Consider the following 261,157-nt stretch of genomic DNA (forward strand, 5'->3'; position numbering starts at 1 on the left):
CTAACTGGGATAAAATCTCTGAGAATTCAGACAGAAACTCAGAATAAGGGCCAGCTGGACGATACACAACAACAAACACAAGAGGTTTCTGTGATTTCCACTTTGGGAAAAACTGAGAATCACACATTCAAAAGAGCTCAAACTAATCTTGGCTCTGGGACTGATTAGTAACCCTGATCTGAAGATAGCTGCCACTCCTCCTCCTCGGCCTGTGGTTCCAGGATGGTGAACATTTAAACAGTCAGAGGGAGTTGCTTCATTAATGCTAACATGATCCTCCTGCTGCAGCCAGGTTTCTGTAAGACTAAATATATCAATATGATGACCACACATCAACTCATTCACCAACAGAGACTTGGAAAGGGGAGATCTGATATTCAGCAAACCACATTTAATAGTTTGATGTTTTTGTTCAGTTAAAGTTTTTATTTTCTTTATTTTTTTGCACAACAGGATTTGCTCCTTTTGTGTTAATGGGGGGGGGGGGGGGGGCTTTTTGAACTGACTCCAGTGATTCTGAGGCTCATTAGAAGACTTTTCTGTAATGCTGTAATGTGATCTGAGATGACACTTTGCCTTTGTGTGTGCTGTTGTATGTCTGAACCAGAGGTGGAAAGAGTACTGAAAAATTGTAATTAAGTAAAAGTATCTTTACTTTGCCTAAATTCTACTCAGAGTAAAAGTAAAATTACCCATCTCAAAATTTACTTGAGTAAAAGTACAAAATTACTTCATTTAAAATGTAATTTGAGTAAAAGTTACTTAATTACTTTCAGTTTCTTAATACAAAAAAGGATGAGTTATGAATCAAATTCAGTACAAGTTATTTTAATCTATTTCGAGGTGTATTAAAGTGCACATCCACACTTGCAAAAGATCAACTGGGCTCAGGAACATACTTCCTCACAAGGACAGTCACAACTTGTACCATAATTATGGACAACCCTGAACATCCTCTCCATGAGACTGTTATCGGAAAACAGAGTCTCTTCAGTCAAAGGCTTCTTCAGTTTGGATGCAAAACGGACCGCTACAGGAAATCTTTCCTGCCCACAGCCATCAGCATCTATAATAACTCCTTGATTTAATTGAGCTACATCAACATTTAATTTCCCTCTGGGATAAATAAAGTATTTTTGAATTGAATTGAATAAAGTGCAAAGAATTTTCAGTCCTATTTTCCAATGGACAACACTATGATAAGAATAAAGAAATTTAAACTACAATCAAAGTATTAAAAAAAACAAAATGCACACAACATTAAGTGCCCACAGGATACCACAAATCAAACTAAAATGCCACAGGATCCCACTATTCACAATAAAATGCCACAGGATCCCACATCTCAAAATAAAACAAAATGCTCACAGGATCCCACTATACAAAATACAGTGCCCCAATTTTGGACCGGAAAAGCTCTTGTTCAATTTCAGCAGCAGCTGATTTTCGAAGTTTTTTGCTGTAAGTCTTGCTCTCTTTGCTGTGAAGAGCAACCCGGCTGAACTAAAAAGCCTCTCACAGGCAGCTGAGGCTGGAAGGCCTGTGTTGAGTTTCAGAGACAGCTTCTTAATGTTTGGGAAGGAGTTCAGCAGGTCCATGCTCTCCGACACACAGGCAAGGTACCCCTCCAATTCCCCAGAACCCTCTGACCTGCGGGACTTCATTGTGGAATAACAATAAAAATAGTTTGTGTTTTGATAAAATGCCGATCCAAATATCCAAATACTGACGTCGGAGCCCAGTCCACTGACTCGGTAGCCAACAACGCGCTGGGGCAGCCTTCAAAACAAAGCCCAAACGTAGCCCGTATTACATTACTGTTGATTGGCATTTAACAACATAATACTTTACTGCACTACTACAAAACAGTTAGATTTTGCGCATACCTTTGACGAAGTGGTCACCGCAGACACGAGCATTTGCAGATTCAGTTCCTCCAGTCTGTAAACGTAGGTTAACTATCCACTTTTTACGGCGTTGTTCTGTGAGTTTTTTCCATTTCTCACCTCTATGGGCGATTACCTTAGGTACTCCATAGTAACCCTTTCCCTTCTCTCGGTTAGACCGATTGCAACATCCAAAAACGGCACAAAGCTGAGGCATTTTGGGAAAAAAAGTGGCAGACAAAACAGTGTTTTCAATGGAACCCAGCTCCAGTTGCCCACCATTTAGGTTCGCACGCTTAGAAAATACAGAAGTGACCTCAAGTGAAACCCAGCTATTGACTTTCAGTTCCGGGACAGCTGTTTAAATTTCTGCCCGCATTTAATTTTTCACCATAAATATTTGTTTTACTCAGTAACGTGAGGGGTTTCAAATGTAGCGAAGTAAAAGTACTTGGGTCAAAATGTACTCGAGTAAAAGTAAAAATTACACACTTCAAAAACTACTCAGAAAATGACATAAAAAGTACTCAATTACAGTAACGTGAGTAAATGTAATTTGTTACTTTCCACCCCTGGTCTGAACACTATAGTGTGTCAGCTTTCGCTGGTGTGCCTGAAGATGTGCTGGGGCGTACTTCACTGTGGCTGCACGGCTGCATGGCGTGCTGATCAGAGCATGTGAACGGAGCGGAGCTGCAAAATATAGTTGGAGCATGGAGCCAGTTTTGATGAAATGCGCTCCAGTTCCGCTCCGATACTGCTCCCACCACGAGTCTAGGGCATGCAGAAATCCACCCAGAAATGAGCTGTGCCCATCACAGGACTATGGTGGGAAAGCGCCCACAATGGCCTTAACCATGGCCTGAACAGGATAACGTTATGCCAATTTGGTTCCTTAGCTAGCTAAGTTTAGCTCGCCAACGCTAAGAGTCGTAGCAGTAATTAAAATATATTAAGAAAGATACTTGGTTGATAAAGTATGTTTTCTTGTTATTTGTTAATAAATAAGAATAAGAAAAAGGCTAAAAAAGACGTGAGCATTTTCCAGTGAATAAAATGAAAAGAGTGATCAGAGCTGCTGCGGCTGGTTGACTGTTAGCTCTTCCGGCAGCAGCTAACACCTCGTCAAGCACCGCACCGCTGTCCCTCACAAGATAGACATCTGAGTTTGCACTGACTGGGGTGGACCTACATGGATGTATTATTTCTTTTTTTGTGGCACACTGCCACCCTGGACTTCGCGGCCCGAACATACTTAAAGTGATACTCCGGAGTAGATTCACCCTAGGGTCATTTGAACCGTGATATCCAGCCAAGTAGCCCACCCGCAGTTTTTTCGATATTGGCTGAACATCAGCCGAGTTACTGAGTTATCCCGAATAGATTCGTACAAGGGTTAATGGATCCTGGCAGTATCTCCAAAATTACCACACTAAAATCACATGCCATGACACCAAACTTCTACAGTAGTACAAATATGGTCTGTACTCACCAAACGATGCATTTGGAAGTTTGTACATAGTCCAGGAGTTTATTATTATCAACACAAGCCTGATAGCTTCTCTGCAGCTAAAGCTGCGTCGACGTCACTTCAGGGAGCTGGGAGCTTCAAAATAAGATGAGGGTTGATCTGCTACTGTAGACAACAAAGTATAGACTATATTCTACATGTTTTTTTTATGAATTTTTATGTTGTAGAGTTGTGAAATTATTTTATCAATGGAGAAATTGAGCAGCCTTGCTTTGTTGTCTACAGTAGTAGATCAACCCTCATCTTACTTTGAAGCTCCAAGCTCCCAGAAGTGACGTCGACGCAGCTTTAGCTGCAGAGAAGCTATCAGGCTTTTGTTGAAAATAATAAACTCCTGGACTATTTTCAAACTTCCAAATGCATCGTTTGGTGAGTACAGACTATATTTGTACTCCTGTAGAAATTTGGTGTCATGGCATGTGATTTTAGTGTGGTAATTTTGGAGATACTGCCAGGATCCATTAACCCTTGTACGAAGCTATTCGGGATAACTCAGTAACTCAGCTGATGTTCAGCCAATATCGAAAAAACTGCGGGTGGGCTACTTGGCTGGATATCACGGTTCAAATGACCCCAGGTTGAATGTACTCCGGAGTATCACTTTAAGGTAGCGGGGGAAATGCCGCGTCAGATCCACAGAGATGTCTATCTCCTGAGGTAGGTCGGTGTGGTAATCCAGACAGCTAGCTCCAATCACCTGTATAAATGTAACAAGGTTTAAGTTGTAGAGTTCCACTTGCTTTGTGTATGGGTACACTGGGGAAGTTGCGCCCCCTCTCGGTGTGGCTGGTTATATGCTGCTGGCTCTGTTAATCCGCGCCAGTCTGTGAAAGCTGCGTCAGAGGTGAGTCGCGTTTTTCAGCACAGAGCATAGAACGATACATGCTAACGCTAAATGCTAACGTGACGCTCTGTTGCAGTGTGCTGTGTGAAGCTAAACCAACTGCACTGATGCAAACTTATGTTCCCACGCAGGTACACCATTTATTATTATTTTCTTTATTGTACATTGTGAATATTGTTACTGTAATTTGGGCCAGTCTGTGAAAGATGCGTCAGAGTGTGCTGTGTGAAGCTAAACCAACTGCACTGATGCAAACTTATGTTCCCACGCAGGAAATAAAGTGTCCACTGTCCAGAAACTCCTTGTCTTCATTAAAAATACACAACGCAGAGTCAAGGGGTTATTTGGTCTGTCCTAACACCGTGGAGTGACGCAAGAATCGGTTACATTGGTGCCGTGATCCGAGCTTCTGCGATCCTGTATCTGCGGTGGGGCCGTCTAATTCCTGGACAGTGGTGGAGGTCGCCACGTGGACTGTGTCCTTGGGGGATTTCCCTCCTTTCCGCCATTTGCTGTTTCCCTTGGGACATTGAGGTGGGATTCTGTACTTTTACTGAAAAAGGGGAAAAGGAAAATACTCCCCTCATTCTTTAACAGAAGCAGTAGCAACATTCCAGTGGTGTTTTTAGCCATTTTGCAGCATTGCTTTGGTTGATTTGGATCTACTGCTGATTTTGTTTTATTTTCTGGGATTGCTTTATTTGAGATTTTGCTGAATATTCCATTTGAAATATTTTCTTTCTTTACACATTGAATTTACTGTTTTGGACAACTAAAAAAAAAAAAAAAAAAAAAAAAAAAAAAGAAGATAAAGCAACAAGAACTGCTCAGTCATGGCGGATTTTCCCAGTTTTGGCAGGGGGAGAGGGAACGTTTCCCCACTGCATTCACTCGGCAGGGGTAGGGGAGGAAGGCTGACAGCTCCAGTCTCATCTACGCCTGTAGGCCGTAAGGTGAACCCCGTTTTCGTTTAGGCTCGCTCCGTGCTCTCCGAACTACATGCCCGTTAGCTGATAAAAATGACCAACTTATTTTGCACATATAAAAAAAATTTCGCGTCACAGAATCCTGTACTTTTTTTAAACCGAGACGTTTTCTGAAGATATTTTCCGCAGGGCTGAATGACGATTTTGACGTCACAAGACACCACGTGACCACGCTGGACCAATCACGTTGCCGATTTACGACAACAAACTGGAAAAATGACAACCTGTCTGATGCTGTCAAAACTAACCTACAGAAAGGAATCTCGCAAAATATCATTTTAAAGTGAACATAAAATAATAATTATCAACGATAATGCTCATTCATGTATTTCTGAATTGAGCCAATTTAGCCATTTACCATTCAGGTATTCATTTACTGATTTATTCACTAATAACTATACAACACATAACAAAATCAAAACAAGTAGGGCATACACATCAACCGGCATAAACTTATATACATAACCATAATAAAAGGAATGATACAAATGGAATAGCATAAAGGTAAAAAAAAAAAAAAAAACGCACGCACACACATACACTATTCCTCACTGTCAGTGTCAGGGCAGCTGTCATCTTCTTTATCCTCTGTTTCCTTTGTGGTGTTTGAACAGCTGGAACACCTGCACAAGTCTACTTTATTAATCCCAATTTGGGAAATTGTTTTGTTGCAGCAGCATACAGTATATGAAAACAATTAAAGTAGTAAAAAACAAGCAAATAGAAGAGAATAAAATAAATATGAAATAAAATAAAATAATATAAAATAAATAAAAAATAGTGAATAAACATTTGCTATGTACAAATCTACAGTATTTTTTGTTTTTTGTTATTGTTTTTTAGGAGAGACTTGAAGCCTATTGAGGTTGAAGTTCTCTTCCAGCCAGAGGGGAGGTGTTGTAGATGGTGATGGCTGCTGGTAGGAAGGATTTCCTGAAACGGTCCTTGTGACAGTGGAGCTGGATGAGCCTGTTGGAAAAGGAGCTCCGCTGTCCAACCAGCAGCTGGTGGAGAGGATGGGTGGGGTTATCCATGATGGATAACAGTTTGTTCAGTGTCCTCCTCCACCACCGATTCAAATGAGTCCAATCTTTTGCTTTACACATGACCTTATTATTTTAACCTGATAATTTGCCCTTTTGCAGTGCTGGTGGAGGGCATCACTTGTTGGGGAGATAGATAATTCTGGCAAGGCTGATGATGCCATACAGAAAGCTTTGTACCTAGCCTCATTGATGTTTTCTGCGGTTGGCTGATCGTACAAATGGCATACATATTTGCAAAGTAATGCAAATGTAGAGTGGTCCAAGTTAAATTCAGTCCCCAGATTTCTGAAAGCCTTCAGGTAGACATCTTTCTCGCATGCCACAGCAAATGTCTCCTTTTTGCCTTGTGGTTTCACACCCAGTGAATGTATGGATCCCAATCAAGGCTGAACACACACTGGCTCCGAGAGCTGATGACAGCTTGGTAATGTCCATTATGCGTGTTCTGTTGCCCGTCCCTGTGAAAAAGTACAAGCTGCATGGCAATTCTTTCTGCAGACTCACAGCAATGACTGCTACATCAGTGTCAGGGCTCTTGATAATGACAGTCTTATGTTCCTGTGCAGCATGTTGTGCATGCAAAAACACCCTTGTGTCATATTCTTCGTGGTCACACTGCAGGTCTTCCACAGCATGAACAGACTGCACACCTTCCTGTACAGTCACGGTGACATTAGTGTTGATGTGCTATGTACAAGCTGAGGTTTCTTCCCACTGCTGTAAGATCAGCATGTGGCCACGCATCGTATAAGAACTCAGCAAGTGCTTCTTTATTTGTTCCTTCTGATTCCTTCCATTCCACCTTGTGCAGGTGAAAGTCTGTGTTTCCTCATGCTTAACAGAAGATATGTGCATGTAACAAATCTTTCAAATTTCGTCTTCTTCGGTACTGCTGGATGATCGCGCTGCTGCTGCGGTGCTGTTTCTGTTTACCAGCTCAGCTGACATACCAGCTATCCGATTCGTCCATTCTGATGACGTCTCAACCGTGGCACCTCTCGCGAGCCAAATTGTTATTACGCCTGCCGAATATGTACATACGCCTTGCCAGGCACTAGTTATTCCTTTAAACGTTGCGAACTAAAAAAGTACTGTGTTCCGAGCGGCGAAACTTTTTTTTAAACCTCAACATAACTCAAATCTTTTTATGAGCTGAAGCGTGTTTGGTTCGGAGAGCGCGGAACAAGCCTGGTGTTCTGAAGGAGTTTTCGAGGTTCACCTTACGGCCTACTGGGGCCGCCTTTGCTGAGTTACATGAGGGACCTGTTGATGGGGGATGTGATGATTCATATCATCCCAAATCAGACACCGAACCTACTACAGAGAGCCTTTATGCAGAGATAGCAACACAAATAGGATTTTCTATTGGTGAAAGCATTGCCTCTTGCATTGAGTCTCGTTTAGGCTGTGGAATTGGGTCTCCCAGTAATGTGCTCTCAGAACCTTCACTGTTGAATGTGATTGTGAAATCTGATGTTAAAGAGCCTGTGTGTTTTAGAGGGGATGGCTGTGATACATGCAGTGTTCAAGAATGGGAAGAAATGATGATGACCTATTTGAAAAGAAAGGGGGTACCAGTAGCTGAACAAGCTGATGAAGTGCTTGGTAAACTGGCGGGGAGGGCGCGAGAGATAGTCAGGGTGGGCATACGTAGTAAGCCATCCGTATGTCTTAAGGTGGGCCCAGAGCCTATTTTTGAAATCCTGAAACAACACTTTAGTGACACTGCTTGTTCAGACATGCCTTTAGCTGACTTTTACGCAACATTGCCTAACTTAGGTGAGACCCCTTTTGATTACTGGCTGCGGTTGAACAGAGCCATGGACCTGACAGAAGACTGCCTCAAGAGACAGAATAAGTCCTTTGCATACCTGACAAAAGAACTGACTGCAATGTTCATTCGTCACTGCCCAGACTCAGAACTGTCTCTTATTTTCAAGTGCAAACCTCTGCAACAGTGGACAGCTGCTGACGTGTACGAGAAGTTGCTGGAGCATAGCAAAGTTCAGAAGTGCGGCTCTCAGCTTAATGCATTCAGTGCCTTGAGTTCTCAGCAACAGGAGGTGAGTCCTCGTGTGCAACAAGTGACATCCAGTAGTAAATGTACAGCACCATTACAGACCTCTACCTCAGTACCATCTGTTGGAATTAATGCACAAGCGCCTGCTGATCGTCTTGATCATGTGATAGCCCTGTTAGAGAAAGTTCTGGAGGGCCAATCTCAACAAGTAAAGCTACCTGCTAAAGATGATGTCAGAGGTAATCGGCCTCAAACACACAAAGTAATGCCTTGTGCAATCTGCAGTGACACTGAACACTCCACCTATTACCACTGTAGGGTCAATCAGCTATGCTTCATCTGCTATGCTGCTGACCACACACGGGCTCGGTGTCCCAGGGCACTATCTACCAGAAGGGGGGGATGTGAATCAGCTGCCCAGCAGCTGGGAAACTAGTTGGCCTACATGTGGAGGGGGCAAGTGTTAGGCCTGAAGTTGCCCCTGAAGAGACTGATTTTGATGACTTGGAGTCTATATACCACACCGTTTGTGAGGAACGACAGTTAGGACGTCGACCAGTACTTCAGAACACCCACAGATTAAAACAGCATGACGAACTGTTCTATGAAAATGTGACTCTAGGTGGCAAAGTTTCTGTTAAAGCAATGCTTGATAGTGGCTCCATGGCCTGTACTCTCAGCACCAATCTGATGCCACAGCTGTTACATCATGCAGTATTGCAGACTCCCACCTTGCAACCCACTGACGTCGTCCTGATTGGTTGTGGTGGTTCAAGAACCATTCCAACAGGTGTGTGTGATGTTACAGTGGAGATGTATGGCTGCAAAGTTGTTGTGCCTATGCTAGTGGTTGCAGGACAGGGTGAGGACCTTATTGTGGGCAGCAACCTTATGAGGCATTTGGTTGATCACCTGAAGGGAAAAGGTGGTTTGGGGAAGAAATGCAGCAAAACTTTGAATGCTGAGGATATGGCTGATAAAAATGTACTGAGTTTAATGTCGAAAGTGGCGGTTCCAGAGAGTGGTGGTGATAAGATTGGAACTGTCAAGATAAAGAGAGCCATCACCTTAGAGCCTTTGACTGAGCACCTGGTTTGGGGCCGACTGCAGCTAGTAAATAGTGAGGAAGTGGGCAGTACTGTAGTAATAGAACCCACAGCAGCAAGGTCAGGGCTAAGATCAGTTATGGTCGGGAGAACAGTGGCACATCTGAACAGTGAGGGGTGGCTCCCTGTAAAAGTGTTAAACCCCTTTGATAAGCCAATTGTTCTAAAACGAAACATGAAGTTGGCTGATGTGTTTACCTGTGCTGCGGTGGAGAGCTTCAACCCCACAGGCTTACAACAAAATATACAACTGCCGACTGACTTGGCACAGTGCCATGATGAGCAGAGTCTTGTCACTGATGTCTCTACTCTGCCAGATCATCCATCTTCACAGCAAGTGACAGGTGGCAGTAGCTCTTTACATGCAGTGCTGCAAGATCTGAGGCTGTCTGATATTGATATCGACTCATGTGAAGTGTCAACAGCTAGCAAAGAGCATCTGGTCAACCTCATAGCTCAGTTCGAGTCCATTTTCTCGAGAGACAAGCTAGATTGCGGCAAGGCTAAAGGCTGTCTCCATCGGATTCGAGTGGTGGATGACAAGCCATTCCGGTTACCATGCCGACGTGTGCCACCAACTCATTATGACAAACTAAGACAGGCTCTGAATGAAATGGAGGAACGTGAAATAATTCGAAAGTCTTGCAGTGAGTTTGCATCACCATTGGTCTTGGTTTGGAAAAGGACTGGTGATTTAAGAATTTGTAATGACTTTCGCTGGCTTAACGCTAGAACTGTCAAAGATGCCCACCCTCTTCCGCATCCGGCCGATGCGCTGGCTGCTTTAGGAGGAAACGGATTTTTCTCGACAATGGATCTGACTTCAGGCTATTACAATGTGGAGGTGCATGAGCAGGATCGTAAGTACACAGCATTTACGTCACCGTTTGGTTTATACGAGTACAATCGTATGCCACAAGGATTATGCAACAGTCCGGCCACCTTTATGAGGATGATGTTGGGCATTTTCGGAGATCAGAACTTCCTTAGTGTGCTATGTTATCTCGACGATGTCCTGGTTTTTGCCCCCACAGAAGAAGTGGCACTGCAGCGCTTGCATATGGTTTTCCAGAGATTGCAGACTCACAATCTCAAGTTGGCGCCAAAGAAGTGCCACTTCCTGAGGCGGTCCGTGAAATTCCTGGGGCACATCATTGATGCTGAAGGAATAAGGTCAGACCCTGACAAAATAGCATCCATTACATCCCTTACGGAATCAGACCTCATGGAAGAAGGTTCAAGTGTTCCATCCCAAAAGAGAGTACGCTCATTTCTGGGAATGGTGATGTTCTACCAACAATTCATTCAGAACTGTTCATCTATTGCGAGACCTCTGTTCCGGCTAACATCTGGGGATAAAGGTCCTCGTGGTCCAAAGAGAAGGCGCCGGCTGGTGCATACAAGGCTGTGTGAGGAGGATTGGACAGATGAATGCAGGGCAGCTTTTTATGAGTTGAAGCAGTCGTTGTTGGATCGAGTGCTCCTGACTCATCCAAACTTTCAGGAGCCCTTCCTTCTATCTGTTGATGCTTCCAGCAGTGGCCTTGGTGCAGTGCTGTCTCAAGTTCCTGCTGGGGCTTCTATGTCAAGGCCAGTCGCCTTTGCCAGTAAGACACTCAGTCACGCACAGTCCAAGTATCCAGCACATAGGCTGGAGTTCTTTGCTTTGAAGTGGGCGGTGTGTGATAAGTTTCATCATTGGTTGAGGGGTCATCCGTTTACAGCTTGGACAGATAATAACCCTCTGACTTACATACTGTCTAAGCCAAGATTGGACGCATGCGAGCAGAGGTGGATTGCAAAGCTAGCACCCTTCCAGTTTGACATAAAATATATTCCTGGTCCTAAGAATGTAGTTGCTGATGCATTGAGTAGGGAACCCTTTGTGCAGCCCAGTGCCTCCCATCGCTTGATAAGAGTGCCTTATCATGATCTTCTGGCTGAGGCAGAGGCAGTTGCCACGGGTGGAGTACAGGAGGCCTTCAGATGGACTGTTCACTCAGATGATAAGACCCCAGACAATGACCAGCCTAGTATTTCTCAGTGCACAGCTGTTGTGCAGGCTGGGGGAATGACATCTTCTGAGGTGGGAGCTGTCTTCCAAGTTCATACAGAACATGAGTCCAAGGTGTGGCCACATGCTCTCCTCTTGCCTCAGTTCTCCCAGACTGTGCTCGCGTCAAATCAATCTGATTCTGAAATCTTATCACATGAAGAGCTAGGGAGGCAGCAGCGGTCTAATGATGCCCTGTGTAGGGTGATCTTCTATGTGGACAGGGGCCGGAGACCGTCGAGGAGAGAGCGAGCTAATGATGCAGCTGATACAAAGAGACTTCTGAGAATATGGACCAAGTTGACTGTGAAAAATGGTGTACTGTATAGAGTCTCTAAGAATCCGGTAACAAAGGCTAAAACCTACCTGTATGTTGTTCCACCGGCCCTACGCTCTGCTGTTCTGAAGGGGGTTCATGATGAAGCGGGTCACCAAGGCCAACGAAGAACCCTTTATCTTGCCCGGGAAAGATTTCACTGGCCTGGCATGGCTAAACAGGTGGCAGAGTATGTGCACTGCTGCAAGCGATGCGTTATTAGCAAGTCGCCTGAGCCGGAGGCCAGAGCACCATTGGGGAACATCAAGACGTCTGAGCCCCTTGAACTGGTTTGCATCGACTTTTGGTCGGCAGAAGACTCTGCAAACAAATCAGTGGATGTGCTTGTGGTAACTGACCACTTTACAAAGATGGCACATGCCTTTTTATGCCCCAATCAGTCTGCCAAGGCAGTGGCGCACCAACTGTGGCATAATTACTTTTGCATCTACGGCTTTCCCACACGATTGCACTCTGATCAGGGAGCAAATTTTGAGAGCACGCTAATTTCAGAACTGTTAAGTGTTGCTGGTGTCCAGAAGTCCCATACAACTCCATATCACCCAATGGGAAACGGGTCCTGTGAGAGGATGAACCGCACTTTGGGCAATATGATTCGTGCTTTACCCCCGAGAGCTAAGCAGAGGTGGCCTGATATGCTGAAAGCCCTCACGTTTGCATACAACTGCACCGTCCATGAGACAACTGGCTATGCGCCATTTCTGTTAATGTTTGGCAGGGTGCCGAGACTCCCTGTTGATGTAATCTTTGGTTCAGTCATTGACCATCATGACATCACAGATTATGATCGATATGTTCAGACATTGAGGAAAGACCTCAAGGAGGCTGTAGACATTGCACGAGAGACGGCGTGTAGACAGTTGCAGCGCCACACAGATCTCTATAACCAGAAAGTTAGGGGATCTCCTCTGGAGGTTGGCGACCGCGTCCTTTTGGCCAACAAAAAGGGGCGTGGCAAAAGAAAACTTGCCGATCGCTGGGAGAGTGTTGTCTACACAGTTGTTGACAAGAATGACACGAGTCACACCTTTAAGCTGCAGAATGCTGTCACAGGACAGAGGAAGGTTGTACACCGCAACCTGATTATGCCAGTGAACTTTCTCCCCTTCGGGGATGACTCATTTCAGGATGAAGGGAGTGTGTCGGCTGACTCTGGCTCGCTGATGGTTGATGGAGAAGCTGTCTGTGATGTGTCTGTGGCATCTGCTGACTACAGGACAAGAGCTTGGGTTTCTGACTTACAGTCTGAGGTGTCTGACGAGTTGCTGATGACTAAGTGTGTTCAACTGGAAGGCACTACTGTGGAGGATCATCCGCCCTCTAATTGTGTCCCCACGGTTGACTCTGATGTACCAGAACAGTCTCCCGGTGATGATCAACGGTCCGACCTGGTCGTGTCCGTGAGATCCGTTGGATGTGAAACAGAATGTCTGCCTTTGGTTAAGGTTCTTGGCTCACCTGAAACCGATGCTCCCACTGGAGACCAATCTGTTGTTGACGGGGTGGGACGGACTCATGCTAGATCGAGGGTGGGAAGGTTGCTTAAACCTGTCTCTAGATTGATTGAGATAATGCACCAGAGGACTGTAAAGGTTTGAGTCCTGTAGAGCAAAAGTTAATTTTATAGTGTTTGAAATGGAAATTAGAGTTTCATAACTGTGAGAATGCTTTTGTTGTGCTTTAGTTTTATCAGAATGACATACAGTTACAATATACTGAAATATGTAATGGGCATATTTTTATTTTTTTTGCTTCCCGCATGTGTGATGAAGGGGTCTGGCCAACTTCTTTTTATACTGATTCTTTTGTGAATAGTCCTCTGACTGGAATTTCATTGTAACTGTACTGTCTGGGATTGCTGAGCTGAATGACCACATTTCGATAGCTGTGGATGAGCTATTAGGAACTGTATATAATGTTTGTGTTTTTGTTCTCTGTTTCTCTCCTGGTTGTAGTGGTGTACCTGTTTATTTTTTTTATGGGTGCAAGTGGAATTCAGCAGGGGGGAATGTAACAAGGTTTAAGTTGTAGAGTTCCACTTGCTTTGTGTATGGGTACACTGGGGAAGTTGCGCCCCCTCTCGGTGTGGCTGGTTATATGCTGCTGGCTCTGTTAATCCGCGCCAGTCTGTGAAAGCTGCGTCAGAGGTGAGTCGCGTTTTTCAGCACAGAGCATAGAACGATACATGCTAACGCTAAATGCTAACGTGACGCTCTGTTGCAGTGTGCTGTGTGAAGCTAAACCAACTGCACTGATGCAAACTTATGTTCCCACGCAGGTACACCATTTATTATTATTTTCTTTATTGTACATTGTGAATATTGTTACTGTAATTTGGGCCAGTCTGTGAAAGCTGCGTCAGAGTGTGCTGTGTGAAGCTAAACCAACTGCACTGATGCAAACTTATGTTCCCACGCAGGAAATAAAGTGTCCACTGTCCAGAAACTCCTTGTCTTCATTAAAAATACACAACGCAGAGTCAAGGGGTTATTTGGTCTGTCCTAACACCGTGGAGTGACGCAAGAATCGGTTACATAAACAATGGCAACAAGAACTATTTATAGTCCTCTCACCCTCTCTTGTTCACAGTGACGGTACCGCGGTCAACACCGCTCTATCGATACACAGCAGGAAAAAGGGAGGTGAGTAAGGTGCACAGGTGTTATCACAACGTCATTACAAGTGCATTAAAAATGGTCTGTAGCCCATTTTGGGGGTCAAATTTCTCTCCCATGAGTCCTTGTTGCATTCCCGCTATGCTGATTGGTTCTGGGCTGGTCACGTGTTTCGTGGACGCCATGTTTGTGTAACAGTACCGAGAGGTAGACACTACTTTAAACAATCAATTTTATGCCTTTATAACTCAATATTCCTTTAAATGTACACCGATTGTAGGGGATGAATAACAGAGACGTGGGTTACAAAATTACAATTCTTTATTTTTCTTTGGTGATAAACAGGTAAAATACCGGCATTAAAATCACTCACACTCACACAACCACACACACGCCGGACACTGGTTGGACACTCCACCCTAGTGGAGCGGTTTCGACAAGCAGGACCAAATGATGCTGAGGTACACAATTAACAAACAAAACACTGCAAACGAATAACAATAAAGCAAAATAAATCACAGCAAAACAATGAGGACGGCAAACAAAACACACAAAAGCAAAATACCCAGCACACCAGGTTCAGCAGAGGGAATACACCATTAACTGGCGGGTTACAAGTTCACTAAAAGCACATACAGCCAGCGCACACAGAGAAGGGCAGACGTTGACCAAACTGACAAGACAAACACTTAATCACGGGACAGATGATGCAGCCTAGCAGCAAGCTCAGCGCCATGCACCCGCACCCAAACCTACAAGCGGCCAAGCCGCCGAGGCTAGCAAGCAATGGAGAGCGGCCGTTACCGTGAACAGACGGGAGGACACAGCGGCAACTCTGACCGTTCTTGGTTGGAAGCCCCACGGGCCCGCTGTAGCTGGCACACGCAGTCCTGAGAGGCGACTCCGGTTACGGACTCGTCTCGTGATGTATCCTGAATAAAGGTAAACCGAGCGCGTCGGAGGGATAAAGATGGAGCCGTACGGCCAAACAATTTGCAACAATTAGCCCAAGCGAATAGCCAGGGGTAAGACGAGTTCCCTTCGGGGCACCAGCGACGAGGAGCGCACAAAACCAGAGCCGCTGACCTAGTCTGTTCCTCTCAGAAAAAGCAGGGCCTGTGCGCAGCCATGTTGCTTTATGAGGGTGTGACTTGTTACAGTCGCCCAATCGTGAGCCCAGGTGAGCCCCCGCTAAGGGGCAGTCACCAAAGTGTCAACAACACACACAGGGAAGGTAGAGATGTAACGGTAGCCCAATAACCAACTCTACTGCTACATTTGCTACCAATATTCCTAGTTCATACAGCGATCCCCACAGTGAGCTATATCAGAACACTTCAAATGCATTATTAAATTATTATTAGTTGTTATGCCAATATAATGCCAAGCTGCAGTGCATATGGCTGTAGTGTACAGGCTGAGTTATACTTCTTTTAACTGCCCTTGCGCTTGCGTCTTGCGCTTGTGTTAATGGCTCGAGACGTTATGCTTCATTTAGCTTTGCCGGTGCTTGCGTGTGCTGCGTGGCAATTCACCGCCAGGACAGTAGGTGGAGCAGCGGGTTTTTTCAATGACAAGCCTACTACGATGAAAGGAAATTCACCGCCAGGAGCTCTTTGGCAAGTCTCTCTTCCATAGATTCATGCTTCTTCTTCTTCTTCTTCTTGTAAATAGCCGGTATTTTGTCAGATTTTCAACACCTTGGGGGTCTAAACGACTACTTTCTCGCCTGAAAATGTTTCAAATGTTGCTAAAGTTATATATTTACAGAGTTTAGCCTATAGCTTAAGGGAAATCAGCTTTTCAGGCCGGCTGATTTCGGCTCGGGCAGGAGTGAAGTGCACTGTGTGTAAATGCTCTGCATGCTGTCAGATCGATCAAGTAGTAGGCGGTTTCGACCACAGCCAGTGGCTTGCGCTTGCGTCTTGCGTGAAGTTTAGAAAATTGAGGTGACACACGCAAGCACGCAAGGGGGGGCTTGCAACCGCGCAAGGGCTTGCGTTGCGTCTTGCGTTACCGACTATAAACCAGACTTCAGTCATAAGCTGAGCTTTTAAAAATGTAAGGCCATATGTGTCTTAATGTCTTTTTGCTTGTGAGAGGTCTTAAATAACTGTTTACAAGCAGACAGAACAAATACCAGTTATTGTTTAAGTTTTCATGTTTTTTCTTCTTTTTAATCAGAGCTCCACACACCGAAAGAGGACAATTCTTCTGCTGGGCCTTCCTCACTTTCTTAAGGAGGATCCCTCCGTTTTTTTTAAGACTGTCGAGGTTTGTATTATTTAATTTCTTTATTGCAGTGGTCAAGAATAAGTTAACTTAAAATGTCCTGTAGGGCCTGCATAGTCATACCTACTAAAATATATGTAATAAACATGCTTTCTGTAGGTGTTAGAGAAAAATATGCACTCAATTCCATCACAAAAACGGTTGAAAAGATCTGTCCAGCTCAGATAAAATTGATTCACATTTGACACCAGGTTTGTTCTAAATCAGTAAATGGAACTTTTGGTTCTGTGGCCCATTAGTCGGGTGATGATTGGTATTAACATGTCTGAAATGGTAAACCTGTTTCTGTTCTTATAGATGCCATTATATATACATGATACAACCAAAGATGATAAGATATTTTTGCTTCCTTTGAAATCTTGTGTAGGCCACAGCTGATGACACATTCACAGTGGGGATGAAAGTTGGTGTTGTGATAGTGAAGGACGGCGAAGACATCATTGACACGTCCGTGGTCCTTGAGGAAGCAGTGATCCTGTCTGATCTGAAGGACATTCCACGTGCCATTGCCTTGCTGATGGGTCTTCTTTTTTGCCTCAACATAAGCCGCTTTCGGACAGACCGTTCTAAGAAAGTAGTTATCAGAACTACCCTCCTCGAATTTCGTTCTGATAACTATCCTTCCCCAGCGGAACTGTTTCAGTCTGCATTCGCACATGAGTCGGGACCTGATAGGGACTGATGTGCCGCGCGCAGCCGTCTGCTTCAGTGACGTGTTAGCCGTTTAGCGCTACATTCAAACACAAAACAAAACGGTAAAAGTAAGGAGAGTAGAAAAAACACCACCAAGAAGCTAATATGGAGAGTGGGGAGGCCACCGTGTTTATGGTCTGCATGATGGTGATATCATGGACAATCACATCAGGCGTCTAATATCGAGGCTGGAAGAGCTCACAGAGAGTCAGGAGACAATACTTTTTTATTTCATGAAGGAAGAAAGGAGAGCAGAGCGCCGCAGACAAATGAGACCAGTGTAAGTTTAACTTATTAAACACCAGCTGGTTGTGTCTGTGTCTATGAGGAAACATTTCAGCCGTGATAGCATTACATGGGGTGTAGCTACCGACCACCACACACCTCCGTTAGATGTGTTCTATAAGAACTATGAAAAGACCCGACCTCGGAGAAGGAGCTAAATAGTTATAGGAACTAAGGGAGAAAGCCCCGAGTTCCTGTATGTCCGAACACGGGAGAAAACGGCCCCGCGGATTAAAAGGTTATTAGAACTGCCAAAGGTTCCTACAGTCCGAAAGCGGCTTTTGTTGTATTATTTGCAAATGCAATTTCTTCTGTTTTGTACATTGATAAATAAGGAAACATAGCAGCCCATTTGTGCCAGTAAAAGAAAAAAATGGGCTTCCATACAGATGTAATTGCGGACAGTTTATAAAGTCTGTGTTTAAGGCAAAAGATGGACCTATTGCCATGACACTTCCTAAGTTCATCTTTAAAGGAACATACAGGTCCATACGGTATCCTCACGATCATTTAGAGTTTTTTATTTTATTTTTTTTTGTATTCAAGATGGCAATTTGAACAATTACTCCTGTGGAATTGGTTGAGTTTACGTTCACATTCACAAACGTTAGATGCTGAGTAGTGTGTGCATGTATGCATTTTAACGTTTTCAGTTTTATGGTGACAGGCATATGTGCAGTTGAAGAATATGTTACATATTTAAAGCTACTTTTTTTTTTTTTTTTTAAATTGACAATTTGATACTTGGAATGTTCAGATTTTAATTTTGCAGGGGGTTGAGCAAGTCTTGATCTGTTCTAATATGTCCTGTGTTGTTGGATGTGAATGTCATCCTTGATCTTTCTGGCCCTCCACTGACAGCATTTTCATTTTTATGGACAGCCAGGTGAGCATACGTAAGTAAGTAAGTAAGTAATTTATTTATACAGCGCCTTTCGCAGACCAGGGTCACAAAGCGCTTTACAGGTACAATAGAAACACACAGTTAAGAAGTACATAAAAGTATTAGTTTAAAAAAGGCCAAAGCAACTCAGTCACAATCATAGCAGCCCAAGACAATTAAGAAATTAAGACAATTAAGAAAATTAAGAAAAAATCTGAACAAATAAAAAGGTCTTAAGTTGCCTTTTGAAGGCGTCAACAGACTCCATTGAGCGCAGAGAGAGCGGAAGATCGTTCCAAAGCCTGGGAGCAACAGCCTGGAAGGATCGGTCTCCTCTGGTCCGGAAACGCGTGCGTGGCACCATCAGAAGATTATGATCCACAGACCTCAGAACCCTAGCTGGGGTGTAAGACTGGATCAGATCTCTGATGTAGGGTGGAGCCACGTAAAGCCATTCATTCTCTTCGATGGCAATATTGTCACATAATACTTGCAATGCTGTAAATTTTAAGGTGGTTGAGTAAATTTTGACAGTGTGTGCCCCAATAAACGTGTAACTGGCTGCATGTTAGTTGTTGGTTGTCATGTTTCTACTTTCTATAGGCATTAAGTAGGTTATTGTAATATTTGTTTTGTTAAAATAACAATAATTTGGTCAGGTTTTGCTAAGCATGGACAATGGAGTTGAATAATGTACAAATTTAAATCTATTGTACTAAGACAAAGTTATTACAACAGGCTACAATAGTTATGTTGAAATAGAAGTTTAAGTTCAAAGAAATCTTGGATGAGTTCAATAGATTAATGAATTTAATTCAAATGACCTGACACTTTTAATTGAGCTAAATTAGATTTTCACATTCAAATAACAACCCTAAAAAGTTCAATCAATTAATATATCCAAGTCAACTTAACTGAAACAAAAGGTTTACACAACTGACCATTTTAATTAAGCTGAAATTGTTTTGCAAGTTTAAACAACTACCCAAAGGAGTTAAATCAATTATGAAATCTAAATCAACCAAACTTACACAGATGTTTACACAACAAGGAATATTTCATTTAGATAACAAATGATTTGTTTTAAATTAACTTAGAATTTTAAGGCAGCCCTTTCACTCATATTTTTAAGTTGAAACAACATGTTCCATTTTACAGCAGCTTGCCTTGTTCATTCAGTGCTACGAGGAGGCGCTCAACATACATGAGGCATTTATGGAATTGCCTCTACCAGAAGATGACCAAAAACTTAACACCAACAACCAAAACTTTGAGGATGAAATGATATCATGTCGGGCATTTACTGAGGAGGTGAAGGAATGGCTGTCTAAAAACGGTGAACCATACTCGCAGCCAAAAGAGCCTCCTGATACAGACTGTCTGATGGGGTAAAACCCAAAGACAGCATTTCAAATGTTTTGAGTGTAAAATCAAGTTCTGTAAAATCACACGCAACTGGCGTATCAACTTCTTCATCCAAGGTGCGCGTAAAGGCAGCAGCCGAGAGAGCGGCTCTTATGAAACGTTCTGATGCGCTGAAAAGGAAACATGAAATTGAAGAGCAAGAGGAACGATTACGCAGAGAAAAAGAACAATTGGAGCTTGAAACAGACTCGGCAGCAACGACAGCAAAGCTCGAGGTGTTAGAAAATAACGCATCTCAGTGTGGTTCAAAACGGTCAGATGGAATGAACTCTTATTTGGAAAAGAGCAAAGCCCAAAGATCCGTCGGACTAAATCCCCAAGCCAACGTCTTTGTTCCTCATGAAAATGTTCTTGCCGTACCTGATCCTGCACCAGTAGTAAGGCCAAGACAAAGATCTGCTGCGCAAATGAATGCAAAGCTGCCACAAGTAACTCATACTGCTCGCCTCGGACATCAAATGGGAAACAGTTTCAACTCACAAACTCAAACTGGAAACAACAAAATTGATATGGTGAACATTATGCAAAAACAAAATGAAATCACTGCATTGTTAGTTCAGCAAAATGTTTCATCAGCTCTGCCTGCAAGAAATCTCCCTGTCTTTGATGGAGATCCTCTCCAATATAAGTCATTTATTAGGGCCTTTGGAAATGGAGTGGAGATGAAGACGAATAATGCCAGCGACTGTTTGCACTTTCTTGAACAGTACACCAGGGGGCATCCAAGGGATCTTGTGCATAGCTGCCAACATCTTCCCCCAGATCAAGGCTATCAAAGAGCCAAGAGCCTTCTTGCACAGCGCTTTGGAGATGAGCATAAAATTGCATCTGCTTACATGGAAAAAATAATGAACTGGACACCAGTAAAAAGTGAGGATGTAAAAGGATTGCAATCACTCTCTTTATTTCTCAGAGGATGTTCAAACTTAAAGCTGCAGTCTGCAGGATTTGTTGTTGTCATACGTAAAGTCCTACTTTTTGGCATTTTAAGAGTTTACATGATCTATCAGAACGCTTGAAGTTGAAAAGGGTGACCTCCGTAGTCGCAAAATGCAAGAAATGCTTATTTTTTAACCAAAAAATAAAAAGTTATTCAACTTCCTGTCCCGCCCCTTCAAAACACATGAGAACTCGTGCACGTAGACGTGCACGCCAGATGCGCCTACACGACTCCTCATTCATCAACTCACCTGTCATTTGCGATCATGGAAGACACAGTAAGTAGACTAGCCCGTAATGAAGTTCAATAGTCTAGATAAATAAGCGTGGGGACGAGCCTACCTTGTATCGCGCGTGCACAATCGGTGATTGACAGGCAGCAGAGCCCAGCTCGTAACCTGATTGGTTACCTTTTACCGGTCCGGTCTGCAATTTTGTAAACAAACCTGCTGGCTTTGGAGGGACCTAGCGAGACATATAGAGGACCTAGAGAACTCATTTTTTTTTGTATTGGGGTATTTAATGTACTACTTTCAGAATCCCCGCACAGTTCCAGGCATTATGCTTGAAAAAGAGTTGCAGACTGCAGCTTTAATGGAACAAGTGATGTACATGAGTGAACTGGACATACCTTCTAACATGCGGAGCAGAATCCTGAAACTTCCCTACAAATTAAGAGAGAAATGGAGGAATGTGGCATGTGATCTGCTGGAAAGAAGAGGACATAGAGACATGTTCATTGATCTTGTGAATTTTATTGAGAAACAAGTCAAAATAGCATTAGATCCAGTTTTTGGAAATATTCAAGATCCTCACCCCTCTTCTCACACCAAAGCATCCAGTAGCAGCCAGCTTAGTCAAAGAAAGAAAGGAAGCAGTTATGCCACAAATGTCACTCCTGTGAGAGAAGACCCTGTGGCGCCGCCTGCAGGACAAAGGAATAACACCAACTCCTCTCACAGCTGTCTGCTTTGCCTGCAGAGTAACCACACATTGAATCAGTGCTCACAGTTTAAAGCCAAAACACACCGTGACAAGATAAACTTCATTAAGGACAAGGGCATTTGTTTTGGTTGCCTCAGAATAGGCCATACAAGCAAAGCCTGTCGGAGTCCTTTTTTTGCGTGGTAACTCTTTTGTAAATATTTGAGATGTTAGACTATCACATTCTACCACAACAGCTCCAGGGGTCTTCATTTGCATTGTTTCTCAAAAAATAATCTACAGTTGATATAATACATGTTAGGTGGGTATTTTTTGGAAGTGATAGTGTTATAGTTTTGGGAGATAATGAAATCCTTTTAAAATGTAATATATTACAGCTCAGGCAGATATGGTAGTTAATTTTCAAGACTGTTCAACCTGCCACATATGAGCTTGACAACACCCTGTTAATTGTAGACTATAAGATAAAAGCACAACATTTTACTGATTAAATCCAAGAACACTTTGAAGAATGCATCGGTTCAGCACAAGTACAGAAGAACTTTCCGTCACAGAGTGAACAGGGTGGCTCTGTTGTTCTGCTCTGTCATTCAGTAAGTGTGAGGTCTGTTCATGGGCTTGGGTTGCCAGTGCGCACACACACACACACACACACACACACACACACACATACTGTGTGTGACCTGTAATTTTCGCTCTTTACCTCCTGTTGCTTTTCTGGACAAACACTGCCGTGTTTAGGTCTGACTGGCTGAATGTTTACTCCTGTGAGAGGTTAATTGTCTAATTAGATGAGTGGGTGGGAGTGGGTGAGAAGCTATAGTTGATTGATTGGACTACTAATTACAACATTGCTTTTGTTTTCAATTTTCATGCATGTGCGGTGAGAGGCAATCTGTTTCACACTGGTATACTCATTTCTACAGCATGAGAGTGTTCGCTAGACAGAACAATAAAGAGCAATGTCACCATAAAAAACTAATGCCAGTTGAAGGCAAACCTAAAAAAGCACCGTGACATTTGGTGGAGGAGTCTGACCTTCCCTCCACGGGACCTGTGGTTGGTCTGATCCAAAGACCTCAAGCCATCAGCTCTAAGGCCTCTAGCTGTATGGGCTTAAAGAGACACAAACTCAACCACAATGTCACCACACCCTGAAAACCCACTGGTCCTCTGTATAAAGGGCATCTGCAAAGGAAAGAAGGTTTGTAAAATTGTTTGATTGATGCAGTTACAGTTAAGCAGGCAACCGAAAAATTGTGTCCACACAATTTAATTTCAGTCACAGCTATGCGTAAATTCACTGAAATATTTTGATTATTGACCTCCATCTAAGTGAGACAATAATTAAGTTGCGGATAGGGTACTCCATTCACGTTACCATTTATATATTACAGAGTACTCTAATTAATGATTCACAAATATACTACATTCAAAAACACCAAAAAACAGTCATAATGCTCGGGCCTTATTTGCTACAGTTGACAGGCTAACAAATCCTCCTGTGTTAGTGGCAACTGAACTTCATTCCACCATGGCCTGCAATGACTTTGCCAAATTCTTCACAGACAAAATCCAAAATATTAGACAAGCAGTTGGTACATCAGCAGCAGGTTCAGCATATGTATCGTGTCCACCGAAAACCGGTTCAAACACCAAGACACAGTTTCAACTAACAATTCTTTGCTGTTAATTAACAATCAAAGATTTTGGAGTCAGACCTGTTACTGATCGTGAACTTGTCCTTAATGTCAGGTGTGTTTCCAAAGCCACTAAAAACAGCTGTAATCAGAATTAGAATCAGAATCAACTTTATTCCCAAGTAAGTTTTCACTTACAAGGAATTTGACTTGGTGTAGTTGGTGCAAACAATATAGATATATATACAGAATCTATATATATATATACAATATAGACTATAGACTATGCGTTAATGTAACGCAGAGGGTTTGAAGATGTTACGTTAACTTTAATCAAACCTCTGCTGAAAAAGGAGAATCTTGACAAGACACAAATGAACAGACCCATCTCAAATCTCTTCTAAAACATTGCAGACGACTCAGAAAAGAGGCTTAATGTTGAAAATACCGCAGTTATCCTTTAAGGCAATAACAAAGTCAGTCTACTATCACCTTAAGACTATATCGAGGTTAAAAGATCTGATGTGTCAGCAGGACCTGGAAAAACTAGTCCATGCATACAGCTTCAGTAGGCTTGATTACTGTAACAGCATCTTTACAGGTCTACCTAAAAAAAAAGGTCAGTTAGACAACTGCAGTTTATTCAGAACTCTGCTGCTGGAGTCCTCACTAAGACCAAAAAAGTGGACCACATCAGTCCAGCTCTGAGGTCTTTACACTGGCTGCCGGTCCATCAGAGGGTAGACTTTAAAGTTCGGATGCTGGTCTATAAAGCTCTGAATGGTCGAGGACCAAAATCTATCTTCTATCAGTTCCCAGAGTCAGAACCACACATGGAGAAGCTGCATTCAGCTTCTATGCTCCACATGTCTGGAACAAACTTCCAGGAAGCCTCAGATCAGCTGAAACACTCAGTGTTAAATACACTGAGTCCAGGTTGAAGACAGACCTATTTTCATTTGCATTTGAATAAAGCTCCAAATCTGAAGCTTGAGTTTCAAAACTTAATCATATTTTAACTACTGATTTTATCTGATTGTATCTATTGTTCTTATTTCTTTCTTTTTTGTTTACAATTTAAATCATACTTTTTATTTCTACTGTTTTAATGTCTCTGTAAAGCCCTTTGAATCACCTTGTTGTTGGATTGTGCTGTACAAATAAACTTGCCTTGTCTTGCCTTGCATTCCCTATATGCACATACAATATTTGTGCCATCCAAAGGCTTCATTACAGCCATATCATTCAAAACTCAGAGTATTAACCTACCCAGGTTTTACCTCACCTTAAAAGTGTGTTTTTATCAGCATGTTCTCATACAACCTTATTTAGATTAAGGTAATCAGAAAATGCCTTTTACATGGCAGTGTCTTATTCAGAGTATGATCTTAAACGGGTTAATATGAACATAAATGCCATGTATTCTGTGGAAAAACGTAACTGACAGAATTCTGTAGCCTCTAATGAAGTAAGCAAATATATTTAGAATGATTTGTGTTCATTCTAAAACCCTCTCAAATCTTTTCATTCAATTCCATCCATCCATTTAGATGAGATCTTTAAGATATGATGGAGCTCGGTCATTAAGAGCTTTATATGTGAGGAGAAAAATCTTAAATTCTATTCTGAATTTAACAGGGAGCCAATGAAGAGAAGCTAAAACTGGAGAAATATGATCTCTGCTGTTAGTTCTCATCAGAACTCTGGCTGCAGCATTTTGGATCAGCTGAAAGCTTTTCAGAGAATTTGTGGGACAGCCCAATGATAAAGAATTACAGCAGTCCAATCCTTAAGGAACAAATGCATGAATCAGTTTTTCTGCATCACTCTGAGACAGGATGTTCCTAATTTTGGCAATATTACCGAGGTGAAAGAGTGCAGAAACCTCTTTTATATGTGCGTCAAATGATAAATTCTGGACGAAAATAACTCCAAGGTTCCTCACTATAGTACTAGAAGCCAAGGAAATACCATCTAGAGTAACTATGTAGCTAGACAATTTCTCCCTGAAGCACTCAGGTCCAAAGATAGCGACTTCAGTTTTGTCTGAATTTAGAAGCAGACAGTTCTGAGTCATCCAGGTCTATATGTGTTTAAGACATGCTTGTAGTCTGACCAACCTATTGGTTTCATCTGGTTTTATAGATAAGTACAGCTGAGTATAATCAGCATAGCAATGGAAATTTATGCCATGATGTTTAATAATGTTACCTAATGGAAGCATGTATGAAGTGAAAAGAATCAGTCCAAGCACAGAACCCTGAGGAACTCCATAACTCCATTACTCTGGTGTGCGATGTAGATTCTTCGTTTACAAGAACAAACTGGAATCTATCAGATATATGTAGCATGTAGGACTGAGGGCAGAGTAATCCTGTCATTTGTTTTCCCTTTCTATTATTTTTTTTTTTTTGGTTATCTTCCAACCTAGTCCGGTGTATGCGTTGTCCGTCACACGAACGTGATTGGTCCGCAATTAAGTGCTGGCATCTATATGGGCACCTGGGGTCCTTGGGTAGGGAGCATTCCTCCTGTGTTAGCTGGGTGGCTGGCGGCGTTGGCGTGGCGTGTTTCATGATAAGGGAGAAGTAGCGGGAGCCTCTTTCCCTACGCTCGCGGCATTATCCACTGCCTTGGTACTGAAAATTGCTTGCGTTTGGCTGAGTGTGTGGCGTCGACGAAGGCACGTCTGCGTAGGCATCTGTATGGTGTGCGTCAAGATTCTTATGCTGCGCAGTTCAGCTGCTGTTCTTTTAAATTAGTTTTGTGGAGTGCATGAGGTGTGTGTGTGCATGCTGCCAGCTGCTGCATTTTGGGTTTCATCCCCCCATGTTTGTCTGTTTAATTTTGTTCTCCTGTGCAACACTTCCTATGGGAAAAAGTATTTTTGATGTGTAATTTAATAAAAATGTGTATTTTTATACTTTTCTAAAACATCCTTGTCGTGTGGGTTTCTGACAGAGTTCCCCTTGCTCTAAGAGTGCTAATCAAGGGGGCGGCGTAGTCTACTGCGGGGGGGCGCTGCCGCTACATAGTCTACAGTGGGGGCGCTACATTTTGGCGTTGTCGGCAGGACCACCTTTCCTGTGAAGTGTTGCATTAGGGTTCTCTTTTTGTTTTGTTTTTGGCGCAGCTGTGTGTGTGTGTGTGTTTGTGTGTGTGGGTGTAGAGAACAGCAGCTGACGAGAAGATGACGGAGCTCCAGGAGCTACGCGATCGCCTGGAGCAGCTTCAAGTGGAAAATCAAAGACTGTCAAGTGCTAGAGGTGATGCTGCTCAATCTGGGCAGCGTGACCAGGTACTGTACATTCCCAGAGAGAGACGTTGTCCGAAATTCTCTGGTACTCCTGCAGGTGCCGCTTTATCGGTGGAAGAATGGGTCGAGGAGGCAGAGGGCTGCATTCGGGCAAGACACATGTCCAACTATGAAAAAGCCATGTTTTTGTATGATCACCTGGAGGGTGAAGCCCGAAATGAAATCAAATATCGATCCACGGCAACTAGAGAAGACCCTGTAGAAATTGTTAAAGTCTTAAAAGAGGTTTTTGGATGTGCTAAATCTTATGTATTATGGCAACAGCGTTTTTTCGGTAGGAAGCAAAAAGAAACCGAGTCCTTGTTTGAATTTTGACATGCACTAATGGAATTGATGGAGAAAGTTAAAATGTCAAAGGGTGACTGTATCACTGACCCTGATTTAGTTTTGCGGGACCAATTCTGTGAAAATGTCCATGACCCTACTCTGCGAAGAGAGCTTAAGAAGCTGGTGCGGGATAACGCACGTTGGACTATTTTGGATGTGCGGCGGGAAGCCATTAGGTGGGTGGAGGAGGGTCAGACCGGGCGGGATCGTGGCCAGTGAAGCTCAGTACCCATCTCAGTGTGAGGCCACCCTTGCGCAGACCTCTGAGCTAGCTGAGTTGAAAGGTTTGGTGCTAAAACAGCAAGCCCAGCTAGATTTGCTAGTGAAACATTTGGGGCAGCCACATATGCAAACTTCTGCTTCCCAGCCATACAGGGGGGGTCGTTTTAGGCGGGCATCGGATGGGCGACCAATTTGTATTAAATGTGAACAGGCTGGCCATATAGCTCGTTATTGTCCGACCTCTCGCCCGCTAGCTGGTAGGCCCACCCATCAGCCGTCTGTTGATGCTACCGCCACGCAGCCCCCTCATCCGTCTGTTAGCACCACCGGCTTGCCGGGAAACTTGTGACGCCCAGTGTACAGAGCCATACACTGGGGGGAAATGTATCTGGCTCTGGTTGTCTACCCTCTCGTAGCCAGTTTGTGGGGAAATGTCCTGTTTTAAATGTCAGCATGGGGGGGTAGTTGTCCCTTGCCTTGTGGATACTGGCTCCATGGTCACCACCATTACGGAGAGATATTTTAATGAACATTTTGCACATTTACAGAGGAAAGAGTGTAATTGGCTCGGCCTGAAGGCAGCGAATGGGCTGGACACACCGTATAGTGGCTATGTGGAGATGGAGATAGTGGTGTTGGGGCAATGTATTTCGGGGAGGGGGGTGCTGGTAGTCAAGGACCCTGAGGATGCCGCATCCATGTACCGTAAGGCAGCCATACCAGGTATCTTAGGTATGAATATACTTGGGGAATGTTACCAGGCCCTTTTTGAAAAGTTAGGCTCTCAGCTCTTTCATTCCCCTCTGGTTGAATCGGCAGGCCCGGCAGCTCAACAAGCTTTGAAGCAATGTGAAAGGATCAAGGCCGTCGTCAACGCCATCAAGCTCTTTAGGGTCAGAGTTCAAGGGAAGGCATCGGTCTGCCTCAAGGCGGGTGCCCTTACCATGGTCCCAGTGTCTTGCCCCCACCTGGAGACAGCAGATTTCCTGCTGGAGCCTCCCAGTTTCGAGGAGGAGCAGTTGCCGGAGGGTCTTTTGATGTCACCCACCCTCGTCTGTGCCCGTAAGGGACTCCTGTATGCACCAGTGGTGAATGTCAACCAGGCTGAAGTGTGGCTCCCCCACGTCGTGTCATTGGCACAGTGCAGGCTGTGGCAGCAACTCCTGTCCGAGGTACACCCATCATGGTAGATCCCACCTGGGAAGAATGTTGTGCGTATGTGTCTGCTCAAGAGGTGTCTTCGCCAGTTGCCCCTCTTGACTATGTCCAAGACTTTGTTGGACTCACTCAGCAGCAGGCCACCCAAGCTCGGTCCCTTGTCCGCAAGTATAGCAGTATATTCTCCCATGGCGAGGCAGATCTAGGCTGTACCACGCTGATCACTCATGAAATCCCCCTGTTAGAGGATGCCCCTGTTCGCCAACCATACCGACACATTCCGCCCTCCCAGTATGAGATGGTGAAGGCGCATATTCAACAGCTCCTGGACAGTCAGGTAATTAGGGAGAGCGCCAGCCCTTATTCTTCCCCCATTGTCCTTGTCACCAAGAAGGACGGCAGTCTTAGGCTTTGTGTTGATTATCGCCAGTTAAACTCCAAGACTTGGCGTGATGCCTACCCCCTCCCAAGGATAGAGGAGTCGCTGGATGCATTGTCAGGGGCCAAGTGGTTTTCCACATTAGACCTTGCAAGCGGTTACCATCAAGTCCCAGTGGCAGAGAAGGACAAGTATAAAACCGCCTTCTGCACACCATTTGGCCTTTTTGAGTTCAATAGGATGGCATTCGGCCTCTGCAATGCACCCGGTACCTTCCAGCGCCTCATGGAGCGTATATTTGGGGATTGTCGCTACCAATCTGTTCTCCTGTATTTGGATGATGTCATCATTTTCTCCTCCTCGGTCGAACAACACCTCGAACGGCTGGAAGAGGTGTTCCAGAGGCTGGAGGAGCAAGGACTGAAGGCTAAGCTATCCAAATGCAAATTCTTCCAACGTGAGGTGAGCTACCTGGGGCACATCGTCTCTGCTGAGGGGGTATCCACCGATCCGTCAAAAATTGAAGTGGTGAAGGAGTGGAGGCGTCCAGGCCACCTCGCAGAGCTCCGGTCTTTCCTGGGCTTTGCGAGTTATTATCGCCGGTTCGTGGAGGGCTTCGCCAAGCTTGCAGCCCCCCTACACCAGCTGGTGGGCAAGCTCAGTGGGCCCCGGCGGAAAGGGAAGACTCCACCTACCCCTCTGGGCAAGGCGTGGGATGACGCTTGTGAGGATGCCTTTCAGTCCCTGAAGAGGAAACTGACCTCTGCCCCTGTGTTGGCCTATGCTGACTTCCAGAAGCCCTTCATTCTGGAAGTGGACGCTAGCCATGGTGGGCTTGGGGCTATCTTGTCGCAGGAGCATGGTGGAAAGGTCCGGCCAGTGGCGTTCGCCAGCCGTGGGCTCAAGCCGACAGAGAGGAACATGGAAAACTACAGCTCCATGAAGTTGGAACTCCTGGCAGTAAAGTGGGCAGTTACAGAGAAGTTCCGAGAATACCTGCTTGGGAACCAGTTCACCATCTTAACTGATAACAATCCCCTTAGTCATCTCCAGACGGCGAAACTGGGTGCACTCGAGCAACGATGGGCCTCACAACTTGCCTCTTTCAACTTTGTCCTCAAGTACCGCCCAGGCCGGTGCAATCAGAATGCCGACGCCCTGTCCAGGCAGTACTTGGAGCGGTTCGCCTTCGGTACGGCGGTACCAGGACTGGGTTCCTTGGCTGAGAGATGCCAGCTTTCGGCTCTGGAGGGCCACTGTGACGAGGTTACTGCCTTGCCAGGGCGCACGCCTCAAGATCTTCAGAGACTGCAGGAGACTGACCCGGTCATTGGTCCTGTCCGGTCGCACCATCAAAAGGGGCAGTGGCCGTGTACTGAAGAACGTGGGTCACTGCCGCAAGCCAGTCGAAGTCTTCTCCGTCAGTGGGACCGGCTGGTGGAGCGAGAAGGAGTGATGTACCGCCTTTTTCAGGCCTCGAGTGGTGGTCCGCAGGTGCTCCAACTGCTGCTGCCCCAATGCCTGAAGGAGGAGGTGCTGCGAAGTGTGCATGATGACCAGGGCCACCAAGGAGCAGAAAGGACCCTTCAACTCCTGCGAGCCCGCTGCTTTTGGCCGAACATGGCTCAAGATGTGGAGCAATGGTGCCAGAGGTGCCAGAGATGCGTGCTGGGGAAGGCAGTACTACCGAAGGTGCAGGCTTACTGGGGCACACTACAAGCGAGTAGGCCAAATGAAATCCTTGCCATGGACTTCACTTCCCTAGACCCGGCAAGCGATGGCAGAGAGAGTGTGCTTGTCCTTACTGACGTCTTCCCAAAGTATGCGCAGGCCATCCCGACCCACGACCAGAAAGCGACCACCGTTGCTCGTATCCTGGTGCAGCAGTGGTTCCATAGATTCGGCCCGCCAGCGCGGATACACTCTGACCAAGGGCGGAATTTTGAGAGCCTTGTGATCAAGCAGCTCTGCCAAATGTACAGTATTCAGAAAAGCAGGACGACTCCGTATCACCCACAAGGAAATGGTCAGTGCGAAAGGTTCAACAGGACGTTACATGACCTGTTACGCACATTACCAGTGGCAGAGAAGCGTCGGTGGCCCCAGCACCTGCCCCAGCTCACTTACGCCTACAACACCACCCCGCACCAGACCACTGGACACTCGCCATACTTCCTAATGTTTGGCCAGCACCCCAGACTGCCCGTGGACTTCCTTCTCGGGAACAACCGGGCATCTCATGAGCATGACAGCCTGGAGGAGTGGATCCAAAAGCACCAGCAGAGCGTACATATGACTCAAGAACGTGTCAGGCAACGGGCTGCCGACCAGGCGCAGAGGCGGAATCAGGGCCACAACGACCAAGTGAATGATGCCGGGTTTCGAGAGGGCCAGCTGGTACTTCTGCGTAATCATGCCCAGGGTCGGAACAAGATCCAGGACCACTGGCATGCCAACACTTTCCAGGTGCTACGGAGTGCAAGTACTGTGTACACCGTGGCTCCATTGGGCGGGGGATCCTGCCGGCAGGTCCATCGGACTGAGTTAAGGGCCGTACCGGAGGGGTGGCAGTCGGAAACAGATGGGCACATCCGCCCCTTGGCGCAGACCAAAGGCCAGCGCATGGGAAGGAACCCTTCTCCCACAGACGCAGACCCAACTGATGGTATGGTGGTTCTGTACAGTGAGGGGGGAGGCCAAGAGCACCCAGTTCCGATCAGACCCCCGGCCCTCGGAGAAGGGGAAGCCCTGGGAGTCCACGAGCCCATGTCTTGTACTGGAGCGGACCAAGCACAAGCCCTGCCCCCAGATGAGGTGCCTGGGCCGCTGGAAGATGCGCCCTTGCCCTTGCGGCGTACAACCCGAGTCACAGCAGGCTGCCATTCAAATCCCCACCATCTCCCGCGGAGCTGTGTCGTAGCCGGTGGAGAGGGTGGCCCACAAGAGGAGGGCAACCTGGAGGAAGAGTAAGCTGTGATCGTCGGGCCGCCGATTCAATTGGAGGGGGTGAATGTAGCATGCAGGACTGAGGGCAGAGTAATCCTGTCATTTGTTTTCCCTTTCTATTATTTTTTTTTTTTGGTTATCTTCCAACCTAGTCCGGTGTATGCGTTGTCCGTAACACGAACGTGATTGGTCCGCAATTAAGTGCTGGCATCTATATGGGCACCTGGGGTCCTTGGGTAGGGAGCATTCCTCCTGTGTTAGCTGGGTGGCTGGCGGCGTTGGCGTGGCGTGTTTCATGATAAGGGAGAAGTAGCGGGAGCCTCTTTCCCTACGCTCGCGGCATTATCCACTGCCTTGGTACTGAAAATTGCTTGCGTTTGGCTGAGTGTGTGGCGTCGACGAAGGCACGTCTGCGTAGGCATCTGTATGGTGTGCGTCAAGATTCTTATGCTGCGCAGTTCAGCTGCTGTTCTTTTAAATTAGTTTTGTGGAGTGCATGAGGTGTGTGTGTGCATGCTGCCAGCTGCTGCATTTTGGGTTTCATCCCCCCATGTTTGTCTGTTTAATTTTGTTCTCCTGTGCAACACTTCCTATGGGAAAAAGTATTTTTGATGTGTAATTTAATAAAAATGTGTATTTTTATACTTTTCTAAAACATCCTTGTCGTGTGGGTTTCTGACAGAGTTCCCCTTGCTCTAAGAGTGCTAATCAAGGGGGCGGCGTAGTCTACTGCGGGGGGCGCTGCCGCTACATAGTCTACAGTGGGGGCGCTACATATATATGACTGACATGCAGTTCCTTTAATTAACAGGTTAAAGCTTTTGTAACAGTGCACTGAGATCCAACAGGACAAGAACAGACACAAGTCCACTATCAGAGGCTAAGAGTCTCAGTTTTTTAGCCAGTTTTACTTAAGCATTCTTTAGATAATACGGCCAATAAAGTCTTGAAACCCACCAAGTTTCAGAGAGCTGTCACCTTTTTACCACATGTTTGAAATGGTAGGAAAATATACTTCCAGAATCTTCATCACAGCTTAAACATTTCGTAGGTCAAGATTTCCTTCAACAAATCTATTTCTAAAAACGCCCAAACAAACAAAACAAAGAGGAAGAAAATATGGCCAACTGTGACTTTAGAAAATCTTGTGCAAGATTTTGTCAACATCACCAAGAGTAGTTTTCAATGGTCCACAGTCAGAGAAACACGCTCAGCTCTTTCTGTTCAGAGGGTGTCCAGAGGTTAGACAGAGGGAGGAGGATAAAAACACACAAAGGTCAGTGGCATAATTTTAAAATGGGCACTGAGTCACTGTGGAATAACACACAGAAACATGTCAGTGAGAAAAAAAACATTTTTCACCTAATTTGTGTTTTATTCTTGTATAACTATTCAGAAATGTTATGTTCATGTGTTTTTTTGTGTGTGTGTTCAGGCAGCTGGTAAGAAACAACCAATGTGTGTGTGCGTGGTTGTGTGTGTGTGTTTCAACTCGTTTGTAATCCGCCTCTTCAAACCGACAGTCTACTCTATGGAATAAAGACGGGAAGCCTGCCTTGTTGGACTTTGTTGGTGACTGCTACTTTTTGTCACGTTAGAATCTTCAAGTAACTGGAACTTGATTGGATCTTTTTAACTGGGAGTCCCTTTAAAGACACAGCTGTGCTTGGGCTGCTGTGGAGAGGAGCTGGAGAAACAACATGGAATCTATTGAAGGCTCACAGAAAACCATTTTACAACAAAAGTGAAGATGCAGAGCTGGATGAGGGGATGATCAGAGAAAAGCAAGAGCACAATATTGTTTAGAGTTTTTTTTAAATTAGTTTTTACATTTTCAATAAATCTATCCACTTTTATTTCAGCTGCTACTTTATTTTTTTTAGGCTTCTCTGATGTGTAAAGGATTAACTTGAGCTTATGGGAAGGAGAAATTCCAAAGTCTAATGAAGCAGCTCATTTAATGTATGAAGAAGGAATTGCTAGAAGATGATCAGTTGAACTGGATCATATAGAGGAAATCCATATCTGCAAGTGTTTGATTAAATGAGATTCAAACAGGACTGAGAGGAAAAAGAGAATCTATCTAGAGAGATATCAGTTGTCTACATTTTGTTTGGTTTGGATTTTTTTTAATAATGTTTCTTGTTAGTTGTGCAGTCTGTGTTTCATACCCCACTGAATGAATAACTTACTTTATGAATCATAATATATTTCAGGAGTACAGGCTGCTGCTAGACGAATCCTAAAATAATACTTAAACAACAGAATTTAGGATAATGATTTAACTTACTGGAAGTATAACATGGAGAGCCTTAGTTTCATTTAGGTTGGAATGCTTAGTCATTACATTGCTCTCTTTGAAGAACCTCCTCTTTATATTAGATATCAAATCAAACTGCATCTGGGATCAACAGGGGCTGGAACTTGAAGTCAAACCACCACAGTTTGGAAAAGGCTTGGACGTAGTGATATAAGCAACAGAGGCACAGCACCATATTGCCGGAAAAAAAGTCCTCTCGTCACTTGATACTACAGCAAATTGTGTTTTTCTTCCAATGCCATGATTTAACATTTCTACAGCCCTGTATTCATTGGTCATGGCTATGTCAAGAGGATGTGGCGAGGCCGACAACTCGGTGAAGTGGCAACTGTGCTATGATGTCACAGCCAAGACATGGTGGATGGTGAGTTCAACTTCAGACTTCCTATGGGCTAAAAACACGTGGTTGAGTGTTTGTGATTACTTGTCTTTCTCTCTGGAAAACTGATTCTAATGATATAATTTGATCTGAGAGCTTGCACTTGTAAAAAAATTCACCAACTCAAGAAGAACAACACTTCACAGAATTTTTCAAGTTCATAGATATTAATTTCAAACTCATTAGGACTGAAGTAAATACACTCCTACCATCAGTACAGTAAGTTCCTGCTTGTGCTAGATGTATTAGCACCCAGGAATTCTTCATGATGTTTTGCTATTGTGCACTTAATCAATACTCTACAGACTTTGGTTCAACATTTTTCCTTTTTATAAAATCCAAATTATTTCCAGATGTTAGATTTGATTGTGAAAATTTAGTCAGAAAGCCAACACCCAAGAACTTCCACATCCTGCTTCAACTTTGATTATTCTATTTACTGTGACCTTCCAGTTTTCCTGTGAAATGAATAATGAAATTGTTTGGATTCCCTAGTGAGGCATCTCTGTTGCATATTTGTCTTGCCTCATTGAAACTTATAATGAGGAAGAACATTATCTGCCAATTAAGGGGTCAGTGGTTCGATCTCTAACTTACCCAGCACACGTGTCAAAAGTGAGTTTTTTTTGCAGGAATGTCCTCAGGGACTTTTCTTTATTTCACCAGAGCTATAGTAGGCTATGACTGAACACACACTGTTGTGTAGAGGGTGCGTGTCGGCATCTGTCGTCCTCCACAACTTCCAGCCTTTCTTCCAGGTTGGAAATAGACTATGAAATACAATAGTACACTATATGTTTAACACCTCAACAGTTAAAATGCAGAAGAGATAGACAGCAGCAGGTGAGATGAAGATGATTGAACTACAAGGTGCAGGACAAATAGAAGAAGCATTTTTCCTTAAATGCTTCCTTAATTTCTTCTCATGGTTTAAGGATGGTAATCACTCAGGTAGATGAGTTATACTACCTGAACACCAACAAACACCCTTCTTGTATTCCATGAAGAGCAAACTATCAATATCCATCAGACAGCATATATTGTACATACACTATGTACCACTTGACCGATTCTTGACCACCTGGATAAAAAAAACAGGCTTGATTTTTTTTTTTGGCCTTGTCCAGCCTCAGATATGAGTTTATGAGTGATAGACAAAAAGCACTGAATAGTCTGTGAGACTGTATAAAGTAAGACAGGCTGTGTGAATGTGGCTTGTTGTGTAAAAATACTTTGAGTGGCCAACAAAAGTGCTATATAAATGCAGTCAATTTACCAATATTTTTGTATTTTCAGTTCCTTTACAGGGTGCAGTCCCATCGCAACAAATGAATAACACCAATGCCTTTTTTAATATAATTTCTATAGTACTTGTTATTTTATGTCATCACAGACTTCATCCAACTGTTTATTTTCTCAGCCACAGTAACACAGAACAAAATGACACTAAGTCTAAGTAATGGGAGTACTTTCACCAGGATTCAGGTGACCTCATTTTCACTGTGTTTATGTGTTGTGTTGGTTTCACTTCCAAACTGCAACATTATTACTACAGTAACAATAGAAGTTTTTGAAATATTTTGTTTGATCATTTCTTGTTTTTCTTAATTCTGTTAGATTGTAAATGTAGTATTTACTATCATTTTAAACAACTGGGGTATGCAGTAGTAAGAAAAGCAAATAGTCATTGCCTTTTTAAATCCCCCTTCTTAATTTGTGTTTAAAACAACTCTCTGGGTGGCAAGTGATGTGTAGGAGGGCAGCAGGCAGTGAAGATTTTATAATGAGAGACACACCCTTTGAGGATAAGGAACACCAAGATAACAATAAAAGCTTGTCATTACCAAAAAGAAAAAGCCACGCTCACTAAATTACAGTGGAGGGAAATAGACAAAAAAAAGTATGAACTAGTATTTCTCTATATATGTGAAATTTAACTTTAAAGAGGCCCAAAGGAAACATGGACAATGCCTTTTTGCTTTCCTCTTTCTTTTACCCTGAGAGAAGATGGTGCTTCTGAAATGCCTCCAGGCTTTACAACATCGCTGTGAAACACGTTCGTGTAATGCCTTCCTACTGGCTGCTTTGGCAGACCCTAACCAAAGAATGAGTAGCTGTGTCATGCTCCAAAATTACTAGCTATCAGCTGAACGATCAGACCAGATTGGTACTATCAGGAGAGGGCTTCAAAAAGACAGGAGAAAAAAATCAGAGTTGCAAAAGAGGGTACAGCAATGTACATGATGGAAAAAGTGTTTCTTTAACATTAAAGCTTGTAAAATACCTTTACCAGATACCCTAAATAAACTGATGGACTTTAAATTAGCATTTTGAAGGCAATAATGAATTTTTTCATATTTTACAAAAGTCCAATTATTTATTAATTTTCATGGACAGGTCTCTGATCCATCACAGAAACAAACAAAAAAAAATCAACTATGCACTCGCAAAATCACAGTCTATCTGCCTCGACCGGCTGGGGGTTGAGAGGACAGGAAAGACGGGGCAACAAGCACCATAAAATCAGGCACCTGTTAAGATAGAGAAACACAAGTTAACAATAATGTCATATGTACATGGAGAGTAAAGAGAGCAGAGTGAGGAGAGGTGCATCATGGGATTGGTTTCTCCCTGAAGCGCTCAGGTTCAAAGACAACAACTTCAGTTTTGCCTAAATTTAGAATCAGAACATTCTGAGTCATCCAGGTCTTTATGTCTTTAAGACATGTTTTCCGATTGATTCTAAATAATAACATGTTCAAGCCTCTGTAATAAAATGTTTTTGTGGATGGTATCAAAGGCAGGCTATGTGGAAGTTTTATATTTTGTATTAACATTCATGTTCAAAGATGTAATAATAATTTTTTTGTGAACAACTGTTTTATTGAAATTATAATTTCACATAACAATGTCGAGCAGTGCACATATTTTTAACATACCCCTGTGTTGGTCAGGGGTAGCTCTTTCTGTGTGTGTGTTTGAAGTCATGAATACACAACTGACACGATTCCTCTAGTGTTCGGTGTGGATGGCCAGGCTATGATAGGATGTGTCTGCAGCTTAGAGTTCGTCTGCACACCACAGGCGCGAAGAGCTGACCGTAGTTGGAGGAACAGAAAGTGAGATGTCGTTGGCAGATTAAAAAGAGAACACAATGTCTGGAAACTAAGCATACCCCCTGGGTCAAATACATCTCCGAGATTTTACACTCCATTTGAGGACCATGATGCTGATTCAAGCGACGTATTCCCTGAGATAATATTCTTGTTCCCGCACAGTGGAGTATTCAGATGCCATTTCCAATTCCCCCCCAGACTCTTCTCAACCATCTTGAAATTTCTAGTCGAATTTGTAATAACAGGCCCAAAGTGTAACATGCATTGGTTGATAGTTAGTCCTGATAATAAGACCCCTTCGAGCTTGTATGGAAGCACTAGTGCATCCTCAATATCTCTCCAGGCCATGGTCAAGCCATGTCTTAAGCGGGCGTAGCTGAAAGGCCTGGTGGTACCTCATAAAATTTGGAAAAGCCAGCCCAACCTCTTACTTTGCTCGCTGTAAGGTGGAGAATTTAATTTTGGGATGCCCACTGTTCCAGATATATTTTCGTAGCAGGGAGTCAACTCTCTTCCAATATCTCGCCGGAGGAGGGAGCGGAATCATCATGCTAACAAAGTTGAGACGGGGCAACACAATCATTTTGACGAAGTCAATCCTTGTTTGCAGTGAAGCTGGTAATTTAGTCCATATAGCTGTGTCACATTCCACCTCTTTAAAGTTGTTCTCATAATTTGTTTTTTACTATATTATGCAGTGAAGGCTGAATCTGGATGCCCAAGTACGTGATTTTTGTATTAATGAGAATATCATAAGGCAACACTACCGCTTTTGCGGGTTCATTCAGGGGCGTCAGAGCTGACTTCGTCCAGTTAATCTTATAGCCGGACAACATCCTTAACTCTTCAAAAGTGGCTAACAGCGAGGGTATTGACTTTTCAATATCCGATAAGTAGATAAGTACGTCATCTTCAAAGGCTGATATGGCATGCAACAAGGTTTTAATCCAAATAGGAGCAATAATCTGGTTCTCTCTCAGATGTTGGGCCAGCGGTTCTAATGAGAAAATAAATAAACTTGGTAAGAGGGCTATCGAGTCCCACGAATGTTGGGTTTCATGAATTACGTGTATTAGGCGTCGAATATCGTCCGCTGCTAGACGCCCTTTCATGAAGCCAGTCTGATCCTTATGAATTTGTTTTTCCATGTATCTCTCCAAACGTAACGACAGCACCTTAGAGTACAGCTTCTTGTCTGAGTCAATTGACAAAATTGGTCTGTAATCGGAGCAATCAGTTTTGTCTTTCCCTTTTTTAGGGATTAGCAAAATCAAGGCAGCGTTAGTGTGAGCAAGGAAAGAGCCTTTTTCAACCGCTGATCTGATCGACCCCAACAAAACTGGCCCCAGCATATCCCAGAAGTGTAGCAAGAGCTCTGGCAGTATGCTGTCTGGGCCCGGCGATTTCCCTTTATTTGTCATCCTAAGCGGAGTCTCCATATCCTTTAAGGATATGGGATGTTTTTATGGTATTGATTGATGCTCTGGATTCACTTTGCTTATAGGGATAGTTCGCCTCTTTTGACATGAAGCTGTATGACATCCCATATTAGCAATATCATTTATGAACATTTTCTTACCCCCTGCTGCGTTCTGTGAGCCGAGTTCCAGCCTCGTTTTGGTGTTGACGAAGGTAGTCCGGCTAGTTTGCTAGGGTCCCGAAAATAAAGCATCTTGCTTCTCAAAACAATATGCGTTCAAAAGAGTAATACATTTGCATCACAAAATTGTCCCTCCAGAAAAAGTCAGACCTCACAATCGCTTGGCGCTATTTCTCTCTTCCTTTATATCACTACGGGCTGTGTAAACTATGCAGACCGAAGTGCAGACCCAGCAGTCCCCTGCTTCCGAGCAGTAAACACCCTAACAGGTGCGGCTATCGCTAGGTGGCTGTACGCATTGATATGAAGGGAGGCAAAAATAGCGCCAAGCGATTGTGAGGTCTGACTTTTGGGGAGGTATGATTTTGTGATGCAAATGCATTACTCTTTTGAACGCATATTGTTTTGAGAAGCAGGACGCGGCGGGGGGTAAGTCAATGTTCATAAATAATATTGCTAATATGGGATGTCATGACAGCTTCATGTCAAAAGAGGCAAACTATCCCTTTAAGCTTCCGCGCCAAATAACCTGCTTGGTTTGCTTCCATTAAAATAATATCTCTGCCTGACTCTGTGCATGGTGAACTTCGCTCACCTCCTCAACAAATCATTGAGCTCCACCCTGACTCCCCTCAGTTCTTTTCCCCCTGATTTACCGTATTTACCCCTTAACCGCTTCTCAAGTATGTGATACTTTCTTTCTAACTTGCAAATCCTGTGGCTTATCTCTTTTTCGATGTGAGATGCATAAGAGGATGTAAAGTCCCTTATACAAACATTGGTGGCCATCCATATGAGATATCATCTACTGTGCCTTTATCATTGGCTATGAATTTCGTAATCCTTTTCCTAAATTGTGCTACAAATACCTCATCCTGCAACAGCGCCGTATTAAAGCGCCATCTAGGTGATTTATTGAATCGATGACTAAGATCTATCGTTATGAACAACGGGTTACGGTCAGATAGTGTCGCTGGCAGCAACTGTATCAAATCTACGCCTGTCTTTAAACTCTAAAAGAGCAAAAAGTGGGGCGGTCCGTGGCGTAGTGGGTTAAGCAGCCGCCCCATGAACAGAGGCTACAGTCCTCGCTGCAGCTGGCCCCGGTTCGAATCCCACACAGGACGGCCCTTTGCTACCCTGTCTCTCTCCAACTGTCCTATCATTAAAGGCATAAAAAGCTCAAAAAAATATTGGAAAAAAAAAAGAGCAAAAAGTAGTCGATTCTGGAAAGTAATTTATGATACGCGGAAAAGTATGTATAGTCTCTAATGCCCTGGTTTTGAATGTGCCACATAGGTTAAAGCAATACAATGTAACTTCTCAAAAAGCCCATTATGGAGCTCCCCCTACAGGCTGTTCCGAGAGCAACTCTAGCTCTAGTCTCTTGCTTTATCGGCCTCTCTCTTTCTCTTCCTTGCTTCATCAGTCAACGTCTTCTTCTGTTTCTTCGGTGCCTCTTCCATGATGATCGTACTGACAATGTTGCGCTAGCTTAGCCTTATACCTGGGAGCGTGAGAGGGGTCTATTTGTTTTTGCGGTAGGTGTGCCAGAAAGCAAGTCGAATTTCCTCCGCTCAGCTCCCGGGCCGGTCCAGCAAAGTTACATAGCGCAGTTTTTCCAACTCAGACCCCCGAAGGGCATAGGAGACAGGCCAATCGTAATATTAAAACTCATTCTAGCTGCACAATTTTTTTCAAGCTGTTATTTTAAGGTAGAAATGTTACATAGTATTGCTTTAATATTCTCTATCACGGCGTTAAGAGCAGCTGATGCTGCCCACTGGGTGTAGGAAACCGACAAGGTGACGAACAGCTGGCGGTGCAATGGCGGTCCCTCACCAGCCTCCTTCCTTAGGAACTGTGGTCACTGGTGCGTTGTTCACGTCAATTACGTGCCTGCACTTTCTCTATTTCATTTCCTTATTTGTAGTTCGGGTGTACTTATGGAGAACAGAACTGCTACAAAACACAAAAAAAAGCTAGATTCATTATATCTTTGTAATCTTTCATGTAATATTTGAGCCCATTGGATGTTACTTTTATAGTGAGTGACCGCTGGGGTAGACATTTTAACTTACTCATCTCAACTGTATGTATTGTTTATTACATATGAAGGCAACAAATCCAGCCGTGAACATTTTTGAACTGTCAAATCAAAATGGGGTGGTTGACATGTCGACCTGCTGTTTTAAAGGGAGTTAGTAGGATGATTAATGTTAGATTTTTTTTGCATATTAAAAGATGTCAAATTCTTTTGATATTTAAGTGGAAAAATATTTCATCATCCCATCTGGTAAAAGTTTTGAGGTACTTTCTTGGGGGTACACTCAAGAGTGAGACTGTGTTTCCTACATCATAATTGGTCAGTTGTGACTTAGCATTACCAACATCTCCAGAACCTCTTTGCCTGACTTTGCTAAATGGACATGAGGACAATAATTATGAAACAAATTCTTATCTACAGAGTGCAGGCAAACAAAGACTACAGTACTGTTCATCCCAATACACACACTAAAGTGAAAGCCTCTCACTCTTATTCAGCTGTCTGTACCATTATTGCTCATATCTCCCATCCCTGCCATCGGGCTCACAGGCAGGTAGTGCAGAGAATTGTGAGGCATGAAGGTTGAAGCACTGTGTGTGTTTGTGTATGCGTGCACCAGCCATTAACCACTACTTATAATTTTATATCAGTGAATGGAAACTGTAATTTACCACTAGAGACTCTCTGAAGTTAATCTATTTATCATAAAGCCCTTTTCTTCTGATGTCGACATTATACCAAGTCTGATCATCACATCCCAAAGGTTTAATCTGGCAATTTGAGGACAAAAGTAATGTACATGTTGTCATAATCGTTTGGCTGTGGTGTTTGTTTGGTTTCTGGGTCTTAGGTGGGGTTGAGCAGGTTTCCCTGCGGAGTCTGGGTCAGCTCCTGCACTCACACCTGTTTCCAATCTGCGCTCATCAAGACGCCTTCATAAGAATCTGTAGGAGCAACCAGTCTCGGCCAGATTGTTCTCACTGCTACAGTGGTATTCCGGCTGACTTCTGCGCTTCTTTCCTAGTGAAACCCTTCTCCTATGTTCAGTGTCAGTTCTCAGTGCTCATTGCACATGGATTTCCAAGCTAAAGGATTTAGCTCTCCAGTGTGAATTCTGAAACACCTGCCTGCTCACCACTTGCCTGCTTGCCGCAGTACCTTCTGACTCAGTACCTTCTTATCCATTGCCAGCCCCCTCCCCTCCACTCTGGAAACCCTCTTGGATTCAAGTAACCTATAACCTATATTGTTCTGTGACAGAAACACTCTTGAGCTAACAGTTTAACAGCAGCATCTTCTCAATTTTGGAGGGTTGATCACCAGAAATGTATTATCACTTGGTTCTTAACCTTAGCTTAATTTTCTAGTTTTTCTTTCTCTTTTTTAGATATTGGATTAGTGTGTTAGGTGATGACATCAATACCATTCTGTCACTTAAATTGGCTCACCAGTTAGTCAGAGAAGGAAAAAAAAAAAAAAAGTTAGTCAGAGAAGGAAACCACATTCCAGCTGTTTGTGAATAACTCCCTCTTCCAATGATCATTTCTCTTGACATGTCTGACATAGTCTGGATCAGGCATTTGAGGTGAGTGGCAAGCTGTGGGGAAAGTTGTAAAGATTTTGTTTCACTCTTTTTTACATTTCAACCAGAAGAGAATACACAGCTTACTCAACAAAGGTCTGAATTTGTCTGTAAATCTCAGCAGTTCATCTGAAATATCCCTTTATTTTTTCTTTATTTTTCTCTATGGTTGGGCAAATATTTCATGGCCTCTTCCACATCTATTAAACATGATGATGGAGGATCAGCACTGTAAGCACCCACAGAACACATGTGGGCCTGTGCACGCACATCCACTTATACTGTTCCTTTCCAAAGTCATGTAGATACTTTGGCAAGTTTACAAATATTAAAAAATGAAATGCAGAAAATGAAAAAAAAACTGTATCTATCTTAAAGAGAAATTATGATGTTAGAGTATTTATTTGTTTGTTCTCAATGGTCATAAGCTGTCATTGTGTATAGTTTTTGCTGCTGGCAGGAAAGACCTCCTGTACCATTCAGTGGTGCAGCAAAGCTCTAGCAAGCTTGCAGCAGCACAGTCCTTGGCAATTTAATCGAGATGTCAGCCATTCGTCTATCTCCGCAAGGATATCTACACGGTCTCGGAACACACGTTCTCTTCCAAGAGCCTGACGCGCTAAGGCATCCAAAAGTAGCAAGTCAGCCGCTGGTTACACTTCCCATTGACATTGTTATATCCAGAGTCAAATTAACATTCAATTAGTGCATAATTTAAGTCAAACAGAATAATGTCAGCATAATTATGGAGTATACTGTATTTATTTATTATTGCTTCAAAGTAATAATAATAATAAAAAGCATCTTCACATTGTGTTGTTTCAGGTGGTTCAGCACTATGTGGACAGTTATGGTAAATGGACTGTACTTGTGTAGTGCTTTTCTAGTCTAGCTGACCACTCAAATCGCTTTCACACTACATGTCACATTCACCTGTTCACTCACACACTCATACAGCACGCTACACAGTTCTTTTTGTCAAACCACGACCTTCCAATTGGCAGGTGACTGCTCTTCCTCCTAAGCTACAGCCGCCCCTATGGCCATGGTATGGGGGAGATGGGCTTTGATGTTGTATAAAACAAGCCCCTTAAAATACTTTTGGCTATTGTACAGTAGTCTTGAGCCTGTCAGTTGCATGTTTTTGGAGTTCAAGAATGATGGTAGATTTCAGCAAGAAAGGGACGAAGGCTTGTCTCAGTGAGTGACCAACATTGCATTATAGCTCCTTTCCTGGAATTGCTTCGGGACCAGTCTCCTTCCTTGAGTTCAGTGATCTGAGCACCATGCTTCCCTTTCTGCTCCTGTAAAGTGAGTGGGTGCTGGAGTCTGATTGGGGCTGAGTGGGTGAGGCTGAATGATGTTTTGGCATCTAAAAGCAAATAAAGTCTGCTTGAGATGTTTAGACACATCTCAAGCAGTTCTGTAACTGAGAGGGCATTCACAGGGGGAAACAATCATATATCCAACTAATTCAACAGCATTGGGCCCTGAAGTGACTTTGGGTCATGTTTTCTGCTTCATAGTGTTACATACTTGATGCTCAATTATTTAAAGAATAAGAATATTTAGTAATAACACTTTTGCATGTACAAGCACATAATTAAATACAAATACATAATTGAATCAGACCTATGTTTCAGTTATAAATGACGTTTTAATAAGGAATCATGGATTATTTGAAGCAAAAAAAATTAGACCCCTTGGAAAGCAATTGTAAAATTGTGCTGCACTATTTCCACAAAGAATCTAAAACTGAGGAGATGGCGTACAAATAAAAGCATGTTTTTCTTTAAATAGAATGGTCAGGATTGAATAGAAGTCCCTCTGCTCATGTTGCGGGCCTTTTTTCTAAGCCTGCACTGGGGTACTGTCTGTACAGCTAGGTCTGCAATTAGAGGGTGAATCCAGGTTTCAGTTATTATTACAGCACAACAGTAGCAAGTGTAGTAATTTCCAGAATTTGATCATTCTTGTTTGGCTATTATCTGGGCCAAAGTTCTTAAACCACTTGTTCATGTGGTTGTTTCCTGAGGCTCGCTTAAATGCACTAAATATTATATCCATAGAAAACTCTTTCTAAAGTTTTTTTTTCTCCACTCACTCTTCCTGGGTTCTCACTAAGACAGTCATAAAAAGACATTCAACTGTGAGATTAGTACAAATGTAATTGTCACAGGGTTTCATTAACACCAATACTGTGATGATGTGAACCTGCCAAAAGGGGCAGGGTTCTGAAAGCCCAGCTGAGCAGTCTTAAACCAGATAATTAATTCACCAACATCTGTCCTCTGAATGCTTAGGAAGAGTCTGCTAAGCCTTAGATAGCTTTTATAAACAGCTCCAGATGGTAAGGCAGAGTATGCCAAATACAAAGCTTTGCTGCTGTCATTCACCATGTAAAGTGAAGAATGCCTTCTCTCAGCAAAACATTTCAAACCTCCTTATTCAAAATTAAGTTGTATTGCCTTATAATGAATTGGCTTGTGTATAACAGGACTTAACTGAACCTGCTTGAGGTCTTCCTCAAAGGCTTCCATTGACACTACAGTATATAAACAAAAATAATTGAATTGAATTGAAAAGGGTTTGGGTGTGGAGCCTACCAAAGTTCACTCTTTACCTTAAAAAGTCTTGTCTATTATTATGCTCTTTGTTTAGAAGCACCCATTATACTGCAAATGTTGTATTTCTGAGTTTGAAGTACTTGCTAACAAAACCATTGTAATGAGTAATTTTTTATACATTTTTTATAAATATCCATCTTTCATGGAAATGCAGATTTTCATTGATTTTCAGAGCACTTCTTCTTGATTTAGGTTCTAGGTGACATGAGGGGGCTGAACGGGATATTATAGGGTACCTGTGCAAAGCATCAACAATAATTGGATTTGCATGATTATTTTTTGTTGCTCATTTGCATTTTAGTGATATGGGACAATTAACCTTGTCAGAGTGTGTGCCTTGATTCCAGTTTGATTCCATTCTTAGCCCCCAGGAAGCAAATGACATCCATTCTTGACAAGGCATTATGAGGCTACTGAATTTAATCCAGTTTTTAAATTTCTTTGATTCTCAATGATCTATGTACAAGTTCCACTGACATACAATCCCCCCACTAAATCAACAATTTCGTTGGTTGGGAGTCTAATATCTTCCTAAACCTAAGATGTATAACATTAATGATTAAGGAAAAACAATGATCAACATCTCCAAAAATTAGTTAATGTAAACTGAGGAGACGGCTCAATTGACCACAGCTGCCTGCCTGTAATGTTGTGTATCAGCTTTTTTGGTGTATTAAGGGATAAAAGACCATCTTGAACTTTAAGCTATTTTGGGCTATTTTTAAAAGCCTATGCCCTGTAAATGGGATTTAATATGCATTGAGACATGAACCACCTTCCTCCATACCATGGTCAGTACAGTATTTTTGTATCATATTTACACAGTTGGTTTTCTATGTAAACTACACATAGTAAATATGGAACACAGATGGTAAATACTTTAAGACAAAGTAAAATATGAACTTCAAAACAAATAGTGTTACTGATATTGGAGTATTGTTCATATGAGCTCACATTTTCAGAAAACTTGTGATACAAACATAACATCTCAACATAAACAATCAACTAAAGAAGAAATGTCAGTGGGTAGAGGTCTATATTAGGCCTAATATGGTATTAGGCCTAATATAGCACACAGTACTAAACTAATACTACTATGCGACTTCTATTTTGGGAGAACTAAACTATGTCGCCTCACCTTCAGGGAGGCAAATCTATCGATCACCTTTTCAGGATCGATGTTCCCAAGAACCTCACTCTCAACAGACATCACTGCCAAGTGATGGAGACTCTTCTGCTCCATGGTCCTTCTGAGCCAGGTTTGGAGACGCCTTAAAGCACTGAAGGACCTTTCACAACTGCAGCTGCTGATGATCATTGCAACCTGAATAGTTGCTTTGAGTGTCAGCATCTAGCAGGTTATATACCGCCTGCATGTTCTCTCTCCGGCTGCGCCTCAAGTAGTTTCTAGCTATCACCACCTCTTCTGACTTGAGGTCAATGTGATAGTGAAGTGCCATTGCTGTCAAATGTGGCTCAGAGAAGAAGTTGTCAGATGTTGGACAGCATGCCATAATCCCATCCAGCAATTCCTCATTAACTCAGAAAACCTTTTCTCAACAACATTCTGTCTACACAAGGAAAGAACAACTTTTGTTTCAGGTCTTCTAACCTTGAGGAATGACGAACCTCACTACCTGCTCCACAAGAAGACTCAACAACAAAGGCTTGCATTACTTTTGGCTTCCGCCTCTGGGTAGAAGATGGCTCTGGCACTGATAAGTGGTTCGCCTCACATGAGGCTATAGCCTTGGCATGCAGATCAGCAGCAGTGGAATCACTCCTCTTCTCCTTAAGAGAATCAGTCACTGCATTTTTATATGATCCTGCTTGAGCAAGATCAATTGTCCCGCAAGTATCTGTGTAGACCTGCTGTATCTGAGAGGAGACAGTGGAAAACAAACAGCAAATAAACCGAAGAGAATTCACAGAGTTTTGCTTTTACTCCCACTGCAAGGGGTGTGTTATAGAGAGACACTCAATGATTGCAGGGAAGTTGGCAAGTACTGCGTTAACAGAACGTAGTTGACAGCCCAGCGTGTGTTGGATGACTGTACAAGTTCAGTTGGCTGTAGTTCAGCTTTTTTTGTGTTTCTTCAAACTTGTGGTGGTTCACAAGAGAAGCGCTGAACAATGTGTGTACATTTTCTAACGTGTCAAAAAACTCTTTGGCCTCAGACACTGCTCTGCATGTGTGACATAACACAAGATTCAGTTCATGTGCATAACAATGCACATAAATGGTTTCAGGGTGCTTCTTTCCAAAATGGGCTTATACACCCCCCACTGCCCCACTCATGATATCTGACCCATCATAGGTCTGTCCCACATATTTCAAGTCATCAATACCATGCACTAATAACACTAATTCCTTCTTCTTCCAAGTTTTGCACCCTCTGTCTACCCTCTCTCTCTCCATGCTCCTCTCTCCCTCTTTACACACATTCAAACCTTTTGTAAGGAAGATGCTATAAACCTTTATAATAATACATATTACATGAAGCAAACAAGCCTAGTTGGCCAATTTCTGGGGTAAATACAGCAATTGTAGGCCTACATTATAACTTGGCAATGTGCAGTGGGACAGAGCAGTTTTAAAAGACTGAGTAAATAAATATGGGCAAATGCAATTGATGTGGCCAAAAGATGTTTATTATCATGGCATTCTTGATTACCTGTTCATGTTCTCACCTGTATCATCTTTTTCTCTCTCATTTTCTCTCTCTCTATCCTCATCTCCCCCTCTTTGTTCTGTCCAACAAAAAGACAAAGTAATACAGTATAACAACGAACAACAAATAAATAAATGTTTTTTTTTTAAAAAGAACGTATGTCCATCTATGGAAAAGCAGACAGAGCTGTAGTGGGTGTGTGTGAATGAATGGGTGAGTGAGACTGCTGCTTGCTGAGGGTCGCGGGAAGAAGGATCTGAAGTGCCCGTGTTTGGTCTACAAAAACCCGCCGAACTGATCCGAAACCAGTCCAATTTTTATTCACCAGCCCAAACCATTTTTACCTGCAAAAACTAATCTAGCAACTCTGTCTGCAGTAATAGTACAGTAACCCGGACCAATTCACTCCCATTAGACTTTCTAACTTGGCATAAAACATAACTAGTGATATTTCATATCTTTCATATCTTGCCGCTGGGCAACAAGTTAACTCTTTCCAACTGAATAGCTAGCCCTATCTCATAGCGTCCTAGTTTATCATGCTACGCATCATTACAAGCCTATTCTGCAAACTTAAATGTAAGAAGAGGGATTAATAAAATCGTCTTGTGGTCAACTGTGGATTAACAGACATCTGTACAGCAGGCCCGGAGTGGCTAATTGGGAGGACCGGCACAATTCCCGGTGGGCCAGTCTTATGTTGGGGCCGCAAGGGCCGGTGTTTTCTTTTTTTTGGGCCGGTGTTCAGTCATGGCAGTGGGTTGATTACGTGCTGCTACCGCTGCCCCTGGACTGCCTCCACTGGCTGCTCTCGATGTTATTTTTTTGCAGACGCATCCTGACGGAACACATCAGTGCACTCGGTCAATGGGGTTTGAAAGATGGAAAGTAGAAAGATCAAGGGAGAGCGCGGAGAAGGCTAGAATTAAAAAGAGGAAAGCTCTGGAAACAGACGCAGCTAAATATGCAAATATTGGCAACTTTTTCACTAAAACGAGCTTGCGGTTTGTAACGTCAAATGAGGACGATGAAACGGGTAAGGCAACATGAATTTTGCCTGCAAACCACCGTTCAAGTTAAATAATTATCAACTCAAAGAATTGCGTGACGTTGTGGCATATAACGTGACGTTATATAATTTAAATAATAGTATGATGCGACGCCACATAACTGGGAAACTTTGTCTTGTAGGCCCTCAGAGATGCAGCACCGAGCACCAACCATGAGCCCACAAGTCCAGAATGGGCAGGTAGGATTGAGTGAATATTATTAGAATTAATATAATGAAAAGTATGGTGTAGACCTGCTCTATGAAAAGTGCCCTGAGATGCTAGATGATTCAGCGCTACAGTAGTGAAACCGACCTGAATTGATCAGAAGGCTTTTTTGTGCTGAGAATTATGACCATTTTTAAAATGTGTCAGAAGCAGAGCCAGGAGCCAGTAGTGATGGGGGGACTGCGTGTGTGAAAAAGCAAGCATTGATCTTAATAATAGGTTGTGATCTAAAGTGGGCTGGTCTGAGGCATGAAACTCCAGGGCTGAAATGATATACATATATATATATATATATATATATATATATATATATATTTTTTTTTTTTAAACGGGGAATGTCGGCGCAGGTCGGTGACGTAGAGATTGCAGCGTCTATAGCAGCCAGCTTAACAATGGTAGAAAACGTTTTATTCTTATGTTTTTTTTAAGGACCTTCCGGTTATTGGACAACCAACTCTAACCACTATGAGCCATGCATAGTTCTCGTTATAAATGCCATCGAAATGCATAATGCTGATGCTCTCTTAAACTGTTATGTTTTTCACAGAAAATAGGCTGACAGTCGGCCATTTTCTTTTTTTTTGCTGAGGGAAACTTGATAGTCACATGACCTGGTTGCAAGGCAATGTAAATGAATAGGTAAAATAAAACGTAGTATTGTCACAATTTTGGGGGCCAAATTGTGACAATACCGCGTTTTCCCTTGTGGACCAACGTAGCTATTACACCTTTTGCTGTGAGACTGGGTTGCCAGTGAAAGTAACTCTGAATACTTCAGCACATCAATAGATTTTGGACAATTTCATGCTCCCAAATTTGTGGAAAGAGTTTGGGGATTGCCCCTTCATGTTCCAACAGGACTGCACACCAGTGCACAAAGCAAGGTCCATAAAGACATGGATGAGCAAGTTTGGTGTGGAAGAACTTGACTGACCTGCATAGTCCTGACCTCAACCCAATAGAACAACTTTAGAATGGATTAGAGGGGAGACTGTGAGCCAGGTCTTCTCATCCAACATCAGTGTCTGACCTCACAAATACGCTTCTGGAAGAATGACCAAAATTTCCCATAAACACACTCATAAACCTTGTGGAAAGCTTTCCCAGAAGAGTTTAAGCTGTTATAGCTGCAAAGGGTGGGCCAACGTAATATTAACCCTTACAGATTAAGAATGGGATGTCACTTAAGTTCATATGTGTGTAAAGACAGATGAGTGAATACTTTTGGCAATATAGTGTATGTTTGTTGAGTTGATGATTTTGAAAGTCAAGAATTTGATTTTTTGGTTTGGATTGTCATTTTTAAGTAAACTAGCATTAAACCTCCAATATTTTTTGATACACTCATTCAGTTTTGGGTTTAATGCACCGATAAATAACACAGTGGTCAGTGAGTTGAGCAGCAGAAATATCACAGCTAACGTTATGACAAAAACAAATGATTTGCATTTAACCAATGATCAATTCTAGATTTTGAGTTATAATAAATTCTGCACAATTCTGGTTAAGAATCTCCATGCATCTGTTAAGTTTAGATCACCACAGAATCTAGAGAAAGTGCGATTTGGGTGACTAGAAAAGAAGTTTGAAGGGAATCTATCATAGAAGCTATATTAAACAAGATTAAGATGACCTCCTACTATAATATTTTCAGTTAGATGAACATGTTTCAGTTGATTAATGTGTAAAGCGATTTGTTCAAGAAATCCTATGTTTTCATTTTTGTTATTGTAGCCATACACATAAACCAAGATAAATTTGGTATCATCAAGGGACAAAACAATAGTCAGCCAGTGATCATCTGCTCTGTGATACAATCTGACTCTGGAGGTTTTTCATAAGGATGGCGACCCCTGCTGATCATGAAATGCCATGACTGAAATATATTTCATCTCCTCATTGTTTAGCCCAAAATAAACCCTTTTCAGGTTTGTTGTGTTTCTTGCAAAAAATAATATTGGCATCATTCCCTTTATAAATACGAAAATTAGCTTTTCCTTTTGGTTATATCTCTAAGGTCACTTGCATGAACATAAATAAGAGAAATGTTGTTTTTAAGTTGAACCATAGAACAAAAAGGTTTAAAAGAAAATAGTTAACATGAAAAGTTATAAAACTGAATTTGTTTTATAAGGATACAAGAAATATTAACAAAATCCTCAACATTATAATATTCTCTTTTCAAAACTCACATATTCATGGGATAATGTTGTTGTTGATGTTTTAGAGATCATGCTGTCTTGGACCTGATTACGGTGCGACTCTTTAGACTCCGGAGAGGAACACAGCCTTCAGTCCTACCACTCTTGCTAGTTCAACTTTCGACCACACTGCCTTCCGTGCCTCCCTGTCTTTTCGGTGAGATCTTCCACAAAGCAGATGCCATGATCTGTGTCTGCAAATGACAAGTGATATGAGCATACTTTTGGTTCCTTTTGATTAGTGTCCATGTTTTATAGCTCACAGTAGTTGTGGGTTAGTAAAGCTTTAGGTCTAGTATTAGCTTTAGCCATGTGGTATATGAAGCCGTTAGCCGTTGATATCACTCGATTGATGGACTTACTTAGTGGTTCCGAGGTGGTTTTGGTATATCTTTAGGTAGTCAGGTGCAGCTTCTTGTGAGTTTTCTCTTCATAACTTTTTATTCAAGAGATTTCTATGTAGAGACGTTCACAGTCCTTAAAACGAGACAGCCACATTAGGATCATGGCTGGAAGAAGTTAAGAATGGCAGGCTGGTGAAATATGTAGGTGTTGAAGGCACCAGAGGAAAAGCAACCATTCTGTAATTAGGTCATTTAGAGGCTTGAACAAATCAAACTTTATTACCAATCTCTTTCAGGTGAAATACAATTGACTAAATTGTTTCAAAACAAATTTTCATTATAAGCAAATCACACAAAATTGTTTCTTCTAATAGACCACTCTAAATCGTACACACGAGACCCAAATGAGCAAATTGGAAAAACTGTCCAGTGCTATCCATCCATCCATTTTCTATACCCACTGAAACCGTCGGTCGGGTCGCAGGAGTCAATGGGTGAGAGGTGGGGTACACCCTGGACAGGCCACCAGTCCATCACAGGGCCACACAGAAATAAACAACCACACACATGCTCCTAAGGACAATTTTAGAGACACCAATTAACCTAACATACATGTTTTTTGGATGGTGGGAGGAAGCCAGAGTAACCGGAAAGAACCCACACATACATGGGGAGAACATGCAAACTCCACACAGAAAGGCCCCAGCTGGGAGTTGAACCTGGAACCCTCTTGCTGTGAAGTGACGGTGCTAACCACCACACCACCATGAAGCCCTGTCCTGTGCTATGTTGAACCAAATTTTTTTTTTTTGGAAATCAAGAACAATGCATCCTCTGGGATAAAGAACAGAGGGATTATGTGGTCCGTTACCAGCTCACAGTTCACAAGACAGTATCTGTAAAGGTTATGGGCTTGTATTCGATATTATTACGAAGGTAAAGTGAACATGTCATACAGGCCTTGAAACAATGCTAAAGATGACATCTTTTCAGGGAAGGCTTTGCTTTGTTCAGCAAGACAATGCCTGACAGCATTCTGTATTCCAACAACATAACCCTGTAGTAAAACTGTGAAGTTACTAAATTCAATTCAGTTTATTTATATAGCGCCAAATTACAACAAATGTCATCTCAAGGCACTTAAATAATACAGTCCAATTCAAGCCAACTGGAGTTCAATTCATTGTAATCATAATCCAATCAAATCAAATTAATTTCAAAATTAATCCAATTCATTTGTACAGAGCCAATTCAAAAACTATTTCCGAGCTAAGGAAACCAACAGATTGCAACAAACCTTGTTTTCAGTCCAATCTCCCGTCCTGAGCGTGCCTGAGGTGACTGGTGAGGAACGACTCCCTTTTAACAGGAAGAAACCTCTGGCAGAACCAGACTCAGGAAGGGAGGCCATCTGCCTCGACCAGCTGGAGTAAATCAGGATTCACTTCACCGGAATCATGTACTTCTGTCTCGTAACCCATAGCCTCACTTATCAACTAAGAAGGTAGCCTTTAATGTCAAATTTCAAAGTAACAGGTAGCCTAAATATAGTGACAAAGTGCATATTTGTACCATTATCTGATTGTGTATCTTAACACCGACAATGATCTTTACTGTCAGTGTCTAATATTACTGCTGCTGATGTGTCAGTAACCAACACAAAGGACAACTTGTGTGTATTTCAGATTCAGCAGGGGGGTTGACTGGTAGTGTTTGACACCCTTAGAAAGAGAATGTGATGGGGAAAGGGGAGGTGTAGATAAGTCATCCAATAAATACTCTGTTCAGCTCCCAAAATAGGGCTGTCACAATTAAGCAATGTTTGCTGATAATTATTTGGTATACAAACAATTGCAATAATGATTTGTCCCTATGGCAGTAAGATAGATCTAATAATCCAATATTTCATCTAACCCTGACATAGAACCCAGACAATTATTGGAAACGAATAAAACAACATAAATAAATAGATGTGCATATATGTCAATTCCTTTTAGACTTTCTAAACAAATGTTGTAGCTGTAGCAGGGGACAGGAGTGCAGCAAGATAACATCATTTAAAAGGCATCAACTGTATGTCAGTCAACTCAAATGGTGGAAAAGAATATGATAGGATACGAGTTGACACAGACCTGCACATGGACATTGCAATTTATGAGAGGCTAAAGAAAGAGTGTAGAGATAAGAGAAAAAAAGTGGCAATGAGAGATAGAAAAAAGAAATAAAAACGGAAACTAGCAGCCTGGAGTAGAAGTAAATTGAACAAAAGAAAGAGAGACTGGCAAGAAGGGTAAAATAAAGAGGAGGAGAAGGTGAATGTAACAATATTCAGTTCTGCCGCAGCCTCCAGAAGGAGGAGGAGGAGGACGCCGCGCAGCCCGAAGCTTGACGCGGGACGTTTCTGGTCTCGAGCAACCCGGATTTACTCCAGCTGGCTCGCGCATGATGATAGAAATGGATATGGAATGATAACGGCCGTTAGCGCAAGATGGGCAGGCACCGAGATCAGCTTTAACTTCCCCCGGTGGCCGTTCAGCTTCGAAATGGTAGGACAAAACCTGTTCCGCTACAATCATGTAGTAGAGTCCCTTCCTATCAGTGGGCTGCTTCTTGTCTTCTGAAAACAGACGCAATGCGAGGAGGTGAATGAACAACACGGGCTACGCAGCGGAAAGTGGAACCCAAAGCGGCGGCATAGTTGCATCAGTTCCTCCAAATATCATCAAGCCTCATGTACTGCTTCTCTGTCCGTCTTTTCCTTTATTGTACCTTTCTTTACGGTCAGCGATAGAAATAATCGGCATCCTATTTTCATTCAAAACCAGGCAATACAAAGTACTCTTTACAGGATGACAAATATGCACCAGAACACAACACTACTAAACAACTGTGACCAATTATCACGACTTATTCTTAAATTCGGCGCACACAGGACAAGCACCCCCCCCCCCCCCTCCCCTCCCCTCCCACGCACACATAATTAATTATGATCTTAACTTTTACCGTCGTCCAGCTGGCGTTTCCCGTCAAATACGCTGTCCAAGGCGGAAACTATCAGGCTGCAACGGATATTAAAGTTGATATTTTATCGAAATAGTGCTGTTTTTTAGGGTCTTACATGTGCCGAATTTGCCAAAGGGTCCTAAAACACGAGATGACTTCAAGTCACATATGACACAGTAAGCCTTGACGTCATAAAAAAACAATCTAATTAAAACCCCTGGAGTTTTCAATGATGTTTTGGGTAACGTCAGTGTGCTATAGACGGGACGTGTTGGCGTTATCATTGGCTTTTTCCACTCTGCCAATGTATTTTCCCCTCCTGACGTTGTGTGGCAAGGCGGAATGATTCGGTAAGTGTGTAAAAGGTTTACGCTCGTGGCTGAAAGTTGTTGAGCTCGGGGCTTTGGAGAGGAATGTGAAGCTATCTCCCGGCTCCGTTCGGACGGTGAAAGGCCAAGTTGAAGTTTAGCTCGAGTCTCCTCCTCCTCCCGGTTTGTGGAAGGTTGGCTGTTTGTGCGTGTTTGTGTTAGTCAGCAGAAAATGGCCGCAGTACGAGCCAGCGAGTTGACGTAGAGTGAAAGGCCGACGTGGGGCCTTGTTTCCCGGCGCACAGCTGAAGCAAAAAGCTGTTGGGAAAACAAAGGTCCGCGGCTGGCAGAGACTTCAGGTGGAAAGTCACTCTGGGAGGTGCAAAGGTTGGGAAATGAGCTCTGTACAGATACAGACAAATGATATCCCTGTCATATGTAACACACAACGATCACATGAGATAAGATCGTACTTGATTACCGTGACATGTCCCAGAATCCAATTAGATTTGAAGTTATTTTGTCAGCGGTGCTGTAAGAAGCTCTCACATTTAGGTTACCTGAATAGAAATGACTCACAGGGAAACACTCCTGTTACATGAAAGTCATTTATGGTGGCCTAAATATTGCACGTAAAAGCAATCCAAATTAAGTCTGCAGACCCCCTCCCCCCCAAAACAAATGATTACAATGTAAGACACGTTAAAACACGTCACGTTGCATCAAAGAAGGAAGCGAATCAGGACTGTGAACACCGCGTTCTGTTCGGGTCCGATGTGACCTCGGTGTGTCAGACTGTTTTACGCCGACTGCGGGGCTGATCCCGGCGGATCTGCGCTGTGCCATAAAGCCAGTCCAGTGAGGAGGCGTGCAGCTGAGGCTGCAGCTTTAAGCCTATCGTTTGGGATGGGCTGAATTCATAACGTCATCTCACTTATGTTCTTTTATTCCTCGCCCCCTCATATTCTTCTCTCTCTAAATGATATAGTCCCTGTGCCGCGTTAGACCTCCGGCCATATTCCCCGAGGAGTGGTTGCTTCGAACTTTTTCCGTGTTTTTCATCCTGCGGAACATTTTTTCCGGGGCCTAAAGTTTTTTTTTGGTGTCTCATCGTTTTTTAACTATATCATCAGAGGCAACACGAGCCAAGTGATTTGTTAGGTCTTTGAAATATCTTGTCAAATAGCCCAGGAAAGGTAGCGTTTTCTCCTACACGGAGGTACCTCTGCTCTGAGCAAGGAAGAGCATGAAAAACACCCAGAAAAAGTAGGGACGAACCAAGGGGCATTTCAATACTTGGCTCAAGGATGTTTAAGCTCAAGCAACGCCTGCTGTGACTCTGCTTCCTCCCAGCAGAATGATGTTTTCTTCCCTCTCTCTGTCTCAGGTAAAACTACTGTCTGCTTCTTCCTTCCCTCCTGGTCGCTGTTCCACAGCACATGCCCACAGAGGCGAAGCTTTCCTTCACATATCTCAGGATACTTTGACTTGAAAATATAGAGTATATGCAACAAACTGTGAAAGGACTAAAGTCTTGGAGTGAAAAATAAGAGTGAAGCCTGGCAGCAGTCATCGTGCGGAACAGAACTGCTGGCTGTAATATGAATCACAGATTGGTGTCACAGCGGGAAGGGGTGGGATCAGTCAGTGAACAGTGTGCTACATGACTTCATGATCCTTTAGGAAAAGGCAGTTCTCTGTGGATGAATCTGGTCCAGACCGTTTCTCCATGTGTATCTCATACTCACCTTTCTTGTGGGTGGTATTCCCCCCTCTCTAGCAGAGGCCTGGGAACCTGAGGCTTCTACACAGAATCTTAGTTGCTGACCTGGGGTCCTGTCTGGTGTGGTAGACCCCAGCCTCTGCTGCTCTTGTCTCTCAGGGCCTATTCCTGAGCTATATATACACACACATACATATATTATATATATATATATATATATACACACATCCATCCATTTTCTATACCTGCTTTTGGGGGTCCAATTTAGGGTCGTGAAGCCTTTCCCACCCTGGACAGGTTGCCAGTCCATCACAGGGCCACAAAGACACAAACAACCATCCATGCTCGCACTCCACTCTTAGGGACAATTTTAGAGTCACCAGTTAACCTAACATGCATGTTTTTGGACGGTGGGAGGAAGAGGGAGAACATGCAAACTCCACACAGAAAGAACCCAGCTGGGAATCGAACCAGGAACCCTCTTGCTGTGAGGCTTAAGTTAAGTTAAGTGACTTTATTTATACCCAAAGGTAGATTTGGTCCTCCGCTTTTAACCCATCCAGGTTGGCACCTGTTGACATACACGCACAGGGTCACACACTCAGAGACAGATGCCAACCTGGAGCGGTGGGCAGCCATGAATGCGCCCGGGGAGCATGGGGGTACGGTGCCTTGCTCAAGGGGGGCACCTCAGCCGTGACAAGGAGGTGGACTGACACCCCTCCAGCTATCAGTTCCACCAAGCGAGAGTGGGAATCAACCCGCCAACCTTGCGGTTATTGGACGACCGACTCTAACCACTGAGCCACAGCCGACGGTGCTAACCACCTTTTAAACCCATACATTCTTTTCCATCATTCCCCATGCTATACTAATCTGTTTTTCTTCCTATTGCATTACAAAATTACACACACACTAAGACTAAAAATTCATATTTAAAAAGTCATTCTTTTTTATTAGAAATTGAGAGTGATGGACACTCGTGTGACAAATGAACACATGCCAGCTGCTCATTAAGATTGTTGAGCTTTTTTTTTGACAGAGAAGGTGAAGTTGGCTTTTAGAATTTCCTGATATGTGACTGAATCCAGACAGCATGAACTCAAAGCATGACTGATCCACCTTTACATTGAGCAGGGTGAGAGTCATTTTCCTCATGTCATATCTTACCTTGTTTGGGCCAAGACAATCTGTTTTCCCATCATCAGTCCACGGTACTGTTTCCAGAATGCTTGTCTGGATGTTCAGTTGCAAAGTTTTGTTGCTTGAAAGGGTTTTTTTCTCATTTCTTTCTTTCTTATGCTCATGTGGCTGCATGTCTCAGATACATGGTGAACTGTGGAAATTACTTTGCTGTCTTCTCATAGCCTTCTTCTGGTTTGTGAATATCAGATATTTACATTATTTCAGTTTTACTCTGCTGCTTAGAGGAGTACGTTGCTCCTGACTGTTAGGACAAACTTTAAGGAACCCCAGTATTTATGATGCTTTGAAATTTGTCTTTCCTGCTTTTCTTAGAATTATTTTTTACAAGCCTGTGAACAAATATGCAGTGGGATTGCAGGTTGTTTTAATGTTGCTGCGGAAAAGATTGGGTCAAAAATTGAGCTGTGTTTCCCAGTGTGACCCCAGCTCCACTACTTAGCTAGCTATGTCCACAGTGATGGACCCCACATATGAACTTCAGAGGAAGATTAAAACAGAACAAATGTGAAGCTAAGTGACTTTTTTCTGTTGCAAACATTTCATAAAGAATGTACAGGACTGGGCAGTCAGAAATCTAACAGGAGCGACATCAGACAAGCTAATTCATGTCTCAGACATTGGTAAAAGTTGTCTGGGAGCTCGTATGTCTCGGGGGACCCAAACCTTTTCCTCCTTAAAGTACAAAATATTCTAATATAAATGTTAGAATGTCAAAAAGGATTATTTTATTAATTTTATCTATGTATTTTTGCACAGTTAAATTGGCATAAAAAAATAACATGGATAACAAATAATGGAAAGTGCAGGGAGAGGCAGAAAACCCAGATGGGCTTATTTAAAGCCTCCCCCTATAGTTAAAATGTCATAATTGTAAGGAATAGAAAATTAACATACAGAGAATATTATAACTACATAAAGTAATAACTAACTGATAATAGAAAAAAAAACATATGTATAACATCAACAATAAGTTATAATGACAATAACAAAAATAGCAATGATAAAACAAAAGTATGAACATGATATAAAAGTGTGTTTCTTGTATGAATTAGAATTTCAAAACAGCAGTTAAATGGGCTTTTAAACATCTTTTGAAACATTTGATAGAGAAGCAGTTCTTTGCCAAATGGGAAAAGCTATTCCATAATTTGGAACCCCTAAATTTGATAGTAAATTGACCTCTGCGCCTAAGCAACCTTGGATGATGAAGATCTAAAGATTGTCGGGTTGAATAAGAATGGATCTGTGAATTAAATTTAAATAAGTCTGAAAGTGCTCTGGAAAGTTTTCATGACTTGAATATACGTTATAAATAAAAACACATATTTGAGAGATATTGATATCATGAATAGTTAGTATCTGGAGTATCTGAGTACAGATATGACCTTACTAAAGTCCTGACTGCATTTCCTAGTAGAGCTGCCTATTGGAAAACATTCATTGGAACGAAAGCTAATAACTTTCATAACATTTTTATATGCAAAATGAGCATTCTTTATATAGATCAATCTATGAAATACTAGCAAACATTTGGAAATATTTGACTTGCTCAAAATTCTTTTGTGCATCTTTTTCTTATTTTGTTTAGTTTTATTAGACTTGATTGAAGAATATTGGAATATAAGAAAACTATCTGACAAATCTAAATACAAAACCCCAGATTTCATTTCTTCACTCAAGTTGTTTGTTAAGATGTTATCAATCAAAGTTGCTGAATTTCCCTTTTCTCTTGTAGATTTATAAATATGAGGGAAAAAGTAAGAATATTGAGAAAATCTGCAGTCAATGTATCTAAATTATTTCTAAAGAGGTTTATTTTAAAATCGTCTAAAATGTAACTAAGTTAATCCTCCTTGTTTATCAAGTCAAGAGATCTGGACAGACTTTCAATAAAATCTTTGACAATAGAGTCAGGCGGGCGATGAATAACACCAACTATAACTTTTTTCCCACCAAAGATACCAGAGAGCTCCACAAAAACAGATTCCACCTCAGGGACAGATCATCCCTAACTTTAAATTCACAGTCACCGAGAAAAAACAAAGATACTCCACCTCCAGATCTAGTCTCTCTTACGTAGTGAACTGAATTGGAATTTGGTCATTTAAATATTTCTCTAGAATCTTCTGTAAGCCATGTTTCAGATAAGGCGATAACAGAGAAATTATGTTTGAGTGAAGATAAATACTGAATAAATTTGAATAAACACATCAGTCATTAAACTGAGTTTCATCATAAAATCTACAAAGTTAATGGCATCAAATGATGAAAGAAATGTAAATCTGGGTCAACATCAAAACTGTGAGCAACAGTTTGAGCTGTGGAGTCCCAGAAACTTCACAAAATACAAACAAACAAAGGCTACAATTTCACTGTCGATACTTGGTTAGATTCTTCTTACTCAAACAGCAGCAGATATTTTGAGTTTTAAGTAGGATTCCTCCGATTATTGTTGGATAGAAAACCAGCCATGAGTTCGGAGACACAGCTGCCGCAATCTTGACAGCTGTTGAGTGTGACTAATCGTTTTCTTCTTTGATTCAAAGTCTGCATCTTAGTGACGGAAATGTTGACCAGAGTGCCCAAACCTGCGAGCGAGAAACAGTTTTCTGAAAGTGCTGCCGGATTTCTGCACATTTCGCTCAGATAATGCTGCGGTGGTGTGTCTCCATGTGAAAAGGCCACACTGGATGCTCATTAAAAGCTCTTACATGCTCAAACCGAGTGAAATGGGTTGATCAGCACTGACATGCGGCTAACTTCTTCATCTCTCACTCCTTCTCTAATATCCATATAAAATTTAAAAAATAAAATCTTTTCTACATGGTTAGAATGCTCTGTCACAGCTGATAATGTAAAAGTGAACTGCAGGAAGGTCAAGAATCAGACCCAGCTGGGGTAATTCCATCAGGAGTGTGTGTTGTCTTATTCTGGAAGCTGAGCTAATGCTACATGTGCTATCTGCTGTGGTGTTCAGCTCGGTGACTCTTGTCTGATGTGTGTTTTTTTTTCTCTCATGTAGGATGAGTTCCATCCATTCATTGAGGCTCTGCTTCCCCAGGTCCGTGCCTTCGCCTACACATGGTTCAACCTTCAGGCCAGGAAGAGGAAGTACTTCAAAAAACACGAGAAGAGGATGACTAAAGAAGAAGAGAGAGCAGTCAAAGATGAACTCCTGGGCGAGAAGGCAGAGGTGGGATGGAATATTCAAGTGTAACAGAATTTCATTTTTCAAATCAAGTAAAAGCACATTTTTATGTTAAGTTTATTTACCAATCCCCAAATTATGCTCAACATAATAATGATGCTGATGCATGATGAACCAAATAAACTAACATCTCTTGATAAAATGATTGTGCTCCTAGGTGAAACAGAAGTGGGCCAGCCGTCTTTTGGCTAAGCTAAGGAAGGACATAAGGCCTGAATGCAGAGAGGATTTTGTCCTGTCCATCACTGGGAAAAAAGCTGCGTGTTGTGTCTTGTCAAACCCTGACCAGAAAGGCAAAATGAGACGCATAGACTGTCTTCGTCAAGCTGACAAGGTGATAGTTCCTTTCTTTGTTCGGTGTGGTATTTGACGCCTAATTTTTGTAAGACTGGATAGTCTGCGCCATGGCCAAAGGACACAAAATGGCTCATCAACTGTGTAATCAGAGCCACATTTCATGTGAGTGGTGTTAGCTCAGTGAGCATTGTTCTGACCCATCTTACTACCTCACAGTAGGTTCTACTTGGTAATTATGTGGCCTTCCAAACAAAATCAGAATCAACACGTAATGATGAACATCCATTCTGATTCGAATGTATCGTAATTGATCATAATGTAACTGTAGTTCATTATTACGTGTTTGTCACTATGACCTGTTACAGCTGAATGGAACACGGCTCGACTTGTGAACATTCTTACTTTTAGCTCATGTACCCACACATTTTCTGTGTGAGTACCGGCTTTTTTTTTTACCATTCCTCCACAGCTACCTAGAATGTGAGCACATCCTTGTGCAATATCACTTGAATGTCATATGATTCATAGTTGTACAGCCTCTCCATAGTTACAGTAGCTCCCTGGTGTAGATTGTGTAAATTTAGGATTTAACCCTCACAAAAGGGAACCTATTCAGATCCATACTTGATGCGGATAACAGATCTGATCCTTCTCAGCATGAAGATGTTCTGCCAGATTCTGCTATTTTTCAGCTTTTTTTGCTGAGGCCTTGTGTGGCTCTTTTTTCACTTGAACTTAACCCAGAGCTGTGCTCTTGGACTTGCATCAGGCATAGTACTTGGCCATGTCCTACTTTTCCCTGTTTCCCTCTTCAGAAACGCCTCTGGGATTTCAGTGTTGTCATTGTTGTCATGCTGGAATATTCCACCTCTGGAGCTTCAGGAGACTAGCAGTGATCTTGGTATTTTGGTAGATTCACAGCTGCCATTTGTAGTTCTCACAGCAACAAAGATGGCTGTTTTTAAACATCTTTGTTTGTCTCACAATCAATTTCTTGAGTTCCCTTGGTTGTTCTTTTTGATGCAAACATGATGATGCAAACATGCACACAATCACAGGTCTAACACCAAAAGTGTTGTTCCCAGGTCATTTTCCAAACTTTAGGATTAGGATCAGATTTATTGTCATGTTCAGGGAAATACACAAAATTTCTCCTCTGCATTTAACCCATCCAGGTTGGCAGCCTGTTGCACATGCACATGCACATGCACTGGAGCGGTGGGTGGCCATTCACAGCACCCGGGGAGCATGGGTGTATGGTGCCTTGCTCAAGGGCACCTCAGCCATGGCAAGGTGTGGACTGCCACCCCACCAGCTGTCAGTTAACCAGTCTTTGAGTGGCGAGAGTGGGTTTTGAACTGGCAACCTTCCGGTTACTGGATGACCCAGTCAGAGCCCCACTGAGCCACGGCAGCCCTACCTGCTCACCAAGCTCAGCATATTGGAAATTACACACGTTCTGATCACCAGTGTTGGTCATCTTAATTTAAAAAAGTAATAAGTTACAGTTACAAATTACTTGACTTGGTAACTCAGTTACGTCATAAGAGTAATTAGTTACTCTGCAAAGTAACTGCGACATTATTTTTCATGTTCTATACGCTATTACGTTCTATAACATCTTTAACGTCAAATGTGTTTATATTAACCGATTGAAGAATAAAAAGACCATATTCAGGATTTTAGAACATTTTGTATTTATTTGATCTCAGTAGATTGCAGCCTGCCTTATGTTATGCATAGAAATAGAAAAATATTGAAAGTTTTGAGAATTTCCCTGGCTCGTCGCCATTGTGGCCGTCTTGTTGTGTTTGGCAGTCAGAGCGTGAGACAGCGTGAGCAGGGCATGATCCGCCCACCCAGCCAATCATCATCGCATTTGTAACGGTGTCATCATCCCCACCCCTGCTCTCTCCAGGCAGCTGATGTGTGGCCCAACCCTGACACCTTGCGCTTCAGTCAACCAAACTGTAGCAACGCGCCACTTCACATTCTCAGTGACGGTGATAATGCAACGATGGGAAAAGGAATTAATTAGATTATTCGTTACTGAAAAAAAATAATGCCTTTAGTAACGCTGTTATACTCTAACGCCCTTATTACCAGCACTGCTGATCACACAGTTTTCCTAATAGTGTGCCAGTGACCACGGTTGACTTCATCTTTAGTCCGCTGCCTTCCTGCTTTGGGACCTTTCTTCTCACTGCAGTCTTCACCCCAGCAAGAAGTAAAATTCCTCTGCATGTCGAATTAGAAATAATTGAATTACTGAGATGCGATGCAGTTCTGAATAAGTTAATGTTAAACTGATAGAACACAGAGGTTGACTTGCTTCTGGTGTGTGCTGTATAATTGCTCTGCAAAGAGAAAAAACACCCCACAAAACTGGAAATCTCCAGGATGACAGTGGGATGTGGGTCACATGTGCATGCTTATGCATGTATTGTGTTTGCCATGTTGTCTGAAACGGACTGACTTCTGGATTTTTCTCACTGAATCAGCTATGCCCTTCAGCTAAAAAAAAAAAAAACCCTGATTCAGATGGTTCAGACCAGAGTCTGAATTTTTAAAGACAGAATTGTTAGATCTGCTGAGTAGACCCAAGTCAGCTCCCAGTTTAGTCTCTGTCTGCACCTATGGGACACCCAGTGGTTTCCTAACTTTGAACACTGTACTTTAAAAGTGTGGACAAAGTGTCAAAAGTTAAGCTTTAACTCTCATTCAATCAAAGTAGTTTTTTTTTTTTTTGACCATATTGCTTAATAAGAAGCAAATCAGTGTAACTCACATGTTGCCATGTACAAGCTCAGTGAATACAATCATGGAGGCAGCAAAATGTATCCAGCTGAGAATCCCATTCTGTTTTTATAGCATCAGTGATGTTTCTTGTTAAGCGATGAAATGAATTCATGGCCACCCTTCAGAGTAATTCACATGAAGAGGAGCACTGATGAAGTCCCACATTGTTGCGCTAACCTTGTTTCCAGTGAGAAACCAATCGCCTGTCCTCATACTGACTGTGCCATGTCTTTTCTAAGGTGTGGCGGTTGGACCTGGTGATGGTTATCCTTTTTAAAGGAATCCCTCTGGAAAGCACAGATGGAGAGCGGCTGGTGAAAGGAGGCCAGTGCTCCAATCCTGTGCTGTGTGTCCAGCCTCGACACATTTCTGTCTCTGTCAAGGAGCTTGACCTCTACCTCGCTTTCTATGTACAGGAAAAAGGTATTTATGTACATACAATTCAGTGTTTCTCCTTGTTATCTTGCACTTGTTATATTTCAGTGTAATTTGGTAAAAAGTTTTTTTTTACATTGGGATATTAAAGTGGTCTCCCTAACTAAATGCATTTCCTTCAGCATTTATCCTTAAACTCGTAACATTCAGTTTCAGCATGTAGACAGTGTCCCTCATAGGCGTTACTCGTGGAGTGTTTTTCTCCTGATCAAAAACCAATCATGTGTGTGAAACGGAACGCATGACAGTGTTTGAACTCAGGTCCGAATGTTCAGGGTTATTATGTCTGATGCATACATTTAAAGGGACAGTTCGCCTCTTTTGACATGAAGCTGTATGACATCCCATACGAGTAATATCATTTATGAATATTTTCCAGTGGCGGGCCGTGTATTTCACACATGGGCCTTCAGTATGGTCGGCAACTGTATTTATTAGGGACACCTCATTCGTGAAGGGAAATTTTGCATTTCGTTTCAGCTCAATACAGAACCGTACTTTTGTTTCTAAATACGGGACGATTCCGTATTTCAAGGGACTGTTTGCAACCCTTCAATGGTGCTCTGTCTGAATCAAATCCAGATCAAATCAGACCACCTACGCCTGAAATGGGCTGTTGGGGGCCGTCAGAGACAGTCTAATAACATTGGTTCGGGGTTCGCTACGCTGTCTTCTACATTCTAGATGTAGTTAGGGCCAGCAGACTCAATTGTTCTGGCCTCCCGGCAGATTTGTTTGCCTGGCAACCAATGATAGCTGAAATATGATTGGTTAAATGCGTCAATATGAAAATACACGTCTGGCAGCAGCGCAGCCAGGGGAAAGGAAACGGACAGACAATAAAATAGTAAGATATGAAATGAAATAAAATAATAATTAAGAAAATCACAAACAGATGTTCATTTTATTTTGTTTAAGATATTGTTTAGGCCAGCAGAGAAGGCCACTGATATTTTCTTACCCCCCCACTGCGTCCTGTGAGCCGAGTTCCGGCCTCGTTTTGGCGTTGACAAAAGTAGTCCGGCTACTTGGCTGGGGTTTAAAAAATAAAGCGTTTTGCTTCTCAAAACAACATACGTTCAAAAGAGTAATGCATTTGCATCACAAAATCGTTCTCCAGGAAAAAGTCAGACCTCATAATCGCTTGGGTCTATTTTCTCTCCCTTCGTATCAATGCGTGCGGCCACCTGCCGACAGCAGCGCCTGTTACGGCGTTTACTGCTCGGAAGCAGGGGACTGCTCAGTCTGCACTTCAGTCTGCATGGTCTACACAGCACGCGGTGGTTATTTAGGATAGTAAATATCCAGGGAGCACTCATCCTGCGTAGTGTTCTGGAATTTGATGTTTTTCAAACTTTAAACTAGCTTATTAATGAACAGGAAACTATCAAAGACTGATCTCCACAAGACATATCAAAAACTTGGCAACGTGCTTGACTGCACTGATGTGGTGTAAAAGGGATTTCGCTACCATCTGCACCCATAATCGTAATTTCAGAATTAATGCAAACATCCCAACTCAGAGTGGGGCAAACTTGTACATTCCATTCAACCTGTTTGAATAGGAACGCCATTCTTCTGACTGCAAAGTGGTTATAAACCTTGGGGAGAAATCTCTCTCTGGCTTTAAGGTCCTTATAGATATTTTGGCTGAGTTGACAAGTCTGTAACGTTCACACATTTCTCAAGTACGTTTAAATCCACTTAAGTGCTCTGCTGACGTGCTGGTGTTGTGAGCAAAGGCTGAAACGACTTGTAGACCAGAGTCTCGTTAGAATATCCCAGTTCTTCTTCATCTCTTCATTGTGCTTTTTTGTGTCAAAGCTTCTTGCCAATTCCAGAGCTTCATCCATCCTGACACGTCCAAAGAGCTTTTATGTCACTGCACAGTCAACATCGTTGCCTCTCAATTGCCCGTGATAGGTTGGCAAGGTCTGTGAATCCTGTGATGGTCCATGGGTTGTTCAGTGAGCAGATTCGTTGTCGAACAGAAGACGGGGCCAGCTCTCCCAGCTACCCATTGTGTGCGGAAGCAATGTTCTACATTGAAAGTCCAAACCACTTTCCTCCTTTCCATACACAGCTCCAGTTTTGGTGTGGGCTGGCTGTTTGATTTCATTTTAGGTTGATGCTGTAGTGGTAGTTCAGTAAAAGTGTTTTGTTGTTCTCCAAATCATCATACTCTATGGTTGCACTTAGTCTGCTAATGTTGCTAACACTGGAATTCAATAATGTTGACAAACTGCTGGGATTTGATTGGTGTGATGCCAAGCAGCGACTGACGTCTCTCTCCATAAGCTCGACGACTTTGGAAGTGACATGAGGGTAACCTCATTTGATTGGTTTAGTATTCTTTTGTGTTTTTCACCAATGCTGTGTTTTAACTTGCTGACCTGACACTGATGTAGTAGCAGTGCAATGAAGTGTCTCACCACACAAAGGCACCGTTTCACTCGTTTCAGAGACAGAAATGGGAGGAACAGTAAAGAGGAATCATCTTTTGTCATTACTCTTTATCAGATAATAGGCAAAGCTTCTGGGTTTTAACAACTTTTATTGAACTGCTGCTAGTGTATAACATTCAGCCTACGTTCATTACCTTCCAGCTTCCCCAATCCGCGCTCACCTTGTCAGTCACGTCAACAAACAAAGCTGTACAATGAGTCAAGATGCTTTACTTCACTTACATCCTTGACATTCTTGAATTAAATATTTTAGAAAAATGTCAGCCATGGTCTGACAAAAATAAGTAATAAATAAACAAAGAAATAAATTCAGATGTAGGCTAAATTGGGGCTAACGTTTCAGTTTCAGACTGGGTGGGAGAGACCTTGATACGTCAGGACACAAGCAATTTTTACCCCTTTATGTCTGGTTAGTACTGTTGTTTTTGGTGGGCATTTGTTTAAGATTCATGGGCCCCACATGCACACAAATCACAAATAAAGAATAAAAAGGAACTTGGTTTTGGCGGCAGCTTTGCATTCCCTCCAGATGTCCTATCAATATGGTGGAGTTACAAATTTGTTATTGCAGCAACCCTTTCAGCAACAGGACATCTGGTTTCTCTAATTTATCATTTAAATAAAGTGACTGGGCCGTACTGGTTCAACATACAAGTCCACTTTCATGTGCTCTGTTTTAAGTCAGTGGTTTCAGTTAAGCTACAGCATTACCCTAACCTGCAAATAGTGGAATTATAGTGGAACTGACTGCCAAAGCAGCACGTGGCCAGTGGGACGTGTTGGACTGAACCAACTGAAAGTGGTGTACGTCTGGGGCTTTGTGATTTATTTGTTTGTTTTTTGTAGTAATAGATGTAGTAATAGTGTCAGGTGTGGGTGTAGAAGGGGAGGACACGGATGCGGACTTACGAAGAAAAGGGTGATTTATTAACAAAAAAACAAAGTACAAAACAAAAGGCGCGGCAAAGCCGGATTCAAAATACTTGACTTAAATAAATACTTGGAAAAACAAAACAAAACACTTAACATGGCATAGATAATAAATACTTAACTTTGATGGAAACGTGGCGTGGAAACATGACGTGGAAACTAACAGCAACAGTAACACTGACATCAACAACAACAAAGATCCGGCAAACTGAAAGGGGAGGCAGGAAACTAAATAGGGATTGAGTGATTAAGTGAGTGGGTGCAGCTGGTGGGGAATGAACAGGTGAGGGGAATGAACTAATGGCCTGAGTGAGGGAAGTGAAGTGAAAACTAAACATGGACTGAAAAGAAACATAACCTAAACATGAAAACTAAAAACATGAGTCTCTGGGCGTGACAGAGCCCCCCCCTCAAGGGGTGGATCCCAGACATCCCAAAAAAGTCCAAGGGTGGGAGGGAGGGGCTCGAAGCCGGTCGGGGAACCAGAAACGGGCGTGGTACCGGCTTTGGGCAGCAGGAGGCAGTGGTCTGGCGGACGCCCAGACCGCAGACGGCGTAGCCGGAGCAGGCGGTGGTCTGGCGGACGCCCAGACCGCAGACGGCGTAGCCGGAGCAGGCGGTGGTCTGGCGGACGCCCAGACCGCAGACGGCGTAGCCGGAGCAGGCGGTGGTCTGGCGGACGCCCAGACCGCAGACGGCGTAGCCGGAGCAGGCGGTGGTCTGGCGGACGCCCAGACCGCAGACGGCGTAGCCGGAGCAGGCGGTGGTCTGGCGGACGCCCAGACCGCAGACGGCGTAGCCGGAGCAGGCGGTGGTCTGGCGGACGCCCAGACCGCAGACGGCGTAGCCGGAGCAGGCGGTGGTCTGGCGGACGCCCAGACCGCAGACGGCGTAGCCGGAGCAGGCGGTGGTCTGGCGGACGCCCAGACCGCAGACGGCGTAGCCGGAGCAGGCGGTGGTCTGGCGGACGCCCAGACCGCAGACGGCGTAGCCGGAACAGGCGGTGGTCTGGCGGACGCCCAGACCGCGTGGCGGCAGGAGACGGCGGTGGTCTGGCGGACGCCCAGACTTCCGTCGGCGTGGCGGCAGGAGACGGCGGTGGTCTGGCGGACGCCCAGACTTCCGTCGGCGTGGCGGCAGGAGACGGCGGTGGTCTGGCGGACGCCCAGACTTCCGTCGGCGTGGCAGCAGGCGGTGATCCGGCGGACGCCCAGACCCCCGATGACGTGGCAGCAGGAAGCGGTGGTCCGGCGGGCGGCCGGACATCCCGTGGCGTGGCAGCAGGAAGCGGTGGTCTGGCGGGCGGCCAGACATCCCGTGGCGTGGCAGCAGGAAGCGGTGGTCTGGCGGGCGGCCAGACATCCCGTGGCGTGGCAGCAGGAGGCGGTGGTCTGGCGGGCGGCCAGACATCCCGTGGCGTGGCAGCAGGAGGTGGTGGTCTGGCGGGCGGCCAGACATCCCGTGGCGTGGCAGCAGGAGGTGGTGGTCTGGCGGGCGGCCAGACATCCCGTGGCGTGGCAGCAGGAGGCGAAGACCGTCCCCCGGTCGGACGGACCTCCGACGGGGGGGGAGCCCCCCCTTTAAGGGATGGATCCCAGACATCCCCAAAGTCTGGGGGTGGGAGGGAGGGGCTCGAACCGGTGAGTCCATGTCGGGCCCTGTGGCCTCTTGGTCAGGCCCTGTGGCCTCTTGGTCAGGCCCTGTGGCCTCTTGGTCAGGCCCTGTGGCCTCTTGGTCAGGCCCTGTGGCCTCTTGGTCAGGCCCTTGGTCAGGCCCTGTGGCCTCTTGGTCAGGCCCTTGGTCAGGCCCTGTGGCCTCTTGGTCGTGGTCAGGCCCTAAAGCCTCTTGGTCAGGCCCTGTGGCCTCGTGGTCAGGCCCTGTGGCCTCGTGGTCAGGCCCTGTGGCCTCGTGGTCATGGTCAGGCCCTAAAGCCTCGTGGTCAGGCCCTAAAGCCCCTTGGTCAGGCCCTAAAGCCTCGTGGTCAGGCCCTAAAGCCTCGTGGTCAGGCCCTGTGGCCTCTTGGTCAGGCCCTGTGGCCTCTTGGTCAGGCCCTGTGGCCTCGTGGTCAGGCCCTGTGGCCTCGTGGTCAGGCCCTGTGGCCTCGTGGTCATGGTCAGGCCCTAAAGCCTCGTGGTCATGGTCAGGCCCTAAAGCCCCTTGGTCATGGTCAGGCCCTAAAGCCCCTTGGTCATGGTCAGGCTCTAAAGCCTCGTGGTCAGGCTCTAAAGCCTCGTGGTCAGGCTCTAAAGCCTCGTGGTCAGGCTCTAAAGCCTCGTGGTCAGGCCCTGTGGCCTCGTGGTCAAGGTCAGGCCCTGTGGCCTCGTGGTCAAGGTCAGGCCCTGTGGCCTCGTGGTCAAGGTCAGGCCCTGTGGCCTCTTGGTCATGGTCAGGCTCTAAAGCCTCGTGGTCAGGCCCTATGGCCTCTATAGCTGGGACCAGCTCTGGAACGGCTGGGGCCAGCTCTGGAACGGCTGGGGCCAGCTCTGGAACGGCTGGGGCCAGCTCTGGAACGGCTGGGGCCAGCTCTGGAACGGCTGGGGCCAGCTCTGGAACGGCTGGGGCCAGCTCTGGAACGGCTGGGGCCAGCTCTGGAACGGCTGGGGCCAGCTCTGGAACGGCTGGGGCCAGCTCTGGGACGGCTGGGGCCAGCTCTGGGACGGCTGGGGCCAGCTCTGGGACGGCTGAGTCTCTGGTGACTGTGGCTGAGGAGAAGCTGTACAGCATGGTTACCTCGTATGGCTCCAAGCCAAAAATGTCCTGGGTAGCTGAGCGCTGCACGCTCATGACCTCCGCCCAGATGTCTGCCACAGCCGGCAAGTGCTGGAGGACCTGTTTCCTCAAAAAGAAGTCCACCAGGTCATCAGCCACGTTCAGCTGCTGCCAGGCGGTGTCGTCCCGTGCCAAGCAGGCCCAGAACCTCCCGACCAGCTTCCAAAAGGTGTCTTCGTCCGCCGCGTCCATTTCTGGCCGGATCTTTCTGTCAGGTGTGGGTGTAGAAGGGGAGGACACGGATGCGGACTTACGAAGAAAAGGGTGATTTATTAACAAAAAAACAAAGTACAAAACAAAAGGCGCGGCAAAGCCGGATTCAAAATACTTGACTTAAATAAATACTTGGAAAAACAAAACAAAACACTTAACATGGCATAGATAATAAATACTTAACTTTGATGGAAACGTGGCGTGGAAACATGACGTGGAAACTAACAGCAACAGTAACACTGACATCAACAACAACAAAGATCCGGCAAACTGAAAGGGGAGGCAGGAAACTAAATAGGGATTGAGTGATTAAGTGAGTGGGTGCAGCTGGTGGGGAATGAACAGGTGAGGGGAATGAACTAATGGCCTGAGTGAGGGAAGTGAAGTGAAAACTAAACATGGACTGAAAAGAAACATAACCTAAACATGAAAACTAAAAACATGAGTCTCTGGGCGTGACAAATAGATACCATGAGATATTTAAATTCAATGAAATGTAGTGATTTCGGAGACTTTACTGTATAATTACAGTTTTCAAACATTGGCATACAAAGAGTGGAGGAGAAAAACACAAGTTTGCATCACTTTGAATAATGGGACTGCAGTTGTTCCACTTGTTCCATTGCTTAGGCAGATATGCATGTGTAAACCTGTTGGAAGTGTAACTCAATAAAGCAGTACAGTTACAGGAACATTGTAGCCTATGCATAATTTTGCCTTAATATAGGCAGTGGATACATTCATTTGTGATGCAGAAAATGCAGAGACAGGGTTTTCTTGCACACTGGACTCCCACCTGTACTGGGTGTTCTCTGCCTTTTGCCTGATGACAGGCTTATCACTGTCAGTGGGGTAACTGAGCTCCAGAAGAGAATAAAATAAATTAGAACATATTGCACAATACTTTGACCAACAAACTTAATGGTGAACAATTGCAAAGTATCGGTCATACGAAAGCTTGTTTATGAACAGAAATGATAAGCCTGAAAATGAGTGAAACAGGCCAGTATCATAACATGAAACCATGATGCATATGAGGCAGTTTGTAAATCCAGACATATCTGCAAGTGTTCCTCAACTTTATTTGTTCTTTGAATTTAAATTGAGTTTGTTCTGTCTCCCTTCAGAAGCAGAGCAGAGCAGAAGTCCCAGTCGTACTGGAGTGGGCTCTGATCAGGAGGACAGTCGAACAGCCACCATGGGTAAAAGTTCTTCTTTTATAGAGGAAAAGATTCTGTTTTTCTCTAACCTGTTTACATGGGAAGATTCAACTCAAAACAAATTATGTTGTGCTGTGTCTACAGATCCATAATGTAATCTTTTTTGTCTAGGCATAGAATTACAAATTCTTTGTATTACTTGTAGGTTTGTCACGTTACTTGAATTTCAAATTAGATAGTGATCCCCAGGAAAATACTTCATACCAATTTTGGTCCTCTGCATGAAAAATGACAAATTTAGTGGCATAAAATGTTTGCTAACAGACAGCTCCTGACTGAATAGTTGATAGTTTTATCATCTTGAATACATAACCGATAAATAAATGATTTGTCCGTAAAATGATAATTTAAACTTTGTATTTTTTTTTTCCTTTTTTAAAGACAAAGGTCAAATAAATACATTTCTTAATACTTTTCAATCCATTCATCCATCCCTTTGCTTCCGTTTAACCGAAGTCGGGTCGCGGAGGCAACAAGTCCAGGAGAGAAACCCAGATATCCCTCTCCCCAGCGACACTCTCCAGCTCTTCCTCTGGGATCCCGTGGCATTCCCAGGCCACAGGGGATATTTGTTTATGTTTATGCACTTAGCAGACGCTTTTATCCAAAGCGACTTACAATTGGAAAAATATAACATTACAGCTAACAAAAAATATAACATTACAGCTAAAAAAAAAAAATAAAAAAAATCATCCCAGCGAGTTCTGGGTCTATCCCGGGGCCTCCTCCCAATTGGACGTGCCCAGAAAACCTTGTACAGGATAGCTCTTAAAAGTGATTCCAGTACCCCATATTCCCTCAGCACCCCCACAAAAATCCCTCGGGGAACACGGCCGTAAGCCTTTTCCATGTCCAAAAAAAACATGTAGGCTTGATGGTCAAACTCGCATGAGTTCCCATCATGGTCCACTGTTCCACGATCTGGGCTTTCCTGGCCAGGCTCAGTAGTGTAATCGCCCTGTAGTTGGAACACACTCTCCGGTCACCTTTCTTAAAAAGGCAAACCACCATCCAGGTCTCCCATTCCACTGGTGTTGTACCAGACCTCCGTGCAACATTGAAGAGGCTTGTAAGCCAAGACAGCCCCACCATGTCCAGAAACTTAAGCATCTCAGTGTAAATCTCATCCACTTTACTGTTGGGATGCTTTTCAACTACCTCGGTGATGGACGAGTCTTCTCCCAAGTCCTCAGACTCTGCCTCCTGAATGGAGGACATGCCCGCTGAATTGAGGAGATCCTCAAAGTGCTCCTTCCTCTGCCCGACAATATCCTCAGTTCAGGTCAGCAGTTCTCCACTCAGGTCAAGCACAACCTGGGATGGACCCTGGTTTTCCTTTCCGAGTCGCCGAATGGTTTGCCAGAATATCCTTTCGGCCTCACCGAATTCTTCCCACACCCGAGTTTTAGCTTTAGCAACCGCCAATGCCACAGCTCTTTTTGCCACTCAGATTCTGTCAGCTACTTCAGGTGACCCCCGGGACAACCAAGTCCGAAAGGGCTCCTTTTTCAGCTTGACTGCTTCCCTCACCACAGGTGTCCACCAGCTGATCCTCCGGTTATTGCCACGACAGGCACCGACAACCTTCAGACCACAAGCTCTTGGAAGCTGCATTCGCAATGGATGTCCTGAACATGGTCCATTCAGATTCCATGTCCCCAACCCCCCCAGTATGTGAGAAAAATTCTCCCAGATCACACCTTACCAGGTCACTCCACCATCGCCAAAATGGGCATTGAAGTCCCACAGAAGGATAAGGAAATCCCGAGGTGGCACCACTAAATATTTGTAATGCAAAGCAAACAAGAAATAATGCAAAGAAAACGAAAACTTGGGCATGCATAACTATTTTCCCTCGGTTCTGACCAGTTTCCCAGTCCCTGTAGATGAAAAACATCCCCACAGCAAGATGCTGATACTGATACAGGATGCTGAATAGTAAAAAATAATGACCTCCTATCCTTTTTTCTTAAGCTCTTTTCCATGACCTCATGGAAAACCTCATGGGGTGAAGGAAAAGCGAATCGTGCTGTAATGAGAATTCAACCACACAGACAAAGCTGTGATGTGGTTCTGTAACACTGAAACTACACAGGTTCAATATATTTTTAAAAAAAGTGCTTCTGATACTTTGTCTATTGCAGTCTTATCACATTGTCACATGAAATGATGTCATATATATCATATTAGAGATTATATAGAATAGTAGTTTAGTAGTAAATTCATAATTGAAAAAGGACCTGTGAATCAAATCAAACTTTATTTATATTACACTTTTCATACAAACAAGCACCACAAAGTGCTTTACATAATGAAATCAATTCATGCATAAGCTCACACACAACATCACACCGACAACCACACTGCACACATACCCCCCCCCCCCCCCAACATGAGCAACATATCAACAACAATAAACATCAACATATAGTGTTGCCATTAAATACTTATACTTATCGTCCTGTCCTCATATTTATCCACATAAATCACAGTTAGTATGACTGGATGAAAATAAATGAGTGTTATAAAAGTTGCTGCCTCAAGGAATTGTGGGCCAGAATTATGTCCTCTCTCTCACAAAGGATGGTCTGGTGTTTCCTATGCAAAAAGAGATAATAAAGCATTGGACATGCTTTACTTAACATTTGGTGAACATATCATGGCAGCTGCTCAGATACTTTGGTGTCATTTCACTCACTTTGGAATATTCCTAAACAAAGTAGACGAGACGCTGGAGCCTTTCAGAGGTGGCTTACATATATTGAGATCAAGTCGATCAGAAGACAACTAAGGATGTGACTTCTGAAGGTAAATAGTAGCACCAGGTTAGGGGCATCATAAAAAATGGGGTAAATGCATATGCATGCACCACTTTTTAATTAGAATCAGTAAAAAATGTGTTTTTTCTTTCAGTCCACCTCACCATTTTGGACTATTTGAATTACAGATAAGGATAAACACTACTTTTGTAAGCCACTGTGTCAGTACTGATGTTGACATGGAATGAATATTGGTTTGAGCTGCATGTTGGCAGAAGCCATTTGGTTAACACACCAGTGTTACTTTCAGAAAGATTTTTTTAGAGTTAGACTAACTTGAACTCTAAAAATGCAGTCCTTTACAGTGAGGTTAGTTGTGCTTGCTGCAGACTGATTAGTTGATTCCAGATGCTACAGATTTGCAGAGTTTATTCGGTGTGCTGTTGTGGCACTTCGTGGCTGTTTAGTGTTTAGATTTTGAGGTTGAGTCAGCAACTGTCCTCCTGACAACTGTGGTTAGAGCGGTACCTGAAATACACAGCGTTCCTTTCTTTGTAACACTTTTAAGTCAGAAAGAGAAGATTTCTGATGCTGATTCCACATCTTATCTTCATCATTAATTCAGGACTGTTGTGTCACAGGCCTGTGGGTTTGTTTCTGTTGAAAAATGAACCATAGTTCAAAGGACCTGAGGGGAGAGAGAACAATAAGCTACTTTCTGAATGGACTCGGGTAGATGAAGACCTGCAGAGGGTTAATTGCCTCCACTCATGTAATTATAATGACTATGAAACAGGCTCTCTGGTTTCTCCCTCACACAAAACACGCCCACAAGTTTGTATTTGTATCCCTGTGGGGACTCTCCATGAATACAGTGCATTTCTATTCAGTGCCTGACCTAAACCATTCAAGCTAAAGGCCTCGCCCATTCTCTTACCCTAAGCCTAATTATAATCTAATTCTAATCCTAACTATAAAACCAAGATTTGAACCTCAGAAATCACAAAAAAACAATGGAGACCATATTTACCCCATGTTTACAGGAAATGAGTTGGTGTGCGTTTGTGTCAGCGTTATTGTGTTACAGCTGTTATGTTTCTGCAGATGGTCCAGAGTTCCAGGAGAGTTTTGTGACATCAGGAGTTTTCAGTGTTGCTGAGCTGGTCCAGGTTTCAAGAAGTAAGTCTGTTATACCATCAAGTTTAGTCTTTAACGAGCTTAATACCACCATGTATTCTAAGTCTGACCACCATTGTTATTTAGTTAGAAACCCAAATCACAAAAGGTGGGATGGAGAGAATTCAGCCACAGTTCCATTTACTTTGACTTATTTCTTTGCAGACAAAATAATTTTTCATGTTTTATCTCCTCAACTTAATTTGATTTGTTAATTTACATCCATTCTTGCATTTCAGGCATTTTCTCAGGCACCTTCCAAAAAAATTTGGAATCTCGGGTTCAAAATTCAGAAAATGAGTGTTCGGGATCATGATTTGGTCCAAAAGCTGCATCCATGAAATACTGAAATAGTGTTTGAGGAGCGACTCCCTTTCATAGTGACAGGTGGAATTTGTCTTTTTAAAATCTGACATGTAGGATCTGGTGTTCTTTTTGCTTTTGAGTTTCGCTGTCTATAGCTGTCAGAGGCCTTGAAAAAACATTGTTTATGGATCTGGAAAGGGCTTATTTTTAATATATATTTTTTATTTTTAGGAAAATGATGTATAAGCTTCCCTAATATATTCACCCAAGGGATCAGACAGTTTTATTAAAAAAGAAGGGTCTGAGAAGACTAAGAGTAACTTTTTCATCTGAAGAAGTCAAAGTGGAAATCGTAAGACTTGTACTGCTAAAAACTAGGGCTGGGCAACGATTAAATTTTTTTATCTAATTAATCACATGATTTCCCTGATTAATCACGATTAATCGCATTTGTGCGCAAAATCCAAAAATGAATTAAAAAGTAGTGTATAGCTTTTAGCATTTAGTTTTATTTTAAATGTACTACCATATGCATCAAAGTGCAATAACATTTGTTGTGCAAACACACTTTTAACATCAGCATTTTATGTAGTTTTTATGTAGAAGCCTCGCTCCACTGTCTGTTTCCTTGAATGACTTGCTGCTATCAGTTCTGTGTTTTGCCTTTAAGTGATATTTTAGACTGGAACTACTACAGTGAGAAGACAATTCAACTTGGCAGTGTTTACAGATGACTTTGCTTCTGTCGACTCCGCCGTCTGGAAGAACTTTAAAATGAAAATGGCCGAGTAAAAGTTCCGTACCCTTCTCCATGTTTGGTGGATCCGCCGATTACTTTCTTTTCCGGTTCCGCAGCAGAAAGCAACAGACTTTTACAAAATAAATGCCTGTGAGCAACTGACTTTTACAAAATAAAAGCCTGTGAGCAACAGACTTTTATAATAATAAAATAAATAATAAAACAGGGGTGGTCCGTGGCGTAGTGGGTTGAGCAGGCGCCCCATGTACAAGATGCTATAGTCCTCACTGCAGCTGGGCTTGGTTCAAGTCCCATATCAGACAGCCCTGTACTGCATGTTGTTCCCCCTCTTTCTGCCCCCTGCTTCCTGTCTCTTTCCTAACTTTCCTATCCATTAAAGGCACAAAAGCCCCCAAATTATTTTTTTTTTCTAAATTAATAAAAAAATTAAATAAAACCTGCATTAATGCGCGATAAAATATTTGTTGGCGTTAAATAATTAAGCAAAATAAAATAACAAGTTAACTTGCCCAGCCCTACTAAAAACATAAAAACAAAACAGTTGTGTGAGAATGAACAGATGGGTAAAAGCCAGGCCTTGGAATAATGGGCTTGAGACAGAGGAAACCTGCCCTCAAAGACATTATGTTGGTGCAGTTTTGCTGAGTGTTCCACACTGGTGGAAATGTTGGGGTTGCTTTCAGTCCTCAGCTCTGCCTGTAGTCATCGGTTAATCTATGAATTCTGCATCACCATAAAGATTATGAAAGAATTTCAGAAAGTCAACGTCAAAGACTGCTGGGCAATCAGCAGGGGCATCAGCTTGGCTCAGTTGAAGCATAACTGAAGTACTGGTTTAGATCCAGGATGTGTACAGGTTTGAGTCCATGATTTATACGGTCAGTCAGTCCAGGTTGGATCCTGTTCCATAGATTATATGTATGAGTGGATGGATGGATGTATGGGTGGATACATACAAGAAATAGACGTCTGCACTTTAATTTCCTGCTGCACTGCAACATAGCTGCTTTGAAGCCAACAATATCAGAGTGCATTTGTGGCCACAAGATGGCATCGAGTGATCTTTAGTGAGAGTGGCGCTGCTCAGGAGGTGAGGACTCAGGGAGCACAGGTCAGTCTCAGACTTTCAGTCTCAGTGAGATGAGTCTCAGCTGCTGCCATCTCGCTTGGGGTTTCAGATATTTAAAAAATGCTAAAACCAAGCAACAGGAAATAAAGATGAACTACTTTAATAAATATTTCACTTGTCAATCTGTTCAGCTACAAAAGGGAAGTGATTGTCGTGATTATTTCAATTGATGTGATAAAATGCACATGATAAAATGTGTAGGACGATATGATAAATGATTCTATGGTAATACTGTTAGCAGACACTTTTATACAAAGCGACTTAGTATTGAATTGATATATAACATGACAGCTAACATCAAAGCTAACAATAAGCTACATAGAAGGAAAGTATTAATACTCTATAATACTGATATGAGGAATAGTAGTTGTGGAGGAACATTTGATTTATCAGCAGGTGTTATACTTTTAAAGCACTGATTTCAGTGCCCTTCATAATCATAGCTATGGGTATTAATAAGTTTGAATTTCAAGTTGAAGTTTTTTAAGTTGTCCATCCATTGTCTACTGCATATTCAATTAACATTTACTTTAATGGTTAATTAAGTATATTACCAGGCATCATTGATGCATTCGTATCATACATGCATGCTTTCAGGGAGGACTGATTGCATTTAACTTCTGTTGTCAGTCTTTAGGTTTAGTATCAAAGTTCTATTGTTCTTGTTCATCTCTCTTGTGTGAACATTGTCACGATCCAGCTTAGTAGGCCATGACAAGCAGGAAAGGACATGCAAAATGCCAGCACAATCATTTTATTTCTATGAAAATAGAAGCTATGTATTTTATAATCTGAGCACGGGAGGATCGGCAGGTCAGTAGTGTAAGTGTGGATGCATGATCTGTGGCAGGGTGAGGGTGAGAGCGAGAGAGAGCTTTCTGAGGGCTGGATCTTTTATAGCCTGGATGCTCTGGGCCCAGGTGCTCACGCTAAAGGGACCAGCACTCAGGCTCTGGTGGACTAACCTATATACAGTTTCAGTTCATTTGCCATTTATTGATAGCAGTAAGTGTTGTCATTTGGGTCTGTGACAGTGTTTTCCAGCTCGCCGCAGGTTATGGTTACCTGAACTGCAGAGTTCTGCACCAGCCCTGGTTAGACCATACAAATGTTCAGGACTCTTTAGGTTTAACTCCAGCCTTCTGGACCCCTGAAGATGTATACCTTGGAACCCAAACCTGAACCTGTTGAACCATCTTGGTTTGGAACCTGAAACGTTTTTTTTTAAGTGCAAATCCTAATGACAACAGTGGGCATGACATATGGTACAAGTGTCTGAGAGATGATGTGCAACATCCGCTGTTAATGACCACCTCTAATCACAGTGACTTTGCTTGAATCTTGTTGGACTGTGGGCTGATTTAAGATAATTTTTTCCCAACCTTTTTTTTTCTTTTTTAAGTTGATGGACATATCCTTGCAGTAGTACTGAAGGCCAAGGCACTGCCATCCAGAGTAGCTGGTTGAGGGTCACATTACACTAACAAGTCATAGAGGGCTTTACCTCGTTTTAAAAAAAACTACACACTGTGAATCTGGTAAAATATTTATTTTTCAAATGTTTGATTCATTTTGCCTATTTTCAATTAAATACAAACTAATCTAGTTCCAAGGGGAGTGTTTGAATGTTATGTCTGTGTTGAATAGTAATCCATCACATCTGAATGTGATCTAATTTCTTACATTTTGTCTGTTTATTACTTTGTCAATCCCGGCTTCCCTTACAGGTGTTGACGTGTACAAACATAGTTCAAGTTTGATTTGGTTCTAGGAAATTAGGAAAAAAAGCCACTTCTTCTCAGCTACTAAGAATGTCTGTTTGGTAATATATGACATCATTCTACATTGAATTGGCCAATAGATGAAAACAAAAAAAAGAGCTCACCTTCAGTTTTTTTAGCTTGTAAGTCTTTAACACAGTGTGTGCTGTCCATGTGTAGCTCCGGTAATAACAGGAGTAGGACCTGGTTTCTCTATGGGGGAGCTCCAGGGTCACCTTGCCTATGACCTCAACCAGTCTGTCAACCAGCCAGTCAGCCTCAGACGATCACTGGCCAGCACATCATCCAGCGGGTAATTTTCAATGCACACACAAATCTGCATTTTCTGCCATATACTGTGCACAGCCTGCTTTGCTAATCCCAGTACTAAGTTTATTAATTATTACATTTAAATGTCTGCCACTCATCCAGGACCAGGTCATGGGTGCAGCAGTCTAAACAGAGATCCCCAGATCCCCTCACTTCCTCCAGCTCTTGCAGGTGGCGTTCCTAAGACGGCTGTGAGATTTGATCTCTCCAGCAAGTCCTGGGTCTGCCCTGAGCCCTCCTCCTCAGCACTATATTGCTATTATGGCCACAAAACCTTACCACTGATTTGGTTTAAGATGGGGCTGGTGTAAATTTACTTTGGAGCATTGTCTCACCAGTCATGTAACAATTTTAAGTGAAATCCATACTCATCAAACATAACCCTTTAACTTCTTTACTGAGAATGGTAATAAAAACAATAATCCCTTTGCTGGAGAAACTGCATTATGAAGCTATTGTAAACCTCAATAAGTGTTGTTTCAAGCAAAACAGCAAGTTTTCATATTAATGCATATTAGAGACCACATTAACCAAATATTAGATTAGTCAGACTCTTAAATAATACTGTGAATACGTGGAACTTGACATTTTTTCAGGTGGAACTGTAAATGACTGGAATAGTAATACACTATAGTTTGTAGTTTATTTTGTGTGAGTAAATTCTGTGATAGTCTGATCCGTCTGGCTCACCATCCATTTAACTGGAACTACATCATAGCTGACATTCTTCACAGTTACCTTGTTTTGCGTTTTTAGGTTATATCCATCTACTATGATCACTTATCTGAATAACTCTGTTGTACAACAATTCAATATCTCAATCTTATCTTTATCTCGAATTCAGTATCAATTTTTGTACTGGGCGTGTTTTGCCTTTTTTTCCCGCCTCACATCACGGTAGCATAACTTCAGTTGAAACATTCAGTACGTTAGCATAGCAGCTAATGGCTTTCCACCGACCGTTTCTTATCAATTTACATATTAAACACTTCTTTTACACTCACCGCTGAGTGAATTGAAATAGCCCGTTATTTTGTCTGGTCTTTGAAAAAAAAATCTAATTAGGTTGGGCCTCTCAGTTACTTTGCTCTCTGACTAAATTGTAAGAACTTCCTGCCAGTCTCTTAGCTTCCAGTATTGGTCTCCATTCCACTGGATAGTTGTTGTATCAGTCACTCTTAGTGACAGTTATTCCTAGTTCGTTGTAGTGATGTTTAGCACTATAACTTTGGAGTTACATTTTTTCCAATCCTACTTTCATTGCTTCATACAGTAAGCTGTTAAACCATGTTGGCCCATGAGTCTCTCTATATGTGTCCGTAGGAGTAAACGTCATAAGTCCGGCTCCGTAGAGGAAGACGCTGACAGTCCTGGAGGAGAATATTATCACTCACCTTCATCCCCTGCAAGCAGCTCCAGAAACTGGACTGATGACATGGAAGGAGGTAACACTGTACACCTGCTTACTCTCCCACAAGAAACGGACCAATTTACAAACTATCTCAGATGTGCCAGGTTGCAGAAAACACATAAGTGAATACCTACACATCCTTTTAAACCCCATGAAATAACTTTCTCCCAGGTGAATTTATTTCACACACATACAGCTTGCAAACCTTTCTTTTAATAACACTCCAGCTTTTATAGACATCTGTTTTCACGACACACTGCACCACTCTTGTTCGTCTTTTCTTTGGAAAATAAGCTTTAAACAATTATGCATAATGCATCAAATACTCAGTCCACTCTATTTTTGTTGATTGATGAAATTAACACAGACCCTCATGATAATGAACAATTCTAACAACAACCAAAATCACAAAGTAAGTTCAAGGTTTTTTCAAATGTGAAATAATACCATACTGGGATAGACTGGCAACTAGGACAGGGACTGCAGATGGAAATGAGCTCAGAGAGCTACAATCTGGTACAAACCAGTTTTTCTCTGTGATGATAGCTGCTGTACATGATCCCTGTTCAATAAACTAAACTAAACCTGTGCCATGCCTCTCACCTGATAGCAGTTGGAATAGGCTCGGGCCAGATCAGGGGCAACATATAAAAAAAACGAGGTTATTTGTTCATGGAGCACTTTTACTCATGTGTCTGAATGAATTGAACAGCACCAGACTTCATAATTAGTTTACTGGTAAGACACACTTGTTCATGGGTTAAATTTGTGAAGTAGCTGTCCTCAAAATGAAGACTCCAGACCCGTGTCTTCTCGGAAATTTCGATGGGACGGTAAGATTTCTCCAAATATCTGAATCCGCTTATGTTGTAGTTTATCATCTTTTGAAAAGACAGGAAGGCTTACAGAATCTGATTTTGTGCTATCACCAGCTAACTTGTGCTAACTTCTCCTCTACCTTGCTAACTTCTAATTTCATCAGTTCCTCACAGCTTATGCACATCAACTGTAAGGCCTCACTCATGAAGTTGTCATGATTGGTTTCTTCAATCTTCTACTTGGAACGTCTCTCCTTGCCTTACTGAGACTGTAGTTGGTGCTCTGCAGATAAAAAGCAGAAATCCCCATCCTTGGCAGTGATGGCTGATTTTTCTCATGATGTGACATTTAACACCTTAAAAACATTTTATGGCTATGTTAACAATTTTATAAACTTTATTTCTATCAGAGGCAAACTGTAGCAGTTACATAAATCAGTGTGCTCTTCCTTCAGTAAACTCTACATTGCAATAATGAAAAAAATATCTGAAATGTTGTAATGTGTAACCTTAGAAAACCAGTTGGTGGTCTGGAGTATGGGAGTTAATATCAATATCATATCCACACCACATGCTGTCCGTCCTGACTGAGGTCAGGGTGTTCTCTGGGAGGGTCAACAACAGAAGATGTCTGTGGAAATCTAATACACAGAGGCACCAGATAGAGCTTGGGATACGTATGCACAGAACGTTATCAGAAAATATAAGAGAATACCACAATCCTTTGGGACTTTGGGGATTCTTGCTATGCTGCTGTGTGACATGTGTTACTGCTCTTCCTCTAAAACATTTCCCAAGAGGCTGCCTGACCAAGTCTGACTACTCTAGTTTTTTCTTCACAACATAATTGGTGATGCGATGTGATTAAAAAAAAAAAGTTTTTTTAATCGTGACCAAGTGTATTCTCATAAAAGACAAGCCATGAGAGATTACACAAACATAAAAAAGTGGAAAAAACAAACATCAAACAAACAAACAAACAAAATACAAAAAAGGAGCCAGTATATATATGATTTAAAAGGAAAACTTTAGGTTAAAAAGTATTTACACACTTACAATCTTTAAGAGGGTGAGAAAAAAATGCTTACATGCATGTGTCATAGAGAGCACATTTTGACATTTAGTGGTAGTCATAAGAAGGTAGTAAGAAAGACATTAAAATCTTTAAGATTATAAACGGTTAAAGGATAAGACCGGTTTTTTGACATTGGGCCCTTGATTTCACATTATAACATGATGTTCTACTCACCCCTGCTTGTTGTTGAACATTTGGAGCTGTTCCGAAGATATTCGCGAGGCGTCTGGCTGCTCTCTTGAGATATTCGGCCATGAAACAGTTTCCTATGGGCAAGCTTATACAGGCACAAACTATGCTGTTTATAATTTATTAATTACTGTACACTAGCACTGATAACGTGGAGGTGCGTCGCTTACTTAAAAAAATCCGGGTTATTAATTTTGAATTTTAGCCGAATGAATAAATAGGCAGCAGGTCTGTGGGCTGTCTGTGGTAGTAGCACGACGATGACGTCAGTAACACCCACTTTACGACAAAAAAATCTAAATTACAAAAACCCGGATTTTTTTAAGTAAGCGACGCACCTCCACGTTATCAGTGCTAGTGTAGAGTAATTAATAAATTATAAACAGCATAGTTTGTACCTGTATAAGCTTGCCCATAGGAAACCGTTTCATGGCCGAATATCTCAAGAGAGCAGCCAGACGCCTCTCGAATATCTTCAGAACAGCTCCAAATGACCAACAACAAGCAGGGGTGAGTAGAACATCATGTTATAATGTGAAATCAAGGGCCCAATGTCAAAAAACCGGTCTTATCCTTTAACCAATGATGACCAGGTAAAGTTTTTTGAGTTGTGGTGTTCTGCAGGGAGATTGTTACATTTTCCATGAAGATGTAGTCTGAAAGTAAGTTTTTCCTTTTTGCAGTGGTTATGGTGGTCTTTGATGTCTAGTTCATGAGGATCATTTTCTTGGCGATAGCTCGAGCCACAAGAAGTAATCTGCTGTTTGTCTTGTTCAGGGTGATAGTTGATCAATTGCCTGGTAAGCAGAGAGATGGGGATAGTGGGGTGTAGCAGCCCAAAAAATGTTTGAACTGGTGTGCAGAGCAAAGTCGTGTGAACATAGTTATCACTGTGGTGTAGTGTAATGCCAACAGGTTTCTGATGTGAACCCCATTTTATGCATCCTTTGCCCAGTGAGGTGAGTTTTCTGAAGTTCTTTATACTGTATGAGTTTTAAATGATCACTTTTGGACATGAAATAAATGTTTTTGCCAAGTTGGGTCCAGAAGTTGGTGTCAGGAGTGATGGATAAATCTTTTGCTCTGAGGCTACAGATGAGGAATGTAATCTGTGAGCTACGTGAAAAAGATATCTGTGCAATAACTGAGTGTGTTACAGACTCCATTAGCTCCTGTGTAGACACTATGATCAATTCAATTTAATCATTTATTTATTTATTTATTTTTTGTCCCCATAAGACAGTGAGTTGGTTCCCTATAATTAGAACTTGGTCACCAGTGATCTGGAAAAGCTGCTGAAGAAGAAGAGAGCCTTCAGAGTGGGAGACGGAGAGTTATTGAGGAGTACAGAAAAAATTGAAAAAGAAGCTAAGAGAAAGTAAGGAGGTGTACAAATGAAAGCTAGAAAAAAAAAGTTGTTGTTGAATGCCACACAGCATGCAATTACTTTGCACAAATGTAAAGTCTTTGTCACGCTGCTAAGCGATGGCGGCAACTCTCGCGGGGGAGCTTGTGGCACAGCGTCTTCCATCTGAAGAGTCCCAGGTAACGCAGGGCTCTCAAGTCTCACGCATTGAGCGTGACAGTCACGCTTTTTGGTCTTTTGTCACGCCCGCCACACATTGTATTTCTCACCCTGAAAAAAAATGAGAATATAAATTTCTCTGGCCAGACTACAGGAAGGTAGATAATGTTAGGAGGGCTGACTCCTTCCCTCTTCCCCGTGTTGAAGACTGCATTGACAAAGTAGGGATGGCATGTTTTGTGACAAAGCTGGACTTGTTAAAAGGCTATTGGCAGTTTCCATTATCCCAGAGAGCGTCCACAATTTCTGCTTTCGTCACCCCTGATAATTTCCCTCAATACACTGTTATGGCATTCGTCATGAGGTAATGTCCCTGCCACCTTTCAGCGACTTATGTGGACAGTGTTGTCTGGTTTACCTGATTGTGAGGCCTATTTTGATGATGTTGTTGTGTATTCACCAGACTGGGAGAGTCACATGGACACTGTGCACTGTTTTTCAACATTTTGAACAGGCTTAGCTAACTCTGAATCTGAGCAAATGTGAATTTCTAAAGCTACCATTACTTACCTTGGAAAAGAAGTAGGTCAGGGACCGGTTTGCCCTATTGTAGCCAAGATGCAGCCAGTGATGTTGCTCAGTACCCACTACTAAAAGGCAGTTGCTGTGTTTCCTTGGATTAGCAGGTTACTACAGAGCTTTTTGTTGTAACTTTGGCACTGTTGTTGCTCCACTGACTGATCTTGTCAGTCCATCCAGGGAGTTGGTGTGGGATTCCAGTGGGGAGTAGGCCTTTAAAGTGGTTAAAGCTGTTCTTTGCAACTCACCAGTCCTTGCTGCTCCAAATTTTGCTGTTCCGTTCAAGCTTGAGGTTGATGCTAGTGGTACCGTTGCGGGAGCTGTTCTAATTCAAGAGGATCCGGCAGGCATTGACCAAAGTCCTGCTGAGCCTGTGGAACTATTGAGAAGGAGGCCCTGGCTTTGGTATGGGCTCTACAGTATTTCGAGCTGTATGTTGGTTCCTCCTTGCAGCCTGTTGTCGTGTGCACCGACCACAACCCTTTGGTGTTTTTAAACCGTATGTACAACAGCAACCAGAGGTTGATGTGTTGGGCCAACATTGCTCAGAGCTACAATAAAGAGATTTGCCATAAGAAAGGCAAAGAAAATGTTGTTGCTGATGCTTTATCACGTTTTTTTGAATGATATCACATTATAATATTATATGCCATCTTTATGGATGGGAGTGTTACATCACCAGTGTGGTTTGATGAGCCTCCCTCTGGTCACCTCAGATTGTGTCACCTGTCTGTCTGTCTGTCTGTCTGTCAGCCCCTGCAGACAGACAGACAGGTGCTGGCAGGCCTCCTGATTAACCTCTCTCTCTTCCAGCCCCACAGCAGCAACACCTCATGCGTGGTTTCCTGGGTTTTTTTTCAGATATTTAGTGTTTTAATCTTCAATAAACCAAGGACTAAAACTTAAAACCTTTGTGTTGTGTCCCTTATTATGTTCAGCATCTCAATGGTTATAGTGGGTTGTCCAATAACCGGAGGGTTGACGGTTCGATTCACTCTCGCCACTCTCGCCACTCAAAAAAAATTGGTGAAACTGACAGCTGGAGGGGTGTCAGTCCACCTCCTTGTCACGGCCAGGGTGCCCTTGAGCAAGGCACCGTATCCCCATGCTCCCCGGGCGCTGTGAATGGCTGCCCACCGCTCCAGTGTATGGCATCTGTCTCCATGAGTGTGTGACGCTGTGCCAACAGGTGCCAACCTGGATGGGTTAAAAGCGGAGGACATATTTCATGTGTATGCATGACAATAAATTTGATCTTAATCTTAATTTGAGCCAGCCTTTGCAGGCACCATACAAAAATTTGTCATTTTCCTTATTATGATTTCTTCCTTATTAGACCATGTATGATCGTAAAAAAGGTATTAAAAACAGCTTGTGATATCACTGGAAACCTTAAAGAACCTGTACAGGCTTAAAACACATTTGACACAGTTTTAAAAATCCAAGTGAGAGTGAATCTGAAGAAAATAGTTGGTAGAGGTGTGCAAGGTCTGTTTCTTGTCTTGTTAGATAAAAGCTACATGTCCAGGTAGCAGGAGGAACATTTGGTCTGTCTGAGGCTCCTCACACACAGGAAAAGGTTATTTTGTTAATTCCCTGATAGCTTTTGCTAGCTGTTATTTTAATGTCCTCCAGATGAGTTATGGCACTGGTCTGGTGGGAGAGAATCCTTCAAATCGTCTCCATAAGACAAAGGTTATTGTAAATAGAGGTAGCATTCCGTAGCATTCTGGATCAACTGAAAAATTTGCAGGTATTTATTTGGACATTCAGTTCAGATGGTATTGCAACAGTCCAGCCTAAATGTAAAACAGGAAGGAATTTGTTTCTCAGGATCACTTTTAGATAGAATCAGATCTTGATTTTGGTTATATTGTGCAGATGATCAAAAGATGCTCTAAATCACTTTTTATTGTATGACGTATAAGATTAATGCTAATCAAAAATTACTCTAAGGTTTCTCACAACAGCTTTTTTGGAACAAAAGGGTTTTTAGGGCCAATGATGATAATAACAATAACATTGCCTGAATTTATAGGTATAAAATTACACCCTCCAGGCATTGCTGTCTCCAACATAGGTCTGTAGCTTCATTAATGTAGCGTCTGTATCTGATTAAATTCCCCAGGCTTCATTAATCATTAAAGCTGGGTGTCATCTGCATAACAGTGAAAATGCATGTCATGTTTCCTGATATTCAAAGGAAGCATGTATACAGTTGACAGAGTGCTTTCTGCATAAATTAGCTCTGAAAAATAGATGGGCAAGTGTTCCGGACTTGGATTCACTAACAAAAATCTGGTGGAGTGTCTAACAGATCCCAGGAACAACATCAGAGATTTCTGTTCCTAAGACTGCGTTCTTCTGGTCAGATATCACTGGATGTTCTTGGAATCTGTTGGAGCCACTCTGCCAGGTCACAGTCACGATTGCTCAGATCACCACTGGTAGGCTACCACAGCTGCCTTCACTCTCCACATCTTTTTCAGCCGCCGTCTTCAGCCCTTCATATTTCTTGATCTTCTCGTGTTCCTTCAACTTGATTTTGCTGTCACTTGTAATTGCTACATCTATCACTACCTACCTTCTTCTGCAGTTTGTTGACCGCCATAATGTCCAGGTGGTTAGCTGTCACCTGTTTATCAGCGGAGCTGGAAGTCCCAGAGCATCTTAGCTCTGTCATTCACTAATATGTGTTACATCAAGGGGGAGCCAACAGGGGCAACATTAGGGATGGGAATCGAAAATTCCCTGTGTTTCAATTCCTTGGAATCGTTTGGCAATTTTGCAAACGACTAACGTTGGTGACTCTGAACCCAGCAACGTTAGCAACGTTAGTAACGTTAGCATGTCCTCGGCTAACACTGCAGGTAACTAACTAACTAACACACACTGCCTATCATGTTAGCGCCATTTGCCTCATTGTAAAACCTGCTATTTGTAACGGTTAAGGTTAAATGAATGCCTTCTCATGCATTACATTTAGATGAAATCATGAGAGACAGAGCCTGAGTGGCTCAGAGCCAGAGGCTGGTGGTACTACCCCCAGTTCACGTCTACCTCCAGCTTCTCCTTTCACCAGAGCAGGGAAGAGTTAAATTACCCAGGCCATGATAGACCAGTGTGGACCTCACTGTTGTTGGGTTTGTAAGGTCATGACTCGTGTTACTTCTAATCTAAACAAAGTTGATGCAAATCGACCGTTTTTTTGTCCTTTTTCTCCAAATGAGAATCGATAAGGGAACCGATAAAGAGCAGAATCGAAAATGGAATTGTAATCGTAAAAATCTTATCAATTCCCATCCCTTGGCAACATTGACATTAAAATACTGACACAGTAAATGCTTTATGATGATTGGTCAGGAAACTCAGTCAATCTTACAGCCCAAATTGTCATTTCTTTTTCACAGCCTGTGGGAGCAGGGTTAACTTGCTGTCCTGAGTTATTGTTTTTCTCAGTGGGGAACTTAATTGTAAAAATGGAGTTAATCCAGTACAGGGCTCACTTGAACGTGTTGCGTTCAAGCAGTATTCATATGCTTCTTTGAGCACAGTTTATTTGTAATGGAATGGGAAATGGTGTGAATGATGCAGTACCAGAAGGAAGCGAAAAATTTACTGCTGCTGTTAAGTTTAAACCAACAAGTTAACAAACCAAATACTTAGAATATGTTGGATGTTTTCACCAGTTTATGCTTGTATCCATGTGATGCAGGTATGTCTCCTGTGAAGAAGGCAGAGCTGGACAGTCCCTCTCCTCAAGAAGACTCGCCAAGAATGGGTTCCTTCACTCAGCACCACCGTCCAGTCATAGCTGTGCACAGTGGTTTGTGACACCCATAGTCTCACACACATGCATTCATAACCACAAGCTGTTTACTTTAAAGAATGCATAAAAAACTAAATATTTTTTTATTTTCTTCTCAGGTCTGTCTCGGAGTCCTCATCCATCTTCATCTCTTCACTTTCCCTCCTCTTCCTACTTTCCCCATGGAACAATCCGCTATCCTCCTCACCTGGCCCAAGACCCCCTAAAAGATCTGGTCTCATTAGCCTGTGATCCTGCAAATCAGTCCCCGAGCTCGGTGAGTTCAAATATGTCTCTGTTGCTACAATCTGACGCTAAAGAGCTTCTAGTGTAATCCTCCCAAATAATTCTTAGTTGATATTTGCAGTATTTGCAAAAAGACGATTAGAAATATCGGACTTGTGTTATTAATTGTATTGTGAAACAAAGAAAGCCATTTCCACGAGTGGCATCGTCAGTGTGTCAGCACACGTGCTGTTCAGGTCATGCAAGAAAGAATCCCATCAGATATTTGGAGGTGCTCATGTAGACAAAATAATGTGCCCATCGAAAAAATGACGAAAAATTAGATACGTGAGAGTAGCAGCTTTAAGTATTCTATTTGAAGCGGATAATACTTGTTTATACTGTTTAGGCCACATCAAAATGTTTAGCCTTACAGGTCTCTTCAGGTTACTGCCTCTGTCGTCACACACTAAGGGGCTTGAAAGTGAATATTTGGTCTGAGCACCTTTATTCTCCAACACAGCCTGAACCCTCTTAGAAGAGCTTTCTTTTTTTTATAGACATGTATTTATTGAGTTTTTAAAGTTTACAAAAAAAAAGAAAAAAATACGGTTTAATACATTAATGCGTTGACAAGGCAAGTGACTGTCAAACTATAAAAGAATCCACTCCCCCCAACCCAAAGGAAAAGTAGCAGCACAGTACTTGGCTCTAAATTGTGATGTCAGCCATTTGTCTGTCTCCACAAGGATATCTACATGGTCTCTTCCGAGAGCCTGACGCGCTAAGGCATCCAAAAGTAGCTAGTCATCCGCTGGTTACGCTTCCCATTGACCTTGTTATATACAGAGTCAAATTAACCTTCAATTAGTGCATAATTTAAGTCAAACAGAATAATGTCAGCATAATTATGGGGTATAATGTATATATTTATTTATGTTTGCTTCAAAGTAATTAAATATTCAATCCATTAGTCAAGCAAACTTGATTCAAATAACAGCGGACTATTTTGCGAAACTCCTACAACAGGTCTGGATCACTCGTAAATTCTGTTCGTACCTGAAAGAAAACGGAAAATACGAAAAAATTGGTGAATGCGCAAATTCTCTTAAATCACTCGTACGCACGACTTAAGAAGAAATCTGTGCGTACGAACGGTTCTTGCATGAGGCCCAATGTTCTCAGTCAACATACACGAAAGTGACACTTTAGATGTTAATCTGCAAACTCCACACTACTGCACATCACCATCAGTTCACCTTTCAGTTTCGCTTACTTGGTCCAAGCGCTGTCTCCTCCAAAGAGTAAGCTGAAGAGTGAGTGCTTTGCTACGCTTGCTGTTAGCCAGTCCTTTCGTTGAAACCACGTAGCAGAAAAGCTACGTTTTTGACGTATTTTGTGTTATTTGAAATATCTTTTGGTTGATGTGTCCCCCTTGCTCTTTACTTCGAGTTTTCCCTCCAAAGATATTGAGGAAAATGAACGAGAAAGAAAATAGACTACTTCATTTGGGCTAAAGCCTGTCATTGCAATGCATAGGTAGTGCCTAATTTTTACATCCACTGCCATTGGCCATAGTCTGTGGTCTTTGAGCTGAACAAATTTTGCCCAACAGAGCAGCAAATGAAGGGGATGTGCCACAAATCCCCTGTCAGCCAAATGGCAAAATAAAGATTAGTGAAAACTTGTGCTACTGTAAAAAATGAACCCATTTAGGCCCATTTTTTTTCAGTGTTGATTTTCTCATCTTTATTCTTTAAAGTAAGGAAGGGGTTAGCCCTGTTTGCCCATTTATACCAGCCGTCCCTGATTGCGTTCTGTTTTTATTTTCATTTTATACAGTGAGGCTGCTTTTCAGCTGACAAACGTTAAGTGAACGCAGCTCTCTCCAATGGCATTGAACAATGCTCTTGTCTTACATGAACATGTCACACTGAGTTGTGCCAGCGCACCCCATGGGTACGCGATCCAATGCAAGCCACCAGACCTTGCTGGGATTTTTACACCTGTCACAGATATAGCAGCCGTATATGCAACTAATGCTGTTTTGAACTATGCAGCAACACTCTCACAAAAAGATGGCAAGACAGAAACTGACAAAAAGTGGCGTACCACAACGGATGCAGGATTCAAAAGAGAGCTATGAATGAGTTAAGAAAGAGAGTGAGGCCTGACGTCTGAATCCAAATGATTTAGTAAAGCACTCTGTGCAGAACAAAGTCAGGGAAAGCACCTGTAATGGAAGTGAAACTCTGGTTTCACTGTTGGTGCAGACAGACACACCACAGACCTTTTTTTGGCCAACATTGCTTATTTCACCATGAGCTGCAAACAGAGAACACTTAGCCTTATATTGACTGGATGAATTTGTTGCAACGCAGTCTGACAGCTGAGGTGCAGGGAGAGGTCGCTGTGTGACACAATCTGTCGGAGATATCAGTACACTGAAAGTCACAGTCTTGTGTAGGAACGCATTTAAGATGGAATTTAATTCTGAGTCTGTTTTAAGTTTATTTAGGTACCATTTTCACATAGTTCGTGGTGCAGGAGTAAAACTTTCAGAGAGACTGTTAGACCTGCACAGTGTCTCTGTGCTTTGCTGTCAGCTGCAAGACAGACTGCAGGATATTTTCATTTCAACAGTTTCAGCTACATCACCATCTCATTATTGATATGCTACTTTTACCATTAAATTTGATTGTCCTACCAGTCTGTTCCCACAAACTAGCGTTTCTTTGTTCTGATATTTCTGGCTGACATGTTGTAGTCTCTTGCTTGAAACAGACAAATAGGCATGAGCAATTTTGTCTTCTATTGTTCCTGGTTACCACCAGGGTGACTATTTCTGCCTATGTGATTCATTGCCTGAAAAAAAAAAAGCAGCCATGCCCACAGCAGCACCTTCCTGAAAGTGCAAACAGTGCAACAGTCAGAGCACTCTGAAAAAAGATGCCAGGTGCAGCATTTTTTCTCAAGTCAGGTGCATGTTGCCGCATACGCCTTCTACTCCCTGGGAACAATTGAAAAATGGTGCTGGGACTCAGAAAAAGGGCTCAGACCCTAACACACCAATACCAGGGATACCAGGCCAGAGAAATAGTCCATGGGCCAAAGGCCAAAATTGGAATTTTTGGTACTTTTACCTTTACTCATATGTTATGAGAGCGTGTTTGGTAGCATTTTGAAGTGTACAATCCTAGCTTTCATTTAGACCTAGTTTTGGGTCTATCTAAAAAAAATATAAAGGTCACATGGTCAAAGGTCAAACTGTCTCAACAACTATTTTTCCACTATTTTCGCCTAAACTGCAGTCTTTTTTATAGCACTGTGAAATGTAGGAACAGCACTGACACAAATGACACATACTGAAATACTCACAGGACTGTAACAATTCAGGAAATGTGTAATCTTCCCATAATATCCTACTATGAGGGATGGATATGGGTCTTAAAGTGGAACATGGGCCCAGGCGAGAATTGACAATAACTGCTAATGTGTTAGTTTTAGTGTTAGTTTCGTAGAGTGTGGGGACTACTGTGTCATTAAAATATCAAGATGGGACGTCGTATCTCAACTCTGAAATATATAACTTAGCAAAAAAAAAAAACTGACCAGGGATGTCCAAAGTTGGTCCTCGAGGGCCGCTATCCTGCAGGTTTTAGATGTTTCCCTGCTTCAATACACCTGATTCAGAATAAATGGAGCTCTTCAACAGATTGTTAAGTTCTGCACAAGCCTGTTAATGAGGTCTTGATCTGAATCAGGTGTGATGAAGCAGGGCAACATCTAAAACCTGCCAGACAGCGACCCTTGAGGACCGACTTTGGACATCCCTGCTGTAGACTGTCCGGGGACTTCCTGTAAATCCTGCATTTTACATGCAGACATGGCAGCTGTTAGCTCCCTAAAAGTTTGTTAAGACGAATAAGTGACCAGAGGTTACAAATGCATCAGTACCTTGTGGTCACACAGTATTATTTTTCTATGAAGCACAAGTTTCTTGTGTCTATTTGGAATTCACGTGGGTGTACTTTTTCTCCTCTAGATTTCTTACAGGAATTGCATGAGTTTCTCAGCAGGCACATGAAAAAACAATCAGGCAGTGTGATTTTTACTTTCTATTAAAGTCCTGTAGAACAGTTTTAGCTGATAAAAAGAAAAACAGTTTTCTTTTGTCCCATTTGTGCCATCTTATCAGATGAGGTGATACAACACAGTCTTAAACATACCTATCATAATGTTGTTTTAAATATCGTTGCTGGAATCAAATCCATAGAAAAAAGCTAAAACAGTCAAATTTCTCATATACAACATTTTGTCTTAATTCAACATGAATATAACTTACACTTGAATATGCTAGCCATATATAGCATGCAATTAATGCTGTTATTCACGTTTTACTCTTTTTATGAGCTTATACTCTTACTGTAGGAAATTGTAATAACACAGATTTTTGGGAATTTTCCAGCTGAATGGCAGCACCCAGGTTAAAGTGCCCAGCCATTACATCTCCTCTCAGATGTTGGCACCCCCTGGACCGGCACCATCCCTGACTAGTCCCACATCCTCCCTCCCTAGACCAACACTTTCCTCAGAGTCAAAGGCCCCTACCTCCTCCTCTGATGGGGGAGCAAATTCCCCAACATCACCCAGTAAGTAGTCACAAAGAAACTCACTGGCATACTGTATGTCTTGTTCACACAAAATGTACTTTATACATAGTCTTATCTCAATATCATTGAGTCAGACTCACATTGGAACCACATTACAGGGTGAAGCTCTCAGATATGCTTGGGATAGTCTCTCTGCCAAGTACTCTGAAAAACAAGGATACCCATCAGCATTCATTTAAAATGACATAAATTCGTTTGATTATTTTTAAAAGAAAATCCACTTCATTTTAAGTCCCTAAAAAATTGAACATAGCTATGTTTTCCTAATCTACAAAAATAAAAAGATGCTATAGTTTGTGACAGATGGCAGGATGCTTAAACGGAGCCAGACTCACATGAACTGATGATAAAAATGGTTTAATTTACTCCGGTAAACTAAACCAAATCCGGTACCCCATACTGCCTCAGCACCTCCTATAGAATCCTGGAGGACATGGTCATAAGCCTTGAAATGAAAACAGGGTGGTCAAACTCCCACGCCCCCCTCAGTAACTCCACAAGGTTGTAGATCAGGGGCCTCATGTACAAAGACTTGCGTGGATTTCCTACTGAAACATGGCGTACGCTCAAACCCAAATGACCTCCAACGTCGGATGTATGAATCTGTGCGCACGCATCAATCCAAGCACATTTCGTTTGTACATCCCAATCAACGTGGAATTGAGCGCACATGTCGGAGCACCCGACTCCTCCCTGTCCACGCCCCTACTTAAATACGCAAATCATATTTAAATGAGCCCTGCACCTGCGATTCCCCTCTGTGTACGGTCAGAAAATAAAGAAAAAAGACTGAATAAGACGGGAAAAAAGAAGAACTTCACGGAAAGCGAGATGTCGGTGCTACTTTCTGAAGTGGAGGCCCGAAAAAATGTGTTCTTTGACACGCTGTCCTCCGGCATAAGCAGCAAACGCAAGAGGAGTGGGTGGGATAATGAGAGTGGGTTAATGCTGTGGGGTAAGAGAAGCCACACAAGCAGAGGTGAAGAAGAAGTGGTCCAACATTAAGGTCGATGTGAAGCGGAGACTGGCTGCCCACCACTGCAGTGTGGCCACAACAGGCCGGTGGGGGGGTGACCGACTCTGTTTGAACAGAGAGTCGGCGCAACTATGGGTGACACTGCTCTCTCTGGGGTGGTGGGAGCTCATGTGGGACCTCTGATTACCCCCAAGGTAAATACCCATGTTTTTGTGTAACTCACAACAACGTGTTCATACAGTAACGTGCAGACGTGCGCCGGGGAAAAGGTGAGGCTGACTGAGACATTTCACACTTTAAGCGCGGGGTTATTAACGATCAGGGGCTTGTTAGAAAGATCTTAAGCTGAAGTTTAACCACAAAAAACGGTAAGAAACTAACTTTAACCACCGACTGATGCTGTGAAGATGGGATAGAAATTGGGGGCGCACATACTCAATGCGCGTCATGGGGAATAATATTAGGACAATTACACAATAAAGTTACTCACCAAGAAGCCAGGCATTGTGCACAGTGCCACCTTGTAGTCTGTTCCCAACGATGCTGTTACTCAGAATGTATGAATCGTGCGTTGAACCAGGCCACCTCGCCACAATGTTGGTTAATTGCATTTACGCATCATATATGATCTGTACATAGATCGAATGAAAATGTTTCCTGTTAACATACAAATTCATCATGTGATGGCGCTTTTATAGCAATGTGTGCGCAGTCGATAGCTCCGATTACAAAATCGGCTCTCGCTTCAAATTGAGCTTTAATGTTGGCCTGTTGGGAATTTGATATACGTGGCTGAGATGTGGATAATTCTGTCCCACACGCTGGCATGGCTCGGCTCAGAGTAGACTGGCACAGTCCCAATCGGTTGGCCACCTGCCCCTGGAATGCCCCGGTTGCTATAGGAACCCCAGTGTGCACATCACCTGTGAGCACAGGCAGCACATGGCTCCTCGCTGTGTTGCGCTCCAACGCCGGCCGCAGCTCTGCGCACAGTTCCAGGAGGATTTCCCTCAAAACGGCTAATGTGTCAGTCGCCATCATGTGCCAGCTAATCCTCTCTGTTGTAGTGAACATACGCTCTCTTCGAATTGCACCATTTGCAAAGTCTTCTAATACTGCCAAAGCAGCCATTGTTTTTAATGGTATGCATTTGCATCACTTTGCGCTGCTTTTATATCCACTCGTGTAATTGCAGACACATGGGTGCGTTCATTGTTTATCAGTATTAATTATTCATCTATCTCAGATGTGCACATCATAGTCTGAGGACTAATTGTTTTCACATTTATTTATTATAACAGTTTCCCATCATCACCTTAGGAGTCGCCAAAGAATCAACAGCTGTAGAAAAGTGCGTACGCCAGCCCTGAAGTTGGCGTGAGGCACCGCACATTTCCACGGTCATTTCACTCTTGATACATCTGATCGTTGACGTGAAAAGGTGCATACGCCACCATTTTGTGCGTACGCACCCTTTGTATACGAGGCCCCTGGTCCACTGTTTCACAACCTGGGTGAAAACCACACTCCTCCTCCTAAATCTGAGGTCTGACTTTTGGTTGCAGCTTCCTTTCCAGCACCCAGGAGAAAACTTTGGCTCTGATCATTCCACAACTGGAACACATTTGCTGTTTAGGGAGATCCTTAAAGTGCTCCTTCCACCTCTCAATATTTTCCTGTTAGGTCAACAGTTCTCCACCCAGGCCTGCTTTTCTTCTCTGAAGCACTAAATGTGCAAACGGCCGAGGTGCTCCTGCTGTAGGAGACTCTACCAGGGAATATTGCCCCCAACAATATATGCTATTTCTATATGCTTTTTAAATTTCCCTTTTCTGGGTGTCAATATGTGTTTGACTTGGAATTCCTTCACCTTTTGGTTTGTAGCCAATGAGGTCCTCCACAAGTTGGTTTGTCCAACAGGTGTTTTTGTTGATGTGACTTAGATTTACTATCAGTGCAGCAGAACTTTAGATCAGGAAATGATCCATTGATCAGACAGCCACAGACCGTCTTCAGAGCCCCTAGCAGTCCTTTGGAAGGTAATGTTAGATTAGAGTTGAATGGGACTACACTCATTTCATACACACATTTTCTGTTGTAGCTCTTTTGTGATATGGACAGATTCATTTAAAACTGCTATATCATACAATTGTAAGTGGGATTGAATTTTTAGAGATTGTACGAGACTGATATTGTCGAACACAACCATCCTCAGCATACTCTGCTCCTGGGACACCTCCTGCCAATCGATCTTCCTTCGTTGGAGTCACCCCTCGAGACCCAGGTGGACTCTACCAAGCCCAGGTTAGTGTTGATCATCTGGCATTGTCAATCTCAATTTAGGGAGGATTGAGGTGATCCTAAAAAGGATCGATTGGAAGATTGGTGGATGATTTAGTCTTTAGAATTGAACCCTTTGATATCCCGATCTACTGTTTAATAGAGCAGATATTTCACTGAATATACTGTATCTTATCAAAATGTATGGACATAAACCTGCCTGAGCCGGTATGTAATGTTTACATTGAGCTACTCTTAACTTTTTATAAATTGCTTTTTTTTTATGTTTTGGTTTAATCAAGAAATTAAATTCTGAACTCAGCCACGGGAAACTTAAATATTGAATGATGGACAAATGATACTGACAGAGATAATCAATCATTTGCAGCTTGTGTCTGCATGTGTGTTAGGCAGGTAGAGCTTGGCGAGACGGTCATAGCTGCGTTTCAACTGCAGAAACTTTTTTCTTTACGCAATCCTTTTCAAGGCGCCTCCATTTCGACCGCAGGAATCCAAGCATCTGACTAAAAAGAGTTTTGGGGAGAATTTCAGCCCCAAAAAACAACCCTGGAATGGACGGAGTAGTTTTGAGACTGTCCTGAACAATTTGGATGGGCTTTTTCCAGCTCTGAGCATTTGTGACTGTTTAAGTATTCCCAGTGTTTTGCTTCCACCTTTTTGTCCCAGTCATCTCAGGTTTGATATGCACATTAGCTGATTAAATATCCTTAACTTGTGCCACATAAATGGTTTTTAATATCTGTTAACAACATTCTTTGGCTTCTCCAAAATGAAAGGGGTCAAAGAATTCAGACAATAATACATAAATCTGTATTAGAAAAAAAACACCTTAAAATCCTGCAGAAATGTGTAACATTAACATATTTTAAGTGAATGCAACTGAATGTCAATTCCTCTTGTTTCTACCATGTAGTTAGACGGGGCCGTGCTTTGGAGGGGCAGGTGCACAAAGTCAAAAGGGGGCACACAGGGCACGAATTTGAACACCATACGGAAACATACCTTACAATATAACTGGTTGAATTGTAGCAACCCATATTCATAAAGAATGTAACATGGGGGCAAAAGTAGTCCAAATCTATATCTTTAGTCTATATTTGCCTGATGGGGTACATTGAACAGCTTCTGTTGAGGGGGTTGGTGGCTGCTGATGATGATGATATCGCTGAAGGTGGGCTGTACTGATCTGAGAGTGTCGACACTAAAAAGAGCATGGGAGAGATAGTAGCTGATAAAACAAGTGTTATGTGAATTTTTTATGTAATTCATGAATATTTTTCTAGTGTGCTTATATAGCTGTTTATACATTTATGTTTGTCCACAAAGTCTTGCACTTAAGGATGACATGCAGTGAGATCATACATATCCAAAGGAAGTCATTTCGGAGTAAATTTTAACTGTGTTTTTATCTCTGTTCCAGTCATGGTATCTGGGCAACTGAAGGGGAGCTGATGCTCATGGAAGTGCTGTCCTGGAGTAAAGGAAACTCGCATTGGGGCATTGCCAGAGGAAAAATATATTGAGCACCGATTAAACATAACACCTGGTCATACATATATATATAAATATACATGATTCTATATTTATATATGTGTTTATAACCAAAATGGACCGCCTGGATGGAAGATGGATGCTGCTCAGCCATTTTGTGTGTTATAAATCTACATGGCTGTTACAAATGGCCAGTCGCGGCAGTTGTGACTTTAGAGGAAAAGCAGTGGTTTGGTGCGGGACTCTGGTAGGTTCAGGTGAGCTGCAGACCAGAACTGGCACCAACACAGCAGAACCTAAGAAGCTTGTAACCCATCTGTGTCCTCAGGATGAGGCCTGTGTCCCAGGGATCTCTGTCAGCCTTTACTTCTGTCCGTCTGTGCTAAATTCAGTACAAGGCCCATACAGATCCCAACACCAAATACCCTCATACCCCCAACACCCAGAATGCCCCTCTCCGCTGCAGGTGCTGCTTATAATATATGCAAATAAGCCTCCCTTCTTTTCCAAACTGACTCGAAAGAAAGAGCCTATCCTTTATATTGTTTCTTTGCACTTTTTAACTGTTATTGATACAAGCTGAAACGGCGCATTTTCTTCTCTTCTCCCATCTACCAAAAGACAGAGGCTTTGTCTTTTTATTGACAATCATCAGCCTGAAACCAGTAAGTTGCTTTGCAAGGCTCATGTTTTTAAAGACTGTTTGATTGTGCTTTTTACCAGAAAACAAGGAGTGATTGTGGAATTTGAGTTCTGTTTACGCCTCTTCCTCCAACCCAACACAGACAGCGCTACAATTAGATTCTAGTTTAGAGGCATGCATGACAGAGCCATGATAGTGCTGTTCCAAAGCTGAGAGATACATGTGTGTCTGTCACTTGAAAACAACAACAGTTCTCAGTGGCAGCGCAGCCGGCAGTGCTCTGTTTGCTGAGTTCCAAACTTCAGCCTGCTGCGGCGTGCAAACCTGTGTGTGTGTTCGGAGGGGAGGAGGGCAGGTATTACTCATGTTATATGTTTACACACTCACACCTTGGAGATGTTTCTCATGGGGACACCAAGTCCTTACACATGCATCATCAAATATTAAGGTAAAACCGTGTGTTGGACTGTACTGTTGTTAAGGCCACAAAAAGTCTCCAGGAAATGAATGTAAGTCATTGTAATGTCCTCTGAAGTCATGGCTACACAACTGTGTGTGTGTGTGTGTCAGAATGTGAATACGGCTCCTGTGTTTCCACCTTCATTCAAGCTCTTTTTCTTCTTTTTTTCTTTTTTTGAGATTTAAAAAGCACCACACTATGATCACTTTACATTTCCCTTTCTGAGATTGATTGTGTGCTCAAACTAGTGAGTGCAGACAGTGGAGTGTTGATGCTAATGAGCAGGTTAAAAGCATGCTGAGCTGAGCTGAGCATATCATCCAGTTTGGTTCCGCGTCAGAGGGAATCATGGCCCCAGACAGGTAGATGCGAACAGAGCTCAGCCTGTGTTTGAGCTCGGTGAGACGCAGATGAACAGAGGAACAGGTCAGCAGTGGTGCTCGGGTTGGTTTCAAGTTGAACCAACAAGCAAATAATCAGGCATTAGAAACCGAGTTGGTTGGTCATGAGCTTGTTTCTTTGTGTGCAGCCATGACCTGTGTTTGCATCGTAACTGCGCCGCAGTCAGGGGAAGCTTATTCTGTTATGACCGGCTTTCCATTGCTTCCATCATTCAGTAAGTTTTGAAAAGCCTTTATTATTTTAAAAGCTTACATGCTGAATTTTAACACTAATTATCGAATCATTTGAAACATTTAACAAGCCGAGGTATTTCGTGGAGTCCAGGTATTATTTTCTTTCTGACATCATGGAAATATCTCAAAACCACATACCTCTGAAAAAATGGAGCCATAATCAGAATGTTAAACATATCTCTGTTAAACTCGTTGCAAGAATCATCAGCAATAGCGGCAAAGTCCGGGCCTTTTCATGCGTTTCGTTTCATCTCACTTATCACTGTGGAGATTAAGGTAAACACCTAAGATAGATTTTTAAGAAGTATTTCCCTGTGGATGGAAAAAGGATCTGTTGGTCTGTGTTTACACACAAATGATCTGCAGTGGTTCTGCTGATGGTACTCCACAGTGAGCTCATTTGGTTCTGCACTCAAAAAGGTCAACCTCACTGGCTTGTTATACAACAGTGGGTCATTTTAATGACCCCACAAGTGTCTGCTTAGAAAGACGGAGATGTTCTTCAAGAAGCAAGGAAAGTTTGAACATTTGCAACCAGCAGTCACCTAACATACAGTATCTTTCCTCAGGATCTGTGTCCTACCAAGTTAGAAAGGAATTAAAAATGGATACCGTTTGAAAGTGCCAACTTTTTTTGGTCGTAATTTCTAAAGGTGTACCAAAATCTTTTTGACTGCACGCAAAGGGGCATATTTCACCTGTGTACTTGATGCCTATAGGGCAAAGAGCCACTTCCTGTGTACCTGCCCAGTTAACTCTCAATGCATAAACATGTGAGTGTGACTTTCTATATTCATTAAAGCCTGCTAAATGCTGAGGTTGGGCACTTTAATGTTGTATCCATTATTGAATTCTTAATGAATGTACTGAAGCTGATAGCCTGAAGAAGGAACACCTGTGCACCTGTTGTGGTTTGGACTGTGCAGCCACTGAAGATTGGATCCATGCAGAAGTTTTGCTCAAGCTGTTGTCATTCATTTCCTGGAGGAAGCAAACGTTTGTGGGATCACATGAAGAACTTGAGTAAAAGAGGACATTTAGCATCCTGCAGTGTTTTGCTCTCAGCAGATGTACCCGGCACAGGTGTGTGTGTTAGTGTGCAGGACATGTTTTCTTTTTCCTCCTCTCTCTTTGCATGTCTAAATGTTACTATCAGTCAGTATTGTAATGAGAGCGCTTTTTTCTATATTTTTTTATATATATATATATATATATATATATATACAGTATATAGCTTTTTAAACAAACAAAATGTATGACGTAGCATCTTTTTGGCTCTCCTGCATCTTTCTACGGACTCCGTACACGTGCAGTAAGGCTGTACATCAAATTAGCATTCTTTCTGTTTGAGTACAGGAGTTGCACATGGGAGAAGTTTGCTTTCCTTAGACAGACTTTCTGACATCATTTGCGTCTTATGTAACCCGAAAGTTTTCCTAAGCATAAACATCCAACTCTAACCTGACTGGGACTGAAAACTGAAAAGAACAACTGCAGTTCTACTAAAATAAAGAAGTGGGTTTTTGTTTTTGCACAAGGCATGAGCCCCAGTCTCCTGTCATCCACCACAGCCCCGTGCCTGCATGGACGTCCCGGGGCTTTCTGCTGGACAGCTTGAAGGCAGACTTCTGCTGGCTGCACAGGTGCCTCTTCTATTGTCTTTGTTGGGGCTTCATCTGGAGTGTGTGCCTCCAGAAGCATCGGGTGGGAAGCTGTTCACACGGGCCGGCTTCTGGTTTGTGTTAGGTTCAGGTTGGCTTTAAGCTGATGTGTACTGCATGGTGCTGCCGTGGTCGCTGTGCTGACCTAAAGAATGCATGGCTCAACCTGATGATACCTCTTCATCTCGATCCTGCTCTTCCTCCTCCTCTTCCTCCCTCAGTACTCTGCACTACATTAGAGGGCAGTGGATGGAGGCACTGTCTGTTTCTTTCAACTTTAATAATAGCTCCGCTTTTAAAGCTTCTATTTTGCACGATGTTTCATAAAACACATGATGTGCCTTGCCTTAAGTTAGAAAACAATAACACTTTAAGGAAAAGTGATGGCACTTTTCGTGGTACAGCTGGTAGCACTTAAAAAAAAGCTGCATGTGTGATTGCTTGATATTAACAGTGTAACAGGTTAAGAGTTTTAGGCTGGAGCAGTGAGCAGTGTGTCACTGGCTCAGCTGCTCCACCTGTGGCTGCAGTAGCGTTTCTTCTCCCTAACAGTGCTCATTTTTTTACAGTGTGAAAGGATTTTTTGGAAATCGACTTGTTTGGTGGCATGTGAGAATCTGTATTGCTGTCAGTGCAGGACCCTACAGACACAGCAAACTAGCTGAGTGATGAAATGACCTGCTGTAAACACAACCGTGGCCACAGTGGTTTGAAGTCCACATCCATTTTAGTCGCTGTCGTTGGACAAAGTTCATCAGGTGATTCATTTGTTTCAGTGTAACTGTGTGTCCAAAGTTTGATGGAGGAAGGCCTGCCATTGAATCCAGCTCCGGTTGAAAGAAAGCTCTGAAACAGCAGGGACTCTGAAGTCAGAGGAGAGCTTGGAAAAGTTGCATTGTGATTTTGCAGAGTTGTTGTTTGTGTTGGTTGTACTCGTTGCTCTGATTCAGCGGCTCTGCTGTTTAAACCCACATGTTGCCTGACGTGCGAGAGCACTATAAAGGAAATGAGCGTTGGCTTGGCTGTAGGATGTGTAGCCTCGTTCTCACGCTGCTGAATCTCAGTGTCTCAGCACAGTGTGGTCACATTATGACTTCTTGGACGTGAGACTGGCACTTTGAAAGGCTTTGATCCTGTCTGTTCACAAAACAAAGGTAAGCCATTTCCAGAGACGATGTTTGGGTTTGTTAACATTGTGTTTTGATATGATACATGATAGTACTTCATGCACGACAAAGTCTCTCTCTGTACTGTGTATGTATTGTCAGACATTTAGCCCCTCATATCCAGAGAATGGAAACATTTCAAACATGTTCAGGTCTAGGCTTCAGTGCTCTGCGCTCTGATTGGCCAGGGAAACACCGTCCATGTGATTGGACACGGCAGTGGACCAAACATGCTTTGTATGGTTACATGCACGAATGCTATTGTGACTCAGCTTGGCTTTTATCCTTTAGATTAGGTTGTTGTTATGTTCCTTGTAGAATTAGATATGTAAACACAGCGATGTGTATAAACTATGTACAGCTTATGAGTTCTAAACAAAATGAAGCATAGTGGGCTGTGTTCATGTATTTTAATCTAGGGTGGCACCGTAAGTGAATCCATGAAATGGGTGAAACTGAGGGAAGTGTAGCAACGTCAGGACGATGAACAATGACACCCACTTAAGAGCACCACATACTTCTGTGTTCATTCAGTAAGCAACAGTGACTGAGGTCGTGCTGACGGTGTGTTGGCAGCAACATTTTTAGAATACATAGATCGCCTCTTTATTAGATGCATTTTGTAAAATTACACACATGATTGACTAATTCTGTGTTTCTTTCTGCTGCAGTCCCATTATTATCACTTAGGCCACATCCATACATGTTTGTGGCTGCATGGCACATCAAAAAGTAAAGGAATAGCACATTCATTCGGTCCATCAAAAATCTAGAATGGCACAATACCAGCCCAGGCAGCTTGAGATGACACTGATCCATGACTGTTGGAAGTCAGTAGTTAGAGGGCTCTTCCAGAACTTCCCTCTGATCTTAAATAAGCCTGCCCTAAACCAACTCAAAACTGAAAGCTGGACCCAGAACCTGGGTGGTATTTGCTGCTCTTAATGACAATTCTGTCAGGAAGTACGAGCCAAAATGAAAAGTTCTTCCAACCTAATGTTAATGTTCCAGCTATGTTTGTTAAAAAGAAAAGTATTTCTCTCAAAGGTTTATTGAAATCTGTTAATTAACGAAGGATCAAAAAGATTCTGCTAACAGATGCTAAAGATGTTAGCTGATAGAATGAATCATTTCGAGCTTCATCTCCATTGAAAAGCAAGTGCAACATGGGATGAAGCTGATCTCGGCCTGCAGCTGCAGCTGGATTAATGGTTACCAGGCCAAGTTTGAATAAAAGGTTCATGTTTTTAATGCCTCTTTCAATCTAAGGTATTCTGCCAAGAAGAATGTTCTAGTTAATATGATAATGGAACTACATCCAGGACTGCATGAGGATGGAACATGTATGCTACCTATAATTTCAAACAGGAGAATAAAAGATTTTGTGATGGATTTTCTTGCTCTGGTTTCTACATTTGAGTTAAGTTTGAAAGGGTAGACACTATGAAGCACAAAAGTTCCCATGCATCTCATCAGCGGTTTTTTATACGGCTAAAGGCAGTGCTGCAGGATGTGCAAAGAGTAAGTTGACTGTTTGGCTGATATAGTGGGTTACAGAAAACTGTAGAAGCTTCGTAGGTTTTATGTCTGCCTCAGCAGTCAAGGTGTGCATCATGTCATCATATCACTGCTCTAACTAAAACCAATATAAGACAGATTTACATTCTAAACCAGTTCCCGTGGAGAGAACAGATGCACTTTTTGGAGACTGATGACTTAACAGCAGTGCAGTTTGGTTAGATTTTGGATATAGGCTGGAGTCTCCCTCCATGTCTATTTCATTCACTCAATTGGAGCTGATCAATAATAATCACCTTCACTGTATTCGCATTCTTTTGAACTTCTAACTTCAAGTGTGGATTCTTCAAAAAGTGAGAATGATGTGTCTAAATTCAATTTTATTAATAAAGCGCCAAATCACAGCAAATGTCATCTCATGGCACTTCAAAGATTCAGTCCAATTCAAGCCAGTTAGAATCAAATTCATTGTAAATGTACAATGATAATCCAATCAGGTCAAACTATTGAAATTCAGATTGGTCACTAACTGCATCAAAACTGTTTCGATTCAATCTCCCATGCTGAGTGTGCACGAGGCAGTAGTGGAGAGGAAAACTCCATCAGAACCAGAACCAGGAGGCGGCCATCAGCCTCGACCGGCTGGGGGCTGAGAGGACAGAAAAGAGGGGACAACAAGTGCTCTGTTGGGAAAATATGCAACAATGAGATCTTTAAGATATGATGGAGCTCGGTCATTAAGGGCTTTATATGTGAGGAGAAGAATCTTAAATTCTATTCTGAATTGAACAGGGAGCCAATGAAGAGAAGCTAAAACTGGAGAAATAGGATCTCTGCTGTTAGTTCTCATCAGAACTCTGGCTGCAGCATTTTGGATCAGCTGGAGGCTTTTCAGAGAATATGTGGGACAGCCCAATGATAAAGAATTACAGTAGTCCAATCCTGAAGTAACAAATGCATGGACTAGTTTAATTTTGGCGATATTACAAAGGTGAAAGAAGGCAGTCCTAGAAACCCGTTTTATACGTGAGCCACAGGATAAAATCTGGTCAAAAATAACTCCGGGAAGGAAACGCCATCTGGAGTGATTATATAGCTAGACAATACCTCCCAGCTCCAAAGATAATGCCTTCAGTTTTGTCTTAATTTAAAGGTAGTTCAAGCAGTATTGATTAAATAATAAAATGTCATTATCAAGTTTGCTATTTATTCTTTATAACAGTGTGCTTTGATTCTAAGTTATCTGGATGAAAAGAGACAGGAATTAAACAGTTTTTTTTTTTATAGATCTCATTGTTATCAGGAGTTATTAGACAGTGATAATAATCCTGTTGGATTTTCTGACAGCGCTGATGTCAAACACATCATCTCAGTTCCTCATTCACACATCGTCCTGAAATACAAACACTAATTCTAATGAAACCAGCGGATCAACAACAGCCATTGCTTCTCACTGCACTGCTTGTTCAGTTTGAAGTGTGTTTTATACGGTGCTTTATGGTGCATGTTGTATGCAAATGCACCATATTGCCATCACAGTGCAGGACCTAGGTGACAAGCCATATAACAACCGAATCATTGGAGAAAGGTGGAGAAAACACTCCCACTGAAGTCTGATGACTAAAGCTGTGTCCTCCTTTCAGTTTGAAGGTTGCCCTTACTTTGTGAGCACTTACAAAGAACAAACAGATCAAACTGCAGCTTCTGACTGACATGGAAGCAGCAACATGTTAAGCCCCTGATCAGCTTTCTCTTTAGCTGTGCATTGATGCTGTCGGCTTATTTTCCACGCATCACACAGAGATCTGACAATGTCCCTCTCTAACCTGGAGAGAACACATGAGGTGTTGCTGTTGCTTCACACATATTAACCACTCTGCTGTGTTCACTGATCTGGATGGGAAGTTGTTACACCGTACATAGTTGTGTGTATATTTTGACACGTCAGCTCGTTTACTTGTTTTCATTTTGTTTATCGTCCGGCTGTTTCCACAGACAGCCATTCTCATATTCTTCCTGCAGCACATCTTTTGTCCTTATTCGTATTATTTTTTGTAGTTTTTTACTTGTAATTGTGAAATTGCACCACAGGAACATGAAGAGAAATGGTTGTTGCTCAGTACTGTCAGTGATACCATGTTGAGAACATAATGAATTGGATCTCACTTCCATACATTGTCTTTTTAGAACTACACCCTGTGCCAAGTAGCAGTTCAGCATCATTTGCAACACTAAGTGGACCTAAGTGCTTCCTAATTGAGTTCATACTGACTGTTTGACTTCTGGTAGCTGACTGAAGAGTCTGCTACTCTTAATGTGGGAAAGGTGGGCTCAGTTTCTGTAAAAGCTGAACCTCGTTGATTTGGTCACATACGGTGTTGACTTTGTGGTCACAAAGATGACATGATTGTTTGCTGTTGCTGTTTCTGTTTGCTGTGGTACAAAGCGGGAGCTGTGTAAAGCTTGTTGAAATGGTTTCATGTAGGGCTCTTCTCTGTTAACTACTCGTGTGGTTTAACACTCTACGCCACTGTTGCTGTTTCCTCCAAAAATTCCATCTCTTTATTGGAACTTTTTCTACTTGAATTTTAAGTTTCTTTTTTTTTGTAACTTTAAAAGAATCCCTTCTTTTTTACAGATTTAAAGCAGATGCAAAGTCTTTCAATGTTGCTGAAATCAGATTGTAGAGCTGCAAAACGTCCAATGAGGGGAATTTGTCTTACTTTCAGTCTGCAGGTTCATGAGTTCTGTACTGTTTACTCTGAGTGGTGATGACAGTTTGGAATGAATGACATGGTTGTTTCCCATAAAACATCGTAATGCATTTTTTTTTTCCATACTTTTTCAGATATTGTAAAGGACTGTTTTGCTTGTTTTAATATGTACACATTCACACACAGCTGTATGTATATATACATATATATATATATATATATATATGTATTTATATATATATATATATACATATATAGAGCAAGATATGGGTATATTTTACATCAAAGAGAGTGTGGGCATGATAAGTTTTTATATGTTTTTGCGTAATTACAATACAAACAGGCCTTTCCTCCACAGCTGTGCACACATGAAGAAATGCTGTGCTTCATTTGGTGATGACAGAACAATGATAAATGTGTTAAGAAAGGATACGTGAGGTTCTCTGGTACCTGAAAACAGCGGACAATGATGTGGAGAGGAGAGCTGTCGCCTCACACCCGTCTATTACCTGCTGTATGGAAACATCTCTGAGTTGATGTATGTGTGTATTGTGGCCACTTCCCAAAGAAAAATGTCAGTATTATCACTATGGTTACCCAGGGAGTGTAGTGACTAATAAACTCATCCTAGTTACTCTAATTAACTCAATCATTGTTTGTAACATCCTGCAGCCAATCGGAAGCACACAGTAATGCGCGGCTGTTACACCAATAAAAGAAATGATAGATGCAACGGAGGCTTGTTTGGAAGAGCTGGACTGCTGGCATGAACCCTGTTCTGAATGTTTACTGTGGAAAGGGCTCCTGCTCCACACTGGAGCAGCTTTAACACGACTGCTGACAGCTTGTTTCATCATCAGCCTTTATTTACATCATACAAAGTTGTGGGCTTAACATGGTTGAAGTTTCTGTTCCTTTGTGAATGTATCATGATTTGAGTGACAGCTTTTCTGAACATGTGCATCTCACATAATGTTATTCATCTGCTGTGGGGAATATTAACATATTTGATATGTCTTTAGAACCATATTTACCATTGTTAGCAGGAGATTCTAATGAATTCATTACTGGAAATTAGTATGTTTCCCTATGCAAAAATATTCCATCAATAAACGAGCTATACCACAACTCAGAAACCTTGTGTTCTTTCATTTTGTTCATCTCTAACCTGCCATTCTCTGACTGAAGAGAGTCCTTCTCTAAACCCAATCTGATTTTACCCAATTTTACAGTCTACAATTTCATTTTTTTTTATTTTGCAAGATGAAAGAAATGTCATTGAGAGAAATGGAGGAAAAAAATCTGATAAATATAAATATGACAAGCTGAAAAAGATAGGGAAGTGATAATGGACAATGCTGTAACAGCCAAAGTACCATGCATCTCACACCTGTAGCTCTGGGAAACAGTAAACCCTCACATGGGATACCCTGTTAAGGGCTAATGCCCTAGACAAGCACAGCTCTCAGCATCATGGGGGTGCTTAAACCCCTCCACAATGTGCAGGTGGCGATTCTACAGAGGCCAACTTCACAGTTGCCAGGTGAGGTTTTTCTCACCTTCAAGGGGAGGATGGGAACACTGAATACGCATGGACCATGTTTGAGACCTCCATTGCGGATGCTGTGGCCAGAAGGTCATCGGTGCTTGTTGTGTCGGTAACAGACAGAACCGCTGGTGGACGCCAGCGGTAAGGGAAGTCGTTGAACTGAAGGTCTGACGACTGTCAACTGTGGTCACCTGAGGTGGCTGACGGGCACTTAGTGGTGAAGACGGCTGCAGCGTTGGTGGTTGCTAAAGCTAAAACTCAGGAAAGTAGTAAGCTCATTTTTATTTATTTTGCACTTTTCAAGAACAGATGTCACAAAATGCTTCACAGAAACGTGAAAAATAATTATGCAGACGCAATACAATTTCAAAGAAAGATCAAGCATACCATACAATACAGTTCAACAAAAGCCCATCTGAGAAGATGGGCTTTATGAAGCTTTTTAAACAATGTGCACATTGCTCACACATCTAAAGTCTAATGGAAGAGTTCCAAAGTTTAGGGGTAACAACCTCAGAAACACTGTTTCCTTTAGTGCCAGGATGGAGGAACAACCAACAAACCCGGATCAGAAGACTTCAGAGTCCTGTTGTCCTGATTGGGCTTGAGTACAGTCATGTAAGGCTCTGAATGGAAGAACAAGAACTCTGAACTGGGTTCTGAACCTGACCGGGAGCCGAACCAGGAGAGCTTCTGGGAGCTTTTCTCAGCAGCCTGGCAGCTGCGTTCTGGACCATTTGTGAGCAGTTCAGAGAAGCTCTGCTCTGATAAGTAAAAAGGGAATTGCAAGAATCAGGACGGAATGAGATGAAAGCAAGCACAATCATTTCCATCTCCACTAAGGATACAACAGACCTGAGTTTGGCTATATTGCTTCTTATTTGTCACATGCTCAGTTATACACATATAGCATGCAGTGAAATGTAACCCTGAGTCACCCCTCAGAAAGCAAAAATGGGTTTAAGCAATAAAACAAGAAGAAATAAAAAGCTATAAATATACTGAAAAATATAAAATTCTTGAAATATATTCTAAAATATATACTAAACAACGCAAGTCTGGTAGTAACAATATAACATATTAGCAGCAATGGCATTAACAGCAGCATAAAGAAGCAGTAAAAGAGTGAGGTCATATTGGTAAAGTTGCAGTGAGACGATAAAAGTGCTGGATGGAGATCCATGGCCTGATTCAGGAGCCTTTTACTCTGAGGGAAAAAGCTCCTCCTGAGTCTCTCAGTTCAGCAGCTGGAACAGACAGTTACTGTACAGGTACAGACAGGCAGTGCCTGGTAAGGGAGGGCAGATCAGATCTGATGCAGCACTGGGCTGCTTTGGGCACTCTCTGCAGGGCTCTACAGTTCTGTACAGTGCTGTTACCAAACCAAGATGTGATGCTCATGATCAATATGCTCTCAATACAGATAAAGATAACCTTTATTAGTCCCACAGTGGGGAAATTCACAGTGTTGCAAGCATGGGCGGCGTTTAATGAAGGCTAGTGTAGGCTGTGCCTTCCCAAATGTTATGCTGGGAATTTTGCAAACGATATATAATATATAATAGCTCTCTGTACAGAAGGTTTTGAGAGAGAGAGATGGGTACACTTAACACCAAAGAGAATATTTTTTGCACAATTACAATTCATACAAGCCTTTTCTCCACAGCTGTGGACACATGAAAAAACTGCTGTGCTTCTTTTGATGATGACAGAACAATGATAAATGTGTCAGGGACCCAATTATTTTCTGTAAAACAATCATATCTTTACTCCGTATCAGTAGTTTTTGTGGTGGAAAAAAATACAATTGACTTATCTTGTGTTCACATATCAGGGAAGCTCAGTCATACATGTCTTCTTTTGATATAAAAACAGATGTGCTGTGGTGAGAAGGTCTTCATATTAGGCTGAATGAACTCCATGAAGTTAAATTATTGGGTGGTTTGGAAGAACAACTGGAGTTAAGTTTTTGGACATTAATTTTTTTACAAGATTCAAAAAGTTGGTGCAAGAAAGGTGGCAATAATGAAAAGACTCAACGAGACATTTCATTCAATGGGTAAATATCCAACTGGTTTATGCATTCACTGTAGTTAATCAGAATTATATGAGGAAGAGAGAAAATATTTCAAAGAAGAAAATGCCTTTGTCTTAACTTTGCAATGAGGGATCTTTTTGGGATAACACTTGGAAAGAAAAACACTTGATTCGGTCATGAGAAGAAGAAGAAGTAGTAGAAGAGGAAGAGGAAGAATTTTCCCTTCCGACCCCACACAAGCTCCATTCCAACCATGCTGGCAGGTGGAGAGGAGGGAAAATAACAGCTTTGGGTTGACAGCATTACAAATTGCAGCCAAACTACAACTAGATCATTTAAACATCAGCCCAACAGTGCTGTTGTCACAATTCCCCGCCGGGTCATCCCCAATGCATCAGTAGATTTCAGTTAACTGGAGAGAAAGAACAAGGATGAGAGCTTTATTTGTGACCCAGGTCTTGTTCAGGCTTACACTGACAATTTCTACTGTTTGTAACAAAATGTATACAGATGCAGTCAAGAATACGTCAGGTAGTGCAGGAGTAGCTGTCATTGTTCCAGACATCAAATTTATAAAAGAATACATGATGCTTTATCAGTTTACACAGCAGAAATGTTCACACTGTTATTACCAGAACAATGGATCGAGGATATAAGACCATTAAGATCTGTATTCTGTTCTGATTCAAGGTCGTCATTGACCAGGATACAGTACAGTCAATCAGAAAGTAGACCATGTATTTTAATAGATATTCAGAAAACACAAAGAATTGAAATGTTGGGATTAACAGTGATTGTTCTAGTTCTTATAGCGATTAAAGGGAATGTGCAGATAAGAGAGCTAAGGGGTCTTCAAAGCTGAACAGCATTGATTTAACAGTGACCTTTAGTAAAACAGAAGTACAAAGCATCATTAGGACTAGAATGAAGAAAAGATGGCTAAAGCAATGGGAAGAAGAGCGAAAAGGATGATAGCTTTTTAAGATTCAAAGGGAAGGGGGAGAAGTGAGGTGGATTGAAAGAAACACGATATGAAAGGATGATATCAAGACTTAGACTGGGACACACTGGGCCTAATAGTATACTATATATAATGAGTAAACATGACTTGGGTAGATGTGTATTTTGTAATCAAGAAGAAACAATAGAACATTTCATGGTTAAGTGTAGGAAATATGAGACAGAAAAGATCAAAATGATTCAAAGATTTAGGGAAATAAAAGTGCTGTTTGAGCTCATCGATGTTTCACGGAAGAGTTCAGGAGATGTATGCTATAAAGTCATATTTCATTATCTGCCAGTATCTGATAAAAACAACATAAGTGATAAAGGTTTATATTGTTTTTTTTTTTGCCTTACTTCCTACCAGTTGGTGGCGGTAAAGCGCGGTAACGTTGTTTACCAACCACCGGTAAATACCAGAAGAAGAAGAAGTTGCTTCCGCTTCCAGAACGAATCGGTTGGCGGTTAAGGGGCGGCAAATTACAAAAGTTTGTGGTGAAAACTGATGCTTCCCGGTGTTTGAACCACATAATGGAGGAACTCTTCTGCAGAGTGTTACAGGTTCATGTGAGGTGCAGGGACTGCGAGGAAAGGTAAGCTCGCTCACACTGACCGAAGCGCGTATATGATGACGGGCAGGAGCGTGTTTTTCCTCACAGCAATGTCAGTGAAATTCAGCCGAAGATGCACTCAGGGGTCGGAATGGCGTTCTCATGGAAGGTATCCGTTAGCAGCCCCGCATGGACCCATCTCACTGAGATCCCCAGCGCAGTTTGGGCTCTCCTCACCTCTAATTTACGAGCCGTTATGTTGTAGGACTGAAGGAAGCAGCCAGTGGAGCACACACAGTAAGGTCATGTGACCTTCTCTGTCTCATTAAAACAGCCTTTTAACTGTTACCGAGATGAATGATCTTCTCAACTTATTCTCAAACTGTAACTCTTAGCAGAAATACTGAATATCCACGGGTGACTGTCAGGATAGTCTTTCCTCTCACTGAGGCGCTTTTGTTGGGTGATACTACATCTACTCATCTCTGGTCTGGAGTTGAGGAGTACGATATTTGTTCGATTTCAGTCATTTTCCTTCCATCCAACAACCCTGGACTGGATTACCGTCCTTGACAAATGTATCCTGAAGCTTTCTCATTTTATATTCTGAATCGGAATATGGGAATATTTTCTGAATATCAACTCTTCTAGCATGAGTACTTCACAGAGTTACCCCTGTCTTTTAAAAACAGGATGAATCAGGTTTACGGGTTTTATTTTTACAGGAAAGCAAATGTCCGTGTCTCCATTGAACTTCAGTTGACAACAAATCCAGTACACAAAAAGGTGAGTGGGAGTTTTACGAGTTCTTTGCTTTTTTAAAGTCGGCCGTAAATGAAATGCTTCATTCTTTACAGTGTACATTTAGTTACAGATGGACAGTTCTCGTAATTAAACCTCTTTTTTTTCTTTTCTTTTTTTGTCATTTAGGATCTTCTTGTAAGGATAACCGATGATATAGATCCATATTTTCTCTTCAATCTTTCTATATCAGAGGAAGATTTCCAGAGGTACATATTGTTAGAATTGTATAGGATACAATGTTCAATATTTGGATGTGGGAAACTAACATGGTCTTCCTCGTGTGTGTGTGTGTGTGTGTGTGTGTGTGTGTGTGTGTGTGTGTGTGTGTGTGTGTGTGTGTGTGTGTGTGTGTGTGTGTGTGTGTGTGTAGTTTGAAAGTGCAGCAGGGCCTGCTGATAGATTTTGCATCATTTCCTCAGAAGTTTATTGACCTGCTGAACCTATGCTACTCGGAACAGCAGTCAGACAATCCAAGGTACAGAGAAATACATGACATTACAGTCTTCAAGTGAATAGATATGCTTTAACAGTATGTATTGATTTGTATCAGTGTCCATAGTTCATTATGGTTACATATCTCATCCAGTTTTGTGGAGAAAAACAAAACAAAAAAAAGCTTTTAAGTGAAAATGCTTTGCAAATGAATGCCGCAAATATTTGAGCTTTTTATCCATATTCTTACAAAGTCTGTTAAACACAACAGACTGACTGTGTAGTTCTGCCTTTGAAATGCAGCAGTACCAACTCATTTTGGTGCAGTGTTTATCCAAGCAAGTTGAAGAACGTAACAAAGCTTCTGCTGATTTAGACTGAAATGCTTAGATGCTTCTGTGTCTTCTGACCCACTTCATGGTGTTGTATGGTAGATACGTTTGATCTTTAAGAAAACGGTAATCTGGTAGACTCCACGCTCCAAACTTTGTAATAATGCAGCTGCAAACATATGAGAAACGTGTTTCAGTTCTGTCTTTAGATTTTCAGCATCCTTCAGCAAACAAACTAATCTCATAGTGACAGAAGGGCTGCTATAGCCTATCCCAGCTGTCATTGGGCGAGAAGCAGGATACACCCTTGATAGGTCGCCAGTCCATCACATGGCCACACAGAGACCAACAACCATGCACACTTGCACTCACTGCTAGGGTCAATTTAGAATTGGCACTTAACCTGACGTGCATGTTTTTGGATGGTGAGAGGAAGCTGGTGTACCTGGACAGAACCCATACACTCCACACAGAAAGAACCCAGCTGAGATTAGAACCAGGAACCTTTTTGCTGCGAGCAGACCGAGCTGACCACCACACCACCGTGCAGCCTCCGGCATGACCACCACGGCTCGGTCCATGGTGGTCATGCCTTTCCATCAGATGCCAATTTAGATCAAAATGGTTCCATAATCAAGACAATAGTCTCATAAACTATTTAAAAATCAATGAACACCCCTAATCTCAAGAATATATAGTTGGACTGCACCAGGCCCATACATGATACACGTCTACTGTCTACAGAAACTTACCCCATGAATGCCTCGCAGCATAAATTGACCAGCTGCTAAAGGATGGGACTCAGCCAGACGGTTAACCTGTCAGACAGTCCTGATCATGAAAGATCTCCTGAGGAGGGCGAATCCATCCAACTGCTGGCCAGTAACCTGCCTCTGTACTATATGGAAGCTCAGACAAGTGTCTTTAATCTAAAAGCTGCATCTCCTCAGTCCCAGTGTCTGATCAACCCATCTTAGTGTTACTGTGTTACTCTGTGTACTCTGTACAAGTCTGTCTGCACTGAAGTCTACAAATCGCATGGAATGGCTGTTTGCTGAGCCTTACTTCCCAAAACTTTTACCTGGACTCCATTTGGCTGCAGAATGCAGCTCAAAGGTCGACAACAGCTGACAAAACCCTGAGCTTTTCTATGATCCATTAGGGCTGTTGTGACTTTGGGAAACAAACTGAAAGTCCCTGAGAGGCTGAAGCTGGGTCTTTCCTTTGTCTGATATGCCGAGATCAAGAAAAAGAATGCGTTTTATCGCTATTAGCAAAAAGAATCAACTTAATACAACATGCACAAAATTACATGCTAACAAAGAAGATAATAGCTATCAAAGGGTCGTTATTTCATTTAGCTTTCTCATAATGTCCAACACATTATTTTGATCTTCATCTTCAGGCCCAACATTCACATTCAAGGCCTTTCCACTTTGACCTTGTATTCTGTCTTGAGCATTACAATGAAACGCATGTACCAAAGGCGTGTGATCTTAAAAAAACATAGCCTAATGTGTGAGCTGGTCGACCTTTTTCATCAGGTCTTGTTGCTGTGATGCAATAATCCTGTTCCTTTTGTTTCATTAACATTTGTGGGACAAATGATTTGGCTTTAGAAGAGAAAACATGTGCTTCAAATTGTCCTTTTTCCACACAAGTGTTCTTTCCATCTGAAAACTTTGTTATGGATTCCTTTCAACCTGAACTGTGTGATCTCAACACAGCTAGCTTGGCTATATGGGCAGCAATTTCCTCCTGAAGATGAAACCGTTCCTTTCTTTTCCTCAGCCGTTGCTCATCCTCTGCCAGTTGGTATTTCTCCAGTTTAATCATTTCTGGCTCGCAATTTAAGCTGCCAAGTCAGCCTCAGCTTTAAGACGAGCAGAGGTCATCCTAAAAGCTGAAAACTTGCTTCCAGTAATAGACTTTTGTGTGCCGATGGCTCGATCTTCCACATTTGACACACCGTCTCTTGTCTTTACATCATCTCGCAGGTCGTCTTCTGTGGACACAGCCTGTGTTAGCATTTGCAGTTCAGCTCCTGTTGCAGGATGAATAACTTCATTCATGGCAGCAGAGTAAAACTGGCCAGATATATGGCTTTGGAACAAATCTTTAGATCTACTCGCACTGCTCAACAACTCCTTTAAATGTGTTGCTATATTCTGCAATGCTGACAAACCATTCATTTGTTTATCCTCTGGTGATAGAAGAAACTACTCATTATGTGACTTAGTTGCACATTGATGAATTTTGTTTAAACTCTCCATTTGAAATTGCACCTGAGAAACATTTTCTTTCCTTTTCATGAGTGCTTTCATCTCTGGAATAAGAGCTTTCATTTTATTCACAGGGATTTTACGTTCACGTTGAAGAGTCTTCATTTTAGCTTCATTTCTCTTGTCCGATTGTCCATTTTAGAACTTGACACACCAGCTTTTATGTGACTCATGCTTTCGCTTTCATGTAATTTGATTTTTTTTTTTTTTTTCTAAAAAAAAAAACACGATGCATTTAAAACTTCCACAGAGCAAGATTAATCCAAATAAACTCCCATATAATCACAGTCATGGAGACAAAAAGCAGGAAATTCCTTCATTCATAACAAGGAAGGCATAACCCTTCATGTTCTTGCCAGGGCACTGGTTTCTTCTTTTCAACAGATAGTCAGGGCCTTCACTGATGAACAGATAGCACTTGGGTTAATATAGAGGCCGGCTCCTTCCATTCATAAACAGCTTCATATATACATTGACAGGCAGACTCACTTGCATTCCAATGGTCACTTTTCAGCGACTCCATTAGCTGTTGATCAACAACTAGCACATCCCCCTGTGTCCAATGATTCCTTTAATCCTTGATCCTTTTGCATCTTGATGCTCTTCCTGATGACCTTATTAACCTTCTGTTGACAAATGTTATGACTTTAGGAAAGAATCTAAAAGTCACTGAGGCTGAAGCTGGGCCTGTTCTTTTATCTGTCACGCTCATAGAAAAGAATCCCCGAGATCTAGAAAAAGAAAACATTTTATCGCTTTATTAACAAAAAGAATCAAGTTCATCCAACATGCATAAATGATACAGTAACAAAGAGAAGATAATCACAGTGATTTTAAACCAAAAGTTGTCTGAGTCTTGTTCATTCTTGGCTGGATGAGTCGGCTGGTTATTTTCCTTGAGGTTGCAGACATTAACTCGGGGAGGACTTCTAACATGGTTCCTCATATCAGTTACATTACCTAATCATTTCATATTTGTCAGGAATATTTTACACACCACATGCATCTCACGTAGTTGATGCTTTCCAGCTATTTAAAAAAAAAAAAAAAAAAAAAAAAAAACAATTCCTGCAACATTATAATTTTCTTTTGGTGTTAATGAAGCATTTTTAATTTCTTTTCATTTAATTGTTCATGTTCTTTCATTTCTACTTTGCTTTTCGTACAATTCAGCCTGTACTGTTACGTCAGAAAATCCCGGTGGATACCTCCACGACCACCCTTTTAACAGGAAGAAACCTCTGGCAGAACCAGACTCGGGAAGGGTGGCCATCTGCCTCGACCAGCTGGGGTTAGAGAAGACAGAAAAGAGGAGGGAAAATGAGGAAAGGTGTGACAGATGAGGCCCCCCAGCAGTCCAGGCCTATAGCAGCTTAACTATGGGATGTTTCAGGATCACCTGAGTCATCCCTAACTATAAGCTTTATCAAAAAGGAAAGTTTTAGGCCTAACCTTAAAGGTAGAGAAGGTGTCTGCTTCCCGGACATTTACTGGCAGCTTATTCCACAATAGAGGGGCCTGATAACTGAAGACTCTGCCTCCCATTCTACTTTTAGAAACGTAGGGAACCTCAAGTAAACCTGCAGCTTGGGAACGAAGTGCTCTGTTAGGAAAATATCTTATAATGAGATTTTTAAGATATGATGGAGTTCGGTCATTAAGGGCTTTATATGTAAGGAGAAGAATCTTAAATTCTATTCTGAATTGAACAGGGAGCCAATGAAGAGAAGCTAAAACTGGAGAAATATGATCTCTCCTGTTAGTTCTCATCAGAACTCTGGCTGCAGCATTTTGGATCAGCTGGAGGCTTTTCAGAGAATATGTGGGTTAGCCCAATAAATAAAGAATTACAAGAGTCCAATCTTGAAGTAACTAATGCATGAAGCTGTTTTTCTGCGTCACTCTGAGACAGAATGTTCCTGATTTAACAATATTACGAAGATGAAAGAAGGCAGTCCTAGAAACCTGTTTTATATGCGAGTCAAATGATAAGTTCTGGTCAAAAATAACTCCAAGGTTCCTCACTGTAGAACTAGAAGCCAATGAAATACCATCCAGAGTAACTATATAGCAAGATAGTTTCTCCTTGAAACGCTCAGGTCCAAAGATAACAACTTCAGTTTTGTCTGAATTTAGAAGCAGACAGTTCTGAGTCATCCAGGTCTTTATGTCTTTAAGACATGCTTGTAGTCTGACCAACCTATTGGGTTCATCTGGTTTTATAGATAAGTACAGCTGAGTATCATCAGCATAGCAATGGAAATTTATGCCATGCTGTCTAATAATGTTACCTAATGGAAGCATGTATAAAGTGAAAAGAATTGGTCCAAGCACAGAACCCTGAGGAACTCCATTACTTACTCTGGTGTGTGAGGAAGATTCTTCATTTACAAGAATGAACTGGAATCTATCAGATAAATATGACTTAAACCAGCCTAATGCAGTTCCTTTAATCCCAATAACATGTTCAAGTCTCTGTAATAGAATGCGGTGATTGACCGTATCAAATGCAGCACTGAGATCCAACAGGACAAGCTAAGACACAAGTCCGCTATCAGAGGCTAAGAGGAGATCACTGGTAACATTCACTTGTGCTGTTTCTGTGCTACACAGAATTGCAACAATTTTTTTTCAAGAACTTTAGATAAAAAAGGGAGATTGGATAGAGGTTGATAATTAACTAACACTAACGCTATCAAGAGTATTCAGTAACTCGGAGTCCTGTCATATCCAGAAATACTCGGATGACTGCAGTTTTTGGGAGTATCAGTGATGGACAAGCGGCTAAATACAGGGAACTGGTAGATCACTTTGTAGCATGGTGAGGGAATAATTGCCTCATTTTGAACATAAACAAAATAAAAGATGATTGTGGATTTATCAGGACCAGAAGTAAGCCAAACGCTGTTTCCATTCTAAATGAAGAGGTGGAGGTAGTTGAGGAATACAGATACCTGGGGATTTACCTGGACAGCAGACTGGACTGGAAATAAGATTTCCGTTCTCGGCCACTATTTCTAAGCTTAGGTCTTCCAATGTGTACACCATAATGTTGCATATCTTCTATTAGTCTGTTGTGGAGAGTACAATCTGCTCTGCAGCATCTGTTGGGGCAGCAGCATCGGTGACTCAAAGAAACTGAACAAACTAATAAAGAAGGCTGGTTCTTTTCTGGGGACAGTTTTTAGCTTAAAAAGAAGAATGCCACACACTATGAACACATGATTTCTTATTTTCTGTTTTTTTTTTCCCCCCACAGGTTTCTCCTGCACTTAGCATATCAGTCTCCACTGTTGGAAGGTCCAGCCAGCCTCAGTGTTGTAGAGACAAATGCATTCAAACACCTCAACCACTTGTCTCTACGGCTGGCCCAAGGCTCTGACAAAGAGGTTAAAGACTATCTGGCGGCATGTCTCTTTTCTTTGAAGGTTGGCTCATTCAGCATTCTGATACTGTCTAATACCGCTCATATATGGCTTTGAACTGATAATAGGGCTGGTATATCAATATTTGTTCACACTACATATAAAATCTGACCATATTTATAGTGTTCATATTAATAGACTGGTGCTGTCTGGTTTCCCCTGTCCACTTGTTGAAATGTCCTTGGTCAACACTTGACTTCAAATTACTCCTGATGTAGTCATCGTGTGTGAGTGTGTGTATATGGTGGAGACGAGCGATGCATATATATATATATATATATATATTTATATGAGAGAAAAGTGTTTTTGAATGGGTGAGTGTGGCTCATGTAAAGCCCTTTAATGGTCACCAAGACTAGAAAGTGACATATAAATTCAGTCCATTTAGCATTCGCCGCTGTCTGTCCTGCTGACCAGCTGCAGTCAGATGGCTGCGTCCTGCGCACATGAACATACTTTCAGTTTATTAAGAATAAAGCAAGCGCAGTCGCTGTAAAAGGTTATTTTATCTGTTGCATTTGGCCAATCAGTGACTCCTGGTCAATGTGTGGCCTTAATGGGTGTTGATCTTTTTTTCAGTCTCTGTTTCTGACACATTCTTCTGTCTGATAACAAAGAAATAACCTATTCATAAAAACTGCTGTAAAGGGAATTCAGTTGTTTTTAAAATACAGTTTGGTTGAGTATAAGAGAGAGAGAGGGTTGGTGAGGAAAACCAATGTTACCTGCTGACAGCAAGTTTTTATTGTAGTCTTTCACTGACAACCTAAAAGTCTTAGTTTTTGGTCAATGATTTACTGTGTATCAACTGTTTGTTTTAGACAGAGAAGCAGGCCCTCGACATGAAGGTTAAGAAGATTGAAGAGGATCTGTCCCGGCAGCTGAGTTATGCTCAACAGGTATGCTTTTTGACTTGTTTGGTGCCCCATTTTAATTATGCAGGAGCAACTGTATCGCCATGGTGCCATGTTTTTGACATGAATATGAATGTTTGGCTGATCAGGTGTTTGGCTTGGCCTGCCAAGGATATTCTCCTCCTCCCTCTGAGAAGCTGTTGAATGGCCCATTAGTTTGATGCAGTTGGCTGAATCTGAGCACGGATGATTCTGTTGTATTACATTACATTGCGGTCATTTTGCAGACGCTTTTAACCAAAGCAACTTACAATAAGTGCGTTCAACATCGGTAGGCAATAGAACTTCAGGTCACAAGAAATCATAAGTGCATTTCCTTCTAATACCAAACAGCTAAGAGCAAAACTAGTGCTAGAGTAAGTGCGATAAGTCAGGACCTAGACAGATGGGAAGACAATTTAGAAAACAAAGACAATTTAGGATTCAATATAAACACAAGAAACTTGTGCTAAAGAAAATAAAACATTTAAATAAAATAAAGGACCAGACTCAGTGAATAATTCCCTACACTCTCTATTATATAGATCAGTGAGCAGTGCTGACCAAAATATCATTGGGGTCATCTGGTGGGAACCTCCTTCCATCAGTGTTTCGTCTAGTTGGGCCCACGACACCTCCAGGAGGCTAGACAATGACCACTGGCGTCCCAGAGTCACCCCCCCTAATGCCAGCCAACACTGCTACTCACACCACAACCACCATAATCTACCTCAGCCTCTCACCAACTGCACACCAGTCACAGCGGGGTGGGGATTCAAACCCTGGTTCGGGTAGGGGGTAATGAAAATATAGAGGGTGCCAGTGGTGGAGGAAACAATAAGTGCATAAGGAACTAGGACGGCGCAGGTGCTGTCCTAAGAGGGCGGATCAGGGTTGTGTTTCCTGAAGAGATGGGTTTTCAGTCTGCGGTGAAAGATGGGCAGCGACTCAGCTGTCCTGATATCAGTCGGGAGATCGTTCCACCATCGGGGTGCCAGAACAGAGAAAAGCCGTGACCGTGTCGATCGTGCGCAGGGACCCCTGAGTGACGGGGCAGCCGGCCGCCTGGAGGCCGCAGAGCGAAGTGGTCGGGCGGGGGTGTAGGGCTTGACCATAGCCTGGAGGTATGAAGGAGCTGTTCCTTCCACTGCCCTGTAGGCCAGCACCAGAGTCTTAAACTGGATGCGAGCAGCTACAGGGAGCCAGTGTAGAGAAGGGGAGTGGTGTGGGAGAACTTGGGGAGGTTGAACACCAGACGAGCAGCAGCTTTCTGAACCAGCTCCAGAGGTCTGATGGCAGAAGCCGGGGCGCCAGCAAGGAGGGAGTTGCAGTAGTCCAGGCGGGAGATGACCAGAGCCATGATGAGCACCTGTGCTGCCTTGTTGGTGAGGAAGGGGCGAATCCTCCGGATGTTGTAGAGGAGGAATCGGCAGGAACGGGTCACTGATGCGATGTTTGGCGAGAACGACAGTTGGTCGTCCAGGGTCACACCCAGATTCTTCGCGGTCCGGGTTGATGTCACCACGGAGTCATCCATGGTGATGGCCGGGTCTCTGAACGGGCAGCCCTTCCCCGGGAGAAACACCAGCTCAGTCTTGTCCAGGTTGAGCTTAAGGTGGTGCATCGACATCCACCCCGAGATGTCTGCCAGGCACGCAGCAATGCGTGCTTCCACTTGGGTGTCAGAAGGGGGAAAAGACAGAATCAGCTGGGTGTCGTCTGCATAGCAGTGGTAGGAAAAGTTATGGGAGTGGATGACAGAACCAAGAGATGATGTGTAGAGGGAGAAAAGAAGAGGACCCAGGACCGAACTAGTGATGCTCCGATCGATCGGCTGCCGATCATGATCGGCTGATAATGCCCAAAAATAGCCTGATCGGAAAAACATGCCGATCAAAAAACCGATCACGTGACGTAAATTACTAGCTTTTTTTTTTTTTGACGTAAATTACTAGCGACCACTTTCTAATGTGGTACGTGACGTGTGTACAGAACCGAACAGGCAAAACCTCTACAGTGCGTCTCGACAACATGACCTCTCCTGTCTGGAATTTCTTCAGTGTGTCAGAAAGATGTGAAACTTACTGCGGTCACGCCATCTGCGCTTCGGAGAGGCACGGTCGCGCTAGCTACACTTGAAAATCGAGTGCCCGTTTACATCGCGTCGTACGGTAAAGCGTGTGAGCGATTTATGGTGCATTCAAGTGCACCCCGTAAATTCAGAAATCTATATCGAAGTTGATTTTTCATTTGTTGGAATACATACACCTGTCATTACTTTTTTTTTTTTTTTTTTTTTACTACATTCTTTTTAATGATTAAAACAAAATGATAGAACAAAATTATTGAAGCATATTCAGAATCAAACTCATTTCTGCATAGTCAGATTTGAAAACTTCATTTAGAACCAAATCAAAATGTTCTCTCCCGACTCCACCAGATTCTTGTTCTACATGTCCCCAGCTACCTCTGTGGTGATTTTCAAGTCATTTCACTGCATCATTGTTTAATAATCTGATGTTGAAATCATACCCAATGAATGGTGTATATGGGCAGAATAAAATATTAATAGAAAATAAAAAAAAAAACAATTGTTTTCTGCAAACTCCACCAGATTCTTGTTCTACATGTCCCCAGCTACCTCTGGCGGTTTAATTTCTATAAATGGTGCACTCTCTGCTAGATGAAAGGCATGGAAATGTCCAATTCCTTCCGTGATCGGCAATCGGGCAGCTCATGATTTTGGTGATCGGTCCAAAAAATGCTGATCGGAGCATCACTAGACCGAACCTTGGGGAACCCCAGTGGTGAGCCTACGTGGCTTCGACACAGACCCTCTCAGTGTGACCTGGTAGGAGCGATCTGTCAGGTAGGATGAGAACATGGAGAGTGCAGAGCCAGAAACCCCCTTTCCCTCCAGGGTAGAGAGAAGGATGTCGTGGTTCACTGTGTCAAATGCTGCAGACAGGTCCAGGAGAACCAGGACGGAGGAGAGAGAGTTAGCTCGAGCAGTTTGGAGTGACAGTTACTGCTAGGAGGGCCGTCTCAGTTGAGTGGCCCACCTTGAACCCGGACTGGTAGGGATCCAAGAGGTTGTTCTGGTGGAGGTAAGAGGACAGTTGTTTAAAGACAGCACGTTAGTTAGTTGGTCATCAATCATGACACCCAAGTTTCTAGCTACCTTTGATGGAGCAAGGGATAGATGCTGTGGTGTATGGTTGGTTAGGCTGGGAAGTCGAGCAGTTCGGCTTTAGAGAGGTTTAGTTGGAGGTGATGGGTTTTCATCCATGTCCATATGTTCTTTGTCTCAAAGCTCATCGAAGTAGTATGTCCTTGTCAGAAACCCAGGTAACGTTTCCCTTAAAAGCAGTAATCAAAATGGCTTTTTAGCTCCTCTCCATTCCAAAAATGTACATTATTTTAAGTTCAGACATCCCACTTGTGAGGTATAAGGAATGCAGCAGTGCTGACGGTTAAGACAAAAAAGGAAAGTCTGAAAATCTGTTTACAAAAACCATCAAGTGCACCTTTGTCACAACCAACTTAAGACAAAATGACACATTTGAATGTATAAATAATAAAAGCACATGTTGATGTATTGCACAGTAAATTATGTGAAAAGTTAAAAAGGGTTTAAAAGACGGGTTTCACAAGAAACTGATATTTACATGTTAGAAATAAATCATTAAAGACCTGAAACCTTTTACTATGATGTGGGCATGCTTTAGGTTTGTGTTGAATAGAATAATGTTAACAAACACCCTGGGATTTGTGTCAAATTAATAGTTTGTATTATTCTTACAGACTCTGTCTGAGAAGACTAAAGAGTTGGACAAACTGCGTTCAGAGTGGACAAATCAGACCAGTTCTCTGTCCAGCCGCCATGCTCAGGAGTTGCAGTCGGAGAGAGAGAAGGCTGTAGAGGTGAGACTTTCATCTGCTCATGCCTGCGTTTCCTTATGTAGTGCTTCTAAGGTCTCCTAGATCCTTTTTTTTTCCACTCAAGTTTGGTTTTAAGTATCACTCTTCGGCTTAAGCCTGTCAGCTATTTATGTTCCCAAAAGCACCTTTGTGTTAGTGTTCATTAGAGGCGGTGCTGCCACATTTAGCCTCAATGACTCATTTAAACACAGACGAACAAATTCACAAGGTGAAACTGACAAAGAATGACAAAATACTAAGCTGGTACACATTTAGAATGTCAGAGAGAAAATGGATCACTCATTTCTCATGTTTTTTGGTGTTTTTTGTTATTTTATGTCAGTTACAGGGTAGAATTCAGCAGGAGACGGAACAGCTGCGTCAGGAGCTGGAGAGTGCTCATAAGAAGAGCAACCAGCAGCTGCAGAGCAGAGTGACTGAGCTGGAGGTCACCGGCAGGGAGCTGACGGAGAAGAAATACAAGAATGAGTCTATCATCCGAGACCTGAAGATTAAACTAGTGGGTTCAGAGGAGGTGGGTTGAATGCATGGTGCCAAAGGAGGAAAATCTGTGACCTGGGGAATTTTGTATTTAGAAAATTCAGACAGAAACTCAGAATAAGGGCCAGCTGGACGATACACAACAACAAACACAAGAGGTTTCTGGGATTTCCACTTTGGGAAAAACTGAGAATCACACATTCAAAAACTAATCTTGTGTCTGGGACTGATTAGTAACCCTGATCTGAAGATAGCTGCCACTCCTCCTCCTCGGCCTGTGGTTCCAGGATGGTGAACACTTAAACAGTCAGAGGGAGTTGCTTCATTAATGCTAACATGATCCTCCTGCTGCAGCCAGGTTTCTGTAAGACTAAATATATCAATATGATGACCACACATCAACTCATTCACCAACAGAGACTTGGAAAGGGGAGATCTGATATTCAGCAAACCACATTTAATAGTTTGATGTTTTTGTTCAGTTAAAGTTTTTGTCTTTTTGTTAACTTGCTTCTCTTGTTTTTATTGATTTATATAGTTTGGGTGGTGTGGGAGCAGATGCAGTCATTATTAGGTTTTGGGGGGGTAGCTGCAGAGAAGTGTGTAAGACTACAACTCTGCATCCTGCTCTGAACCCTGGGTTGTCATGTTTTAGGGTGGCAAATAAATTCGTCCATATTTCTAGAAATGAGAGCAGCTCCTTCCAAAGTGGGATGGATGCCGTTTCTTCTCATCAGACCAGGTTTTCTCCAGAAAGATTGCCAACAAAAGAATTTCCCGCAAGGGATTAATAAAGTAATTCTGATTCTGATTATCTATGTAGCCCACGTTGTTTGCTGGACACCATCTGGACAACCAGCGATTGTAGGACGACATGTGGCTAAACATGTCATCACTGGTCAGATTTGGCAGGGGTCCAGAGAAAACTACGGAGTCCCACATTGTTTTGGCAAAATTACACACCGATGCAACATTAATTTTAGTGACCTCCGATTGGTGTAACTGGGTGTCATTAACGCCGACGTGAATAACTATTTTACTGTATTTACATTTATCCTTAGCCAGCAGTTTTAAATAGGATTCTATGTCGCCCGCTCTGGCCCCTGGAATGCATTTGACTATGGCCGCTGGTGTCTCTAATGCCACGTTTCTGACTATAGAGCTGCCAATTACCAGGGTTTTGTCCTCAGCGGGTGTGTCGCTGAGTGGGGAAAATCTGTTTGAAGCGTGGACGGGTCGATGGTGAACCACGGACTTGACTTCAGGGCTATGCCTCTTCCTGACAGTCACCCAGCCACCCTGGGGTCCCGGCTGCTCGGGTTCTGCTCAGGGGCGGCTAATGGAGCTAGCTACGCTAGGTGGCTGAATCTAACTTGTTTATGACACTGGCCATAATAGTGCAGCTACTACATGTATCCATACTGAAAATACATAGCAGTTGTATAGCACTACACTATTATGAAGGGGAAATGAATACTTAAACAGCTTGTAATTAATTTTACCACAAGTTCTACAACTGTAGACAACTTGTACTCAGCTGTTGTGTGTGGACCTGCTGGACTGAAGTGTTGATCAAAGAGGTTATCCAATCAGAGGAGATGAGACGTCAATCACTGGTCCTTTTCACACAGAGGTCATATTTCATGGCTGCAGACGGCCTCGTCGCGCTGCTGTTACTTTGGTTTGTACATAGTGACCCAACAGAAGCAGCATAGCACTGCACCAGTGCTAGGGCTGTGCAATATATCGAATTTCGATCGCGATAACGATATTGGTGTCAAACGATCTCAAAATTAATAATATCGTATATAAACGATATTATTAAAAAAAAAAATAAAAAAAAAAAACGCTGAAGAGAGATTAGCAACAACAACATTGGAAATGGAAGATATAGGGCAGGCTCAGTTAATTGAGAAAAAAGGGAGAAAAAGTTCGGTGATCTGGGACCACTTTAGATTTGAAGAAAAAGATACAAGTGTGTGTTTCAAAATGTGAGCTTATACACCCTTTTCTGTATGGATATGTCTAGGTGTTTTAGTAGGGGTCGTTTGGAAAAGAATAAAATATAGTCATAATTATGACTCATAATACAAAATATACAGTGTTAACAAAAAGGTACTACTGAAGCCTATAATAATTATACTGTATGTGCTTAGCACTCAACAAGGTGAAGCTCTAGTAGAGGTAGACCTAGGCCAACAGAGGGCAGCCCATGGGATATTTTTTGCCGCTGGCAAAAAAAACCCCAAAACATTTATATATCGTTTAAAATATCGTGATATCAATATTGACTGAAAATATCGTGATATTGATTTTTCCCATTATCGAGCAGCCCTAACCAGTGCATGCTTTCAAACGCCAGCAGGGAATGCGGTCAGTGAGGCAGCTTGTTGTCCCTTAGACACCTTTCAAATTAGATTTGTGACTTCCTTCATTACGGGCACATCATCTTTTCATTCTACTCCTGTACCTTACACACAGTGGTGATGCACAGTGAAGGCGCGCCTCCGTCTGTGATGGTGGTGGTCAGTAGTGGGGTTTTTTTTGTGCAGCATAAATTCCAATGATTCTAAGAATAATGGGTGATCATGACTTGATCTGTTGTTGGGTTGTTTTCCTTCTGCAACCTTCATGTGCAGGAGTGCCAGCGCTTGAAGCAGCAGGTTCTGAGTTTGAGAAGGGAGAACAGCACTCTGGACACGGAGGTCCATGAAAAGGAGCGTTTGGTGAGCCAGCTGCAGATGAGAGCAGCTGTTCTGGATCAGGAGAACAAAGATAAGGATCTGCTGATGCACCGCACAAAGGAGATGCTGGAAGCCACCCAGCAGCGGAAGGTAGGAGCTACACCGTGAATGGCGTGCCCAGAGCAGCCTTAAGGCAGTTTAAAAGTAACAGTTTGTCTGTTGGATTGCTGGGGCTATTTACCACAAGGGGGCAGTTTAGTCTACTTAAATCACATGGTCTTTGTTCTCCATGTCAACCAAGGCCAAATAAAACACTGAAGTTGTAAATGTTTGCGGATCTACAACTTATTACATTCTTTGTGAAATGGAGTTTCTGTGTTGTCCAGAAACTATTGAAAATGCATTGGTCACATTGTTGTCTTAATTTTTTTCCTCATGTGTGTACACACACACACACACACACACACACACACACACACACACTTCTAGTTTACTTTGACTCAATCCAAAAAAACCAAAAACATCCCTGCTCTGCTACCTGAAATGCTCACAATGTGGATCCATCTGCTGCTGAAACAAATGTACCGTTCTTCAGACCTGAGTAAAATCAGGTCGAATATCACCAGACATTGATGATATTTCTTCCTTTTTATGTATTTAGTCATTCTTATTTCTTTTTTGTTCTCTAGGAATCGGTGGAGGAAAATGCAGAGAGTATGGAACTTAAGATAAGAAAGCTTGAAGCAACTGTGAAATCACTGTCTGAAGAGTTGATGAAGGTTTGTGAAGCTAAATGCAGCTTGCATTGTCAAACTACTGTATGAGATGCGCAAAAGTCAAATTACAATCTGACAACAACTCTTACCTTCCTGGAGGTTCCAGAATGACTCGTTTGTTGAAGGTTGAAGAACTTTTCCTGCATGAACTTGAGCTGAGACATTAGATTCTCATCCAATTGATGAATATAGATGAAATATCCTCATCAAGAGAATTTCTACCTGTCCATAACGGGGCCAACACAGAGAAAAACAAACATTCACACTCCTACATTCAATTTAGAATCACAGATTAACCTCACATGCATGTTTGTGAGACCCGTCTGAGCACAGAGCCAGCCTTCTTCATCAGTTTATTCAGCTGCTTTGAGTCTCTGGCTCTGATGCTGCAAAGCAGATTGCACTCTGCACCACAGACTGCTAGAAGATGTGCAACATCTGCCTTCAGAAGTAAAGTATGTTATGTCCCTTGTTGAAGTTAGCCTAAGTGTTACATTTCCAGTTCAGTCTGCTGTCCAGGGGAACTCCCTGTATTCCTCAGCCACCTCCACCTCTTTTCCCAGGATGGAGACGGTGTCCAGCTTATTCCTGGTTCTCCTAAAATCCACAATCATCTTCTTACCATTCAGTGATTAAACAAAGTTTGATTACTTTCAGGACTTGTGTGAATATTTGCTTATTTAAGTATAAATATAGACATTTTTAAAGGTTTCTTCAGCAGTACTGTACAATGAACCACATGATTACCTTGGAGGACATAGTTTGTGGTACTTCTGAACTTTGGACTATTGCTCAATAGAGACGAACAGAAGTTTAACTTATTTAGAATCCCAAGGGTGGACTAAAGATGATGCTGTTTGTGTTTGGGAAAATAGAACGTTAAAGTTATCTTTGAATATGGATGAGTCCTGTTGTTTTTTTTGTGTTTTTTTTTTTTTTATCCAGGCCAATGGTATCATCAAGAAACTGCAGGGGGAGGTTCGAGGCCTTGTTGGAAAAATAAAAGTCAAAAACACTGTGACTGTGTCCCAGGAGAAGGTCCTTCAGGACACATCAGACAAACTTCAGAGTGCTGAGAAGGATCTACAGAGCACTCAGCAGCTGCTTAGTACAAAGGACGAGCAGGTATGTCCTCAAATAAAGCTATATTTCAGTAATGTTGTAGAAAAAAGGGATTTTCCTCTCTTTTTTTTTTTTTTAATATAAATGTCCAGTTCTACACAAATGGTTTTCAGCTCTTTAAATAAGAATCCACCATGCTGTAGCAGCATGGAGCCACCTGATCATCTCACATGAATTCTGCTGCATAACAAAGTTGTCCAGATGCTAAACAACCAAGCTGCTTGGTTGCTTCAATGACACAAGAAAAGAACTGTTGTTATTTTTACAGGCAAATGGCACACAAGACTCATTTTCATTTTATTCTATTTAGTTAAGTCATGTTTTTAATCGGCAACCGTCACATATTTTGAAAGGCTCTGGACTGGCCTTTGTGTTCCTGTGAAACAGCAGTGAGTTAAAGGGATAGTTCGCCTCTTTTGACATGAAGCTGTGTGACATCCCATACTAGCAATATTATTTATGAACATTTTCTTACCCCCTGCTGCGTCCTGTGAGCCGAGTTCCAGCTGAGTTTTGGTGTTGAGGAAGGTAGTCCGGCTAGTTGGCTGGGGTTTAAAAAATAAAGCGTTTTGCTTCTCAAAACAATATGTGTTTAAAAGAGTAATACATTTGCATCACAAAATCATTCTCCAGAAAAAGTCAGACCACACAATCGCTTGGCGCTATTTTCTCTCTACCTTCACATCAATGCGTGCAGCCACCTGCCGATAGCCGCACCTGTTACGGTGTTTCCTGCTCAGTCTGCACTTTGGTCTGCACGGTCTACACAGCAGGCAGTGATACGAAGGTTGAGAGAAAATGGCTTCGTCAACGCCAAAACTCAGCTGGAACTTGGCTCACAGGACGCAGCAGGGGGCAAGTCAAATTTAATAAATGATACTGCTAATATGGGATGTCATACAGCTTCATGTCAAAAGAGGCGAACTATCCCTTTAACACCCAGTGCATCAAGGTGTATGTTTTAAGTATGTACTGCAAGCATGAGCTGCATGCATCATGTGGTGGGCACAGTTATTCAGATTTCACAAAGCTTTTTGCCATTTCAGAATCTGTAACTTGAATAAATTATAAATGAATTCTAAATCGAGGAGACTAAATTCTAAACGGTGCAGACTGCCAGCAGTCCTCGCATCCACTCTGGATAGGATGTTCTCCACTGAACCATTCAAAGAGTACGACTGAACAATACTGGAATTGGAAGTAATCGATAGGAGCCACAAAGAGGGAGGTCGGGGGGTAGTGAGCATTAAAGCCACTATCTGGGATGAAACAATAAAGGTTCAGGAATAAATCAGGATGATGGCCCCGGTGATGAACTGCTGAGTGAGTGTCTCAGGCTGCTGAAACCCAGGGGAAGCAAGGAGGAAGAGGAGGAAATATTATGAGAGATGAGCCTCTGCATGGCATGTACGCCCTACAGATTGAAGAAGAGGCTGTTAGAGAAGTCCCATCATTGGCTAGAAAAAGCTGGTCAGAAAGACCGTACAGAGGCACTGATAATGGAAGCTCAAGAACAGGCCCCAAGTAATATAGCAATAGAGGCCAAGGTCTACCACATCAGACAGGAGCCCAGGTGCGGGCTGTCCTGACATGGAATGCCAAGATCCTGTGAGACTTCCAGATCCAGCCTGATAAGCAGGTAATGGCTAACCAACCGGATGTTGTGGTCAACAAACTACAGAAGAAGGCAGTAATGATTGATGTATCAATTCCAAACAACGGCAACGTCAAGATGAAAGAACACTAGAAGCTTGAAAAAAACCAAGGACTGGAGGAGGAAGTTAAAAAGATGTGGGAATGGAAGGCAGCGGTGGAACCAGTGGAGATCGGAGCTCTCGGGGCTGTGACCCCCAAACTGGGAGAGGGGCTCCAGCAGTTCTAGGAACAGCTAAGAAAGTGCGTAGAACCCTCAAGCTCCCAGGCCTTTGATAGAGGAGCTGAGCTTGAAGCAAGCTCACGGGTGTGGAGGTTTTCTGTTCATATATGTATTTGTGTTTATGTGTGTATACAGAGAACATTGCATGGATTTTTTTCATTTTGCTGGTTTCAGAAATAATTGTTTGGGTATTTAATAGAAAAAAAGAATTTGTTACAGTATGAACGTCTTTGTCTCTTACAGATTTTAAAACTGAAGGAGCAGTTGGAGAAGACTGTACAGAAGCTGAATGAAAGCAGAGAGGTGTTGCAGACCAATGAGAACGGTGAGGATGCTCGTCGGTTTGAATAGACCTAACTGCAGTCCATATCCGGACTTTGGAAAGCTATCTCCTCATGATCTGCAGACAGATTTCAGGAAACATAAGATCTTTTTGAAATCAGAGTCCGATCTTTTTTTTTTTTTCATTTATTTTGAATGAAAAAGCAAAACGAACAAACAAAAAGCCACAAACTGCATCACTTCTATTTCCCTTATCTTTCCTTCCACTCTGAAGGAAACATTTGGAAAAAACAAGTTCATGCAAAGCATTTATAAATGATGTATTTCTAATCTCGGCTCCAAAAACCTGGCACTGATTGCTCGTTCTACCCTGCTGACGCTACCAGTTTGAGCCCAAACTTTTAAGATGAATCAGCTGATATGCAGACAATCTGTAGTGTTAAATGGATGTTTGACATCATACTGTGGCAGTGAGGCATAACATCTATATGTATTACTACTCAGTCTGAATAGAGATGAGCTCAGATGATTTAAAGGTGGACTCCTTGAGCTCGCCCAACTCACCATGTACCAAACCTACCAGTTTAGAGTAGTCACGTTCTAACCACAGTCCTTGCTTAGTTTTTTAGTATCCGGAGATCATGAAAATAATCGGGTTCTTATCAGGTGTTAAGACTCAGTAAATCCACTCTTGGATGAACAACGCATGACATATTGCAGAAGCAGTGTGTGTGAAACCCAGCCCTGATCCAGCAGCTTCAGCAGCAGTGAGCTGAAGTAATGGTTTCCTGTGGGACGTTATCAGTCTCTCTCATGGTGGTGGAGGAATCTCGGCCCACTCTTCTGTCCAGCGCTGCTTCAGCTCACTGAGGTTTGCAGCACTGGTTTCTGCACAGCTCTCTGAAGGTCCCACCACAGCCTCTCAGTCAGGCGGAGGTCTGGACTTTGACTGGACCTCTGCAACACCTTGATTCTTTTCCTTCTCAGACATTCTGTTGTAGGTCTGCTGCTGTGCTTGGCCCTTTGTGCTTGTTTTCCATCCAGAGAAAATGGTTTAGGGAGTGCATTTGATCCCCTGAGACAACTACTCGACACACCTTTTGCTGATTTAAAGTTTTGTGTGTTTTACTGAGATTATTCTGCATGTCTGATGGAGTTGTTCTACCCATTTGTGTCTTTATCATGCAAAGTGCTACTGGCAACTGTAGCACAGCCCTATTTCTAACAGGTGCAGAATGACTCCAGGTTGGTTTACTTAAAACAATCTCAGACCATCCCAGTGCCATTTAAACACTAAGCTCAGCTTCACTTTCTCCTCTATCCCATCACCCCAAAACTGTTGAAGCAAACAGCTGCCCACCCTCTTTTTTTTAAAGGGGACTTTTCACTCCCCTCTGCACTTGTAAATGGGGTACATGTTTAGCTGCTGACTAAAGTATTATAACTACAACATCAATGACTCATGTATTTATTTGTTACCGTGTGAGTAAAGTTAGATGGGTCTCTTTTTTTTTTTTTCCTCTATTTGGGTGACTACGGGTGCTATCAGCTCAAAAACAGCTAAATAACAACATCAAATTCTCATTTATTTTATGGATACATTTTTTTGAATTTGAATTTGAATATGAATAAAGTATTTGTCTATTCTATATAATTCACTTAAAGGGATAGTTCAGTGTTGTTGTTTTTTAATCAGTGGCAGCCCCAGTGCACACAGTGACATCGAGCTTCACAGAGGTCGGTTGAGAAAATTGAGACACAGTGGTCAGAGCTAACGAGTAACGTGTTATCAGAAAATCTATCATTTTTTAGGTTTGAGTAGACAGAGCTCTGACTGACGCCTACTGCAGCTGGGCTACCAACCGCTCATAAGTATGTGTCACAATCCCCCTTCAAAATACCTGAGCCATCTCTAACTGAAGAAACAAATAAGCTAATAATGCTCTGTCAATACTTTGTTTAATATTCTATATATCAACAATGAATTTCAACTTTTAAGTGGTAGTCTTTTGTATAAATTGGAAGGTTAGAGTTCCAATTTCCCATGCCATGGAATGCCCCGTCTGTACAGCACTGGCTCCAGCTGTCATGCTCTGCTGCGCATGTTTTTAAAACTTTATAACTCCTGATGAGACTGTGTCTAAGAGAGGGATCAGTGGCTACCAGTTGTATTTGGGAACAAAATTGCCAGTCAAGTACTTTTCTGTCAGTTTGGTGTGCGGTCTGAGCTCTCTGGTTATTCACTGTGTGCTCCTTGGTGCCTAAATCTCGTGCTCTGGGGGTTATTGGGCACTACAGATCTGAAAACAGGCAGACTCTGAGGAGGAGAGGGGTGGAGTGGAGTCCAGTGGGTCACTCCACCTCCTGAAACGATCCGCTTGAACAGAGTTAATGGAAGAAAAATGAGCTGCTGTACTGTCTCTGGGCTACAGACATTTTATTTAGACTTCATGAAATTGTGAAAATGAAGGTGGCAGTGTGAGAGAAACTAATGGAATTGGAGCTGTTTGTGGTGAAGGAGATGCTACTGTTACAAACTATCTTTTATTGATTTATTTTTTTCTGGGAAAATCCAAAAGACTTCACCAATGTGACATGGTAGCACCCACCCTGTCTCATTTCATCGTGGGGTGGGTAGGCATGTGTTGTTCGTCACTATGTCCATGGAGAGAAGAGGCAGTTCAAAGCCCACTTTCCTAACAGAAGCAGTAGTGTTGTGCTGAGTGTGTTGTTTAATGTGGACAATAAACCCACCGACAGTCATTTGGAATCCACGAGAGGAGTTTCATTGGTCCTTATTTTGCTTGTTTTTAACAGCATTCTTATCTTTCTTTGGTATCTTTTTTTTATTATTCCAGTTATAAACTGGCTAAACAAGCAGCTAAATGAAAATCAGCTGTCCAGGAAGACGCGCTCCCCTGAATCTCTGGACGATCCTCCTGTGTCGACCACAGCAGCAGGAATGAGGGTAGGAGGTATTTCATGGCTATCCGCAAAGATTCTTCTTATCAGTTTTCCACAGCAACATTTCAGCTACATGCAGGCAAATTATTAGGTCAAATGTTCCACCTTGTGACACTGCTACCACTGTATTTTTCCAGGCCCAGTTTTATCCTCGGACAAGCAAACCGGCTGCGTCCTCAGTGATGGCCGCTGACGTCGCTTCTGCTGAGCAGCAAGTGGAGCAGCCAGCCCACAGACAGCCGTGAGTTTGGATGTTGCTCTCTTTCTCCAAGTAAACTGTAACAAGTCATTTACGTTTCTCAGAGCCCCTTAAGCATAGAATCTGTACTTAGTATACCACAATGTCCATGTCAAAATAGCTCCTACATTCCTTAATGATGCCGGTATATAAAATTCTAAATCGAAAGAAATGGAAATTCCAGGAATAATTTGGTCTAATTTTTATGCATCTCAATTGAGAAGAGATTGGATTCTGTTCACTTATCAAGAGTAATTAGAAAAACTTGATGCTTCTCAAACTACTTGGACAGGAAATTCTGCTGAATTCTTTAATTAATTTCTGCAAAAACTCTAAAAGGAAAAAAATCCTGTTTACATTTTGACATCAAGGGCAAGTGGATCTAGAGCGATGGATGAGTAACGTATAGCTGATGAGTGCACGGTGTGAGACTGAGGTGGGCTGAGCCTGGATACATGTCCCATTAACATTTGAAATGAGGATGTTGCTTTAGAACAGTGAGCTGCATTGGTGTCGCTAGGGGTGTGCAAAATAATCGTCATGACGATGCATCGCGATTCTAATTTTCGCGATCTACTGCATCGATTCTTGACGCCAAGTATCGATTATTTTTTTTGGGGGGGGGGGGGGGGGGGGGTTATGCCTTTAATGATAGGAAACATGCAATTGATGCATTTCGCTGCAAGGGATGTTTGCAATATTTATTTTATTTTTTATAGTTTTAAAAGGCCTATGCACTTTTTTTTTGTCTGTACTGATCATCCCTATTTTGTTATTTTAAGATTTATAAATACTATGCACTTTTTGTGATGAGTGTGTCCAGTAATATTTGTTTTAATGGCCATACCTCCAAAAGTTGTTTCAATAAATACAGTTATGAATTGATTTGCTTTGAGTTATGTATCAATTGAAGACACTATCCAGATCATACACAGCCAGTCAGCCACTGGTAATGGCTGTATTTTTTTTAAGTATGTTCAGTGAAAATATCGCAATGCATCGTGATAGTATCGCATCGTGGCATGTGAATCGTGATTCGAATCGAATCGTGACTTCTTTGCCAATACCCATCCCTAGGTGTTGCATCACAGGACGAGCTGATTTAGTGTTATTAAAGCTCATGTGTTGTTCAGTAGAGACTCTGCTGGCCTGGACCCGAAGTACTTTGACAGGAGAGATGGTAGCATCCCAATCTACAATCTGTCATCATCTAACCTGCTCCACAAAGGTAAAACCTCTCAACATTTCCATCCCGGCATGATGTGTTCAACAGAAGTCATTCTTTCTTTGGGGGCTTTTTCTTTTATTAACAGAAAGTCATTAATGGGACTTTTTGACCTGTGGAGAATGCTCGCTAAGCAAATGATACTCCTCAGATGATTCAACAGTTGGTCTCTTTTCTGCCCGAGAGGGTTAGGGTTAAAAACTTTCCGAACAATGTGAGGCAGAACTTGTTTTGTCTAAGGAGTAAAGTTTGAATGGACTGCAGCTCCCTTTTTAGATATCTGGAAGGTAGCTACTATGATGATATCCACTGTGGCCCTAATGTTATTTATGTTAGCCTCTATAGAGACACATATTTTCTATGCCAAGCAATTAGTCACACTGAACCTCTTTTAACTTGTACGCTTCAGCATACTCATTGCACTTCTTTGACCTGATGCATGACTATTGGATCATGTTTGTGCATATTTGATATTGGTTTTGCTCAGTGGGCTTAGGTCACCTGAGTGGGGGGGTCTGGCTGATCTGTAGAGTTGTTCTGCACACAGGGTGGTCTCGTGTGGCCTTCTGTAAAGGGTTCTTTGCTTAATTTTCATCTCGGCCATAGATGTTTAACTGTCCTGCCTGAAACTCTGAGTAGAATAAAAGCTCTTTATTATTTTAGAATAAATCGTGATTTTTGATGTACACATTTAAAACAAGTTTATTATCTGTCGTTTTCTTTTTCTTTTCTCTTCTTACAGAGTTACCTCAGCATTTAAAGCCTTCCATAGCCTCTGCTTACTTCTCTGCATCGAACTGAAGCATCTAGTTCCAGTTGCCCACAACACAATGTTTTCATTTCCGCAGGAGGAGGAAGTAAACCCTGAGCACCTAAGTGACACCTTCAGCTTTTTGTACTAAACTGTTAATATATATTTGAAATAAACTTGATTTTAAGTGGCTGTCGTTTAACGTGTTAATGGTCTGAGTCTGTCTTCGGTTTCCAGAGATCATGAAATCTGTATGGATCCAAATGAAAATGATCCTCTGAATACAAATCTTTGTCTACCACCTGTAACCGCTTAAATTGTGCGTTTGTTGTCTGTGTTTTCCTGATGAAGAGGAAGTTTTAATAAACTACTTTCCAATTCCCAGGGACGTTTACAGTAATGAATTTTTATTCAAATATTGGGGCTGTATAATTTGTCAACATAAATATTTTATTACAAAGCCATTTTTGGTATTTATTTATTTATTTTTCTTTATCTATTGCTGCTGCTGCAACATCCAAATTTCCCCACTGTGGAACGAATAAAGGTATTCGTATTCGTACACGTTGTGTAATGCCTTTCTGCGGCTGACCCATCGTCACTAGCTGCCGAAATAAACCAGGAGCCACAATCGTAAATCATTTCATACAACATATAAAGGGGGCATTGTCGGGGAAAAACGCATCACCATATTTGGGACCCATGAAATACTGAAAAATGCTTTGTCATGTTTTCCTATTACAAATGCATACCAGGCAGAGGCAGTGATAAATGATGGAGCCGATAGCTGACATGAGGCTGTAGGCTGCTGTAGATTTGGATGGCCACCCTTCCTGAGTCTGGTTCTGCCAGAGGTTTCTTCCTGTTCAAAGGGAGTCGTTCCTCTCCAGTCGCCTCAGGCACGCTCAGGACGGGAGATTGGACTGAAGACAAGTTTCAGTGCAATCTGTTGGTTTCCTTGGCTAGGAAATTGTTTTAGAATTATCTTTATATGTATGAATTGGACTCATTTTAAATTTGAATAATTCGATTTAATTGGAATATGATTACAATGAATTGGACTCTTATTTGCTTGAATTGGACTGTTTCATTGAAGTGCCACGGCAATTGTTGTGATTTGGCGCTAGATAAATAAACTGAATTGAATTCACCTGGGGGGAAGGGGAAACTAAGGAGCCGTCAGTTGCGAGGGAGAAACTGGATTGTGTGGATTAGGTTCCAATGACACGGATCTCAGTTTTGTCACTGTTTGATTTCAAGAAGTTAGAAGTGAACCAGGATTCTATTTTGGATAAGCAGGAAGTGAGGGAAGGGGGTGGGAGTGTGGAGCAAAGGTGGCTGGAAGGCTGGAATGTTAATATTAAAGGCTGGAAAGGTGGACCTGGGTGTCATCCGCGAAGCAATGGAAATGGATATTGAATTTACGTAAAATATTGCCAAGAGGGAGAAGGTAGGTCATGAAGAGGAGGGGCACACCTGTAGAGACAGATTGGATTTGAAGGATTAAACTATGTATCAACGGTGTGCAGCCTAAGAGATAACGGTGAATAAGTGTGGAACAAAAAAATGACTATTTTTAAATAATATAGTATTTTTTTCATGTAATTTGATTTAAATTTATCTTAATTTCAATATACTTAAATGTCCGTTTAACCAGGTATGATACATGGAACACCTTATTGTGTATTTTTGGAGTAATTTCCCTTTGCAAGTCGTAAAGATGTTGGCAAACTCAAAAGTGAGTGCAGTGACTCAGCATATGGTGGAAAAACTGCAAAGTCAGTTTTAAAACACCTGTTTCAGTATTAATTAACCAAACTGTAATTACACATCAGCAATAAGGAATGAACAGTTGTAATGCAGAAGACATTCTGCCAGTTTTTCAGAAGTGTTTCACTTTTTCTTATGACCATTAACTTCCACCTCTGTTCAAGCGGATCATTTCAGGAGGTGGAGTGACCCGCTGGACTCCACTCCACCCCTCTCCTCCTCAGAGTCTGCCTCTTCCCAGATCTGTAGTACCTGATAACCCTCAGAGCACGAGATTTAGGCTTCTGTATCTCTGCCTCACAAGTTCTCCCAAAAGCACCTGAGAAGTTGAAACTCTCTGCTCTTCCTTTTTGATTTGCTGTTGGCAACAAATCTGATGAAGAAATGAATAGGATAATAATGTTCTGCTAATATTTTAATGTTTTATATCCTGACATGGAAATGTAACCTTTTTTTTTTACCAGTCAGAAGGTGGAAGATCCAACGCAAATCTGAATGACTCACTCAATGACAAATTTTCAGATATATGGGGCCCCCAATAAAATGAAAGTGATTTGCTTTGAGCAGGTAGTACCTCCAGTCACCAAAATATGTGCTCTCTTTTTTCCATGATTTGGATATTTCTGTTATTCTGATTAAATGTAAATGAATCATTTAGAAAAGATACATTTTCTGTGAAATAGTTAATGCACTACAGACTAAGTGTCCTCTAAGAAGCCCTGTGCATACATGTTACCTGCACAGTGCATCTATGCTTGACCTCACACAACTTTCAGAGACATCTGTCATCTTGGTTTTGACTTATTTCAGATCATAATTTAAGAACCTCTGTACATATACAGAAATGTATTCAAAGCTTTTAATTCTTAAGACAAGTACTGCACACCCACACATTTGACGTATAACTGCCCACTGAGCAACACGCATCCTTTCAGTATTGCATAGTGCAGGTTGTTCTGGGGAATCCTTGGCTATACATAGCCCGTAACTTGGAGACTACATTTGAAGAACTTCATTGTGTAAAAAATCTGAAAAATGTGCAGCACCTTCACCATGACACTTTCTAGAAAGCAAAGATATTTGATCAATAATTTAATCATTTGTAAGAATTCTGATACATCACACAGCATTCACTCAATGTAAACACTAGCATTGATGAATATAAAGAAGACATTTATGGCATTTCAGTATGAACCCTGTCACCCTGAACCTTTAAAGACAAAAAAAAGTAATAATGTCAAGTTGTTCTTGTTGTCATGGTTACACAGACCGTTGCAGAGTGTCCCATGGCAGACAGAACACAGGAGTGAGTACAAAGCAAACTGTACACTGAGAATGATCCTGTCCAAGCTGAGGGAACAGAGAGCAGCCCGGATGGACTGTTGTTGGTTCATGTTTTTTTTTTGACACAGTGTGTCTTAACAGGTCTTAGTTGCTCACTTTAAACTGGTGAGCATCTCAATGTTAACCATCTAATTGAACTGCTGTGCTGCATGTCAGACCTGCTCCAGTGCAGGTTTAGTTTAAAGAATGAAATGACAGAAGTATTCAGTAGAGTTTGATTCTTTGACAAGAGGTGAACTGCATGATTCGATGAAAGATACAAAGTGATTGGCAGTAACGGCAAGCACAAAATTCTGAACATATTTATCAAATGCTGTTAGGCTCACTGACGTTATTTCGTTGGTACATTTCTGAGGACAAACCCCCACATACTCAGTGTGTGAGACAGTAGTCTGGTAGACCTAACCAGCCCCTCCTTCAAGCCTTTATTCACACCCTTTTCCCTCTTCTTATGGGACAGAAAGAGCCCGTTGTTCATCTTGAAACACTGGAATTCACATCATGCAGCACTTATGTTCACCTCACTGAAGGCGGACTGCACTGAGTGAGAGCGGGGAAGTTGAGCTCACTTTCTGCCACAGAACCTCGTTTCGCTGTTGTCTGGAAGTGGGCAGGACATGGAACATGCAGCACTGTAGTGAGTGACTGGAGATTCAGAGTCTGAAAATAAGATTTTTCCTTTAGGACCTTTTCTCTGTGATGATCAACATGTTACAAAAGTCCATTGTTGCCAAACTACCCTAACTGTGCTTAACAGCCAGACCAAGTTAAAACATGTAGTTATCAACAGCAGAGAGAATTTGAATCCACTCAAACTGCCACTGAGCTGGAACTTCCAGAGAGGACAGATGTTAGTTCTTGCACTTATGATGGTGAAAGTTTTCCGGTATTAAAGTATTTCTGATGTCATGATCATGCACTGGGCGGTTGGGTTGTGTGCAGCTCAGTGGAAACCTGAGTCCAGGTACCACTATCTTTTAGTGTAGAGCCGCTGAGCGCCAACCTACCCGTTGACCTAACTTGCCACTCTTGGCACACAGTAGCATCGTTTGCCCATTAAAAGTATTAACATTTGAGCTGTTGAGCAGACTGGGAGCTCTGGCTGACGTGTGAACCTCCTCAGTCACGTCAAGCAGTCAGGGAGAGTCTTCCCTGCACAGGCATCAGTAACTCCATCACTTAGTGGCTGATTTCAGCTGTGGCACCCTGAGTTTCTTCAGATGAAACATTGTTGCAGTGGATTCCCTCCATCCTTTAGCAGTGGATCTCATATGCGATCTGAGATTCCATGAACATTCCTGGGTGGTTAAGAAACATTCCCTCGGCCTCTGATGGGATCACAGGCTCTGCTTCTCCTCCTTCCCCTGCCATTCTCCTCATGGTCCGTATGTCACCGTCCTTCTGTTGTTGTTGTTGTTGCTGTTTGTTGGGAACAAGCGTGGGACTTGAAGTTTGGCCAGGCCCCACAGAGAGGGTATTACTAGAGGTGTCGGATGCCGCGGAGCAGCCTAGGTTGGTGGTGGAGACGGCTGGTAGCGGAGCAGGAGGAAGCACAGGCTTGGCTCTGTTCAGGACGTACATTTCATGGCCTCGCTCGTCACGGTACTCTTCCAGCTGGGCAAAGGTGGTGGGGCCATCAGAGTAGTCATTCACATACAGTATGCTCTCCTCCTGCTGGGTAAAATTCATGTTGATCACTTCAGAAGTATAATAAATGCATGATATAATGCAAATGTGTGTCATTCTTTACATCTGTTGTGTTATACACATGTCTCTAACCAATGCAAACACACCTTTGTTTATAATTTGTTATTTTTCTGATTAAAACACAACTTGCATACTAATGTATTTAGACTGAGAGTCAGAGTTGGGATCTGCTGTGTGCCTGAAGTTTACTGGACTGTTTTTGTGGCTGTGTGTTGTCTATGAGGGGCCACCCTGTCCTTCACTTTCTACCACTGTTTAGGTGAACAGTGTGTGAGGAGATAGGACACTCTGCTGCTAATGTTACACAACTGACTGCACATTTAAGGACTCCCTAATGTCAGGGGCTGTTCTGGCGGTGGGCACACCGCTGTGCCAGTAAGACAGGTGTTCTTGTTAGCGACATCTGTGTTTCAAGTATGCTAACACTGAAAAGACCAAACCCACATTCTGCACCAACAACACAAAAGCTACCCACAGATCTGATACCTACAACATGCTGCCAGATATCTCTATCATCATGTTAACTGTTCATTGGTCAGACACAAGTTTATACAACAGGGTTGTACTCAACCAATTTTTACACCATATAGAAGTTATCTCGAGCAAAAGCACACCAAATTAGTCAGAACGAGAAAACTGAGTCAATTGGTTACTTATTTTAACAGGACACGCTGATGTTGAGAAATGATTGCATATTTTTTCATACATGTAGATTTTATGAAGTTTTATGAAGATTGCTGAAACATTTAGAAACGGATGATTTATTTTGCTTTTGCTATGATGGCAGCAGTACATTTGGCATTCATATCAAATTCTTGGCTTCCCTAAATTTGCATTGCCCCTCGAGCTTTCTGTCACTTTCTATCCATGTAACGTTTTTGTTTATTTTAGAATGTGCCATTTAATTGTGTAGTCAGACAAATATGCACCTTTTCAGCACCATCAGCCTTATCTCGCTGGTGATGTCGGCTGTAGATCATGGCAACGAGCAGCAGAGCAGTCAAAGCCAACAAGGAAATGCCCACAGCGATGGCGGTCTGTGTGGCAGCTCCCAGAGCACTGAAGGCCATGCTGCCCAGGGCATACAGGGGCTCCCGGCTCACGTCGGAGCCCAAAGCGGGACCATGGCTTCTCATTCGGGGCCAGGCAGGGGAGTATGGTGAGGACACCTGAGACCACGAGGCCCAGATTGAAGAGGAGGAGGAGGACGATGTGGACGTGTTGATGGCAAGCTGAAAGGTCACCTTAGCCACACCTCCTGCGTTCCAGGCCTCACATTCATAGAAACCTGCATGGGCCACTGTGACATTGCTGAGAAACAGCATGCCGCTGCCGGTGTCAGGGTCAAAGCGCTCGCCGGCAGTCTTCTGCAGACTGACTCTGCCTTCCTCTGAGGGCTCCTCTGGTCCGTCCATGCCACCTCCTCCAGCACCAAACTCCTGAACCAGGCCTCTGGGAGAGTGCACTACTTTACCCTGGGATGCTTTCCTCCAGGTCACCTGCAAGCAAAGGTGTTTAGTCATTTATGTGCTTTTACTGAAATGAAAGACTCATTAAGCAAACACAAGACAAGGAAATTATTTTAAAAAACTAAAGGAACAGTCCATAATGGTTTTAAGTACAGGCGTGATGGCTTTAATGACTTCCATTTCATATATTAAAACCATCACTTTAAAATAATAGACACAAAAACATCTTAGGAGTCATGATTTCTTGAGCTTCTTTATCAATAAAATTGGTTCTATCAGAGAGAAGATTGATGGAGTCCTTCCCACTATTATCAGTGATGTATCATCAAGTACAGCAGCTTTAGAAGTATCTTTAGAACCTGATTTGTATTTAGACGGCTTCTGCCCAGTTGATCTCTCTGAACTAACAACAGCAATAGTCTCTTCTAAACCATCAACTTGTATTTTAGACCCAATCCCAACCAGACTGTTCAAGGAGGTTTTCCCTTTAATCAACTCTTCCATATTGGATTTGATCAATCTGTCTTTGTTGACAGGATATGTACCTCAGACTTTTAAGGTTGCTGTAATTAAACCTTTACTTAAAAAAACCTACTCTGGATTCAAAAGTGTTAGCTAATTATCTATAACAAAGGCTTAAATAAAACTGACTTTCTTTAACTTTCCTACTGATTCAGATTTGAGGACGAGAAAGTAGATAATAATTATTCAGGATCATTATTATGATTCACTGAACACTACACACACACACACACACACACACACACAGTAAATCATCCTCAAGTATTACTGAAGTTCTGAGGAACAGTTAAGTAATTTACTTTGTGTGAGGTTTCTCTTTACTTGAAAGTTTGGTTGGTTACACTCACAGCTGTTGTACAATTAAGCAATTCCTAGTTCAAGTTATCTCTGAGCTCAGCTCATGCATGTAGCCCAGGAAGCTCTGACGAAAACCACATTTAATCTGTGGGGCTGCAGGACCTAAAGAGCTGTCCTGAAAACCCACCAACAGTATGCTGCATCATCGTAAATATTACGATATAAGCTGCTGGGAAACCGTCCCAGAGAATGATACTTTACACGACACACTGCTGGCAAGCAGAGAACGTGTAAGGGGCAAGCTTGCCAAGGAAGGCTTTGAGCCAGTTGAACACGCAGGGTGGGTGTCTGATTATGGGGCCAGGAGCCAACATTCAGAAAGGAAAAAAAAATCAAACAGTAATAGCAATGCACATCAGTTTTACCACCCTCAGCCTCACATTAACTCCCCCCTGACAGATTCTGCTATCATGCTTGATGTATATCTAGATGAGCCCAGGTTGTAAGATATTTGCTGAGCAGCTGTATTTCATGTTCGCTGCCTCTGGAGAAAAACCTAAGTTTGTTCCGACATTCCAACAGTGTTTCTACCCATTTTCCTTCATCCCAGGTTAAAGTGAAAACTCTTAGTTTTAACCAGGAGTCTCCTTACTACGATTTAGTCACTGAAAAGACCCTGTTCTTACACTTGATTTGACTTTGTGTTTGTCTAATGAGTTGAAATAAGTTCAACCATGAACATGACTAGAAAAACATTTTTACCAAAAGTACCTGGTACTTCAAACCTTGCAGGTAATTGTGTTTCCACTGCGATCTAAAACATGAGTGATATGAGAAAGTTGGTCCACAGACTTGTTGGTGGGTATCAGTCTGTGGAGCAGGTCCCTCTGCCGTGCACAGACAGAGGCTGTGAAGCTATGGTGAAAAGGAGGACATACTCCTCAGCTGCTGTCACACAGCACTATACTTCCTATAAGGGTGGTGCTGAGGCATTTCTATCTGCTTTGGAAAATAAATGCTGGGATGAAGATGGAAAAGACACTGGTAGTACACAACCACTCACTATATTTGTGTAAAATGACCCCAAGAGTGATCCCTCTGGTGCTGGTTTCTGTCCTGTCTCAGAGAGTCCCTGAGATGTCTTTTATGTTGAAGCGGCACTGTCCATCCACCCGCCAAACCAGTTCAGGGTCTGGGGGGATGGAGCCTGTCCCAGCTGTCAATGGGCCAACCAGCCTGAACAGTTTGGGTGGACGGGTGCAGCCCACTTGGCACTATATTGTAAAAAATAATATTGCTGTCCAAAATTTACTATCAGGATCATTTTGAGGGCAAAAAGTCTCCCTGTACTAACCCATGTTTCCTGCAGTTGAAATGAACTGAGGAGGACCCTTAAAAAAAAGTGTTAGAAAGGATAAACTGTGAAAATACAGTATCTTATACGTTCTTAAAAAGATATTAGGTATTTCCTGTTTTACAATCTGTCTTCACTAACAATAATATAACTATGGATGACTTAGACAGTGATCCACCACTGTCCTAAATGCACCAACAGCCTTTAAGTTTTGGGATTTTGTTTCACTTCTGTCCCAGCCATGTGTAACCTTTTTGGTGACAGTAACCCGAATCACAACTACCACAATCCAACATGTAAGTAAGTATTCCAGAATTGATCATTTGGATACCTTTAAATCTTTTACTGAACTTACCATAGTATATTGTAGTGGTGAAATATAAGCATAGTTGAGGAAACTGTTGGAAGTAAAACTTATTGACTTTAAGTCGGCCTACCTGAGGACGAGGATAACCAGAGGCATGGCAGGACACCCTGAGGCTGTCTCCCAGGCGCACTGCCAGCCTCCTGGGCTCCAGCTGCACCAGAGGAGGGATACACACCAGGCTGTTGAGAGGGACCTCCACCAGGCTGAGGTGAGAGAGGCGTGGTGGCTCGGTGCAGACCAGCCGGCGCTCTGCAGAGCTGAGCAGCCGCTGACCTGCCTCATCAATCCAGCTCCTCAGCCAGTGCAGAGCACAGTCACAGCGCCATGGGTTGTCTACAGCAGAGCAGAGATCACATGAGTGGTTGGAAGCTCTTCCCAATGGGAGCTTTTACTCATATCTCATTGTCCAAAAAGCTTCAGAAAGTCCAGAATAATTGAATACTGAAAAGCAACTTGTTTTTATTCCATTATGAGGGCAGGAAATAAGTATCTGCCCCTCAGCTCAGTCCATACTATCAACATGGCTTTAGTTACAACTTTCCGTTGGTGTTGAATGAGGGTTACCATGATAATAAAGATGAGCAGCTGTAAAAACAGCAGGTTGCATTTTTAACAAAACAGATAGACCCACATGGTTGTGGGTTTGTCATCAATAATCCAGTCCCACCTGTAATACGGAGCACCTGCAGGCTAACCAGAGGCCGCAGTGATGCAGGACCCATGGTGTGAAGATTATTCCTGCTGAGGTCCAGCAGAGCCAGAGAGCTCAGCCCAACCAGGGCCTGGTCTGCTATCATTTCTATGCTGTTATGCTGCAAATGGAGCTCCTGCAGTCGCTGCAGAGATGGGACACATCATTCATGAAGCTTTGTGTAGCAACTCAGCTGAACAGCATCTTACAAAGTTCTGAATAGCTCTTGTTTATTTCAAGAGCTATATATTTTGTTTGTATTTTTGTTAAAATTGTCATTATTGTGGCATTATTAATTGTGCCAACTATGAGGCCACCATTATCATTGTGGAGATTTGAAAAAACGTCAATCAGGGCTTATTTCTGCTTGTCCTGAATTAACATAGATTGTTCTGTGCAAGTGCTCTAAATATTCACAATCCACACAGTCAGTGGGGAGTTAGCATGAGCCACAGAGCCATATTTTACCAAGTGACCACTTTTATGAAAATAATGCCAGTCTGAAACAAAGAAGAAATCATTCTTTGTAAAACACAAAAGTAAAACGGTATTGGCCACACTGTATTCTCGTATGCTTTACCTGTAAACCACGGAAGGTGTAGTCTGTCAGACGTGTGATGTCATTTCCTGACAGGTAGAGAATACGGAGGTGTTCAAGCCCCTGAAACATGTCAGCTGTCACCAGGTGGATGCGGTTCCCATTCAGAGCTAGCTCCAACAGCTGACCCTGGTCCTGGAAAGAGCCAGACTCCACACCTGAGATGGTGTTGTTCTGGAGGAGTGAGATGAGAAGCGAACCAAACAGAACTCTTTGGTTACTGCTCACCAACTGCACCATCTGTGGCTGATGCTCATGTTGCTCACATTCGCCCTTTCTTCTTTTGATTTGTACGTCTCTTATATATAAGAGAAATTTTATGAAGCACAGCTTCAACTGCTAAGATGGTTGTGCCACCAGTCTGCCATGCAAACAAAACATTGTGGAGGTATTTTGCTGCCTCATATCAAGAGTCAAGAGTCCTGCAACAAAAGTGTGTTGATTTAACAAAGTTGTTTCTTGATTCCACACTATCATGCTATAATATTATAGTTATATATATGATATTGTATATTACACGATATTATACTGCTCCCCTTCAAGTCTCTGCACTCAGACTTAAATCCTTGTAAGTCTCTACCCCATCCCTCCACCCTACTCCAACCACCCACTCTTCTCCTCCCACCCAATAGCACCTTCTTGCCCTTCACTGCCATTTGCACAACTTCTGGTTTGCACTGTTCTTTTTCATTTCACTCTGTTCTGCACTGTCTATGCACTATTTTTTATTTAATTGTTGAATTTATTAATCTTCAGTTACTTATTTACATAGTATATACAGTGTATATATTTAGTCTGTATATATTCTGTGTATATTATGTACATATTATTTATTCTGTATATATAAAAGCACACCTTTGCACTTCTGGTTGGATGCTAACTGCATTTTATTGGCTTGTACCTGCACTTGCTCTTCGACAATAAAGTTGAATCTAATCTAATCTAATATAATATACTCAGCTCCAACTCAAACCTATTTGTTTCCACTCAGGCTCCCTGCTGCTTGTACAAACCTCCTGCTCAGCAGTTTTTTCCTCCACTCAGACTTTTTCTGTCTGCTCTTTTTGCTCTTGGACTCTTGTGCAGTGTCTAAAGATGCCGGGTATGACACTGACCATGTCGTTGTGTGTATGCTAGTTATGTTTCATATGATCCCGTCAGAGAAGAGAGAGTCCTGCTCGCAAATCTAAAGAGGACTCTCTTATTCAAGACAGCGGTATACCTCCATAAAAGATTAGCATCTCCTAACTTTACATTGAACCAGTGAAGGTATGTGTGTGTGCATGTTGTATTACCTGCAGATACAGGTAGTGCAGATGTTTCAGCAGAGCAAGGTCCAGTCGACGGATCTGACTAATCATATTGTCCTGGAGGAAGATTGTCTGGGTAGGGAAGACAGCAAGATAAAAGGTTTTATCCACCATTAATGAATGTATCAACAGATTTGGGACAAATGGGTGAGAGCTCCGAGAACAATGAACCCACCTGAGTGGAAGGAGGAATGTGTTTGGGGATGTCCCTCAGGTGTGTGGAGCCACACTCCACGGTGAGGCTATAACAGCGACAGCCCACCGGACAGGAGGGAGAAGCTCGGATGTGCGGGGACAGGAGCAGCATGGAGACAAGAAGCAGCAACAACACAGCCATAACATCCAGAGACGGGACTGGAGAAGAGTGGGAACAGTGAACATGCAGGATAGTCACGATCAGCACTGTGTCAGGGCCAAACAAACTCCCTCTGTAACAAATTCTGCCGCATAGTTGCATCTAAGCTGAAGGTCTGATTACACATTGCACGAGTTGTTGGCATGGTTTTGTTGCTCTTCTCAGAAAAATATTGAAATGTTAATCATCCATCCAGATCATTTTAATTGCGGTAGTGTTAGGTTTGTTGGGAACACGAAATCTGAGCTCCATCTGAAGGCTTGAGCCTTACAACTCCGTGAAATATATTATGCAATCAAATCCTTTATACACATTCTGTCTTTTTAGTCACTTTACATCAAATATTCTCAGATCCTTGTTTGGCTTCTTATCAGCAGAACTTTTATCAGACAAAATAAGACAAAATGAGCTTCTACAGACTGCACATCTTTCTAACATGACTGACTGAAAAAACAATGCACGAGTTTAGAATTAATAATGAAAAAAGGAGTTTGGTATTCATGTCACATTATTATTATGATGTCACCTACTCGCCCTTACTTGCAGTTCTACTTCTTTATGTAAAGCCTTACGTGTCAGGAGGCGAGGCCACAGGCACTCATGGTTTAACTCTACGTTGATGAGTAGCTCCTCCTTATCATTCCCAGCATGCATCTCACTGCTATGGGACTTTAAATTAGACAATTTTGTCAAATGACACCAAGTAATCTGTAATTAAAAGATTGATAATGAGCGAGGTCTTTATCGCCTGAAACAATGATAAACAATGGGCCTTGGTTTGAAAGTAGGAGCTCTGAGACAGGAAAAGGCTTCTCAACATCTCAGTCAAGTTTACAGTGAGATAGGTTTCATGCCAAACTGCTGCTCTAAGTGGAATGCATATCATCGTTTGTTGTGGTGTGGAAATATTAACAGCTATTTCTACGAGCTGGGAAGATAAAACTGTCAGGTCTCAACTCATGACAGCGGAGAGAGTTCAGCTGAAAATGAGCTCACTTGGGTCACTTTTCACCAACAGCATATGCATTATAACACCAGTAAGACTTCAGATTTAACCCTTGAAAAAGTCAACTCCTCACTTCAACTAAAGTGCATTCGACATACACTCAAACTGAGATGACTTGAAGTCACACAGTCTGTTCTATAGCTCAGAATTTGCTGTGCAGGGATCAAGTTTTTTTCTTTATATTTAAGTGGAAGCCTAATGTTGCAGCTACTGCTTTGTGAATTGAAGGGTCTTAAAGTGCAATACCTCTGATGGTCCAAAGATGCTGACTCCAACTGTAGGTAAAGTCATTTTCTTCACAGTTCATAATGACCACACATCTTTTTTATTTTTCCATCCATCCATTCATCTTCTATACCCGCTTAATCTAACTCCTAAAGCCCAGGGAGAACATGCCAACTCCACACAGAAAGGCCCCAGCTGGGTTTGGAACCTGGAAGCCATTACTGTGTGGTGACAGTGCTAAACACTGTCCAGGCCTTTATATTTTTCAAAGTTCACATATGTTTATATTATATTATCTATAGTTTATTCAGTGCACCTACAGGATCTAATGTATGTAGCACTGCTGGGCTGTTGGGCTGCTTCAGCGGGTGAACACATATGGAGCAGTCTCATCTCAGGTGGCCACACTGAGCTGTGGGACTGTCATCTGAGTACAACATCTCTTTCATTTAAATTGAGGCACAGCTGCCAGCCTGAGGAAGCCAAATTGTCTGTTTGTTGTTTCAAATGACAAACTTGAAAATACTTGAAGAAATTAGATCTTGTTCTCACCAGATCTTATGATTCAGTAAATCCAACCTCATCAACACATGAGCTGTTACGCTGTGGCATTATTTATAGAATGGACCAGATTATTTCTTTATGCAATTTTTCCAGCAGTTTTGACAGCATTGTCTATTACAAACAATAAATCCTGTACGTGCACTGAATAAAAAGTTAGAGTGATCAGACATTGAGGCAGAAGTGAAACAAGTAAACAGTGCAGAAGACATTATTGTAAGGTGGTAAATGGTAAAGTAGGCCTTTAAGTTACAGCTTCATCATTACGCTGCTCAGCTTCATTTCCTCTTTAAGTTAGCAGGAAGAATCAAGTTGGAAAATGATTTTCAGCTCATCTGAAATTTGAAATCCTCCCACATCTCTGCTGATGTGATCAACTGTTACACACAGTTGCATTAAACAGCACTAGAGTTTTAGAAATGGTGAGAAGTCTGTGAGTGAGCCAGTGTTAGAAATAAAGCTCATACAATGTGGGACACACTTTGATTTCCAAGAAATCCAGTCACCGAAATAGCTCTACAACTGAAAACTTTTTCTCATCTTCTCCTCAGTCCGTGAATCTGTCCCTAAGGAGCCACATCACGCCATGAGGCAGATGTTGAACCAGATTTGCCACCCAGGTGCTTCCTTTACCTGCCTTGGTGGACACCTCCAGCATCACTCTGCTGCTGTTTACCTGACCACCGTCCCCACCTGGGCTCCTGACTCACGCCACATGCAGGTAGATAACGTCACTGCAGCACCGACTGAAGGACACAGGGCAGCAGAAACCCGTGCTCTGAGATCAGTTAGGAGAGCAGTGGCGGTATCCACAGCAGCGTTGCGGTAGGCCCCCTCTGCAGCCTAAACCCGAGCTGATCCCACCACCGCTGACACGGCCTCAGCGGAGAAGCCCCGCATCAGCGCAAACAACATGGATGCGTGCGAGCGGCTCAGAGAGACAATCAGACTCCGCAGACGGTGGATCATTGATACCTCACTGACGACAGACTCCGACGACTCCGACAGCGATGTCTCCTCTGCACGGCGCCTCCTTATTCGACGCTAATCCCCGTGATTTGGGTTGTGTTGCAGATGACGCATGTCCCCGCAGAGCGGCGGCTTCTGGATGATCCACAGTGCGCAGAGGAGACGGCGGGATCCGGCGCAGAACGGTGGAGCCCCGGCTCAGGGTCAGATGTCTTTGTTCAGTCCCATCATCCAGCTGTGCTCTCAGCGCATCCTCTCATCCAGCTGTGGAGGAACAGCCAGCTGTGCTCACTTCCGCTTAGAGTCGTTCACAATAAAACCGCTCATACAGAGACTGTGTTTAATTGACATTTGCTCGAAATGTTCAGCCGTTCGCTCTCTTCTCTGTCATGGTCAGAAAAAACGAGTCTACCTCGAATTTATTAACATCTTAAAGGAATAGCACCGATAAAGCCCGAATATTCAAACAAATTACGCAGTTCCAAGGTATGAATCACTCTCAACTAAGGCACTTGTTACATGGACTAAAAGCGACATGTTTGCTCAACAGAAAAGCTTTGAGTTGAAAATGTGTTAAACTCAGTGCATTTATACTGAGCGAACGTTCTTTTTGTTTTGTTTTTTCCATTTAGTCAGTCTAACATTGAGTGTTTTTCACACATTCAGAATCCAGATCAGGAAGAGTTTAGCTCTGAGACCTTCAGAGGAAAGCTTGTGGATGGCCCCCGGTTATGGTGAGGTAGCTATTTAAAGAGGGACTCACCTTTTTCAGTTGTCATTACACGAGTTCTGTCTGACATATTCACTGACTTAATCCTACTGTCACTCTCCAGAAAAGACAAGTCACACAAATGAATAAGTCCAAATGACCAATGGGAACAATGCCATCTTGTTTCAATCAGCTGTGAGACTGTTGGTTGGAGAAGACGGGGAATTACAGAAGGATCAAAAGAGTTTCTGCCTCTGGCACGGATGTTAACGTGCTCCCACAACTTAAATGGAAAATGGTAAAAGGACTGTACTTAAATAGTGCTTTTCCAGTCGAGCTGACCACTCAAAGAGCTTTATGAACTCAAACAGATCTGATATCACCACTTACCATCTGCTCCTTTTGTCACCACTGGTGGAAGCAGAGTCAGTGTTGGTATAACAGCGTCTGGTGTGCTACTGCTCCAATAACCCCTGACCACACAACAGCAGTGGGCAGAACAGACTACCAGACTTGAGTGCAGAATGTCTTACTTCATCCCAGCTCTTTAGTAGTGAGGTAGATTTCAAGCAGTCATGACTGCTTGAAATGCACCAGGAACCCCAAAAATCAATGTTTCTACCCCAGGTACAACTGTGATGGCCTGCAGCATTTCCAGCTAAGATTAAATTGTTGCTGTTTGAATGCTGGGGACCCCTTTATAGTTTTTCTCCTTAAGGCAAAAATGCTACTCAGTCTCCTTTGTTGAAGGAGATGGTCTAAAATGGCGCATACAGTCTTGTAAAAAAAAAAAAAAAGCCAAGTCCACCCTATTTCAAATCTAAGGTTTCACTCACCCTGACATAATAGAAATGATACTGTCCTCACTGTAATGACCAGTGACCTGACTCAAATTACACCACACAGAATAAAAAAGTCTTTACAACTGTATTTCCAACAAAGGCGTAATATTCAAGCTGGTTTAGCTTGGAGGTAAGTGCTGGCTTAATCTTAGACATATGGAATGTGGGGTGGTCTCAGAGGGTCCGAGGAAGCTTGAGTCGCACAGCCTCCGGGGTTAATCACCTTGGAGACCTATAAGCTGGCCTATAAGCACACATACAGCACAAGGATGTAGTCTGGTATCAGGGAAGCCTCTTTGGGAGAGAACGGCCCCTACATTTGTCATTAACTTGTGTGTCTCTGTCTCAGAAGGTATCCCGTCTGGTGTTTGTTGTCCCCTCTTTTCTGTCTTCTCAGCCCCCGGCTGGTCGAGGTAGATGGCCACCCTTCCTGGTTCTGATGGAGGTTTTTTCTTTCCACAGTCGCCTCGTGCACGCTCAGGACGGGGGATTGGATTGAAGAGAAGTTTCACCTTGAGCCTTTGGTTTCCTTAGCTAGGCTACTTTTTTTTAAATTGGCTTTGAATGTATTATTTGGAGTCGTTTGGAATTTAATGAATTGGATTTGATTGGATTATTATTTGATTACAATGAATTGGATTCTAGTTGGCTTGAACTGGATTGTACCTTTGAAGTGTCTTGAGATGGCATTTGTTGCATCTTGGTGCTATATAAATAAAATTGAATTGAATATGCTTCACACCTTCTTTTATCCTTTTGTCAGTTGATTGTCCTTAACTCAGAAGCACCTGATCTCACTGCATACTGTTGGAGGATGCACAGAGATTTCTGCTCATAGTTGAACGTATGAGATGTGTCTTGAATCGCCGTTTGTTTTTTCTCCAAACGCCCTGTTGTGCATAATAACAGCTCCACTTTGGTTCAAAAGACATTGTTCCAGAAGTTGTGCTGTCATGTTCTTTTTAGAGAGGCTTTGTTCAGTCTTTTTCTAATTGTACTGTCATGAACTATAGCATGCTGAGGCCCGTTGAGTCTGAGATGTGGCCCTTGATATGTAAAACCTGGGAAGGAAAGAGGCTGTACTTGCTTTTTGTCAGGACTTCAGTTTAGCAGCAACAATCTTGTATTAGCAAAATGAATTTATTGATGTTTTCATCAATGAATTCAACCATAAATGTTGATAATCTGGTGAGTGGATTCTTGTTTTAGTCGAAAGACTACAGAGCATGCCTGTAGAAGTCATGCTGACAACAGATTTCTGTTGAGCTCAATAAAGCTCATGCTGCCTCTTCAGAAGTGGTCCCTCAGCAAAGATCACTCCAAGGACAGCTGGATATTAGTCCAGGGGGTCACAGACACGTGTTTATGTTCCTGAGTCCATCTTCAGGAGAACACTGAACAACAATGCTGGGCATGGATGGGCTGTAAGGGAAACCGGAGCTCTTCAAATGTTCAGCCTGTCTGCAGCCAGCTAAAGCTCACATGGACAAGGCAGAAGAAAGCTGGGATATGTTTTGTGGACTGAAAAGACCAAAGTAGAATTTTCATACCAATCAGATGAGTTATAAAAACAATATCGTTGTGAATAGAAGCAGACATAAACAGCAATCATTTGAACAAATACCACATGGAACTCCAGTCAGATTATCTGATGCTTACTGTTACGAGGATGGTCAATGTATGTAATGAAGTTCCCTCAAAGTCTGCATTATCATTTGAGAGGGTATGCCTTTTAAATTGAAGAGTCAAGGTTCAAGTAGATTCAAGTATAGCAATTGAAAGGATCCAAAATAAATCTCTGGAGCAGCTGTGAGAGCACAGAGCCGGCAGGTGATGAATGCCACGTTGAGGATGTGGGGAAAGCTCCTCCTCACCTTGTGATGCATCGGACATATTTCCTTTGTTTCTCAGGTCAGAAACTTTTGTAGACCTTTGCCCCCAAAACACACCCAGGTCAGTTTATTTGAATAATCAAAAGTGGCAGAGTTGGTGTCCTGGTTGCATCACCACTCTGGACATGACAACTTGTTATGTCACCCCCCACACAATCAGAACTGCCCACTGCCATTTGTCATTACTCAAGACAGATCATGACTTTTAATGCATTCTAAATATGTTGATGTTACAATTTAGCCATTTGTGTTCATTTGTTGCTGTGAACATTGGCTTCATTTTTATTATTTGACCATTTAGTTGAACATGTGCTGTAAACGCGCACTTCTATCCTAAAATATACTGTAAACTAACACACACACACACACACACACACCTCTGCTCTTTGTGATGGTCAGCCTTGTTTTCGCTCAACATCCTTTTAAAGATTAAAATGGAATCCAGTTTCACTGGAACCATTTATAGAGCCCTTCATAAGCTCCCAGGTTGATGAGAACAGACACCTTCTACCATCATAGTTGTTTATTACTATTTAATTTACTTCAACATAATCATCCTCAGATCTGGTATCATATAAAACAGTTTATGAAAGAGTCCATCCACACAGCTGTGGGTAAAGAAGCTGCCTGGCAGCAAAGTCATCAAACTTCAGGGATCAGTGCCGTCACACCCTCTGACGACATCCTCAGTGTTCACCATCCCCACTTTATGAGTTCTGGTCATCTTTGGCACAGCTGCTTGCACCCTTCCCAACACTCCTCCCTCATTCCGGGTCCTGTGGCAGCTGATGGTTCCATGTTGGAACAGATTTTGCAGTTATAGCCTCCATACTCTTCATCCCCGACAGCCAACTTGATGAGCACTGTTGTATTGTAACAAATAAATGCCTGACAGATGTCTTTCATCTCGGGTGCTTTTTAGCAGTCCAGTAGAAGGCCGGCTCAGACTAGTTCTGTGGGAGCACGATGGGGTAGATCTGGCTGTAGTGGTTGACAAAGTGGACCTCCAGGCCCTCGGTGATATACTCTGCCAGGTCAGAGAAGTCCTTCCTGTTCTCAGCTGGAAAAATGATGCAGGTCACACCAGCACGACGAGCCTGTCAGACACAACAACATGACTGATGGAACTGAAGATTATCCATCATCAAGACATTTGTCAGAGGGATTGTACTACCTAGAAATGTGATCACATTACATCACAGCACTTCTGTGGTCCCCTGCTGTACGTTTCATTTCCTCTGACCCACATGAACAGCTGGGATGTCGGCCGTTCAATACAGCACCAGTTAAAGGTGCAATCTGTAATCTGGTCCCTGTGTCTCACACAGGCACACAGCGGCTACACAGCGGCTGCACGAGATGCTAAATCTTTTCTACAGCTTACAGACAGAGGAGCAGCTAGTGTTTGTATTGACCGTCATCAGGTTACAGCATAGAAATCAATGCATTTAAGAATGGCCTTAACAAAGGGATGCTCCGTTTTCCTCTCACTCCCCTCATGCTGCATCTTCGTGCCTATTGGTCTGAGTGAGGGCTCAGGCCAGTACTAGCTGCTAAGCACGCGAATGTCTGTAGATATGTTAGGAGGGCAGAAGAAAAAGCTGAAGTTCTTTTCTCAATTGGAGAGAGAGAAATGATATTTCTGTATTTTGTGGTGTTTGTGCCTTCTGCCACAGCTGACCATACCTGCCATCAACTAGGTCAATCAAAAGGTATCACAGCAACAAAAGACAGAATGTGAAGAAACAACAATACCATTATGCCAGAACTTTCTGCTGATGGTTTCAGTTGATTCTTCTTAAAGTGTCCATCTGCTGGCTGTGTGCAGCTGCTCTGCTGGCAGTGCTGCTGAAGCTGTGATGTCGCACTGCTGCAGGCAGTCCCACTTTAACACATACACTCACACCCAAGTGCCATAATTGCAGCACAAAGGCGACTACATGATTTGTGGTGATGCAAAACCCGTTGCAGCCTACTGGAGACAACATTCCAAATAATCTGGTGGAATAAAAAGATCCACCCCATGACATTGTGAAGTTTTACAGATCAGTAGCATTAATTTGGTCCCCACTGGCATCTCTGATAAACTGTGCCCCGAGCCTTGACTCCCAGGCGTTTGTCTCTGTCAGACCTTTAAAGCTCGATGTGAAGACTCTCAAACAATAATCAGGTTTAAGGGGGCTGTTTCACACATTGCCTCTGGTCTGAGTGGGTTAAGACTGTGTCCCTGCACAGTGCAGCAGAAAATGTTCCTAATTCAGTGACCTTCATGTAGTGTTCTTATATTGTAGTAAAGGTGTTTCCTTTTATTGTGCGTTTTTCTGTCTTAGGTTTCAGTGAGGGTGGAGTTCTGACATGAAAGTGAGAGAAGTGATCGACCTGCAGCGCATGTCTGCAGGCTGGACCTGAACCCGGCTGGCTACAGCCAGGACTTCAGCCCGTTTGTGGGGCACGCTCTGTGAGCTACAGAGGCAGCTCATGTCTCTAAAAATGTTTCTTTCTAAGGTTTGTGGGCACTCGTGGCCTTTATTTGAACAAAGGTGGACAGGAAAGGGGCAGAGAAAGTGGGGGAAGAGATGCAGAAAAGGGCCCCAGGCTGGGACTCCAACCCAGAAACTACAGCCCGTGTATATGGGATGGCACCTTAACCTTAACTTGGACAGCCGTGTGCCCTGAAAGTCGTGAAATAAGAGCACCACCTGTTGTCTTGCCTGGCCTACCAGTGGAATTCTGAACCGAGCCTCACTGTTTTCTCTTTTTTCATGTTTTCCCTCCACAGAACAGCGTCATCAGCCTCATCCATGTGAAACTCTGCAGTCCTGAAGATAATCCTGTCATCCACTCTGCTACATGAACACATCATGCATTAACTACATTTCCAGTGATTGTGTGTGTGTGTGTGTGTGTGTGTGTGTGTGTGTGTGTGTGTGCTGCACATACAGCGATAGTTTTCTCTTTGATCCCTCCTACTGGCAGGATTTTGCCTGTTAGCGACACCTCCCCAGTCATGGCTACATTCTGACGCACAGGCCGGTTGGTTGCCAGGGACAACAGTGCTGTGACAATAGTGCAGCCAGCACTGGGCCCATCCTTGGGAGTTGCCCCCTAAGACAGACAGACAGACAGGTGGACAGCAATGAGCATTGTTGCCAGTTTGATACTATTTTCAATTGCATGGATGTTAGCGTTAAGCACAGCAACACAATATTTATGCTCTGATGGAGTTGATAAATAGAAAGTACAAAAAAGTTGATCATCACGGTTACCTCAGGGACGTGCAGATGCAGGTGGGAGTTGACCAGGAAGTTATTTTCTGGTTCCTGGCTCATGAGGAAGGCTCTGGCAAAGGTGGAAGCAATCTTTGCACTTTCCTTCATAACATCCCCGAGCTGCCCTGCAGAGAAGCACCCACATCTTCAACACGGGACCCCATCTGACACAAGCTGAAACTATGTTGTCACATAAGCATTTACACAGCAGCACCTCTGTGTGCTTTTCAGTGACCGCATCCCGCATAAGGAACTGAAGCCTCTGTTCATCCTGCAGCTTGTTGTCAGTGTATGTGTGAAATACAGCAGTGGCTGGCAAAGCCATGTGGTCCCCCGAATACGGACTAAATACTGACTAACAAAGTGACAGGCTGCACAACAATATACAGCACAAAGATCCAAAACTGAGGGACCTGTACTTTACCATATTTTGTCTCCACTATCTACTAAACTACATCTCAGGGGAGATATTTATCAACTTTAAAAAAAGAAAATATGTCCTAAATTCAACCGCTACAGACCACCACCTTCTCCCCCTGTACGATGTGAACATGACCCACGGAGTGGTGTTTGGACAGTGTTTAATGACACTCCACCCCAACTGACCTGTGACCTCAAGTGACCCTTCTCCTTTAGCTTCTGCTGTTCCAGAAGGCCGACGGAGCGACGTCTCGATGAACAGCGTGGAGCCACCTGCACAGCGGACAAACATGAGGCACACCGTCAGACCGGAGCTTTTCCGTGGCCACTCAGGTCTGAGTGCTGTCGTGCACGCCTCTCTTACCCATAGCAGTCCACGCCAGTCCCATGACCACTCCTGGTGGGGTCACATCATACATGCGATCTACGGTGAAAATGGGTTTACCCACATACTCCTGAAGGTTGTCAGGGGAAACGCTCACTGATGTCTGTTCTCCACTCACAATACAGAATGCCACTTTACGAAACACCTGCCGGACAGATGAGGAGCAGAATGAAAGTGAGGATGTGCTTTTTGGAGGCAGAATGAAGTCTCTCTGTGGTCGTCTGGTTTCTACACCAGCAGGCAGTTTGCTGTTGCTCCTCCAGAGCGCTACACTGGTTCTTACAAACGGACTTTCTGCTGATGAAGGGCACAGTTGTTGTTGAGAGAAGCATCATAAGTGGGAGAGAGTTTTTCACCTTTTCTATTTGTTTCTGCAGGTTCCTGACCCCGGACTCCCTGCAGTACTGCCTGATGAGCAGACTGAGCGCGTCAGCTGAGATGGAGGCTTTTTCCTCCGTCAGGCCGCAGAGTGAGCGGAGCTGGGGGACCAAGTACCGCTTCACAAAAACACAAACATGGGAACGCATTAAAAAAACTAATAATTTCACTTCTTAAAATCCTGAGAACAAGTCTTTCCATTTGCAGCACTTGTTCTGTTAGCACTGCTTGTGGCAAATGTCATATTTAAATATATAATATCCAAAGAATTTTGCTCCCAACACAGGAACTTTGAATATGGATTTGAAATAGCTTCTTTTTTTTACAATCTGTAAGTACCAAGTAAAGAAGAAAATTAAAATGATCTAATGTGATACAAGAATAATTTGTACATCGTGTACTTCTTTTCCAGGCTGACAGTGTAGAGGCTGACTTTGTGGTTACCTCGGCGATGGCCAGTTTCTCCTGGGCCACATATCCAGAAACATTGATCATTTCCATTCTGTCTCGGAGGGGCTCAGGGATGGTGTCAGTCACGTTGGCCGTGCAGATAAACAAAACCTGTGTTGGAGCACATAGAAGAAAGGCCCTGATGCAACTCCATGTCACAGGTTCATACTGAGCTGAACAGACAAAGTCTCTCCTCTAACCTTGGACAGATCCACTGGAACATCCAGGTAGTGATCAAGGAAGTTCGCGTTCTGCTCAGGATCCAGAAGCTCCAGCAGTGCAGATGATGGATCTCCCTGGTAACCACGGCCTATCTTATCCACCTGGAGATGACAGGTTGAAGGAAGACACATTATCAGGAAGATCTTAAAGTACTTTAGGTATGCAGAACCAAAGTTCCCTCTGTGGGTGACCTTAGGATTTATATCAATGTTGGCTGAAGTCAGAAAGACATAATTTGTGTAACTGTTCTATTTAAGATGTGTACATGTATGGAAAGACTTGCTGATTGCTCATTGGAAAGGAACGTCTTCTTTCTACAGCAACGAGCTTCCGCTCCCTGCAGGTTCGGACGGCACCAGAACCACTGATATTCCGTAACCAGATGTGGATGAAGATTCTCAGCCATCAGGTCATGGTAATAATAAGAGCTTGAAAAAGGGCAACTGGACTCCTTTTTGGAGAGTTTTACCTCTCATCTGAAAGGCTTCTTCAGTTCTGAACTAGATGCTGGGGAGTAGCAGCGTATTAGCAGGGAGGGTCGTTACAAAGAAACTGAAGACTTGGGGAAAGACTCCTCCGTCACCTTGGCAGAGGTAGTTAAAACGCTTCCTGTCAGCGGGACAGAGGGCTGGAATGAGATGAGACTCCCCCTGAGATACTGAAGGCTCTGGACACTGTGGGGTTGTCTTGACTGACACTCCTCTGGGACAAGAAGGTTCCAACTCCAGGGGATCCCACTGCTCAGCCTCCCCAGGAGAGTTTACTCCAGGGTGTTGAAGAGGAGGCTGTGACTGGTTGTCTAACTCTGATTCAGGAGGAGCAACGTGGTTTCCTCCCAGGAACAGGGGAGCAGATCTGTAGCCTGGCAGTTACTTTTGTGAGCAGCTCGGTTCCCGTAGAACCAAAGTAAGAGCTGCGTCTGCATTCTTGGCACAAAGTGGAGCTTCTTTACAGAGCGTGTTAAGACTCTTCCAGGGCTCAATCCTGGTTTCCATGGACACGATCTGGAGGTGTGGTCAGGGAGAGGAGGGCCTCTGGTTTGGGAACCTGGGTTTTTGCAGCTTATGTGGTTCTGTTGGCTTCAGCTGCACTGGAGCGGTTCACAGCCGAGTGTGAAGCACCTGGGATGAAAGTCGGCTTTTCCAAATCCGACGCCGTGGTTCTCAAACAGAAAAAGGTGGAGCGCTCCCTCCGGGTCGGGGATGAGTCTCTGGGTGTCAGTGATGGTGAGTTGGAGTCAGAGATGGACAGACGGATCGGGGCTTCATCAGTAGTAATGAGGGCGCTGCTCCGCTCCGTTGTGCTGAGGAGGGAGCAGAGCCTGAAGGAGAAGCTTTCAGTTCACTGCTCCATCTTTGTTCTGTGCTCACAGGTCTGGGTGGTGACCCAAAGAATGAGGTCGTAGATACAAGCGGCTGAAATGAGTTTCCTTCAGAGGGGGGCTGACATTTGTTTTGATTCAGTGCTTTATAAATAAAGTTGAACTGAACTGAATCTAGTCTGGGGACCCCCCGGGACCCCCCAGGAGGAGCTGGAGAGGGATGCCTGGGTTTCTCTTCTGAATGGGTTACCTCTGCATGAGCGTGCCTGTACAGAACTCATTTTTGGGATGCAGGTTAAAGGTTGGTGACTTTCATATCACACCATTCTCAGAGTTCCAGTTTATATTAAAGATTCCCATCAGCTGAATTCCTGTGAGCCCGAGTTACTCTCATGAGCCCCTTTCAGTAATTCAAGCTGCGAGTCTGAACTCTCAGCCCATCTGTATGACCGAAATGAAAATTCCATGTTTTACATTCAGCCAAAAGAACTAGGGCTGCACGGTGGTGTGGTGGTTAGCACCGTCCCCCCACAGCAGGAGGGCTCCTGGTTCCAATCTTATCTGGTTCCTTCATGTGGGGATTCTCTGGCTTCCTCCCACCGCCCAAAAACATGCATGTCAGGTGGATGGGTGATTGTAAACAGACCTCTGGAGTGAGTGGGATTGTTTGTCAGGAACTTTGTGCAGTGTTACATCCCACCAAAGCCCTTGTGTTTACAGCGGTCACCAACAAACACATGGGCACACCTCCTCCACTACACATCCAGCTGTGATATAGAAGCAGCACCATCACACTGACCTCATCTATCAGCACCAGAGGGTTCTCCGTCTTGGTTTTCTTCAGACACTGGATGATCTTCCCAGGCATGGCTCCAACATATGTCCTCCTGGTGATGCACAAATGACATTATCTCATAGTTCCTGCAACTGTAACATTGGCTGCAGGACATCAGCTGCTGATACTTTTATTATCAGCATATCAAATATGAATTCATCCCCATCAGCAGAAGATAAGATCTGATAATGCAGAGCCCTGAGAGCCGATGGAAAACAACTACACACACACACACACACACACACACACACACACACACACACACACACACACACACACACACACACACACACACACACACTCTGTAGGAACTGAATTTAACCATGAAGCCAGCTTCACCGTGAGGCTTAAAACAGAGTTTTACAGACTCAGAGACCAACCAGCCTAATGGTTCTGTCTTTTTAATGCTTGTGTGTGTGTGTGTGTGTGTGTGTCTGTTCATTTCTGGCGGCTGTAGCACAGGAGGAAGAGTGGTTGTCATTCAGTTGGTGGATCTCTAACTATCCCCGGGCTAGTTCCTGAACACCATGCTGACCCCCAGTGTGTTCATCACTTGCAACTTGCTTTGAATAAAAGTGTCTAAATGAACGTTGTCATAATAACTGTTAAGACATTAATAAAATGTTTGAACAATGCAAACATAGATGTTCTAAATGGGTAAAAAGTGTCTGATGTGTGTAAGAACAAGTTCAACTCTAAAACCTGTTGTCTACACTCAGGCAGCTGGGGGGGGGGGTCTGTGCGGATGCCCTGAGGACCACTCCTCTGTGGGTTCTTCCTGCATGATATTATCGTGGTATCCCACTTTTCCAATTCGAACATAACTAATTATCTCCCATTAAAAACAAAGACTCAGTTAACTCTAGTATCAACCTGAGCAATCTAGGTTTCATCCCATCTGCTGGCAGAATCTTTCTCACTCATGTTGAGGAGCACTTGTGCAGCTCTGTAAATGGGATCTACGGGGAAAGCAATTCAAAGGTGACACAGAAGTGGGGTAAATAATGGCTGAGCAGACTTCCAGACCTGTGGCCCTTGATCTCAGCAACGTCGGTCATGCCTCCCACGCTGAACCTGAAGTACTGCCTGTTAAGCGCACTGGCTATGGAGCGGGCGATGGAGGTCTTTCCTACACCTGGCGGGCCATAGAAACACAGGATCTTCCCCTGGGTGGACGAACGGAGCTGGCTCACTGCTATGAACTCCTGCACAGACACACGAGGGCGCAGGGTTCACGTTACCTCCTGTGAATAACTTCCCCTTCTCTAAAACAATGTTGGTGCGTCTGCATTCTTGCTGACCAATATGCGTTTTTTAACATCATCCATTCCATAATGGTCCTCTTCCAGAACTTCTCTGGCTCGACCCAGTGACAGGTTTTCTTCACTGTTGGTGCCCCATGGCATGCTGGTCAGCCAGTCCAGGTAGTTCCGGGTTACACTGAAACGCACAAAGCCCAGAACAGAATGAGTGGTTGTGCTGGCTGCATGTCCCTCCCCTGGAGCCATCTTTACAGCCTCTCTTTGGTCACATCAGATCCTGGATGTTGCCTTACACATGACAGCGAGATGCTCAGTAACATCAACATGTCTACAGCCTATTTGTAAGCTGAAAAGTAAAACAATTAGCTGATCGGTAATGATAATAATAATTTACATTTTAAAATCTCCCCCCTTTTTTTTTTTTAAGTTGAGTTGACACATATAGAGAATCTACTTTTTCATTTCGTTGTCAAGACTCACCTGTGTTTTTTGTGCAATGACAGTAAAGAAAGTCTAAGTTTAATGCTTACAGATGGTTACGTATTAGAAGGAGAATTAGCTTATCGTTCCGGAGGCTCTGCCTACACCTCGACCAGAGTACGTGCTTTTTCTTATGGTTAGAATGGAAATGTTCATTGGTCGCATTGCTGTAATAACACAAAGACATTCACAGTAATTCTTTTTGGTACCATTTTCTCTGTATTTGCTGTGTAATGAGCGTACAGTAGCTCTCAGAAACTACTGAACATCCATCCAGAACCACAGCTACCCATTCATTCAAATGGATGGATGTGTCCAAAGGTTCTGATTCTAGTGTTCCACAAACAGCAGGTGACAACAACAACAAACACAAGATGCACGAGACCAACTTGAACTCTGATGAGTGGTTGTCCAGCAGGCCCAGCTTGTTAAGTTCTTCAGTGATGACATCCATTATGTGCTGAGGAACCGTTCTGTCTTTGAGTCTCTCTCGAAACTTCTCTTCAATGGCTTCTTTGTCATCTTTTTCCAGACCAAGCTCCTGAAGACGCACAGACACACGCACATTGTTACAACCTAAACTTAAAGCAGGAGAAACCCAATCCCTGCTCCTGGATCAAACGTTGCCTTTGTGGCCGTACTGCATGTGGTCTGTGCTAATCAGAGCGGACCTCTGCAGCAGAGTCTCTGCAGTCACATTGTTCAGGCCATCGTATTTATCTGAGCTTTTAACAGTCCGCAATCCTGGAAGAGCTCTGAGGTCAACAAATCAGTTTTTGCTGGAAGTGCCCAGGTCAGAATACAAACACTGGGGTGACCGAGGCTTTTCTGTCGCTGCCCCCAGGCTCTGGAATAAGCCCCCCGTCCAGCTGCGTCTTATTTCTGACCTGGGCCTCTTCAAATCTAGGCTAAAAACCTACTTATTTAGGATTGCTTTTAATACCCAGTAGTATGACGACACTTTTATCTTATTTGATTTTGTTGTATTTTATTTTATTGCTTTCACTGTTCTTTTATTTGTTTTTACTTATTCTTCTCTTTATTTATTACCTGCTGTAAAGCACTTTGGTACATCGTAAGGATTGTCTGTAAAGGGCTGTATAAATAAAGTACATTTCCATTGTGAGTAATGTAGGATCCTGACATGTTGAGGGCAGCATGGCGGAAAGCCTTACACAGAACTCTGATGAACATTGGCTCTGACATGCTGACTTGATGGAATAAGTTTCTGACATCAGAGGAAGAGTATGTATGATATATATCCTAACAGGAGACAACTGGATTTCTTCTCCTAGTTCTCGATGAAGTTTCAACTCTCATTCAAAAGGCTTCCTCTGTTCTGACCGAGCGGTGGAAGTTTCGGGCTTAGGGGCTCTTGTTGGGACATGTACACAAAGTTGTTGAGTTCCCGTGGCTCAGTTGTGATAAGAATGCCTGAAACTCCCAGCAGTTTGACTAGATCTGAGGAGGCCTTTTGGATGAGAGGACTGGCCGGCCAGATGACAGCTGAGTAGTGTGGAAGACGCAGTGGTGCGACATAAGAAAAAGCTGCTGGTCAGATTTCTTGAAGGGTTGTAACGTGTGATGCAAGCGCATAGTTTGAGAAGGCAGCTGTCCCGTCTTTGCTGACAGACAGGCAGATGACACGGGACCCGTGGTCTGCCATACCTTCTTAATGATCTTGAGCTGCTCCTGCAGCAGGTACTTCCTGTGGGTCTGCTTGATCTTCTCTTCCACCTGAGAACAGAGCAGAGAAGCCGATGCGTCACCGAGGCAGCGAGAACAGGCTGAGAAGGCTTGCGCGTGTGTGAGGACCCTCTCTGACCTCACGGCCGAGGCGCTGCTGCAGTTTACTCAGTTCATACTCCTTCTTCAGCAGGGACAGAGCCTTGTAGAGACGCTTTGGGATCTACCAGGACACAAAGCCAAAGGTTTCAGTTTGACAACTCAATGTTTTTTGGACTCAGAATTTGAAGTTGCACAGTAGAAAAACTTCCCCCGTTTTCTATGGTTGCTTCAAGTGTTTTTTTTTGCTTTTTAAAAAGAATGTAATGAAAAAAGCAAATGTGGAACATTACTGATGGTGAGTGATCAGCTGTTCCAGCTTGAATATCCCAGGTCAACACAACATGTCGGCTTCCCAGCTGCTCTTCATGTGAACAGATAAAACTGAGGCGATTTTTACACTGACAGAATGCTTCAGGATTACAAAGCTTGTGACGGAAATGATTAATCATGCTATTTCTTCTCCTTTATGTGCGCCACTGCCTTCTTTTACATTGCACTCTTTCTGTGACCTCTCTTATTACGACACTGACGGCGCCAGTTAGTGAGCAAGTTCACATGACTCTGGTTTGTCAAACCAAGGCTGGGCGTGTAAACATGTTAGTCTGACTGAAATCCAGTGTTGGTCAAGTTAATTGGAAAAAGTAATTAGTTACTGATTACTTCACCAAGAAAGTAATCTAGTTTCTTCACTGATTACTTATTTTCAAAAGTAATTAGTTACTTCGATAATTACTTTACTTAGTTACTTTTCAAAAACATGGTCCCAAACTGCAGGTTTACTTGTGGTTCCCAGAGTTTCTAAAAGTAGAATGGGAGGCAGAGCCTTCAGTTATCAGGCCCCTCTCTGTGGAATAAGCTGCCAGTAAATGTCCGGGAAGCAGACACCCTTTCCACTTTTAAGACCAGGCTTAAAACTTTCCTTTTTTATAAAGCTTATAGTTAGGGATGGCTCAGGTGATCCTGAAACATCCCATAGTTAAGCTGCAATAGACCTAGACTGCTGGGGGGCCTCATCTGTCACACCTTTCCTCACTTTACTCTCTTTTCCCCCTGTTTTATTTCTCAAATGATATTATGTAAATGTGACATTATTGTGGTCAGATGTTTTAGGTGTTTCCCTGTTCCAACAGATATCCTTTGAATGGTGTTACAGTGTTTCTTGTCCCCTCTTTTCTGTCTTCTCTAACCCCAGCTGGTGGAGGCGGATGGCCACCCTTCCTGAGTCTGGTTCTGCCAGAGGTTTCTTCCTGTTCAAAGGGAGTCGTTTCTCTCCACAGTCGCCTCAGGCACGCTCAGGACGGGAGATTGGACTGAAGACAAGTTTCGGTGCAATCTGTTGGTTTCCTTAGCTAGGAAACTGTTTTTCAATTGGCTCTACATGAATGAATTGGATTATTTTGAAAATAATTCTAATAACAATGAATTGAATTCCAATTGGCTTGAATTGGACTTTATTATTTAAGTGCCTTGAGATGACATTTGTTATAATTTGGTGCTATATAAATAAACTGAATTGAATGAGACACAACCTGAGTAGCTATAAAGCAATAGACCTTTCAGCCTAATTCTATTCTTTCTGCATATTCCACCATATAGAATTGAATCAAATGAAACAATCTCTTTTTCAAACCACCTGTCACTCTTCAGTCTGTTTTCACCTGCCTAGCAGGAGCGGGGCCGCCCGGTGGAATTGGGGTGGAATTTTTCGCTGTAGATAAAAAATTTCTTCCCACTTCCCAGAGTGTACAGCGGACGCTAATGGACACTTTTTACAGAGTCAAACTCAAAGTAATGTGGGTACTTCCAAGCATTAAACGCTGCATGGTCCTGCTCTCTCCTGCGCTCCGTGTTATCTCTTGTTGATCGACACGCACCGACGCGCTCATACGTGATCGTCATGAGACAAAATCAGGGTTTAGTAACGCAGTAACGCCACCTGCTTGTGGGAAAGTAACAGTAATCTAATTACTGTTTTTGCAATTGTAATCCTTTCCTTAAAAAAAAGTAATCGGATTACAGTAATGCGTTACTTCTAACTCTCTACTGTCCATCACTGCTGAAATCATACAAAAGGCAGCCTCCCTAAACTGGACTAACACCCAGATATTACAGTTGGGGATCCAATCCCTTCTGCATGCAAACACTCCACTACACTCAGGCGGTCCCAGCTGCTCTGTTCATGCTCCACAGTTCCATCTTTCTGCATCTTTTAGTAGAAACAGTAAAGTGGCAGTGTATATTAATCCAGCTGAACTCCCAATAAAGCCGCTCTCATTCACATATTTTTCCATTAAGACTACGTGTCAACTCACTTAAAGGGGAAGTTCGCCATTTTGCACATTAAGCCCTGTTTTTAGGTAGTCTGGGGTGAATTATAGATGTTCTGATCACAATTTGGACATTTGGTGCTGAACGGAGCATTTAGGTATCCACTGCTGCAGCCCACCCACCTTTGCATTGAGTCAATGACCACTCAAGCAAACAATCATAAAACGGCATTAAACTTTCGTTTGCAGAGACATGAAACTCACCGTGTGGTCTGTGGTGGACAGCGATACGTTGGCTTGAAAATCACCGCGAAATACGCTTCCAGAGAAGTTATATTACCATTATTGTCTGTCTTCATTGATTTGTATTGTACACAAATCAACGGAAAAATAGGTCCACCAAATGCTAAAACAACTGTTAGAAGGCACATTTCGCTGCGATTTTCGGGTCAATTTCGGGTCAATTTCGATAAATTGACCCGAAAATCACAGCGAAATGTGCCTTCTAACAGTTGTTTTAGCATTTGGTGGACCTATTTTTCCGGACACCGTTGAATAGCAGCAGCAAGACATCCAGCCACTAGGTGGCGATAGTGCGTTGTTTGTGTACAATACAAATCAATGAAGACAGACAATAATGGTAATATAACTTCTCTGGAAGCGTATTTCGCGGTGATTTTCGAGCCAACGTATCGCTGTCCACCACAGACCACACGGTGAGTTTCATGTCTCTGCAAACGAAAGTTTAATGCCGTTTTATGATTGTTTGCTTGAGTGGTCATTGACTCAATGCAAAGGTGGGTGGGCTGCAGCAGTGGATACCTAAATGCTCCGTTCAGCACCAAATGTCCAAATTGTGATCAGAACATCTATAATTCACCCCAGACTACCTAAAAACAGGGCTTAATGTGCAAAATGGCGAACTTCCCCTTTAAAGCATTTCCAGACTGTCGCTCTGCTCTAACAAAATCCTGATTTTTTTTATAAGCAAAAATCACCATTTAAGTCACTCAAAGACGACGTCTGTGCAGAGAATTCATTCCATGTACCATGATCTCCAACAGAGGAGGTTAGAAGCAGCAGAATGTCTTTGAGGACGCTGCTCCAGTTTGGTGGATGAGCTGAGCCGTAATCATAGCTCCACTCAACAGTGCATGTAACCGTGCTAAGAAAGAGATGGCTTTCATGGTGCTGTGTTTCTATGTTTCTGTCACCTCTTTCATGCATTTCATGCCTGCTTTTTCTGTTAATACAGTCTCTTTGATCATTATTGCTGTGTCCCTTACTCGGAGGAAGCAGGCATAAAAATAATGTTCACTAATGTGAAGTGTCAAACATCTCTGTGTACAATCACTTCTGAAATTTTCCCGTGAATCTCAAATAAATGAAAGGCTGGAAGTGACCAGGCCCATAAGCGTGCAGGTTGCTCACGTTGGTCTCCTCCAGGACGTCCTGCAGTTCATGCGACTCTGCTCCTGTTAGAGCTGCTCCCATGTCGCTGAGGTAGATGGGATTATCAACCACTCTCTGACCAGCCTGCATCATCTGAAGAACTGACTCTCTGACACACACACACACACACACACAAACACACACACAAACACACACACACAGTTATTTCTGTATTCCATCATGAGAACACTGAGACTGATTCAAACACAGACTTAAAAGTCATTCACAAGAACAGGGGAATCCTACTGGATGCTTATTCAGCTGCTGCCTTAAGTGATTATTTTAATATGTAGCAAGTGGGATTTGCTGTGAATGAACAGAACAATCAGAAGTCCCCCGTCGCCACCACACAGCCTCTTTTTCTACTGAACAGATGGATGGAGCCTTATGGAGTTTCTTGCAATCATTTTAGCTCGCATCGGTCTATCGGCTCTGTTGTGCTCATTAAAATATCATCATATGATTTGAGCAATGTGTCTCACTTTAACAGAAGCGTACTACAGTCAAGAACCTTGGAGTTATTTTTGACCAGAATTTATCATTTCACTCACATAGGTCAACAGATCAGTTTTTGCTGGAAGTGCCCAGGTCAGAATACAAACCCTGGGGGGACCGAGGCTTTTCCGTCGCTGCCCCCAGGCTCTGGAATAAGCCCCCCGTCGAGCTGCGCCTTATTTCTGACCTGGGCCTCTTCAAATCTAGGCTAAAAACCTACTTATTTAGGATTGCTTTTAATACCCAGTAGTATGATGACACTTTTATCTTATTTGATTTTGTTGTATTTTATTGCTTTCACTGTTCTTTTATTGTTTTTATTTGTTTTTACTTATTCTTCTCTTTATTTATTACCTGCTGTAAAGCACTTTGGTACATCGTAAGGATTGTCTGTAAAGGGCTGTATAAATAGACAATCCTTAAGTTGGGATAGGTGTAAAAAAACATGCAAAAGAAAAGGTAGGAGGTGCATAGTGCAGATCACAAATGGAATCCTATCCCTGAGCCAGAAGTCTGTGTTGTGTAAAGTGGAAGGACTGACCTGTAGAGAGGATTGAGTGCAATGATGTCCCTGATGGTCTTCACTATCTCTGCTGTCAGGGCCTGCACAGTTACACAGTTACACAGTTACTCTGTTCAGCACAGTTACACAGTTACACAGTTACTCTGTTCAGCACAGTTACACAGTTACTCTGTTCAGCACAGTTACTCTGTTCAGCACAGTTACACAGTTACACAGTTACTCTGTTCAGCACAGTTACACAGTTACTCTGTTCAGCACAGTTACACAGTTACTCTGTTCAGCACAGTTACTCTGTTCAGCACAGTTACACAGTTACTCTGTTCAGCACAGTTACTCTGTTCAGCACAGTTACACAGTTACTCTGTTCAGCACAGTTACACAGTTACACAGTTACTCTGTTCAGCACAGTTACTCTGTTACACAGTTACTCTGTTCAGCACAGTTACTCTGTTCAGCACAGTTACTCTGTTACTCTGTTGCTCTGTTCTGCACAGTTACTCTGTTCAGCACAGTTACACAGTTACTCTGTTCAGCACAGTTACTCTGTTACTCTGTTCAGCACAGTTACTCTGTTACTCTGTTCAGCACAGTTACTCTGTTCAGCACAGTTACACAGTTACTCTGTTCAGCACAGTTACTCTGTTACTCTGTTCAGCACAGTTACTCTGTTACTCTGTTCATCACAGTTACACAGTTACTCTGTTCAGCACAGTTACACAGTTACTCTGTTCAGCACAGTTACTCTGTTACTCTGTTCAGCACAGTTACTCTGTTACTCTGTTCAGCACAGTTACACTGTTACTCTGTTCAGCACAGTTACTCTGTTACTCTGTTCAGCACAGTTACTCTGTTACTCTGTTCAGCACAGTTACTCTGTTACTCTGTTCAGCACAGTTACTCTGTTACTCTGTTCAGCACAGTTACACTGTTACTCTGTTCAGCACAGTTACTCTGTTACTCTGTTCAGCACAGTTACTCTGTTACTCTGTTCAGCACAGTTACTCTGTTACTCTGTTCAGCACAGTTACTCTGTTACTCTGTTCAGCACAGTTACACAGTTACTCCGTTACTCTGTTACTGTGTTCAGCACGGTGCCTCTGCAGCGGCTCTCAGCGTTCACTTTTCTGACACGCTCTGCTGTGAAGTGCATCGTCATGTGTGGTGAGTACCTTGACCTCCTCGCTGACAGTGAACTGTTCGTGCTGCACATTGTCCACTTCCACCATCAAGATGTTAGAGGAGGGTAAAGGCTGAAGCTCTGGACTAAGGTCTGCCTCTGAAATCTGAGCAACACAGTAAAAATCAGTCAATTCATAAAATTCACACGATCAAACAGTTCATTCTCCAACCATCACTTCCTGTGATGATGAGCTGAAGCGGAGCAGACGCACGCGTCTGGGGAGCTGATCTGCAACCTCACCGCTGTCTTTGTTACCATCACAGCTGCTACTTTGTGCTGCGTCCAGATATTCTGTCAGTTAGTCAGTGGTGATTAGTTACACATTGCTGTGCCCACACACATGCATCACGTGAGCGCAGATGAAATGAAAAGATCAAAAGAATAAAAGAGACTTTTGGCACACAGGATCTCTCTAAGACACAGAAAAGAGGCTTCTTTGTTCCTGGGCGGGGACACACCTAAGCAGAACCCAAATCCAGTGTGTTGGCTCACCTCCAGCTAAAACAAGGGTTTCAAACCACTAGAAGTGAGGAGGACTGGCTGTGTGTCTGAGTGTTGATGGTGTTGATTCTGAGTCATCCAGGTCCTGGCAACTGGACTTCTTCTTGGTTCTTCCTCTCACCTGAAAGGCTTCTTCAGTTCTATGAATTTTTATCAACATATTGCCTTGAATTTGAGAAGAACACCCTCAAAATGGTGCAGGAGTATGAAAAGCTGTCAAGAAAGCTTGCAGACTACAGGAAGCACCTGCGATTTAATCTGAGATGCAGACAGCATAGAGTCGCCCTCATCAGTGTGCGGCTTAGCTCTAATATCAGAGCTCACAGAGCAGAACAGATACTGTTGAAGACTCAGAACCAGCTTCTTAACCAAAGAAGGTCCATTTGATGCACTCATTCACAAGATGGATCTGACTCACCGAAAGCTGCCCGCACTTCTACCCAAAACGATCAGAGGAGGTCTACATCTTCACAAAAAGGCACAGCTTTGGCAACATGAGAAGAGCGAGGAAATTCCAAACCATGCGGCTGTTTCTCGGAACACATCTGCATCTATCAGACAAGGACACGATGACACCACAGACATGGACACTCAGGACCACTGGGTGAAGAACTCATCAGATAGGGGCCTCAACGTCTGAAACTGTCCCAAAGTGAAACCATTGTGTCCTTTGATGTGACCTCACTATTTACCTGCATACCCATTTCAGCAGCAGTGGATGCTGTCAGGAAACGGCTGCAGCAAGATGACTCACTGAACGACAGAACCAACTTCACTCCTGATCACATCTGTGTCCTGTTGAACCTCTGCATCTCCACCACCTATTCCAAATAAATACAGCGACTGTTTCTACAGACAGAAGCTCGGCTGTGCCATGGGATCTCCGTTCTCCCCCACTGTGTCTAATCTTTATATGGAGGAAGTGGAAAGCAAAGCATTGAGCGTATACAAAGGCACCAAGCCACTGGTTCAGATATGCGGACGACACCTGGGACAAGATCAAAACCCAAGAAGTGGAGCTTTAACGGAGCACTTCGACTTAGTGAACAGCAACACCAGGTTCATGAGGGAGGTTACAAAAGATGGGATGGGAAGCTGGGATTTTTGGACTGCGCTGTACAATGAAGAGGACGGAAGTCTTAACACCGAGGTTTACAGGAAACCTACACATACTGACCAGAACCCGTAGCCTCACATCCTCCACTAGAACACAAACTGGCTGTCATCAGAACTCTACATCACCGGGCTGAGAGTGGCCCTACTAAGGCTGAGGGAAGACAGAAGGAACATCAGCACTCAGAGAAAGCTCTTCAAACCTGTGGATATCCAAACTGGGCCTTTGTCAAATCAAAAAAAACAAATGGACCAAACCACCCAGGTGGAGAAGCTAAGAAGAACAGGTGCAAACATACAAACTGTAATTCCATATGTGGCAGGAGTCCCAGAGAAACTGAGAAGGATCTTCTCCAAACTGGACAATCCAGTGCACTTCAAACCCAAGAACACCCTCAGGCAGAGACCGCTTCACCCTCAGACAGAGACCGCTTCACCCTCAGACAGAGACCGCTTCACCCTCAGACAGAGACTGCTTCACCCTCAGACAGAGACCGCTTCACCCTCAAACAGAGACCGCTTCACCCTCAGACAGAGACCGCTTCACCCTCAGACAGAGACTGCTTCACCCTCAGACAGAGACCGCTTCACCCTCAAACAGAGACGGCTTCACCCTCAGAGAGAGACCGCTTCACCCTCAGACAGAGACCGCTTCACCCTCAGACAGAGACTGCTTCACCCTCAGACAGAGAATGCTTCACCCTCAGTCAGAGAATGCTTCACCCTCAGAGAGAGACCGCTTCACCATCAGACAGAGACGGCTTCACCCTCAGAGAGAGACCGCTTCACCCTCAGACAGAGACTGCTTCACCCTCAGACAGAGACCGCTTCACCCTCAGACAGAGACCGCTTCACCCTCAAACAGAGACCGCTTCACCCTCAGAGAGAGACCGCTTCACCCTCAGACAGAGACCGCTTCACCCTCAGACAGAGACTGCTTCACCCTCAGACAGAGAATGCTTCACCCTCAGACAGAGACCGCTTCACCCTCAGTCAGAGAATGCTTCACCCTCAGACAGAGACCGCTTCACCCTCAGACAGAGACTGCTTCACCCTCAGACAGAGACCGCTTCACCCTCAGTCAGAGACCGCTTCACCCTCAGACAGAGACCGCTTCACCCTCAGACAGAGACCGCTTCACCCTCAGTCAGAGACCGCTTCACCCTCAGACAGAGAATGCTTCACCCTCAGACAGAGACCGCTTCACCCTCAGTCAGAGAATGCTTCACCCTCAGACAGAGACCGCTTCACCCTCAGTCAGAGACTGCTTCACCCTCAGACAGAGAATGCTTCACCCTCAGACAGAGACCGCTTCACCCTCAGTCAGAGAATGCTTCACCCTCAGACAGAGACCGCTTCACCCTCAGACAGAGACTGCTTCACCCTCAGACAGAGACCGCTTCACCCTCAGTCAGAGACCGCTTCACCCTCAGACAGAGACCGCTTCACCCTCAGACAGAGACCGCTTCACCCTCAGTCAGAGACCGCTTCACCCTCAGACAGAGAATGCTTCACCCTCAGACAGAGACCGCTTCACCCTCAGTCAGAGAATGCTTCACCCTCAGACAGAGACCGCTTCACCCTCAGACAGAGACCGCTTCACCCTCAGACAGAGACCGCTTCACCCTCAGACAGAGACTGCTTCACCCTCAGACAGAGAATGCTTCACCCGCAGACAGAGACCGCTTCACCCTCAGTCAGAGAATGCTTCACCCTCAGACAGAGACTGCTTCACCCTCAGACAGAGACCGCTTCACCCTCAGTCAGAGAATGCTTCACCCTCAGACAGAGACCGCTTCACCCTCAGACAGAGACTGCTTCACCCTCAGACAGAGACCGCTTCACCCTCAGACAGAGACCGCTTCACCCTCAGAGAGAGACCGCTTCACCCTCAGACAGAGACTGCTTCACCCTCAGACAGAGACCGCTTCACCCTCAGACAGAGACCGCTTCACCCTCAGAGAGAGACCGCTTCACCCTCAGACAGAGACCGCTTCACCCTCAGAGAGAGACCGCTTCACCCTCAGACAGAGACTGCTTCACCCTCAGTCAGAGAATGCTTCACCCTCAGACAGAGACTGCTTCACCCTCAGACAGAGACCGCTTCACCCTCAGTCAGAGACCGCTTCACCCTCAGACAGAGAATGCTTCACCCTCAGACAGAGACCGCTTCACCCTCGGTCAGAGAATGCTTCACCCTCAGACAGAGACCGCTTCACCCTCAGTCAGAGAATGCTTCACCCTCAGACAGAGACCGCTTCACCCTCAGACAGAGACCGCTTCACCCTCAGGACAAAACACCCACACTGAGTGGTGTCATGTATGCAGTGCAGCGCAGCGAGTAGTGCACGGACCTCTATACAGTAGAGACCAAACAGCAGCTCCATAGCACATGCCACTACACAGGAGAGCCAGCTCCTCAGGAATAGGCTCAGCAGTCCATCTGAAGGAGAAGGGACATTCTGAGGACAGTAATGTCCACATTCTGAACAGAGAAGACAGATGGTTTGAGAGAGGAGTCAAGGAAAGCATCTTTGTTAAACTGGAAAAAACCCTCTTTGAGCAGAGGAGGTGGTCTCAGGCACCACCTTCCCAGCACCTACATGCAGCTTCACAAACATTCACTCCCTGGATCCTGTGGAACTCGACCTTTCAGACAGGTAGACAATTCAGAGGTGATAATGACTCGAACAACACGTACACTGGTCAGGGGGTTCAGTGACACATGTGATTGTAACCCCCCTCTGCTCAGAAGATGATCCTCCCCACCAACTAGTTCAGAACTGAAAAAGCCTTTCAGATGAGAGGTCAAACGTCTTCAGGATCCCAGAAGAAGTCCAGTTGCCCTTATTCCAGCTCTGAGGGTCTGTTTGAGTTCTTCTCTCCACTGAGGAACATGATACAGACCTTGTCCTCGATCTGCTCGCTCAGAGAGCCTGGCAGGTCTTTGCGGCCGCGCTTGGATTTGCGTCTTGGTGAAGGCTTTTGCTGGGACTCTTGCTCAGGCTCTGACCACTCAGGGGACACTGATGTGACCTCAGCTTCACCCTCCACCTCCAACTGCCTGCTGATCCGGATCCTGACAGAGCAAAGTAGAAGAGTAGCACAGGTGTAAGCGAGGCAGGCGGCCTGTGCAGAGATCTCTGGTGAAAAGCTCACCACCACGTCTTTACCACCGAGCGGCAGAAGCGTAACTCACCTGCGGTGTCCCATGACGATCATCCTCAGCTTGTCTCCCAAATCTTGCATCTCGTGAATCTGAACAAAAGTCCCGGTGGAGTAGATGGCGTCTAGGTCCTCCACAACATCTGACTCATTACTGTAAGACACGGAAACCAAGCTTTACAGAAAAACTCACAGATGATGACCACAACAGGCAAGGCAACCTCTGAGCTCACTTCACTCAGTCTGGTGAGTATCACCATCCTGTTCTGTAAAGCAGATCCCATATATATAAAAAAAAAAAAAAATGTATTCTGCAGATAGCAGATCCAAAAAAAATCCAAAAAGCTTAAAATATTTACAACTTCTGGGAAGAGTCCTGGTAAAGCAACGCTGATCTCAGTGATGAGACAACTTCATTCTCTGCAAGTGAAACCTTTTCAGTGAAATGGGAGATCTACAACAGGAAGAGCAGGAAAGCAGTGACTTCTGGACTTACGTGTCATCTCTCTTCATAAAGACTCCAGCGTATGGCTGAGCCAGGCGGACCTTCCTCCTCAGGAGCTCCATCAACGCTTTGTTCTTTACCTAAGAGGAGGAGAAGGAAACATCCCAAACACAAATGCTCAAAAATGATCTGTTGTCACTCCTTTCATGGTTCAGTGAGCGTCAGAGAAAGGAGGCAGCAGTTTAGCAACAGAGAAAGGAGGCAGCAGTTTAACAACAGAGAAAGGAGGCAGCAGTTTAGCAACAGAGAAAGGAGGCAGCAGTTTAACAACAGAGAAAGGAGGCAGCAGTTTAGCAACAGAGAAAGGAGGCAGCAGTTTCGCAACAGAGAAAGGAGGTAGCAGTTTAACAACAGAGAAAGGAGGCAGCAGTTTAGCAACAGAGGCAGAGGTTGCAGAGGTAGTTGAAACGCTTCCTGTCAGCGGGACAGAGGGCTGGGAGGGCAGCCTCCCCAGGAGAGTTTACTCCAGGGTGTTGAAGAGGAGGCTGTGACTGGTTGTCTAACTCTGATTCAGGAGGAGCAACGTGGTTTCCTCCCAGGAACAGGGGAGCAGATCTGTAGCCTGGCAGTTACTTTTGTGAGCAGCTCGGTTCCCGTAGAACCAAAGTAAGAGCTGCGTCTGCATTCTTGGCACAAAGTGGAGCTTCTTTACAGAGCGTGTTAAGACTCTTTCAGGGCTCAATCCTGGTTTCCATGGACACGATCTGGAGGTGTGGTCAGGGAGAGGAGGGCCTTATGTTACTGCACAGGGAATGCATCCTGGCCTGACTTTCTGTCTAAAGGATTGCTGACCTGTGAGGCTGCAGCGTGTGAGCCTTCAGATGATTTATTTTACTCTCTCACCTCATTCTCTAACCTCTGTAACTCTGTGTACACAGCAGTGCTGCGCCTGGTCATGGCCTGACAGAGTGACAGAAGGCAACAGCTTATGAGCTGGGTGTATATTTTAGGTATCCAACATCACTGCTCCTGAGGATATTTTTCTTCAGGAAACACTACCCAGATCCGCCCTCTTAGGACATCACCTGTTTCGTCCTAGCTCCTTACGCACTTATTTGTTTCCTAAATTGTCTTCCCATTTGTCTAGGTACCTAACTTACTGCACTTATAATTTACTGCACTAGTTATGCTCTCAGCTGTTTGGTTTAGGAAGGAAATGCACTTATGATTTCTTGTGACCTGAAGTTCTTTTGCCTACCGATGTGGAACACACTTATTGTAATAAGTGGATAAGAGCGCCTGCAGAATGACCGTAATGTAATGTAATGTATTACTGGTCAGAGTCCAGTTTCAGAAAAACATATATCTGGGCGCTGTAACTGAAGAGAAACGGAGCAATGCATATTTTATGAAGGTTTTATAATGCATTGCAACATCCACAACAAAGTGTGTTCAGTCAGAGGATTCTTCAGCTTCAGCTTGAGACAAGGAACAGCTCATCCCTGTCAAATGACTCAATGCCTTTTAATGACTAACAACTGTTGCAGAGTCAGTCTCTTTGCTCGGATTAACCACGGATGTAATGTAGTCTCTGAATTCTATTAAATCGTTTTATAATAATAATAATCAAAGTGTTTTTATTGATTTTTCCATTCAAACAACAAACAACAAAACATCAACAACAAAACAACAGGACCCAAGATACACGCACAAATATCTGTCTCAACTACAGACAGACAACAACAAGACAAATCACCCCATACAAAACATCAAACATACCACCACCCATGTGGCCCAGACACTCTAAAATAAATAAACAAATAGAAAACAACAACAATAATACAATAATAATAAAAATAAAAAATAAATACATGGATTTTAAAACAATTTAAAGAAAAAAAAAGGGGGGGGGGGCTATGTTGGAGCAGAGGAGAGCTCCTGTTCAAAACAAAATGAGAAATAAAAGGCTGCCAGATCTTAGAGAATCTGTTTGTATTGCCCTGCAGCGTATATCTAAGGTGTTCTAATTTAAGGTGTGCCATCACCTCCTCCATCCAATGGTGGTGTTGCCTTTATCCAATTAAATGAGATCAATCTCCTGGCCAACAATGAAGAGAATGCAACTGCTTTCCCTTGAGTGATCGTTAGTTGTGCTTCTCCTGGTGCCACACCAAAGATGGCTGCCAGAGGGTCAGGCTCTACATTTTTCTTATAAATGGATGAGTAAGTTCTGAAACTTTCAGTCCAGAAGTCTTTCAGTCTGGGACAGGTCCAGAACATATGGCATATGTTAGCTGCCATCTGTTTACATCTAGGGCAAGTCGGATCAGCCCCCTGATAAATTCTCGCCAGTTTCTCCCTTGAAAAATGACGTCTGTGTAACACCTTGAACTGTATCAAACCGTGTCTAACACATACAGAAGACGAGTGTATTAGTTCGACTGCCTGTCCCCAGTCAAAGGTGTTTGCTTATGGGCAGAGGAGCACAGACCAGGGAGCGTAGAGCCACCGGACTAGATGCATGTCTTTCCATATGTACCCACACTGGGGTTTCATCATCATCATCTAACTGTGAGACCCAAAACAACAGCTTATGTATGTTAGCAGCCCAGTAGTAGTGCATATAGTTTGGCAGAGCTAAGCCCCCCTCTTCTCTCTGTCTCTCAAAAAACTCCCTTCTTATCCAAGGAACTGTTAAATAAAAGGTGGATGTATATTTATTTAACTCTTTAAAAAATGACTTAGGAATGAAAACTGGAATTGTCTGGAACAACTATGGAAACCGCTATTAAATCGTTTTTATTGTTGCTGTCCTGAACCTGCTCTCATGGACCCACTGCCTGCCTGACTGTCACTGGTTCTGTTGGAGATAACTCAACTAACGTGACGGAGAAACCATCAGTTTATCTCAGACTGAGCAGATCTGACATCTTTTAAATGAAAAAGCTGCAGAGAACCACTGCTGAGCTTCTGAAACCAAAGGAGAGACACGCATGAGGTCCCCGTGCCCTGCATCTGTGCTCGGTGTGAAGGACACGCCTGTCCTCGTGTCCTTGGAGCCAATGAAAACAGCGGAAACGTAACATTACATCATCCTCACCTCTATGATCTTTATGAAACGGGGGAACACCGGGTTCCTGCTAACAGCTATCAGCGGCACGTTGGGGAACACCTCCGGAACCATCATGGGGGTGAGCGCTGTCATCTGGGGTCCGGTGTAAGGTGCCCCCCCATCTCCGCCAGACTCTTCCCCCCCAGAGCTCGCGCTGTCCCCACCGTCCTCCCCAGAGAAGCCCGCACTGGCCCGGTTCCCGTACATCCTGCCCTGAACACCGAAGGAGCCGAAGGTCGATGGACACAGACCGCTGTTAGCGCCTGGAAGGGCCGCGACCCGCGCCCACCGGCGGGCTCCGGCGCTCCGCCGGCAGCCCGCTGTCATTGCCGCGATGCCTGAAGCGTTACATGTGTGGTGGGTGGTCGCGGGGCCGCTGGAGCTCCGTGGGGGCTGGAGCCGGGGCAGGGCTGAGCTGTGGGGGGAGTGAGGCGCGGCTCCGGGTCGGAACAAGTTCACAACAAGAGCTACATTTCTGTGGAGCTGTCTGGCAGCGCCGATCATCTTCACGGAGGAGGACATGTTGATCTGGAGCTTTCTCCCACAGCAGCACGTGACTGGCGCATCTTCCGTCGACGTTTGATGATGTAGGAGCCTCGAGTGTGACGGGGGTGGAGGCTCCCAGCTCACCCCCCTGCTTATTGACTTAAAGATTCCACAGAGGCCAGAAAGACCACAGGTGTTGTGCCAAAAAGGGATTGTCTGCCAGAATTTGATTTCCGGCCGCGGGAGCGCGCATAGCAGCCCGTTGAGCGGTAGCGCAAAAGCGTCTGCTTTTCTCTGGATTGAACGGTCATTATATTCAGAAACACACAACTGCATTATAATGCAATCATAGCAAAGGCACGTGTCTGCGAAAGCTCAACGTTTGTTGTTACATAGTTAGTACTGTGGCCAAAAGAAGTGCATTTTGTAGCGAAATCAGACATGTCTCTATGTGCTTGGTATGTAGCTGCTGGCAGGCGAAAAAGCCCATTTTGTGTTGTGGTCCTTTAAACTAGTTCAAAGCTGTCCTGTGCGCTCAGATATTTATATCACGAGGCTCCAGAATGAGATCAAGTCATATTCAAGCAGAAATCACCTTTAAGTAACTGTATTTGGCCTTCAGTCAGTTTTTGGCAGGTGAAAACTGATTGAAAACTGCAAAACACATCCAAAACTGAGAAGCAAATACTATCAAGAGCCCATATCAGATAAAAATCAATGCAGAGTCACGATGATCTTTATTGAAAACCCACCAATAAACCATATTCATTATAGTCTAATTTCCAGAGACAGGACAAAGTCATCAGACATACCAAGCACATAGAGACATGTCTGATTTTGCTACAAAATGCACTTCTTTTGGCCACAATTGTAATAATTACGGAACAACAAACGTTGAGCATTAGAATGCAGTTGTGTGTATCTGCATATTATGACCGTTAAATCCAGAGAAAAGCAGACTCTTTTGCGCTACCGCTCAACAGGCTGCTGTGCGCACTCCCGCTGCCTGAAATCAGATTCTGGCAGACAATCACTTTTTGACACGACACCTGTTATGACAGCTTTCTACCCAATGTCCCCAAACTTTTGCCAACCAAAAAGCAGGATTTTTACTTGCTATCCGTTTGGAAGTCGTTCCACCCTTCTGTCTTCTGAGGACAAAAAAAAAAAAAATCTACTGATCACTGAGAAGCGGCTAAAGTCTGATTGAGCTGATGAATTCCGTTGTGGTTTCATAAGCAGTCCTCATATATCTTATAATATCTGTTTGGTTGATGACTCATGATACCTTGATGGCAGCCAGTTTTATTTTTGATCTACAAAAAGCATTTGATAAAGTATTCCGCAACTTTGTGCTCTATAGCAGGGGTCTTCAACGTTTTTCAGGCCAGGGACCCCCAAACTGATGTAGAGTTGGAGCAGGGACCCCCCTACTATTTATATGGTATACAATTGTGTTTTATATTTAATGGGGCCTAGTGCCATGTATAAACATAGCTACTCTGTTATTGTACATTCAACAATGAACTATTCAAATAATCCACAGATTTTAACTTTAAACATGCATGTAGATGGGACAATGAATCCTCAAACCATCGTACAAATGTGTGGATGGCTCACGTTTGCACACAATTTGTGAGAAAAAACAGTTTAAAAAAATAAAAGAAATTTTAAAAATCGTCTAATCAACCAAAGATTTCACGACCACCCTGCAGGACCCCCTGTTGAAGACCTCTGCTCTATAGGCTACTGTACAATGATCTGAATTTACAGAAAACGTTTTAAAAGATTCAAATAACAAACTACTACATGCAGCATCCCCCAGATATGATATACAGAGATGTAAATGCCAGGGCTGTCCCATCTCTCCATACCTTGTTCTGCTGGTTGGCCAGATTCTTAATCATTCATAACCCAACACCCTTTAAAGTCATTGTGATTGGAGGCAATTAAAAATTTTAAAGCAAGCCGATTATACTACTCAGAGATTAAAGTCTCTCAAGCTATATCTGTTGAAAGATTTTTAGAATTACTGGGTATAAATGAAAATATAACTTAAAATAAATGTAAATAGATCAAATTTAAAATTCTTAAAACGAGCTCAGCTATAAGCACATGAAAAGAGAAATGTTTTTAACCTGGATTTAAAAGTGCTTATGGTTGGGGCTGATTTAAGTTCTGCTGGTAGTTTGTTCCACTTGTGTGCAGCAGAACAGCAAAATGCTGCTTCACCGTGTCTAGTTTGAACTCTGGGCTCCACTATCTGACCTGAGTCAGCAGATCTCAGAGCTCTGCTGGGTTTATACTCTGCTAGCATGTCATTCATGTATTCTGTACCTAAACCATTCAGTGATTTGTAGACCGGTAGCAGAACTTTAAAATCTATTCTGTAGCTGACTGGGAGCCAAAGTAAGGTCTTAAGAACCGGGGTGATGTGATCTGATCTCTTTGTTCTGGTTAAAACTCGAGCTGCTGTCATGATCTGGTTGGCTGTGTTCTGAGTAGGTTGGGCAGAGCAGGCTTCACTGAACACCAGGGCGGAGTCTGGTTGCAGCCTGCTGCCACAGCTGCTTTCCATCTGCAGTCATCAAGATGCCTTCTTAAGGAGCAGCAGGAGCACCAGTCTTACCATATTCTGTGGTAATCAGGCCCCGAAACCCTTGCTAGAAATCTTGAAGGTCCTTATTTTCTCTAACACCTTCTTCGCTTCCCACAGCAAGATCCCTGCGCCCAGTTCCTGGACTCTCTTCTCGGATCCAGCTTGGATCCTTCACCACACCAGCCTCCATTCCTTCAGGATACTCACCTGGTTCTCCCTGCCTGCTCACCAGATTCACCTACCCAGCCAGCCGATCTCAGTACTCCCCCTCCTATATGGATGGACTCCCCTCTCTGACTATAAGATCACTTCACTCTTCTGTTTTGGATTCATCTGGATTGGATTTACCTGAACTCATTCTCTCTCGTATATCATCTCCATACAGTTCCAGCCCAGGCTACGTCTTCTCAGCGCCCTCCCAGCCGATCACTCACCTCATTAATAAACTTGTGTTGCCCTGGTGAAATCTGCTTTTGAGTCTTTTCCTCATTTTGGCTTTGGCCACCATGACAGCTGCAGCTGTTTGATACTTTTTTTAGGGGAGTCCAGTCAGAAGACCGTTACAGTAGTCATGTCTATTGGAGATGAAGGCATGAATCGGCTTCTCCTGATCTGTTTGGGACATAAAACTCTTAATTCTGGATGTTTTTAAGTTGATAAAAGGCTGATTTGATAGCAACTTCTCTTTATTGCCAAAAACAATGACCTATAACCTTACTTATAGGTTAAACCTATACAGATGTATAGGTTAAACCTTCTGTTTATAGGTTAAAAAGAAGGGTCTGTAGTTGGTTAAAATGGAAGTGTCCAACGTTCTCTTTTTTTAAGAGTGGCTTGATGGCAGCTACTGTTAGGGGTTTAGGAAACGTGGCTGATTGAAGAGAGCAATTTATTATTTGCTGCAGATCTGTTTGGACAGAGCTTACAATAGTTTTAAAGAAAAACGTTATATAGAATGTAGATAGCAAGCGAAAAACGCACGGAAGAATGATAATAATAAAAAATGTCAATAATACACAAACAACATGATTGTGACACCTTGCCAGCTCTCACACTAAATAAATAGAATATAAATTTAAGTTGCAGTGTTTCCCAATTAAGTCTCATTTGGGTCCGCCATAGTCTTTCTCATAAAAATTTTTTTGTTTGTTTTTTTAAAAGTGTTTCACCATCCCTCATCTCTGTCGGCCCCTCCTCCTCTCTCTGGCATACGGGCGCACGAACGCACACGCACACACTGGACACTAGGGCTGCACAATTAATCGAATTTTAATCAAAATCGCGATTTTGGCCGCGACGATTATGAAAAATGAAAATCGCGATTTTTTTTTTTACATTCATTTTCTTAATGCGGATTCAGTTGCATTATACTCTAGCATGCAAGCATTTAACCAGTAGTCCGCCAACAACCAGGGGGCGAACATGGACCTATTCGTTACGCCGCCTAACTGATCCACAAGCAAGCTCGCAGCTCCTCATTACAGTGCAGCCAGCAGTGGTGTCAAGTTCAAGTGGTGAGAGCAGAGTAGTAGTGATATAAGGGAAGACAAAATTGGTGGTGAGGATGATTGAAATGACCGAGAGCCAAGCTGAAGCTGCGGCAGAAGGTAAGCCCACAGCCGGTCTCTCTGGTGCCCCTTCGTCCCTCGAAGGGGCACCAGAGAGACCGGCTGTGTGGAGCTACTTCGGATTCAGGGCTAGCGAAGTCCAACAAAAGCAGGTGTTGTGCAAAGACTGTGCAATAATAATTGCATTTCAGTTTTATTTTGTTTATTCCTTACATAGTACATTCTTAGCTATATTTCATTTCGTGATTTTAAATTACATTCTGCACTGAAAATTGTTTAGTTTTTTTTGGAAAGAAGTGCAATAAAATTCAGTTGTTTATCGTTGTTCCATAATCTTGATTAATAATCGTGCTTTCAATTATGATCCAAATAATCGTGATTATGCTTTTTTCCATAATTGTGCAGCCCTACTGGACACACCTGAACGAAGCGCTGCTGTCTGGACTCCTCGTCCGTCCTCCCTGCAGGTGATTTTCAGCCAATTGGTGTACTTTTTTTCTGGTGTTTTTAAACACATCAAATGTGACTGAGGTCCAAATATCTGCTGGGATATTTATCTCACAAGCATCATTATGCATAAAAGACCAGACAATGGCTTCTCTCCCCCCAGCTTTTCCCCACATGTCTGTGGTCCTCTGTCTCTGCCCTTTTTTGAAGCGCCCCATGTTCATAGTCTGTATTCATTTTTAAATGTAAATATTAGCATTTTTGCTCAATAGCTTCCAGGTCATGGGATCAATTGACTCCAAATCAGTGTGGGATCATGTAACTACACTGGCTGCATGAGATACACCTCTTGTTTTTACATTTTACATCTGTTCATAGTTTGTATTAATTTTTATATGTAAATATAGTATTTTGGTCAATTTGTTCTTTGCTATATAAACTAAGTGACAATGAAATAAAGTGAAAGTTATTCATCTTTCTAAAATACACTATGTCGCTGAATAAACTCATTTATTTGCTCAGTCACATATAAACACTGTCAGTCATCTTCTTCCTCCTCCTCTTCCTCCTCCTCCATCTCTTCCTGGGCAGCTTGCTGCTCTTCCAAAGCTTCTTTCATTGCTTGTTCATCCTCCAGTGATGGGTCGAGGGCCTCTGTGATTTCAGGTCCGCTGGAATATTCTGCCTGTGGGAGTGGTGGTACAGGCGGGCTGTAGCCTTCCCCTACATACTTCAGACCCCATCCAACATATATATTCTCAAACTTCCTAAATTAAGAGACAGCACATGAGAGTAGGTGAGTTCTAGCACTTCCTTCAGTCCAGTAAAGGAAAAAGACTTTTAGAATATCTGCACGTACTTTCCACAAGCATATGCATACGCTCCCGGCCAGAGGTTCGAACGCAGCACAGCTATTGCATGTTGAGAAGTGAGAGTGGAGGACAACTTAGAGCTCCAGGGAGGGCTGTTGAGAATGTCTGAAAGACATAGATGTTAAAAATGACAGCCTTCAAGGACATAGTTGCAGGTTTCAGAAGTGGAGGATTCACAAAAAAATCTTATATTTCAATGAACTATAATCTGAGTTACAAATATGTCCGAGATACATCCATCAGTTGTATCAAAGATGTGAATGTGCAGGACACCACAGCCTTGTGTTTCTGACTGACTCTCCCAGCTTCCTGACAGTCTCCTTCATCCTAACAGAGATGATTCAAGGAAAAAATTGAACAAAGAGCGGCTCAGAGAGAAGCACCAAAACCCCCATTAATTATCACCTTTGGCTACTGATATAAAATTTTAGTAAACTGAGATTATCCTGGATCCAACTCAAGATGTAATAAGGTAGAAAAGATAATCCGGTAAACAGGGTGGCCTGAGAGTGACAAATGTCCTTACTGATATGGCCTCACTGATCTGTCGAGAGATGATCTGTTCTTCATAAAGACTACCTGACCGAAGTGTGCAATATTAGATAGGAGTAAGAGATTGGACAACCAGCACTTAATATCTCACAATCAATATTGAGCTGGCTAATTTCTTATATGTCTGTTAGTATTAAGAATGGAATTTCCCCTTATGGGACGAATAAAGGTCTATCTTAACTTATTTTAAAGCTTCTTTCAATGTTGTTGGCATATTTAACTATGGCAGTTTTAAGACGTTATAAAAATGCAAGGGTGAGCCTCTTTTCAATTCAATTCAATTCAAATTCAATTAAAAAATACTTTATTTATCCCAGAGGGAAATTAAATGTTGATGTAGCTCAATTAAATCAAAGAGTTATTATAGATGCTGATGGCTGTGGGCAGGAAAGATTTCCTGTAGCGGTCCGTTTTGCATCCAAACTGAAGAAGCCTTTGACTGAACTTTACCTTGCAACAAGAAACAATGACATCAACAACCCCAGGAAGGAAGCGTTCTTCATCACTAAAATATCCACTCCATTTCCCATATTTTGTAGTAAAGACTGCTCCTCTACATCTGAACGACGTCCTTCCCCTGTCTCAGGCTTAAAGCTTACCAACTCCTTGAAAGTGATTTTATTTATTCTTTTAAATTGTAACAAGTTTTTCATTTAATAACATCCACTTCTTTTAAACCACAATACACAACTAACATGCGAAGGGACCTAAAATCAGTTTCAGAGCTTGACCCGAAAATCAGAATTTGTCATTGTATGAGTGAGTGAGCATTTGAGTGGTGGGGTCAGTGTGTCCATGGTGTCTCCAACACCTGTGCTGTGATTGGATGGTTCACTTTAATGTGGACTGTACTAATAAAAAGGATGAAATTCTTGCATCAAATATAACAAGAATATGTCAGTTTCCAAATATGCAACCAAGAGGCCGAGGGCGTAAAGCGAGCTGAGAGTGAAAAAATGTGGAGTTTTGGCTTTGAAAAGACTCACCTGCATCTTGGGAGAGAGGAGTGAGCAGAGGAGGTCCAACTTCTGGTTCTGGCTCATCAGGCTCCTCTTCCTTCTCATCAGCCTCCGCTTCCTCTGTAGAGTCTTCTCCTGGTTTCACAGCCAAATTCACCCAAGTACAGCGACCCTGAAGTGAATGTCGTCTCGGTAAATATGGACACATATACACACTGAAGTTGAAAATATGCCTCAGAGCAGAGCTGTACCTGCTGCAGGATGTGTTGAACATGATGCACCCAGCTGGACAAAGATTCAGCCATTTCACCCACGGGGATGCCCTCAAAATCGGGATTCACCTCATAGCTGTCCCGGGATGCCTCATCTTCCTCGTCACCCTCTTCCTCCCCAGCCTGGTAGAAACCCTGGGGGCTGACCTGTGTGCCAGCAGAGATCCGAGCAATCTGCGCTCTTAAATAGTTGGCTTCATTCCCAGAAAACGGAGGGTAGCTCACAACTGGGGTGTCCAGCCTCCCAGTGAAGAATTTACAGATCTGCCGAGCAACATTGATCTGTGCGGGACTAACTGAGGGGAGCTTTACCCATGGAAGACCAGGCTCTTTGCACACATAGTAAACAAACTTATTAGCACCTGTTCCTATGGCCTCCTTCGGTACCATGGGTGGGGGTTTGTAGACCGACCGAGGAAGTGGATCCATCTGAAAACAAAGCCACCAAGGACCAGATAAATCATTCACAGATAATTAATATTAATTCAATTCAATTAATTTTTATTTATATAGCTCCAAATGACCACAATCTCATCTCAAGGCACTTAAATAGTATGGTCCATTTCAAGCCAATTGGAATTCAATTCATTGTAATCATAATTTACAAAATAATCCAATTCATTCATATAGAGCCAATTCAAAAACAATTTCCTAGCTAAAGAGACCAACAGATTGCACCGAAACTTGTTTTCAGTCCAATCTCCCGTCCTGAGCGTGCCTGAGGCGACTGTGGAGAGAAACGACTCCCTTTGAACAGGAAGAAACCTCTGGCAGAACCAGACTCAGGAAGGATGGCCATCTGCCTCCACCAGCTGGGGATTGAGAAGACAGAAGAGGGGACAACAAACACTGCAACACCATTCAAAGGATACCTGTTGGAACAGGGAAACACCTGAAACATCTGACCACAATAATGTCACATGTACATAATATCATTTGAGAAATAAAACAGGGGGAAAAAGAGAGTAAAGTGAGGAAAGGTGTGACAGATGAGGCCCCCCAGCAGTCTAGGCCTATTGCAGCTTAACTATGGGATGTTTCAGGATCACCTGAGCCATCCCTAAATCTCACTTCCTACAATTAAAATTTTCATTCATTTTTTTTTTTTAGAAATGAAATAGACAAATTACAACAAAAAACAATAAGCACAGGTCAGGTTGGTTGGGTCAGTCAGACCGATCAGAGATATGCAGCTGAGGAGCCACAGATACCTGCAGAAAGGTACCAGGGCAGGGGTGATCTGATTGTGTCCTCAGTGAATCCTGAGAAAGTTCAACCAGCACTTAGAACTGCCTTCTCTTTGAGCCACAGGGAGATGATATCAATGCCATGATTGAGTGTGTGACAGACTACATTAACGTAGGGTCAAGCCTAGGTGAGAGTGTAGTGTGTTCAGTCAGAGGCTTCTTCAGCTCTACTGTGACACAGAGAGTTAGGTGACAGGAGATCCTTCCTGTCAGCAGCAATAAGTGTATCTGTATCTCCTTACAATGACTTATGACCATTTGTTTATTTTTTATTGCAGCAACAATTTCTCTTCCCTTTTGGAATTAATGAAACATCTTTCACTTTCATTCTATTTAAAAAAAAAACACCTGGTCGACACTTCAAACATCATGACTGCTTTTTCAATAATTTGATGTGGGCGTATGCAGAGGCCAAATGACCAAATATTTAGATTCTTATGCATCTGGTATTTTTCTTCACCTCCTTTGCCTCGCTCTCCTGAATCTCTGCCTCCCTCTCCTCCTCTTCTTCAAGTGCTTCCTCGGCGCTCTGCTCATGCTCCATGTCTCCCTCTGCGTACTCAGCTTCAGCAACAATATAGTTGCTCTCTGTTCCCAGGATCTTGCCCCACAGTCGACAGCGTTGCAAGGCCTGCAACTCAACTAGATGTTTGAGTGCAAGAAAGATTCTCTGCATCTCCTCTCTGCCCAGACCCACTCCAGCCTGCTCCAGGTAGAAGCCAATCTCATTCACATTAGGAAGAGTGGTTTCCACCTGAGGAAGACCACAGAACAGTGTCACATAATGTAAATACAATAAGTAATATGAGTAATAAAGCAGTCAGTAAAATAATGCTGAGATAACATGGCTTCATATGTATCCAGCACCATTTCATCCTCTTGGTCCACTTCTTCTGGCTGAGAAAACAACGAGCGCTGCTGCTCAGCCAGCAGCTCAGCTGCTGAAGTCTGCGGCAGGTCTTGCAAGGAGCTCTGCACACCCTCAAACAAACCCTGCTTTACATCATGGCTCATTTCCTCAAAAACATCCACCACGTCGTCTGGATGCTCATCCATCACCTTTATCAGCAGTCGGGTAAGGTGGTCATAGCTGGAAGAATAAAAATGATCAGTAAAGGATTCCTGTGCACTGGACTTTCTGTTGGTCAATTTATTTAATATCCACCCACAAACCATCCGGCCACTTCATCACAAGCTAAATTTCCTGCGTCCCTTTAGGGCTGAACGCACTAAAATACTTTAGAATTACTTTAAAATAACTGGGAAGAAAGCATGTGTGGCTGTAGTTGTTCTGTGGGATTCATACTCCATCCATCCCTCCATTATCTTCCGCTGGTCCGGGGATCGGGTCGCGGGGGCAGCAGCTTGAGCAAAGAGACCCAGGCGTCCCTGTCCCCGGCCACTTCCTCCAGCTCTTCTGGGGGGACCCCGAGGCGTTCCCAGGCCAGCCGAGAAACCACGTCTCTCCAACGTGTCCTGGGTCTTCCCCGGGGCCTCCTCCCAGTGGGACGGGCCCGGAACACCTCACCGGGGAGGCGTCCAGGAGCCACCTCATCTGACTCCTCTCGATGCGGAGGAGCAGCGGTTCTACTCCGAGCCCCTCCCGGATGACCGAGCTTCTCACCCTATCGCTAAGGGAGAGCCCAGACACCCTGCGGAGGAAACTCATTTCGGCCGCTTGTATTCGCGATCTCGTTCTTTCGGTCACCACCCACAGCTCGTGACCATAGGTGAGGGTAGGAACATAGATTGACCGGTAAATCGAGAGCTTCGCCTTCTGGCTCAGCTCCTTCTTCACCACGACGGGCCGGTGCAGAGCCCGCATCACTGCAGACGCCGCACCAATCCGTCTGTCAATCTCCTGTTCCATTCGTCCCTCACTCGTGAACAAGACCCCGAGATACTTGAACTCCTCCAGGATCTCATTCCCGACCCGGAGAGGGCATTCCACCCTTTTCCGGCCGAAGACCATGGTCTCAGATTTGGAGGTGCTGATTCTCATCCCAGCCGCTTCACATTCGGCTGCGAACTGCTCCAGTGAGAGCTGAAGGTCACGGCCCGACGACGCCAACAGAACCACATCGTCCGCAAAAAGCAGAGACCCGATTCTGAGGTCGCCAAACCGGACCCCCTCAACGCCCTGGCTGCGCCTAGAAATTCTGTCCATAAAAATTATGAACAGAATCGGTGACAAAGGGCAGCCCTGACGGAGTACAACCCTCACAGGAAACATGTCCGACTTACTGCCGGCAATGCGGACCAAACTCTGACACCGGTCATACGCCTTCTCCGAGTCCACAAAACACATGTAGACCGGTTGGGCGAACTCCCATGCACCCTCCAGGATCCTGCCGAGGGTATAGAGACCTCACATCGCTTGGCTCTATTTTTGCCTCCCTTCATATCACTGCGTACAGCCACGTAGCGTAGCCGCACCTGTTACGGTGTTTACTGCTCGGTCTGCACTTCAGTCTGCAGAGTTTACACAGCCCGTAGTGATATGAAGGAAGAGAGAAATAGCGCTAAGCGATTGTGAGGTCTGACTTTTTCTGGAGGGACGATTTTGTGATGCAAATGTATTACTCTTTTGAATGCATATTGTTTTGAGAAGCAAGACGCTTTATTTTCGGGACCCTAGCAAACTAGCCGGACTACCTTCATCAACACCAAAACGAGGCTGGAACTTGGCTCACAGGACGCAGCAGGGGGTAAGAAAATGTTCATAAATGATGTTGCTAATATGGGATGTCATACAGCTTCATGTCAAAATAGGCGAACTGTCCCTTTAAGTTAAACAATACTTTGTTTATCCCGAATGGACATTTTATTGTTAAAGTATCTTTTTTCCTCAACAATCATTATTAGCTGTCATTGGTTATATTTTTTGCTTTATAACTATCATTACAATTACTATAATGGTTTTAAACCTAAATGTTTTTACTAGGGCTGGGCGCCTTAACTCGTTATTATCGTGTTAACTCATTAATTACGTAAGGCCGACAAATATTTTATCGCGCATTAACACAGGTTTTATTATTTATTTCATTATTGTAAAAGTCTGTTGCTCACAGGCTTTTATTTTGTAAAAGTCTGTTGCTTTCTGCTGGGGAACCGGAAAAGAAAGTAATCGGCGGATCCACCAAACATGGAGAAGGGTACGGAACTTTTACTCGGCCATTTTCCTTTTAAAGTTCTTCAAGACGGAGGAGTCGACAGAACCAAAGTCATCTGTAAACACTGCCAAGTTGAATTGTCTTCTCACTGTAGTAGTTCCAGTCTAAAATATCACTTAAAGGCAAAACACACAACTGATAGCAGCAAGTCATTCAAGGAAACAGACAGTGGAGCGAGGCTTCTACATAAAAACTACATAAAGATGCTGATGTTAAAAGTGTGTTTGCACAACAAATGTTATGGCACTTTGATGCATATGGCAGTACATTTAAAATAAAACTAAATGCTAAAAGCTATGCACTACTTTTTAATTAATTTTTGGATTTTGCGTACAAAGGCGATTAATCGTGATTAATCAGGGAAATCATGTGATTAATTAGATTAAACATTGTAATCGTTGCCCAGCCTTAGTTTTTACACGAGTCCACTCCTAATCTCATTGTATTCATTGTAATATCATAAAACAGAGGCTCTGTATTTCTTCTGAAACTTGAGAAAATTAGAAAACGATATGAAGGTGAAATAAAAGTTGACTTGTTGAGCTGACGGGGAACAGCTTTACTTTAGTCTTTATCCCAGCCTTCCACCACTGTGTGCTTTAACCGAGCAGGCATGTTAGCAAACAGCAGAGAGACGTTACTCACAGATTCAGGGAACTCCTGGAGCTGTTTTTCAGCATGAAAGCCTTGAGGGAGGCAGCCTGGAGCGGACTCTGGTGCCGGCTGTCGCGGTTACCGACGTTAGCGTCCATTCTTCGAAGTCAGTCAACAAATAGGGCAAACACGGTTGGAGCGGACGGTGCTAAGTATTTATTGTTTAAAAATGTCGACGGGGAAACGCTACGGTTGCTATGGTTACCACAACGGAGTGGTAGTTAGGGTGGGGTGGACTGGACACCAAACTGGAAGTACCTTTGAGCACCATTATATTTAACAGTATGAATGGTGTAAATGAAAGACATTATGAGGTTGTAAACCTTGATATCACCAAGTAGCTGATGGATATCTAATTGGATGAGTTCAGCCAAACAAACCCTGAGTTGCTGGTAGAACTCATGTTCCAGGGGCAACATGAGCTGGGACTTAACCAAGTTGGCACTGCAAGAAGCATACGTTCAAAAAAGGTCAATTCACCATCATTCTTCCTGCTTAGCTTAGGGTCAAGCTGACTGTACAAAGAAGAATGCTGCTCAAGTTAATGAACTCAATGGAGCGTGCTGCCCACCCTCAACATAACATAGTGTTGAAACAACGAAGTGTGTTCAGTCAGAGGCTACTTTGGCTCCACTGCAACACTGGCTGATATGATTTAAAAAATGAATAAATACTGCAGCAATATAATTTCCCTTTGGTATAAATGAAATATTACACTGCTGCTTTTTTTATTAGCTTTCAACTGAAACTTCTGTGTGATGTGTGATGTGTGATGTGACGTTACATTTGGTGCTGCAGAACAACATCAGCACCTGGCTGCTACTTGTAACACTCGTAACTACTGTGGAAGCAGCAAAGGTGGATTTAGTTTTTGTCCAATGAATAATGATAAAGTGTAATATGTCAAGTGTTCTAGTACGTTAGGTTGGATTTACTGAATTCTAACACCCGGTGAGGACCTGATCTTTTTCATTATGTGCAGATATGTAAAACTTTAGAACTGCAGGAGGGTGATCTTTCTTCATTACATAATTGTTAATACACAAAATATTGATCATTTCAACTCGCATCATTAGGGTTGTTGTATGGATCCCAAACACACATTTCACATCTACTTAAAGCTTCGTTAAAGAAACTGAAATTGGTCCAGTGAGCATGGTGGTTAAATTCCTCATCAGTGAAGAAGAACCACGAGCAGGTCTAAAACCATTTTAAAGATTTGTAATGAGTGTGACTGAACAGTGAATTCTGTGTTCCTCAACTACTAAAAATCAGACAGGTAAACTGGTATGGCTTTACAACGGGACCAATCTAAAATATTTAATATTGTTGATTTAAAAATCCTAGAGGAAACAGTTCGGCATCTGAAATCAACAACTTGATTTGTGTTGATAGACTCAGATATGACTTTCAGCAGCCACGGAGCAAAGATAGGAGACAGAAGCTGCCAGTCAGGGACTTCAACAGGGTGTCAACGGGACCTCTGGTAAGTAGTCTTCGCCACACTAGTGGCCAGGCAGGATCAGGCTTGGAACGGAACTTTCCTTGAAGGCAAAACAGACTGGTAAGTAGATACAAGAATATTCACAGGAATTACAAGGACTCAAACTTGGAGGCTTGAAGTTTACCACAAATGGCTAACACTCAGGCGCTGAAGGAGCATGCTCCTTATATGCTCCTACCCAGATGAGGGGTAATGGATGACAGGCCCGTGTAATTTGATGGATGGCTCAGCCCACCCTACTCCCTGGCGCCATCTGCTGAAAGAAAAGGTTGAACCACACCACCTCCCGAAAACCCCAACACATTTAGCTGTTATGCTGGAAACAAGTGGAACAAATACCAGTGGAGATTAAACTTTCACCAAATGGAGACATTTTTAAATCCAGGTTAAAAACATTTCTTTTCTCATGTGTCTATGCATGAAATCTGCACGCTATCTTTTAATTTATCCGGACTCTTGCTTGTTTTTAAATGAATTTGAATTAATTAATTATTTGTTTCTCTTTATATTCTTTTATGTATTTTTAATGCTTCTTACACTCCCCGCTGCAATGCTTTTTTATTTATGTAAAGCACTTTGAGTTGTTTTGTACATGAAATGTGCTGTACAAATAATGGTGTGAATATTTCAGAGATTTGAGTATTTCAGTCTTATTTTTATATTTTATTAAAAACATGCCTTCCAACAATCTTTTTTCATTTTGTTATTGTGGAGTTCTGTGATAACATGTAAATGTAAACTTTTTACATACAAACAGCAGTTACTGCAGAGTGACCACATCACAACCGATGCCGAGGTGTTTTTCTTATTTGAGTGAAAGGCTCTAGAAGTAAATGAGCAGCAGCCACAAAGGAGCTATTCAACTTCTCTATATACTAAGGGAAGAAGCTTCCACGCTTTCTTTATTATTTCCTTTATCATAGGAAACACCGGACCACCCTTTATGAAAGAAAGAAGATAGTTCAGTCCCATAAATCATTGCAGCTACAGTCAAAACGACCTTTGATTAGATTGATCCAGTTGTACAGTTATCTGTGGGGTATCCCCGCTGGTCCATTAGGCCTTGATGAACAGCTAGTCAATGTTACTTAGGTGCTATATAATAAAGTCTCAGTGAAATGTGAGGAGCGCATCAGGCAATATGTGGAACATTTTTTACATTTCCTACAATTGTAGCTTCAGAAGTGTGGTCGGATTTTCATTCTTTCTCTTACCAACTTTCCTCAGCATCGTGATTTTTTACTAACAAAGTCCATGAAACAAGCCCAGGAGATGATATTTTATTAGATTATATTTCTGACTATTCATTGGATCACATGACACAGAATAAAATGTCTAAAATGTGTGTGGATATGTGCCCAGTTAGAGGATGTCTATATGTTTTTTTTTCCACCTCTTGATTGTATGTTGATGAGTAGTATAAAGGACATATGTATATGCATCTCTGAAAGTAGCTTATTTAACCAAATTGTTACATACACGTTTTATTGTATGTAGTGAGGAGGGCAGGGGAGGTTGGGGGATTGAAAGGGTTTGTTTGAAAGAAAAAAAAAGAAAATTGAAGCTTTCAATGTTAATTGTAATTTTTATATGTGAAATCAATAAAAACATCTTTAAAAAAAATAAAATGTGTGTGGCCACACAGCAAAAAAACCAAAAGGTCATAGGAAGAAAGAACACAACACAGCTTGAGCGGAAAAGCCATTTTATTCATATCATTACATTATTCAACAATTCAACCTCAAGCCCAGAGCTGCAAGAGGGAGAGAGAGAGAGAGAGGGGGGGGGGGGTTGTTGCTTCAGTGTTCGTGAAACTCAACATAAACAGCAGAAAAGTCCTTTTGGCCAGGATGGGGAATAAAGAAAAAGTTGTACAACCAGCCAAAAGCTGTTAGAAAAGACAGAGACTCATCCGCTGCTTTAGTTTGGATTTTATGTGCAGAGTATTTGTCCTATGATACAGCATCCTCCCATAGCTTTATTCATACGGTGCTGAGTCATGCAGGCTGGTTACTGCCGCACAGTGTAACATTTAACCCTGCAGCCTGACCAAACCATCTGCATACTGAAACTGGTTACTGTTTTCATACTCCAGCATGTCAAGGGCAACTTCACAACTCTCCTTGACAACACGTTCTTGGTCTCCACGGTAACACTGCAGCACAGCCAGACACTCTTCTTTTCCAATGGAGCCGAGAGCCTCGGCTGCCTCGTGTCGGACCATGGGGTTCTCCCCAGAACGCTCCAAAGCTGCACGCAGGGCCGGGACTGCTGCCGGGTGCTGCACCTGACCCAGGACGTAGCCGATCTCGTGACGGAACAGAGCGCTGGAGCACTGCAGGCCTGGAGACCAGAAGTTAAAGTCCAATAAATTACAATACTACACTTCACAGCTTGATGATCATATTCATGTTTCAAATGTACAACTTTAAGCTCAACACTGAGGTTTAAATGTTGAAGTGAGCTGCAGTTATAAGATGTGGAGTTAGGGTTCAACTTTGTAAGCCCTGCAGTGTTTGGTCCTACCATCTCCCAGTGCCACCACTGCCTCCTCGCTGCCCAGGTTCCGCAGGGCAAACATGGCGCGGTAGCGTTCAAACAGTGGCAGACTTTCATTGAGCAGAGTGGAGCGCAGCTCTGGTACGCTCTTCCTTGGTGCTGGAGGGGCCGGGTCTACAGAGCAGTAAGGGTTCTTGTCCGTGCTTCCATCCTCCAGCTGGTTGCCTCCACCACTCTGTAGCCATTCGAGCCGCCGAACCGCCAGCTGACACGTCTCTGCCACCTGCAGGGACGTGACATTAACAGGACCGCGCGTCCCGGTGAGCAGATGCTGAATGAAGGAGACTGGCCTATCAGTGACAAGTTGCTGATCTTCATTTTCTATTTGTTGTTACTGGTGTTGGTCCACTTGGTTTCTTGATTATGAACACTGCCTGAGCAAAATAAGTCACACACACGCTGCTGAACCTCAAACTGACCAACTGATGTTACCCCAGATCATGCAAAGTGCAGCCAGATCATTTGGATCTGTTCAGACCCTGTGGCATCATCCTTTTGTATTTTCTATTCTACTTAACAACCCTGTAACGTTCAGTAAATAAGCTTTGTTATTCAACTGTAGAACTCCAACTGTTACAGTAGATATTAGGATAGAGTTTACACATGCACGTCTCTGGCAGCACAACATCCCTGCTGATAACATAGGTAATACCTAAAATTGTGCAATGAGGACAAAGAATTTCTCATTTGTTAAGAATTTTGCTAAAAAAAAATTCGTTTGCAGCTGTACAAGTCTGTCTATTTCTTAAAATCTTCTACTTTGTTGAATTTCCTGTTCCACTTAAATTTCTCCACATTTGGTTTTAGAATCATGTTTAGAATACTTAAAATGGATTCAATTAGTTCTTCCCCATCAATCCACATTCAATACAAAACAATGACAAAAAACTGGTTTTTGAGGTATTTTGCTAAAATAAAGGACTGAAATTTGCAGTTTACACGAATATTCAGTGAAAACACAATTAATGAAAGCTGACACAGAGTTCATCTTACTCGCACTGATGCACACTGAGATGTTTCTCCAACTTGACAGAATTCAGTAAACATAATTAGGAAAAGTCTATTTCTATCTGTAAGGCCTCTGGAGCAACACTGTGTTTCGCTGGAAGACTGCAGCGCCCCGACTGTCCTCTGGCAGAGCAGAGGGGAGGACACACGCAGCCAATCACAACGGGTCCAGCTCCAAACCGGCTGTCTGGTGGAGCAGCTGAAGCCTTGTTGAAGGCTGGACTCCTCTGAGGTAGTGGAGTGTTCCGTTGAATTTTTAGAAGTTAAATTAAATATAAACACCATAAACCTTTAGCATACAGCAAAAAGAGCTAATATTTCTACACTCAGAGCTAAAGTTTGATCTAAAAAGGACTCAACTGTCCACTCCAACCTTTCATTTCTCAGCCTCTGAAGAAACAAACCCGAAACATTTGAGAGGTAAAAGCTTTGGCTTTAGGGATGCACCGATTGACCAGCTGATTATCAGAATTGGTTCATTTCAGCTCAATTGACTATTACTGGGAGATAGTCTGATTTTTAAAGCTAAAAGCAGATGTTGCATCAGGTCTATTTCATCATTACAGTCACAGAACTTTAGATTAAACAGTCTTTTCAGTTTTCTCCAACAAACCATAACCCATTTAACCGATGTGCCAGCCTGCTGCGGCTTGTGTCACGCTCTTACCTCGATGACAGGATCCTGACTGTACTCTCTCAGGAGGTCCAGAACCACAGAATCACCAATCGCACCAAGAGCCTCCCCTGCAAACACAGAGCGGTTAGTGTGACACATCATCAGCACACCGATCCAACACTGTTGCTTTGATTCTTTATGGGTATATCTGTCCTCTGCATCACTTTGAACCTTTTCTTTGGCTTCCAACAAAAGGCTTGTGTGAGTGATCGTGTGTGCAGGTGGGTTGAAGTACTGCTCACTGCTAAACACACACTTAACTCTTTCGGTGCCAAAGACGTCTATAGACGTCAATTGCGTTTTTTAACGGAGCGGGCTGGGGGACAATCTAGCGGAGTTCGTCACTAAATCTTAGGCTTGTAAACACTAAACAGAGAATATACTGGCAAAATTACCCGCAAGGTGGCAGCAGTGCCACTATGCACAAAAAAAGAAAAAGCGTGTTTTCTCCGTTTTTTTGGGTCAAACAGCTGATTTTGGTGAAACCAACCTATGTTCTACTGTCTATTACTAAAGGACTGAAAATGGTAGAAACAAACTTTTTTTTCCTGATCAAAGAAGAGAGTCTACTCTTTCTTTTGGTAATTTCGGTGTGTACATAGTCATAAGACACACTTTTCTGTGGGTCTTGGAAAATCAGTCAAAATACTGAAAAACACTTGGCAGTATGGGTGTCTCTGAACTGAAAATGGCTGGCAGCCAATGAGTTAAAGACGGCTTCCTTATCTCCTTAGCTGGTAATACTAATTCAGTTCACAAGTACAATACCAGTACACACACTCATTTGAAATGAATGGGTGGGTGCATCCAAACTTTATCATTTTAATGTCATGCTGACACATTCATCTGTTTCTGGCCATAATTCAGCGTCTACTAATGTTTTTTTAATGACACTGCACAAAGAAAACTGTGTGAAACTGATTGAACTTGGCAGTGAGTGCAGTGGACTCTTCTCAGTTATCATATCGGAGAGCAGCAGAATATTCTGAGATGTGGTATAAAGAAGGATCTGCAGCATTAACATACAGCTGACCAATCTGTGGGAATTTACTTTATTCTGTGAATATATACTTATTCTTATTTTTTTCATACTATGTACATAAAAAAATATATATATATTTATATATATGAGGAAATTATATTCTGTTCTGGAAAATAATAAACATCCTCTCCACAGCAGAAGAGCAGCTGCAGTGAGAGGCTCATCTCTCTGCGCTGCAGGACTGAGAGCTTCAGGAGGTCCTTTGTTCCCACAGCCATAAGGCTTTGTTTTTTGTTGTCGTCTCAGTGGGGTCACATGGCACTGAAAGGATCGGATAATTGGCTAAATTACAATAAGAATGAGTTGAGAAAGGGTAATTCTCCTTGGATATATGGCGGTGAATCAATCGAATTAAACTCAGGCATTCAAGAAAATGGCGAATGAAGAGCAAGATGAAGCTACGTCCCTCTACATTTGGTCTGTGATGAGCTGCTTGTTGCACAAACGCGATGCACAACGGAGCATCTTCCATCGCGTTCTTTGTTTCTTTCCGATGGCGACTACAGCAGTAATATCGTCTCTTCCGACTTCCGGTTAACGACCCCGGGAAAAAATCTCGAGCATGCGCAGAACTGCAAAGTCTACTTCACCACGTGCTTCACCCGTCTGCAAACACATTTAATTCGACTTTAAACCGAGTCATCTCGGGGTCTTAATCTGATCCAATTTCTTGTCAGATTAAGGCGTCTACGTGAACTTAATAACTCATTCTTATTGTAACTTAGCCAATTATCCGATCCTTTCAGTGCCATGTAACCACACTGATTGAGTGACTGCTGACATGTTCTTCTCAAATTTATTTATTTAATCATTTATTATTATTAGTAGTAGTACTAGTGTTGTTTTTATTAGTATTATTATTGTTGTTGTTGTCTAATATACAATCATTGTAAATATTTATAATTTTTTTGAGCTACTTGACTAATTTGAATTTCCCCCATTGGGTGATGAATAAAGTATTTTTCTATTCTATATCTCTTTGGCTTATCCTCCATTTTTGTTGTCTATAATTTAACTTGGTTTATGTGTGCTTTCCCCTTGCGGGATTAATAAAGTACTTCGATTTGATTTGATTGTGCAGTGAAATCAAGTGGGCATGAAGAAGAATCTCTCCAACATCTGCAGACTGAGGCTGCTCTCACATTAAAAGGGAAAACCTATTCTACACTACAGCTGAACTGAATCATTCCCAAAGGAAAATTATAAAGCTATAGTGTTAATGAAAATCTATCATTTTACCATTAAATGACTAAAACAAAACAAAATGCAGATTTTGCATTTCATCTTAAGAGTCCTGGCAGGGTCCCTGTAAGGTTACTGCAGCTGAGGTGATTAGCAGGACAGTGTGTGTGGCATCCATCCCCAGAGTGAGAGTGCATCCTCACCTGCTTCGTGTCGGACCATCGGCTCTTGCTTTGCATCTCTGAGGACAGCAGTCAGAGTGGGGATGGCCCGTCTGTCCTGCATCTGTCCCAGGCAGTAGGCCAACTCGTGCTTCAGTAAGGCAGAGTCGTCGCTGAAGGCCTTGCTGATCCATTCTATAGCTTCAGCACCTGACATAAAAGTTTCAGCTTAAATCAGCTCATGTACAGGGACACAGACTACCTAAAGCATTCATCACAACCATTTTATTTCTCCACAAGTCACGATAAGTCTATTTTCTAAGAACTCCTGCAGCAGATCATCATTTTAGAAGTAGGGCCAACCATAAGTCCAAAACATAACCAACAGTTTCAACATTTCAAAGCCAGAGAGTAACCCACGGCAACAAAAGGCTGCCTCTGTGGAGGTGTTGTTCAGCTACAACAAGGCAACCTCACTCTATGTTTCACTGCCGGGACCTGACAAGAACAGGTTCATCAGAAACATGTGGAAGGTACCCGATTTACAACCTGCAATATCATCCGAGTCCACTCACAGACAGAATCTAAGATTTCTTCTTTTGTGTGTTCAACACATTTTAAGGAAGGGTGTCCTGGAGGGAACACACTTACTTTTACGTATATTTGTAACATCCAATTTGAAATTTCTAAATGATGCTGCTGTCAAACACACACTGGAGCCCTGAAAGGTTCCAGAGGTGTTCTGGAGAGGTGGCGTGTGAAAACACTAAAGTCTTCAGACTTTTACCTCAATGAATAAAAACTCAACTGCTTCCGTTAGAAAGTGTGGGCAAAAGAAAGCCGATGTGACAATATATGGGGAAATGCATGGATAGCAGTCAACTCCAACTAGTTCTCCATAATGGGAGACATTTTTGTTGGAAACAACATTTTTACACTCCTGGAAGGAAAGTGGATCCCTTTTGGCAAGTCTTACACATGTTTTCTGGTCATTTCTGAGTCTTTAAACATGAAATAAAATTGTCTGGATGTTCTTCTGAGTATCTCCAGTGTTTTTTGGGGCTCCCTCTGACAGACTTTCTCCAGGAGAGGAATATTAAATATAAACTACCGTACATACTAGATAAATAGGTGTTGTTGGTCTGAACGTGGAAGTACCCAGCGGTGACCTAAGCCCTGCACAGACGTTCTGAACTTCCCTTTTGAACTTCATGAAATGGATCACTAGGAACTTGGTTTGCTGCTATTGTTATTTGAGAAATACAATTTCTAAAAAGCACTTCATGTTCCTAAAAGTCGCACTCAAATGTGGACAGGCTTTACCTCCCAGGTTCCTCAGGGTGAATAAAGCTCTGAAGCGCTGGGTCAAGTCCAGACCTGGGTCCACCAGAACTCGTCCTACGGCTGACACCTTCTCCACATCTGCCATACTGCTCCACATACAGACAGAAACATTACTGGCATTAGGCTTTCACTCCGTGTCAATACAGGACACTGATGGAAGCTGAAAAAAAAAAAAGATGCATTAATCCATCCAACCTGCAGATTAACCCCGTGAAGATGATCGTACAGAAGCTGAAAACTCAAACAGCTTAATTTGTTGTGTTGACACAGTCCCTGTTCTTCTGGATGGTCCAGTGGTGTCAGAAACACATTTATTAAACATGAGCCACGTTTCAGCCTGCTCGTGGCTGTGCGCGTTCTCCCACTGACGGGGCTACATAACCACCACACGGATGGAGCCGGCTGCTCACTTCCGGAGTTAAAATTTTTCACTAGCTGAACTCAACAAACAGATATAGAATTCAGCAGAACCACTGACGGCCGGAAGACATCTGTTATATTCCAACTAACCTTTGCAACAAGCAGGCGACGTTTTTCAGCCCGTCCGCTCCGCTCGTGCAGCAGCTGCTGAGTCTTTTTGGGGGGTTTGCAGATAACACACAGCGCATTACCGCCACCAGCTGGCTGGGAGGGTCTTCTTCTCTTCTTCTTCGTCTTCTTTTTGTAATTTATTGGCGGTTAGCATCCGTAATGTTGCATTACCGTCACCAACGGTACAATTATGTAACTGCGGGTGTGGAGCGTCGACGAAGGAGTGACAAAAAAAAAAAATTGACAAATAAATAAACAATTCAATAAATAAAAAATAAACTAAATCCTTTCAAAAAGTTCTGTAGTCTTTAAGAAATTAAACACAAATCTCCAAGCTGAGGGCACAGAAAAGGAAAGTAAGAAAAAGAGAGAGCCTGGTCTCCCCCAGTTCTCTAACCTCCTCTAGCAGAAGGCTGGAAGGGTCAGTCTCTGTAGCCTCATGTCTTTCCATCTTCTTCCAACTGCTTCTGACCATTTTCTTTCTTATAATGTATCATCGTTCCCTTCGTCTCTGGGGTACAGAACGACTAGGCCTACTGTCTTGTCAACGTGGCTCGTTTCACTGCCTAATGTAAAATGAACTCCTTAACTTTGGTCTTTTTAATAACAATAATAATAATACAAAAAAAAACTTTATTCGTCCGACAGTGGAGACATTTTCACGTTACAGCAGTACCAGCAAGAGATTTTAAAAAAGAGAGAGAGAAACGGTGGTGTGGTGGTTCGCACCATAGACACTATACATCTTTACAGTATATGTCTATGGTTAGCACCGTCACCTCACAGCAAGAGGGTTCCAGGTTCAACTCCCGGCTGGGGCCTTTCTGTGTGGAGTTTGCATGTTCGCCCCGTGTATTCGTTGGTTCTCTCTGGGTGCTCCCGCATCCTCCCACTGTCCCAAAACATGCAATTTAGGTGCATTGGTGTCTCTAAAATGGTCCTTAATTGAGTGTGTGTGTGTCTGTGTGGCCCTGTGATGGACTGGCAGCCTGCCCAGGGTGTACCCCGCCTCTTGCCCAATGGCCACTAAGCTTCAGCCCCCCTGTGACCCAACCGATGGATTAAGCGGGTATAGAAAATGGATGGAATATTAAAACTATAAACAATATAGTATACGTATACATACAGTGTTTTAATTTACACATTGGAAATATGTCTGGTTGAGCTGTTTCAGTCTTAGTGAGTGTGTGGTCTTCTGGGAGCACTGAACACAACACTTTTATCCAGCTTTGTGAGATCTTCAGAATCAGGACAAATCATTGCATATGTGTGGTCCTGTTTTTTTAAAATGATTTTTTAATCATTATTTTCATCTTAATAATTTGTGTTTCTTTGTCTTCTGTAATTTGTCCCAAACGTCTTTATTTTGCCTTTGACTGGCTAAACTAACACCGATTACTCATCACACCTCATGTCTTTAAATGAACATATCCGGCTGGGCAGGGGAAATAATAACCTCATATCCTCAGAAATAAAACCGATAGGCAGAACATTCCTGAATGTTATGTACATTTAGGGGATTTTGAAGTGATAATAATCAATTCTGACTGAAAAATAAGAGGGATGGATTCCTTATGCCTGAGTCTACCCACACTACACCACTGGTTGTGGGGGGTTGGATCTTAACCCTGCTGAAAGCAGGTGAGAGGGAGTTAAACCTGCAACATCTTTAATTTCTTTACACGTGAGCTTTCCGGCGCATCCTCTCCTCTTTAAACAGACAATTTTCTCCTTTTCAAAACACTGCATTTCTAAATCAAGGGTTTAATCAAAAGAACTAGTGAGGCCAGTGATGTTTTATCATTTGGGAGAAGAGGACGTTAGAGCAGGAAGTAGTGTTGTGGAGGCCATCACTGATTTAGATTGGGAAAAATGAGAGGTCTTCTCAAAAGGAAGCTATTCTTCACAGCTAAATATACAGAGTGGGCCAGGAAAACAAACCAGACAGACATAACAGTGCATCAGAAAACAAAGACAACGATTGTACACCATTTGAATGAAAGTGTTGAAAGCAGTTGTAAGAAGTATTCTCAGATACAGGAAACACACATGTGGCGGTAGGAGGAGCTTATTGTACTCCATGTTCTCGTGGATAAAGGATTTAATCAGTCAAATATAAATTCAGGTGAGTTTGAAAAAAATAAGAAGTAGTATGTCCAAAAGCTATCCAGTTCCCTGCAGACAACCCCTATTGCCCCTGCCCTTGGAGATGAAGTAATCAAATTCCCTCCTCATCATAAAATAACTCATAGGAAACACTGGACTTGAGCCTGACTGTGCCAATTCAATTCCAATTCAATTCATTTTTATTTATATAGCGCCAAATTACAACAAATGTCATCTCAAGGCACTTAAATAATAAAGTCCAATTCAAGCCAATTGGAATTCAATTCATTGTAATCATAATTATTTTCAAAATAATCCAATTCATTCATATAGAGCCAATTCAAAAACAGTTTCCTAGCTAAGGAAACCAACAGATTGCACCAAAACTTGTCTTCAGTCCAATCTCCTGAGCGTGCCTGAGGCAACTGTGGAGAGGAACGACTCCCTTTTAACAGGAAGAAACCTCTGGCAGAACCAGACTCAGGAAGGGTGGCCATCTGCCTCGACCAGCTGGGGTTTGTGAAGACAGAAAAGAGGGGGAAAAAAACACTGTAACACCATCCTTTACCTGTTGGAACAGGGAAACACGAGTTAATAACCACAATAATGTCACATGTACATAATATCATTTGAAAGGTCTGCCCCCTTCTACTTCCCCCCTGAGAGTCAGTGGGATTGTTTATGTCTGCAGTTCAGGTCTCTTAATTTCAGTTTTACTTATAGAAGCACTTTAAAGATACTTTCCAATTCAATCAAGTTTAATCAGAATAAGTAGTCGTCTCCTTCCCCTAACCCTAGAGGGCGCTATAGGGAAATGACACGGAAATCTTTCTGTGGCACTAGCCATATTTCTGTAGTACATCCGGTGTACTTTAGTGTGAAGGCAAGTGTATTTTTAAATGATATTTTAGGGACCACTTTGAGAATTACAAAAGTATTCGACCTATATCTTCTCGTCCAGCGGTTCGTTGGAACAGAACTCCAACATGGATATCCCCAACCCGCCCGAAGGTGAGCAGCGCACCGTGGCCGGTGGCAAAAAGCGGGCGGTAGCCCAGCAAGTAGCATTCAGGCTAACGGTAGTGTGTATCCCAGCCTTTGTGTTTTGTAATAGCAGTTATATTCCACAACTGCAGGAAGAAAACCTCAAAGGCAGCTATGTTAGGACAGCCAACAGCAGCTAACTACACTTAGTGTCCAGTTGATCTGCCCCATGAAACCATTCAGGTTGCTGCAAAGACAGTTTAGCACAGGTGTAACTTTTAATCTGGTACTGTTTTTACTTTCTTCAACCAGAGTGCTAAAACAAAACCTTAGGGGCCTGAATCATAAAAACACTGTCATTGCTTAGTTTGACCTTATTTATTTATTTATTTTTTTACATACATTGATTTCTTCTTCTCTTCCTGTTGCAGATCAAGAATTGAGGAATGTGATTGACAAGCTGGCCCAGTTTGTTGCCAGGAACGGGCCTGAGTTTGAAAAGATGACAATGGAGAAACAGAAGGACAACCCTAAGTTCTCCTTCCTCTTTGGAGGAGAATACTTCAGCTACTACAAGTGCAAGCTTGCTATGGAGCAACAGCAGCGTATGTAGTTTAAGGAGCAGTCCACCATAAATACAGAATGTGCACACATAGATGTTTGTACAGCCCATTTTAGATGAGATGCATAACATTACCAACATTTATCAATCTGTTGCATTCAGACATTGCTCACATTAATGTTCCTCACAGCTTCTGTCGGATGTGCCTGGAATGTGACAGTCACAATCCATGCACTGTATTTGCCGTTCACATGAGATTAGCTGATACACAAAGTTAGGTGTTTCGTTACGGTCCTCATAGTGTCGGTGCTTTCTTACGTCTCATGTGATCAAAACAACTTGCTAGCTTGTGGTTGTGTCAAACATTGCAGCTACGAATCGAAGCAGCTTTGCTACATGTTTAAACTGGCTGAGCAGTCAGTGTTACAAAGAGGTCTGAAGTGCTGGGTTTAAAGGGGTAGGTTTGTGTTAATGAATCTTAACTGGTCAGGCCGCCATCCTGAAATGTTACAGCAGAGCACCGTACTGCTCATTCAGATGTGATGCCAACATTTTCTGTTACTGCCAGATTAGTGAAAAGCAGAGCACACCTGGAAGTGGCTTCAGAAGCCCATTTGGTTTCCATGCGTAGATCTGTTTCACTATCACAGAAGTGGTCACAGTATTAAATTTGACTGTTATGCAGCTGTTATGCAGCTTGTACAGCTGAATAAAGACCAGCTCCATAGCATCAATACTTCCTGGTTACACAGCTGTGATTCGAGCACTGTTACCGCAACAGGAGACAGGTGCTGTGGCGGGAGCGTGCTTGCATTGTGTGTTTTCTGAGACACAAAATGACATGGCTGCATTATTTTAACTACACTGGGAGAGATCATTAATTAAATTGTCAAAGGTAGTTCAGATCATATTTACTGAATTTGGAGTGGATTTATTTCCTTTTAAGCACCCCGAGCCTGTATTTGTAACACTGCTTTCCTCCTTCATTGTAGTGATTTGCTTTTAGTGTCTGTGCCATGTTAGCTGTTTTCTTCAATCTAAAACTACATTCATCAGTGGAAGAGGTCTTTTTAGAAAAAAACAGGGTATGAACCTTGATTTTCGTAGTATCCTTGTAACTACAGTTGGGACTGGTGGTGATGCTGACATTTCTCACAGATCAAATATCATATCCACACAGATATCAGTTCAGTTTTATTTATAAAGCGCCAAGTCACAACAAATCCAAATGATAACATTCCAAATTAGTCCAACTCGTACAGAACCAATTTATAAAAAAAAATAAGAAAACCTCCCTTGCTAAGGAAACCAACAGATTGGATCGAACGAGGCGACTGTGGAAAGAAAAAAAACTCCCTTTTCAGATCCAGCTTGCATACTCTGGTATTTTGTACTGATTATAAATGTTAGAATATGAGTTTAAACATGCAGCCAAAAGATTGATCAAGACTTAGTTAGTTACATAAGTGTAGATGCATATTCATACCATGGTTAGGTTTAGGTTGCCATGTTTAAGTTGCCTTGCTAAGTCATGGATCCTGCTTTGTAGTACAGGGCCCTGCTAAGGACCAGGTGATTTTTTTTTCTGTCTTGATGCATAAAACCATAAAACTGAAAGAGGGTATACTTTATTTTTCACATGACTGTAGCTGTAGATGTCCTGCATGGCTGCTGTCCTGCCTTTGGGCAATCCCACCCCTCTGATCATCATCTCTATTTTTGCCACTATGCAGATATACATCCAAGCGTACTTGCTGTAGATCCTGATTAGATGGATTAGTGAGTCCGTGTCTACCCCATTCTTGGCATAATAGTATAGCAGGTAGCTAATGACCAGTCCACCCCTGTATCCATAGCTAATTTGCAGTGTTGAAAAGGTTCAGGCCTCTGCAGAATTGGAGCACATCTGGACCCATGTTCTTGGTACAAGGCGCACTTGATAGTGACACGTGTGATCGCCTTGGACTTTACTTCCAGTGACATGTTTCACGGTTGCATTAAGTTGTTGGAAGGATCAGTGAGCACGTCACTAGAAAAAAGCTTTTTTTTTTTTTGTATTTTTGAAATGCATGTAAACATGTTAGTCTGACTGAAATCATACAAAAGGCAGCCTCCCTAAACTGGACTAACACCCAGATATTACAGTTGGGAGTCCAATCCCTTCTGCATGCAAACACTCCACTACACTCAGGTGGTCCCAGCTGCTCTGTTCATGCTCCACAGTTCCATCTTTCTGCATCTTTTAGTAGAAACAGTAAAGTGGAAGTGTGTATTAATCCAGCTGAACTCCCAATAAAGCCGCTCTCATTCACATATTTTTCCATTAGGACTACGTGTCAACTCACTTAAAGCATTTCCAGACTGTCGCTCTGCTCTAACAAAATCCTGATTTTTATAAGTAAAATCACCGTTTAAGTCACTCAAAGAAAACGTCTGTGCAGAGAATTCATTCCATGTACCATGATCTCCACAGAGGAGGTTAGAAGCAGCAGAATGTCTTGAAAGGTTTCTCACCTGTTCTTATGGTACAGACCAGTAGAGAGCAGGGGCAGCAGAACCACGGCATGCGAGTGATCCCAGAGATCTGTTAATGTGACAGCAGGAGTTCAGACTTGTGCCATGTGGAAATTGATCTGGAAATGTTACTAGATTTGACCTTGTATGACTGATTCGTCCTGTGCATGTGCTCATTCAGACATGAAGGCACTTACTCAGTTGCTGTCATATTAGTGGAAAGCAGTGCCAGCACTGCCTGGCATTTTAAACAATGATCATACATATTATTGGCAAGCATATTGCAAAGATGAAGGAGCCCTACATGCTGTGTAGAAGGGTACATTTCAGTCCTTAAAATTGTAATTCACTGAGACCATTTATTTGCAGAAACATTTATTAATTTAAAGATTTGACTCATCTACTACCACTTGCTACTTATGTATACACGGTCTTCTGGGACCTACAGTTGGGTTTTGGTGGCTGGTAGATGATCACATGATCAACAGCTTGGCAATAATAATAATACTACTACTACTACTATTACAGTGTTGTGCAGGTTTGCATGCAGCTCTTCTGACAGGCATGTACTACCACTGAAATGAATTAAAGTTTGCTTTTCTCCACTTAGATCCCTCTACCCACGATGGGGAGGAATATAAATCTGAAGGTATTTATTTTGAAGCAGATTTACCAGATGAGTCCAAAGTTCAGTTGGAACTTTCTACTTATTTTTTTTTTTTTTGCAAATCTTGCCAGACATTACCTCATGTATGCTTTAAGCTCTTTGGTTTGTTTTGAGTTGTATTTTTCATGTTCACCTGTTTTCTTCTTTAGCTTTTATTGTATTTTTCTTTGAAGCTTGACAACACATATCTCCACAATGGAGCCGATTACAACACTCCATCATGACACTGTCAGCTTTGATCTTACAAGCAGATGAAGGCACCTGGTTACCTGCCTACACACAAGGCCTAATTGTTTCATATGTTTGTCGCTGGCATGTATTTGCTCCGGGTTGAGGACAGTATTGTGTTGGGGTTTACTTAAGTCCTCAGAATTTTGTCTTTCCTTGGAAAAAGTGTGGTCACAATCAACTTTTCCACTTTTCACTCCCCGTGAGATGATGTTTGATGCACATTCAGGAAATCTGAATAAGACAAGGTGGATGTAAATGGTAAACGAACGTCTACTAAACATTTTTGGTTTGAGCTGACAAATAAAAAAACGTCATCTGTAAGTACTGAGTAAAGTTAAAGTTTTGTTACAGTAAGATGGAGTCATATGAGCTGAAGTGAGAATATGTGTCAGAAGTTCACACTGCATCCGGAAAGTATTCACAGCACACCACTTTTCACGCCCTTTGCTGCACGTTGTTCCCCCTCTCTCTGCCCCCTGCTTCCTGTCTCTCTCCACTGTCCTATCCAATAAGGGCATAAAAAAAAGCCCCTGAAAAATACTTTAAAAGATGAATTTAATCTATTTGGGAAGAAGGCTGTAAGAGGATATTGTGGAGCGCTGTGAATACTTTCTGGATGCACCGTACTTGTTGCTCTTGATATTGCGATGCTTTTGCAGTCATCAGTGCCTGTAAGATAATCGTTTTCTTGAATATGTATTAACTTTGGATATTGCTAGCTTTTTTTAACTTATAGATTGATCTTTATTAGTAAGCCAGAGACCCTGTCTAACATAAATCAGTGTTATTGACTAAAACATAAGTCCACCTCTTGGTCATCTCGACATGGGATTTCTTCGAGTTTGAGGGTGAGCTGTAGTTGCGCTGGCGATGGTTACTGTTCTCGGTTTGCAAACCTCTGTGCTTGTGATCATCCTGATGTATCCTTTCAGCAGGACAAGTTGAGGTTTAGTTGTGTTCATGTTGCCTGCATGTGTTGAATTTTGTTCCTGGAACTTTTCATCTGCTTGCCATATATAAGTCATCTTACTTTACCTTTTTGGGATGATTTTTCATTGGATTACTGGCAAACGCACCATCTTTGCTTATGTGCATGGTGTCTGCGGTCTGACAGCATAGGTGCTCTCAGGCCACACATCCAGTTTTTACCAAACCTTCAAACGTCAGCTGCTTTCCTGCTGTCTTTGTTTTTGTAGATCTGTACAACCCTGGTGCCAAAGATGTGGTTGACATCCCACCTCCACCAATACCGATGATTGCTCCACCTCCAATTCCTCCACCCACGGCTCCCGCTTTGGATGAGCTCATCCAGCAGAGCCAGTGGAATCTGCAGCAGCAGGAGCAGCACCTGCACACACTCAGACAGGTACGGAGCGAGAGAGAAGGGAAAGCACTCCAACAGAGGACATCGAAACGTTTTTAAAGCACAAAGCTTTCTCACATAGGAACTTTCTCACATTTCTGAGTAGTCATATGGGGCTAAGTCCATCATGTCTTGAGATAATTTAACAGTGATGGTTTTCTGTTGAGTTCATACAGAAATGAGTTTAACAAAAGACAGATTATAAGTTTTTCATTTGCAAAGGAAATAAAAAGCTGTTGTTAAGGGAAAAAGTAATCCAAAGTTTTGATAAATGAACAACTATTGATCTGTCTTTGTTGCTGGCTGATCTTTTCTGATGCTCATCTTGCTGTAGGAACAGGTGACTGCAGCCATTGCTTTGGCCATGGAGCAGCAGACCCAGAAGTTTCTGTTGGAAACTCAGCTGGACATCACAGAGTTTGACAACCTGCTGCAGCCCATCATAGACACCTGCACCAAAGATGCCATCTCAGTAAGCTTGTGGTCATGGGGATCGATTCAGGGACGCTTATGTGGAAGCCAAAGAAGCTTTCCACCTCATTACTGCATTTGTCTACCTCTCAGGCTGGTAAGAACTGGATGTTCAACAACGCCAAGACTCCACAGCACTGTGAACTGATGGCATCGCATCTTCGCAACCGCATCACCGTTGATGGCGCTCATTTTGAGCTCTGCTTACACCTCATCTATTTAACCAATGACGTTCTCCATCACTGGTATGAAAACTATATGGATTCGTAAGCATTTTTGGATCATGGCACACATGAAGGATGATGTTACTTGCCTGTTGGATTCTCTGTTATGTTGACTTTTCACAGACTAAATGATTAATTAAAACAAAAAAAACAACCGTGGTTACTGCAGCTAAATTGAGCACTGCGTTTTTGGATGGGTAGGCATCCATTGTTTATCAGCGTATTGTTTTTGTGACTCTGTGTATTTAAATGTTTTACTCCCAGTCAGCGAAAGCAGCAGAAGGATTTGTTGGCAGCGCTTCAAAAGGTTGTCGTTCCCATCTACTGCACCAGCTTTCTCGCTGTAGAGGAAGATAAGCAGCAGAAGATTACCAGGGTAAACTCCAGCGCACATCTTCTGCATCTTCAACCTTTTACAAATTATACGGATTTCATATTTAGTTGATCATTAAAAACTTCTTGATTTAAAAAGTATCTCAATTGAATTGAATCATTTCTTAGAAGTAGTCAGTTTAATTTTTATTTCAGTAGTATAATGAATACTTGTAAGATCCTATTGTTATTAGGATGCTGTCACCAAAATGTCGACCTCAGCAAACAATCACTCTGTGCTGTCTTACACTGGAAACCCTGATCCTCTGCTATCTGTTTTTGCTTTCTCTGATTGTTCTTGTCTCCCTGTAACTTCCCAGTTGTTGCAGCTCTGGGAGAAGAATGGCTACTTTAATGAGGAGACCATTCAGCAGCTCCAGAATCCAGCTTTGGGCCTGGGCCAGTACCAGGTCAGTGGATCAGATTTAAGTCGATCATAGGGTATGATATATGTATGTGTATTATGGCATGCCGTTCAGGAAATTGAACCTTGAACCTTGAATATATGGAATGAACCTTTAATATATTGAATGAAACTTGACTGACGTCAGACTTCAAGGCAGTGCCGGCAGCCATCTTGTGTAACGTGAGAATACTGCAGTAAAAAGTGAATGACAATGAGTCAGTCCGCTCGGAATCTCGTAGCAGGAATATTAAAGAATGAGGACATCATTAACACACTGGCGAATGCGTGTAAGGGCCAAAATCCTCCCGATACCCCTGCCCAATACCGTTCTTCTGATGAAGATGTTTGCTCCCTTTTTAATTCCATTCCTGAGAGGTTGAATGCATGCTGAGGTTGGCCTGATAAACAGCTGGCCTGTTGTCGTAGGTCTGCCACGATTGAAAAGGGAGCAAACATCTTCGTCAGAAGAATGGTATTGCTGCAGTATCCTCACTTGACAAGACCAGATGACCGGAGGCACTTCCCGTGAAGTCTGATGTCGGTCAAGTTTCATTCAGTATATTCAAGTTTCATTCAATATATTCAAGTTTCGTCCAATATATTCAAAGTTTCATTCAATATATTCAAGTTTCATTCAATATATTCAGGATTCATTCAATATATTCAAAGTTTCATTCAATATATTCAAGTTTCACTATATATATATATATATATATATATATATATATAATGTATGTGTGTGTATATGTATATTTTACACTCCATCATTCTGTCCGAAAGGCATCTCTGATAACGGAATATGCTGCGGTGGTGCAACCGGTTCAGCTGGCCTTCCAGCAGCAGATCCAAGCTTTGAAGACCCAGCATGAAGAGTTTGTTGCTAGCCTGAAACAGCAGCCACAGCCTGCCCCTGTTGGACAGCTGACTACCCCCACTGAACCCGAGAAGGCCCCACCCATGACATCACAAGCTGGTAAGAAAGACGGACCCCAAAAATACTATTGTACAGCTTGACTCTTATAAATTAATATTTATTTTATAAAAGAACAGAGAAAAATATATCAAATGTTGAAAATTAGAAATTGAACTATTTCTTGAAAAACTGGTATTTGATGGCAGCAACAAGGGCAATGAAAGGCTGGAAAAGTAAGTGATAATAAAAAAGAAAAAGCTGGAGGAACATGATACTAATCAGATCATTTGCAACAGATCAGTGACATAATTGGACATAAAAAAGAACCTCGAAGAGGCAGAGTCTCTCTGAAGTAAAGAGGGGCAGAGGTTCAAAAATCTGACAAAAACTCCTCAAAAGACTTCGTCGGAACATGGTATCATCAAAAGATTCCCAGAATGATAATCAGTATTAGATATCTGTCTGTGGCCCTCAGGCAGCCCCGCATTAAAAACAGACGTGATTCTGACATGGAAATCCTTGCATGGGCTCAGGAACACTTCCAGAAATCATTGTCTGTGAACACGGTTTCATCCACAAAAGCAGGTTAAAGCATATAAGAAGCCACATGTGAACATGATCCAGAAACTCCTCTGGACCAAAGCTCGTTTAAAATGGACCGAGGCAAAGTGGGAAAACTGTCCCGTTGTCAGAGGAATAAGAATTTGGAATTCTTTTTGGAAATTACGAACAAAAGCCCCCATAAACGCTGAAAGGTACACACAGATTTTAGAGCAACACATGCTCCCATCCAGACAGCGGCTTTTTCAGGGAAGGACTCTCAGATTTCAGCAAGACCGTGTTAAACCACATACTGCATCCATTCCAACAGTATGGCTTTGCAGTAGCAGAGTCCGGGTGCTGGACTGACCTGCCTGCAGTCCAGACCTTTGACCGACTGAGAAGGTTTAAAATATAACAAAGAAGACAAGCCCAGGACTGCTGAGAAGCCAGAATCCTATATCAGACAAGAATGGGACAACATTCCTCTCCCAAAGGTCCAGCAGCTGGTCTCCTCAGTTCCCAGATGTTTACAGATGTTGTTAAAAGAAGAGGGGATGCTACACAGTGGGAAACATCCCAACTTTTTAGAGATGTGTTGCTGCCAGGAGCTTCAAACAAGCACATGAGACGCCATCTTTCAATCATCTGTTATAAAATGAGCTCTCACAGTCTCACAAACTGTGGTCTGTTTTTCAATAATCCAGGTGGTTGTGGGCATATCCACCTGTGTTTTCTGAATTCTGTTAAAAGCAGCGGAGAAATCGGAGAACTTGATCCTCACAGTGCTGCCTGCTTTGTACCGAGGAGAGCTTGGTGAAGCAGGTAGATGAACAGCAACCCAAGGATAAGAAAACTGTAGGGGCCCTGAAAGGTTTTCACTTGCTTACTGATGTGAGCCAGCAACGGTCTCTCTAAGACTAGGCATGGGCCGGTTACTGGTTTCAAGGTATACCATGGTATTAAAAAATGTGATTCGGATATGTCCCGTTATGCCAGAAAAATGATACCATCATGGCGGACACAGTATTTATGAGCAGAGAAGCTTTCTTGTGAGATCACACACTTTGACTGTGAGAGCGAACGCTAAACCCTTCCTCTGAGCTCTCTGCTGATTAACATGCACGGCCTCTCATCTTGACTTTTAGTCTGTCGGCAGGGACAGTGTCTGATGTCACTGCTCCAGTGTGTTAAACAGCGTTCAGTGTACACAGTCCCACAGGGGACTGTACTATTTTTATACTCTGTTCTAAAGATTGCTATAAATGCTAAGTGGTTAAAATATGTTTAAAAAAAAAAAAAAAAAAAATTGCAACCACAGTGTTGCTTCATGTCACTGATTTCGGCACCATCTACCTACCTATCAGAATGCCTCTTATTTCACAATATTGTGTGCAGGAGATGTGAAGCCTCCTATGTCGGGTCCTCCTCCAGGAGACTTTGATGGAGCTGCATCCAGACCACAAGACTCAAACAACTCCAGTGGACCCTCCGATATCCCTTCCAATAAGCCTGGATGGTATGACCCCCAGCATGTCGGACCCTGGAACCCCAACCAGCCGGTAAAGATGTGTGTGTGTGTGTGTGTGTGTGTGTGTGTGTGTGTGTGTGTGTGTGTGTGTGTGTGCTCATGCAAATGTGCACAGGCGTGGAAGCATTCCGTCTTCTGAGGTTTTTGTTTCTTTGTTTATTTTAGATAAATAATCCATGTTTTGTGTCAGAATAGAAGTGTTTTTTTCCCCTCATTTTTCAGAAGTGTTTGTCACCTCGTACAGCACTCACACTTTTCTAACGCCTATTCTTTTCCCAGCCTCCTTTTGACCCAAACCAGCCACCCCCTCCTTGCCCTCCGTGGAACAGTCACGAGGGGATGTGGAATGACCAGAGGGACCCCGGGAACTGGAGCGGAGGTCCCCCAAGGGAAGGGGGCCCCTGGAGCGGCCCAGGTGGGTCTGACCCTGGCCCTCCATCATGGAACTCATTTGACCAGCAGCCGCCATGGGGAAACCAGGCTGAGCAGCCACCCTGGGGTCAGAGAGAGCCCCCATTTCCTCCACGAATGCAGGTATGTGGAAGATGAGCATTATCTCATCTTATATACTTACTCCGATTTATTTTACGTGTTGAAGTTGTGTTGCACTGTATGGGGTTTTTACACTGTAATTAAAGTATGTTGTGAGTTGAACTTTTACCTTCTCGTGGTAGTAAAACTGTAACATTTCTGCTCATTTTTCTGAGTGTGTGTTGTCCTCCTTGCATTTTTGTAGAGACCTCCACATTTCAGAGGACCTTTTCCTCCCCACCAGCAGCCACCTCCTTTCAACCAGCCCCCCCCACCACCACATGGTTTTGGACGCTTCCCCCCGCGCTTTATACAGGAAGACTTTCCTCCCAGACACCACTTTGACAGACCATACACCCCACATCGCTTTGACTACGCTCAAGGAGAGTTTCCTGGAGGTGTGTGCAGAGTTTAAAAAAAAAAAGATTGATCAGTGACCTGTTCTTGCTCCTGTAATTATTTTTGAATGACCCATTTTTGAATGACTTGTATTTCAAAGATACCCAGCTCCATATGCCAGACATACCAGGTCCGCCTCCCCACCACCATCCCAGTCAGAGGCTCCCTCCACCAGGTATGGGAGCTGATCATCCTCCTTGGGGTGGAGGCCAGCACGCTGATTTTGGCCCTCCCCCACACGGCTTCAATGGCCATTCACCTCACATCCGTCATCGGCAGCCTCCGGTTCAGGATGACCCAAGTCTGGTGCCCAATGTACCCTACTTTGACCTGCCAGCTGGTCTCATGGCTCCGCTGGTTAAAGTAAGTAATCTGTTTCTGATTTTTGGGACAAGGTTATAAAAATACATTCAAATATTGATGCCTACACACTTAGCATTTCTGTTCATAACTTTTGCTAAATGGATCAGTTATTAAAAAAAGCCAATCCAAATGTATCACATTACAGTTGTTTTCTAAATGGAATAGACTGATCCTCTTTCGCAGTAGACATCAGGGATTCAGTTTCATTTATAAAACACCAAATTACAATCAATATCTCAAGGCATTTCAAAGATACAGTTCAATTCAAGCCAATTGCAATCCAATTCATTGTAATACAATCATAATTCAAAAGAGAAAAAACTACCCTTTAACGGGAAGAAACCTCCATCAGAACCGGAACCAGGATGGGTGGCCATCTGCCTCAAAAACGAAGCGTAATACTGTGGATCCACCTGGAGTTGGCGCACGCTCCTGCATATAGGGGCAGTTTCTATGGAGATAACTACCTTGGCACAAGACTGGTGTTGTGTTGAAAACACACAGCTTCAGTTAACAAAGTAATGTGGGAACAATACTGTTCATCTTTCAGAAAGCAACAGCAATAACTCCTTAGAAGTTGGTGTACGTCTTCTTTAGCATTAGCTAAGCTGCTAAAGGAAAAAAAATCAATCGTTAAACAAACCATGAGGAATTATTTCTCAGATGCTTCCATTTCCCTGCTCTGAAGTTCAGGCTCTGAGAGTTGGAACTGATCCCTCTTTGTGGCTCAGTTTCTTCAGTCCAGTGTTGAACTGGACCAAGTTAAAAAAAAAAAATTCCAGAGTTAGCTAAAGACTATTTATGTGCAGCAGCCACTTTTCATCGACTATTACCCTCAAATTTAGTTTATCCACCAGGCGCTGATATCCTCTGAGGCTGCTGGTAGATGGAAGATGCATGCTCCTCAGCACATCTGACTGCAGAACATTTCCACCAGAAGCTGGCTTCATCCGTCCAGCAGGGTGGATGTGAGTGGGCGGGGCTTAGCAGAGGAGGTGGAGTCAACTTAAGGAGTGACATACTTTTGAAATAAAAATCCGTCTCGTTAAATGAGAAACTTTCAGACAAAGGGGAACTAAAAACAAAAAACAAAACGCCAGGGTTGTGCTTTTGGGGAGTTTTACACCGGCTGGTGACTTCAGACACCCCAGGGACAGGAAGAAGGGATTTATACCGACTATGTCACCTTCAAATAGAGATGAATCTTTTTTCTCTTAAACTTTATGTTGTTTTATTATCTGAACTTGCTTGTGTATGTTATACGGTACTGGTGCTCGCCTTGGGGAACAGTGTTTTATTTTAATGTACATTGTGCAAGGAAATGACAAATAAAGAAATCTTGAATCTTTCCCACACAGGCTGCTTGTTGTAGCCATTAAATGAATATGTTTCCTTGCACAGTTAAGCAGAGCTACACTTATGGCTTTCTTTGGCTATCCCTTTCCCAGTATACCAGCATGATTTATGTAGCGTCCACTATAAGTGGCAATGTGTTCCCTTTCATCTCTTCACCAGTTGTTGCTGTTTCCAGTTGACCCGAACAGTTGGCAAATAATTTAGTACTGTGTTTAGCAGTGAAGTGGACATCTTTACAGCCCTTTTACATTTCATGGCTTCACCCACAACAGTAAAGGATGCACCAAGTGCTGAGTCCAGTCTGAGCTCTGTTGAACACATCCATGCAGGAGTTGTCAGACTTTATATGACGTTATGTTGGTCGGCCTTTGAAAGAAATGATTTAGCATGATTTCAGTTTTTCCATGTGTTAAAATCAATTTTCTGGCAGCGTGTAAATGAATGGGAATGTGTTATTCCAGTGTGTCCAGCAGCTGCCGTGTGTTCTGTGCTTCCAGTTCTGTGACGCGTTCAGAACTTTGCCATCAAAGTTTGGTGCCAAACCTTCGCTTGTCTTGGCATCCCTAGTAGACTTATTTCCATTTAAATGTATCACCTGCTTGTCTGATGATCTTTGTCCTGTTAACATCCCAGTTGGAGGACTGTGATTACAAACCACTGGACCCTAAGGACATCCGTCTGCCGCCTCCCATGCTACCCAGTGATCGGCTGCTGGCTGCTGTGGAAGCTTTCTACAGCCCTCCTTCCCATGATCGGCCTAGAAACAGGTACCCACACCTCTGCTCTTAGACTGCTGCGCTGTCAGTGGCCACATTGCTTTTGCTGTTTGATGACTGAAAGACTTTACTGTGGGCAGAACCCAGTTCGACACATTAGTGGAGATGAGACCTGCAGAAAGATTTGAGTAATTTTAGCCACGTTAATTCTGTCCAGATGTCATCTGCTGCAGGCTTTATTTAAGTGGAACCAGTGCCTCTGGAGTCATGTGGCAGTGAGCTGTTTACAGTTAGAGTGTGTGTGCTGGGATGAGGAGAGGGGCGAACAGGATGAGGAAATGGGATTGTCTGCAGTTCAAAGTTGTAAAATCATCAGTAGTTGCCATGGACAGTGTCTCTGAAGTACTGCTAGCTTCTGATGGAAAGAGCTGTTGAAGTGGTGTTTCCATGACGATGTGGTCTGTGACTCCACCAGTGAAGGCTGGGAGCAGAACGGCCTGTACGAGTTCTTCAGGGCCAAGATGAGGGCCAAAAGGAAAAAGGAACAGGAGAAGCGGAACAGGTGGGTCTTTCTCTTCCTGTTTCACGCACAGTCAGTTTGCATCTCACATTTGGCTTCTGTAATTAGCTGTTAAAAGTTCTCGTTAAGCAAATGTTTGTGGGTTACTACATAATACCAGAAGGCCTCCTTAAGATTTTGTTTGGAGGATTTCAGCCCATATTTTTAGAATATGCATTCATCAATGCCAACGCTTGACCCTTCTTTTGTGTGTGTGTGTGTGTGTGTGTTGTTCTCTCTGCTGCTCTTGTCGACCCTCTGTGCTTCATCCTTCCAGCGGTCGCGGAGGCAGTCGCTCCAGGAGTCACTCTCGCAGCCGAGGCCGGTCTTCGTCTCACTCCAGCTCTCGTTCCTCAAAGTCGTCCAGGTCGCGGTCCCGTTCATCTCGCTCCCGCAGCCGCTCCCGCTCCTACTCCCGCTCCAGGTCGAGAAGCACACAAACACACACACACACACACACACACACACACTGTCACGCTCATATTTGTGTGCTAACGTTAAGCATACATCAATCATCCACAATCAGATGGATGGCACCCATCAAGCGATGAGATATGGGGACGCCAGTGAAAAGAAAAGAATCAAAATATTCTCAGCCTGTTGCTGAATGCGGGACACTTCCTGCTGGTCACAGAGGAGCATTTCAGCTGGTAAACAGTAGCAGTAGCTCTTGTGCTGCAGGTACAAAAAGCATCAAATACACAGAACTCCTGGGAGTAAATCCCATGATGTGTCGCCTTGCTGTTTTTTTCCACACTTACTTGAAATCATTTGTATGTAATCACTTATCTTCATGAAATGGCGACATGTTTTGGACCTCTTCCTCTCTGTCATGGCTCACTTTTTACAACGGCACATGTAGACCCATGTGCATCACATGTTGATTTGGAAATCGGTGTGCAGTGCCAGCACCTGTTGGAATGTATGAAGGAAAGCATACGGTCAGAGGCCCACAATTCTATTGCTTTGGAAAATGATGGAATCAGTTCTCAGTTCCCATCGCGGTTTACAAATGATTGACTTTTTTATTGTGATCAGATCAGGCGTTGGATCCAGGATTTCTGTTGCTTTTCTTCAGCTGTGATAGAGGTGTGCAGACTAAAACTGCTACTGTTTGTAGTTTCTCTGTGTGGATGCAGAACTGAGAGTGTGTTCGGTGTGACGATGACTTGGAGATCAGCTGTAAGGCGTACAGATTCAGACACCAGGTTCTCCCGCAGTGTCGGATTGTTCAAAGTGTGCTCCGGACATTTTCATTCAGTAAAGTTAAAATCATGAAACTTGTGGCTTGTTATGAAGCTGGGCTCACAGGGCTCCGAGTGCTGCCTAAACATAGATGACCAGAATGAGAATCTTTATTGTAATTATACAAAGTATAAGGAAACTGTACACGGTCATTTTCAGTGCAAAAATAGCAATAATAAAATAACTTATGATAAAAAAGGTAATGGAAGCAAAATTACTATAAAAACACTTTTCCTATGTGTAAAAAAAGGAAAGAACGAAAGTCAGAAAGGATTGATAATAAATAGACCAGTATGTTTATAAAAAAATAATAATAATACATTTTAAAAAAGGCAATATGTAGGTATAAAGAATGTTTTGTCCACATTTTAGACAGTTTGTTGCACAGCTTTGTTAAAGGGAGCAAGTCCTTTCAGTGTTGGTTAATTGTTGCAACAACCCTGGGATACGTGCTGTTTTTCAGTCCATCTGCTAAGGCTTTATTGTCCTGTACCACCTTCCTGAGGGTAACAGCTGTTGGCAGCTGGACCGGTGCAGCGGAGGTCACAGCCGATGATCTGCTGTGCTGTGTTGGTGACCCTCTGGAGTGCTGACTCCTCCTGAGCAGTGCAGCTGGCCAACCACACTGGGATGCAGTATGTGTGGTTTGAGCATCTGTAAAAGGACACCAGCAGCTCCTTGGTTCGGATTGTTTTTCAGCACCCTCAGGAAGTAGAGTCTCTGCTGGGCCTTGCTGATCAGCGCTGTGGTGTTGCTTTTGCAGGTTAGCTCATCGTTCATGTGCAGGCCCAGAAAGCTCAACTCAGAGACCTTCTGAGAGTCCCCATAGATGTATATGGGCTGAGGGTCCGATCTGTTTCTCCTGAAGCCCACTATGATCTCTTTTGTTTTTGTGATGTTCTTATTGCTGCACCATGACAGTTTTTCCACTTGGTCCCTGTATGCGGACTCATCTCCCCCTGTGATGAGCAAACTTCACCATAGCATTGTTTGGGTGGGTGGGGGTGCAGTTGTGTGTGTAGAGAATGTACATGAGGGGACTCGGCATACATCCCTGTGGGAGGAGGCAGAGTGCAGTGCTCTTTTTATTCTCTGTGGGCGGTCGCTGATCAAGTCTTTAATCCAGAGGCAGATGGAGGGTGGGAGGCCAAGGTTGTTTCATTTTGTGAGCAGTCTGTTTGGGATGACTGTGTGAAATGCTGAACGTTTTTTCTTCTTCTTTAGGTCACGGAGCAGATCCAGGTCATCTCAGAGTCGTTCTGGCTCCAGATCCAGATCTCGTTCACGTTCACCGAGCAGGCGACAACGTGGAGCAAAATCCCGGAGCTCCTCCCCTGCGTAAGTTAGCTGGCCACTTGTTTAAAAAAAAAACCAGACTTTCCTAAAAGCTGCTGCTGCTGTAATGACCACCTCTCCTGCTCACAGCAGCTCCACTGCAGGGTTGGGCACTCCCTCCTCCAAGCTGCCTACAGACACCCGGTTAGGGGAGGAAAATAAGGGCCACCAACTGCTAATGAAGATGGGTAAGCTTGTTTGTTTGTAATTCCTTCCATTGCATTTAAAGTGATTATTCCATTTTTCAGTAAGACTCTTGCAATGCTTTAATGTTTATGTTCCTATTCTGTTTCATCGGCTGTAGGTTGGAGTGGTTCCGGAGGTTTGGGGGCCAAGGAGCAGGGCATCCAGGACCCCATCAAAGGCGGAGATATCAGGGATAAATGGGACCAGTACAAAGGTGTGGGGGTCTCACTGGATGACCCTTATGACAACTATCGCAGGACTAAGAGCTACAACTTTGTTGCCCGCATGAAGGCAAGAGAGGAAGGTATCGGACTGTTATTCAACAAACAGACCTTCACAATATATTGAATTTCATCTTTTTTTTTTTTCATGTTTGGGTGATGTATTTTCTGCTCATCTCAATTATCTTAAGAAGATTCTGTAAATCTAATTTTTTCTTTTTTTCTACTTTGCCTGATTCAGTAAATCGTGAACCACAGGAACCCCCTTCAACTGACTGAGATGAACATCTGCTGACCCATCTTTGTGGTCACCAGGAATGTTAAGTTCACCTGCTCTTCCAGCCAGCATTCTCGTCGCCACTCCCAAATCCTTCTTGCTTTCCCAGAAACCAGTGATGATACAGTGCCAACATGCTTGTTCAGCCTGTGGAAGAGTGTAAAGACTTGTTTCGTTTTGGAGGGGTTTGGCACATGGAACAGTGAGCACTAAAACTTAACAACACTGAGTCAGCAGTTTTTACATAGGAACCAGTTTAATTAACAAGATGGATCGCAGCACTAAAGTCATCTTTCACTCATAGTTGCATAAGCCATAGTTGTTTTTTTTGGGGGTTTTTTTACGTCTTTATTACACAGACTGATAACAGAATCAGTTCCAGAGGAGATGAGACAGAAGAGTGCTCAGACTTTCAAAGTTGTGCTCTCTCAGGAATTAATGTGTACACTTGAATTGATTAGTGTGGCTTATATGTAATTAATTCAATTTTTCTCCACTGAATCGGTTGGTTGAACTTTATCTACATGAGAAAATGTTATAATCCCCTCTCACGGTATCTCCAAAAATGCTTGGATTAGTTTGTCATTGAGTTTCAGAAAGGCACTCTGTTCTATACGCGCTGTATTCTTTCTTTAGTAGAAACTAGGTCATGTCTTTGAAACTGAACATTTAGACGACACAAAGTCAGTGACATGTGATGGCATCTCTCCTGCATCATGCTGGTTTTTAACTGCTTATTATTGTGATACTGTTTCATGTGATGACCTCCATCCCTCCATGTTAGTCTGTCATTTTGTTGTAAAAAAAACTAAAGCCGTAAATAGGACACGTGTATTTTTCTCCACAAGCACGCTGTTTAGAGACGAATAAACACATCTCTGACTCCCAAATGTGCCTTTTCTTTATATATCTGCAGGGGTCATTCTATTACTCTAACAACACTTCATTTCTATTCTTCTGATTCTATCATTTTTAGGGTCAGCTATAGCTTTTGTGATAGTTCATTAGATCAAACCACCAATCATGGTCAATGGCTTGATCCCAGGCTTCCCCACTCCACTTAACTGCGCACCCCGTTTAGCTAAGACTGGCTCAGGGGTCGGCAACCTTAAGCACTCAAAGAGCCTTTTGGACCCGTTTCAAACAGAAAAGAAAACCACACATCTAAACTGAAGATAACACTGCATATAGAGGTTTTTTTTTACCTTTTTACTATGTATTTTTCATAGGGATTGGGCAACGATTAAAATGTTTAATCTAATTAATCACATGATTTCCCTGATTAATCGCATTTGTATGCAAAATCCAAAAATGAATTCAAAAGTAGTGTATAGCCTTTAGCATTTAGTTTTATTTTAAGATTTATTTTTAAGATTTGTTGTGCAAACACACTTTTAACATCAGCATTTTATGTAGAAGCCTCGCTCCACGGTCTGTTTCCTTGAATGACTTGCTGCTATCAGTTGTGTGTTTTGCCTTTAAGTGATATTTTAGACTGGAACTACTACGCTGAGAAGACAATTCAACTTGGCAGTGTTTACAGATGACTTTGCTTCTGTCGACTCCGCCGTCTGGAAGAACTTTAAAATGAAAATGGCTGGGTAAAAGTTCCGTACCCTTCTCCATGTTTGGTGGATCCGCCGATTACTTTCTTTTCCGGTTCCCCAGCAGAAAGCAACAGACTTTTACAAAATAAAAGCCTGTGAGCAACAGACTTGTACAATAATAAAATAAATAATAAAACAAGGGTGGTCCGTGGCATAGTGGGTTGAGCAGGCGCCCCATATACAAGAGGCTATAGTCCTCGCTGCAGCTGGCTCGGGTTCGAGTTCAGCATCGGACGGCCCTGTGCTGCATGTCGTTCCCCCTCTCTCTGCCAAAATGTTTTTTTAATTTTTTTTTTAATAAATTAATAAAACCTGCGTTAATGCACAATAAAATATTAATCAGGGTTAAATAATTAATGAGTTGACGCGATAATAACGAGTTAACTCGCCCAGCCCTAATTTTTAAATTTTTTTAATTTAGCCATTATTTAACCAGGTCAGTCTCATTATGATCTCTTTCCCAAGGGAAGCCTGGCCAAGACAGCAGCTTAAAACATTGAGTTTCAAACAAGGCAAGCGGCCACAACTGTAGTGTGTTACATTCATGAAATCAATGAACTGCTACAGAGAAAATAATTTGATTACTGCATGCATCAAAAACATTTTGAACTCGTAAAATGGTCCTATGGGTCGGAGGGCTCATTAAATCGCGTGGCGGCGGGTGTCGCACATCAACGATTGTGACGCATATTTTGACAAAAAACTAAAACAAATGAAACACATTTTATTTTATTGTTACAAGATCACCATAATCTTCCCATTTAAAAAAAACCTAACAAGCTAAAATGAAATAAACTTAAATGAAATACTTATTATTTATTTCCAAACCCGCAGCAGAGGGGACGAAAGAGCCGACCCCTGGGCTCAATACTAAGAGGTGCTGTGTAAGTCTGTAAATGTGGATTGCAGAGAGAACTACAGTACTTTATCAATGCAGTCTGTTAAAGCCAATTCACTGAACCTTTTCAGTTCATGTCATTGATTATCTTGTGTAAAGCTTACCGCACACTGTAGAATAATATGTTGAAGTTTATTACTGAACATCCAGGAAAACCCTGAAGATAATTTTGCAACTAAACAGTTGTTTTTTGAATATCTAACAGTAATTATTAAATAACTTCTGGAGCTGAACTTAGGCTCTTTCTGATATTAATGTATTATAAATTGAGGTTATTTGGTTGTACAGAAATACCCCCACTGCCCTGCTAAATATAGCTTCAGAGCTGAAAAACACTTGGATTACGTAATTAGTTGGAAGTCGTATAAACCTCGATTGGAAAAGAACAATGTGATGTTACAACCCTCTGCATCTCCACCGAGTTTATTTACAACCCAGTAGTGTAAAGGTATTTCCTGGTAGTGACATAAAACTTCAGTATCATAAATAAAAAGCCCAATTGCACAGTATAGAGTGATGTCAATAATGTTGCTATGTGCGTAAAAAGCAGGAAAGTCCAGTGCAGTGAGGCAGTACAAAATATCAGGATAATAATGTATGTGAGTTGAGAACTCCACCCTTCCTGGTTCTGGTTCTGCCAGAGGTTTCTTCCTGTTCAAATGGAGTCGTTTCTCTCCACAGTCGCCTCAGGCACGCTCAGTACGGGAGATTGGACTGAAGACAAGTTTCGGTGCAATCTGTTGGTTTCCTTAGCTAGGAAACTGTTTTTGAATTGGCTCTATATGAAGGAATTGGATTATTTTGAAATTAATTATGATTACAATGAACTGAACTCCAATTGGTTTGAATTGGACTTTATTATTTAAGTGCCTTGAGATGACATTTGTTGTATTTGGCGCTATATAAATAAAACTGAATTGAATTGAATTGAATTGAACTGATGGCTTGGTGATACAGGTCGTGTGGTCTGCACCTCTTGCCTGATGGTAACCAGGTAAATATAGTGTATGCAGCTGGGGTCCTTGATGAAACTGTGCCTTCGGTAGGCATCGCTTGTGATGTATTTCCTGGATGGAAGGGAGAAAAAGGCCATCCGATGCGGGACTCAAACCGGGCCCAGGACTGTAGCCTCTGTACATGGGGTGTCTGCTTAACCCACTACGCCACTGACCACCCCTAGGTGATGAGTTTTGGTGGACTGATGGTATTAAATGCCAAACTGTAATCAATGAAGATCATTCTAAAATACATGTTTCTTTTTCTCTAAGTAGGTGAGGGCAGTGTGTGTCACCAAGGCGACAGCATCCTTGCTGGCTCTGTTTGACCTGAAAAGAAACGAAAAGAAATCCAGAGGGGAGAAGCAAATGTGGTTTTTGACAAGTCACTCAAACCACTTTATAATAACTGATGTCAGTGCAACTGGGCTGTAGTCATGCAGGCAGGTGGTTGCTGGCTTGGATGATAGCGGATGACTGTCATAGAGAGATTAAAGATGTTGGTGGACAGCTCCACCTACTGGGCAGTGCAGGCAGAACACGGAATTTGTCCCCAGATCTTTGCGGTTGCCTCCTCGCCAACATCAGTGCATGTTGTGAGTTTTTTGTTGCTCCTATCAAATTGAGCATAGAGGCCGTTAAGCTCATCCAGGAGATTTTGATTTTATGCTTTTTTTTATGCTTGACAATTTTAGAGACACCAATGAACCTAACATGCATGTTTTTAGACAGTGGGAGGAAGCCTGAGAACCCGGAGAGAACTCACACATACATGAAGGGAACATGCAAACTCCAGACAGAAAGGCCCCTGGTGGGGATCAAACCTGGAACCCTGTTGCTGTGAGGTGACGGTGCTAACCACCACACCACCAAGCAGCCCATGTTGATATGGTATTGTTCATATTTAAATGAATGTTTTTATTATCATATTTTATTGTTTTACTGTTTAAGAAACTTAAGTAACAGATTTTATTATTTATTAGCAAGTTGTTTTTTTTTACCTTTCATTTATAATAATAACAATATATTCCATTTATAGGTGCCTTTCTTGACACTCAAGGTAACCTTACATCGTCAAAGATAAAAGCAGACACGATATTAATTTTTAAATCAGACAATGCAGTTGTGATCAGAGGGAGTAAGCTAGTTTAGACAGATGGGTTTTGAGTTTGGATTTGAAATGTGGTATTTAGTTCCGTGTTACGGAGATCAGGTGGGAGTGAGTTCCCCATGACAGGTATGGGGGAGGGTGCGGACGGGTGTAGCAATGTGAAGGAGGTCAGAAAGATTTGGAGGCGAGGTTGTGGACAGCTTTGAATGTAAGGAGGAGTATTCTATATTTGATGCGATGTGTGATGGGGATCCAATGGAGCTGTAGTAGAATAGGTGTGATATGATGAATTGAAGGGCTGCGTGTGATAATACAGGTGGCTGAGTTTTGGACCAGTTGTAATTTATGAAGGGTTTTATGTGGAAGACCAAAAAGAAGAGAATTATGATAATCTAAACAGGAGGTGACCAGACTGTGAACAATAACAGCAGTGGAATAAGGAGTGAGAGAAGGACGGAGACGATTGATATTATGAAGATGGAAATAGGCAGATGTTATTGACGTGGGAGGCATAGGAGAGGATGCTGTCGAGGATGACACCCAGACTCTTGACCTGAGGGGAGGGAGAGAGATGGAAGAGTTATCAATGGAAATAGAAAAGTTATGGAGTTTGTTTAATGTAGATGTTGTGCCTATTAAAAGAAGTTATGTTTTATTGCAATTTAATTCAAGGAAGTTCTGCAACAATAGGCAAGGCAATTTTATTTGTAGAGCACAATTCGTACACAAGGTAATTCAAAGTGCTTTACAGCTACATAAAATCACAAGAAGGCAATAAAATCATTAAAAAAAAAAATAATAATAATCATTCATTAATTCATTTAAAAGTGAAGAGTGCAGATAAAATACTTTCAGGTGTCATATGCACAGCTAAACAGAAGTGTTTTCAGCCTGGATTTAAACATTGTCAGAGTTGAGGCCTGTCTCACATCTTCTGGAAGAGCGTTCCAGACTTTAGGAGCATCAAAGTGAAACGCAGCCTCACCTTGTTTAGTCCTGACTCTGGGCACCAGCAGGAGACCCCTCCCTGAGGTTCTCAGAGTCCGAGTTGGTTCATATGGCTTTAACACGTCAGAGATGTACTTTGGCGCTTGGCCATGAAGAGACTTGTACACAAGCAGAGCTGTTTTAAAGTCTATTCTCTGAGCGACAGGAAGCCAGTGCAGAGACCTGAGCACTGGACTAATATGGTGGTATTTCCTGGTTCTAGTCAGGACTCGAGCAGCAGCGTTCTGGATGTACTGCAGCTGTCTTACAGAGAGCCCAGTGAGCAGGCCGTTACAGCAGTCTAACCTGATGGAGACAAACGCATGGATTAGTCTTTCTAAGTCTGGTTTGGACACTATTCCTTTGATACAATACATCAGAGGACTTGATCATACAGGACTTAGAAGGATGTTCAGGTTCCTTACAGGATCAGATGCCATCTGTGTTCACAGGGTTGAGGCTCATGCCCGTGGATGGACTGTCACCACAACCTGGGGCACATATGTGTGGTCCTCTTCTGGAACTGCCATGGACATACACTTCCCACCCAGAACTAAGAAATTAAATGGACAGTATTTTGGCAGCTAAAAGCTCCTGAGTTCAGCATTGCTTGAAGAGAGTTGGCAAAGCCCTGATGTGTTGTTTAGTCTAGTTAATCACAGACACACAGTGAAAACATTGCAATTCAAAAGAAAGTTTGAGGGGATGTGTTTTTATAGTGACCAAACCTTTACGAGTTACAAAAACAATCTTCTGTAAAGAGTCAGTAACCAAAGGAGAAGATTCACTTTGAATGTTCATTTGGAATAGGGCAAAGTCATTTCTTAAAATATTTCATTTTAAATTTTGTTAACTATGTATGTTTTAAAAGTATCTTTCTGATTTGAAAGCTCTGTGCTTCCGTATTTTTCTCTAATATGATCAGTAGGAATATTAACAACATTCATCTGCTATTGACTGACTAATCCCTCAGCAACTTTAGCCCCTGATGTCATATCTTAGAGTAAGTGCACTGAGTTTGCATCTTTAGTTAAAAACATCAAAGTTTCCATTGAATCATATACATCAACAAGTCAACCCCAAACAATATTGCAGCTACAAAGCAACAATTCAATCAAATTTTCAACATTTACAACTATCTATGCTAAAACCAAAGTAGTCAAATATCTAAATCCATCAACATGCTACATGGACACTCTACCAACCCACTTCTTTAAAACTCCAAAATAATAGTCCAAAATATATACAATATAAAAATATAAACGATTAAAAACTAAAATTAAATTAGATTAAATTAAATTAATTCATTTTTTTTCAAATTCTTTGAAAATATCTGCATCATCACACATACACATCAGCAGCAACAACTTTGCAATTAAAAAAAGGTGTTCATGATATCATCCACTGAAAGTGTCTTTAAATATGTCTCTTCTTCTATTTGGCGCTATATAAATAAAACTGAATTGAATTGAATTGAATTGAACCATTGTGATATTTCTATGGATACCAGGACATTTCCACATAAATGGAAATTAAATGGCAGACAAGTATGCAAAGGAAGCCACAGGAATTGATCATATTGACACCTTAAATTAAGTAGAGATAAAAACAATAAAATGAAAGAAGGATGGCAGGAGCAGTGGGAAGAGGGCAAAATGGGGAGATGCTTCCATGAGCTTCACAAGGAAATAGGGAAGTATGAGGAGAATAATGAGGACTTGAAGAGAGGACAATAAAATCAAGGATAAGATCATGTCACACAGGTTTGAATAGTTGTTTATTTAAAATTGGAAAACACAACTCAAGAAAATATCAATTTGTGGACAAAAGAAAGTGATAAACATATTGTCCCAAATGGAAGAAGGAAAGAAGAGAGCTAAAAATGAATCTTGGGCAAAAAAAATGTTCTTTGAATTTAAAATACATTTTACAGAGAAATTCTGAAGAGGTGTTATATATTCTTGTTTCAGTATCTTAGGAGAACAGGTTTAATGGAGAGGATTTGACTTTTTTTTAATTTTATTTTTTACAGTTTACTCAGATAGCCTGACTCACACTCCAGACCAGCTGGTGGCGGTACTGCACCAACGTGGTTTGCTAACCGCCACAAAAACAAAGGAGCGCAGCCGCTGATTGGACGCCACAAAGTGTCATTGACGGAAGTTCTGTTCATCGCCAGGGCGGGAGTGCCGTGTTATTCTTTGTCGGAAGGCGCGGTGAACTTGGAGGTCTGGTAGCATTAACGTTTGGCGTTTAGTTACTCCGACTGCTCAATACTACTACTAATAATAATACGTTTTTAACTGCAGCGGTCGTGAGATAGGGTAAGTTTGATTAAAGCAGCTGGGAAGCAACAGTTAACCACAAGCTAGTCATATTAGTTGGTACATGTAGTTAACTAGGCCAGCAGTGGTTAAGTCAGAGTTGGGTTTGAATTTATTTATTCATATATATAGACATATATGTACGTACTTATTTTTTTTCACATATGCTAACTTGAGAGCTTGGAGGGTGACGCGCATGAGTGTTTGTGTGTGTTCCAGTGAGTGAGTGAGAGAGATGGAGAAAAGAAGCGCTGTATAGCCTGTAATGCTGTATATTTTACCTGTAGTCCTACTGTGAGTTTAAGTGTTTGTGTAAATGCGGCTTGTAATGTGAAAGCACTTTGTAGATATTATCTATTTACTCATGTTATTGTTAGGTCTATTGTTACTCACACAAGGTGAGACTTTGTTGTACTCCTATTGTGTAATAGCTAAGATGAATGGGTTTATTATTGTCACATTTTCTTTTTTGGAGGCCCTGAAATGCATCATAGTATTTACTGTATTTTTTGTCCACATTAAATTTCATTGTGTTACTTTTTTGATAGTGATATTTCAGTATTTACAAGATAGTTTGTCTCTCCTTTGACCAACTTTAGGAGGAATCATGCAGGCCTTTTTGAAAGGAGCGACTGTTCAAAGCAGACCTCTGAAAGGCAAGACGAAAGCAGGCGTGAGCACAGAGAAGAAGGCCAGGGCTGTTCCCTGGGTGGAAAAATAGTAAGTGTGAATCACAGAGATGTGCCTTTCAAAAAACATGACCATGAAGTTAACAAAAACCCGTTAAAAAATTTCAGTTTTTTTCCCACCCGCTGATCCTAGTATTTAATATTTTTGGCTTTCGTAATGCTGCTTAATTTGATTGAGTGACTTTTCATATTGATAGGTGGGAAATTCTTTATGATAACATTTAAAAGGACACATTCCTGGAATGTCAACAATAGTGACACTGATGGCATCCTATCTGTTGATAATGGGCCATATCCTTACAAAGTAGAATCAAATGGTCCTATTAATTAACTGATTAATAAATATTAACATACTTGGATTTTTTTCTTCTACTTTAATTTTTTTTCTAAACTACAGCAGACCAAAATGTGTTGATGAGGTAGCCTTCCAGGAGGAAGTTGTAGCTGTCCTGAAGAAGACGTTGGAAGGAGCAGATGTAAGTACAGTAACTTTTGCTAATGGATTTATCGCCATCCCTGTGTCCCAATTGTGAATTTTAAACATCATGCACTTAAAAACAAAAACATAAATGTTATTCATGGGCCTGTAAAGACCTTCCAATAGTTATCTGGTTACAGTATGTAAATGCCAGAGTAGTTGGACCGTTCGCTCTAACGTAGAAATGTCGTTGGATTTTCCTGCAGTTGAACATGATGCTGTCATGTCTGAGCACCCGGGTGTTTTTCAGTAAGGACGTATGACACAAATCTGACTAAGTGATCATTTCTGCACGTCACTTTCAACGTTTCAAGTCTAAACTGCAGCAATCACAATAACAGTCACGCACTGTCCATCCCTGTGACTGTGGGTCGTCCTAGCTCCTTACGCACTTATTTGTTTCCTAAATTGGCTTCCCATTTGTCTAGGTACCTAACTTACTGCACTTACTCTAGCACTAGTTATGCTCTTAGCTGTTTGGTTTTGGAAGGAAATGCACTTATGATTTCTTGTGACCTGAAGTTCTTTTGCCTACCGATGTGGAACACACTTATTTTACGTCGCTTTGGATGAAAGTGTCTGCAAAATGACCGTAATGTAATGTAATTTACAATATAGTATGCTTTATATATAATTTGCTATATCTGAATATAAAGCAAACTCAAAGATCATGTTATTATTACATGATTAAATAACCAGCTTTTACTCCTACGTGGTTTACTTTGCAGTTATTTGGTGCAAGAAGTGTTGCAAGTAAAATATAACTTTTCTCCAACTGATGATGACTACTCGCATTACTGTGAGTGTGTGGGCGATAAAAAGATGGCAAATGTGACATTTTCAGTCAAACAATCTAAAGAGCCAGCGGACTGAGGAAGGAAACTGAAACTTTGGAGAGAATGAGTGTAGCTGAGGAGAGCCACGAACAAAGTAGTTGGGAAAAAAAGGTCCCATTACATCGGTGAGATGAAAGTGGTTTGGATTGGTTGGTGAATGCGAAAACAGGAAATACAACTAATTTGTTTAATCACCTGAAAAGGTGTCACCCCAGCAACGACACAGAGGGCAATAAAGTGCGAGCCGCTGTGACTCGGTGCTGCAGTTCCAAAACAGAAAAGTTTCATTTCATCATTTGCAGCTGCTGCCCCATATAGAAAGGATTCCAAATGAAGCAAAGAGATTCTAACAGCAACATGATTTAAACGTCCAAAACTCTTGCGATCAAGGCTTTTATTTGAAATGTGTGATTCCTGTTACAGATTTTGGTTTAACATTAATAGTTTTTATTTAGTTACAAAGGGAGACTTCACAGTGCCACCGTGTCAGAAGTGTTGATAATAAGTAGAGAAAAGCATTGATTGGGGTAATAAGGACAAAAGGGATATTTATCAGCACAACCTGTCTTTAATGACAGAGTAAATATGCCTGCAGGCAGCTCAGAATTACATAAATGACACCAACTCTGACTTTGTCATATTTCTATTGCAAAGCAGAGCCGTTTGAAAGGACCATGGAGACAACTTATGGCCATTATCAACTTAAGCTCATTCTTTAATGTTCACATTGTTTTCATATGAGCAGTAGGCCACAGTGGTACTAAAGTTCTGCTGTAATTGCAGCTTCCCAACTTGCTCTTTTATGGCCCTCCTGGAACAGGAAAGACATCCACCATCTTAGCCGCTGCCAGAGAACTTTATGGGTGAGTGACCTGTTTATTGCCGTGTTCCAGCTCTGTGCAGTACCAGAAACTTCTTTAAGTTGTTATTTTTGGATGTTAATAATTTGGCTTTTCTGTAAATGGAATTTCATCATGTGCTTTCATCATCCTGTTTTTCCTCAACTGTGTCTCCCTCAGCCCAGATCTATACAGAAAGAGGGTTCTGGAGCTGAATGCCTCGGATGAACGAGGTATCCAGGTCGTCAGAGAGAAAATCAAGCACTTTGCTCAGCTCACTGTGTCTGGGAGTCGTCCGGAGTGAGTCAGCACTCACTGCAGAACTGACTTTTCTTGATTTCAGTCAACCTTCATACACTCCAATGGAAAAATCAGATGTACCTATTCGTCAGTGATGTTCGTTGTTTACTTATCAAATAATCTGATCTGTGTCAGCTTTACATGCAGATATGCTCTAAGCAGCATAGAATATGCCAAACTGATGAATCAAGGAATTTGGGACATATTGTAAAATTTACTGAAAACTACTAAGTTGCCACAGAGCTCTGCTGGTGCCAGCTCGCCTGCTTTCAGCAGGAGAATCTTTTTGGCGTCCTGATCACTTTTTCTAGACTCTAGTCTGGCTCATTAAAAACGAAAACGCATAATTTGACCTTACTTTCAGATATTTGGGGTTCACTTCTTTTTTGGGTTTTCAGCAGATTAACGCGTATTGGTACGCTTTTATATCACTTAGATATACCATACATACAGGAAATGTAACAGTGAAAAGTAGTTGTTTGTTTCTTTAAGTCTTTTTCTTAAAAAGAAAATTGATCAGCAACATTAAATTACCAGATTGATTGGTTGTATTGACAAAAGTAATAAAGCAAATCTGCATCAAGAAAATCAGTTGATCTCTACATGAAATTAATAATGCGTAAATGACATGAACTGGCACTTCATCATGATGAGGGTTAAACTCAAGATTATGATGCAGAAAGATTATGGGCTGATAAGGCATCATGATCAATAAGAATCTAAACATTAGAAAAGTTTTAACGGCAACCCACTGCAAAGTCTACAGTTGGATTATAACTACAGTCTGTTACACCACTTCTGTGTCAAAGAAATGTGGGAAAATGATTTCTTCATGAGCCAACACTTCAAATGAATCAAGTGAAGTTATAAATAAATTGGTCAGTGAGATGGAATCTAATGCCAGAAGTTTTAGTAGCTGTGTTTTGTTGTATTTACAGTGGGAAGCCATGTCCTCCTTTTAAGATTATCATCCTGGATGAAGCAGACGCTATGACCTCAGCAGCTCAGGCTGCTCTCAGACGATCCATGGAGAAAGAGTCTCGCACCACCCGCTTCTGTCTCATTTGTAACTATATAAGCAGGTCAGATCCCAGAGACTTCAGACACAAAAGGTGCTTTCTGGCCCCGTTCAGATCTTGTGCTGACATGTGTCCTTGGTGATCCATTTGCCAGTGGACACACTGAGTATGTGTGTTCACTGCACCCCTACGTTGATCCTCAATGGCTACTTGTGATTGGATCTCCGTTATTTAGTGGAGGTCTCACTACATCCCCTCTTGGTCACCTCAGTAAAACTGTCTGTGGAAGTTATCAAGAATGGTATTGCATTCTATCAGTGGTAAAGAAAATATTAGGGCTGGGCAACGGTTACAATGTTTAATCTAATTAATCACATGATTTCCCTGATTAATCACGATTAATCGCATTTGTACGCAAAATCCAAAAATTCAAAAGTAGTGCATAGCTTTTAGCATTTAGTTTTATTTTAAATGTGCTGCCATATGAATGAAAGTGCCATAACATTTGTTGTGCAAACACACTTTTAACATCAGCATTTTTATGTAGAAGCCTCGCTCCACTGTCTGTTTCCTTGAATGACTTGCTGCTATCAGTTGTGTGTTTTGCCTTTAAGTGATATTTTAGACTGGAACTACTACAGTGAGAAGACAATTCAACTTGGCAGTATTTACAGATGACTTTGGTTCTGTCGACTCCTCCGTCTGGAAGAACTTTAAAATGAAAATGGCCGAGTAAAAGTTCCGTACCCTTCTCCATGTTTGGTGGATCCGCCGATTACTTTCTTTTCCGGTTCGGCAGCAGACTTTTACAAAATAAAAGCCTGTGAGCAACAGACTTTTACAAAATAAAAGCCTGGCTAGCAACAGACTTTTACAATAATAAAACCTGCACTAATGCGCGATAAAATATTTGTCGGCGTTAAATGATTAATGACTTAATGCGATAATAAGAAGTTAACTCGCCCAGCCCTAGAAAAAAAAAAAAAATATATATATATATATATATATATATATATATATATATTAGTCGAGACGAGGAGTCAAAATAAATCTTCTGTAAACGGTAAAGTTCAAGCAGTGGGCATTTATTTAGCCAGTCATTGAAATATAGCCAAACATTACAGTGAGACACCTCCAGAATTGTCTGGGTTTTTTGTCTCAGACGTCGACATGGATTGAAAGGAATAGGGAATTATATTATATAAGGAACAGGATAATTTATTGAACCTGAATCTTGTGTGTTTACTGGGACCTTATCGCCATGGGTATAAAGTGATTTTTGGAAGGTTAAGACTTGGGGTTAGGGTCAGGGTAAGAAGTGGGTTATGTTGAGGTTTAGTGGAATGGTTAGAATAAGGCATTCAGTTGTGACGATTAAAGTTAGGGTATTGGGCTTTGGAATTGCATTATGTCAATAAAGAATCTCCACTGGATAATAAACCAGTATATCTGTGTGTGTCCTTTAGGGTTATTGAGCCTCTTGCCTCCAGATGTTCCAAGTTTCGTTTCAAACCTTTGGCGAATCAGATCCAAGAAGAGCGTCTCCTGCAAATCTGTGCGAAGGAGAACCTCAACTACACAAAAGAGGTAGAAGAGAAATGAATGTTGATATAATTGAGACCCATAATAATGTTTTAAGTATTACATCACAGCTTTTGTTAAGAACAAAGATGGAAGGGAACACAAATATATAACTATAGATATATGTATACATATATTTATATACATATATATACATATGTGTGTGTGTGGTTTATGTATATGTACATATATGCTGAATCAACAGCATGCACATAACTGCAACTGGATGAATGTTTATAAGCTTCAGCTCTTTAGGCTTTAACAAAGACCATTCTTTTAATTCATGTAGAGTTTAGCAATACTGGTGCAAGTGTCTGAAGGAGACCTGCGGAAAGCCATTACATTTCTCCAGAGTGCTGCACGCCTCAACTTTGACAAAGAAATCACTGGTCAAACTATTATCGAAATAGCAGGGGTGAGTCACAGATTATCACAAAAGACAGTTCATGCATTTATGATGGATTTTTTCTTCTTTTATTTTGATGTCGCGTTTGGCACACTTGAGCTCATACCCTGTTTTATTTCATTCACATCACTCTTTATCTACTGTCTTATAGGTAGTCCCTTCCAAGATGATTGACAACTTGTTCCATATCTTTTCAAAAGGAACATTTGAGAAACTAGAGATGGCAGTGAGGGTAGGTGTTGAGACATGCTTTTGCTTTTTCCTGTCTTTTCATGTGTGTGTCTGTAAAATTTACGGCACCATGGTCACTTAGACATGGACTGTCGTTCTAAATAATATCTACGAACAAAGTTAAAATTCTGTTACTCTGTTACATTTTTCCTTTTTTCCCGTCAGAATCTCATAGAGGAAGGCTATGCAGCCACGCAGATCCTGAGTCAACTCCATGATTCCATCATAGAGCAAGACTTCACTGACAAGCAAAAATCAGTCATCACAGAGAAAATGGCAGTATGTATTTTGTTTGAAATATTATCTTAATTGACATACTTCATGAATCAAAAGTATTTAGTTAGCATTTGGCTTTAGTATTAAAAAAATAATAATAATAATCCCAATGCTCACATGCAGACGGATCCATATTTGTGGGGAGTTGAAGAGACGGTTGCAATCTTAAACTCCAGACAAGTTAGGATTGCTGTAAAATTGAAATAAGAACTGAATGTGATCATTTGCAAGTCGCATAAATAAATCTAGGGTCATGGGTAAACTTAGGCTAAGGTCTCTACTCTCCCCCCTGCGGTGTGCACGGAATGGGAATCCAGGGCTGACAGTCACCAGGCAGCTTGCCAAAGCTGGCCAAAAAGCACTCACAAAAACAACTTAAAACTTTCAGTGCTGCTTCATTGGATCAGAAAAGGTTATGAGCAATCCTTGTGAGTTGTCTGTTTGAGCTAAGCAGCGCTTAGTAAAGAGTTAAGCAATCAGCACAAAAATGAATGAACTTTGGTAGTATAGAACACTACTGATGACAAAAATTAAGACTGCACTCTGAAACAAAACAAAAGTTGTTGGCAATGTAGGACGTGCCTAAAGAAAGAGCAAAAACACCCGTGTGAGAGGTAAATGAAAAAAATAGAAAAGTGATTTTCTTTTTAAAAAAGAAGAGCAAAGGAAAACAAGACATGAGCAAGAGAGAGAGCATCACCTGAAAGCATGGAGCTTGTAGTTATATATCCCTGACTGGAACTCAAAAGTCCGGCTTATCTTCCAGCAATCGGGATTTTTTTAATTGTAGCTGATAGTAGGACACAGAGAGGTGCAAATCTGCGCTCCCTGTGTGGAGATTGCTCTGTCCGCACAGCATGTCATGCGAGGCTAATACGTGGTGGCTAAGGGGCAAGCGCTAACCCTTCCACGTAAAACAACAACTTGCACACTGCAGAAACGTCACACCACTTTATAAACCATCCGACAATAAAGTCACAAGCCTTACCATCAAAACCACATGCATGGTTCTCACATTACTGGCATGGGGACGTTACAAAACAACTTTATAAACAGCATGTAACTCACCGGTTAGTTGTACGCTCGCGCATGTGAAAGCCCATAAGAGTCGATGGACGATAATCCCATTTACAAAACAATTATCTTCTCTAGAAAAACTGCGTTCAAGTATTTAAAACATTACAACAATATTACTGGGCATGTATTGTTGTAATGTTTTAAATACTTGAACGCAGTTTTTCTAGAGAAGATAATTGTTTTGTACATGGGATTATCGTCCATCGACTCTTATGGGCTTTCACATGCGCGAGCGTACAACTAACCGGTGAGTTACATGCTGTTTATAAAGCTGTTTTGTAACGTCCCCATGCCAGTAATGTGAGAACCATGCATATGGTTTTGATGGTAAGGCTTGTGACTTTATTGTCGGATGGGTTATAAAGTGGTGTGACGTTTCTGCAGTGTGCAAGTTGTTGTTTTACGTGGAAGGGTTAGCGCTTGCCACTAGCCACCACGTATTAGCCTCGCATGACAGGCTGAGCGAACAGCGCGCTCTCCACACAGGGAGCGCAGATTTGCACCTCTCTGTGTCCTACTATCAGTATTTGACAACCTCTAGCAATGGAAACACGCTTCAAATGCCCCGGAGTTCCCCTTTAACAAAGAAAAGAAAAAAAGAAATTTCCGTTTTATTTTCCGTTTTCATCATCTTGACATATATTTAGAGTTACAGATTTGTGTTGTATCTCTGTGAAATCTATCGTATTAACTGCAGCATTTCCAGTAAGAAGTAAGGAACAGCACACGGTAAATATCAAGCTGCAATGTTTGTATAAGGCACAGCTTCCTATTTTAAAAGGGATACAGAAAGACAACACACAAACAAAAAAAGAATTCAATAATCCGCCACTTTGAGTGTTGTAACCTTGTGCTTACAGGACAATGATTTCTGGAAGTTCCACAAACATGATTATCCATCTACACTTTATTATGCACATGCTGTCACCATGAGATGACAATGTTGATCCATGAAAAATGTATCAAAATTATACTCTATCCCTCAAGATTAACAATAGCTGACTGGTACACTCGTCCAAAGTATATTTACACGAGTTTTAAAAACAGGCGTAAAAGTGATGGGCAGCCAAAAGCTGGTTCACTCACGAGGCTACGGAAAACGTGTCACCCGCTCCCCCAGCATTTCACTGTAAATCAGTCAGGTCATGGGTCAGAAAGAAATGCTTTCTTTCCCAGGGCCACCTATTCAGTGTCCAAAATGTGAAGTTTGGTTCATCACATATGTTTTGTCCTTGCTCACTACATATGGGTGCTTATGGAAACTGGCAACTTGCACATCTGGAAAGGAACAATCAGTGCTGATGGGTAAAAACAGTTTAAAGCAAAATGTGCTCTCATCCAAAAAATATCTTTCAGGGAAGGCCTTGTGTATTTTAGCAAGACAAAGCTGAACAGTGTACTGCATCTATTACAGCAGTGTGGTTTTGTAGCAGAAGAGCAGAGAAGACAAAGAAGACCTCAGACTGTTTAGCAGATAGAATCCTATATCAGATAAGAATAGGGAAACCTTTCTTTCCCAAAGGGTCCAGCAAATTGTCTCTGTTGTTCCCAGATGTTTATAGACTGTTGTTAAAGGAAGAAGCAGGGCCACACATTGGTTAACATGACCTCATCCGAACCCTTTTTTACATGGGATTCTATCATTAAATTCACCATGTGTCATTGTAAAGAATTGTAAATTTTCTTACTTTAAACTTCACTTTAACAAAAGACCATAGAAAATATTTAATGAGATATTGGTTTGAGATTTGCAAGAGATTTTTTTTTTTACATGTTTCATAGCATCCTGATCTTTTTGGAAGTACACAGAAATGTACACTTAATTAATCCTTCAAAAGAAACGCTTTGGTCAGCGTAACCATGAAATTGAATAATGTAAAAAATAAAATGGATCTGTATCACAAGCTAAAGAGTAAATTAAGATAGCTGTGCATTTAGAAAAAAGAAACGGTTAAAAACAGACCATACAGTGCAAAAGAGAAATATATGTATAAGGGGTTGTGCAATAGATGACAAGGATTTCCATATTTGGCAGTATATGAAAATGTGAAGTGCAGTGGTGTTTTCATCTGTTACAAAGAAGTGATGCTCCAGTCCGAGTATAAAATACCTGATGATATGAGGTGATATCATCTCATGTTTGCACAGCTGAACGTCAAGCCTTAGATTGAAAATGTGGATATTTAAGTTGAACCAAATGTACAGTTCTGTCAGTGCGTTCAGTGTTATTTTAGCCACAATGAACTTAATTTCACGTGGAAGATAAAACCCTATGATCAAATGTTCACATATGGCCTTGATGTGCCTTTTCCCTCTGTTTCAGGTTGTCGGTAAGTGCCTGTCAGATGGGGCAGATGAGTACCTACAGATATTGAGTCTATGTTCAGTCATCATGCAACAGGCCTCCCAAAGTTAAAGCTTCTCCTTCCTAAGAGGGCCGTCGTTTCCTTCCTGCAGGACCAACAGCCTTTACGAAAGTCTTCAATGTATACCAGATGGTGATGTTTACTGAGGATGATTACACATGGAACTTCTAACTTACATGCAATGCTTTCACACTTTGGAAATGAATAAATTGCTTTTTGTTTCTTTTCAGTGGTTTCCTTTCTGAAATTGTTCATTGTTAGGATAAAAGGTAAATATCAAATTAAGCAATTTAAATCCAATCTATACAGCCTGTATGTGGGCTATTAAATGCTTGCTAGTGGAACAGACTCACATTTCTTTAATGCTTTGCATTATTGATGGAAACGACAAGATAGCAGACTAGTATAACATACTTTTTGATAAACAACTTAATTTTTATTCTTTTTTTCAATTCTTATAAGGCCATTTCAGTTTTATGTCTGAGGGATGACATTCAGGAAGATTGTCTAATCAAATTTATTTGTACAGCACATTACATGAACAAAACTATTCAAAGTGCTTTACATAAAATAAAAGCATTAAAAATACATAAAAGAGTATAAAGAGAAACAATTAAAATGAATTTAAAAACAAGCAACAGTCCAGATAAATTAAAAGATAACGTGCAGATTTCATGCATAGACACATGAGAAAAGAAATGTTTTTAACCTGGATTTAAAAATGTCTACATTTGGTGAAAGTTTAATCTCCACTGGCAGTTTGTTCCACTTGTTGGCAGCATAACAGCTAAATGCTGCTTCTCCATGTTTAGTCTGGACTCTGGACTGGACCAGCTGACCTGAGTCCTTGGATCTAAGAGCTCTGCTGGGTTTATATTCTCTGAACATATCACAGATGTATTTTGGGCCTAAACCGTCCTGGGATTTGTAAACCATCAGCAGGCTTTTAAAATCTATTCTGGAAGCCAGAGTAAAGATTTTAAAACTGGTGTGATGTGTTCAGATCTCTTAGTCCGGGTTAAAACTCTGTCTAATGACAAAAGGTTGCCATGTTTATAGCAACAAGTAACCAGATGGGTTTTGTGAGATTGAGTATTCCTAGTAGATCATGTCTAATCCATCGCAGAATATGTCAATTAAAACTCAATTTTATTTATATAGCGCCAAATTACAACAAATATCCTTTCAAGGCAATTCAAAGACTCAATCTAATTCAAGCATATTAGAATAAGATTTATTATCATACAATTATAATCCAATCAGATCCATCCGTTTTATATAACAGTTTGATCCAATTTAGGTTCACGGGAGGGCTGGAGCCTACCCCAGCTGACATTGGGGGATCACAGTCCATCACAGGTCCACACAGAGACAAACAACCATCCACACTCACTCTTTGGGACAATTTAGTCACCAATTAAACTAACATGCATGTTTTTGGACGGTGGGGGTAAGCGGCAAGTGGGAGAAACCATGCCCCAGACCAGGGATACCTGCTGAGAAAAGCTAATAATGCTTAATGAAAGTGGTCAATAAGGGTAAATTAAGAATGAATGTCTCAGAATTGTTATCTGTTAAGGTTTTCATTAAAAAATATACCTTTGAAAACTAGTTGTAGGCATAAATAGGTATTTTTTGGCCACCAGAAAAGGATATTCAGCTGATCTTTCCCGCCAGTAAACGAATGAATGAAAGCATCAGTTGAATATTTTTTAACTTCAACAGAACAGAACAGAGTCTCGCTGATGCGACCATCAAAGAGTTCCCATAAACCCCCCTTCATATATGAGAAAGTGTTTATTCTACCAGTGAGTCTTATTGTCCTGATGATATAATACCCACACTACATACTGTCCGTCCAAACAGAAGATGTTTGTGGAAATCACAGACACAGAGGCACCAGATAAAGATTGGGTTTTGGCCAGGTACACACGGAACGTTATCAGTATAAGAGAATATCACAATCTGCGAATTCCTTGTATCCTTGTATGTGTGACATGTTCCTGTTGATGAATCCAACTGCTCTGGTCTTTTCTCCACAACACAGTTGGTGACCCCGACATGATTTTGAGTTTCGGCAATGGCCTTTTAACCATTCCACGTGTTCAATTGAAAACACACACATAATAACTTTAGTTATTTTGGCCCCCGATTGTGGAATTGCCTGCCGGAGAACCTCAGGGCCGTATCCAAATCTTGGCTAACCAGTGTCCTCCCTCCTGTCTCTTCTTGTGCATCTAATTTCTCCCAGTTATCTTTGAACTCTATAAACTAACAAAATAAAAAAAAAAACTAGCTAATGTGCTAAAGCCTTTAACAAATGCTTGATCTTAATGGTCTTGTGTCGTAATTCCGCTACCCTTCTAACAACGTTGCAAAAGATTTGTCCAGTGTAAATTGATAATGCCCAATTGTTCCTTTTCCATACTTTGATGTGAAATTCTGAAATGACAAATTGAATTCCGTGTAGCTATGAACAGCTGCAGTTGTTAGAGAGGAAAGGTATAGACTGGATGGATGGGCCCTGCTTTCCTTTTCTGAGCTGAGACAAACCGAAGGTTCTTTTCCATGGTCTTGCCAGATTCTTCTGGGGTGTATCACCTTCAAACAGCTTATGTGTAGAGGATGCAGGATGAACTCTGCTGACACAGACTTGGTCGAACACAGAAATGTTTATTGTGAACCAGGTCCGTATCAGAATTACAGAATGATGCATCAAGTCTGCAGAGATCTTTCAAGCCTGACTCTGACTCACCATGGACATGCTTTTCATTAAGTTTAATTTCATCTTGGTGACCTTGAAGATGTTGCATGTTCCCATCAACAGGAGCAAAGCCTGGATATGGTGTGTGCTTCTCTATTGAGCCTCTTCTGGACACACTAAATGGGGAGTGTGTTATTCTCAAGATGTCCTAATTTAGCCCGAAACTCCCCCACACAGCTGGTAGTTATCGGAAACTACATATTTATTACCGCTTCCCAAAACTCCTTTGCACAGTTGGTAAATATCAGACACTTCACCACCACAGCTGCAGCCACTCACCACCTATCAGGTGTGTCAGGTGACTACTGAGACAACTGGGCTTGAAAAACCTCCTACTTCAGCGGATGGTTTCCCTCACTCACAGCATCAACCAGCGAGCGCTCTGGTTGCCACGACAGGCACCAACGACCTTCTGGCCACAGCAGTTGGAAGCCACATCAGCAACTGACTGAGATCCCTCGGTAGGTGAGAAAAACTCTCCTGGAGTTGAAGATCTTATGTACGTGGGCCTCCACCGGACGTTCACCGGTTCACCTTCACTACCCTTTTGGGTTTACCAGTTCTGCCCAGCAGTCTTCCCTGCCAACAGATCCAATTGACCACCAGTAGGTGATCAGTTGACAGGTCTGCCCCTCTCTTCACTCGAGTTCCCAGGACGTATAGCTGCAGGTTTGATGATACAACTACAAAGTCGATCATTCAGAGCTACATAATGCTCTCAAATATTAAGAAATCAGCTGTTCCGGATAATCTGCAGCCATGCTTTTTTAAATTAGCAGCTGATTTTATTGCATTACCTCTGCCTTTGTTATTCCCTTGTTTAAAGAAGGTGACCGCTCAGACTTGAACAACTATAGGCCCATCAAGTTGTCTCTGCTTGTAAAGGTTCTCAAAACTTTTGCAAGTGACCAATTGAAAGAGTTTCTTTCCACTAGAAACATCTTATAGAGCATCAATCTGGTTTTAATAAATGACACAGTACAACTAAAGCAGCCTTAAAAGTAATAAATAATTTTATTGAAACCTTAAATAACGAGCAGAACTTGGCTGCCCTTTTCATTGATCTATCTAAGGCTTTTGATACAGCGGATAATGTAATAATAAAACAAAGGTTAATCAGTGTGGGACTGTCTCAACGTGCCGTGGGCTGGGAAATGATTTGTCTGGCAGATCTCAGTGTGTACAAGCTGAAAGTGTTACGTCTAGCTACCTTAGTTTAAACACTGGTGTTCCTTCGGCTCAGTCTTTCAGCTACAGCGAGCTTGTAATACTGTCCAGAGAAGTTTGTGGGATTTCAAACTTTTTTCTAAATGCCAATAAAACAAAACTCATGATCTTCTGTAAGCTCCTACACTTTCCTCCTGTTCTCACCATTCAGGGCCACGAGATTAAGTCTGTAACCAAAACAAATACCTAAGAATCCTACTCTCTTTCAAACCTCCCACCCAGAAGCTGGTAAGAAACTACAGTTATTCAGTCTTGCCTTTCTTCCGATGCCAAAAATAGACTTGTTGCTGCCGTTTTTATATCTGTACTCGATAATGGTAATGTTATTTCTATGCATGCATCTTTGCTATGTTGACACGCTCTGAATGCAATCTACAAGGGAGCACTTGGGTTAATCACAAATCTTGAAGCCCTCACACACCACTGCGCATTGTACGTTTGGGGTTGGATGGTTTTCTTTGTCCTCTTGCAGACTCGAACATTGGAATATTCTTATTTATAAGTCTATTCGTGGTCTGCTCCCAAGTTATACAAACTTATATCTATCAAAAAGGTACTGGAACTTGCTGTCTTTTTTCCATTGAACTACTCCTGTTATCTGTCCCCAATGTTGGAAAGAAAACTTGGAAAGAAAGCATTGAAGTACGCACTGTACCATGTACGACAAACACAGCCCAAACAGATTTCTTTTGGAGGAAAATATATTCAAACTAAAGGATACTAGCTTAGTATTAACAGTGTATTGGACATCAAATGAGTTTGAGAGAGACGCTGTGCTCTTCACTGAAGTACAAGACAAGTCGTACTGACACCAGGTGCGATTTTAGGATCTGGTCTTTAGGGGTGCCCAGCCCCCAGTGCTCACAGAGGCACATTATTTCTCACTAATTGAGGCGAACTAGGACATTTGTAAATTTTGGAGCCGTATTAGTTTTGCTTTGAGTAGTGTTTTCCCCTAAAACATTCAATTTTGACCTCTTCATTTCAAAAGACTGTGGCTTGACAGGGATAACAGAGAGCCTGAGACAAATATTGAAGATAACTCAACATTTATTTTGGGAGTAAAGAGTTAAAACAAAAACAAATGCTAGAAAATAAATAAAACGGTCACTAAAATAATGCATCCTTGAGCAAATATAATATTTTAAAAATGTGCTGAGCCAGTGGGTGCCGAGCTATCTCACGGTGGTGCCTTGGCACCACTAAAAATACCCTAGCCTCGCCCCTGACTGACACCATCCAACTTGTGCATTAAAACTTTGCCATGTATGAAACCTTGTGTGCATTTGGCCCTGACAGAACATAAGATAAATCATTATCAGATATTTGTCATGTCTATAAGTTTAACAATGTTTTATGTTCTGTTTAGTCTTTAGTTTCTCCTCACTCTTGCCCTGGTCATCAGCTTCACTCACCTCACCTGTGTTTCTCCCCTCAGCTGCACTCCATCAATAATCACCCTCAGTATTTAGTCTCCAGGTTTTAGTCTCTCACCGTCACTGATGCCATGCTGGTTAAGGTTTGTCCATGTTGTCTTTTTTCAGGTTTTTTTTTTTCCCACAGTCATAATTCAGTGCAGTTCAGTTCAGTTTTGCCAAGTTTTTTCATAGTTTAATTTTTAGTATTCCGGCTCTGCCGCGCTTTTGTTTGGATCGTTTATAATAAATGAAGTATTTTCATTTGAAATATCTGCTAGTGATGGGGAGATGAGGCCTCGTGAAGCGTTGCGGCACATTACCCAAACTGTATGTGTTGCTCAATACTGACACCTCCTGGATCTTAAAAATCATTACCGGCAACTCAACTGACATACTGATTTAATGACCCAGTACAGGCTATACAATAATACAATTTAAGGTATTGTATTTTAGCCATTTTCTATACCCGCTTAATCCGTCGGTCGGGTCGCGGACCCAGCGGTCATCAACCGCACGCTCACACCAAGGGACAATTTTTAGAGACACCAATTAACCTAACATGCATGTTTTTGGATAGTGGGAGGAAGCCGGAGGACCCGGAGAGAACCCACGCATACACGGGGAGAACATGCAAACTCCACACAGAGTTGTATTTCATATCGTACTAATTAATTTCTTAATTAAAGTTTAAATATCTTTATCTTTAAGGTCATAACATGTAAAAATCAAACTGAAAGTGTTGCTAATGCGAGGATGCTTATGTACTTGTCTTTGAGGTAGGGAGGGGATTATTATATTTTTTTAAATAATTTTTTTTCAAGAAAATGAGTAAAAATAATATTAATCAATTATTAATAAAACGACCATGGTCATAAAACCATCTAAACTCTGACAAACCTGTGACTCAAACCATGGATGATAAAAAAAAAATGGCCACATGACTTCAGTTGTTTTACAAGAACATAAAGTGAAAAAGCATCTTGTTGCTTATTAAACTAGATCGTGTAGCTGCTGCTATTCCTGTGTGTCTGCAGTAATGTAGTGTAAAACATGCACATCATGCCTGGGGTCAGAAGATTAACTACCCAGGGTGGGTGAGAGGATTAACTATCAGGGTGGGTCAGAGGATTAACTATCAGGGTGGGTCAGAGGATTAACTATCAGGGTGGGTGAGAGGTGGTGCGATTGTCAGTGCCAGAAACATCGTATTAAACTGTGAAAAAACCTAAGAAATACCTAAACCTGAGACACTTAGAATGAATAAGAACCAACGGTGAGAACCATGAATTTACAAACATGAAGATCAGACATTGATTCTTCTACTTCTACTTCTTTTATTTATTTATTTTCTTCTATTGGTGGGTGGCAACCAGCTTTAAGGTGCATTACTGCCACCTTCTGTTTCGGAGTGTGAACTACCTCTATATTACAGTAATGCTATAATCCTGATGAATGTTTATTGATAAAATGTAGTGTCTAATTCAGCCTTGTGTGTCTGACCCTCAGCCTAGTTCAAATGTTTTTCTTTGGTGCTCCCGTTAGCTGCCCTCACTATGCCCACTCCCAGCTGACTTGAATAAAGGTGCCTTCCTGTGTTTGATGCGTCCCAACTCTGTTGCCATTCTTTAATGATTTGTCTTTTGATTAATCCTTTTGCTTCCAGTCTGCTAAAATAGATTTCCATAATCACCTCTTGAGTCAGTGCCTGTTTAGCTAGTTTTAGCCCCCTGTGAACTGCAACCCATATAATATTGATCACCAAGTTCCTATTTTTACATCTGTATAAAGTTTAATAAATTTCATTAACTATTTCCTGACAACTATTGGATGTAAAGGACTTCAGTGTCTGCAAAGCCGAACATGAATCAGAACAAACAATAACCTTTTCCAATCGAGAATTCTCCACCCGCTGTAGTGCCGTATTGATTGCCATCAACTCTACTGTGTAAACAGACAAATCATCTGAAGTTCTTCTTATAACAGAAACATGTAAATCTGGAATACTGAATGCAAAGCCTGTCTTTCCTGTAAAAGGATCCTTAAAGCTGTGGTGGAAAAAAAATAATGATTATCCAAGCACTGTTAAAGTAAAAAAGCACTCAGGCAGGTTTACTGAATAGTTCTTATACAAGTGAGAGCAAGACTTCAAACACAGAGGCACCTGTGTCTGTGTAGCTCTGACTTACAGTTTCAGTGCATGTCATATTATACCCGAACAGAGGAGAAGGAAAAAATGTCTATGTATCAGACTATGCAAGCTAACCAGACGGCCTTGTGGAGTGTGCAAAACAAAATGAATGAACAATGAAATACAGAAATGTTTGATTGGAAGCTTCCTGCTTCTGAAGAGTGCAGACGTGTCTCTGCTTCCTCCTGCTGCTTATCGCTTTATTTGCTTTTAAATCATTTTACTTCTTTCCACAAGTCTTGGATATAATTTTATTCTTTTTCTTTTAAGTGAACCAAGACTTTTTTAAATAATTTTTATTCTTTTTACAACTTATCTGATGAGCCAGCGACTACAATCCTTTCAACATTCCCTGTGAAAGCTGTCGGATATATCAACAAGAAATTGGGCGCTACAAGAAAGGATTTTTGCCTTAGAAACTGAAATGGGACTTCATGAAACGCTCCCAATGGAATCGAGTGTTAAGAAGTCCACATTTACTTCCAAAGGAAAGGGTGAAAAAACTGCTACCTCCAACTTAAAGCTAAATGATACTGTGTATTTTCCAAGACTCTGTAAAGACACTTATAATGGACTTGGTGCTAAGCCGAAGAATCGTCAAACTGTTGGTATCAACAGAGGATATGTAACATCACCCGGAATAAAGTTAACAAACAGATTTTTACCACTGTCAGAGCCAAATGTGACTGAGTGTAACAGTCAGAGAGACGGTACAAAGCAGCAGATGGACAAAGAAACTGTGCCGAGTATCAAGGTCAAAGATACTCTTGTGCTTGGAGACGGAGCCATATCTAATATAAACATAAACAAAATGGTTACATGCAGCTATCCAAGCGCCACTGTCTCTGACATCACAAGATTACTACCTGAGGTACTGGCAAAACACCAAGGGGTGAAACAGCTGATTGTGCACGTGGGTGCAGTGGACATCAGAGAGAATCAGTCTGAAATCTTAAAAAAAGACTTTGAGAAACTGTTTGAGAGTCTTGATAAAGTGACGATACCAACATTCATAAGTGGACCTCTCCCAAACATCGACAGGAGGATCAACAAATTCAGCCGGCTGCTTCAGTTGAACACATGGCTGTCCAAAGTCTGTGAGTCCAGAGCACTGCATTTCATTGAGAACTTTAATCTTTTCTAGCAAAGAGATGATCTTTTTCAAAGAAAAGGCCCACACCTGAACAGAGGTGGAGTGAGACGACTGACAGATAATCTCCTCCACGCTCTGAGGCATCAGAAGGGGCCAGGGCCACGACCGGGTCCTGTGCTGCCACAGAGAGAGAAGAGGAGCAAGAGAAGAGCTCCTGCCTCGCCACAAAAGGACCCAGCAAAGGATTCAGCCACAGGCGCCACAGGGCCAGACCAAGCCACAGAGCCCATGGGGCCCCGGCCCATGGACTCCTGTTTTTGAGCCCCTCCCTCCCATCCCCAGATATTGGGGATGTCTGGGATCCATCCCTTAAGGGGGGGGCTCCCCCCTCGCCGTCGGAGGTCTGGGCGCCCACCAGACCACCGCCTTCTCCTGCCATGTCGCCAGATGTCCGGCCGCCTGCCGGACCGTCTCCGGTTCCTGCCGCCACGCCATTGGAAGTCTGGGTGCCCACCAGACCGTCGTCTCCTCCTGCCATGTCGGCAGATGTCCGGCCGCCTGCCGGACCGTCTCCGGTTCCTGCCGCCACGCCATTGGAAGTCTGGGTGCCCACCAGACCGTCGTCTCCTGCCGCCACGCCATTGGAAGTCTGGGTGCCAACCAGACCATCGTCTCCTGCCGCCACACCATTGGAAGTCTGGGTGCCAACCAGACCGTCGTCTCCTGCCGCCAAGCCATTGGAAGTCTGGGCGTCCGCCAGACCACCGCCTGTTCCTGCCACGCCGTCTGAGGTCTGGGCGTCCGCCAGACCACCGCCTGTTCCTGCCACGCCATCGGGAGTCTGGGCGTCCGCCAGACCACCGTCTGTTCCTGCCACACAATCGGAAGTCTGGGCGTCCGCCAGACCACCGCCTCTTCCTGCCACGCCGTCAGAGGTCTGGGCATCCGCCAGACCACCGCCTCTTCCTGCCACGCCGTCAGTGGTCTGGGCATCCGCCAGACCACCGTCTCCTGCCGCCCAAGGCCGGTGCTCTTGCCGTGTGCCTGGCCAGCCGCTGCAGCCACGCCACCGGGGTTCTGGTCCCCCGTCTGACCGGCTTCAAGCCCCTCCCTCCCACCCTCAGACTTTTTAGGGGCGTCTGGGATTCGCCCCTTGAGGGGGGGGGCTCTGTCATGGGACTATGTTTAGGTCATGCTGGGTTTTTCATGTTTTAGATCATGTCTTAGTTTAGTTCTTTTCTCATGTTTTAGTTTCATGTCATGCCACCCTCTCCTGCCCTGCCATCAGCCTCACGTCCCTCACCTGTGTTTTCCCCATCAGCTGCACTCAATCCCTAATCACCCTCCACAGTATTTAGTTTCCAGGTTCCCTTTCATTTTTTGTGAGATTCTTCCCCGTCACCATCCACGCCACGCCACAGTTAAGTCTTTGTTCCATGCTATGCCAAGTGTTTTGTTTTGTTAAATCATTTTTCCATAGTTCAAGTTTTTGTATCCGGCTCAGCCGCGCTCTGTTGTTACTTTGTTTTTGTATAATAAATCTAGTTTGCTTTTTTCAATATCTGCATCCGTGTCCTTCTCCACCCACACCTAACTAACAACCTGAAAGTATTTTATTTTATCTCTTCACTTTTAAATAAACATTACTGTAATAAAGTTTTTTATTTTTTATTTCTTTTTAATGATTTTATTGACTTCTTGTGATTTTATGTAGCTGTAAAGCACTTTGAATTATCTTGTGTACGAATTGTGCTCTACAAATAAAATTGCCTTGCCTTGCCTTATTCCTCTAATTTAATTCAGTTTATTTATGTCATCTCAAGACAATAATATAGTCCAATTCAAGCCAATTGGAGTTCAATTCATTGTAATCAGAATTAATATCAAAATAATCCAATTAATTTATATAGAGCCAATTCAAAAACAATTTCCTAGCTAAGGAAACCAACAGATTGCACCGAAACTTGTCTTCAGTCCAATCTCCCGTCCTGAGCGTGCCTGAGGCGACTGTGGAAAGGAACGACTCCCTTTTAACAGGAAGAAACCTCTGGCAGAACCAGAACCAGGAAGGGTGGCCATCCGCTCGACCAGCTGGGGTTTGAGAAGACAGAAAAGAGGGGACAACAAACACCGTAACACCATTTAAAGGATACCTGTTGGAACAGGGAAACACAAGTTAAGGACCACAATAATGTCACATGTACATAATATCATTTCAGAAATTAAACAGGGTAAAAAGAGAATAAAGTGAGGAAAGGTGTGACAGATGAGGCCCCCCAGCAGTCTAGGCCTATAGCAGCTTAACTATGGGATGTTTCAGGATCACCTGAGCCGTCCCTAACTATAAGCTTTATCAAAAAGGAAAGTTTTTAGCCTGGTCTTAAAAGTGGAAAGGGTGTCTGCTTCCCGGACATTTACTGGCAGCTTATTCGACAAGAGAGGGGTCTGATAACTGAAGGCTCTGCTTCCCATTCTACTTTTAGAAACTCTGGGAACCTCAAGTACAGTTTGGGAGCGAAGTGCTCTGTTAGGAAAATATCTTATAATGAGATCTTTAAGATATGATAGAGCTTGGTCATTAAGAGCTTTATATGTGAGGAGAAGAATCTTAAATTCTATTCTGAATTTAACAGGGAGCCAATGAAGAGAAAATAAAACTGGAGAAATATGATCTCTGCTGTTAGTTCTCATCAGAACTCTGGCTGCAGCATTTTGGATCAGCTGAAGGCTTTTCAGAGAATATGTGGGACAGCCTAGTAATAAAGAATAACAGTAGTCCAATCTTGAAGTAACAAATGCATGGACTAGTTTTTCTGCATTACTCTGAGACAGGATGTTCCTGATTTTAACAATATTACGAAGGTGAAAGAAGGCAGTCCTAGAAACCTTTTTTATATGTGAGTCAAATGATAAATTCTGGTCAAAAATAACTCCAAGGTTCCTCACTGTATTACAAGAAGCTAAGGAAATACCACCGAGAGTATCTATATAGCAAGATAGTTTCTCCTTGAAACGCTCAGGTCCAAAGATAACAACTTCAGTTTTGTCTGAATTTAGAAGCAGACAGTTCTGAGTCATTCAGGTCTTTATGTCTTTAAGACATGCTTGTAGTCTGACCAACCTATTGGGTTCATCTGGTTTTATAGATAAGTACAACTGAGTATCATCAGCATAGCAATGGAAATTTATGCCATGCTGTCTAATAATGTTACCTAATGGAAGCATGTTTAAAGTGAAAAGAATCAGTCCAAACACAGAACCCTGAGGAACTCCATGACTTACTCTGGTGTGTTTATGCATTTGGCAGATGCTTTTATCCAAAGCGACTTACAGGTAGGCAAAGGGGGTTTTGCCTAAGGACCCCTACTGGAGGTAGTACCTTTCATGCAGGGGTTTTGAACACAGGTCACCAACACGAAAGGTGGCAATCTTACCACTACAGTATCCAGTCCCAGTTTGTGAGGAAGATTCTTCATTTACAAGAACAAACTGAACTCTTTTAGATAAATATGACTTAAACCAGACTAATGCAGTTCCTTTAATCCCAATAACATGTTCAAGTCTCTTTAATAAATACTGTGATCGACCGTATCAAATGCAGCACTGAGATCCAACAGGACAAGCACTCACACAAGTCCACTATCAGAGGCTAAGAGGAGATAATTGGTAACTTTCACCAGTGCTGTTTCTGTGCTACGATGCACTCTGAATCCTGACAGAAACTCTTCAAACAGATTATTTCTGTGTAAATGATCACAAAGTTGTGCTGCTACTATTTTATCAAGAACTGTAGACATAAAAGGGAGATTGGATATAGGTTGATAATTAGCAAACACTTCTGAATCCAGAGTAGGCTTTTTAAATAAAGGTTGAATTACAGAAACCTTTAAAGTCTGAGGTACATATCCTGTCAACAAAGACAGATTGATCAAATCCAATATGGAAGTGTCAATTAAGGGGAAAACCTCCTCAACAGTCTGGTTGGGATTGGGTCTAAAATACAAGTTGATGGTTTAGAAGAGACTATTGCTGTTGTTAGCTCAGAGAGATCAACTGGGCAGAAGCTGTCTAAATACAAATCAGGTTCTAAAGATACTTCTAAAGCTGCTGTACTTGATGATACATCACTGATAATAGTGGGAAGGACTCCATCAATTTTCTGTCTGATAGGATAGGAGGATTAAGTAGTTTAACTTTAAATTTCAGGTGGAAAAGAGCGTTTAACTGCTGGACACTGGATGATCCTACCCAGAGAGTCACATTGTATGTGAGGGTATTCAACCAACCCTTGTGGCAGGGCTTGTTGCACTGTTTTCAGTGTACTACATCTTTAACCTACAGTATCAAGAGGAGGCTGCTTGTACACTTGAATTCATTTAGAGGTAAGGTCTGTATTGTTATTAATTTAGTCTTTTTGAGCAAGTGCATCTCAAATCCCTATTTTATGACCTTTAAGATAACAGTCTTTTATTTCTATTTAACCTTTAATGTCAAACTGCTGTGAGTTTTTTTTTTTTTTCCGGCACTTTATTGGAATGAACCCAGAGAGGAGGACCAAGGCCAGCATGGCCATCTGGATTAGCTGCAGATGTTTAATGCTCTTTTTGGGAAGTCCAGTTAAAAGAGCATTACAGTAATCGAGTCTACTGGAGATGAATGCATGGATGAGTTTCTCCTGGTCTTTTTGGGAGAGAAAACCTTCAATTCTGTTGATGTTTTCTGAGATGGTAAAAAGCTACCTTTGTGACAGCTTTGATGTGGCTGCTGAAAGTCAGATCTGAATCTATCAACACTCCGAGGTTAGGAACTTGGTCAGTGATTGTAAGGTCCCGAGTCTCAAGATATTTACCAACGCTGACCCTCTTCTCTTTGCTACCAAACAGAATGATCTCAGTTTTGTCTTCATTTAATTGTAGAAAATTCTCTCTCATCCAGGGGTTTACTTCCTCCAGACACTGACACAGTACGTCTGCTGGGCTGCAGTCTTCCGGTGACAGAGACACGTAAAGTTGTGTATCGTCTGCATAACTGTGATAATTGATGTTAAAGTTCTGCAATATCTGACCCAAAGGGAGCATATACAAGTTAAACAGAAGAGGTCCAAGAACTGACCCCTGGGGGACTCCACAAGTCATGGCCACTCGCTCAGATTCATAGCTGCCAATTGTAACAAAATAACTCCGGCCTTCTAAGTAGGACCTGAACCAGTTAAGGACCGCTCCAGAATGTCCAACTCAGTTTTCCAGCCTGTGCAACAGGATTCTGTGATCTACAGTATCAAACGCAGCGCTGAGGTCCAACAGAACTATATCTTTTTTTCCTCCATTTTGTTATTTGCTGCATTCAGTTCCACCGAAAAGAACATTTTGGATTGAAAAAGCACCAGTTGCAAGATTTTGCATTTTCTTTTTTTTTTATTTCTTTAATAATTGTTTAAAGGAATTAATGTTATATTATGTGTACTTTCAATTTCAGAATGGAATTAAAGATACTTCCACATTTAAGCTGTGCAGAAATTTTTGTGATCAGTAACTAAACGGACATTTTCTTTTAGCATAGCTTCCTTTTCAGACCTCAAGGTTATTTTACAGACTAGAGCATAAAATGGTTTTCTTTTTAAATCAACAAATGCAACCCTGCTGCCAGTATTTTACTGTAAATATAAAATAATATTTGTTACAGTGTACCTTCTATTCCCATCACCTTTAATTTGATCATTAATCCCTCCTTCCAGACCATATCATATGCCTTTTCGGCGTAAAAAATGACTGCCATGTCAGGTTCTTAATTAACTTGTGCTTTTCTTACCTCTGTTTCCAAACAAATAACCGTCACAGACAATTATACTCATCGAAAGATTTCTATCAATTCTCAGTCCACTGTTCTTTCAATTAACTGTAATTCCCATAATATACCCACTACCACACTAAAGTCAGGAAACATACGATATTTAGGCGTAAACATTTCTCCCAGGCTTTACAAAGCTATCAAAACTCAACTATGTTCAGCTTCTAAAGACTATTCAAATGATGGTCCTACCAAAAATGAATTACCTCTTCTCGATGATACCCATCAAACTGTCCCCTAACTGGTTTAAATCTCTAGATTCAATAATCTCCAAATTTCTTTGGAATAATAAGACACCACATATTAGCTTAGAAACTTTACAGAAAACAAGAAACAGTGGTTGATTAGATTTTGTCACAAGTGCGGCGTGGTGGTGATGAGACGACTCGAATGCAGATTATGTAAATGAAAACTTGATTTATTCCAAAAGGAAACTGTAACAAAAAATGAGCCGGAATTCCAAAAAAAACCCTAAACTGACAAAAAAAACTGACCATGACTATGAAGAAACATGACTTGGATTAAGACAAAAAAACCTGATATGACAACTGCAACAAGGATAAACCTGATACAAACATGAATGACGGTGAGGATCTGACATTAACTATGAAAAAACCTGGAGACTAAATACTTTGGAAGGTGATTGGTGAGTGAGTGCAGCTGATGACAATGAACACATGGGAAGGGAGTGGAACTGATGACCAGACCAGAGAGAGACTGAGGAAAGTGAGGCAATGGCAAGACAAAAACGTGACAAAACTAAACATGCAGAACATGGCATATTTACCCAATTTTCCTCATTATTTCTTATCTAACAGGTTACAGTATATCTCCAAATTGTGTCAATCTTCTCCATTAGATGAACCATGGTTAGATGTAGAAGAAAAATTTTGAGGTAATTTAGAAATCTCAAACTTATCATTTATTAGCCCAAATATCAAGCAGAATGAGTGTTTCAAAAGCATTAACATTAGCTCCTCTCTGACAGCCTGGAGGGAATTCCTTAAAATAACCAAGTCTTCACTCTGTAATTGTACACCCATCTGGATCAATCCTGACATCCTTCAAAACATAACAATGCTGAATTTTATTCAATGGAACAACCACGGAATAAAGTGTTTTGAACATATAATCGAAAGTAAAAAATTATTTTATTTATTTCACTCACTTTACAGTATAGTATCAACCACAACAAATTTTTAGAGGATCATCATCTCAAATCCATAATTAGTAAGAAACATACCATCAGCCAACTATCACTACAACTTCCCTCTTGAATAGAAGAATTTCTTAACCTCAGTAATCCAAAAATTACTATAAAAGATATACAGACTACTGTCGAAAACAGATGACCTTTTGTCTCTACCAACCTTGAAATGGGAAACAGACTTATCCATCAACCCTAGTCAAAACTTCTGGTCACAAATCTGTTTAAATACCTTCTGTATGACTAAAAATCCAAATTGACAACTTATACAATACAAAATTATTCACAGAACACATTATACAGGACAAAGGATTTTCCGGAAGCCTTGCACACTCAAACATCTGCCCACATTGCACTGATGACATACCCGATGACTACATGCATGCTTTGTGGTTTTGTGCACCGGTACAAAAATTCTGGCTTGAGGTATGTGAAGACTTATCAACATGGTTCAAGTGCAGAATTCCTGCTGGCCCCACACTATGTATACCAGGTCACCTGGGCGACATCAGCGTGGAAATTAACTCGGCACATATGGTCCTCACTGCCTTATGTGTTGCAAAGAAAACTATTCTCGTGAATTGGAAACAAAAAATAATCTATGTATTAATCAGTTTAGAAATCTTAGAAATTTTCTATCAGACCACATCAGTAATGAGACAATGTCTGTTTCCTCAAAACATCAATTGGCTGAACCACATTCTCTCTGGTCCCCGTTTATTAGTTCCACTATAACTTAGTATAGAAGACTATAAAGGGGAACAAAGCCAGTAGGGGTCGTTTGTCTTAGTCAGTAAAGAACCCATCAGATCCTAAGGCAGTCAGTGGGGGGACAAGGAAGCTGTTGGCAAGTGTACGGGACAACATGGCTGTGCCACCTCTGAGCAATGTGCGTAGAGCAGTGTGTACTTCAGTATTAATCACAACACCCTATAATTACTCTATACGTTTTGATTGGATAAAGAATGGATATGGAATGGAATGGATAAAGTGTACAAATTTAACTACCGTGTTTCATTTGAATTTGTGTAACCGATATTATGATGATTATGTTGCGAAAGTGAAGAATCATACCTCTACCATACATAATGTTATAGGACTAGTGATAGAAACAGGCCTATAAGGCCACATGTAATTCCTGAACCTATTTTGAATGATACTACTTAGCTTCCTGACATGTTGACATAATTCTGGATTATAGACTACTTTAATCAACCTTAAAACAATGGGATCCATTTTTGAATCTAAAGGTTCCATACACGGAAGAACATTAGCTAAGTTTAAAGCTTGGAAAACATTTGAGGAATCATTACCAATTTTGGGTCCAGTGCCTGTTTCAGCAAACGTTCATTTTCTTAAATGTTATGCAGAAAAAGGCATACATTCCTTGGACCCTCTTGTAAAAGGTGTAATCTCTCGATATCATTGAAACTCTTGTGAAACTGGTCTTACAATTTCTTCCTTATGCAAACGATACCACGAAGGTCAATACATCACAGGCCATTTCAATAAACAATGATGTAGCCGCATGTGTCCCCTACCACACTGCTGCTGATTTCTTTGGAACTTATCCTCAGAATAATGTAATGTGGTTATGTCGATAGCATGTTTTTCAAACAATACCCATGAATTCGAAAGGTGCGTTTGCCCCACTTCGCCTTGTGCATCACATTTGTGTTGCGCTTAGTTATTTTTAAATGTGCTATGTAAATAAACTTGCACTTGATGCCCTCGCCACAGAGGAGACGTAAGCAGGGTCTGTGTGACCCTCATGATGGAGTCTGGGGTTCTAATGTTTGTTCAACAGGAAATAAAATTGTCTTATTCTTATTCGCTTGGCTCAGTGTGGGAACGTAACGCTTCAGGTTGAGACCGTTAATTACAGACTTTGCATTTGTAAATTCTACATTGGACTCAATTTCTGCAATTGGACAACAGCTAACAAGCCTGATACTTTCATGTCACACGTGTAACAACCTATGAACAACATACTGAAAATCGAGAGAAGCGGTATAGCTGAAGCATGTTATATGTTGTGTCATTTAAAATGATATATACATTTTATCATTGTGTTTTATTTCACTGTTTGATTAATTTTCTTTTGTTTTTTCTTTTATCTACATTCATCAAAGTATTTGGTTGAAATTCTTATATCTTTTTTACAAAATTGTATTTATTCAAATATTTTCTTTATATTCTTTTGCATTTTTATTTCTGTTATTGTGATTTTCATAACAAACGGAGGGTATGATGGGAAAATTATTGCACTCTGTAAATGTACTTTGGTGTGTGAGCTGAAACTGTTGCTTGGAGCACTCTGTCTGACCTTGTTGTGTTAATTTAGATAGAATAAGCTGTACTGGTGATATAAAATGTTTTGCAACTGTGCCGTGGACAGAATGCTCTCCTAATATGGGAAACTGATGCTTTGTCTATTAAACTCACAAGGATATTCATGGAATGTTTGCTCAGGTTTATAAAGTGTGTGATCTACTCACTCTTGGAAGCTCGCTGTCATAGAACTGACTTATGTGTCATTCTGTGCCTTGTAAGTAAAATAAAGAAGCTTAGACTAAGACCGCTTATTGATTTATTACAAATAACAGATATGTGTATTTGTACAATTAACATATTTAACTTCACATGGTGATTACATTCACAACAGCAGAGGATATACAGTCTTATTCTATAAATGTGTTACCCTTCAAAAGTGAACAACTAATACATTAATACCGATTGATGCAAATGTGGAATTATTGCGAGGCTCCATAAGACCTATGAAAAAAAGTCAATTGGAGCGAACGGAGATTACGTTTCTCTCTCCAGATTGCTGTTTCAAATTTTAAGAACGTTTGTTGAGTGATGTTATTGTGTTTTAGGGAGAGAGAAAGAACAAGAGTTTGTGGTCAACTATACTGACATATATTTGAAAATATATTTTATAAGTTCAAATTCCACGATGCTCAGTTGTTTCTCACCAATAATGCTTCCATATAATTGTTCTATCATTTAATTATTTCAGTAAACCGTTTTTTTTTTAAATTATGTTACATATTTTTGCTTTAGTTGCTATACTGTTCAAT

The 261,157-nt window shown here is 42.4% G+C and overlaps 8 protein-coding genes across 16 annotated transcripts; 4 read left to right on the top strand and 4 right to left on the bottom strand.

Annotated features, from left to right (window-relative positions):
• Positions 1 to 54,393: 54,393 nt before the first annotated feature.
• Positions 54,394 to 109,831, top strand: nfic (nuclear factor I/C). Of its 3 annotated transcripts, none has more exons than XM_075484954.1 (13): positions 54,394 to 54,585; positions 61,302 to 61,472; positions 61,645 to 61,821; positions 64,823 to 65,006; positions 72,523 to 72,597; positions 76,479 to 76,553; positions 80,686 to 80,818; positions 82,159 to 82,280; positions 90,148 to 90,258; positions 90,360 to 90,517; positions 94,934 to 95,117; positions 98,330 to 98,418; positions 99,836 to 109,831. In XM_075484954.1, exons 1-13 carry the CDS (start codon positions 54,505 to 54,507, stop codon positions 99,854 to 99,856), a joined length of 1,581 nt encoding a protein of 526 aa, XP_075341069.1. In that variant the 5' UTR covers positions 54,394 to 54,504; the 3' UTR covers positions 99,857 to 109,831. The 3 variants fall into 3 exon arrangements, with proteins under 3 accessions (XP_075341069.1, XP_075341071.1, XP_075341070.1); XM_075484956.1 differs by lacking the exon at positions 54,394 to 54,585 and adding an exon at positions 55,249 to 55,392; XM_075484955.1 differs by lacking the exon at positions 54,394 to 54,585 and adding an exon at positions 56,312 to 56,737.
• A 3,938-nt stretch (positions 109,832 to 113,769) lies between these two features.
• Positions 113,770 to 138,647, top strand: sass6 (SAS-6 centriolar assembly protein). 2 transcript variants are annotated; one of them, XM_075486235.1, is made up of 16 exons: positions 113,770 to 113,885; positions 114,569 to 114,629; positions 114,774 to 114,853; positions 115,018 to 115,122; positions 120,953 to 121,121; positions 121,940 to 122,017; positions 125,816 to 125,935; positions 126,276 to 126,467; positions 129,073 to 129,267; positions 129,807 to 129,896; positions 130,839 to 131,018; positions 133,135 to 133,216; positions 136,032 to 136,141; positions 136,275 to 136,378; positions 137,509 to 137,603; positions 138,343 to 138,647. In XM_075486235.1, the coding sequence occupies exons 1-16, from the start codon at positions 113,824 to 113,826 to the stop codon at positions 138,399 to 138,401; spliced, it is 1,782 nt and encodes a 593-aa protein (XP_075342350.1). In that variant the 5' UTR covers positions 113,770 to 113,823; the 3' UTR covers positions 138,402 to 138,647. The 2 variants fall into 2 exon arrangements, with proteins under 2 accessions (XP_075342350.1, XP_075342351.1); XM_075486236.1 differs by having other exon boundaries at positions 137,512 to 137,603.
• A 3,104-nt stretch (positions 138,648 to 141,751) lies between these two features.
• On the bottom strand, positions 141,752 to 153,375 carry LOC142400222 (leucine-rich repeat-containing protein 24-like). Of its 2 annotated transcripts, none has more exons than XM_075484958.1 (8): positions 152,903 to 153,375; positions 149,956 to 150,134; positions 149,766 to 149,852; positions 148,453 to 148,644; positions 147,849 to 148,017; positions 147,252 to 147,514; positions 144,102 to 144,671; positions 141,752 to 143,136 (listed from the first exon to the last, which is right to left on the bottom strand). In XM_075484958.1, exons 2-8 carry the CDS (start codon positions 150,115 to 150,117, stop codon positions 142,720 to 142,722), a joined length of 1,860 nt encoding a protein of 619 aa, XP_075341073.1. In that variant the 5' UTR covers positions 150,118 to 150,134; positions 152,903 to 153,375; the 3' UTR covers positions 141,752 to 142,719. The 2 variants fall into 2 exon arrangements, with proteins under 2 accessions (XP_075341073.1, XP_075341072.1); XM_075484957.1 differs by having other exon boundaries at positions 141,752 to 143,139.
• Positions 153,376 to 156,844: 3,469 nt separating this feature from the next.
• Positions 156,845 to 181,983, bottom strand: lonp1 (lon peptidase 1, mitochondrial). Its single transcript, XM_075484959.1, has 21 exons — positions 181,391 to 181,983; positions 178,342 to 178,430; positions 177,880 to 177,999; positions 177,588 to 177,759; positions 173,056 to 173,169; positions 171,905 to 171,966; positions 170,848 to 170,977; positions 167,187 to 167,270; positions 167,030 to 167,098; positions 165,751 to 165,902; positions 164,921 to 165,059; positions 164,646 to 164,824; positions 163,584 to 163,671; positions 161,442 to 161,564; positions 161,236 to 161,352; positions 160,770 to 160,910; positions 160,393 to 160,558; positions 160,215 to 160,301; positions 159,606 to 159,733; positions 159,280 to 159,444; positions 156,845 to 157,436 (listed from the first exon to the last, which is right to left on the bottom strand). Exons 1-21 carry the CDS (start codon positions 181,922 to 181,924, stop codon positions 157,287 to 157,289), a joined length of 3,009 nt encoding a protein of 1,002 aa, XP_075341074.1. The 5' UTR covers positions 181,925 to 181,983; the 3' UTR covers positions 156,845 to 157,286.
• A 4,286-nt stretch (positions 181,984 to 186,269) lies between these two features.
• On the bottom strand, positions 186,270 to 194,502 carry rsph4a (radial spoke head component 4A). The gene is made up of 7 exons (XM_075486237.1): positions 194,223 to 194,502; positions 191,272 to 191,494; positions 190,865 to 191,158; positions 189,137 to 189,586; positions 188,913 to 189,057; positions 187,362 to 187,479; positions 186,270 to 187,269 (listed from the first exon to the last, which is right to left on the bottom strand). The coding sequence occupies exons 1-7, from the start codon at positions 194,327 to 194,329 to the stop codon at positions 187,041 to 187,043; spliced, it is 1,566 nt and encodes a 521-aa protein (XP_075342352.1). The 5' UTR covers positions 194,330 to 194,502; the 3' UTR covers positions 186,270 to 187,040.
• Positions 194,503 to 197,423: 2,921 nt separating this feature from the next.
• On the bottom strand, positions 197,424 to 204,315 carry dohh (deoxyhypusine hydroxylase/monooxygenase). Of its 2 annotated transcripts, none has more exons than XM_075484960.1 (6): positions 204,218 to 204,315; positions 203,687 to 203,793; positions 202,406 to 202,573; positions 199,970 to 200,046; positions 198,262 to 198,517; positions 197,424 to 198,078 (listed from the first exon to the last, which is right to left on the bottom strand). In XM_075484960.1, exons 1-6 carry the CDS (start codon positions 204,313 to 204,315, stop codon positions 197,768 to 197,770), a joined length of 1,017 nt encoding a protein of 338 aa, XP_075341075.1. In that variant the 3' UTR covers positions 197,424 to 197,767. The 2 variants fall into 2 exon arrangements, with proteins under 2 accessions (XP_075341075.1, XP_075341076.1); XM_075484961.1 differs by lacking the exon at positions 204,218 to 204,315 and adding an exon at positions 203,903 to 204,190.
• A 2,870-nt stretch (positions 204,316 to 207,185) lies between these two features.
• Positions 207,186 to 225,200, top strand: cherp (calcium homeostasis endoplasmic reticulum protein). Of its 3 annotated transcripts, none has more exons than XM_075484963.1 (20): positions 207,186 to 207,355; positions 207,760 to 207,933; positions 211,015 to 211,053; positions 212,499 to 212,668; positions 213,000 to 213,137; positions 213,230 to 213,381; positions 213,625 to 213,736; positions 214,053 to 214,142; positions 214,919 to 215,111; positions 216,990 to 217,153; positions 217,402 to 217,656; positions 217,859 to 218,051; positions 218,153 to 218,415; positions 220,405 to 220,538; positions 220,963 to 221,049; positions 221,324 to 221,470; positions 223,516 to 223,629; positions 223,717 to 223,814; positions 223,931 to 224,116; positions 224,275 to 225,200. In XM_075484963.1, exons 1-20 carry the CDS (start codon positions 207,331 to 207,333, stop codon positions 224,310 to 224,312), a joined length of 2,772 nt encoding a protein of 923 aa, XP_075341078.1. In that variant the 5' UTR covers positions 207,186 to 207,330; the 3' UTR covers positions 224,313 to 225,200. The 3 variants fall into 3 exon arrangements, with proteins under 3 accessions (XP_075341078.1, XP_075341079.1, XP_075341080.1); XM_075484964.1 differs by having other exon boundaries at positions 223,720 to 223,814; XM_075484965.1 differs by lacking the exon at positions 211,015 to 211,053.
• Positions 225,201 to 232,069: 6,869 nt separating this feature from the next.
• rfc4 (replication factor C (activator 1) 4) lies at positions 232,070 to 242,555 on the top strand. Of its 2 annotated transcripts, none has more exons than XM_075486239.1 (11): positions 232,070 to 232,136; positions 232,832 to 232,952; positions 233,319 to 233,397; positions 235,019 to 235,098; positions 235,255 to 235,374; positions 236,313 to 236,456; positions 237,860 to 237,980; positions 238,264 to 238,389; positions 238,532 to 238,612; positions 238,777 to 238,890; positions 242,288 to 242,555. In XM_075486239.1, the coding sequence occupies exons 2-11, from the start codon at positions 232,840 to 232,842 to the stop codon at positions 242,378 to 242,380; spliced, it is 1,071 nt and encodes a 356-aa protein (XP_075342354.1). In that variant the 5' UTR covers positions 232,070 to 232,136; positions 232,832 to 232,839; the 3' UTR covers positions 242,381 to 242,555. The 2 variants fall into 2 exon arrangements, with proteins under 2 accessions (XP_075342354.1, XP_075342353.1); XM_075486238.1 differs by having other exon boundaries at positions 232,077 to 232,232.
• The last annotated feature ends 18,602 nt before the right edge of the window (positions 242,556 to 261,157 follow it).

The sequence above is a fragment of the Odontesthes bonariensis genome, chromosome 15 (genome assembly GCF_027942865.1).
Source record: "Odontesthes bonariensis isolate fOdoBon6 chromosome 15, fOdoBon6.hap1, whole genome shotgun sequence".
In the NCBI taxonomy this organism is placed as follows: Eukaryota; Metazoa; Chordata; class Actinopteri; order Atheriniformes; family Atherinopsidae; genus Odontesthes; species Odontesthes bonariensis.

Coding starts and splice junctions, on each gene's coding strand:
- sass6 (XM_075486235.1), top strand. CDS start 113,824: ATGGAGGAACTCTTCTGCAGAGTGTTACAGGTTCATGTGAGGTGCAGG. Junction 136,142..136,274: donor CCACAGCAGCAGGAATGAGG/GTAGGAGGTATT, acceptor GTATTTTTCCAG/GCCCAGTTTTATCCTCGGAC. Junction 136,379..137,508: donor CAGCCAGCCCACAGACAGCC/GTGAGTTTGGAT, acceptor TGTGTTGTTCAG/TAGAGACTCTGCTGGCCTGG.
- cherp (XM_075484963.1), top strand. CDS start 207,331: ATGGATATCCCCAACCCGCCCGAAG. Junction 211,054..212,498: donor GGAGGAATATAAATCTGAAG/GTATTTATTTTG, acceptor TTGTTTTTGTAG/ATCTGTACAACCCTGGTGCC. Junction 221,050..221,323: donor GAACAGGAGAAGCGGAACAG/GTGGGTCTTTCT, acceptor TCATCCTTCCAG/CGGTCGCGGAGGCAGTCGCT.
- lonp1 (XM_075484959.1), bottom strand. CDS start 181,924: ATGTCCTCCTCCGTGAAGATGATCGGCGCTGCCAGACAGCTCCACAGA. Junction 167,099..167,186: donor AGCAGCGCCTCGGCCGTGAG/GTCAGAGAGGGT, acceptor CTCTGTTCTCAG/GTGGAAGAGAAGATCAAGCA. Junction 159,445..159,605: donor TGCATCTGCACGTCCCTGAG/GTAACCGTGATG, acceptor TGTCTGTCTTAG/GGGGCAACTCCCAAGGATGG.
- LOC142400222 (XM_075484957.1), bottom strand. CDS start 150,117: ATGGCTGTGTTGTTGCTGCTTCTTGTCTCCATGCTGCTCCTGTCCCCG. Junction 148,645..149,765: donor TGCACTACCTGTATCTGCAG/GTAATACAACAT, acceptor TCACTCCTCCAG/AACAACACCATCTCAGGTGT. Junction 147,515..147,848: donor GCAGGTGCTCCGTATTACAG/GTGGGACTGGAT, acceptor GCTCTGCTGTAG/ACAACCCATGGCGCTGTGAC.
- rsph4a (XM_075486237.1), bottom strand. CDS start 194,329: ATGGACGCTAACGTCGGTAACCGCGACAGCCGGCACCAGAGTCCGCTC. Junction 189,058..189,136: donor TTCAACACATCCTGCAGCAG/GTACAGCTCTGC, acceptor CATTCACTTCAG/GGTCGCTGTACTTGGGTGAA. Junction 187,270..187,361: donor TATGCATATGCTTGTGGAAA/GTACGTGCAGAT, acceptor CTCTTAATTTAG/GAAGTTTGAGAATATATATG.
- nfic (XM_075484954.1), top strand. CDS start 54,505: ATGATAACGGCCGTTAGCGCAAGATGGGCAGGCACCGAGATCAGCTTT. Junction 80,819..82,158: donor GCCAGCACATCATCCAGCGG/GTAATTTTCAAT, acceptor ATGTGTCCGTAG/GAGTAAACGTCATAAGTCCG. Junction 90,259..90,359: donor AGTCATAGCTGTGCACAGTG/GTTTGTGACACC, acceptor TTTTCTTCTCAG/GTCTGTCTCGGAGTCCTCAT.
- dohh (XM_075484960.1), bottom strand. CDS start 204,315: ATGCGCTGTGTGTTATCTGCAAACCCCCCAAAAAGACTCAGCAGCTGC. Junction 200,047..202,405: donor GATGGTCCGACACGAAGCAG/GTGAGGATGCAC, acceptor CTGTGTTTGCAG/GGGAGGCTCTTGGTGCGATT. Junction 198,079..198,261: donor AGTGGTGGCACTGGGAGATG/GTAGGACCAAAC, acceptor TCTGGTCTCCAG/GCCTGCAGTGCTCCAGCGCT.
- rfc4 (XM_075486239.1), top strand. CDS start 232,840: ATGCAGGCCTTTTTGAAAGGAGCGACTGTTCAAAGCAGACCTCTGAAA. Junction 235,099..235,254: donor GCTGCCAGAGAACTTTATGG/GTGAGTGACCTG, acceptor TGTCTCCCTCAG/CCCAGATCTATACAGAAAGA. Junction 238,613..238,776: donor AACTAGAGATGGCAGTGAGG/GTAGGTGTTGAG, acceptor TTTTCCCGTCAG/AATCTCATAGAGGAAGGCTA.